We start from the raw sequence: 259,539 nt of genomic DNA, 5'->3' as shown, positions 1-259,539 counted from the left end.
GTCTTCAAACTTTTATTTTCAAATTGTTTGGCCTCGGGCATCATTGAAGGGATACTTTTTTGTCGAAATGCACATCTGTTGCAGTGGAAATGCAACCGTTAATTTTTCCATTACCTTTATTAGTATTGTAATCGATTGTTCTTTAAGTCTTCGATGAATCCCTTGAAACAAATTTCAGACAACTATGAAGTTACGCCTAGTTTCTAAGGGATTTAAAATTGCCTGTAAAAAATTCTACTTCCGGTCTCTTATGATAGCCAACTTACACTTATTCAAAAAATCTATGGTTTCTTATACCTCTTCTTTCAACAATGGAGATAGTTAGCTACTTCCGGTTTACAGAATGTCACTTCCAGTTTTATATGTAATTTTATATGTTATTTAACACTGATTCTAAAATTATATGGTGTGTAGGTAATTCGTGTAATTGGTGCAAAAATGTATACTTACTGTTTAACAAGGTCCTTTCCGGTTGACCATTTTTTCAAACCTAATGCGAAAACCTCATGGCGTTACCATATACCAGTATGCAGTTATACCAAAGGTCAAAATCTAGAACCTCAAACCTCAAATTCAAGTTCAAGGGTCGTGGATATAAAAGACCACAGGTATGTATTATGTATTGGTAAGGAGTTATCCTACAAAACATTGTGTTTTGAATATTTCAGGAGAGAAAAAAACTTGCATAAAAAGTCAACAGAGAACTTTGATCAAAATGTATTGGCTTTGCGTCATGTCTGATTTTAAATTCTAACAAAACCCTCATGTTGATAACAAAGAAATTTCAAAAAACCTTTGTCCTTGATCTCATGGACAACGGACCAAATATCAAAATGCTCTATATGTCTCCAAGATCGTCATGTGGCAGTAACGAACACTGGGTTAAAGCGATAACCAAAAACAAAAACAATATACGGGGAGGTAACTCCCAAATGGAAAAGTAATCGCTTGAACAGGGGGAGTTTTGAAACTCAATAACTATTCTATATCATATATCAAATATTGTATCGACATGTCGCAAATCAAAAGCGACATTCGAGAAACGAAAGTGCGGAGAAAACAAAAAAAAATAATCGAACGGTCTTTTCACATGAAGTAAATGCGTAGACAGTGCTAGCGTTTCAAAATTGAAATAACAAAAAATACTATCCTTTTCCTCTTTTACTATTCAGTAAAAACTACGTGAAAGCTCGTTTGAACGCCATAAAAAGGTATAACTAGCTCAAACCTGATCGGGGATAATTAGATAACATTCGCACTAATAATTAATGAAAGAATATTTCCTTTGTTAATTTTCCTATGATGTTTCATGAAAGACTACAAATCTAAGAGTTATCTATTCGACCGTCAGCAAAACCTAACCGTAGAAAGTTCATGACATAACATAATTTAAAACAATTCGAACGAGTTAAATGGTCAAAAGGATCTGAAAAGGATACACATCAAAAAGACGAAATCACACGAAATATTTTCTAAAATTAGAATTTATGAATAAAGCTTTGGATAAACTAATATTTCTCATCACCGGGTTTCCACTTACATGAGCAACACGAGGGGTGCCATATGTGGAGAAGGATCTGCTTACCCTACTGGGGCACCTGAGATCACCTTCAGCTTTTTGGGTGGGTTTGTGTTGCTCATCCTTTAGTTTTCTATTTTGTTTTTTTGTGTACTGTTGTTTGTCTGTTCGTCTTTTTCTTTTTTAGCCATGGCGTTGTCAGTTTATTTTCGACTTATGAGTTTGATGTCCCTGTGGTATTTTCGCCTCTCTTTTTCTAGTATTTTCATAGATCTTCAGATTCAGAGCCTGATTCCTGCAAAAACAAATAATGTAGAACTACATACAGTTCCGTATTTAGGTCAACGTTCTACACGATTTTTCCTCATTGACAGTAAACCCAAGTATTCATGATAATTATCCAAATGCATTTAATAATATAAAACGGTGCCAGGTTAACTGCACCAGATGAGCATTTTGAAATTAATATCTCATCAATGAAGCTTCAGGCTACTAAATTTGAAATTTTAAAACCTATATAAGCTTTGATTTATGTTGGCATTGTTGTATTTTAAAAAACAAACCAAGAGTCATTAGTTTACTTTTAATATAGAAGTAAATGACACTACAGTATTGATACCATTGAAACGACCTAATTCCACTCATATTACCTGAACTTCCTGGTTGTAGCCTACGGTACAAATTGAGGCTACCAAGGGGATACATTTTCCTTTACGTCTCCTTGATAACAAGCGTCAAACAAGAAAGCACATTCATATGAAAGAAAATGTTCAAAACCTATTTACATGGACATAATCATAACCTTAATTAAAAGCATTGAAATTAGAAAAAGATATTTTTTGACAAGGCTTGCGTCTTGTTTTTTCTTTAGGAGTGGGGGGAAGGGGTGGGTGGGTTGTAAATTAAAACATTTGATAATGGATTGCATTTGGAGACATGAATTAAAGGAAATTTGCATCGGAAGATCCGTCTGTTATAAGGCCGCTTTAAAACAATTTCATTTAACCTGAAAATTTCTTTATCACTTTAACAATTACTTATAAAAGCATACACCTGAATTGTAAATGTGGATAGTAATATTTGGTTAATTAAAAAACATGTTAAACAATCACAAGACACACACGCTTATTTGCTTATCCTGAGTGCTATTGTTACCCTATACAATTATTTGATATTTTCAATAATACGTTAAAAATAACGGGAATAAAAGACTTTATACTCTTTGATTAACGATATCACTCGTTAAACACATCATAAAAAATACTACGTTTAAAGTTCGTGTGATATCGGGTTTCTATTAAACAATTGTTAGGCTAGTGACAGCATAACAAAGATGTGAATTAATACCGGGTGTAATGAAATACTAGCCACTATATTGTGAATTTTAAATAATACAGCGCCATGATCGCGTATTATTTACGATCATACTAAAAATTAAAAACCCATTTTATGACTACTTCTCCAATCTAGCTTTCATTATAATTAAATTAACTTTCAAACTAAAAAAAGAACTAATTATAAACTAATGTAAATAGTCGAATGACATTATAATGAGGATAAAAACAAGAGTATGGCAATAACTAATTATCCAAAATATACTTTGAGATATTGCAATAGCATAGATCAATAAAAATTTGACATGTAGTTGCTGAGAAAAATGTGACAAAAATTGTATGTATGTGCATGACATTTTTAAGATGTGTTCGACGAAGAGAAACATAAACATGGAGGTGAAGGAACAGACGATTGGTATGATATTATATAAATAACACATAGCTGAGAGGGTGATAGAGCAGATTTTTACCCCGAGAAAACATTGTCAACTGAGGCGAAGCCAAGGTTGACAATGTCTTTTCGAGGGGTAACAATCTGCTCTATCACCCTCTCAGATATGTGTTATTTAATTTATTGTACTGAATGTTCTGTTATTACTGTCGATTAAATTTCAAATTCAAAGTAATAAGCTAAAACGTCTTGTACATAACAACCATCCGTATTTAATAAAGCGCACACTTGATCAAGCGTCTCCGTGAAGGGTAATAGAGTACTTGTCATAGGATAGAGTCGTATTTGATAAAGCGCACACTTGATCAAGCGTCTCCGTGAAGGGTAATAGAGTATTTGCCGCCATAGGATAGAGTCGTATTTGATAAAGCGCACACTTGATCAAGCGTCTACTTGAAGGGTAATAGAGTATTTGCCATAGCATAGAGTCGTATTTAATAAAGTGCACACTTGATCAAGCTTCTCCATGAAGGGTAATAGAGTAAATTAACACCCTCGTATTAGCCAATCAAAATATGGCATTTTAACGTGAAGTATAATAATATATTAATAACACACGAAAAAATTGTCAACCGAGGCTTAGCCGGAAGAACAAACAGACACTCGGATTTAAATATGCACGTTCGTACAAACAGACGGACCCCTCGAGGAACGGACGAACAGAAGATAACCCTTTCCTTTTGGAGCTTGTGTTTTATAGGGAGAGCAACGAAATAAAAATGTTTCGGCGAACAAAGTTATTTTAAAATTAATATGAAAATAATGAAGTGTGGCAAGACTGTCAATGAGTCAACTATTAACTATGGAAACAAATCAGGACATAAACAACTACAAGTAAAGGTTAGACAATACTTGGTCATGTTTTATGAAGATTTAAAGACCAAGGTGACCAAGTATTGTCTGACCAATTTAGAACATATTCATACTTTCGAGTGACTTACAAAATTATCCTTTCCCATTGTAATATTCATACCTTGATAAGAATTCACTTTTTATAATGAAGTGTTAACTAGGTTAACAAATCGAATGTATAACATAGGTAATGATCATTTCAATGGATGGAATGAAACAGCAGTAGCAGTAACATAGTTGTGCGAGGACAAAAAGGATAAACTGACTTTTCATTGGACGATAAGGGATGAGTATGTTCTAAATTTCCATAATATTAATGAACAAAAGATCACTCACTGTATAGAAAGCGAAAACAAGTCTTAGGGATAACATATTGTGAGAACATTCAAATAAAACAAGAAATGATTGTAACAGGATGCTGTTATGAAGTCTCCCAAACGAAGCTCCCATAATTCGTAATTCCAAGGGTCGCCCGACATTGGGCAAAGTCCAGTAAAAATTGGTTTGGTCCAGTAAAGTTATATGCATTAGTGATGCCTGGGGACTAACCCTGTATATTATTCAAATCATCTTGGCATGACAAACCAGAATATATATGGTTTAAGGGTGGGGATCTCGAACATTTACAAGATACTAGAACATTGGGGGTGGGGGGAACCTCTGGGGACTGACCCTATACGTCATTCAAATGTTTGAGACATGACGAACAGGAATATATACGGTTTATGGGTGGGGATCTCGACCATTTACAAGATATTAGAACTTTCTCAAATGGCAGGGGGTCTGGATGACCCCTGGGGACTAACCCTGCATTTCATTGGATGCGCTTTATCATGACAAACCAGAATATATATGGTTTAGGGGTGGGGATCTCGACCATTTACAAGATATTAGAACTTTCTCAAATGATAGGGGGTCGGAATGACCCCTGGGGACTAACCCTGTATATCATTCAAACCATCTTAGCATGACAAACCAGAATATATATGGTTTAGGGGTGGGGATCTTAACCACTTACAAGGTATTAAAACTTTCTTAAATGGGAGGGGGTGGGGGTAATCCCTGGGGACTAACCCTGTATTTCATTTGATTTGCATTATCATGACAAACCAGAATATATATGGTTTAGGGGTGGGGATCTCGACCATTTCTAAGATATTAGAATTTTCTCAAGTGGTAGGGGGTCGGGATGACCCCTAGGGACTAACCCTGTATATCATTCGAACCATCTTAGCATGACAAACCAGAATATATATGGTTTAGGGGTGGGGATCTTGACCACTTACAAGGTATTAGAACTTTCTTAAATGGCAGGGGGTGGGGTGACCCCTAGGGACTAACCCAGTATTTCATTTAATTGGCTTTATCATTTAGAACATTTTCAATTTAAAAGATTGTGTCTATCACAAACGGTTTTCAATCTATAATCATTTGAAAATTTTAAAAAATAAAATCCCATAGGGTTCTATAGTAAAACCCTCTTTTCTTGTTGCCCCTAAAAGTACCTCTTTATAAACCCCATTGCACAAACAAAACCCTGATTGCACCACTAGACATGTTAGTCTAACATACTGTGAAACCCTAAGTTAATCTGACAAGCGGTTTTGGAGAACGGGTGCGGACAAGTTCAAATTTAAAAGCGGCGGAAGAGGAAGAGGAAGAAGAATAATAATAATAATAATAATAATAAGAACTGAACAAAAACAATAAGTCTTCCCAAACTTCGTTTGGGAGACTTAATTAATTGCCTGATTAATTAAAAGGTGATATCATTAAACGAAAAACACACTATTAATGCAGATGACAACAGACGATAACCAATGGACTACAGGCGCCTCGTTTTGGACAGGTCTACAAAACGTATGTGTAGTGGTTAACTTGTCTGTGCACGATCAACACTCACCTGAAAATGTGACAGTGACTTTAAAGCTAGAGTTGCAAAAAGAGAGCTGCAATTCTCGAACATTTAATTGCCAAGTTGCACTGTTATAAATAAAAAATCACAAATTGATGAAGTTTCAATATTACGGAGATACATACTTACAATTTAAGAATTGTTATGTTAGAATTTGACCCCTTTGGATATCCATAGGTACATTGTACGTGCCTTTGTAAATGTTCTCTTTGATCCTGCTGTTTGTTTAGATCGTAGACAGTACGTGATACTCGAAAGTATAAAACAATAACGTTACGTATTTATTTTTACCATATTTAATAATGGTGATATGCAATTTATACTGCAAAAATCGTGTTTTATGTATTTGGTATTTGTTAATACAAGTACATTAGCTTTGTTTATAAATGTGTCTTTTTTAATAAGTCTCTTATAACTCTTTTTAAAGTGACTTGTGAATACGCTGTTTATTTCGTTTCACATACGTCTATGTTTTATATTTACGTACATGAGATGAGACTCATATAAAGTATTTGTCAAGATATAATAATGTCAATACCATCTCTAATTCAATACAATATAAGTTGATATGTTCCTTCAAGCAGGTTTATATAGTTAGACATTTACTTAATTCCATCATCTTAGAAAAGCTGCAATATTTTTTCTGAAAGGTATAGAGCCACTAATAAGGGCCAGGGCATGAAGACAAGAAAACAAAGTAGTACATATTTCACACCAAATTATTCCTCCGCATAGCCGTAGCTTTCAAAATGTGATTGAATTATTTATTAATTTTGGTTTGAAGGAAAAGTTTGAGGAGATATGATCACTTTTAAACTTTTGTTGAATTTTCATTTTGAATAAGAAAAAAGTTATATGCGAATCAAATAGAAGGGTATTAAGTTTGCCCGTTTTATCAGATCAGAAATACCTATTTTTGTTAAACCGGACTTTAGGAAATAGTGCGTTCTGATATGCACTTAGCCTGGCTTGGCTAAGGTAATGTTTTGACATTGAGTGTCGTTCACTTTATTTGAACTTAAGAGAGAATGACTTTGAATGCCCGAAATAGGTGAAATTAAATAGAATTCCTTGGAGCCATGAATTAGTGTTTTAATGCCAAAAGGATCTTGGCGAAGGAAAATACATCTAGAAATATCACTGTATGCTTTAGACTTACTGCACTATTTACATGTTAAATATATCCTTATATATAATAATCAATCTTAAAAGTCGGCCAGTACAGACAGATTTTATTTCAACTATGTCCATAACACGCTTAACGAAATATCGTGATTTTCGAATACAAAGAAAATGTTTATGTTTATTCTGAACATTCCGATGAACTTTAATTAAGAAGTTGATACATTTGTATATGTTTTAGTAAATTTTGGTTCTGGCCCAATTCAACCAACTTCTTATTTCCAAGCAAAATATCCTATCATTCATCTCGTTAACATACCTGGCAGAATCCACCTATCGCATTGATTTGTTCTGGACTGAATGCCTGAATTAATTGCCACTGGACGTTGAGCGAGTAACACTATAGCAATCATCATGGGTTAAAATAATATTATAATATAAGTTATATGGTTCCCTTCTGACCCCCTACGGATCCATAGAGGGTTTGTATAATCCATAGGGAATTCGACCGATGGCCTCACCCCTATAAATTTTACTCTCCCTCTATGGATCCGTTGAGGGTCAGTAGCGAACCGTATAACGAATTTACCGTACAGAGAGCGTTTCCTATCAAGATTTGTATAAAATACTAAAATCTAACAATGAAAAAACAATAACAATAACAGTAGGACTTTATTAACACACCTATTAACAAGTATTTAGAGGATTTTCTTTTTTCAAAATAATATTCGGAATGAATGTCATTTGTTTAATGTTAGATTTTTTATGATTGTCACTTTACAGTTGTGAAATAGTTGAGGACCGACAGCTTGTCTTGTGTTGCTAGCATTAACGAATGATTCATTATAATCAAAGACTCCTAAAACAGCGTTTAAATCGAATCCCTCGAAATTGGAATGCAAACTATGCGGATGCCATAGATCCTATTTGAGGAAGTGCTGGTCTTACATGTGATGCTTGTAGTGCTGGTCTATTGGGAGGTGCTGGTAAACTTTTTAAGTATCTACCTGGGCTGGGACAGCTCCCATAGTGTTTCCCATTGCATCTTTTCTTGCGTGTCTACCGTTGATAACCGGATAGAGATTGTACGGATTTGTGTCCGGTCACAGCCATACTTTGAGCATCATTAAACTTATTTTTTGACATAATTGTGGCCCCAGTTTCTCTAATGGAATGGTTTGTTTATTTCTGGCTAAGTTTACATGACAAACTCAAGTCACTCATAAAAGTTTTTTAGTTGTAATACCATATTTCGTTGTCAACATCATCAAAGCAGACCTTTGGACGCTGCCACAACCTTTTTTAATAAAGAATAAAACAATCACTTAAAAAAAATGTGGGTTTTTTATGATAAAACTGACTCGACTTTTAGAACAATTATAATATATATACCATATATAAATATTTTTGGTTGGGTTTTTTTTTTAATGTTGTTTTCTTTTTTTTTTTTCTTTTTTATTTAACCGTTGTTTCTCTTTTTTTTCATGTTTTTGGGGTTTTTGCCTTTTTCATTTTTTTCAATAGACCTTATCAATATTCGGGGATCTGCAACACTTGACCCGAGAATTTGAGACACTTGAACTATTGACGTCATACAACAATCACTTTTCCTTTGTGGCGTCAAACATTTTCTCTTGTGACCTCAAAATTTTACGGGAACTTCTGTGATGTCCAGTAATGGCGGACAAATAGCGACAACGTGTATTGTTTGAAGAATGTTTGTAGCTTTTATTTGTTAATAGATTTACTTACTTATCACAATCAAAGAGCAGGTTGTCTGAATATTTTATGACGGGGAGCGGGATGATTAATAGCTGAGTCTGATGATTATCAAATATAGCATATGGCAAAATTTGGGGTACTTTGCTAATTTGCATAGCGGCCATATTGCCTTAGCTTATTATGACGACAGCCATTACAATAGGGTTATATGTACCCCCTAAATAAAATGCAAATATGCCAATTCCTAGTCGAATCAACAATTTGTCCGCATGTAGGAGAATTGTACATGTTTTTGCCTTCTGTTCGTGTACATATGAACATTGTCTACTATGACAACTTTCGGCCATTTCAGTTTGAAAATCGGAAGCGTAGCCGTAGTATAATTGCTATATAAAATAACGATTTTTCGTGAAAAAGCAAGATTCAAAATAGAAATAAAGATACAAGAAGGCATTGTTCATGCTTTGTCCGCATATGGGGAAACACCTTGCAGGTGGAATTTTCAGGTTAAATAACTTTTATATCACCTGCTTTCTTACGTTTTCGGCCAAACTCTTTCAAAAACGTGGTGATTTCATCTTTCCAATTTCGTAAATATTCAAATGTTACATGTAAGCATTTGTCCTTCAAATTACACAAAAAATTTGTAAAAAATATCCGCCAAAGGAAGTTTTCAAAGACACGTTAGGTTAGTTTTAGATCCAAAACGGAAAAATACCGGATTATCCGCTGATTTTATATAATTTATATTTTCAATCTACATGTCAACTAAGGGAAGTAATTTATTCAAAAGGGCCAAAGTCACGTGGTGCAAATCGTATGAAAAAAGTACCTAGGATTTTGCCATATGGGAACAAATATATCTGTGGCATGACTCCACTTGTTGTCTCCTTATCATTTCCCCTATGTATTTTTGTCAATCCATCTACAATCTTTTCGATGTATCTCAGTCCAGCATTTGGGTCTGTTTTCAAAGCAAAGGTTGACTTGGTCATTGTATGCATGTTTTCTGCACCTCTTCCACAAAAATAAAGTCTTATACCATACTGCACTTTGTTAAATAGTCCTGTGAAAAGTAAACTGACTTGTACAGCTTCTCCCTGTCAGACCTGGATAATTGGGTAGTGTTCCACGTTTCTCTTTTCAGATTGCTTCAGTTCGGCCCTTGCAGCCTCAAAGCTCATGTTTGCATATCGAAATGCTGCATCTTTATTAATGTCAAAGTCCTTGTTGTTTGAAGGTCCTTTAAAATGGCGATTTAAGCCATGTCGAATTGATTCCAAGGAAAAAGTTTTATACATGGACCCATCTATTTTCCTAGCATCAGGGTAAAAATAAGATAACGTTGTATGAAAAAATTCTCAAAGTCAGCCTCATGATTTTTGCTTTATAAATATTCCTTGATTGCAGATTGTGATTTTTTTTTTTTTTTGAGTCTTTCCAGAATGAATTCTCATCAATGTCTTGACGTCCCGAATCTCTCCATTTTGTTACAGACGAAAATGTAACTACACATGTTGTTTGAAACGGGAGATTACTGTTGATAAAGGACTGATCTTTTTTGCGGATCAACGAGGGACAACTTCAAAATAATTATTTAATTTGTGAAATATAAATCGATAGGGTAATGCACTTACAATATATTCTGAAAATTCCAAGAGGCATATCTCAACTGACATCACCACCATGACACCCCATATGAAATCTACTGACCCCCTACGGATTCATTACTATTTACTCGAGGTGCGATAACATCACATATGTAATACGGACGCCGGTTTGTGTCATGGTGGATTTTTTATTTTAAGTCGTTAAAACAACTAAGTAACTCGTTATAACGACTTAACTATCTCGTTATAACGACTTAAAATAAAATTACACTCTGACAATTACTGGCTTCCGTAGATTTTAGATTTGATTATATTATGATATACGTATTTAATGAGATTACTTGTCATCATAATAAGCTTGCAGAGGTTACAGATAGATATACGTCATTAAAAAGAAAATTACCCTAAGCTTGCACTACTTATCATTATATACTTTTTAATTAAAAGTGATTAAATCTTTTTAAAACTTTCCAATTCAATTGCCTAATCTCAATACCGGTTTTGCTGTTGAAAAATTATGTAATGTTTGTTCAGGCACTTCCTGGTCGATCATTTCAATAGATTTTATTTGAAAATGTTTCACGTTCAGTGAATCATTGTCCGCCTTCTATAATTTAATGGGAAGGTCGTCGTTAAGATGTACTCGTCCTTAACATGCATGACATATTTGTAACTGGCCGGTAAAGCAAACATTGTCCACCTTCTATAATTTAATGGGTAGGTCGTCGTTAAGATATACTCGCCCCGAACATGCATGAAATATTTGTAACTGGACGTTAAGCAAACAATATTCAATTAATTAATTGTTAAGATATTGATTACCCTTTTTTCAAATTTTAACTATGAAGTAAAAAAAAAAACAGAGACCATCAAAGATATTCACACAATACCAAATTCCATAAACAAACAAAAAATTACGATATAACAAAAACAAGCAAGGTTCTTCCTGACTTGGAACACTGGTTGAAATAGTTTTTGTACTATTTAATTGCGATCAGTGGAAAAGCATAAGATTACGAAAGAACATAATTAAACTGTTGACACGGAGATATGTCTCGTCTGTCGGCATAAAATTCAGAAAAGACAATCCAATGGACATTAACATTGATAACTAATTCAAAGTCGCTGTTCCATGAACTAGTGGGCAGGGCCTCGAAATGGTCAACAAACTGAGATGTACAAACAGTAATGTTACTTTATAGAAAATATAATTGTCAATTGTAAGTAGTTCCTATCAAACTAACTAAAGTAGAAAACTTAATATTGAAAACTGGTTATTAATTGAAAGTCACCAGACCATGATCTAGAGGGTAGGGCCTTATAATAGTAAAATGTTAAAATGTACTGATAGTAAAGCAACTTCATACAAAATATCATTGATTCACCACAAGTAGTTCCTATCAAACTAACTTAAGCAGAAAACTTAACATAAAAAATTGGTAACTAATTCAAATTCACTGGACCATGATCTAGGGATCAGGGCCTCACTATAGTCGTCAAACTGATTTGTACTGACAATAATGCAATTTTATACAAAATATCATTGATCTATCGCAAGTACTTCCTACCATACTAACTTAAGCAGAAAACTTAACATTGAAAATTGCTAATTAGTTTCATGTCACTACACCATGACCGAGGGTTAGGGCCTCAAAATAGTCAGCAAACTGATTTGTACTGATAGTAATGCAACTTCTTACAAAATATCATTGATCTATCACAAGGAGTTCCTATCAAACTAACTTAAGCAGAAAACTTAACACTGACAATTGCTAATTAATTCAAAGTCACTGGACCCTGACCTAGGAGGCAGTGCCTCAAAATAGTCGTCAAACTAATATGTACTGATAGTAATGCAACTTCATACAAAATATCATTGGTCTATCACAAGTAGTTCCTATCAAACTAACTTAAGCAGAAAATTTAGCAATTGTTGATGCCATCATCATCGCCGCCGCAAAAGCAATCCCTATATGTGTCGCTTTCCGCGACTTTCGTCGCAGGAGAGACAAAAATCAGCACCATAAGAGCCGTACATTCTCTAATACCAATAACAAATTTGTAAAGTTCATTTGATATACCAATAACAAAATTGTAAAGTTCATTTGATGAATGACTGTCGGTATTCGGTAACCTGCGTTGAATGGACCGTTCAACATTTACCAAAAATATTTTCAAAAGTGCCCATGCATTTTACAACTGAATGTTATTTGTCAATAAATACCACCCTGTGAAGTCTTGAATGTTCTTCATTTTTTGTTGATGAATTTTGATATGTACAAAAAATAGTCTATGCATTGTAAAAGATCGTGCAACCCAGTACTCTTTTATAATGTTGTTGTATGAAATCTCTTCTGAAGTACAGCTACTGATGCAAGAGTGTAGAATGGCATTATTCTTCGAACTTGATTTAGTAACTATCTCAAGCTAAACTCTTAAAATATTCACTTTTAAAAGAATGGATATTTTTTCATATACGTGTAATTGTATTATCTAAATATAATAAACTATATTTACAAAATCTCATAAATAATTATGAGACGACTATCCACCCAAGTTCAAATGATGTGGATGTAAGCAATTATAGACAACAGTACAGCCTTCAACATTGAGAAAAACCCATACCGTATAGTCGGTTATAAAAGTTTGTTTGAATTGTGATGATGCCATTTTTGTCAAAACTTGATATTTCTGCAACATCTATTGCCCACTATCAATCAATCAATCAATCAACCAATCAATCAATCAATCAACTAATCAATCAATCAATTGGATTGACATTACATACAATATAAATAAGAAGATGTGGTATGAGTGCCAATGCGACAACTCTCCATCCAAGTCACAATGTATAAAAAGTTAACAATTATATGTCAAAGTACGGCCTTCAACACAGAGCCTTGGCTCACACCAAACAGCAAGCTATAAAGGTCCCCAAAATGACTATTGTGTAAAACAATTCAAACAGGAAAACCAACGGTGTAATCTATATAAATAAAATTTGTAAGGGTTCCGCGGAACCCAGTGTCTCGCCTACTTTTGCTGTTAATCGCAGGCTCAACAAAAATGAGGAAAAAATTAATAAAAATATTCCTCTCTATACTATCTTTTGATTGTAAGTAGCTTCTGTCCAAGTTTGGTAAAAATCCAGGATAGTTTATGAATCTAATAAATGTTTTAAAAACTTAAACTGCAGACTGTATGTAATGTTAACTGGAAGAAAAACTAAGTCCATTTATAAGTAAAATACGGAAAAAATGGAACAAAATTTTAACAAAATATCTTTCTAGATACTAGCTTTTAATCATAAACAAGCTTCTGTCCAAGTTTGGTACAAATCCAGGATAGTTTAAGAAAGTTGTTAAAATTTTAAAAACTTTAACCACAGAGTGAATGTAATGTTAACTGACAGAAAAACTAAGTAAATTTAAAAGTAAAATACAGAAAAAATGGATTTTTTTTTTTTACAAAATTTACTTCTGGATACTATCTTATGATCATAAACAAGCATCTGTCCAAGTTAGGTAGAAATCCTGGATAGTTTAAGAAAGTTATTAAAATTTCAAAAACTTTAACCACAGAGTGAATGTAATGTTTCCTGGCAGAAAAACTAAGTCCATTTATAAGTAAAATACGGAAAAAATGGATTTTTTTTTTTTTACAAAATTTACTTTTGAAAATTATCTTATGATCATAAACAAGCTTCTTTCCAAGTTTGGTACAAATCCAGGATAGTTTAAGAAAAATAATAAAATTTGAAAAACTTTTACCACAGAGTGAATGTAATGTTTCCTGGCAGAAAAACTAAATCCATTTATAAGTAAAATACGGAAAAAATGGATTTTTTTTTTACAAAATTTACTTTTGAATATTATCTTAAGATCATAAGCAAGCTTCTGTCCAAGTTTGGTAGAAATCCATGATAGTTTAAGAAAGTTATTAAAATTTGAAAAACTTTAACCACAGAGTGAATATTTGTGGACGCCGCCGCCGCCGACGACGACGACGACGACGACGCCGACGACGCCGACGGAATGTAGGATCGCTATGTCTCGCTTTTACGACAAAAGTCGAAGGCTCGACAAAAACGAGAAACGAGAAACACATATGATCCATACCAACAAACGACAACCACTGAACAACAGGCTCCTGACTTAGGATAGGTGCATAAAAATGCAGCGGGTTTAAACGTTTTAACATGCGTCAACCTTCACCCTAACTTGAGACAGTAGTGTAACATTACAACATAAAAAGACACACGTATATATATATATATATAAATAAGAAGAATGATGTGGTATGATTGCAAATGAGACAACTCTCCACAAGTGACCAAATGACACAGAAATTAACAACCATAGGTCACCGTACGGCCTTCAACAATGAGTAAAACCCATACCGCATAGTAAGCTATAATAGGCCCCGAAATGACAAATGTAAAAAAATTCAAACGAGAAAACTAAAGGCCTGATTTATGTACAAAATAATGAACGAAAAACTACATTTCATTGTTATGTTGCAGTAGTATGCACTCCTTCCGTAAAACAATAAAATCTAAGGAAAGAACTGTTTCAAAAAGTATTTAAAAATCAATCAATTGGTCGAGTAAAGACATTTCAATGCAAATCAGATATCAGATAGCAAGGTATATTTAAAACTACCCGCAATGTATATCGCTGCTAACATGTAAATATATGCATTCTACTTCGTGTAAAACGGAATAGCCTAATAATTTTGGAATATTTGTTCGTAATGTAAGTATTCGAAACATCCAGTACTTGAACTTGTGTAGAAAACTTTACTTGTTTATTGATTTGGTTCAGAAATGAAAGTTAATTTGATATACATTTATTGAATTATTAGTTTCTTTGTTATCAGATTTAAGAATGATTTTTAGTTGAATTTGTTTTTTAAATGGCCATTGAAATATATGATTTGTATATACATTTTCTTTGATAATTGTCGTATAAGAAAGCCAAACGAAACCAAAATCTTTACAAATGATAAAATAATACAAAGCCATTTTATTATGTTTTCGAAATTCAAAATAAATTAGGAGACATACACAAGTAGATAGTACTAAATTCAATGTAACTAATAGAGATTATTTGTTTTGTTGTGTATTTGGACTAGTTAAACTGGCAGAGAGTGGTTTCAATGGCAATTATACCACATCATCTTGTTTTTATATAGTTTATAATTCTACTGGTACATTACAACAGACTTTATTTCCCTTTCGAGTCTCAGTCCCTTTCATCAAATAGAAGCTACATTTTCTTTTACACAATTCTCGTACGTGTTCCGTCTTGTTTTGTCATGTTTTTTTGTGTCCCGCCGTCGCCGAAGGGGGCATTAAGTGTTACCCTTGTCCGCTCGTACGGCCGTCCCAACATTGGTTTCCGTTCTGTAAATGTAGTTTGCCTCAAACAAATGTTATGAAACTTATACACAATGCTGATTACTACAAAATACAGACCAATTTCGAATTTGGCTGCAGCGTCACTTTTACCGTTATAAAAGTTATAAGAGTTATACCCTTTATAACGTTATATGCATGCGGGGGCATCATTTGCAGTCTCCATTTATTTGTTATTTTGTTTTGATTTTAGAGCAATAATAAACTACTGTTGTCTCGTTATCTATTTATATAAACTAGATTTGATAACGTTATCATAACTAAGGAATAAGTGTTATCATGGTATAAACTTACATGTATATAGATATAAGAAGATGTGGTATGAGTACCAATGAGACAACTATCCATCCAAGTCACAATGTGTAAAAAGTTAACAATTATAGGTCAAAGTACGGCCTTCAACACGGAGCTTTGGCTCCCAACGAACAGCAAGCTATAAAGGCCCCCAAATGTAAATCAATTCAAACTGGAAAAAACAACAGTTTAATCTATGTAAAAAACGAGAAACGAGAAACACTTAAGAACATCATCAACAAACGACAACTCTACTGAAACAGGTTCCTGACTTAGGACAGGTGCACAAAAATGCAGCGAGTTTAAACGTTTTAACAGGCGCCAACCTTCACCCTAACCTGATGTATAAATAAACTGACGAGAAATCCACAAAAATTATCAAATTGGCCATTTTTACCGTTGTAAATAGAACATAACTAATCTATACAAAGGTACCATTACATTACGGAAGATATCAAAGGTGCTATAAATAAAAGAAAGAAAAAGAGTTTAGTCAAGATGGTTAAACTTAAAAAGAAAAAGAAAGCAAAAACGGAGTGATCTTCAAAGTATCAAATTTTTAAATTTAATATCACGAAATGATCTTATATGTACTAGTATAAGAGTACTATTAGGTGACGACAACTGCAAGTAAAGAGTACTATTAAAAGGGGGGTTGCTACGCATGCTTATTTTTTACGGCAGCACGAAAATCTACTTTCCCTTTTGTACACATTTTTTCCCTGTATTTGGTGTTGCAGAACCAATTTCATCCTGTGTTCTGCAAGGTTACCAGGCCAGGATATTCATTTTCAAAATCACCCCCACCCCGAAAATCAAATGGTCGTTCCTTGATAATTGTCCATGCCTTTTTTTTTTGTGTTTGCGTGGTGTCCTATACAAATATCTTAATACGTGTACAAGTACAAGTACATAGTACTGAAAGATAATTAATCTACTGGTTTCTGGTTTCAAAACAAACTATATACTTCCTTGGAGCTACGGAAAATAATATAACCAATGATCTTGTAGTAATTATTTTGTTTTCCACGTATCATGTTCCCTACTTAGAACGTATATTGTAAGTAACAAAAGAAAGAATAATCAATATAGCAGTGACATGGTTAATATATAGATATTAAAATAATGTAGATATCTTCACAGTTTTCAAAAAGTCAGAATATATTCAAAGGAAGCTATGACATATAACTGGTATACTTTCAACGTTATTTACTTGTTATATTTAACATTGCCATAAAAGCGGGAGGTTTGGCTAGCCACAAAACCAGGTTCAATCCACCATTTTTTTCTTAAAATGTCCTGTACCAAATCAGGAAAATGGCCATTGTTATATTATAGTTCGTTTCTGTGTGTGTTACATTTTAATGTTGTCTTTCTGTTGTGTCGTAGTTCTCCTCTTATATTTGATGTGTTTCCCTCAGTTTTAGTTTGTAACCCGGAGTTGTTTTTTTTCTCAATCGATTTATGAATTTCGAACAGCGGTATACTACTGTTGCCTTTATTTACAATAGTTAATATTCAACCTCATCCATATAAATTATCTACAGATACGAACATATTCGGTTACATAAAACAACCGATTGAATGTATGATTATATACAAAATCATGTCTTTATGCTTTTAAATGGATCATTGAAGATAATATATGTGCATGTAACTTAGTAATGCAGTGTCATATATTTGTTTTCGGATCTTTAAATCAACTGTTATATACCTACACATCTCCCTGTATTATATGTATATAATATAACATTACACAATTCATATTGAAAATATTAAATGATAGATCAAATAAAATTTACAACAAACATTGAAAACAGTATGTGTGTTTGCTGACTGCACTTTAAATAAGAAACAAAGGTAATATATCGATCAACAAAAGTCATTCCAGCCCAGTAGTCAGCACTTCTGTGTTGACATGCATTATCATCGATACAGTCAAAATTATAAATTAGCCGTTTACAAAACTTTGAATTTTTGAAATACTAAGAATTTTCTACCCCAGGAATGGATCTCCTTAGCTGTACATGTATTTGGCAAAACCTTTCGGAATGTTGTGTCCTCAATGCTCTTCAACTTCGTACTTTCTTTGGCCTTTTTTTATTAGAGCGTTACTGATGAGTCTTTTGTAGACGAAACGCTCGTCTGGCGTACACAATTTTAATCCTGGTATCTATGAAAAGTTTATTTTGAAAACGCTAAGCAAGAAGATCGCGTGAACACCAAACGGAGAAAAACCGGCATGTGTCGACAGGGTCGGCGTCTTCTGCTATGTTTCGTCACAAGTATTACAAGTAGCTTCACAAAAAGGGAACTTGAATTTGTTTTCAATACATACAGGTCCCGCTAATGTTTTACTCATGACAATACAGTGACTTTTCACTGTTTTTATATCGAGTTAAGGTGTAAGCGAAAAAAAAATCACTGCTAATTCTTCAGATAAATACAAAATTAGAAGAAATTCACAATTTACAATATTTTTTTCATTTTTGCCTTTGATCATGTGATAAATTTAACGACATAAAGTTGAGACCCTGATTCTTGCTAATGTAAATACAAAAATAAGCAAATCTCTGATGGCACTTTAAAGGAAGTCATTCTACTTTATAATTACACAACAAAATCATGAAAAAGACAAGTTTTTAACTTCTTTGTTTATCCATAGCAAATTTCATTTGGACATTCTACAAATATTTTTTTAATTGTGTTAGTAAAAGTTTTAAAAAATAAAGTGCAATTTTGATATTTTAATTTTATAATAGTCAACAAAAGAAACGATACAAAGTTAATGTTGTCAATATTTTTATATTTTTCAATTTAAAGTTTCTGTATAAGTTTATTTCTGTATTCAACGCCAAAAAGCATCTGTTTATTCTTTTTTTCAAAAATGACCGTGAACAAGCTATTGGCATGGTCAGAGCTGGGATGACGCACGCTGACGTCGCAAATCATTTTCATGTAGCAAGAATAAAATATCTAGACTGACGATTCGTCTAAGGCAAACTAGCTCAACAAATGATAGACCACGTAGCGGCAGACCCAATGAGACGTCACAACGTCAACACTGCGCGATACGTCTTTTACACTTGCGCTACTGTACATTAAATGCGGAAATACGGCCCGAGGAATACCTGGTCGTCACAACAACAGAATTTCGGGTCAGACAGTTCGTCGAAGACTCAGAGCGCATGGACTGCGTCCAAGACGTATCCCGAAAGGGCCGCTCTTTAAACAGCGCCATAGGGGCTGCAGGACTTGAATGGGTTCGTGCAAGACGACGTTGGAGGTTACACACCTGGCAGCATATCCTGTTTACAGCTGAGTTCCGGTTTGCTCTCCGTGTTTAGTGATGGACGCATGAGAGTATACCGTAGGCAAAGTGAACGTTTTTCAGACCCTTGTATTATTAAAACGGATCGTTTCGGAGGCGGAAGTGTGATGGAATGGGGTGGAATATGTTACAACGGACGCACACAGTTAAAAATCGTTGATGGTAACTTGAACGCTTTGAGATATAGGGATGAAATTCTTGGCCCTATTGTTCTGCCTTTTATTCGACAACGCCGTTTCAACCATGTTTTCCAACAGGATAACGCTAGATGTCACGTGGCAAGGATTTTTTTGGATTATCTTGAACAAAACCATATTCGCGTTCTCCCGTGGCCAGCATTATCACCGGATCTTTCTCCTATAGAACATTTATGGGATCGACTTGGCAGACGTGTTCGAGAAAGGCAAAGTCCACCGGAAACGCTACAAGGTTTTCGTTTTTCTCTCCTACAGGAGTGGAACAATATCCAACAAGCCAACATTATGACTTTGATTGGATATATGCGTCGTAGGTGTGAAGCTGTGGTACATGTAGCTGCGGGTGGCGTTCATACTCGCTATCAAATTCCGCAAACTGAAATTCCGGATAATAACTTTGATCCGTCCGTATTCGGTCCAGGAACTGTCTGGGACGGTTTTGTTTTTTGTTACTGTGTCACGTAGAACCTTAAAATAACATATTTTATCTATTTGTTATTGTTTTCTACTAAACAGTAAAATATTGTTTTTGTTTAAAGTGTTGTATCGTTTCTTTTGTTGACTAGTATACATCCTTAAGGCTTTTCAATTTACATAGAGAAGTAACTGAAATTGATATTAGAAATAAAATATGACTTTTAAAATCGTATCTCAAACATAAAGCATGAACCGGTCAACCTCTTCCATCTCTTGATACTATATTCTAATTATGATTTTACAGTCCTAAATTTAAGTTATGAATAATATAAAAAACAAAATACGAGAAATATTTCAACGACGATCAACAGAGTCTTAAATTACTTAATATAAGTTCTAAACCACCACACAACAACAGTGACCGACCATCTAAACCCCCACATAACAACAGTGACCGACCATTTAAACCACCACACAACAACAGTGACCGACCACCTAAACCATCACACAACAACAGTGATCTACCATCTGAAAACAATTGTTGTTGTTTCTTTTGGAGGGACGAGTATGGAAGACAGGTCTTTGATAGTCTCAGTATCTGAAAAAGTCTATTTTTTTTGGCAATAGGAAAACCAAAAAAAAATGTCTTTAGAACGGGTATTTAAATAGCAGAAATCGAAGAACACACATCTAGGAACTGTTGTCTGTAATTCAAACATTTGTTAAATGTGGTAACAATGGCAATTTTAAAAATGGTACAAAAAATTCCGGTTCTTTCCTGTTACATGTACCAAAGTGAATTGATTTTAAAAAGTTTCTAATGGGAATAAGGAATAAGTTTAAGATACTATTTGTGGTTTACTAGTATAACCTGCAATAGTTTATCAAATGCCAATTATTTATTTTTAAATTAGCATTTGCAATACAAAAGGTTAAGAAATATACTAAAATATAGTCCGATATGTCGGTAACATGAAAGAATCTTGAGTAACAGGACAAGTAACAGGACAGAGTTGGTAACAGGAAGGATTTTTTTTCCAAAACAATTGCTTTATTTCATAGTTTAAGAAAAATACATCATTTCAGATTGGTCACAATTGGAAGATAACAGCAAACAATATAATTTATCTTTTGAAACTGTATTTGCAAGATGAAAAATGTGCCTAGGTAATGAAAAATTCTAAAATAAATTCCTTTCTGTTACCATCTACTATACTAGAATTGCACAATGTTTTCTGCTGTTATCAAAAGTAAAAAACCTGTCTTTTCATTCAATATACTGTATACTATGTTGAGATTTATTTAATATGATGATCATAACTTATATTAAATGAAATGTTTGACATATAGTAGATTAACTTTGTGATTCATCAGTGAAATTGTCTTTAACATCTTTCCTGTTACTTATTATGGTTATGCTGTTACTTTTTATCAGGTAACATGACAGAATATAACAGAAAGGAATTACACAGTAATTTTTGTCCTTTTATTCGAATTGTGTAGATGTTTACTTCCATCTACATATCAATTTAATAAGATACTATAAAAACACATTTACTGTTATAGTGCTGACAATGAAATATTCTCAGAAGGTACACAAAAAGGCTGTAACAGGAGAGAACAACACAATTATTTTTCTCTAAATTCTGATTTTTGGTGTGTTCGGATTTTTCAAACTGGCTGCTATTTGCCTATACATATGGAGTCATACGTTCAGGAAATGATGCTCTTCTCATTGCATTACAAGAAATAAAATCTTGGTCTTTCAAACGTTTCCACAGATGAAAAAACCCAGTGGTAACAGGAGGGAAATTACCCCTTGGGACAAAATTTAAAAGACCCTTAAAAATGTAAGATTTTATCACATGCTTTAGCTATAACAAAATCAGACCATTAAGGGACAAGTTTTCTATATAATCTATCATATTTGTGAAAATCGGAAGCCTGTTTACTTAATTTAGATATTCTTTGAATGATTTTGTTGTCAGAAAACAACCCCGGACAACATGATTTTTTGGGGAGTTGAACATTTAAATTATAATATTTTATTAGAAGAAATATAAGAAAGAGTGTTTAATTGGTAATAGTTGGTGCATAATATACTTTAGTTAATACTGAAACTTAAAATTTTCCAAAAAGATGCCTGAATAAAAATATAATTGCTGGTGAAAGTTGGAACATGGAAATTAGACTTTTTCAGATATTGTCTCATATACATCAGTCTATTGTTGAAGACTATATATTGACCTCTAAAGGTCTTAAGGTTATTTGTGTACTGGGCTCCTGTATCATCGACGTATATCCCTCATCCCCTTTTATTTATATTTTAATGTCATATATCAGGCCCGTAGCCATGTGGTTCGAGAAATTCGTACGAACCCCCCTTTGAAAACAAATAAGCACTATTAAAGTTAACGTTCTGTTTGAATTGTGACTATTAAAGTTGAGATTTTGGTTATCGCGAGTCGATGAACCCCCCCCCCCCCCCCCCCCCCCCCCCTCCTCCTCCTCCCCCCTTTCCATCTCTCTCCTTAAAAATACTTGGCTACGCGCCTGTATGTATATATGATTGTTTTGTTCTGAACCTACACACTGACAACATCTCAATATCATATATTTATAGACTGTGATTCGTTTTTAATTTACATGATCAGTAGGGTAATAAAATCATATGTCTTTTATATTTGATAAGGATAACATGAGTTACAAAAAATATATAAAACAATCAAACAGGGCACATCAACCACCAATACCGACTCCTCCGACAAAATAGACCTTAACACAAAGACAAACAACAACGATCAAAACAAGATAAAATTGAGAATGGAAATGGGGAATGTGTCAAAGAGACAACATCCTGACCAAAGAGCAGAAAACAGCCCAAGGTCTCCAATGCGTCTTCAACACAAGGTCAAGATACTCAGCCTGACTAAAGGCACAAGAAGTGGTGGGATTGAACAAGTTTATTCTATACATGTAAAATGATTTGCAACTTGTGGATAGTTCACTTGTTTAATTAGCAATCAGACCACATCTCCTTATGTGGTGTATTTAAGGTGAAAAAGTGTTGTTACCGTCAAAATACATTTAGCGCTATGAAAAAAGAAGATGCAGGTTATACGTCAGTGAGACAGCAAACCAAAGATAAAAACAATATGTACAATAATTAAAAGGTCAGCATACAATCTTCAACAAATTCTTCATAAAGGAATATTATTTGAATTAAATAAACAAGACAGCAAATGACTGTTATATAAGTGGGTTTTTCTTTGAGTACTTCTGACATGTTGTAGTATGTTTAAATTTGTTTATCTATATATAATGTTTTCCTTTATAGTTTCGTGTGATATGGCAGATAAATCTGAAATTAAAACACAGACGAGTAGAATTTTTAATGTAGATGTCTTGGAGAAAACACTGAAAGCAGACTCAAAAGGGTAAACTTTAAGTATCCTTGGTGTGATAAATCAAATTAGTATAGATTAAGATAGCTGAAAGTTAGTTAGAGTTGTTAGCTATAAAACATTTAAACATTTTTTTTATTAGCCTTTTCTGTGATCGCACAACCATCAATTTTGACGTGCAACTTATGACAAGATCTACAAAATACTATGACAGTTGTTTCATATAGTCAATTGATAACTGCATTTTGCCATATAAATATGAAATTATAACTGATGAACTTTGAATAGTACCTACAAGTCGGCACAAGAAAGGTGTCTTGACTTTAGTGTACTTAAACTCATTCAAGTGTTCTACTCATCACTTGTAAAATATCTCTTCAATAATTAAAAATACCAGAAAATCAGATCTTATACAAATTTATAAGTCTTATTTTGTAATGCTCCAGCCATGGATCGAATCCACGGCCTTCAGTTCCAATGGCAATCACGCTACTCCAATACCACCAAGGCGGTTTCAAATGTTGAGATAGAGAACAGCCAATAGTACTGTTTCATTGATGTGGGTTATCTCATAATTCTTCTCAATTTCTTTTTATGATTGATTATTTGATTGCTTATAATTGGTGATTTTTAGTAATTTTAAGGTATGTTGATCTCTGACTAGATGTCTTTTGGTTTTTTTTTTTGTGTCTTTGGGTTACTGTCCCACACCTGCTATGCCGTTGTTAGTAGGCCTTTGACTTATGAGTTTGAAAAACTCTCTTGGTATTTTCTGACTCTCTTTTACTATTATTTTATCAAGGTTTCGATAGACCGTTCTGTTAAATTTTGTATTTGGTTACTGTATTTAGTGATACTTTAACCACAAACTGTCATCTAGATCTAAACTACATGTATAACTAGTTTTAACAATGAATGCATTAAATAAGGACTATAATTAATGCACGTATATAACAAAGCATATTATAATCTGTGTCGTGATCTGGGTCAACGTAAAAAATCTTTTATATGTATAAGGTTAGGCCATTATAGTAAACATTCTTTTAAGATACCTTTAACCAGCTTTATATATTTAATTTCTTGGCAACTTGATATCATGATTATATCTATACTAGTGTCAAGCTATCCAGCAATTATCATCCTGCAATTCTCTTTATAAAAATCTATCCTGCAATTCGTCATCCTGCAATTGCGTTTGGAAAACTACTTGAGCGACAATTTTCTTTTTCTTTAAAATCATAGTTTTTGACTTTTTTGTTCGAAAACAAGATTTATATAGAAAATCAAAGACTTTTATATCCCATTAACAAAATTCTAAATTTAGTTTGCATAATCCCTAGCCATAAAGAACTACCAAAACAATGGGTCGGAAAGTGGGTACCCCAATGCGAATTTTATAAAATTTGGCTTTTTTCCATATTTTGGACGAAATTTTCGGCCTTTAAAAATGTTTACCCCAGAAATTCTGTACTATTCCAATGTAGTACTATATAATTGCTATCCATTGAAGTAGAGTCTATAATCCCTAGCCATTAAGAACTACCCAGATAGTTGGTTGGAAAGTGGGTGACCCTAGAGCGTATTTTATCGAATTTGGCTTTATTTCCGTGTTTCGAACGATATTTTGGCCCTTTAAAAAAGCTTACCCCAGAAATTCTTTACCTTCCCGTTGTAGTACTATTCAATAGCTATTCACTGAAGCAGAGTCTATAATCCCTAGTCACTAGGAACTACCCAGATAATTGGTTGGAAAGTGGATGACCCTAGAGCGTATTTTATAGAATTTGGCTTTTTTCCGTGTTTCGAAAAAAATTTTGAGCCTTTAAGAATGTTTACCCCAGAAATTCTTAACCCTCCCAATGTAGTACTATATGATAACTATCCACTGAAGCAGAGTCTATAATCCCTATTCATTAAGAACTAACCAGACATTTGGTAGGAAAGTGGGTGATCCTAGAGCGTATTTTATCGAATTTGGCTTTATTTCCGTGTTTCGAACGAAATTTTGGGCCTTTAAGAATGCTTACCCCAGTAATTCTCTACTATCCCAATGTAGTACTATATAATAGCTATGCATTGAAGCGAAGTTTATAATCCCTAGCCATTAAGAACTACCCAGATAATTGGTTGGAAAGTGGGTGACCCTAGAGCGTATTTTATCGAATTTGGATTATTTCCATGTTTCGGACGACATTTTCGTCCTTTAAGAATGCTTACCCCAGAAATTCTTTACCCTCCCGTTGTAGTAATATCCAATAGCTGATCATTAGAGCAGAGTTTATAATCCCTAGTCATAAAGAACTACCAAAACAATAGGTCGGAAAGTGGGTACCCCAATGCGAATTTTATAAAATTTGGCTTTTTTCCATATTTTGGACGAAATTTTCGGCCTTTAAAATAGCTTACCCTAGAAATTCTGTACTATCCTAATGTAGTACTATAAAATAGCTATTCATTGAAGCAGAGTCTCTAGTCCCTAGCCATAAAGAACTACCCAGACAATTTGTTGGAAAGTGGGTGACCATTGAGCGTATTTTATCGAATTTGGCTTTATTTCCGTGTTTCGAATGATATTTTGGCCCTTTAATAAAGCTTACCATAGAAATTCTTTACCTTACCGTTGTAGTACTATTCTATATCTATTCATTGAAGCAGAGTTTATAATCCCTAGTCATAAACAACTACCCAGATAATTGGTTGGAAAGTGGGTGACCCTAGAGCGTATTTTATCGAATTTAGCTTTTTCCGTGTTTCGAACGAAATTTGGGCCTTTAAGAATGCTTACCCTAGAAATTCTTTACTATCCCAATGTAGTACTATATAATAGCTATCAATTGAAGCAGAGTCTATAATCCCTAGCCATTAAGAACTACCCAGATAATCGGTTGGAAAGTGGGTGACCCTAGAGCGTATTTTATCGAATTTTGCTTATTTCCATGTTTCGGACGACATTTTCGGCCTTTAAGAATGCTAACCCCAGAAATTCTTTACCATCCCATTGTAGTCATATCCAATAGCTATTCATTAGAGCAAAGTCTATAATCCCTAGCCATACAAAAATACCAAAACAATGGGTAGGAAAGTGGGTACCGAAATGCGTCTTATATCGAATTTGGCTTTATTTCCGTGTTTCGAATGAAATTTTGGGCCTTTAAGAATGCTTACCCCAAAAATTCTCTACTATCTCAATGTAGAACTGTATAATAGCTGTTCATTGAAGCAGAGTCTTTAATTCCTAGCCATAATGAACTACCCAGACAATTGGTTGAAAAGTGGGTGACCCTAGAGCGTATTTTATCGAATTTGGCATTATTTCCATGTTTCGGACGATATTTTGGCCCTTTAATAAAGCGTACCCCAGAAATTCTTTACCTTCCCGTTGTAGAACTAATCAATAGCTATTCATTAGAGCAGAGTCTATAATCCCTAGTCATTAAGAACTACCAATTTAAAGGGTCGGAAAGTGGGTACCCCAATGCGTATTTCATCGAATTTGTCTTTTTTCCGTGTTTCAAACGAAATTTTCGGCCTTTAAAAATACTTTCCCCAGAAATTTACTATCCCAATGTAGTACTATATAATAGCTATTCATTGAAGCAGAGTCTATAATCCCAAGCCATTAAGAACTACCAAGATGATTGGTGGGAAAGTGGGTGACCCTAGAGCGTATTTTATCGAATTTGGCATTATTTCCATGTTTCGGACGATATTTTGGCCCTTTAATAAAGTTTATCCCAGAAATTCTTTACCCTCCCGTTGTAGTACCATTAAATAGCTATTTATTGAAGCAGAGGCTATAATGCCTAGTCATTAAGAACTACCAAGATATTTGGTTGGAAAGTGGGTGACCCTAGAGCGTATTTTATCGAATTTGGCTTTTTTCCGTGTTTGGAACGAAATTTTACGCCTTTAAGAATGTTTACCCCAGAAATTCTCTACTATCCCAATGTAGAACTATATAATAGCTATCTATTGAAGCAGAATCTGTAATCCCTAGCCATTAAGAACTACCCAGATAATCGGTTGGAAAGTGGGTGACCCTAGAGCGTATTTTATCGAATTTTTCTTATTTCCAATGTTTCGGACGACATTTTCGGCCTTTAAAAATGCTAACCCCAGAAATTCTTCACCCTCCCGTTGTAGTTATATTCAATAGCTATTCATTAGAGCAGAGTCTATAATCCCTAGCCATAAAAAACTATAAAAACAATGGGTCGGAAAGTAGGTACCGAACTGCGTATTATGTCGAATTTGGCTTTATTTGCATATTTCGGACGAAATTTTCGGCCTTTAAAAAAGCTTACCTCAAAAATTCGTTACCTTCCCGTTGTATTACTATATTATAGATGTTCATTGAAGCAGAGTCTTTAATCCCTAGCCATAAGGAACTACCCAGACAATTGGTTGGAAAGTGGGTGACCCTAGAGCGTTTTTTATCGAATTTGGCTTTATTTCCGTGTTACGAACGAAATGTTAGGCTTTTAAGAAAGCGTACTCCAGAAATTCTTTACCCTCCCGTTGTAGTACTATCCAATAGCTATTTATTAGAACAGAGTCTATAATCCTTAGCCATAAAGAACTACCAAATAATGGGTCGGAAAGTGGGTACCCCAATGCGTATTTCATCGAATTTGGCTTTTTCCGTGTTTCGAACGAAATTTTCGGCCTTTAAGAATACTTTCCCCAGAAATTCTCTACTATCCCAATGCAGTACCATATACTAGCTATTCATTGAAGCAGAGTCTATAATCTCTAGCCATTCAGAACTACCCATATGATTGGTTGGAAAGTGGGTGATCCTAGAGCGTATTTTATCGATTTTTGCATTATTTCCATGTTTCGGACGAATTTTTCGGCCTTTAAAAATGCTTACCCCAGAAATTCTCTACTATCCAAATGTAGATCTATATAATAGCTATTCATTGAAGCAGAGTCTCTAATCCCTATCCATTTAGAACTAACCAGACAATTGGTAGGAAAGTGGGTGACCCTATAGCGTATTTTATCGAATTTGGCTTTATTTCCGTGTTTCGAACGAAATTTTAAGCCTTTAAGAAAGCTTACCCCAGAAATTCTTTACCTTCCCGTTGTAGTACTATCCAATAGCTGTTCATTGAAGCAGAGTCTATAATCCCTAGCAATTACGAACTACCCAGATAATTGGTTGGAAAGTGGGTGACCCTAGAACGTATTTTATCGAATTTGGCTTGATTTCCATGTTTCGGACGATATTTCGGCCTTTAAGAATAATTACCATAGCAAATATTTACCCTCCCGTTGTAGTTATATCCAATAGCTATTTATTAGAGCAGAGTTTTAAATCCCTTACCGTGAAGAACTACCAAAACAATGGGTCGGAAAGTGGGTACTCAAATGCGTATTTTATCGAATTTGGCTTTATTTCCTTATTTCGGACGAAATTTTTGGCCTTTAAGAATGCTTACCCCAGAAATTCTTTACCTTCCCGTAGTAGTTCTATATTATAGCTGTTCTTTGAAGCAGAGTCTATAATCCTTAGCCATAAAGAACTACCGAAATAATGGGTCGGAAAGTGGGAAACCCAATGAGTATTTTTTAGAATTTGGCTTTATTTCCGTGTTTCGAACGAAAGTATGGGCCTTTAAGAAAGCTTAAACAAGAAATTCTTAAACATGCATAAAAACGAAATCATATCCGGGACTTCACAGATATATATCTCTTTGTGAATCGTCATTATTTTTCTAATTGTAAATTCTTGTTATAGACCGTAAAGATGAGTTAGAAATTTGTAAACTAAAGCTAGAAATTTGTGAATGGGATATAAAAAACTTTATATTTATCTTTTTTTTTCAAACAAAACAGTCAAAAACCATGATTTTGAAAAAAATAAAATTGTGACTCAAGTTGTTTTTCGAACGCAATTGCAGGATGACGAATTACAGGGTAGCTTTATCGCAAGAGAATTGCAGGAATAGAATTGATGGATAGCTTGACACTAGTTATATCTATTGGCCTTTGTCACTTCCAGGGATGTATAATATACGTTATCTTACCTCCTATAGATTTATAGAGATATGATTGGTTAAAGGACTACACGTGGTGACTATGTATATTTGATATAGGGTGTCCTAAAAAAAAATATAGGGTTAGCAACCATACATGGTTAATTACCATATAGGGTTAGTAAGGAGTTACTTCCCTTTCAAAACAAAAATGATGCCACAACCCTTCATAAAAACAACAAGGTGTTGAGGAAAAATCTTAGAGGATTCAACAGACGACATGGACGAAGAAATTGATGATGAAACGTTGAAATAAGTTCATAAAACATAAGTCAAGCTAACAAGTTGTTATTGTTGGCATAATGGGGTTACTTCCCTTTCAAAACAAAAAAGAAATCTGAAAGGATTCAACAGACGAAGTAATTATAATACATGTAATGAATGGAAGTAGGACCTTAATACTAAGTATTGAATACTTGATCACTTTGATAGGCCGCTAGTCAAAATACCACATGTGAAGATAGTCGGTAAGATAAGTTCGTTACACGGTGTGCTAGTGATCTAATACGATGCATATGGGGTCAGTAAATTCCATATGGGGATTCGAGCTTCGCTTTCACCTCATATGGAATTTACTGACCACATATATATCGTATTAGGTCACTAACACACCATGTAACTAATAATATATGTACAATGTCGGAAAACACGAGCTTCAGACAAATGACGAATAAACGAGGCTCGCCGGGCTTTTCTTCTGTATCGTAGCAAGCATAAATGAATTTTATATTTCTGACAATGAACATTAGTTGTTTTTATCCTGCAATTTACACCCGTCATTTGAGGCTTCGTTTTTTAAATCCAAAATAGTTGTCTCTGATTACTAGTATTCAAAGAAATCGACATAGTATAAACACGGACCGTGAAAAGGACCCAAAAATGAACTGTCACACAAAAAGAAATATTCACATTACCGTTTTCTCAATATGGAGGAGGAGTCATAGGATACTTTATTTGTACCAATCCAAATAAATCAAAATGTTATTTGTGTACCTGTTATTTGTACAGTATTTGGCTGGTTGCAGGATAGATACGAAAACACGTTAGGACCGATAAGCAGAAAAGGGGCCTTATATAGACATATAGATTCGATCGTAAGGGAAAAAAATGAATGGCATAAGGTTGTTTTTTATACATTCGCACAAAACTGCATTTTTGTGCATTTTTATTCTGTTAAAAAAATCTTTACTTGTTGCTCCTTACGGCATTTGTTACCCATCTACTCATTCAGTCTATGAACTCTTTATAGAAGTACAAAAGTATAGTTTATCTTTTTATGCACTATATCATCTATATATTAGTAATCTCCTTTCCCGCGGGCCTATGTATTATAAGCATGCCTTACCGGGACTTAGATGCTTGTTTTAAATGTCAGAGTTGAATTTCGAAAACAGCCACACATACATGTAGTAAAGAAAGAAGGCGGCAACGGAAGATTTTGTATTTTGTAAGTCATTTACATGTCATTTTGCATGATCTGTTATAGATCAAACATGCTGCCGCCAAAGTAGATAGTATAATTTCATGTTAACTTTGTAAATATATTACACTTGTAATAGTAATATAAACAATACATTTGAAGGTACGATTTTACATGATCTGTTAGTAATGGTTTTAAATAATTTCTCGTTTTGTTTCAGAAATGATGAAGATGGGGGCGATAAGCCAAAATTCAAAATTAAACTTAAGTCATCTGCTTATCCACTGGATGAAAAGATTTTGAAAATTATCTTCGCCACCTTTCTGTTAATCATTGTGTTTGGAAGTTGCTTCATTGCAAGGATCACTTTGCATATTTTGATTTGGCATATCACTCCACCGATAGAAACATCAGATTCTGTGATAAATACTCTTGGAGGTCTCCTGGTCTCTAACTGTTCCATCTGCGATACCAGTACCAGTAATACGACCACGTGCTCGCCTCATTCTACAGCAGTTGACAAGACTTGGATTTGGGCTCTATTTCTCGTTATTATTTCACCGTATCTCCTGACATTTTTCTCAACATTGTTTAGATTATGCTTCAAATCGAATGCACCGTTGAACTGTGGAGTTCTTTTAGCGGTAAGTATAAACAATGTACATAATAAAATATTTATTGAAAACCGTATTTGAAAAAATAAAAAAAAGGTTACATTAAAAATTTACAATTTTGCATTTATTTGGACCGGAAAAAAACCAAATACTGATATTGGCAAACAGTGAAACACCATTCCAACAAAGATATTGAAGATAACTTAATCTTTTTCTATAGCTGTAGAAATAAAAACTGGAAAGTTATTTGATAAAATTATTTAAGATCTTGGTACATGTACATGTACGTTTGTGTCGTATTATGGTGGAACATATCGTTATATATATATATATAACGTTTGCTTTCTTCGTATTTGGATTATTATTTTTTTTGTGTCAAAGAGTTGAAAGTTTTTTTGTTTGGTTTTTTGTTTTGTTTTTTTTTTTCCTTTTGATGTCTTCTCCTTTTTTTATTTGTGAATATTATAAAACAAGCTGAACCGTATGGATGGTGAGCAAGTACGTGTCACTCACGATACTTTGATAATACAAAAATTATGAGGTGTGGTATGATTTTCAAGGAGGTAAATATCCACGACAGAGGTCAAAGGACGAGGAAGTAAACAACTATAGGTCACAGTACAGCCTTCAACAATGAGCAAACCCGTATAGTAAGATATATAAGTCCCCGGTCTGACAAAATGTGAAAATTAAAAAAAGAAAACTAACTAGTATGCTAAAAGTGTTCAGCGTTATTGTGTGAAAAAAAATAAATTATACTTATAGCATTGACTTACTCGGTTATTACATGTATATCGGTTCAAAATATCAACAGTGCCAATAAATGTGATAGGTGATCGGAATTTGTCGGTAATTTGTCTCTTTTGTCTATTCGATTGTTGTGTTTGTGCTTATACCGATCTGATAAGTTAAACTCTTTCCGAATGACTCGATTATTAGTGATTTCGAATGAAATTTGTAATTCTTTGTGAATTTTCTACAAACTTTCATATATAAAACTGAAATTACAATTGAAAACAGTGTCCAGGAGAAATTTGTGTTACATGTATGCATTAATGTCAACGTTCAAAGAGTGTAGTTCGTACTTACATTGTATATATTAATTTTGGTGATGCTTTGAATAAATAGTTATTGCACAGGTAGAAGATTTTTTTATTGGAATGTTTCCATATGAGGACCTATATTTGTTCACATTCTTGTCCTTTAGTCCGTGGTGGATAGTTGTCTAATCGATCGGCAATTATACAACATCTCCTCATATATAAAATATTATATCAAATAATCAAAAGAGACCATTAAATACACGCCCTTGTTCAACATTCATACGTTGCAGTGCTTAAGTTGACACACCTCGACACCTCAGATAAATCAGCTGCATTTAAAGGTATACTCAATCGGCCGAGGTTTTCACGTGGAACAGAGTTTACCTATTTCAGGTTATGGATGGATTGAACGGTCAATTCAATTTTTTGTATAGTCATGTAATGTCTTAATTCGTCTCATTTTAGGTACTTTTGATAGAAACGATTCATTCCATTGGAGTATCCATAATCGCATTTCTAGTACTGCCTGCATTTGATCCAGCTTCCGCTTCCGTTGTTTATTTGGCTGTTGCAGTAATACCACCTATGATAGATATAATGGATAAAACCATAAATGAAAGTAAAGAAGACGGCACTGAGAAAAAAACAAAAATTCCTCCACGCAGGGAGACTTCGATGCTTTCATTTTCTTTTCCGATTTTTGGATTTCTATTTCAAATCGTAGGAATAGTTCTAATAGCTCGTTACATAAAAATCGGTTGGTTGATGGGTATGTTCTTCATGTCGGCCATTTTTACGTCCATTAAGTATTGGGAGAACTTCGTTGCTATTGGTGGAGACAGCTCAATGTTCCTTCGGAAGATGAAATGGGAACTGCATAAAGGGAGAACTAAAGTAGCGTGTCTGGTCAGCTTTTGGAAAATAATCGTCACTTTCATTGTAGTAATGGTTATATTTTCGACCCAAGGTAATGACTCTACATCGGCTCTGAGGTCGCTTTTCAACTCTGGGATTTCATCATTGACTACTGCATTTGGAGATCACACATTTGGAAACAATCCAATCTGCAGGAATCGTGCTCCATTCATAGTAGCTGTTATAAGCATATGTTGTGAATATCTTTGTTACAAAGCATCAAAAACTGTATGCGTAATCAATTGTCAGCGGGTTGGCTTTAGTATTCCGTTAACTATAGTACCTATAGCTACGACATTAACATTAGTTAGCATGATGCACCAACCTGACATTTTGAAGTTTAGTTCCTGCGATTTACTATTTTCTACCTGGTGTATACGTGGGCTTGATCAGCTGGTTGGAAACTGCACTGAATTATTTGTTGCATTCTTTGTACTTATTATCTCCATACTTTTGATTACCAGACATATATGGAAAGTCAACGGTTACAAACATGGCGAAACAGCAAGGTAAATATTTCTTGGTTTTAAAATTTGTGACATGCGCATATAGTTCAAAACTCATGTTGGTACCATTTGATTTTAGTGTTTTATTTTTATGATTATAAGTTGAAGCAATGTGTGATTGGATAGTTTAATCGATAGGACAGCTTTCACAATCACCCTTTGCATTGAGGGGTAGAGGCTATTCTATAACTAGAAATAAAACTAAATGAATTTGGATTGTCAGGTATGCTTTTTTTTTTATTTAATTCACAACGATAGCTTAAACTCATAAATTTGAAAGACAAGGGTGTACATATGTATGAGAATTTAAACTATGGCAAGCCGTTTTGCTATTTATTCGAATTTCAAGATATCTCATATAATATATAAGATATCTTATATAATATATAAGATATCTAATATTATATATAAGATATCTTATACAATTTAATTTTTATGAGATATCTTATATATTATATGAGATATCTTATATATTATATGAGATACCTTATTTATTATACAAGATATCTCATATAGTTTATAAAATATTTTATATACTTTATATAATATCCTATGTACTTTATAAGATATCTTCTAAAGCTGATGAGATATCTTATAAAGTATATGAGATATCATATGAGATATCTTAAAGATATATTTTATATAAGATATCTTATATACTTTATAAGATATCTTATATAGTTTATAGGTCTTATATAGTTTATAAGATATCTTAAAGAGTTTATAAGATATCTCATATAACTTATGAGGTATCTTATAAATAAAATTATATAAGATATCTTATAAATTATATGAGATATCTTATAAACTATATAAGATGTTTTATATAATATATAAGATATCTTATATAATCTTTTTTTATAAGATATCTCATATAATATATGAGATATCTTATATAATATATGAGATATCTTATAAACTATATAAGATATCTTATATACTGTATAAGATATCTCCTAAAGTTTATAAGATATCTTATAAATATTTTTATACAAGATAGCTTATATACTTTATAAGATATCTCATATAGTTTATAAGATATCTTATATAGTTTATAAGATATCTCATAAACTATATAAGATATCGCATAAAGTATATAAGATATCTCATAAAATGTATAAGATATATCATAAACTATATAAGATATCTTATTAACTATTTAAGATATCTTATAAAGTTATTGAGATATCTTGAAGTTAGAATAAATAGTAAAACGGCTTGCCATATTAAACTGTATAACTAAAAGGGACCTTAAACATAGCCATCTTCCTCTACGATCAACTTCTAACTTTATTAACGGAGAATTTTTGAAAGGTACTGGTTTTTTGTCGAGCCTGCGACTTTAGTTGCAGAAAGCTCGACATAGGGATAGTGATCCGGCGGCGGCGTCGGCGTTAACTAACTTCTTTAAAGCTTTATATTTTAGAAGGTGGAATACCTGGATGCTTCATACTTTGTATATAGATGCCTTATGTAACAAAATATCCGCCTGTCACATGACCATTGTCCTTGACCTCATTTGCATGGTTCAGTGACTACTTGAAAAAAAAATTAAGAGTTTTTTGTAATGTTAATTTCTCTCTCATTATGAGCATGATGAGTAATAGGATAGCTATATTTGGTATGTGCGTACCTTGCAAGGTCCCTATGCCTGTCAGATAGTTTTCATTTGACCACGACCTCATTTCATGGATCAGTGAACAAGGTTAAGTTTTGGTGTGGTCAAGTCCATATCTCAGATACTATAAGCAATAGGTCTAGTATATTTGGTGTATGGTAGGATTGTAAGGTGTACATGTACAACTGGCAGGTGTCATCTGACCTTGACCTCATTTTCACGGTTCAGTGGTTATAGTAAAGTTTTTGTGTTTTGATCTGATTTTCTTATACTGTATGCAATAGGTCTTCTATATTTGGTGTATGGAATGATGGTAAGGTGTACAACTGGCAGGTTTCATCTGACCTTGACCTCATTTTCAGTTTTTTTTTTTTGTTTTTTTTGGTTAAGTCTGTTTCATAGAAACTATCAGCAATAGGTCAACTATATTTAGTGTATTGAATGATTGTAAGGTGTACATGTATTTCTCCTTCGGTTTATATAACCTTGACATCATTTTCTTGGATCATGTTAAGTTTATGTATAGTTGTAGTAAAGCTTTATAGTTAGGTCTATCAACATAACATCAATTGTTAGTAAAAAAGCGAGACATTTCATGTGTACCCTTGTTTTTTTGGGGTTTTTTTTATGGTTTTTTTTTTAATTATAAAACAGATGTACAACACCCTTACGAAAGAAAATACTGTTATGATCAAGTATAAATAAGTTGGAAACATTCAATTTTAAAGTCTTAATTGAATCTAGCATTGCATTGATTAATTTTGAAGTCAAGTTGTAAAAATGGTTTGTAGCAATGATGTACGAGTTGTTACGTATCCCAATATTTCATTATAGCTCAAAAATCAGTATAAGTGTTTATGAGTTATTATTGTTATCAAAGCGTTGTGTTATCAAAATGATTGCATTATTTTTGTCTTCTGTTCTTACAGGATGTTTGTATCTAATTTCTATTGCGCACTATTTATTGACCTGTCGCTGTTACTGAATCGGAGGAGAAATGACAAAGAATACAGTTTTGTCTTATCTAAGGTATCCATTTTGAACACTAATAAATTTCATTAGAAAGGACAGCGTTCATTTGGAACACATTTTCCTTAACATGGTATTCATTTGGAAGACTGTTTTCTTAACAATATATAAAAATAAGGAGATGTGGTATGATTGCCAATGAGACAACTATCCACCAAAGTTTAAATTAAGTGGATGTTAGCAATTATAAGCAACCTTAGGGCCTTCAACAATGAGAAAACCCAATACAATATTGTCCGCTATAAAAGGCCCCGACATGAAAAATATGAAACTATATTCAATTGAGAATGCTAACGACCTAATTTTTAACAAAACAGTTAACGAAAAAAAATATATATGACAAACATGAACCAACGACTGAACTACAGGCTCCTGACTTGGGACAATCACATAACGAATGTTGCGGGGTTAAACATGTTTGTGGGCGCCCGACACTACCCCTAACTTGGGACAGTGATGTAACATACAATTTAAAAACAAACTATATAAATTAGTTGAAAAAGACTTGTCAGATGGATACAAATAGAAAAACACAGAGTGGACGTATACGGGTGCTTATACATCCCAAAACCCAAAAGACACTAAAGTTCATGTACAGATCGGAGAGTACTCGCTGTTACTGACAATAATTTCCAAGAATTAAACTTTTTGGAACACTATTTCGTAAACAAGGTATTCACATATGGAGAACTATTTCTTCAACAAGGTGTTCATTTGAAACACTGTTTCTTCAACAAGGTATTCATTTGAAACACTATTTCTTCAATAATGTATTCATTGGAAACACTATTTCTTCAATAAGGTATTTATTTAAAACACTATTTCGTAAACAAGGTATCCATTTGAAACACAATTTCTTCAATAAGGTAATCATTTGAAACACTATTTCTTCAACAAGATGTTCATTTGAAACACTATTTCTTTAACACGGTATTCATTTAAAACACTATTTCGTTAACAAGGTATTCATTTGAAACACTATTTCCTCAACATGGTGTTCATTTTAAACACTATTTCTTCAACAAGGTATTCATTTGAAACACTTTTTCTTCAACAAGGTAATCATTTGAAACACTATTTCTTCAACAAGATGTTCATTTGAAACACTATTTTTTCAACAAGGTATTCATTTGAAACACTATTTCTTCTACAAGGTATTCATTTGAAATACTATTTCGTCAACAGGGTATTTATTTGAAACACTATTTCTTCAACAAGGTATTCATTTGAAATACTATTTCGTCAACAGGGTATTTATTTGAAACACTATTTCTTCAACAAGGTGTTCATTTGAAACACTATTCCTTCAACAAGGTATTCATTTGAAATACTATTTCGTCAACAGGGTATTTATTTGAAACACTATTTCTTCAACAAGGTGTTCATTTGAAACACTATTCTTTCTACAAGGTGTTCATTTGAAACACTATTTTTTTCAACAAGGTATTCATTTGAAACACTATTTCTTCAACAAGATGTTTATTTGAAACACTATTTTTTTCAACAAGGTATTCATTTGAAACACTTTTCCTTCAACAAAGTATTCATTTGAAACACTATTTCGTCAACAGTGTATTTATTTGAAACACTATTTCTTCAACAAGGTATTCATTTGAAACACTATTCCTTCAACAAGGTATTCATTTGAAACACTATTTCGTCAACAGGGTATTCATTTGAAATACTGTTTTTTCAACAAGGCGTTCATTTGAAATACTATTTTTTCAACAAGGTTTTCATTGAAATAAATTTTTTTCAACAAGGTATTCATTTCAACAATATTTCTGCAACAAGGTATCTATTTAAAACACTAAATCGTGAACAAAGTATTCATTTGAAACACTATTTCGTGAACAAAGTTTTCATTTGAAACACTATTTCGTGAACAAAGTATTCATTTGAAACACTATTTCTTAAACAAAGTGTTCACATTGAGCGCTATTTCTTCTACAAGGTATTCATTTGAAACACTATTTCGTAAACAAAGTGTTCACATTGAGCGCTATTTCTTCTACAAGTTATTCATTTGAAACACTTTTTCGTAAACAAGGTATTCATTTGAAACACTGTTTCTTCAACAAGGTATTCATTTGAAACACTATTTTTTCAACAAGGTATTCATTTGAAACACTATTTCGTAAACAAGGTGTTCATTTGAAACACTTTTTCTTCAACAAGGTATACATTTGAAACAATATTTCTTCAACAAGGTATTCATATGAAACACTATTTTTCCAACAAGGTATTCACTATTTCGCAAAACAAAGTATTCTCACGGAGCGCTATTTCTTTAAAAAGGTATAAATAATTCATTAGAAACACTACTTCTTCAACTTAATTTTCATTTTAAACACTATCTCTTGGCGAAGTTTTCTTTTAAACACTATTGTTCACACTTTTTTATTATAAATCCGTTATTACGCAACAAAGATCTTACACCTATTCTTATCTAAGGTATCCATTTGGAACACTTATAAATTTCATTAGAAAGGACAGCGTTCATTTGGAACACATTTTCCTTAACATGGTATTCATTTGGAAGACTGTTTTCTTAACAATATATAAAAATAAGGAGATGTGGTATGAATGAGACAACTATCCACCAAAGTTTAAATTAAGTGGATGTTAGCAATTATAAGCAACCTTAGGGCCTTCAACAATGAGAAAACCCAATACAATATTCACTATTTCGTGAACAAAGTATTCATTTGAAACACTATTTCTTAAACAAAGTATTCACATTGAGCGCTATTTCTTCTACAAGGTATTCATTTGAAACACTATTTCGTAAACAAGGTATTCATTTGAAACACTTCTTCTTTAACAAGGTATTCATTTGAAACACTATTTTTTCAACAAGGTATTCATTTGAAACACTATTTCGTAAACAAGGTGTTCATTTGAAACACTTTTTCTTCAACAAGGTATACATTTGAAACAATATTTTTTCAACAAGGTATTCATATGAAACACTATTTTTCCAACAAGGTATTCATTTGAAACACTATTTCGTAAACAAAGTATTCTCACGGAGCGCTATTTCTTTAACAAGGTATAAATAATTCATTAGAAACACTACTTCTTCAACTTTATTTTCATTTTAAACACTATCTCTTGGCGAAGTTTTCTTTTAAACACTATTGTTCACACTTTTTGATTATAAATCCGTTATTACGCATAAAAGATCTTACACCTATTCCAATTTAGTTGTCTATTAATTGCTTCACATCAAGTATTTGCGAATGCTATTTTCTTGTATAATGTAAAGCTATTTTTCTGAAATAAAGTTATTCGGTAGTTAATCATTTTCTACTAAGGATGATTCCGATGACACCAAAACCAAACCAGCAGTTAACGACAAAGTGCAAAACGAAAGACGGATGTTGTATGCTTGCTGTGCAACGATGTGGCACGAAACAGCCAATGAAATGACACAGCTTCTGAAGTCAGTTTTTAGGTAAAATTATTTTTTATATGACTCTTACAATCACATCTATAATTGGCTGAGAAAGACCTTTGGTAAAGTGTATAGACCTTTCACGATAAAAACAACGTCATAACGTCTGGTTTTAAGATAAAGCTGTACTTGAGACTTATATGAGCAAACAAAAAGACTAATTGTATACTTGTGTGTCATTTTGGTAATTTGTGAAGAGTTGTGTCATTGGCAATGATACTTCTTCTTTTTATTTTTATAGAAAATGTATCATCATGAGTTTATTATTTTGACGTTTTCAAAGGTTACTTCCGACCATTCTGTTCCATTGCCGCGATAAACTATTTATATTTGATGCAGCGTACTGTATAACACACCAATCAATCATTTTGTGTCCATCATTTGTAGTGCTACATGTAGAACAGGATCTGCTTTCCCTTCCGGAGCACCTGATATCGCCCACAGGTTTTGATGGGTTCTTGTCGTTCAGTCTTTAGATTTCTGTGCTGTGTTTTGTGTAATATTGTTTTTCTGTGGGACTATTTCTTTTTTTAATCCATGGCAATATCAGTTTATTTTCGACTTATGAGTTTGAATGTCCCTCTGGTATCTTTCGTCCCTCTTTTGTAGGCTAGACATAAATCAATTCAGGAACAGCCTTATGGCGGAACTGTCTCCCGATGAGGACCAATCAGAAGAAACTTATGATCTCGAAGGTACGTTACTTGCTATAATATGTCTTTGCAAACATGCGCATATAATTTATAAAGAAAAACTTGTACAGATTTTGTTTTGTAAAATGAAGAAACAACCATAGAAGTATAGACAATTGGTCCTCGAAATACAGAAACCACATATGGGATAACAACATGACATCAAGACACATTGGCAAACATATTGTTTCCCCGTGTTTTCTTAGAAACGGCAAGTTAACAAAAAAGATCGATGACGTTCATTAGAACAAAGTAGCTATAAGATATCATTTTTACATAAACTTTGTATTCCAGAAACACTTCGATTTTACAATTTATTTTGTATTTAGTTTGGTTGGTTATAGTTAAGTTTGTTAGTCTATATCCTCCTATATAATTATTCAAATCTCTTTTCGAGCAATTTTCCATCAAACAGCAGCACATATAAAAAGAATACCAGCTATATATGTTGTCTCAGGTTGTATAAATGTAAGACTTAGTATTGTTTTTATGCAATTTATAAGTGTTTTTTATTTTTTTTATTTTTTGTGATTTGATGATATTTTCCAGCAGGTGTCGATACCCATAAAAACATGTAACGAGATCAACAGCTGGCAAAGATTAAGCAACTTGAAGGGTCGTTTTAGGTGTACTCTTGATGTCTTCTCCCTCTTTTTATATTATCAGTATATTGGTGTGTATTTGTATACAATGTTTATTGGGTTTTTTTAATTGAATAGCCCAAGTCTTCTTTGATGATGCCTTTGATCCTTTAGAAGAGGGAGAAAAATATCCAAAAGCAAATAGCTATGTAAAGACATTTATCCAATGCATCAATGTCGCTGGAAGGTAATATTATTACGGAGAAAAGGTAATAACGATACGACGGGAAGGTAATAACAATACGGCGCGAAGATAATAACAATAAGGCGAGAAGGTAACAACAATAGGGTGGGAAGGTAATAACAATACGGTGAAAAGATAATAACAATACGGAGGAAGGGAATAATAATACGACGGGAAGGTAATAACAATACGGCGAGAATGAAATAACAATACGATGGGAAAGTAACAACAATATGTATGGAAGGTAATAACGATACGACGGAAAGTTAATAATATTACGACGCCACGGGAAGGTAATAACAATACGACAGGAAGGTTATAACAATACGGCGGGAATGTAATAACTATACGACGAGAAGGTAATAAGTAGATTTCATTATGTAATCATGTATTAACGTGAAGAAGAGAAAATAGGAAAAATGCATGAACAAAAATATCCAAACCTCAATTTTTAACATTTACTTTGTTCAAAGTCACTGAACTATTATCTTTAAGAATAATGTTTTTAAGACTCGACACACCTTTATAAAATGTAGCTAAAGACATAAAAAGAAAAAGAGCAATGATTCTAGTATACTAGCTTTATTCTTTCAACACATTTGTTTTACTCAATAATGCAAATTTTGCGGGACTCCTTCAAATATTGGTCACCAACTATGAAATCATCACTAAGATATGAAATTGTCCTCATTCTCTGATTGTTTTCTTTGTTTTCAGCTTCGTTCATGGTACTGACATAGAATTAGATGATGGTATGATGTATAGAACACCCTATGGAGCAAGAATCGAATGGATTCTTCCAGGAGGAAACAAAATGGTCGCTCACTTGAAGGATAAGACCAAAATTCGCCATAAAAAACGGTGGAGTCAGGTAAAAGAAAAGTTAAATCAAAACATTCTTGCGATTTTTGGCCTCTGTAATCGATTTTGTTCCGCCCTCACAAATAGATGTCAAATTCTTTGCTTGCTTTTTCAAAGTCCTTGCTCTGACGTCATATCTTTACTTCAGCAATGGAGTAGAACACCGTTATATGTGACGAATATGTCATCTACAGTAAGAGAAGGGATGAAATAAAACGAAAAAATGCAGTGGAATGAGACAATGTACCTCGAATGTATCAATATTTAATGTGCACAAATTATTAATGACCATACATTTTGTTATCGGTGGTTGTCTCGTTGTCATTTATCCCCCTTCCGACCGACTATCAAATGTTAGCTGTTTCTGTTTGGATGGGATGCTGTCCCTTTTTCGTTTTTTTTTTTCGAAAGTCTATTCAATCAAGATTTTAAAACCATTAAGAACGTGTTTTTTTTTTAACTAATCAGTGATTCGTTATATTGAATTTTGACTCTCTGCTTAAAGCTTTAGTCGTGGTAAACCAATAGCACACTGGAATTGATTATACATGAAAGTAAACAAGTGTACTTTTCTTTTTGATAGTAAAAGAAAACAAATATATTTTCCACATGTTTTTTTTAATTCCACAGGTTATGTATATGTATTATATTTTACAATGGTGTATACAAGAAAAGCATGGTGACTCAGGGAAGCAAGCAGCCTTGGACAATACATTCCTTTTAGCTCTCGATGGTGACGTTGATTTTGAACCGGAAGCTGTACTTAGTTTGATGAGACGAATGAATAAGTCAAAGATTGTTGGAGCAGCCTGTGGAAGAATTCACCCAATTGGATCAGGTTTTACATTTTTACGCATACAATTGACGTTGTTATGTGTTTTTTCTTGCTTCAAAATGATAGTCCTAACGGGTTAACTGTGGTGTAGTAATATGAGTTTTCCCATTAGGCACTTGAACATATTCTCAAGTGTGTGGATGTATACATACGCAGCCAAATCCTATAGATACATGTACATTGTGAAGGGAAAGTCCTAGGTTGTATGCACGTTCACTCTTTGCATTGAATATATATGAAATATTTTTCACTGACCATGGACACTCGGGAAATATATTAACCATATTTATTAATAATCAATCAAAAGAATTTTGGGCCGATAAATTGAATAGGTTCAAGTGGAAGTTAAAGACTTCGATCACAAAATGTATTCCATTAAATTTGGTACATTTATTTTACTGTCTGGTGATAATGACAAACATGCACTGCTGCGCAAAAAGTAATATCCAACTTACCGCTTGCTCGACATGGAAATGGAATAACAGGAATCTTAATTATACAAGTACAAATACAGCACATATCTATTTGTGTGCCTATTATTTGTAAAACAGTTGACTTGTCGCAGGATGAATAAAGATGGTCCTCTCCGCGGCTCGTGTTTAAACTTTATTGATTTCTTTGCAAATTCAGAGACAATTAAAGCTTCAAGTGCCGGATAAATACAATAAATGTGCATTTTCAGAAATATAAAATGTATTTGTGCTTGCTACGACCAGTAGAAAAGCTTACACTCGCTTTGTATCATGTTTCTAAAACTCGCACAAACAACTTTTATATTTTCGACAAATCAAATTGAGAATGGATATGGGGAATGTGTCAAAAGGGATAACAACCCGACCAAAGAGCAGAAATACTGTATATTCATTTGACTACATTACAGATCGAGTATTCTATGTATACGTGTTTGCCCACAATAAACAAAAACATATAAATGTATATACATGTACTTATTGTCTACAACTCATTAAAGAAACAAGCAAACATATAAATCACAAGAATCTTGAATTTCTTTTTAGGACCAATGGTATGGTATCAGAAGTTTGAATATGCGATTAGTCACTGGTTGCAAAAAGCAACTGAACACGTGATTGGGTGCGTTCTGTGCAGTCCAGGATGCTTCAGTCTATTCCGGGGTTCCGCTCTTATGCATCCAGAGGTTTTACAAAAGTACACAACAATTGCAAATGAAGCTCAGCACTATGTTCAATATGATCAAGGTATTAGGCTTGTACATTTTCATTCTTAATTTGACCAAGGCACGAAAACAAAACTTTTGAACCCACACAATAATGTCACGCAGAGTGAGGATGTGTGATACGAAGGACATACTTTTGGGACAAAATAAATCGTATTTTTACTTTAATATTTTAAATTCCGAAAGTGTCCACTAATATCTAGACATGTTGTATTTTATACAGTAAAAGTATTTTCATTATGATATTTACTGTCACAGAATGCAGAATGCTGTGAACCCGGACAAAAACATGTATGAATAACAAAAAAAAACACTTCCGAAACAAATCGTCATAAAAGCACATGAGTATGCACTCTTTGTCTTGCTCCCTCAATAGCTTTTCTAGTTCGTTTTGATATATCTTTGTTTTGCCATCATAATTTCAGTGTAATAAAGTTACATTCAAAAAATTACAAACACTAAACTACTTGTGTTTAATTAGATTTCCCCTATTAAGTACATGTAATTGTACATATATTAGTTTATCAGAAAATATTAGAGGAACAATCAAAATCCGTAATTCGATGAAAAGTATAGAGAAAAGAACACAACCATCCCAAAAATGCTACATACAAAACTTGAGATAAGCGTACACAAGGCCATCCTAAACCGAAATTACCTCTTTGGCTATCAACGGTTACAAAATGTATGCATGCATTGAAATTAGAAGAACGACAACTCATACAGATTGGCCTTATACATAATTTTCTAAAGTACATGTAACTTAGTTGTACCGATGTTTTTTAGGTGAAGACAGATGGTTATGTACGTTACTGCTAAAACAAGGATGGAAAGTAGAGTACTGCGCAGAATCAGATGCATATACATTTGCACCGGAAGGGTTTTATGAATTTTACAACCAACGTCGCAGATGGACACCTTCTACAATGGCTAATATTCTCGATATCATACTTGACTGGAAGAAGGTCACAAAGATCAACGAGAATATTTCTTTTCTGTATATTGTTTACCAGATGTTTTTGTTTGTATCCACGTTGTTAACACCGGGGACAATATTTATGATTATCTTGGGAGCGATTATTGTTGGATTCGAAGCAATACCCCCATATTTGTCTCTTCTCCTGAATTTGTTTCCTGTCGGATTGTTTCTGCTGATGACTCTATATGCGTCATCTCAAAGACAGGTTTGTTTCATAATTAGATATAAAAAGATGTGGTATGAGTGCCAATGAGACAACTCTCCATCCAAGTCACAATTTATAAAGTTTGTATTGATATTGTGATAATTCAACGTATCGGTTATATTCATTAATTGGCAATACCTCTAATGAGAAACAATTTCACAATATTGCATATATACGTATCTATTTTGCACATTAGATACTCAATTCAAATTGTGGAGTACATATGTAGATGTTGAACGTTAACAAATATTGAGCAACATAAACCCAAGAAGAAGGAAAAAAAATGGTTTTACTCCGCTGCTTCTTTAGTTAGCCACTTTTTTGTCTTTTTTTCTTTTTTTCCTTTTTTTCTTCCTTTATTTTACGATACTGTTACAATTGCTTAGTGTGTAGTCTTTATAAAAGATACCACTTGTTTAATCATCGGAGTAGATATTAGATAAAATTTAATAACGATCATTGTTTGGCAGTAATGCATCTTAATTTTTGGTTGTAGCTTCAATTAGCCGCCGTTTTATCCTCTATTTACGTTATTGTGATGATGATTGTAATGATTGGTGTAGTTAAAGATGCTATAGATGAAGGAGTTTGCTCAATGACGACCATTTTTATTATATTTGTCGCAGGAGTTTTCGTGGTTTCGGCTTTAGTTCATCCAAAGGTATGTAATGGGTTTTTAAAGAGTTGATGTGATGTATGAATTCAAAATATAAGAATTTTTAAAATGCTCATACCACAATGCAAGTACAAGTCCAGTTAATGTTTTTACATACCTCGAAATCCGAGAGAGACAAAGTAAAGATTTGACGGCAGTTATTGTTTGTGTTTTTCTAATACTAGTAGTTTAATTACAATATCATATTTACTGGTATGCCAATCACCATCGTATATTGCACTTAAGGAGACAAGAAAATTAACTGTTTTTCCTATCTTTTACCTCATTTTAAGTCGGTTCATATTGAAACTGACTAATGCTCTTTCCAAAAAGGTTCACTATTAGCTTATACGGTTTATTAACCCCTGTTTGAATTTTTTGTTCATATATTTATTATTTTTATTATTACTTGCTTTCTAATTAATACGTACCCCACATCTCCCTTTAGAGCAGCAGTTTTATTTAAATCTTGAACAGCCTCTGCGCCGTGCTTATTTTTATCCTGTACATTACTACCACATTGAGTACTTGCTTGATAAATATTATCATATTTTTACAGGAATTTTTCTGTATCATACCTGGGTTGTTGTATTTTGTGGCTATACCTTCAATGTCCATGTTGATGTTTCTTTATTCGATTGGAAATCTTCACATCGTATCATGGGGCACAAGAGAAACAAAACAGGCTTCTGACAACACGAAACCAGACAAAAAATTTAAACCAGAAAAAGAGGAAAAAGGATATTTTTGCTCACTAGGAAAGTTTTTCAGGTATCATTAATGACTTCGATGCTAAAATAAATAATCAAAAAGTATCAGATACCAAGCTTATATTTTTGTATACCAGACGCGCGTTTCGTCTTTGAAAAGTTCAATATCCTTAGTATTTCTAACAATAAAAATTTATAACATATACGAAAATGTTGTATGATTGTCAATGAAACAACAATCCACCAAAGATCAAATGCTTAGAATGTGAAAAACTACGGCCTTTATTCAATGAACAAAGCATATAGTCATATATCAAAGGTTATGAATTTATGATAAAAACAATGAACGAAAATCAATGATATTGTAGACGGCATCCATCGAGAACCACTGCAATACCTGTTCTTGGCTTGGAATAGGAAACAAATGAATGTGTCATATTTAACATGATTGAGAGCGATGAACTCTCAACGCATCATGTGACAATGGTGAAGCAGCAGCACAACAGAGCAAGCTGTAAAAGTGCATAATGTTACCGAGAAAATACTCTGAAAATTTATCAGATATAAATGTGAAATTATTTGCTATATACATGATATACATAGATTAGTGTTTTTGATTTCTTTCAATATTTCAATATTCGGGGATTAAATGTATTTCATGGCCCCGACGCTAGGTTTCCGTTCTCTAACTTTAGTTTGCCTCAACCAAATGTAAAAAAACTTATACACAATGTTTATTACCACAAATTACAGTGTCACTGATCAAGTTTGAACTTGGATAGCGTCACTTTTACGGTTCCCGAGTTATGGCCCTTTATAACGTTATATGCGAGCGAGGGGCTTCATCTGTGTCCCATAAACACATTGTCCATTTATTTATATTATTTTAGTTGTATGTTTTGTCCGACGAATGATTACAACAAAGACGATTTCCTATACTCTAATATGATGAATGAAGTAAGAGATGTCAGAGAAATTATGAACACAGATAAAGAAGAACCAAAAGAAAAAGATGTGATAAATAAAAATAAGGATATAACAACAGGTAACTAAAAATTATGTGTTACACAGTATATGTATATTAACTCAGGCAAAGTTGGCCTTAGATGGATTTGGCTATTTTTTAGATCCTTTTTGGTTTATGCTCTGCAACGTTTTTGGTCTTTATACTTCCTTGACTTTCAAATATTCGGCTTTAAGCGTTCCTGATGAAGGTAAATCCAGAAAAGCGCTTCGGACGCATCAAATTTATAACATGTTGTTTTCATTTTTTTAAGGTGCACAACACAGAAAAAATTAAAAAGAAAAAGGCCATTACAAGTATAAATAAATAGTATGGATAAAGATATCATTCATCAAAATGATGCAAAAGGAATCTTATAGATCAATGCAGGTTTTCTAAAAAAAAAAAAAAAACTAAAAACCAAACCACGCTTGAGCATTTATAAAATCTTTCAAAGTTTATACATATTTTAAAAGTTTTTACAATGGAGTCACCGTATCCAAAAATGAATCTAACAATTCAAGGTTCCATGGTTAGCACTGGGCGATTTAAACCAGATCCTTGAAAGTCTTTTTATATTCTTGAAAGTGTTGTCAGATCATTGTAAACGTTGGCAGATCATTAAAAGCGTTTTTGGATCTTTGAAAGCGTTCTTCGATCCTTGTATTGAAACGTTGTAAGATCCTTGAAACGTTGTTAGATCATTCAAAGTGTTGTTAGATCCTTGAAAGCGTTGCTGGATCTTTGTAAACATTGTCAGATCTTTGTAAACGATGGCAGATCATTGAAAGCGTTTATAGATCTTTGAAAGTGTTCTTAGATCCTTGTATTAAAACGATGTAAGATACTTGAAGCGTTGTTAGATCATTGAAAGCGTTGTCAGATCCTTGAAAGCAAAGTAAGATCCTTCAAAGCGTTGTCAGCACCTTGTAAACGCTGTTAGATCATTTAAAGTATTGTTAAATCTTTGTAAACGTTGTCAGATTCTTGTTAACGTTGTCAGATCCTTGTAAACGCTGGCGGATCCTTGAAAGCGTTGTAAGATCCTTGTAAACGTTATAAGATAAGTGTAAACATTTCAGATCCTTGATAGCGTTGTTGTATCCTTGTCAAATTCTTGAAAGCGTGGTCAGATCCTTGTAAACGTTGTCAGATTCTTGAAAGAGTTGTTGGATTCTTGAAAGTGTTTTCAGAACCTTCAAAGCGTTGTCAGAACCTTAAAAATGTTGTCATATCTTTATCAGCGTTGTCAGATCCGTATACACGTTGTCAAGATCCTTGTAAACGTTGCCAGATCCTTGTAAACGTTGTCAGATTCTTGAAAGCCATGTTAGATCCTTGTAATTATTGGCAGATCCTTGTAAAAGTTGTCATAATTATCCTTGTAAACGTTGTCAGATCCTTGTAAACGTTGTCAGATTCTTGAAAGAGTTGTTGGATTCTTGAAAGTGTTTTCAGAACCTTCAAAGCGTTGTCAGAACCTTAAAAATGTTGTCATATCTTTATCAGCGTTGTCAGATCCGTATACACGTTGTCAAGGTCCTTGTAAACGTTGCCAGATCCTTGTAAACGTTGTCAGATTCTTGAAAGCCATGTTAGATCCTTGTAAACATTTGCAGATCCTTGTAAACGTTGTCATAATTATCCTTGTAAACGTTGTCAGATCCTTGTAAACGTTGTCAGATTCTTGAAAGCCATGTTAGATCCTTGTAAACATTGTCAGATCCTTGTAAACGTTGTCAGATCCTTGTAAACATTGTCAGATCCTTGTAAACGTTGTCAGATTCTTGTAAACGTTGTCAGATTCTTGAAAGCCATGTCAGATCCTTGTAAGCGTTGTCAGAGTCTTGTGTGAAAAGCATGGATACATAACTATATTTCAATAAGATTTTGTTTATTTCATGTTGCTCAGTTTTTAGTTTTTTTATGAATTAGTTTGGTTTTTTTTTTGCAGTGATTTTTTCTTTGGTACCTTCCCATCTTTTATTCATAGTTTCCATGATTTAAATAATATGAAAACGCTAATAATTAATATATTAACTTTACAGTTGACCAAGCAGTGCAGGTCAGACAATCGGACATCGATAAGGAACGACAACCTGAAAAAGAAAAACCAAATATTGAAGATGTGTGGGAAGTAAGGGCAGACCAATCCGTTCAAATGATTTCAAAAGAAGAACGAAAGTTTTGGAAGAAGTATATAAAGAAATACTTAAAACCCATACACGAAGACTCTAAGAAGAAGGAGGAAGTAGAACTAGAATTAATTGATTTAAGAAACAGAGCATGCTTGTTCGTCTATCTACTTAACGCAATTCTCGTTACAGTGATGTTCGGATTAACTCAAGTAAACGCTTTCAGAGATTCCTTGGCCATAGAGATTGATTGTAGTGGAGGTACAATCCAACTGGTTCCAATTGCAATACTTTTCACAGCCGTCTTTGGCATGTTGTTGCTGCTTCAGTTTGTTTGTATGTTGTATCACAGATTTTCAACGCTAGTTCATATCTGTGCAACGACCGAAATCTGGGAGAGTGATGTCACTCACACGGGTGAAACGAACTCAAGACTTGCTGACTTTTTGATCCAGCCAGCAGTAGTTCCTATTGCGCCGTTATCAACAACATATACCGATAAAGATAGAAAATTCATGAACGTGAACAAGTCGCTTGAACAAGTGCGTGGTGGTAGAAAGTTCAAGAATCTGCAAGACGTTGTGAAAGCAAATTGGGAGAAGGCACCATTTAAGGATCTTACGGGTTCATTGTATGCAAAAAACAAACTAGTAGCACAAAAAGTGATGGACAAATGGAATAATTTTAGTAAACATAAAACAGTAGGGACAGGGTCAAAATTTAGGAATATTGTAAAAGATGCTGTTCGACTAAAAAAAGAAAACTTTACCTCAGGGAACGACAAGAAGGAAAAGCCCAGGTCTAGAAGAAACAAGATAGGAACCGAGAGGACGAGATCTTCATCGTCGTCATCAGAAGGAGAAAACCGGAAGTCAAAGTCGGACAACACGAATGGAAAGTTTGGTAGTGATAGCAACGTTTAGAAATTACTTTTTGTTTTAGATATATTTATTTATTAACTATAAGTGTGGTATTATTTTTATGTTGACACTTTGATTTTATGTTAGAATATTTACAATGGACACTGATTGTATTCGTTTACTGTAGATTATACAATTTAAACAGTGCGCGTACAATCTTTTAAACTATAGAAAAAAATTACGATTTATCGGAAATGAATCACAAAGACAAGGTTTTGAATGAACATCAATATTGGAAAGATTGGACGGACAAGGTTATAACTTGATTACCTGACGTAATGGCATAATATTAAAGAAAAAATATGTATGACAGTACTCTATACATTGCAGTAACTTTTTAACATTTATGTGAGATGACAGTTCCTTTAAAACATTTTGAGTTTTTAAATTTTGTACTATCAAAAAATATCTATCTAGTGGTCGATAAAAAAATTAAAAAAATTATATAACATAATCGAGACGAATGAGACACACGTTTTCTGTATACGTTTGATCCTTTTGTATCAGCACTTCAACGTTTCTAGTAAATTTTTAGTTTTCAATTATTTTGGGCTGAAAAAGGCTCAATCACTGGGGAAACATTAATTGTCGAATTGCGAATACGGTGCAGTCAAATTACATGTACATGTTGTACCGAATCATTGTATTGATCAGTAGTTAAAGGTTTCAAAGTTTTTGTGAAATGATTTTTTCACAAATACTGCAATCAGAATTCAAAACGGGAGTTTTAAAAATTGCAATACTAGTACTAGATGTGACACGTTTCTCACTCTATTCATAATAGGCACTGGCTACGATTACGTTGAAATGTAACAATAATAAAAAGATATTGTTACATTGGACACTAATTGCCGGGATGCTATGTTTGGTTAGAAAGCGAATAATTACGAACGGAACTATAATATTTGTGTCATAATAAGAATAATGATCCTCACATCTCAATGTTGGTTTATAGACATAATTCAAATAAAAATATTCTATATGAGATAACAGTATATGTTGGTTTAACAACGAGACATTTTTATAGAAATTTTAGAAATATACAATTATTCATCCTTCGGATTGTCCGGTGCTTCTAATAATGTAAAGTCGTGTAGCAGTGAAGATTTGTTTGTAGGTTTTGTATGAATAAAGCATCTTGGAGATTATTTTCAAACTGTTTATTTCAAAATTGATCGTAATTATATATACTTGCACCCAAAAGAACATTAAACGAAATTTTGAAAGAATTGATCAGACGTCGTGAACAGTGGAAAACATTAAACGTAAAACATTCAGAAGTTGTGAATTACGCATTATCAAATATTTGTAACTAAAACATTGGGTTTTGCATATGCAATAACCGCGGATTTGCCCAGTCATATTCCTAACCGGGACAAATAACCAGTTATTGTGCCCTGTTATGACGTCATATACAGTTATTGTACCCTGGTATGACCTCATAAGTTTACGGAACAACAATGACGGACGGAAACGTCGACTAAACGACTGCGGATTTTTTTAATTAAAGAACACTGCCGGTATAATGAAATTCTTTTATACTTTGTTATTAAAGCATTTGTATAATATGTGATAAATATTATAACATGTCCTTTTCCATATAGGCCCTGGTATCATCGCCTTGGGCTAATAAGGGAGTCTCTGGATGATACAAGGGTCGATATGGAAAAGGATATGTTATAACCTATAATTATTTAGACTTACACCAAGATGTCGTTAAATGAAATTGGATACCCTGCATTTATCATGCTTTTCAAAAACATATGGTCAAATCGCCGAAAGATCCCCTCCTAAATTATTGAAAACGATCATTCTGCATTGACAATAATATTTTGGTGTGATTCAGATACACCCATTCGGGCTAACACCATCAAGGTGTACACGTATCTAATACTTATTCATAATCTGTAAATTTTCGAAAAGAAGAGGTCGTCGTAATGCGAAATCAGTTTGAAATTTTTTTTTAAAAAACTCGAAACAACCACGACAGTTGTTGTTGCTTACATCTTATGTTTTTTTCGTTATTTGGATAAATTGATGTTAGTGGCAGATTGATTGATTGTTTGTTGCTTAACGTCCAGTGGCAAATATTTCATGCATGTTCAGGACGATGTTAGTGGCAGATCTTTGATTCTTTCATTTATTTATTAACAATTTTTGTATACTCTGAACGATTTAGGCACAGATATATTTTGTATAGATAGTATAAAAATAAGAAAATGTGAGATGAATGCCATTAATATACTTGTATCAACACATGGAACGTAAGCGGCCCGGTCAAAGGTCATAGGGGAAAAACCGCTTACATCATTGAGCACGTAATAATAAACATTGATCGCCAGAATCACTACTCGAGTTGAAAATGTCTTAAATCGTGCAAATTATACCATTTTAAATAGTTATATAATCCATTAGGTTAGTAAAAATACAAAAACTTAGCCAGTGTGTATCCTTTCAGAGGTGCAAAACCATACTTTGTCGTACACAAGCCGTGACAGGGTCCTTTTAGCTGTTTAGGTCACGGTCTTCTGCATTACCTAACTGAAATATTTTAACTTTTGTGACTTATTTCCGTGTTTATAACACTAGACTCAGGAATGGTTTGCTTATGAATTATTCCATTTTATTGCATACATGTATATAGGGATCCCTATAATTGTTTAAAGGGTCCACCAGCTAGGTTACTTACTTGTAAAATGTACTGTTCCAAACAGTCAAGATCTGTCAAAATTAAACTTACAAACATGCTGATTTTTACCACCTTACAAATATACTTGATATTTCTTTTTTTTTTTAAATAAAACAAGTTTCTGCTGTAACTGCAACAGGCACATGTGGGGTACACCCCCTTTTATTAAATTTCTGTGGTTTTTTTATGAATTATTATGGCTTAAAATGTTTAATTTTTACTATGTTTATACCATGCTTATTTGTGGCTACTGTGCATGCCTCGTCTTGTTTCAAGTCAAATTACCAACTCTGATACAACCCCTTATTTTACTTTCCATACTAAACATTGCTAAATTAAAAATATTGAATATTTTAAGTAATAATAAAAATTAAACCCCCAAAACATCAAGCAGGGTCTACTTCACAAGGCTCCTGTGAATACTACAAGAGACTGTACACAAGCATATAAAACCTTGATCATGTGAACTGATATTTTTGCATGGTTATTGGTTGTTCTTTGCCAAGTTTAAAGTTTACATGATCAAAGTCTTTATTGTAACAGTGTACATGGTGTAATTGTGGGGCAACAGCAAGGTTAGTAATAAGATCAGATATTTTATTCCAATAAAAATGCCCATGAAAAGCAAAATAAATTATAACAACGATTTTAATAATTGACACAATAATTTTAATAATCATATATAAATATGAACATGATGAATATAATCATAAGATCAAACCACACTCAAACCATGGTCAACGCCATAAGCATGTAAATAAAAAAGCAGTAACCCAACAACATGCAGAGTTGCATTTTTTCATCTTTGGTCTACACACCCACAGTGTATTTTGATTCATATTCTGGTATTTCAATTGCAGATTTCTAGTGAAATAATGGGTATAGTAATCTTTGTTGGTTATCTGTTTACAATGTTTGGTTAAATTATTGAAAATGTATAAAGTTTCAAGGAGAAGTTGTTCAGTTATATCCTGCTCTAACAGTTGGTACAAAATAGAAAAATGGATGCAAGAACAATGTGAAATACATAAATGTAACAAGGGAACTGGATCATGTGACTGTTCACCTCCATTTCAACTTATACCTTTTCCCACTGAGAGAAAAGATCCTGCTGGTCGCAAAAAATGGACAACAATTGTAAATCGAAAAAATGGAAACAATAATTGGCAACCTAATTCTGAATCTCGAATTTGCTCCAAACATTTTGTAGATTGTGAACCAACTCTTAGTAACCCGTTACCAACACTTGACTTGGGTTACACACCAATACAAGTAACAAAATTTAGGCCCCCTCCACGTGAAAGACATGACAGTCCCCCTCCTAAGAAAACAAAGCGAAAACTTGAGAATGACCTCTCAGTTGAGGATTTGAACAAACACATAACTTCTGATCATGACTACATGTATATACAAGACACAGACTGTAACCGTGAAGTAATTTTATTAAGGGACCAGGTACAGAAACTGCAAAAAGAAGTCAATATGTATAAATCTGCTTACATAAGATCTGTCAATACTAAACGCAAAACAACATTTGACATAAATGTTATATTACAAAGTGACAAAAAATGCAAATTCTATACAGGCATACCAAAGGTTGAAACTTTCAATGACTTTTTCATTGAATTGGAACAAAAAGTGAGGCAAATGAGACATTGGAAAGGTCCAAAAAGGACATGCAATCCACTTAAAAACAAGAAATATACAAGATCAAATTCAAACAGAAAATTATCACTTAAATTTGAATTTGCATTGACCCTTATGAAATTAAGGTTAGGCCTGTTGTTTGAAGATCTTGCTGACCGATTTGGAATTTCTACCACCCATGCTTCTAACATATTTACAACATGGATAAAAGTTTTGTCCAGTACAATAGGATCTTTGGTGTTTAACCCATCAAAAGAGGCAGTTAAAACAAATTTACCACCTTCTTTCAAAGGAACAAAATACATTGATGTCCGTCACATCATTGACTGCACCGAAGTATTTTTAGAGAGACCCAATAATTTAGAGGTTGCAGCTCAGACATGGAGTGATTATAAACATCATAACACAGCTAAATTCTTAGTGAGCATAAATCCTTCTGGCTTAATTAATTATGTTTCAGAGGGTTTTGGTGGTAGATGCAGTGATAAATATATTACTAACAATTCTGGTTTTTTAGACATTCTTGAACCATATGACTGTGTAATGGCTGATCGTGGCTTCACCATAAGGGAAGAATTAGCTTTGGTAAGAGCACAACTGTTTATTCCACCAGGTCGTAGAGGTGTTACACAAATGTCAACAAATGAAGTCCAACAAACAAAAGAAATTGCTAATCGTAGAATTCATATTGAGCAAGCTATACGAAGAATGAAATACTTTAGAATACTGAAGTATGAAGTGCCGCTTACTCTCATGCAACATTTGGATAGTATTTTTAAAACAATTGCAGGAATATGCAACATGTACCCCCCTCTTCCAAAGTATGAGACATAATTTTGATTGTGATCCAAAAATTGTGAAAAATAATCACAATTAAGGTTTTGTTGTTAGTTTTCATTTGTTTCACATTTTTCATGTCATTGTCTTTTACCACTGACTAAAGGGTATGGGGTTTACTCATCATTGAAGGCCACACAGTTGCCTATTACTACTAATATATTCACTTCATTTGAACTCTGGTGGAACGTTGTCTCATTTGCAATCTATTGGAGCTAAACAATACCACATCTCCTTATTTTTATAAAGTATAGCATAATTTATATATGAAAATTAAATCTTTTCTACAGGTACATATTCAGGTAAAATTATTTGATAATGCATATATAGTAACTGCATTCTTCTAAAAATTAAAGTTTCAATTATTTGTACATGTACATCATGCATTCTGTATGACAAATTATATTTAATTACTTTGAGTGCATTTTTTGCAAACCCACTGCTGTAACTTTGATGCTACCTTTTTTGTTACATTTACACATCTGAAATGATACCACAAGTCACAAATATCACAGCAAATACTATGATCAATAAAATTTTCAACATTTTCAGAGTTTTTCACAATGTGATTACATGATGGACAAAAATATGTTGTTTCAAACTCCATTTGGTCCTCTATAGGACTGCTGTTGTTCCTGGTACACACCTCCTGTAGATTTGAAGCAGTTTGCATTTTAAGTTCACCAGAAAATAGTTCAGGAACAAAATATTTTTCAAAAAATAATTTTAAACTATCAACAATTTCCTCATAATAAGGTTTGTCAAAAACAATTCTCTGACAAAATGTTCCATTACATGTATATATAAAAAAGTCACAATATTTCCTTCCAGTTATTGCTAACTGGCCTTGAATTTGGCCATAATATTTGTGTTTTTTTTTTAAACTGTACTTAGTTCCATCAACATACAAATAGTCTGGAATAGAACAACTGCAAAATGTTGTACATTTGCCACATTTTGGAACAAGAGGACATTTAATTTCAACAACACCTGAGCCACAACAAGCACAATCAACGAGTAAATCAGGGCTAGCCCCAAGATAAGTCATGTCATTATCAAGAAATATTCCACATTCTGTAATAATAACATCTGTGTGGCCTGCTTTCTTCATACCCACAAGGTAACACGATTTGGCTTCTGGTTCCATTTCTCGCCCATGCTTAAGAGACCTTATGTTAGGATTTAACTTTTTGTATCCCATGAGTCGTGAAATTAATGGATCAAAAGTAACACCCTCTTTTTTCTTATAACTCTGCACTTTTGTATGTATTTCGTAGAAATTCGATGATGTCAGACGACCCGATCTTATTTCATGCCATTTTTCATTGCTGCACTGACCAACCGTAGAACGCATTACTTTTTGAATTTCACTCTGAGTATACTTTGGCATGTTGCTTAAAAAGTCAGTTTGGTTGTTACATTTTGTTTTAATGTCTTGTATTGTGTAGGCTGTGATGTCTTCACTAACTGGTTTGGTTACTGTTTCTTCTACACTTTCTGTGACAAAACCTGAAAGAATATTTTAAACAACATATTTAAGTGCATTGATTTTGACTTGGGGAATGGCTTTTTTTGTGGGGAGGGTTTTGAAATTTCCTCATTTTTAATAAGAATTTTAGGCTGTGTCTTGAACAAATTGTTTTCAAAGACATATCCTTTTTAGAGTTTTTGTAGAGATTGGAACCAATAATAACAAAAAAGCCCCAAACTAAACAAATCATAACATCTGAGATTAGAACTAAAGGTATATTCATCATTTTAGATTTTCAAGAAAAACAATGAAAAAAGTTTTAAAACTAGTTAATATGTTGTGACTTGATTTTCAACTGTTCTTGTTAAAAAAAAAATATTTGTAGTCCAAGTTATTCATCTCAAATGACTTATTCTTGTAAATTTAGATTTATCACGAGATCAAATTTTATCATGTTATTATAAACTGCATTCATACGACATAAACAAACAAATAAAAAAACTAGCAAAAAAGCTCTATGAGAAAATTAAAACAATAAAACAATAAAAACTTAAAACAATTGAGGTTCTTCAAGTTTATTTTATTATTATAACATTGTATTTATATGTACCTTTGAAAATACAAGCATTTGGGATAGACTTCTTGAGTACTGCTGAAAAAGTGTCCAGGTTGTCTCTACTTTCAGGTATGGGCTGGTACTGCAACTTGGACTGGCAAACTAAAGGTCTTTTACTATCTAAAATAAAACCGAAAGAATTAATGACTTATCCCCCTTTGATCAATGAACATGAATATAGACTACTCTTGTGATCATATTTTGTTGTTGTTTCACATACTGGAATAATGTATAAAAAGAATATCTAGTGTATCAAAACACAAACTCGTGACATATATTTCCTACTTGTTGACGTTATCATTAATGTGATAGACTTATTAATTTACATGTTAATTTCTGTGTCATTTGGTCTCTTGTGGAGAGTTGTCTGATTGACAATCTTACCACATCTTATTTTTATAATATATCTCATTATTTGCTTTGTTAGTTCGAGTCTAGTTTCCATGGTAAAATCCATGACAAGGATTGGTACAGCAGTATGGAAATAAAAACATATATAGTGTGGCTAATAAAATATCAAAAATTATAAATGGTATGTATGTCAGTGGCGGATCCAAGGGGGGGGGGGGGGGGGGAAACCCCCTTTTTTTTAACAACCAATGCATTTGAATGGGGACATATAGTTGGAACCCCCCCCCCCTTTATCCTGGGATAGGTACACCCCCCCCCCTTCCCCTCCCCTTTTATAAATGGCTGGATCCGCCCCTGTATGTAATGACTTTTTGATACTAAATTCTATTTAAAATCATCTAAAATGTACACAACCTTTGAAATAATTGATCAGATGTACATGAATAGTAGTTATTACAAAAATTGTAGCCAAATTATATAGAATTTTTCTCGTGCTTGGTAATAAAAAAACATACCTGATTGTCCATGTCTTGACTTGAAGATTCTCAAATCTTTAATTTTAGTTGGCTTCACTCCCTTTATTCTTGACGGTACTTTCCATGTGCAGGGGAGGGAAGTACATGCAGATGCACCTAGTTTGTTTGCAGCCTCAACTCGGAAAAGGAGTCCAGCGACATGATTACATGTTCTTCCCAAACTGAAAAAAAATACAACTAATAAATGATCTTGTTCAATACCCAGTAAATCTACAGCAAATGATGCAAGTCGATCAGCATGAAAACTTATATTGACAAAACAGTTATTAGTTTTAAATTAATAAAGAACTGCAAGATAAATGTGCAAACATAGAAATAAACATGTCAACCAACAGTTAGCATGGTTAGTTTTATACCATGTAGGTTTTTACAGCCGTGACAATGGATATGATTAGCAAGGAACATTTTACAAGAAAGATAAAAAATGATATACCATTTCATGAACATGTGAATTTGAGGTTTTCTAATTAAACATTTCCCATAACAAACATGACAAAGGTTGGGGACAATCTCCCAAATGGGATATAAATTTACTGTACTTCAAATCTTGCTTTTCTTTAAAAAAAAAATTAATTTAACAATCATTTTTTTAAAACATTTCCCCTAATTTGTTTTGGCACATTAATTTTTCATACATTTATGTTTCAATTGAGGTATTATATCTCGAATGGGATAGTTTAACCCATTTTGGAGATTGGTCCCAACCTTTTACAGCTTATTAATTGCTATTACATTAAAATGGAAGGCTTTACAGTACATTGCAAATCTATGAGGTTATGGATGGGGATCTTTCATTTCTGTATTCTTAATTTTACATTTGTCTTCATCTTTAAAAGAATGGCTATTCTGTAATTACATTTATTACTTGATGACTGTATTTTGGACTTGTTTTTTTCTATAATTATTATATGTTTGCCCATTTCATTTATTTTTGTAGTTATTTTTTATATATTTAACATCCCATTATTCTGAGATTTTTCTGTTCTTAATTACTTTGCACATTTTTCACTATTCTTATTTTTTCTCCATTATTATGTATTATGTTAAACCCATCCACACCCTCATCTATGCATATAATTCAAGGAACTTTACTATACATTTTATATTAAATAACATGAAGTCTTACCCTGCTGTGCATGTGCAGTATGAGGATCCAATTTCTCCTGTTGCTTTCTCAACACACACCCAGACATCATGTTCTTCTTCTTTTATTTTTTGTGAAGGCACACATTTTGCTCTTAGAAAACAGTTCTTGGATCTTGCATCAATGTCATGATAGAATATTTGTTGCAAGAATCCATTTTTAAAATATTCATAAGCCTTGCCAATTTTATAGTCTTGGAGAATCTCCTTCATTTTACCAGATGTATTTTTTTCGCTTAAGTACTTTACAATGTCAGATATGTAGACTGGTGGAAATTTTTTCATACCATTTTTCTCATCTAACCAGTTATTATGAATCTGTAGTGGATCTGGTAAAGCTTGGCCGTTTATTTTTAGCAAGTTCTGATAGTCTAGTTTATTGGTTTTGATAATTTCAAAAGAAGTTGGAATGACTGCAATTTTTAAAACAGACGCCGAATAGCAAAGAGCCGCCAATTCACTTTTTGTACCATCTTTCGTCATACCTCTCTTTGTCAAGAAGTCGCGCAAAGCACTTACTTTCCAGGTTAAAAAATCATCTAAAGAAGTGTTTTGGTCAGTAGTATCCATTATAAAAGGTAATATCGTATCAAATGTCAAATATATAAAAGGTAAAGTATATAAAAATCGTGTAAAAATGTATCAAATTAAGTTCAGAACTTCACATCTTTCTTTCAACGTTATCACGGCGGCCATATTGTTTACAATGGATACGGAAGTTTTCCCCTATGACCTTTTGACCCGCACCGCCATATTGAAAATGACGTTAAGTGTTGATACAAGTATTGAGACAAATATACTGACGTGGATGCAATTAACGATTGGTCACAACGCGGCCTTCAACAATGAACAAAACTTAAACCATAAATTCAGAAATTAAAGGTTATGTTGATGCATGTATATAGTACTCTCGATCCCTTCTGGTTAATTTTTTCGTTGGTTTTTGTCTCATTGACGTATACCTCACACCTCCTTAAGGTGGTACCTAACACTACAGGGAGATAACTCTGTAAAAATCAGCTAAACGTTTTAATTACGTTGTATTGTTAAGGAAATATTAAGCTTCTTAATGATCAAAATTAGTGTTAGTCAAACTGCTATATAACCAATGAAATTTTTCTGATAAAGTGGTTGGTTCAAATTTTTTGAAATTTTTATATTTTTGTCAAAGGGTCAAAGTAAACATTTTGTCAAAATTTTTTGAAAATTAAACGAGCCAAATTAATATTAGTCAAGGTGTTGGGTACCACCTTAAGTTCAAATAAATACATATAGCGATCTAGAAATTGTTGGTTTGCAATAATAGCATCAGTAACACAATAATTCAGTAAAGCATACATATCAAGACAAAACTCCTTAATGAACAAAACGACCTTTTAGAAAAAACAACAAACGGTTATGCGGTCCAAATCGAAGGTGAGATTAGTCTGAATATAACGAGCCACACCAGCCCTGCGAGAGCATTAAACTATCTCAATCCATTATCGTATCTTGTTAAATAACAAAAGACACTTAGAAAAAAAAAACAAGAGCATTAGTTTACACAATAGTATCGGAATGCAAGCAAACATAGCTTCTTAGCAACACTAGACAACATCTAATAAAAGCCAAGAGACCTCCATACGTACTGTATTATTGCCGCCAGGCATTTTGCTTCAGAACAATGACAAATTCATAACTGCAACAGTACCGTATATTGTCAATCAATCTAAAGAATTGACACCAATTCAACCGCCTTGAATTTAAACCATTAGAATATTTAATGTATGCTTATCAGAAATTTTCATTATGAATCAAAGGTTTTGCCAAACAGTTATGATAAACTATTATTTGAGGTGCTATTAAAACAAGTTCTATCAAACTATGATGAATTGAAAGTGTAAACATGGACTTTGGTTAACACTTTGTAAATAACTTACAGTCAATAAACTCATTATAGATACCACCATTACAAATGTGTACGCCAGACGCTGGTTTTGTCTACAAAAGACATAAGTGCTGCTCGATTAAAAGAAATCGAAAATTCAAAGTTTTGTTTACAGTTAATTTATAACTATGACCATATCAATGATAGTTCATATAAACTCAAAAGTGCTGACTACAGGGCTGGTGAAACCTCCACCATCAGTGGCATCGACCCAGTGGTTGTAAATAAACTCATCATACATGTAGATACATGTACCAGGATTTAAAATGTGTACGCCAGACGCGGGTTTTGTCTATATACAAAAGACTCATCAGTGATGCTCGAGTCAAAAAAGTTTAAAAGGCCAAATAAAGTACGAAGTTGAAAAGCATATAGGACCAAAATTCCGAAATGTTTTGCCAAATACATCTTAGGTAATCTATCCTGTGGTAGACAAACCTTAATATCTCGAAAACTTCAAAGATTTTTAAGCAGATAATTTATAATTATGACCATATCAATGATAATCATGTCAACACAGATGTTCCTACTACTAGGCAGGTGATACACATCCACCATTAGTGGCATCGAACCAGTGGTTGTTAATAAACTCATCATATCAGGATTATTCAAATTATTATCAGACCTTTTCCATTGATCAATATCACTTAAATAGAGCATTACACAATATTTACGGTATCAAGGAAACTGTAATATTTTTACGTCATGTAATAAACATTCGGTATTTTAAAAATACAGTATCAGGGGAGAAATTGTGTGATTCTAAAAGTCGGTAACGGTCAAGATCTTCAGTGTCGGTTCAGTATTTAGATACAATGTACCGATATAACGATTAAGTTCGCAAGAAATAAATCAGCTTGTTAATACTAAACTAAGACCGAAAACCTGGGCTCACGGTCATTTAACTTATCTAAGCACTTGTTAATACTAAACTAAGACCGAAAACCTGGGCTCACGGTCATTTAACTTATCTAAGCACTTGTTAATACTAAACTAAGACCGAAAACCTGGGCTGACGGTCATAAAACATATCTAAGCACTTGTTAATACTAAACTAAGACCGAAAACCTGGGCTGACGGTCATAAAACATATCTAAGCACTTGTTAACACTAAACTAAGACCGAAAACCTGGACTGACGGTCATAAAACATATCTAAGCACAGGGAGTACATTTGTGATCGAAACACCAAATCCAGTATATTGATTGGTTGAAGTCTGATTCTGACTACGATAATCTTACTCGAATATTTAAGACAAAAAGGCCTGGACCAACAGTGGAATAGATGATTTGATTTATAAAACAAAATCAGCATTCATTCATTTCTATGAAGATAATGTAATGTTTGTATTTTCATCAACGTATTTGTTTAGATGAGTAGTTACCCCCCCCCCCCCCAGCACACACACACACACACACACATACACACATAAGATAATAAGAATTGAGAATGGCAACGGGGAATGTATCAAAACGTTTTGATTGGAAATTCAACCTATGACATGACGTTCCCCCCACCCATGGATTCTTGAAAGTGTTGTCAGAACCTTCAAAGCGTTGTCAGAACCTTAAAAATGTTGTCATATCTTTATCAGCGTTGTCAGATCCGTATACACGTTGTCAAGATTCTTGTAAACGTTGCCAGATCCTTGTAAACGTTGTCAGATTCTTGAAAGCCATGTTAGATCCTTGTAAACATTGGCAGATCCTTGTAAACGTTGTCAGATCCTTGTAAACGTTGTCAGATTCTTGAAAGCCATGTCAGATCCTTGTAAACGTTGTCAGATTCTTGAAAGCCATGTTAGATCCTTATAAACATTGTCAGATCCTTGTAAACGTTGTCAGATCCTTGTAAACATTGTCAGATCCTTGTAAACGTTGTCAGATCCTTGTAAACGTTGTCAGGTTCTTGTAAACGTTGTCAGATTCTTGAAAGCCATGTCAGATCCTTGTAAGCGTTGTCAGATCCTTGTGTGAAAAGCATGGATACATAACTATATTTCAATAAGATTTTGTTTATTTCATGTTGCTCAGTTTTTAGTTTTTTTATGAATTAGTTTTTTTTTTTTTTTTGCAGAGATTTTTTCTTTGGTACCTTCCCATCTTTTATTCATAGTTTCCATGATTTACATTATATGAAAACGCTAATAATTAATATATTAACTTTACAGTTGACCAAGCAGTGCAGGTCAGACAGTCAGACATCGATAATGAACGACAACCTGAGAAAGAAAAAACAAATATTGAAGATGTGTGGGAAGTAAGGGCAGACCAATCTGTTCAAATGATTTCAAAAGAAGAACGAAAGTTTTGGAAGAAGTATATAAAGAAATACTTAAAACCCATACATGAAGACTCTAAGAAGAAGGAGGAAGTAGAACTAGAATTAATTGATTTAAGAAACAGAGCATGCTTGTTCGTCTATCTACTTAACGCAATTCTCGTTACAGTGATGTTCGGATTAACTCAAGTAAACGCTTTCAGAGATTCCTTGGCCATAGAGATTGATTGTAGTGGAGGTACAATCCAACTGGTTCCAATTGCAATACTTTTCACAGCCGTCTTTGGCATGTTGTTGCTGCTTCAGTTTGTTTGTATGTTGTATCACAGATTTTCAACGCTAGTTCATATCTGTGCAACGACCGAAATCTGGGAGAGTGATGTCACTCACACGGGTGAAACGAACTCGAGACTTGCTGACTTTTTGATCCAGCCAACGATAGTTCCTGTTGCGCCGTTATCAACGACATATACCGACAAAGATAGAAAGTTCATGAACGTGAATAAGTCGCTTGCACAAGTGCGTGGTGGTAGAAAGTTCAAGAATCTGCAAGACGTTGTGAAAGCAAATTGGGAGAAGGCACCATTAAAGGATCTTACGGGTTCATTGTACGCTAAAAACAAACAAGTAGCACAAAAAGTGATGGACAAATGGAATAATTTTAGTAAACATAAAACAGTAGGGACAGGGTCAAGATTTAGGAACATTGTAAAAGATGCTGTTCGACTAAAAAAAGACAACTTTACCTCAGGGAACGACACGAAGGAAAAGCCCGGGTCTAAAGGAAACAAGGTAGTACCAGTAAGTAGGACGAGATCTTATTCGTCATCTTCAGAAGGAGAAGAACACAAATCTAGATCGGACAACACGAATGAAAAGTTTGGTAGTGATAGCAATGTTTAGAAATTACTTTTTGTTTTAGATATATTGAATTATTAACTATAAGTGTGGTATATTTTTTATGTAAACACTTTGAATTTATGGATGAATATTTACAATGGGCACTTATTGTATTCGTTTACTGTAGATTATGTAATTTATACAGTGTGTGTACAATCTTTTCAGATTTAAAACACAAAGACAATTAATAAAAAAAATATCAATGTTAAGTAGTTTGGACGGACAATGGTATAACTTGATGTCCCTTCGTTTTTCAGTAATGGCACCATATTGAAGAAAAAAGTATGACAGTATTTTATATCACGGTTGCAGTAGTCATGGAAATGGTATCGGCGTTTTCATGCTTAAAACATTTATATTCTGCGAGATGACATGTGTTTTAAAACATTTTAGTTTCTAAATTGTGTACTGTTTGTATCAGCACTTTAACATTTATAGGTAGTTTTAGAATTTTAAATATTTTGGCCTAAATAAGAGATAACATTATATGAGCTGTGTGTGATAGAAATAGACCTTATTATCATATGCAAATGAATATCAAAACATCTGTTAATTTATTTCAGGTTGAAAAATTCTTTGCAAAGTATGTAACTGTTTAAAAATTGAGCTGATATAAGAACCCTTTTAAAACACGGACCAAAATTCATCATTTATTTCGTATTTGAATTTTCCAAAATCATCATAGTCATATACATGTACATGTATACATGCACTCGCGTATGGTTGATTTCTATCAGACGCATCATACGTGACATTTTTCAATTATTCATCCTTCGAATTTCGAATTTCGTGGTGCTTTAAATTATGTAAGTTCGTGTGGCGGTGAAGATTTGTTTGATAGTTTTGTATGAATAAAGCATTTTTGAGATTATATTCTGAATTTTTATTTCAAATATTTTCCAAATTATATATGCATACACCCAGAAAAAACATTAAACGATATATTCAGAATTGATCAGACGTCGGTCGTGAAATAAATTTCAGTGGAAAATATTAAACGTAAAACATCCAGACGTTGCACATTGTTTAGACTTACACCAAAATTAGATACATCCGTTCGGACTAACACCCTCAGTGTATATTTATATCTAATACTTATTTATATTCTGTAAACTAACGAAATGTAGGAGTCGACGTCATGCGAAATTGGTTTTTAAAAACCAAAACAAACACTTCAGTAGTTGGTGTTTGGAATGTCTATATATTTTTTTTTTGTTAGCTGGTTAAAAGGATCCTACTGGCAGATCTTTGATTCTTTCTGTTATGTATTAACAATTTTTATACAATCGCAACCATTTAGATATAGAGACATTTTGTATCGACAACAGCATTAAAATAAGAAGATTTGGTAAGATTGCCAACAAGACGATATATAAAGACGTCGGTGTAAGCAATTGTACGATTGGTCACCTCATGACCTTCAACAGCGAGCAAAACCTATACCGAAAAGCCATATATAAAACCTTATGATGATAACTGTATGTTGAACTCTAGATGCCTTTTATGTTATTTTTCTGGGGTAGCTGTCTCAATGACGTATACCCCACGTTGTCATTGGATGGATAAAACAGGAGGATTCGGAATATCTGACAAAAAGTCAAAACAAATTTAGAGTAGCGAGTATCCTTAGTCATCAGTTAGAGCTCAACATTTTGAACATTTCAGTCCTGTTAGATTTTCTCGAATCATAGCGGTTTTCAAGATAAAAGACACAACTTTCAATTCAACACTATGCTCTACATTCGCCGTATCTGTCATGTTGTTTGGCTGGCGGGGACATTTCAACACGAAACAAAAAATACCTAACTGCAATTTTAAGACGGACCATAGTCATGATAGTACCTGTTTTAGCGAAAATATTTGCAAAATGATTTGGGTAGACTTTGTAAGATATAACACCATCAAATCAGGCACGGTCAAAAAGAATACTGGAAATATTACATATCTAAAACATTAGTTCCAACGCATAGGTGTAAATATCAACTTATGCAAACTATATTTGGGTTATTAAGGTATTTTAGTGCACTGATTGGATCTCTTCTAGATTCAGAGAAAGATAAATGTAATGTCATGCATAATGAGAAAACGGATCGTGATATTGATAAACAATAAAAACAGAGCACACGAAAAGCTTGACAGATAAGTGAACTGAAAGAGCCATGACATTTGTTTTTATGATTTTTCCATGCGTTCTCGTTTGTTGATTAATCCATTTCTGAATAGTTTATTTTATGTCAAATTTGTTCTTTAGGAATCTGTTATTTCTATTTATCTTCAACAGCACTTGTGTTTACATTCTTTCATCACGGCTTTCCCTCGCACTTGGGTATGTGTGTGTGGGGGGGGGGGGGGGGGGGAGGGGGGGGCAAGTTGTAACGAGAGGTCTCGAAAAATATCGGCGAAATTGTTTCTGGGAAGTCGAAAATTCAATATCGATACAATTTTGAAGTTTTTGATGAAATGAAGGATTTTCATTAAAAATAAAATCGCGTTCACTTCTTTTAGAGTGAAACTTAGCCATTCAAGTATATAAAACATGTTCAACTTTTTTTTAAATTTGAAGTTTCATATGACTTTAAATCGTCTTGAACATGTTGAAGTTCGTTTTAATTTATGCATCCCTTAGAATACTGTCCACTTTACATTTATCAGGACCTAAGGAATTAGACTTTATCACCGATACTTATACATAAGCAGAACGACCGGTCTCATATTTTGAGAAGGATTCGCTGACTGTTCCATGAGATCACCAATTTTTGTGGAGTTCCAGTTGCTCAGTCTTATGTTTTCCATAGTGGGTTTCGTGTACGTCTATTGCTGGTCTCTTTGGTCGTTTTCCGTTGTTTTTTTTGCATTGTCAATTTTCATTCGACTAATGAGTATGCATATCCCTTAGTTTATTTCGTCTCTCTTTTACTGCCTGAGCTTTTACAAAAAACTCTGATTTTAAACGAACAAGATCACTTACAAAAACAAGGCTGACATGATCATATAAAGTGCTTCTAAAACATACAATAATTTTACTGTTTCTTTCCATGCGTTGATAGGCGATTTTTTTTCTAAGAACCTATGCTTTTTTAAATTCGAAATGTGCACCTCCACTATGCCACAGGTTTAAGTTTGTTAACAGATTTAGTTCAGAATATTGATTAAGAAGACTCTTTTTTTTAGACAGAACATTATAAAAAGAAGATGTGGTATGATTGCCAATGAGACAACTCTCCACAATAGACCAAATGAAACAGAAATAAACAACAATGGTTCATAGTACGGCCTTCAACAATTAACAAAGCCCATATCGAAAAGTCAGCTATAAAAGGCCCCCCAAAATTACAAATGTAAAACAATTCAAACTAGAAAATTAACTGCCTTACATGAATTTATGTGTAAAAAAAATGACCGAAAAAATATGCAACACAGCAACATACGACAACCACTGAAATAAAGATTCCTGACTTCGGACAGGCACATATAGACTGTGGCAGGGTTAAACTAGTTTGAAGGCGCACAATGCAACCCTCCTTCCCTTAACCTTGGACAGTGGTGTAACAGTACAACATAAGAACAAACTATAAAAATACAAAGTAATAAGTTTTCTTGGTATTTTATTAATATATATATTTTAAGATGAATTCATGTTGGTATAAAACATTTTGACGATTGAAAAGGGTAAACATACATTAAAAAGAAGATATAAGGATTAATTGGAAAAATACAAACTTAAGATGATAATGCAAATGTTAGAAAAGAAAAATTTAGTCCTTATATTCAAAATTCAAAAACCTCTTCCAGCTATACGTAGAGGACATCTTCCATGTTTTTGAGATAAGGCCAAAGATCACAATTAAATTCCTCTATTAGTTCTTTATAACGTTTTGTCTCATTAAAAAAAAATGCACCAAATCTTTTTGTCAAATATTTTGTGTGTGTAAATTTTAGTACTTGTCCAAAAATATATACAAAATTCAGAAAGATTGAACTATAGTGTCTAATAAGATTGTTTGAGGTAGACGAAATTGACATTAAAACGATCGTATTGACTTTTGATGTCCAAAAAATTGCAGATCGGACATATTTGACTTTATTTACTGACTACATAAGTTTAGGATTAATTGTAATTATAATATTCCAATAAGACTGTAAAAAGCTTTTATTTTGTAAAGATAAGCAATCTTTTAAATGGCGTAACCGTGCGAAAAATGCTTTTTGGCATTCTCTTGGAAAAATGACTTGTTAAATGGAATAAAACGTCTTATTAGTAAACTTTCTCTTTTTTTCTCTGCAATAGATTACTAGTATTATCAAATAGTTTATCTAATGTGTATGTGGAAAATTTTGTGAAAATATAAAAAGTGGCAATTCTTACCTTTCATACCTTTGGTTTCATTGATATATATAGATTATAACATGGCATTTTTCATATCAGACCCCTTATCAGCCCTAGGTCATGATATCAGCCCGAGAGCCGACAGTTTGAAGGTAAACTAATAATAACTTAATCCAATCAAACTGCGCAAGATTCAATAACAATGCGCAGTCCACATCATAATTGGACAAGTTATAGGGGTAAACTGGGTATTAGGATGAAAATGACAGATATTTAGTTAATATTTATGCAATAACGAATAAAAATTTGTCAACAAAAAGGTTTGCTATAATTTCAAAAACATGTCGTTCTGTATTGGTATTGTTTTCGGAACTTTAAATAATTTGCGTATTTAAGGCGATACAAAGTTTGGGCTTCAAAAGTCTACATAATATTTGACTTTATACAGAAAATTCGTCCTTTTTAAACATTTAATATTTCACAAATAATACTTGATTTCAAAGTAAATTCGTTTCTTAAGACACTGCAAATGGATTCATTCTGATTGATATAGTGGTACTGTCATAAAGTGCGTTGAAATGAACAGTGGTACATTGTGTATAGCAAACATCCAATTTCCTCACAAAATGTTGTCACACTATAACGGAAAGCGGGGTCATTAATTGTGGTCCTAGGTCTAATTTCACTTTTTTCCAAAACTACTTGGCCACCGACATATTCTAAAAATAGTAATCAAAACACAACGTTTAGTTCAATTAAATGATCGAATTTTATATAACACAAAAAAGATCCCGATTTAAAAGGCTAAAGTCAACAAATAAAATATAATATTTATGTACATTTCCATTGAATAATATTCTAATGTTAATCTAACCATTCGGTCTCGGTACTTAAAGTCTTTCAATCGTTTATGGGTGGATTTAACATACATATAATATGTTTTTGTGAGGAAATTGGATATTTGCTATACACAATGTACCTTTTTAAACATTTAATGTTTCACAAATAATACTTGATTTCAAAGTAAATTCGTTTCTTAAGACACTGCAAAAAGATTCATTCGGATTGATATAGTGGTACTGTCATAAAGTGCGTTGAAATGAACAGTGGTACATTGTGTATAGCAAATATCCAATTTCCTCACAAAAACATATTATATGTATGTTAAATCCACCCATAAACGATTGAAAGACTTTAAGTACCGAGACCGAATGGTTAGATTAACATTAGAATATTATTCAATGGAAATGTACATAAATATTATATTTTATTTGTTGACTTTAGCCTTTTAAATCGGGATCTTTTTTGTATTATATAAAATTCGATCATTTAATTGAACTAAACGTTGTGTTTTGATTACTATTTTTAGAATATGTCGGTGGCCAAGTAGTTTTGGAAAAAAGTGAAATTAGACCTAGGACCACAATTAATGACCTCGCTTTCCGTTATAGTGTGACAACATTTTGTGAGGAAATTGGATGTTTGCTATACACAATGTACCACTGTTCATTTCAACGCACTTTATGACAGTACCACTATATCAATCAGAATGAATCTTTTTGCAGTGTCTTAAGAAACGAATTTACTTTGAAATCAAGTATTATTTGTGAAATATTAAATGTTTAAAAAGGACGAATTTTCTGTATAAAGTCAAATATTATGTAGACTTTTGAAGCCCAAACTTTGTATCGCCTTAAATACGCAAATTATTTAAAGTTCCGAAAACAATACCAATACAGAACGACATGTTTTTGAAATTATAGCAAACCTTTTTGTTGACAAATTTTTATTCGGTATTGCATAAATATTAACTAAATATCTGTCATTTTCATCCTAATACCCAGTTTACCCCTATAACTTGTCCAATTATGATGTGGACCGCGCATTGTTATTGAATCTTGCGCAGTTTGATTGGATTAAGTTATTATTAGTTTACCTTCAAACTGTCGGCTCTCGGGCTGATATCATGACCTAGGGCTGATAAGGGGTCTGATATGAAAAATGCCATGTTATAATCTATATATATCAATGAAACCAAAGGTATGAAAGGTAAGAATTGCCACTTTTTATATTTTCACAAAATTTTCCACATACACATTAGATAAACTATTTGATAATACTAGTAATCTATTGCAGAGAAAAAAAGAGAAAGTTTACTAATAAGACGTTTTATTCCATTTAATTTTGATATCTAGAACGAACTGAATTATTTATTGAGCTTACAAATTTCTATGATTTATTTTTTGGTTAATTGCCGTCAAATTTCAAATTTAAGGATTTAATCAAAGCTAAATAAAAGTTCAGTTTGGACTAAATTCAGATAAATACTCAAAACAAAATCTTTGTATTTGACAGCAATAAATCAAACTACCAAATAACCTAGTATTTTGCAAGATCAATATATATTGAGATAGCTGTAAAGTTTGTTAAAAATCAACATTAATTTGAAAAGTTTAAGAAATTTTCAAAGGTGATTATCTGAATTTAATCCGATTTGAAAATTCTAGTTCTTTTTACCTTTAAATAAAATCATTAATTTTGACAGCAATACATGAAAAAGTGACATTACATGATTAATATCTTATTTGAAAAAAAAAATAAGAAAGTTAATGAAAAAAATAGAAAGGTACAAACAATCTATATATATAAACATCATAAGATGGTCACGTTCCCTTATCACCATCTCATGGTGTATATATATCTCAACTTTTTCGATTCGCTCGTGTATGTAACAACGCATTTGATTTAAACGAAAGAAATCTATTCATTAGTGAAAAAATATTACATCAGGGTTTTCGATATCACAAACTATTTACTACATTTTATCATCGGTACAAGGACATCATTTGTACATTTGTAAGTATAAATCAATATACATTTTTTACGATCAGGTATTTCACATCCAATCTTTTATATTCTTAACAAAGCACAAACACTGTTGGCATTCACCACAAAAGCTAACAAAACCTTTAAACAGACTTATTAAGAAATGGATATAGTTACGATACTGTTGTCAAGTCATTAAAGATGGCATATTTTGTTTTTAATATTGATTCACTCATAGGGTCTTCGCATCGGAAATAAACACAGTTATTCTAAAACAGTGGTTGATATGATACGAGTTCTTCTCATATATTTTATGATGGTATGATACTAAAACCGTAAGGGGAGGGATTGTGCTTGGGTTTCATATGATAAAGACATAACCCTTCAATCAGTTTAATTGAGGTCCGGAGCAGGCATGTCAGTAACTGCTAGTAGTCCTTTATTAATCTATGTATCATTCTCATTTTGCTTAGCTTCTTTTGTTATCTATTCTGACATTGAGATCGGACCTCTTAAAACTGAGTTTTACTGTGCGTTTTGTTGTGTGTTTGTTTTTTCTACATTGGCTAGAGGTATAGGGGAGGATTGTGATCTAAAGAAAAACATGTTTAACCCCACTGCATTTTTGCGTCTGTCTCAAGTTAGGAGCCTCTGGCCTTAGTTAGTCTGGTAAGATTTTTAATTTTGGTTCATTTATATGTTTTGGAGTTTAGTATGACGTCCATTATTACTGAACTAGTACTCATTTTTGTTTAGGGACCAGCTGAAGCACGCCTCTGGGTGTGGAATTTCTCGCAGTGTTGAAGACCCATTGGTGCCCATCGGCTGTATGTTTTTATTCTCGCTGTTTGGTCGGGTTGTAGACACATTCCCAGTTTCCATTCTCAATTTTTTTTATTAATACTTTTGAATGATTGTTTTCTTCAACTACAATAAGATATTGTAAAAATAAAAATTGATGCGATTTCTGATAGTAATATTTCCTGTCCTAAGGTACGAAAATAAAGGGAATTTTAGTTAAGCGGGTGTTTGAAAAAGCGGTAACACATAATCAGTAATGCTCGAGTTTGTTACTGATTTAAATACTCATACATGCTACAATCCTCAAGTTAAAAATTAACATCATTCTAGTTTTTTTTTCTCTCATTAAGAATTATAATTTTAGCATAGTTGTGTGTCTTCGATAACTCCTATTTAAATAACCAAAATACAAATTTGGCTAAAATACGTTTACTGCACAAAATGACAACGGACAATGAGGTAGACCCCTTTCATTTTTTTTCTGGTCAGAGTTATCATCTAGTGATTTTGACTTATGTATGTAATAAACATGTTCATGATGTTCTTTGAAAAATTCCACGTGTAAATATTTCTTGTTTTCATGTTTGTTTATAACTTAGTACATGAGGTGTTGACATGAATATCAATTATATGGTCATTTTTATAAATTTACTGTTTGCAAACGTATGAACTATTCGAAATACTAAGGAATTTATTTTCCCAGGAATAGATAACCTTACCCCTATTTGGCATAACTTTTTGGAATTTTGGGTCATAAATGCTCTTCAACTTTGTTCTCTTTTGGCTTTCTAACTATTTTGATCTGAGGGTCACTGTTGAGTCTTGTGTAGACGAAACGCGCGTCTGGCGTATTAAATTAAAAGCCTGGTACCTTTGATAACTATTAGTACACCAGACGGGCTTTTATTTTCACCAAAAATATCAGATCTTGATTTAAAACAACTGGAAGAATAAAATGAAACGATAATTGAACACTTAACGTCTAAATGTCTGAGGGACGTTTCGTGATCCGATGTTATCACAACCCTAGTAGTCAGCACTTCTTTTCTGATATGATATATCATCGATACGGATTTTGAAGCTGGTGTTAGAAAGGGTCATTGGAAATACCCGACCTGAACATAAGATGTAGACGACATTTGGATAACATATATTTTGCGTATTAAATATTTGTCCTTGACATCATCTTTTTGGAATAGAAAATTATTTACGTATTATCATTTAAAATATGAAATACCAGTTTGACATCGAACGGCTTCATAATAATCCTATATTTAACTGTGGCATGACAATACAACGTTTATTTCAATTTCAATCAATAACCGAATTTCAGTTATTACTAGTACGGACACGATTTAAAAACCTGAATATTACAAATACAATCGACTTTCATTCTATACGTTTTGAGGGAATTCTGTTTGTGTTTTTGTTTTGCATGAATCAAACGTATTCAATTTGATACTCAGACAAGTTATAAAATGAAATTGTATTCCATGTTTGGAAATCGCAAATATTATTTTCTTTAAATCTTATTCATTTGTTATTAAGGAAACTTTTGTCACAATCTTCAATCATATTCTGATTGATTTTGAGATTTATCACCTGAGACAATTTAATAAGGTAAGTTTTGTTTATAGATATAAGAAGATGTGGTATGAGTGCCAATGACACAACTCTCCATCCAAGTCAAAATTTAAAAAAGTAAACCATTATAGGTCAAAGTACGGTCTTCAACACGGAGCCTTGGCTCACACCAAACAGCAAGCTATAATTTATGTCCATTGTTTTGGTATATATTCATTATTTGAATAGTTCACAAATGATTTTATTTCGTCAAAGTATCCATATCCTCTCAGTGCATCCAAGGTAAATATCTATATGAAAGCAAAGGACCGTTTTAAGGTGTTTATATATCTCAACTCTTTCACTTGAATAGATACAAAGATTTGGTCTGCAATTATAGCTGTACCTGTAGAAAACTTATTTCAAACAGAATAGCACATTCTAAATTTTAAAGTGATGTCGTAAAACGAGCAAGGAAATTTATATACGATCCATGTGAATGTATCAATCTTTTATATGTAAGGTTAATTAAAGATTGAGCAACTAGACATACAAACCCATAAAAAAAAATCTTGTGGTGAACACTGGTTCCTAGCATTGTAAGCGTGTCCTTGTTCACATGTAGCACCCGTAATGTTGCTTATGCAAGCACAAAAACGGTATTTAGTCTTAATTGGTTTTGTCACAATAGAGGAAGTGATTGTGGTAACGACAATTGGTACATAAGATTTTACCAAACTGTCAAGCAACTCAAAAGTTAAACTTTTTAAAGGATGTCTTTAACACTACCATTTAAAACCGCTGGATACATATCTTCTTTGCATGCAGAAATCATCTTTTCAGAAAAATAATAATATGAAACGCAAGATCTAGGATATTGTCTCAACTAGGAGATATATACTTCATCTGAAGGCGCGGCTGAAAATCGCTACATAGACATTGACAATTTAATTTTGTCGTAATGTTTCGTTTTCAGCAAACATTTAGTGTCAACATCTAGATGTAAGACAACAAATGAGGTAAACATTATATGTTTATCACCGATAGATGAGTTCAGCACAAATAAGTATGTCCTGCAAAAATGTCATATTTTCCCTGTTTTCTTGAGATTTCATAGAAAATCAAAACGTGTGCTATTTTTATGACTCTAATACGTACAAATGTACATTTTCAAAATACAAACTTATATTTTAACCTAGTCATTGAGAGCTACGATTAATTCTAATTATGGTTGATAAATTCTGATTTGGACTTTTTACAAGAAAAACTGTTCATGTTAAGGCGAACCTAATTCTTTGAATTATTAAGTGGTAGGACATCATATGTATTGTGGAACACGGAGTTAAATAATAATGCAAATTCTTTTTATCATATCGGTCAAGTTTCTGTATTAAGTCTAAAACCGTACAATGCCACATACATGTAGCTTTATCGACAGGATGTTGAGTAATTCGTATTCGTAATTGTACATCAATGGATATTTGATGATGTTTTCATTTATAAAAAGAATCAAATCAATGTTAATAACACTAGAAGCAACTAAATTTAACAATATGTACTATATATGTAGGACTCTAAAGTGCTATGGGGACGCTAAAGTGCGATGGTCACGCTAAAGTGCGATGGTATACGCTAAAGTGCGATGCCTGCATACGCTGAAGTCCGATGGTCCGCGAAAGTATAGACGTAAGAAACGTAGTTTGATTATGACGTTAACAGTCGTTTATACAAACTAAAAATGAACATACTGGAAGATAAATTACTAATATTTGATTAACAACTGTTAAACCAAATGTCAATGACTTATTAATAATTAATTTAAACCTAACCGTGCTTTGACGTCTGAAGCAAATGTGTTTTTTTCGGTAGCAGGAAGAAGAACTTGTATCGACCATTTTACTATTTAGGTACAAAATAGTATTCGCATAAATATCCTTATCGTGCTTTTATTGGAAGCGAACGGATACATTTAAATCATTGTTTATGTTGCAGTTTACTTTGCGGTCCCCGTTAAAATATTGTCGCTTTAAAAAGTAACATCGGTAAAATAAAGGTACATGATTGCATGCGTAAATTATAAATTGTCGGCTAAAATATTAGTTTGTACATTATAGGAAAATATAACATGTATGTGTAGTCGCTACGAAAAAGGAGAAAACTCGGCGAACATCGCCTTTTTCTCTCATTTAAATTAAAGCTTAAACAAATAAATGTTACATATTCCGACAATAATCGAATTTTGTATTTGTAATTTACAATGACGACTGTTAGGGGAGGTGTTCCCATTAGTGATAGACTGTGTGAATGGCAAGCTACGCCAATTATCACAATATTTAATACGCCCGAAATGTTAAAAATTCATTTACAAGAAATATAGTATTTTGTGACACCTAAATTACCTTTTTAGCAATTAATACGTAGTCGGTCTTCTAAATTTAGAAACAATCACTTCAGCCTACCAGTAGATTATAATGCCTATCACATATGGTATACCTTAGAATACTAGTGTTGCAAAAGAACTATTTTTACATCTTATGTTCTTATTAAGAAAAAATCACACACCTTATTAAATGGGCATTTAAAAAGTCGGAATGCGAAAACATATGTTCAAACTCTTTTAGGTCATTTTTTAGTAGCAACAAACAAAAGAGCTATGTCAATTGGACATGCTTTGATACTATATCTGCCCTTGAATTTTTACTTGATAACATTTTTGTTCGCTTTGGAGATTCCGTATATCGTCAAGTTATCGGAATTCCAATGGGGACTAACTGTGCACCACTTATTGCGGACCTGTTTTTGTATTGTTATGAGTTACAATTTATGACTAAAATCAGCAAAGACCCATCGAAACAACATCTGATACAAAAATTTAACAATACTTTTAGATATTTGGATGATATATTGGCTCTCAATAATGACGACTTCAGTATGTATACTAAAGAAATTTATCCTGTTGAACTTACTTTAAATAAAGCTAATACTATCAATGACCACTGTCCTTTCCTCGATCTTGATATCTATATCATTAACGGGAAGCTTTATACAGAAATTTATGATGAAAGAGATGATTTTTCATTTCCTATCGTTAATTATCCATTTTTAGATGGTGACGTTCCCTTGTCACCATCTTACGGTGTTTATATATCTCAACTTGTACGATTCGCTCGTGTATGTAACAACGTATTAGATTTTAGCGAGAGAAATTTATGTATTAATGAAAAATTATTACACCAGGGTTTTCGATATCATAAACTAGTCAAAACATTTACTAAATTTTATCATCGGTATAAGGACATCATTCGTAAATATAACTCAACATGCAGACATCTTATACGTTCTGGTATTTCACATCCAATCTTTTATGGTAATATTCTTTACAAAGCACAAAAATGTCAGTATTCACCTCAAAAGCGAACAAAACCTTTAAACAGACTTATTAAGAAGGGATATAGTTACGATACTGTTGTCAGGTCATTAAAAATTGCATATTTTGGCTTTAATTTTGATTCACTCATAGGGTCTTTGCATCGGAATTAAACATATTTATTCTAAAACCAGTTGTTGGCATAACACGGGTTATGTTCTTCTCATATATTTTATGATGGTATAATACTAAACCTCTAACAGGAGGGATTGTGCCTGATATTCATATGATGAAGACATAATCTTTCAATCAGTTTAATTGAGGTCTGGAGCTGGCATGTCAGTAACTGCTAGTAGTCTGTTGTTATTTATGTATTATTGTCATTTTGTTTATTTTCTTTTGTTTCCTATTCTGACATCGGACTAGGACTTCTCTTAAACTGAGTTTTACTGTACGTACTGTTGTACGTTTGTTTTTTCTACATTGGCTAGAGGTATAGGGGGAGGGTTGAGATCTCAAAAAACATGTTTAACCCCGCCGCATTTTTGCGCCTGTCCCAAGTCAGGAGCCTCTGGCCTTTGTTAGTCTTGTATCATTTTTAATTTTAGTTTCTTGTGTATAATTTGGAGTTTAGTATGACGTCCATTATCACTGAACTAGTATACATATTTGTTTAGGGGCCAGCTGAAGGACGCCTCCGGGTGCGGTAGTTTCTCGCTGCATTGAAGACCCATTGGTGGCCTTCGGCTGTTGTCTGCTCTATGATCGGGTTGTTGTCTCTTTGACACATTCCCCATTTCAATTCTCAATTTTATTTAACATTTTTAAAGCCCTCGAGCCTTACCCTATTGGTCCATCACACTTTAGCTTGATATACCACCGTACTTTAGCAAACAAACAACCATTGCACCTTTATCGTGAGACACCATCGCACTTTAGCGTAGACCATCGCACTTTAGCGTGACCATCGCACTTTAGAGTACCATCGCACTTTAGAGTCTTACATATATACCATGGTTTTTTACGAGTTAACATATTTAAACAAACGAATCCGAAGGATGAGTTTGTTTAAATATGTTATGAGTAAGACACTGGTATATATAATTTGTAATATAGATATAATGATTGACAGTTTGAACTAACATTAGATTTTGATCACGTTACCTCTTTATTCCAGTGAGATGAAAGCTCGCGCAAGTCAGTTTTGCGTCCTGTGTATGATTGTATAATGCTTGAATGTTATTAAAAAATACAAGTGTACGTGTAAATTCTAACAACTGCAACCTTTCATTTTTTCTGATTTTATTTTATTCAGAACTGAAATAAGAAACTTATTGCATTTTCCAAACTCAAGGGAACTTAAAATTACTATTTAACTTTAAAAAGGATTCTTGAGATGCGGTTCAAATGATTTATTGCTTTTTGTCATAAAATGTAAACACATACATGACCTTTTACGTTTTTACGTTATTTAATTTCCTTAATATTTCAGAGGCGAACATCTTTTCAAAAATGGGGTGAAGCTTCAGCCATGGAATATTAAGAAAATGAATGTGTTGTACCATAGCTTTTTTTTCCTTTGTTTTCTAGTTGATCTGTATGGTACAACATCAAATTGCAGATAATATACCATGGTTTTCCCTAAACACATACATATTTTAAGCAAATTATTTCATAAAACATCAAAAGAAAAAATGCAATTTATATTACAATATATTGTCAACCTTTTAGACGTGTGTTGATAAACGACGGAAACGAAAACAGTAGAAATATTCATGAGGACGGAATTCCTCAAAACGAAATGACAAGCATAACAAAAATCAATACAAATTCTTTGAGTTACCTGTCGTAGGTGTATTGCCACTGATTTTTACGATTTGTTCATATGTTGTCCAAGATAATGGGATGATTCACAACCATGTTTCGCCCGATTATATATTTTTTTTTAATTTCTGTCCAAAGTCCGAAACCCGTTCTTTAGTAGTTGCTGTTGGTTAATGTCTGTATTATTTGTTTGACATGCATTGTTTCGTTATGAATATGGTCGTTAGTTTGTCGTTTGAATTTACTTCACTTTTCATGTCAGGTCCTTTTATATCCGACTACTAGATATGGGTGTCTTCCTCATATAGAATAGTTACCTTAAAATAATCATACTGAAGTTGTGCAAAATTTATAGATGGTTTAAATTCAAAATTGTGTTAAAAGTTCTCATCTTGAATAATGGATAAAGAATAGAATCTATAGTGCTGTTACTTTGCTTTTGGTTGCACCATGTACTAGTATATGTACTGAATTCGCGTTATTGATTTACTACATCAATCTCTTTCCAGTTCATATCTTCATCTCTACTCGGTAATCGTTTTCGAGAAAAAAAAAATATCTGAAAAAGTAATGTAAAGTGTGATTATCGGATATTGATAGAGATATTTTGTTTTCATTTTAATGTTACATATATTGAAATGTGATGAACAGGTGGAAAAGTAATTATTAACTGAAATATGACATAGATGTTTCTTTTTGTTTTTGTTTTATTGAGTTAATACTTTTTTGATTTCCTATTGGTATTCTTTTTTCTTCAGAAAATTATTAGATATGACGAATTTCCTGCCAATGCTGATTTTAATAAACTGTTATATAATACAAGGTAATATCATGTTAGAAAAACAATTCATAATACAAAATCACTGAAGGTTTTGACTAATTGCTGAAAAAGTACTGATAGCATGCAGAACTGAACAAAACAAGATGGCATACGAATTACAACATATAATTATGTCGAAAAACTGAAGAAAAAAAAAGTGTCATTGCAAATGTTATATGCAATTTATATAAAAGAAACTGGACAATGTATCATTGCTGGATTGACCTTAACGCCAAAGACAGGTCTTCAAAAGAAGTATATTTCAACGATGTATGGTATGATGATGAGGATATGTTGATTTATAGTGATGAAAATTATAACACATGGATGACTGCTGTACCCCAATTTTTGACATTTGTACCTATAGTGTCTGTTTGTTTTGTTCACACATCGTTGTCACTGTAATGGAATTTTGTGGGCGAGGTTTGGATAGCCACAAAACCAGGTTCAACCCACCATTTTTTTTTCTTTTAATGTCCCGAACCAAGTCAGTAAAATGGTAGTTGTTATTTTATAGTTCGTTTCTGTGTGTGTTACATTGTCGTTCTTTTTTTTTTGTATTGTTCCATATGATTAGGAACTTTTAATTTTGAATTTTCCTCGTTTTTCGGTATTTTTGTGATTTTACTTTATCACTGTCCTGTGAATTGATCAGTATTTTACGTATTGTGGTGTAATGATGCAAAATTATTTCAAGATACCTCAAGATACTGATTATCATTACCATTGAATTTAAGAAGAAGATCTTACAGCCTGTATAGAGTTTGAAATCAGAAGAGTAAAATTATATTTTTTTATCATTTATCCTGGATATTATTACTGATTTATGAAATAATATGTTATTCAACGTGTTGCCATTAATTGACGAAGTCATTCATTTTAAAAAAAAGTTGCAGGTGTTTTGGAATGGACAGTTGTGGGAAAGGTGACAGATTATGGACAAAACGTAACATTATTTTGTAATGTTTCGAACTGCTGCCCTAAACATGCTGGTTGGGATATGTGGACTCCCGCTCAACGCACTCTGTACATAGACGTCAAAACAGGACTACCAAATAGAAAATATGATGGCAAGGCTTTGACGAATGGATACACCTTAATAATTCAAAATCTGACTAAAACAGATCTTAATGTTTCGTATTCTTGTTTGTATGGCGTAGTATTGGGTGAAATAAAACTTCTAGTAGAAGAGGATGTTTTCACCTGTAAGTACAATCAATTAATATCTGTGGTTTTAGAAAAAAGTGGGTACGATATGAATATATGAACAAAAGGAGACATTTATTTATTATTTATATTTCAACTGTGATTATAGGTGTAATACCACCAAATCATGGTACGTCACATCCGGTTGCATACGAAAATAGGTCGAAAAAAATATTCCCTTGAATTTGACAGTTGTAGGTAATTAATCCTATATTTTATTGCAGTAAAACATTTCTGGGTCATAAACATATGTCTTTGGTATTTCAGAGCAACATTATTTTTTTTGAATTTTTTTTGGGGTCTCTATAGAATATTTTGGAAACTTGAGGTTACATGGTTACTAAAGCTTGTACACAGGTTAAATAAGGGGGGAAATTTGATTGGTTAACTTCCAGTGATGGTTATTTTCTTATATGCAATGAAATGTTACGTGAAATTTTTTCTATAGTACTGGACAGGATAAAACTTTACTCGTGCCAAGTCTTTCTTTATTTGAAACAAAGATAAGTTCTGCCAAATTTTTTGAAAAGTGCAAATTTAACAAAGACTAATAGGGGGAAATCAATGGTGGTATAACACCTAATATGGGTAGCTGTACATGCACATTTGACCTTGCGAGTACTCTCATGTGTTAAAATGTATTGCTATCTAAGTGATATATTACAAAAAATTAAATATTTTGAGTGGAATGAGTCTCCAAAACACAATTTATGTGAAAATTTCCTTGAAATAAGACTCTACCATGAATATTCTGTTGACAGAACAAGCCATACATAATGTTTTGGGGAGCTTTTTCTCCTTATTTCTTATATTCTTCTATAATAGAAAATTTTCCTAAGAAATACTTTAATAAATATATAGTTATAATAAGTAAATGAAATTATTTTTAATGCAGTAACAACAAATTATTCACTAAAAAAGAAGCTGTTTATGTCCCTTTCTGGAACGCGGCGTATATTTTATTTTTACGCAAGGACTTAATGAAACATCCTTGGAGACAGTAAATAGTTATCAAAGGTACACTTTAATATGGTTTGTTAATTCTGCTTGAATACTTCAATTACTCATTTCATATGACATTTCTATCATAAATGAGTGAAAGTTACCCCATTTTTTTTATATTTATTGGCCTGAAAAGTTGAAATTTTGAGGAAATGAGAGGTATAAATGGACCAAAAGAGACCTTATTAAGAAGACAAAGAGGTCCATTAGTGGTATTTATCTTCCTAAAGTCATCTTTTGTATCATATTCAACTGTTTGTAGGCAGATGAGATAAATATATGATCATTCATTGGTCCACACTATATCATATCATGATGCGGCTTGTTTTGGATTTGTCGAAGAAATGTTGCTCGAATCGCTGTAGATGTCGTCTTTCATGATACTAGATGTTTCTCAAACTATTGAACTGATTATGACAAAACTTGACAGAAATGCTTGAAATAACCAGTATTACAAAGGAAAGAAGTCACATTCAGTTTATTACACAATAATGTCTACTTTAGGTGTTTACCACCAAATTATGGTACGTCACATCCGGTTGCATACGAAAATAGGTCGAAAAAAAATATTCCCTTGAATTTGACAGTTGTAGGTAATTAATCCTACATTTTATTGCAGTAAAACATTTCTGGGTCATAAACATATGTCTCTGGTATTTCAGAGCACCATTATGTTTTTACTTGGGGTTTCTGTAGAATATTTTGGAAACTTAAGAATACATGGTTACTAAAGCTTGTAGACCGGTTAAATAAGGAGGGGAATTTGATTGGTTAATTTCCAGTGAAGGTTATTTTCTTATATGCAATGAAATGTTATGTGAATTTTTTTCTATAGTAATGGACAGGATAAAACTTTACTTGTGCCAAGTATTTCTTTATTTACAAACAAAGATAAATTCTGCACACTTTTTTGAAAAGTTCAAATTTAACAAAGACTAATAGGAAAAGATCAATGGTGGTATTACACCTATAGGTGCTAGAACCAAACGTAGGTTTACAGAAAAAAAGGTTACAATATCTTTTTAATATCGTATTGTTTGAAATGGTACGAAAGAGAACACAGAGAAAGATAATACGTGTCAGGTACATGTATCAAAGAAACAGGAAACTCATGGAACCTTCTTAATAAAATTCTGAGTTAGTAGAATACCCAAACCTATATATAATAAAACACATACATACAGAACAGAAATATTAGTAGTTTAGAATAACCAAAGCTATATATAAGAGAACAAATACATACAGAACAAAAATATGAAAGTATGTTAAAGTCCATAATATACCGGTCAATTTTAATTTTGTCTGTGAACGTTACTGTTCAGGACTGTGTTCGGGGTTATCTTTATTCTAGTGTGTGCCAACAATGATTTCATATTTGCCACAAAAATCAACATTAATGATGTTTGAATAAACTAAAATATTCCTGAAGTCGATATAGATAAAATCTCGTTGAAATTTTTAAAGAATTTCCACATGATTGTCCATTATATCAAGTTTATACTTTTAGACTTTTACTTCACTTTTCATGCTTTTCTCTGATTCCTTGTCTGGCTTTTTTGGTTTTAATGTATTGTCCATTTTCAATGTTTTGATTCAAAGCTCTTTGTCTTTTTAATTTTTCGATTTTTAATTATTTGGGCCTCGAGCATTAATGAAGAGATATGATGAAATGCGCATCTAGTGCAGAAAAGGTATACTTTTAAAGTCATTTCATTGATAGTTATATTTTGCTTGTCAATACCAATTTTTTACAAACAATCTATATGTTTCGGTAATGATGTTTGTAATGCATGAAGATTTTAAAATGATTCGGTAAGACTTATCTATCCTTAGAAAAAAGGTATTCGTAAAGAATGTAATTTTTTACGCCACAGTAATTGATTTAGATTTTGTTCAATGTAAAATTAATATATATTGCATTTTGTCAAAGAAAATGTATAGTCATACATCTTGTCGATTTTATATTCTTATATTTTGGCATTGCAAAACTATTATATTGTTTCTTATTGTTTATGATGTCTTTACACTTAATAAGTGTACTGGTTAATACTTTAGTCTATGATGCCATGATTTATTTATTAGTTGTAGTTTTCTTTAACTAATTTAGATTATCGTTTTGTCTTATGTTTTATAATAGTTATTTTGTGTGCTTCACTTCCGATTTGATGAGATTAATTATTACCAAGAGATTTTTAATGTTTGTTCTTGTGTTGTACTGTTACATCATTGTCTAAAATTATTGGATGTTCTTATTGGACATGATGCCACATCTCCTGTTTTGTATTAGCAAGAATGATCTTTAATATTTCCTCTGCACACGCCTTAATGTTGGTGTGGATATTTTGACTACCAGGTATACTTGTAATCACTGATTCTGATAAGACAAACTACATAATTATTTTCTTCTGAAAATACAAAATGAAACGTGCTTTACCCGCCATGTGCAGTTTTTTATCTTGATTAAATGACAAGCATAGCATTTTGTTTGTATATAGTTTCTGTTAAAACTCTACCAACCGTCTTATTTGCAACTGTTGTTTTTCGTAAACCTTGCAAAATGTACCTACTGTGATCTGGACTTATGTATTATATTATAATTTTATGAACATGGTTTAAATGTGATTGAAAAAATGCCCATTCGCATTTTTAGATTGGATAAAACAATTTGAAAATTTGCTCACCTACAAAACCAAATAGTTTGATTTTACACGGTTGGTGAAAATAATGTCTGTAACATATACTACATTGTACTACTAGAAGATGCAAGCGAAATCGTGGTACAATTGGCCAAGTGGTAAAACAAAGAGTTTTCAAATTTTAAACACGGATAAGTAACGGTCTCCGAATTGGGTTATTTTCTCAAAAAATTGCGTGTTCTGTGGAAAAAAATTCAAAGACAAATTTAGAATGTACAAAACATTAAATGTATTCGTCATATCACAAATATTTACGACTTTGTATGGTTTCAAAGGAGGTGCGGCTGAATGAAATCGGACTCTTCCTTTAGTAGTAAAGAAGTTCATATTCAATATCGATATATAATTTGGTCAGAATCATGTAGTGTCTTATTAATGCCCTATATATTATTAGTAGGCTTATTGTTTGTTATTTTACAGAAGTTATATTACGTTTCAACTAAAGTAGACAAGATATCTAATTAAAACTGTATGGTCATTTTACATAGAAGTGTATCTTCCTAATGATTTAATGCGATTTGAACATCAGTAAAATGTGGTGCCTCTTGTTTGCTTAATCATAATGAGTAGAGGAATTATAATAAGTTTTACAATGATGTAAATATTGTATAATCACAAGAAAAACTTCTATCAAATATAGATTACCTAACCATAACTGTAATTTATTTTTCAATTACAAATTTATCGAGGGAAGTTCATTATTCTTTAAATTTTAAAAAAAGGAAGAGGTCAAGTATGTGTTGTGTATTTGTACACGTTTTTGTAACAGAAGTCAGCTATATTTCATTATTCATTCATCAAATTAAAATATTGCGTCGTCTGACAGCGCCAAGATTATGTGTCACACAATAATCATTTTCGTCTTCCGCATCACAATTTGTTGTTAGTTGCAAACCGCTTGACTTAATTCACCCATCATTGCACTGTTTTGTTTACAGGATGTGCAATTGTGCAGCGCCAAAAGTGTTTTGTTTAATCTGCGAGTCTTTTATATTCTCGTATTAAAATTTGAGCACTGACATTTTCTCTTGATAATTTTGAGGAAAAATATGCCAAACGTCTGACTTAATAGACTCGGTCATATTTATGATTACAAACTGTAGGTGTCAGTTTCAAATACTGTACGCTAGAGGTCAAACAACATTTGATTATATAAGAATCATTGACAGTGCACAGTTCTGTCTAAACGAGTTAATCTTACACATGCCATATTCTCATTGTACAATTTTTCGTTTGTTAAACTTGCCAAAGTTAGTTGTTTTCATCATAGAAATCATTCCCAATTTGTACAACAAAAAAGGCATAAAGCATGTGTTTTGTATTGTTGCTGTAATTTGCAAAATAGTACGATTTTACTGTTAACCATTCGTATAACAATTTTGACAATAATGTTTGAGTGTATATTGTAAGAATCAAGATTTAAATGAATATTTCAAATAGCCATAAAAAATGTTAACCGTTCTAAAATTTTAGTATTTAATAAACCTTCAAACTTGAGTGTGGCCTTTTTACTGTTTTTTTTTTCGAGCGAAACTTGTGTTCCTAATGGTGAAGTTGAAATCATCCCTTCGTAAATTTTACGGACGCCATCACGAGTTGGTTGACTGTTACGGAATATCCGTTTCACAGATGATATCGGATATGTTCATAATGTCGTAACTGCAATCCCGTTCCCTTTCCACCAATGTGACCTACCAAATTAGACTATTTACTGGGTTTGTAATAACATGATCAACATGACGGATGTCCTATAAAGAACAGGATCTGCTTACCCCTCCGGAGCAGCTGAGACCAACCCCAGTTTTTGGTGGGGTACGTGCTGCTTAGTCTTAAGTTTTATATGTTGTGTCTTGTGTACTATTGTTTTTCTGTGTCTTATATTTTTTTAACCATGGCGTTGTCAGTTTATTTTTTATCTATGAGTTTGAATGTCCCTCTGGTATCTTTCGCCTCTTTTTGGGGACTTTTGAAGACGACACGACACGCCTGTCCTGCGAACAAAATTGCAATAGATTATAATATTAGTATTTATTATAGGTTTCTTTTTACCGTGTAACTCAAACATACGGTGGCCTTTTTTCAGACACTGTAACCCAAATAGAAAATACAGAAAAATGTTATGTTTGCTTATTTACTTTATTTGATTATAGACGAGAGTACTTCACAACCAAATGTGCCAACTCATAACAGAATATTATCTGAGGGTACAATGTAAGTTAGAATGTTTACTTATTTTTTGCTTTGGTATTTGTATCTGTGTATCTAAAATACATTGTAAGCAACATATTATTTCATAATATCAAAAAATATTCTCAAATTTAAACAATTCAATCGATCTAACTGTTTAATTGTTCATTGAGCATAAGTATTCTTTGTCGATACTCTGGGAAACGTTGAATCAAAGAAAATTGTGTGATATCTTAATTGAAAATGGAAAATGCTCTCCTTACTACTCTATGTTCAAGAGAGATCACACACAGGCTTATGCCTACATGTAAGTCACACAATTACGGATTAAGATTGCTGAATTGTAGCCGTAGGTATACGTAGTAGAACTTGCATATCCATAATAATTTTTATACATGCGCAAAATTTGACCACTGATCAAACAACCGTAGTGTATCCTTACTAAACCGTAATAGAACGTACTGATCCTTTTTAGTCCCGGTTAAAACCGTATTAATCTATACCTATTCGCAGGTCCGATCGATTGTTGCGGTTAGCTAGTAGGAGAACTACGTACTAGTAAAGTTATACCACGTATTTGTTAAGGATACAATATGGTTTATTAAGAATTTGTCACGGAACGGCACGATCTCATAACGTTGCAATACGGATAACTAGGGATCAGCCAGGTTTCTGAAAGTAGCTCTGAATTTGACGATATTATTTTCTGTCTTAAAAACACATAACATCTGTGTCAGATAATAAAAGGTAATATTCAATGTAAAAAAATATTGCCTATATATGATGTTTGTTCAAGTCCCATATATTTAGGGACTTGCATAGAAAATTAAGGGTTATAAAATATAGAAAAGTTATTATGAATTTCTTTTTCCTCCAGTACGTTTGACGGAACACATTTTGTTGTTGAGATGTTGTGTTGAATTGTATCAACTCGACTTTTGTAACTCTTAATTCGACTATGTATCTCTCCATTCGACTCAAGTAACTCGCAACTCGACTTTCTCTATTCGGAAGTTGACTTTTGTAACCTGCAAATCATAAATCCACGTTTTACAACGTATCCCAACCTTTTAACTAGAAACTCGACTTTTATACCTTGAAAATCCACTTTTTTTAACTTGTAACTCGATTTTCTTATTTCGCAACTATAATTCTCTAAGTCGTTAGTCGATTTCCTCGAAAATAGCATGAATAAGAAACCCACCTTTTAAATTTGCAACTGTAAAATGTTATCAACCACCAATTATATGTATTTCAGAGCTGCTTTAATAACTGGAGTTATGGTGTTAGTATTAGTGACAATTCTGGTTTATTTATGGAAACGAAGAAATAAACGAAACAGAAGCAGAAAGGGATCAGGTAAACATGTACAGAACACAAAACGGTTATTAAGAATAAATAAACCATACTACGGAATCAAAAGCACATCCGTTTATACTGTGCACGTTCAACAAACATGTGTACTAGTTCAGTGATAATGGAGGTCATAGTAAACTCCTAAATATATACATGATCACTCTCAATAAATTAACAAATTAACAAAAAGAAACAATAAAAATTACAAAACGATTCAGGTATTCGGCATACCATGGTTCATTAAGTGCAAAGATTCTCAATTTGTCAATTTTCGAGATTAATTCTAATTTCGACTCCACATAAATGTATTACAATGTACATGCAATTATTTCTAACTGAATTTTTTTTTTGCCTATCTTCACCTTAAACTTTCACAATGACTGATTATTTTCAGCACCAATATACCGACACCTCATAGATCCGAACCATCATTTGTTCGATATCACTGATCACTGACACTTTTCAAAGGAAACCTTTTTTTTTCTAATTTGTGGTTGTTGATTGTTACTCTTTTCTAGTAAATATTCTGTAATAATGTAACTTATTTCACATTTTTACTATTTCCATGCGATACTGCAATAGCAGTACTTAATAAGTAACAAATAATTATAGAGATTCAAAAACTCTACCAGTGACACTCATGGTGTTACTCATATTGTAAACGTACATGTGATGATTCAAAATCCATTAACATTAGATGCTATAAAATATACAATTAATTATGTTTTCTTGTCCTAGCTTAGGCACAACAAAATGTTAAAGGTGTCTGATCAAGGATCATCTTAGTATTTCAGAAACATAGTGAGAAACAAGAAACAAATCGATACTGTACATATATATGAGATACTGAGTAGTAAAACGATATGGATATTGAAAACAACATATTTACAAGAAATTTCACACAAAAAGATCAAACAACAAAAGGGGATTCTTTTAAACGAAATAGGGTAGAGCGCTACCAAATCGTGACAACCCCGCCACCTTCTTCATAAGCCTGTCTCAAGTTAGAAGTTTGTAGTGCGGTGGTTGTAGTTGATTTATGTGTGTAATATTTCTTTCTACAAGCTTTTTTATGAATTAGGCAGTTAGTTCTTTAACGACAGACTACATAGTATGGAGTTCTCACATTGTTTAAGGACAAACGGGGACCTATAATTGCCTATATCATTTATTTAAACTCTAATGGAAGATCTACAAATTGACAAACAAACAACATCGCCTTGTGAAGGTGTGAACTCGTGTGAACTCGTGTGAACTCGTATAGAGGGTAATTAGTTATAGCTTAATGTAATACGAATTATAAGGAATAATACATTTCTTTCGTTCCCAAAACATGAAAATCGAATAATTTCGCCAAACATCTGTGAAATGTTCTTATGATTGTGCTTTTTATGGCAGTATATATAAACGGTGTATTTATAAACAATATGAAGTTAAAAGTGTTGTTCTTAAAATTATTTGTACGAGTATATGTGTAATCGCAGTTGTTTGGTTAAGGTTAGGAACTGACACCAACTGTTATTGGTGTCTCAGTTTCAATAAATTAGATAGGTGTGATTTGATCTGCATTAAGTTTGCGAGCGGTTGTTTTCTTCCTCTTGCACATTTATTTTTTTTTCATTTAGAGGGGGAAGGTATGCATTGTTTTAAGTGAATAATAATCACCGGTTTTATGTCTCAATCATTCACATTTATGTGTGCCAATGAGACAACTCCCCATCCAGGTCACAATTTGTAAAAGTAAACCATTAAAGCTATAGGTCTTCAAAACGGAGCCTTGAGTTACACCAAACATCAAGCTATTAAGGTCTCTAAATTGGCGATTGTAATACCATTTAAACAGGAAATCCAACAGTATAATCTAAATGAAAAAACGAGAAAAAACAAACACTTATGAACCACATCAACAATCGACAAGCACTGAACATCAGGTTCCTAGATTAGTACAGGTGCAAACAAATGCAGCGGGTTTAAAAGTTTTAATAGGTACCAGCCTTCATCCTTTCTTAACAATAGTGTAACATCACAACATAGAAAGACACACTATAAAATATCAATAAAATATCAATAGAAATGGTTTAACTCAATCAAAAAGAAAAACAAGTGAACATACACTGAACGAATAAATTTTATCTATGCCACAATGTGAATACAAAATCAATAACATAAGTGGTGAGATGTTAAACAATATCAGAAAGATTTTTTTTTTGGCAATGTTCATTTGACGTGGAACGGTACTTGTATATCCCGTCATTGTGTTATTGTGTTATTGTGTTGTGGTAAATTTTTGTATTCTTGTCTGTCACTTTTCCCAATGTGCTTTGTATATATGCCTTTTTTATTTTCTTTGTTGACATATTTGTTTGTTTTTATAGTAATAAGGAATATACCACAATTTTGACTGCTGTACCCCTGTTTTTTTACATTTTTACCTATTATATCTGTTTGTTTTGTTCACACATCATTGTCAATATAATGGAATGTTATGCGATTGTAATATAAGTAAGAGGTTAAGGTAGCTATATAAATATAGATTCTACCACTGCATCGAGTGTGATACGATATTTATCCACTCGAGACAGTTAAATTTTCAAATTTAAAACGCGAGGCTCGCCGAGCGTTTTAAATATTTAAAATTTAACTGCCGAGAGTGGATAAATATCGTATTACACGAGATTTGGTGGTGGAATCTGTTTCTCTAATGATTTTCAAACAATACGCAGGCAAATTTATTCCTTCTTTTCGAATGATCTGCAAAAAGATGTGTTCTTTCTATGTGACGTCATCAGGCATGGTCGCCTTTTTTCATGCCGTCACAATAGGAAATTCAGAGGAAAGCAAAAAACTCGACGTCATAATCGGATTTTAACCAATGAAGAACTGAGATCAAACGAACCACACGTTGATTAAATTTTTTTTATACAATGGGTGCAGAAAGGAATAAATTGACGAAGAATTAGAGAAACAGGTTTAATTCACCATTATCTGCATAAGAAAATACCTGTACCAAGTTAGGAATATGACAGTTGTTATTCATACATTGGATGTGTTAGAGCTTTTGACTTTTGCCATTTGTTTAGGGACTTTCAATTTAGAATTTCCCTCGGAGGTTTTTTTTATAATATTATTTTACTTCTAACCGAATACATCAATATGTATCCACATGACAATGCCAATATTCACATGTAAGCGAATTTACGGTTGACAATGGCTTACTCATACATTTTATTGAGATAGATACACAATATTTACCAAAATATTCAAAACTACAGAAGTTTATAAATTGATCATCTATTTTTAAAATGCTATTCCATTGAAAGATGTTTTGATTGATGCCTTGCTGTTGAATAACAGAACAAATTTATCCTTCTACTTTATTATATGTCACCAGACGTTCACTGATGAGTTGTGTTGTACTTTCTTTTCTTTAGATTTTCTGTAGATAATCAATCTTTAACTAGCTTATTTATATAGAACAATTATTCTTAAAGAATCGATTGAAATGGTAAATAAAACACAGACCAGTGAAATTTCACATGTAGAAGAAGTAGAGACAACACTGAATGAAGATACAGAGGGGTAAGTTATGTTATATGTTTAAATATCCGGTTTGTCAATCAAAATAGATTAGGGTTACAAATCTAAATGTTTGTAAGGGTTTTCCGTATAACAATTTTTCAACTGATTTGTAAGCTTATTACGTAATAGAAACAATATGTGAGGGAAATTGTTGAATAAAATATATTTTTTTGTTCATTAATAACACACTAGAAACTGGTATTGTGGGTATGCAGCTCATGACAGGATTTGTAGGTGAATGACACACTTTGTACGATTCACTATATTGGTTTATCCTAAATTTGTATTTTACAAATATACAGTGGTTATATCATGTAAGCAAATACCAATGTTTAAGTATTGAGTTTGACCAAAATGGAAATCAAGCCCATGTCATGACGGAAATGCTTCAACGAGACAGTTGCAACTATAGTTCAAACCAAGCCAAATCACTTATTATTTATACGGAGTTGTTTTCAATGTCATATACAACTTTCTTTAAAATCACACATAACTCTTTTTAACATTTCAAAGTAGTTTCTTTCCGGGTGTATCGAATATACATGATGTTCTACACTTCTCATATAGTAATGCTGTCCTGGAAATGTACTTCTATGTTTATGATTTTGGTTTCTATGTATTAATGCCGTTTTCACCGCTTCAACTTTTGTTTTATCTAAATATATAAATTTTATACTACATATGTTTGTTAATTCTATTCTATCTACGTTACACTTGTCCAAGTATTTTGAAGTTGTGATTTTGATTTTTTAATAATATTTCAATCACTAACTCCAACTATTCATATCACTGTATACCCTTTAATTATATGCTTTCCATGCAAAACCTAGATTATAAGGGTATATGATGTCAACAATCATTAAATAACTTTGGAAAATGAACATAATGCAAGATACAATTCATATACATATATTAAAATGATGGTTTGTGCTCTGGTTCAACAAAAAAGGCTATGTCACAAATTTTGGCAAAATAATGCATTTTTTTCTTTTTTGTTCTTTTCATTTTTTTTATGCATTCTTCAAAATATGTGTACATTTACGCGTAAAATTGTCTTAACATGTTTTCATTTTTTCCAAAAACAATCAAACTCTAATTACAAACGGATTAATTTTTCTTTAAAATGATATTTTGTTGATGCCTTTATTTGACGTTTTATGGCTTCATCGGCAATAACTGTTTGTTTATTTCGACGTTTTTTATATATAAAATAAGAAGACGTGGTATCATTGCTAAATGAAGTGAATATGTTTATATGGATATATAACACAACTAAGCACGATACCGTTTACACAATTTAAAGAAAATTCAGGTATCAACAATACATTTTCGTTAGAGCAAAATCTATCATTATGTATTTGTAATTAAAGATTTGATGACACAAGAACACATTCAAAAACGTTTTTTCGGCAGATTTTCTGTGTTTCTGTACAAATGTTCACCTATTTTGAAAGATTCATGGCGTAGTATTTCAGCTTTTATAGCTTTATAAATAATTTGAAAAGATGTGAACAGCTCGTGGAGTCGTTAGCAGGTCAAAAAGTAAAGTGAGCAAACTTTAGAAATTCAAACAAAATATTTGCAAATGAGCGAAGTTCTCAACAATCAAATCCAACTATAGACCATTGATACAGCATGCATTCAAACTTCATTGAAAAAAATGCGAAAAACTTGTTGACTATTTCCTCAAGACGATTAGTAAAAACAAAAAAAAAACACAGGTTTTTACTTCTTAAAAAAAAAAATAGGTTATAGATCCTTATTCTGAAACATATTTATAAAAACATGATTTATTTACATTGAAAAACGAAAATTTCTACTGAATGCAGTGCTGTAAGGATTCGAATCCGTTTCTGAAGATCAGGACAATAACGACCATTTTCATTGTATTGCCAATTTAAAATATAGACTAGGAATGTTACTTTTTAATTTGGATTCGAGGTGAAATATTACCTGAAACACCATCACGTCCCAAACTATTAACTTCCGGTCGCTCGCTATTTTTTTAAAAACAATTAACCCTTAAATAGTAGCAACAACAGCAGCAGCGATAACACATACTCGAGCAGCATCAACAACAGCAAAACCTAACAATTGATCAACGCAGCAGCAAAAACACATCAAAATAGTAAAATGTCCACGATGGATACTGCAGGAACATCACAAATTTAAGCATCAATAGTAGCATCAATACCTACTGGCAAGTAGTAGCAGCAGCATATCCAGCAGCAAAAATGGTACTGTCAATATCATGTCTGTACTGAAATACTCAAAAGTTATTAGAAAATTATACAATGACATTGTGACCAATTAGAAGTTATGATTCCCGCCCATTTTGGATTGCAAGTGGGATGAATTTTCTTGATATATTTTGTTTCGAATTCTCTCATCTGATTCGTTAAGATGAAAATAACAACAATTTCGTATTCGCCAATTAGGCAGCAATCAACTAGAGATCTATGTAGCACATTACTGATAAAGGAAAGTGGTGTCTAACATGAGTGCTATCGACTCCGACCGCACAGTCTAAAAAGTATGAGTATGTGACCAAAAAATTCATACAAACAATTAAAATGAGATGTCTATAACAATGTATAACGATGATAAGAACAATTGCATGATAAATCGCTAACATATTTGAAAGAAAAGTCAATGAATAGAAATATGACTTACCTTGCAGGATGTCAAGATTGTGTACTTCATTATCAAGTCATTAAGTTAACCCTACTATTGTGTATCATATTATGATTTGTGTTTAGTTAGTTGGATTGGTGGATTTCATCTCAAATTATATTTTCAAGCAGTTCATTGCTCTTTATTTCTTTTTAGAACTGGTGACGATGGCGACATTATTCCAAATATATCTGCTTATCCACTGCAAGACAAGATTTTGAAAATAATCTTTTCTATTTTCCTGCTTATCATTGTGTTTGGGAGCTGTTTTGTTGCAAGGATCACTTTGCATATTTTGATTTGGCATATTACTCCACCGATAGAAACATCAGATTCTGTGATAAATACTCTTGGAGGTCTCCTCGTATCTAACTGTTCAAGCTGTAATACCAGTATGAGTAATACGACCACCTGTTCTGTTCATTCTGCAGCAGTTGACGAGACGTGGATTTGGGCTTTATTTCTCGTCATTATTGCACCGCATCTGCTGATGTTTTTCTCTGCATTGTTTAAATTATGCGTCAAATCAAATGCACCGCTGAACATGTCAGTTCTATTCGTGGTAGGTACAATTCATGGATCATTATAGGACGTAGTCACAAACTGAATAAATGTCTCAGTAAACGACTACGTTTAGTTTAAACATTAGTTGTCGCTTGAAAAAGATGACAAATCCGTATAACTATCAGCTTGATAATTTCATATTTATTTTCATAGATTTCGCGGGTTTTATGTAACTCCAGCATTAAATTAATTGCTATCGCGTATGGATAAAACATATTATAAACGTTCAAGTATTTATATAAGATACAAACGTACTTACCTTCCAAAGTGAAAACTAATTCTAGCGTAGTATTCGTATTTTAAAGACTGTAGAGGTTCAAATTGTATAAGAATTATCAGCTGTAACTTGTTATACTTTCATGGTGATTTATTTTTTTACAAGCAAAAATAATGAATTATATGAAAATATAAAATACTAGGACTAGGGATTTCAATTTTTTCCCGCCGAAGATCTTTAGTTGTCTTCGGGATCTCCAAATTCCTCCATCAATAAAATCTGACCCTACGAAATACATGCGATATTGCAAAAGAACACAAAGTACACATTTTACAAAATATTTATACGGTTCAATATTCCATTGACACATATCAGATTACTCAATGCATATATAGTTTGAAAATTTGGGATACTAGGCCTTGCTTTATTCTGTCTATTGTAAAAGGGCACGCGCTATTTGATTAAAATTATATGTATGATATTTCGTTTACTTCTATCATTTTAGGTATTGTTTAGAGAAACAATTCATTCAATTGGAATATCCATACTTGCTTTTCTGGTTCTCCCTGCATTCGATCCGGCTTCCGCTTCTGTTGTTTATTTGACTGTTGCAGTAACTCCACCGCTAATTAATATTATAGATCAACTCGTAAATCAACGAAAGGAAGATGACAATGAAAATAAATCTAAATTGTATATGTGTAGCGAGACTTCGATGTTATCAATTTCCTTTCCGTTAATTGGATTTCTTCTTCAACTCACAGGAATAGTTTTTATAGCTATTTATATAAAAATCGGTTGGTTGATTGGTATGTTTATTATGTCGGTGTTTTTTACGTCCATTGACTATTGGGAGAATTTTGTTGCTAGAGAAGGGAATAGTTCTAAGTTCCGTCGCAGGATGAGATATGAATTGGGTAAACAAAAAACCAAACTTACTTTTATAGTTAGTTTTTGGAAAATAATTGTAACTTGTATTGTCATTATGGCTGTATTTGTAGGCCAAGGTCAGGATTCTTCGTCTGCTTTTAAGTCACTTTTCAACACTGGGATCTCTACTTTGACCACCGCATTTGGAAATCGAAGATTTGGATACAATCCAATCTGTAAAAACTATACTCCATTTATATTAGCTGTTACAAATATATGCTGTAAATACATATGTTACAAATCATCAAGAGCTGTGTGCGTAATAAATTGCCAGCGCTTTGGGTTTAGTATTCCATTAACTATAATACATGTGGCAACGACTGTTACGTTAATAGGCCTGATGTATCGACCTGAAATTTTGACATTTAGTTCATGTGATTTTCTATTCTCTACTTGGTGTATAAAAGGAATTGATCAGTTGATTGGTAACTGTTACGAATTATTTGTCGCATTCATTTTACTTTTTATATCTATACTCTTGATTACCAGGCATATATGGATCGTCGACGGTTTCAAACATGGAGAAAAGTCCAGGTAAATATTTTTGCGATATATTTTTTTTGTTTTGTACAAATATTGTTTTTTTTTTAAATTCTTAATCATTTCTGTAGACATACGCAGATTAAGAATAACATGTTACTGATATATTCTGATTGATTCAAAGACAAGTCGTTTTTTTTTTATATATTTTATTTCACTAACTAAACCGTCAATTGACATGTTATATACATGTTGAATATAACAATCGAATTACTAAACTTTTTACATATTTAAATAGAACCAAGAAGTAAATTTCAAATATTTCAATACTATTTAGTCAGATTTCTACTTTGTCAAACTTGTCTCAAATTACACGTTTTTTTTTGTTTTTTTTTTGTTGAAAATCATGAAACAGTTAGTCATTTCTCATCAGCAGTGTGAAATCACAAATTTTATACACTTTTAATTAAAAATGAGACTTGCACTCCAAATTGAAAATTTGAAAGGAATTGCCACATTGTTTTGTTATAATACAAATATGTTATTATCCAAGTTATTCAAGATTGCACATCCTGAAATGTCATGCCTGTTTTACTTATCATTGCATTTATGTTGGAAGACTATCAAATGAAGGTTTTGCTACAAGTATCACGTAACCTTATCATTGACCAATGAACCATGAAAATGGGGGTCAAGGTCATATGAACCTTACAATACTGACATGTCGACCCACAATTGGTCCATTTACTAAACATTATTGACTTGCTGTTTATCATATCTGTGAAAAAGACCAGATAATAAACACTAAAACTATTCAACAGCTTTCACTGCGTTGTATAGAATTCAAGGGGGGTTTAACAACATTCAACACTATAAAAAAAATGAATTTTAAATCAGTTTATAATTACTGCTGTTTAACAACATTTCCAAAGTAATTGTCAATACCTAAAAGAGAATAATTCAATTACCTTGAGACAGATATCAACACACGTGCACGTAGTTGACGCACACATAACTAACATGCATGATAGATTTAACAACAATACTAACAGCCATACCACTGAAGATTAATTTTTTATCAATAACACATTCAAGAAACAAGGACACACTGCTAGTACCTCTTGTTATCTTTAACTTTTTTTGACAGCTCATGTAAACAATTCATTTAAACGTAATTAGGTTATAGTAGTATCCGTATTGCACACTTCCTTGTTAAGTCTGTTTACTTTGATGGAAATCTCAATCAGGAGCTAATTTATTTAAAATCTAATGCCGAAATCGGAAGCAACATAGAAACACAGGATATATATGCCCATTCATCAGAGAGTTATATACTGTGGATTCATTTATTTTCGTGGGTACCAATTTTCGTGGATTGGGGAAAACTTGGTTTTTCGTGAATATGTAATTTCGTGATTTTGCCATATTCTGCATACAACCTGATAGTAAATTTGTGATTCGTTGAACATTTGAATTCGTGTTTCACCTGTATCCACGAAAACCACGAAAATTGGTATCCAACGAACAATAATGAATCCACAGTATAATGAAATATGATTATGATTATGCAAATCTAATATAAACTCAAAACAAAGGTATAATGTACGTATCATAACCATTAGCAACTGCTGTGATTAAAAGCATGGCTACACCTTTCAAGGACAGCAAACAGAGGATTGTTTGATTCATACTTCCATTTAAACACATCTATAGCTTTGGGATAACTTCAAGAAATTGAATACGAACTCGAATACATATTTGGATGTATCAGATTGGTCGTAACTGTGTAGAACAACATTAAAAGGGTGCAGTTTCAATAAAGGATGAGTCATTTCAATTATGAAGAGGAATTTGACGAGGCTGTCCGATTTCTGCTCTCTACTTTTTAAGAATGCAATTAATTTCTTTAGAATTTAAAGATAAAAAAAGGAAAAACAATACAATACGATAGACAATTTTGACCAAAAGACATTTTTTCTTCACTCTTGCGAAAATGAAAGTCTTTGTCTCAGTATTATTGAGACATCTATAAGTGTAACAGGACTTCAACTAATCAGGAATAACTCATGGGATATGGTTAGCTAAATTACACTAAAATATATATATGTAAATATAAATTCCAACCAGTCAAACATCCTTGGTAATTAATTCGGTTATGATAGAAAAGGAATTCAGATTTAAAACCAGAAAAAGTCATAGATAAACAAATAATGTGAGGGAATAGATCTATCAAATTTAAAGGTAAATGTCGAACATTTTCTTGATTAATATAAAGTGTATGATATTTTATTTATTTTATACACGGCATAACTGATTCATGTAACAGAGAGTATATATCAGAACAGGCAATTACATGTACTTCAAAATTTGAAACTCAAAGTTAAAAAGCAAAAAGAAAATAACTATATTATTTTAATCTCCTTTTTATCACATGTTTATATAACACTACCTTTTGAAACATGTTATGTCCAAATTAGGCATGAACAAAAAAATGATACCCTTTGATTATAGGAAACAAGATTTCGAATGGTGTTTTTAAAAGTAAAATCCAGCTCTTAAGAACAAATCATTATTTCATATTTTCAATACTACTTTCTTTATATTCTTATCCCAAAAAATGTTTTTAATTGGAATAAATTTCAGAAAAAAATTACCGCGCAGTTGCAGGATTCAGAGAAAACATATAAAAACAAGTAACAATAAAATTGAAAAAAATAAAAACCAACTAATATGTTTCTGAAAACATTAAACTTGATATTGGAATGGATTTATTTTTTATTGCAAGTATCTTCATTTAATCAGTTTAATCGGAGCGAGCAATACGTTAACTGGCTGAATATAAATGGTAGTTATTGTTTCCCGTATAATGTTGTCTTAACTGAGGAAGTTTTAATTTTCTAACTTGCCTTTGTTGTCTTCTAAAATATAACATGAGGGGAATCGATTTGTTTGACTTTGTGTGAACTATCCTTAAGATATCAACGAACATGTATGTATAGGTCATCCGACGACTTTCAACAATCAGCTGACTATATCAAAGCCTCAATATGAAAAAATAAGATAACTTCAAAATATTCATATATGATATCCTTACTATCTAAAACGAATGGTAGGCATCAATTATTATGTAAATAAGGTCACATACCAATCAGGGAATTATGTGATATTTTCAGTGAGTATAGCACAATCTCTTTCTTCAGGACCCCTATATGCATTTTCGAATATAATTACAGCTTTTTGCCACCATAAGCTGTTCCTGCGTATCGCTAAACCTGAAGATCATACATGTAAACGACATTTTCTGAAAATAAAATAAAATAGATTAACAGCGGCATTGATTTCATCAACTTATCAAGTATGTTCATTGATTCTACCGTTCAAACCCTAATGCCTCCCTTTTTTGAATAAATAAGAATAATAATAATGATGCATCAGTGACATCATTTAGTTGTTGTCCATTCGTTTGATGTGTTTGTGCTTTTGATTTTGCCATTTGATTAGGGACTTTCCGTTTTGAATTTTCCTCGGAGTTCAGTATTTTTGTGATTTAACTTTTTATCATACGTCAGTTTACAAAAAAAGACTTGAGAATATGAATGATCGAATTTTAGCAATGAACCCTATGGCCATATTATTACGGGGGACCTCAATATCGTTCAAAACCGATAGGTAAGAAACTTGATAAAATGACCAGAATATCGTATTCCATCTAAAATTGATTATAAAGGCAACAGATACCAGAGGGACATTCAAATCATAAGTCTAAAACAAACCGACAGCGCCATAGCTAAAAAGGAAAAAGCCCAACTGATAAACAGACGAAGAGACACACAAACAAACAATAGTACATACAACACAACATAGAAAACTAAAGACTGAGCAACACGAAACACCGTCAAAAAGTGTAGGTGATATCATGTGCTCCGGAAGGATAGGCAGATCCTGATAAAAGACAGTATTATCAGGTCGTAAAAGACGCTCTTTCGTCGTATTGTAAAAATATGTGTAAATGGGAAAAGCATGATAAAGTATTTTCTGTTTCTTTTTAAAAAAAAAGTCTAAATGTTGTGGATATTTGAATATCACATTATTTTTAAATAATTAAGTTTTGTATTTGTACCGGTCGACAAAGCAGCCAACAATGAAGTACATGTAGTTGTATGCCGTAAATACCACACGGAAGTTCTAAAGAATACAATCTAAAATTCTTCTACATTCGTGTCAGTGCACTCCAGAGAGAGTCAACAATTATAGTAAACAATCATGTCATAACCACATCACAGCTTAAGGCCTCTTCTGGACATTTGAAGGTCAACCACTATGTATTTTACACTACTGACAAAACAGTAACATATCGTTTCATTTCGGCCTCTAGTAGTACAAAATATATATGTCAGGACTCTTAACAAGTTCTTTTATTACTATCAACGAATGTATCAATAACTTTTGTGATACAACATATGTAAATAGTGGAATTAACTATTTTAGAAATCTAAATAATTTTTGGATGTTTAAGATAAGTTTCGTTTTTTTAATGGTCCGTTTGATTCTGTTGACAGTTTCTACTTTTCGATTACATACACTACACTTTTAAACAATCTTATCAAATAAAAATTTTCCTATTTGATTTAATGGTCGTTTAGGAAATCTGAAAACTCATTTCAAACCTTCTCTAATGAAATAGGTAAATATGCTGTATATACTTACTTGGAGTGTGATGTGATGATCGATGCTGAGCATGTTATCCTTGATAATACTCATTATCGACAGGTTGTAGGTTTTCCCATGGGCACAAATTTAATAGCAGATTTGTTCTTGTACAATTATGAATCACATTTAAAGTTATCGACAGGTTGTAGGTCTTCCCATGGGCACAAACGTAATAACAGATTTATTCTTGTACTGTTATGGATCACATTTGATGAACAAACCTAGTAAAGATCTGTCAAAATTGCATTTGATTGGTACATTCATCAACACTAACCGTTATCTTGATAATTTTTGTTCTTTAAATAATCATGAATTTTCTTAATATACTGCCTACATTTCCCATTTTGGGTTGGTGGTATTCCTTGGCACCATCTTGCGCTGTTTACATATCCCAAAAGTCGGTACCTGTATATTGGTATTACACAAGATCATGTATTTTATGACTGTTTATGGCGTCTTTGCCTTCAAACTTGTTTAACTTCGCCACATTATGTGCCTGTCCCGAGTCAGGCGAAGGTAATTCAGTGGTTGTGGTTTATCGTTGTATATCATTTTTGTTTTTCAATCATTATTTTGTAACATTAATCAGTATTTTTTTCTCGTTTGAATTGTTTTACAGTTTTCATTTCGTAGGTGACTATGCAGTATGTGTTTTGATAATTGTTAAGGGCTTTATAATTAGCTGATAGTTGATTATGTATTTGTCATTTTGGTCTCTTGTTGTCCCATTGGCAATCATACCATATCTTCTTATCTTTATATTAAACGAGAAAAGTAATGACTTAACAATAAGCAGAAATTACATATGAAAGGCAACAATGCAATTTGTATGCAATCACTAAGAGAAACATAACAAAAGCGTTAGGTTAGATATATGATTAACGTTCAATACTCCAATTACTAAAAATAACCTATGGAATTGTCCATCCTCCTTTTTGCACCAGATTCGTACCCAAAATGTAAGAATCATTATTTGACCACTACCTGATCAATCCATTCATTTATTTGTAAATTTAAATTCGGATAAAACTTAATAATTAGCACTTTCGAGATCTGTATTTCCAGATGATTAACGACTAGTTCTCAGTAATAATCCTGTAGTTATCATAATATTAACACAAACGACACTGGTTAAACGGACATTGAGGGAAAATGATTGTCAGATGTATGGAATTCCGGAAGAAAAAGTAACAGTATTGTTACATGTAATACACACACGTCATTGAATCTGCTTTTGAGTATTTCTGACATGTTTTGGATTAATTCTTTTTTAAATCGGACCCAATGTAGTTTCTCACTGAAAAAAATGTTTACGAAATCACAATATTTATTTCCTGATTCATTATAAATGTCTTGTCACCAAGGGTCTTACCGTCCAAGTTGCAACCTATATAAAATATCATTTATAGTTTCGCTTTCTGTAAATTAAATGCATATTTCGCGTATCCAGATAATGATCGTGAAAGAATAGGAAACGGTGGTCAATCAGTGCCATTAGGTCGTGATTAAAATTCTAAATCTGTGAAATGTCCGTTAAAGTATAGACAGACGAAAATATCAGGCAAAGACATATACAAGTCGAAATGATTCAACGTACTTACAACTGTGCAATAAGACCAAAACTACACTTGTTTTAAAAAACACAGAGGGCGACACATAAACTTATGCAAATCATTAAAGATTCATCATGTTTTGAATCTGTATTGTTCATATTCCAATTAATCATTATATATGAGAAACTAAATATTATTAATCAGATATTAAAGTGATGTCAAAGTGTTAATATCTTAAACATATTGATATTATGCTTTATTTGAAAGAATTTTAGTGATAATCAACCTAAATTGATTGCCTAAGATCATGCCATGCATTTTAAAATAAAAAAATTTCAATTAGTTTTGCACATCTTTGAAGACGGTACACTGACCTACACATGCTCATGGTTGATAGTTGACTCATATGCAATCATTCCACATCTTCTTCTTATTTTTATTATATATATTATTAAAAAAATCATTTCTTTTTACAATTGTTACATGTACTTCAAATGGTTGAAGCGTTCGATATATTTGCAAGATAGATTTTTGGGGTTTGCACTTCACCTTATTTTCTACAAAAACGTTAAAAGGTTTGAAATATTACGTTTCATATTTATATATATATAAATATATATCCTAACTATCATACTGCCTGTCGATACTTTTTTTTCGGTATTGCACAAGTCATTACTTTTTTGACTGTCCATGGCGTTAAAACACTAAATCCTTTGGATGTGTTTTGGTTGATTTTAATCTCTGATGCATGATGTTTTATTATTGATTATTTGGCTTTTAACAAGCTTTCAGTTACTGCGAGTACTCGCAAATCGTATTTTCTTGTTTATTTAGTATCGTACTATGTACTAGAAATTATTTTGTAAAAAGATGTGTCCGTACTTCATATATTAGTTACAACATAATTATTATATTTACCTGTGTAACTTATGTTACTTAACGCCATTTTGTCCAAGGTTATGTAGTTGTATTTCTGATATTGTTTTACATCTTCCGCTTTTTAATTAACATTGTATTTATATAGTGTAATAGATACAATTTTTTCGTTTAGTGTATGTTTATTTTGTTTTTGATATTCTATAGTGTGTCTTTCTGTTTCGTAATATTAAACTGCTTAAGTGTTAGGGTGAGTGTTGGTGCCTGTAAAAACGTTTAAACCTGATGAATTCTATTTTGCACCTGTCCTAAGTCGGGAACCTGTTGTTCAGTGGTTGTCGTTTGTTGATGTGGTTTATAAGTATTTCTCGTTTCTCGTTGTTATAGATAAGACCGCTGGGTGTCCTGTTTGAATAGTTTTACACAAGTCATTTTGGTGCCCATTATAGCTTGCTGTTCGGTGTGAGCAAGGTCTCTGTGTTAAAGACCGTACTTTGGCCTATAGTGGTTTACTTTTTACTAATTGTGACTTGTATAGAGAATTGTCTCATTGTCACTCATATCAAATCTTTTAAAATATATTTATGTATACTGAGATTTCCTCCCTTAGTGTATCATCAGACCAGTAGCAGCATTTCAGTGTTCACAAAATCATCCATAAGTTGGTCATTATTTTAAATTTATTGTTTACATTATTTTAATATTATCGAAATATTAAGGATCTTTGATCCCAAGCAATAGCATATCTTAGATGTTTTTGCAACCCATTCGGAATGCAACTTTATACTTGAATTTTGATCGCCAAGTTGATGTGATCCCTATTTAGAATCGGTAAATGTATAATTAGTTAAATTTCAAACCGGTCGTAGAACAGAAACTGGTTTTTTTTTCGAAATTATGATTCATAATAAATCCTCTTTTTATTTACAACTACTGTTTAATTCGAAGAAATAACTAAAACAATATTGTTGTGAAATTCCTAGCACGTAGATATGAAAATCAGAATTTGTTCATTTGTAAAGGAATTAGGTTTTTATCACATCCCTCATCATCCCGTGTTATCAAGTATCTAAAATTTTCCTTATCTAAAAACGATATTTCATCTTTTTTATTTAACCAAACATGCCAAAAGAAAAAAGATTTTTTTATTTCAGATCTAGTTACCTTCAAAGAATTTGAGAAACATTTATAACTTTGATATTAAACTATTAAAAGACATCGTTCCGTGAAAGTCATATAGTCATTCATGTATATAATGAAAACAAAATATGTGTGTTAACATTGATTATGCCGTTGAAACGTTGAAGAGCAATGTTCCTTTAGTAGAAATGGCAAAACGGAAATATTCAAACTCTGATTTTCTAAGACATTGATCATTATATTTAGCTATTTTGAAAGACAGTTTAATGGGTTTTTTTTTCGAAATGTGTCCTTATAATTCAATAAATTAGATTAATTATTTACCTTGTATGTTTCGTCTCGATAAGATTTCCGTCACGATCCCATACGATTTTATTGCAATACTTGAACACTGTGATCTATTCCTTCAAGATCAAGATAACCGTGCTATAAACTGTAGAAATAACAAAAAAGGTTTTTCTATTCCTAGTTAAGATTACTTCAGTCTTATTTTGCACCTGGTATCTTTTGTGAGTTTTGTCTTTAAAATTTTATTCAGTTTATTAAAAACATTTTGGCATTACATTACATATTGTGAACATTTTTGGCGTAAGGTATATGTTCTATTGTTTGGAGAACTTAGCTTTCAAAAGTACATAGCAAATGCATTTGCACATTAAACTTTGGAAGGTTCATGTCTGTCAGAGGTAAAAGTACAAATGCAAGATCTACCGGTATATACAAAATAGATGATATTATTCGTTTATATTAACTTTACTTACAGGATGTTTGTATCAACATTTTACTGCGGACTATTTATTGACCTGTCGCTGTTGCTGAATCGGAAGAGATTTAACAAGGTATTTATTTAAAACACTGACCATCTCTTCAAAATTTATTATTTAATAAACGTGATCACTAGAAATTTAAGATTCTCTTTCTTTGTCTTTTATTTGCGAATTCTATTTTCTTTGTAACATTGCCGAAATCAGTATCTGTTTTGATATTTATCTAATTTGACCAAACTTATGTTTTTCTCAGGAGAACATCTATTGCTTATATCGTCGTTTTCTATTTTAATCTAGAACATTGAAACCAAAACCACACTAGTGAAAGACGGCGAAGGGAAAAACAAACGAAAGATGTTATACGCTTGTACAACGATGTGGCACGAAACATCTTCCGAAATGACAAAGCATTTAAAGTCTTTATTTTTGTAAGTTATAATTCATATGATTCTTGTACTTTATCTAATAGGTTGAGCTTATATGTAACGTTTGCGCGGTAAAACATGTTTATTGGTTATAGTTATCTAAATTCGAGGAGAAATTCAAAATATCCTTAAATGAAACAATTTTGTGGTTGAACAGTATTCTTGAGTTCATTCTCCTAATTTGATTCCTTAGTCGCGTTATAGCCTGTGCGCTCAGGCGTCTGCTAACACATATCAATCAATCATGTATTTATATCACTTGTAGGCTAGATGCAAACCAATTTAAGGCTGGACTGCTTTCTGATAACAAGAATAATGCCGAGGAAAGTTATGATCTTGAAGGTACCTTACTTATTATGATATATGATAATACCCAACAAACAATATATCCATACTACAAAACCATATAGGAAGAGTGAATCTCTAACATTAGTATATGTAACCATTCCTTGGTCACATAAAAATACCTAAAGGCCAAATAAGCATTACGTCATTACAGCATTATCATCAGACAAAAACAGTGTTACATGGTGTTTCTGAAAAAAACTTATTTAATTTATACAACAATTTAGTCTTAGATACATGATTTTTTATAACAGTTGTTATTGGCTTCGAATAAGCTTTCCAGTAATTCAATACTCGAGTGCTCTCTAAACTGAACTTTGCGTCTTTATTGAGGTTAATGTTTTTGTTAGTCGTAATTTTACTTTTTGTTTAAATGTGATGAGTTAATTTCTTTTCAACTGATTTTGTATTGTTTGTTTGACTTATGTTGGGTTGTTACACTACTGTTGCAGGAAAGTAGGTGAGTTTTGTGCCCTCTTTATGTTAAATCACGCAGCATTATTTGTGTATCTATCCTTAGTCGCTTAAATATAGTTGGTCTCTTGTGGATAGTTATCTCATTGTCTTCTTCTTATTTTGTATGTAAACAAATTGACACCCATGCCATGTATCTCCTGAATTTTTCTTTTTTTGTCAGCTTGCATTATCTCCACTTTCATATTTCATATTTATTTTTTTTCTTCTTATAAATGTAAACAAAAAGAGTCTGTTTTGATCCAATGTTATTTCAGTCTAGAGTATTTCTCGGTGTCTCTTTTTCGTTTTAGTTTTGTCTCTTTCCATTGTTTGTTTGTATCGTCCCTTTTTTTCATATCATGGGTTAAAACATTATGAAATGTTTTACAAGCTAATTTGTAAATATTCAACTTTGTTGCGTATAAAACTGATCAGCGATTTCGCCATTCCCGTGTTTTTCTGAAATTATCAAATGCATCAACTTTTTTTTTATTCTCCCAACTTTACAGCATTGTTGTGCACTGCATTTGCGTATTTCTGTATTTAAACAAATGTCTGATTTTTCCCCTCATTTTCCTAATTGTTCCACATAATTTTTTACTGCGTGGACTACTGTAATACTCTATTCTAACACATTGGTGCGACACATTTTGAAATGTTCTCCAGCAATTCATAATTTTGGAACATGTTCTGTACCCCTATTTGGAGACATTTTTACCTTTTATGACTAATTGATTTGTTCACACATTGTTTTTATTATAATGGAGTTTTATGAGTTTGTAATACAAATGAAATATTTAGCTAGCTATAAACCAGGTTTAATCCACCATTTTCTACATAATGAAATGCCTGTCCAAAGTCGGCTTAATGACTGTTGTTTTCCATTCGTTTTTATGATTTTGAGCTTTTGATTTTGCTTTTTGTTAAGGGACTTTCCGATTTCAATTTTCCTTGGAGTTTGGTATTTTCATTATTTTAGTTTTTTAAAATATACATGGAAGGTGTATACTATTTTCAAATGATTTTGATATAATTATCAAACATTTTTTTAGCATTTGTTATAGGAGTATATCTTGTATTCCGAATAAACAGACCTGTAAACTTCAATTATTATTATTGTTTGAGTATGTGCATTTATTGCTTACTGTATTATTTTTGAAAGAATAATAAAACAAATGCATCTGCTTCAGTTTTTATAGTTATACGGACCAGAACAGGAATAGATTTCATTTTATATAATAAAAAAAGGAAATTGGGTATGATTGTGATTGTCAAACTAACGATCAAATGAAGTGGAGATGTAAGCATTCATAGGTCACTGCGCGGCCTTCAACAGTGAGAAAAACATATAGCATAGACAGCTATAAACGATTCCGGCATGCAAAACGCGAAACAATACAAAAGGCAAAAAATGACTACCTTAATCATGTTATTTATAACAAAATGATTTACGAAAAAATAACTATTGATAATATTCCAAAATTATGTTAAATTCACAAAGTTTCTCATGTTTATGACGTCACAAGTACATCAATTTAATGACAAAACACATGGTTAACTAACATCATACTTATTGCATTTTAAAAATTCGGACTTACGCTTTACTTTTGAAATGAGGTTTCTTGCAAATATATTCTTTTTAAATGGATTTTTTTTATATATTTTTTAGTAAATTCATAACATGGGGCGATGATGCTTATTTTCAACATTTATATGTCCCAAAATGAGATTAAATTTATACTTAACCTTTGTTCTGCCCCTCTCTCTACTTTGAATCTTCATAAGATATCAATTTGACTATTGTTGTTGTACACCTATTTGTGACATTATGTTCACGCATCGTTGTCAATATAATGGAATGTGATGCGACTGTCGTACAAGTGACAGGTTAAGTGCTATAAAACCAGGTTCAATCCACCATTTTCTACATTTGCAAATGCCTGTACTAAGTCAGGAATATGACAGTTGTTGTTCATTCGTTTGATGTGTTTTATCATTTGATTTTGCCATTTGATTAGGAACTTTCCGTTTTGAATTTTCCTCGGAGTTCAGTATTTTTGTAATTTTACTTTTAACTGTATTTATACTGGTTAAATTCCAAAGTTGTGTTTCTATACTAGAAAGCAGTTTGTATACACAATCAAATATCTATGAATAACAATTTTATCCATAAAAGATGCGTGGTTTGTGAAACAGCTGAATTTATAAAGTGCAAGATCGAAACATTATGAGGTAGTGAACAAACTTTGTCAACCCTACAACCTATTCTTTCTAAAAATGTGTTTTTTTATTGCCGACCTACCAATGACAAATATTTATTGTGTACCAATCAGCAGCACTTATTCTAAAATAAAAATCCTCGAAACTACATGTAGTTGTTAATAATCATGACACCTAAGTGTCAATAATACGATTTTGTATTTATGATTTAAGCTCGCAAATAACACATTTCTATACTTTCAACTACATGTATTATCTACATTTGGTTTGTCACTAACATTTGCCGCTATAATCAATAATCTGCATAAACAATAAAAATATAGTTTGCATCAAAAATGCATACAGAAGGAAGACATCATAACAATTTTAAAAATAAATCTGTGTTTATTTATAACGCTTGAAAGTTCCCTAGGATTCGATTAATCTAGCATCTTTGTAACAAAAATAGTTTAATATAGATTTTGTTTTAAATTAAAATAAACATGCACAAAAACTTTGCGTACTCACGCAAAAATATACACATGGCGTTTACTTGTCTTTTCTTAATATGATTGGTCCGTATGTAGCTGTAAAATACTGTTTTCTGTGTGATACATCTTGATTTCCCCCTTTGTTTTATCTTTCTTGTTTTAAACTGAATATAGGTATGTTTGTTTATATTGTTTTTATATAAACCAGCTCATGTTTTCATTGAGGATGCCTTTGATCCTTTGGATGGAGACGAAAAATATCCAAACGTAAACAGCTATGTTAAAAATTTCATCGCCTGCATTTACACGGCTGGAAGGTACTATATTTTACCTAATTTACTAAAACCATTATGTCATGCATGAAAAAAATATTGAAATGAATAGAAACATTTATAATAACTAGACAATACATTAAATAACGGAACAAATACGACAATTTAATTTGAATATATCTCAATTGTAAGTGTCGGTCTGATCGGTACACATACAAAGACTACCAGTATATGAACAATGCGTGACTAAAAGACAAGAGCAAAAAGTCAAAAGACTGAGAGACTAAAGGACGAAGGCTTAATGATGCAAGATACGTGAGCAAAAATCATAAAAAGAAAAAGCATATAGTTTTGGGTTTCATTTTACTGTTATTCACAAAATGTCAATTTGATTTTGTTTTTCTGGGTAGTGAAGGAGTAGTATTTCCTTTTGAATAATATTTGATAAATCACACGTGTGGAAATAATAAAGAATTTAAAAATGATCAAAAAAGTAATAAATTGACTGCCTGAATCGTGAACAGAAAAATACCATTGTATGTTCATCTATTGTAAATATCTCCATCCAACAATCATATAGAAATAATCATTGTCCAAACTGTTTGCATATGTAATTAAAAGAGAGTTATATATGTTAATGAATTAAACTGGAGGGAAAAAATAAAGTTATCTCCAGAAAAAGGCAATTTTGATAAACGAAATTTATTGTCGCGGTTGTGTTTTGGTTTTGATATTGGTTATGCCTCACCATTATACAATTTCTTGATTATGACGTTAAAGAGGGAACGTTTATCTCAGCTAAAATTAGATTTTCTGTTTACATGTATGTTCCTTTCATTAATAGTACCTCTAATTATTTACGTATTTATATATCCATGACATTCAGATGCTTAGGTCTTAAACTTCCGATGAAATTAAATAAAAAAGACGCACTTTAGACACACAAAATGTATAAACAAATATTTGCATTAACTAGCAATGATTCAATACCGCTGCTGGATGATTGTTAATCTCCGATGTTGTCATCATCTTTGTAGTCAGTAATTGCATGATTTAAAATCAACCATTCTGAAATTCCCAGTTGATGAATTAAGAAAATATTAACAAAATAATGTTCCACCTCTCAGTCATATTTGACCCTATATGAATTTGGCTGTTCCTTTTTAGGTACCTTTTGTTCGTATGCGTCTTACGTTTCTATGTTTTATACATCCCTTTCAAATGGTTTGTATGGGAGTTTTTGATCCATAAAAATACTGTTCACTGACGGGGATACCAAGTATTACGTGCATTTTATACCCAATATCTATAAGCTATGCATTTCGATTGTGATTTCATTAATTTTTTTTTTGGTGGGATTCGTGTTGTTTATTCTTTAGTTTTCTGTGTTGTGATTTGTGAACTATTGTTTGTCTGTCCGTCTGTCTGGTTTTTCTTTTTTAGCCTTGAAAAATACAGTACATTCATATAATACAAAAATGTAAGTCTTTAGTATGCAATGTTCACATGTCTTTGTATTTTTAATCAGATTTATAGAAAGGCAGCCAGTTTGATTTAAAGAAGCAAAAAGCAAATTTTAGTTCCAATATGCCATTATTCTTTCAGAGAACAATCTTTTATCTTTTTGTTTACTTAATTTTCAGCTTTATTCATGGTAGGAATATTACGTTGACTGATGGTTATATGCATAGAACTCCCTATGGCGCACAAATTTGTTGGATTTTACCGGGCGGAAATAAACTAATTGCTCACCTAAAGGATAAAACAAAAATTCGTTGGAAGAAACGATGGAATCAGGTATAAGAAATCAAAACCTTATGAAACGGTGAATAACTTTAATTTCTATCTATTTCGTCTTGTTTATATTTTAAAAATGTTTTTACCTTATGTGTATTCCGTCGACGGCTGTAACCGAATCTAATAAAATGAGACAATAACAAATGAAGGTTGATGCCTATATGCTGAACACAGGAATTAGACAACAAGACAGCTATTGAAAAGAAAAGCAGATGTGTTAAAATTGCTAGTGAGCCAACTCCCCATTAGAGACTAAAAACAGCCTTCATCAATGGGTAGACCAAACTTTAAAAGAGCCCAAACATTAAAACAATATAAACGGGAACACTTATAGTATGGTTTATTAATGTACAAAACAATACACATACAGTTGTGTAAATGTACAATATATGAACAAACTCTGTGATCCCGTCTTACTCAACAGATCGATTCAAAGCACAAAAGCAATTAAAAAACACTTAGCACACAAAGTAGAGATCTGAGAGTACTCACAAATAATAAAAGATAATTGAAAGTCAATAACAACTAATAAAAAGCATCTATCTAGGACTGAAACACAAAACATTACACATCAAATGGATTAATTTTGGGGACATCATAAATAGATATAGACAAACATGAGTTCAGTACAATGTCAAAACGATGTCAACGACAGAATGTAGACACGTTCATGGTTATCTGTATAACAGTACTATCTAAAAAAAAAGGCGAAAAATACCAAAGTGACATTCATTCAAACGCAAAAATCGAAAACAAATTGACAACATCATGGCTCAAAATGAAAAAGACATTCGGAAAAAGTACAGTACACGTACGGTGATCTCATGAGCTCTGGAAGGGTAAGCAGATCTTTCGTGTAGCTTGCGTTTGTACACATCTTGTAAAAAATCTAATTCGGTATGTCACATTCGGAGAAGAGGGGACGGGATGACGGTTATGACATTTGGAATATATTCGTTGTCAAATGTGAAACGGATTCTCCTTAACAGTTCACCGTAAAATTTACAAAGGGAAGATTACTCGTGAGCAGCATCCGTCTATCATCATAGGAATTACAAGTAATATTTCAATATTCATTGACAACAAAATCAATACTTGTTCCAATATAAACACTATTCAAAGCTTTCAACACAGTGCTAAACTGTAACAGTCTAGAAAAGTTTATTTGAAGGATCAATAAATTTAAACGAATCGTATCCAAATTTATGGACTATATAATCATTAAATTAAACATCACCATTAAAAGTAGGATATGATATATGTATCCCGTTTGTTAGCAAAATCTTTGTATCAATGAAATAATTAAGTTGTGGTTTTACATATCTTTGGTAACGAAATCCTAAACAAAAACATTTACCAGTGATAGAACGTTTATGTTCACAGACATCCAAAACGTTTCACAAGACACGGACATGCCGAACGAGCTGGTAGATGTTCAGCTTGTATGAGTGGACCAAAGGAACCTTTCAGTCCAAAAAAGTAAAATTAGCTACATTTGTAACATAATGTAGTTTTATCGCATAACCCATTCAATATGATTATGTAAATGCTAAAACGAAAATAAGAGAACTAATCTTTACCATAGTAACATCTTAAACAATAGAATCCATTATAACTTATGTATGTTGTATTCTATCAACAGGTTATGTACATGTATTATATTTTAAAATGGTGTATTCATGAAAATCACGGTGAGTTAGGGAAGAAAGCTGCATTGGAAAATACATATATCTTAACGCTTGATGGTGACGTTGATTTCAAACCCGAAGATGTACGTAATTTAATTAGACGTATGAGCAAGTCTAAATTAATTGGAGCAGCATGTGGAAGGATTCATCCTAAAGGAACAGGTTTATTTTAACGCACAAAATAGAAGAGATTTTTTTTTTTTCATAAGCATAAACATCTAGAGTGAACTGGGTGTGAACACATCCTCATAATAGTTGTTAAATTGACTGCGTGTTTGTATAGATACAAAACGCGGCATCGTTAAGGTTAAGGTTGACAACACTATCTTGCTCAGCAAAACGAAACCTTACAACACCTATTTAGGGGTTATAAGTTGACTGTATATGTAAACTGGTTTTGTCTTCACTTATATGTGGTAATACACGAAAGGAGATATGATATATAAGCTTTTAAAAATTTGGTAAATGATTGGGTACGGGATTTTCTCGCTGTGTTGACCCATTGGTAGCCTTCGGCTGTTTTCTGCTCTTTGGTTGGGTTGTTGTCTCTTTAACACATTCCTCTTTTCCATTCTCAATTTTTTTGTCGATATTTCATGCATTTAATGGTGACTTAAGTGCAGAAGAAATGTCACTTGTTATGTCAAAGAGATGTTATAAACATTTGAAAATTTTAAGTTGATTTGAAGAAAATGATTGTAGCAAAAGTGGTAACCAAAAAAATACCAAAAGATAAACCAATTTAATTTTTTTTTTTTTTTTTTATGCATTGTTTTTACATTGGAATAAAATTGAAGATGGGTATTATTGTCAATGAGACAACTTTCCAAAAAAGTTAAAATGTATTGTATGTAAGCAATTTGAGGCAACAATAAGCTCTTCAACAATGAGAAAAAAACTCATACAGTATATGTAAATATAAAAGGATCCATTTGAAATAATATGAACCTTAGAAATCGTAATCTCATTATCATTGTGTTTCTTCAGACAGTTTATTTTTTTAAACTTTAATCAATTTCTACCATGTAAACCGTTCTTTAAATAAATATAAAGAAGATGTGGTATGAGTTCAAATGAGACAAATCTCCATCCAAGTCACAATTTGTAAAAGTAAACCATTATAGGTCAAAGTACGGTCTTGAACACGGAGAATTGGCTCACACTGAACAGCAAGCTATAACGGGCCCCAAAATGACCTGTGTAAAACTATTCAAACGAAAAAAACAACGGTCTAATCTATATAAAAACGAAAAACGAGAAATACTTGTGAACCACATCTTCAAACGACAACTACTGAACATTAGATTCCTGACTTCCTGAGCCTTCTTATCCGATTGAAACATTTTTCAACCATTTGAGTATTATTTCGTAACTTTGATAAAATTGATGTCACTCCGCCAGATGCGTAATGCGACATTTATGTCTTTTATATGATGTTTGAGGCCAATCTAAAATTCATAAATTGAAAATATACCTACCAACTAAAAACGAAAATAAATTCTGCGCATTGTCTGTGAAAACAAACTCATCAAAGATACCTGGTTTATAATGTTGTACGCAATACGCACGCTTCGTCCACGAAAGACCCATCACTTACGCTAGAATTAAACAAAGTTCCAGACCAAATGAAGTACGAAGTTGTTAGACATTAACCATCGTTTTACACTCAAATAAGTGATTGCAAGTATACAATTTAAAAGCATGTTTTCATTTAATGTACTGACTTTTTAGATATTTGGAGAAAACATTTTAATGTAAATAATATGTTTGATTGTGGTAACATTATTCCAGTTCAAACAGTTGTTTCACTTTTTAAAAAAAATGGAGTATGTTCCATAATTTAGTTTTAACTGATTTCAATTTCTTTCACATCAATGATTCTTATTGGTAAATGAATAATTGTGCTAAACCGAAAGTTAAAGTACACTTGTATATTGAGAGATCTGTTGTCTGATTTTCTCTTTTTTTAAAATGTAAAATAGCTTTCGCCGACCGAAATATATGGATATTTGCATTAATTTGACGTAAAACAAACATCAATCAGTCAATCAAAGAAATGCTAGAATCCGTTATTTTAATTAAATTGTTGGTATCATTTTATTTTAATAACGTTGCTTTTATTCGCTAGCATTTTCGACCATGAAACCTTTACTGTATATCTTTTCAGGGCCAATGGTATGGTATCAGAAGTTTGAATATGCAATTGGTCATTGGTTGCAAAAATCAACAGAACATACATTTGGTTGCGTCTTAACCATGTTAAGCAATCAAGGTTGCTTCAGTCTATTTCGGGGTTCCGCTCTAATGCATCCAGAGGTTTTAAAAAAGTACACAACATTTGCAAACACAGCTCATCATAGTATTCAATATGATTTAGGTAGTGTGACATTTTAAGCCCTTGTAAATATTAATCCTTATGATATTGAAACGCTAACAATTTTAAGACAATTGCTCTTGAAAATAACGAAATACAGAATGAGAAAAAAGTGTATGATGCATTAGGTCAAGTAAGTATTTGATATGAATATTTCAAAACACAATGATATCTGTTAAAACCAAAACATTTCTATCTTAAGCAGGATAAGTATTTTAGTGATAGTTGTTATCGTCACTGAATGAATACCGGACAGATTTGTAATTGGAGATAAATATGCATGTAGTTCATCCTTTATTGGACAAAAGTAGAACAATGGAAGTATTAACTAAATATGAACGAATGTCTTCGAAATTATACTGCACAAACATTGAAATTTTATTTATTGTTTCAAACACTGACAAAATTTAAAAACACATAAGTCAGCATTCTATGATGTCCTGACCATGCGCCGACAATAACCCATCTATAACAAGTTTAAAGATCTTTCTTTTGCACACCATACTTCAGTTTAAAACATGAGCTCTTAAGGGTTTAACAACAATAAACCATTTTAAATTGGGTGAATTTTCCCTGTCACTTGCTTACAGTTGCTTATCTACAGACAGTGGTTAAAACATGTTATACTGAATGAACAATCAAAGCTTCCTTAGTCCATTAAATTCATAATTCAAAAGAAGAACAAAAGGACAAATACAAACACACAATACCTCACATAAAACAAGATCAAGAACCGCAAGGCACACCAAAAACACTAAACAGTCTTTGAGTTATTTATGGATAGAAAATATCTTGTGATCAGTTGCTTCCGTTGAAATATAAAAAAAAAACGAGATCGGGATTATGAGAAAAAATATGATCATCATCCGACACACATATTCTATTTCACGGTTTAACAAATCGTGATATTGTCAATAAACATTTGATGATTCCAACTGTCCATTAGAACTGGTTGTACAATAGTTTTGTTTTAAACAGCACGTTTGCAAAAAGAAACATTGCCATCATTTCAGATATTCATATTTTAGATGCAAGTGCACATTGACATTGTCTATATTTTTATTAAGTTTGACGTACGTTAAATGCTTGAACTTGGTCACTTTAAATTATATTACTTGCAGTGAAGTATTTTATACGAGAATATATGATACAGCAATGTTATTTTTGGAGTTTTCAACCAACAGCTTTGTTATTTTTTGTGAGCATCATGTAGAAGCCACCTTGTTTGAATAAGTATGTACAGGTTTTCCATTTCTTTGTTTAAACAATCATATTTGCATAGGAACTATACATTTTTATTTTATTCTAATTACCGACATATGGTTAAATTAAACCGAAAGAAAGTTTTGTGAATGCATATAATTGAGTTCATCCCTCTACATTGTACCTAATTAGTCAATCTCAAATGTGTCACGTTAGTTGTTGTGTTGCTGGTTTTTTGTTTCGTTTTTTAAGGAACGACTGCTGATTGACGTGGAAGGTTTATAATGCAACTTCTGTTATCAATCAAACATGTTGACCTAGTCTAACCACTAAGGTTGTCTACTCGTGCTGAAGTACATTAATTGTTCATTTTTCATTGTTTAAAATTCAAATTTGAATAATGAAATAGTTCATTATTCACTGTTCAGTGTTATGTGATGAATAATGAATAATAAAATAGTTTATATTTCAGTATTCAAGTTCACAAGTGAATAATGAAATAACAAATATATTTTTGACTCTGACACTAGTATATTTTTGTTTTGTTTCAGAGAATAAACTAGTGGGTTTCCCTAACTATTTTTAACAGAAATTCCTTGGTTTAATGTATGGATGACCTGAATACCAAAATATATATAAAAATTATTTTACATCGTCTTTTTTTTTAATTTTCACTGAACCTTTGCTATTTTTAACCTCATGGTTATAGATATAACTTGTCGATTGGACCGTAATGACCATAAGGGGTTACGGAGGACCTAAATGAAAATTAGGAAATAGCCAATTTTTAATAGTGTAATGGATATTTTGAATAATGGAATGGACTGCTGCGACCCCTCAGCGCTAATTACAGATATATCTTATACCTCATTCAAAAAGTCATCAATAGAGGAACAAAATGTAGATAGTAAATATGTTCCGCAACGACTATTAGAGGAGGAACGGAGAACCTAAATGTCGAAATATGCGTGAACATTAAGAAAAAGCTTATGTGGAATAATGGAATGGACTGCTGCGACCCGCCAGCCCCTAATTACAGAAAGATTATACACATTATGAAAGCTTATTTATAGAGGAACAAAATGGATTTAAACAATATGTGCCGCAATGACCATAAGAGGGGTTACGTAATGAAAAATATTCACTGTATACCTCTTGTTCCTCTATTGATAAGCTTTCGAATGAGGTATAAGATATAGCTGTAATTAGGGACTGAAGGGTCGCAGCAGTCCATTCCATTTTCAAAATATCCATTCCATTATTCAAAATTTGCTATTTCTTAATTTTCACATTTCGGTCCTCCGTAACCCCTCTAATGGTCATTGCGGCACATGATGTTTATAACCATTTTGTTCCTCTATCAATAAGCGTTCAAATGGTGTACATAGTTTTCTGTAATTAAAGACAAGCGGGTCGAAACAGTCTATTCAATAATTCAAAATAAGCTATATCTTAATGCTCACGCGTATTTCGACATTTATGTCCTCCGTTACTCCTCTAATATACGTTACGGAAAATATTAACTATTTACCTTTTGTTCCTCTATTGATAAGCTTTCGAATGAGGTATAAGATATAGCTGTAATTAGGGACGGAAGGGTCGCAGAAGTCCATTCCATTATTCCAAATATCCATTTCATTATTCAAAATTTGCTATTTCTTAATTTTCACGCGTATTTTGGCATTTAGGTCCTCCGTAACCCCTCTAATGGTCATTGCGGCACATTTTATTTATAGCCATTTTGTCCCTCTATCAATAAGCTTTCAAATGCTCAAACAGTTTTTTGTAATTAAAGGCAGTCAGGTCGGAGCAGTCTATTCCATTATTCAAAATCAGCTATTTCTTAATGTTCACGCGTATTTCGACATTTATGTCCTCCGTTACTTCTCTAATATACGTTGGGGAACATATTTACTATATTGATAAGCTGTCGAAAATGGTGTTAGGTATATCTGTAATTAGGGGCTGAAAGCTCGCAGCAGTCCATTCCATTATTCAAAATTGGCTATATCTTCATTTTCACGCGTATTTTGGCATTTACGTTCTCCGTAACCCCTTTAATGGTCATTGCTGCACAATTGAAGGTTATATCTATATTCAGGGGATGAAGAATAGAAAGTTCCAGTGAAAATTAAAAAAAGACAATGTAAAGGATTTTTATATATATGTTTTGGTATTTAGGTTATCCATACATTAAACCAAGGAATTTCTGTTAAAAATAGTTAGGAAAACCCACTAGTTTATCCTCCGAAACTTAAAAATTGATAAAGATAAAAATTTCAAAGAGTGTTTTGATTTTTTTTTTCCTTATATTGATTTGAAAATTTGTCAAGATTTCAGAAAAACGGGATATAGTGTCAAGTGTCATATTTTTTTTTTTTATTTCATTATTCACTATTCAAAATGAATACTGAAATATAAACTATTTCAGTATTCATTATTCATCTCTTAATATTCTGTAGTTAGACTTTTTTGTTCACATTTAATGTCGTTGATATATTGCCTTAGCAGTATTTGTATATATTTATAGAAATATTTTGGTACAATGTACTTCAGTTGTCAATTTCCTTTCAATTTTTTTATTGAAACCCCACTTTTGAGTCTTATCTTGTCGAAGCATGCGTCTGGCAAAATTTTGGTTTCATGATATACATGTGTAAGACCTATTCAAACCCAACTGTTTATCTTGAGCAGTATTTGTTTAACCCATCCAGTTACTATGATTATTTGATTGATATATGTTTACTATACGTTCAATGGTAAATATTGAATGCATGTTAATAGACCAAAACTAACTAACAATCAATACAATAGGAAGGTGCCGTGAAAAAGGTCGGTTGTGATGAAGGTTGGGATATTTAGAATGAAACTATAAAATAATTTTTAACTAAGTATAAGATTGAGACGACAAAATTGAACCCTTGCAACGGAACTTCCATTGACTCCTTCAAAAGTAGTTTCACCCGAGGAATCGGATTTGACGTCAGAAATCTAAAAAAAAGATGTTTCGAATACATACATTCAAACCAAACAAATTGATTGCACACTTTGGTGAGTGTTTGTACTGGTTTTGGAAAGAATATCAAGTGACCATATTTTTATACCACAGTCACACGTAGAGTACCAGTCACTATAAAGAATTGTAATACAAATAAATAGACACACAAAAATTAGCAGAAAAGATACAGTAACAGTTTTTGCTTAAAAAAATGCTGAAAAAAAAACATTTCACAGGAGTCAAAAGGAAAGGCGACCAATTTGTAAAAACTATTGTTCAGAAATAGTCAACATAACAATGACATCATAATTGTCTATTTTAATGCTTTGTCTGTGGTCGTCATGTGCCACAAAAATAACATAGAAACAAATATCATGATCAAATATCCTAATTAACTCGAACAAGTCTTGGGATTAATGTAAATGATCTGATTGTACAGAAATGTAAAATCAATAATATGTTCAAATTTGTAAGAATTTAATGAATAACAAATATCCTGACAAGTTCCGTTTCAAATGATTAATTATGTAGAAACTGCACGGACATATCGTGGTGGTTGTCAAAAGAGGGCATTCAGCATGTTTAGGACCAGATAAACTTAGGTTCAGAAAAGATATATGTATGATAATGATAGTATTTGATTTTGATTCTATTGATCCCCCATTGCTAAGAATGCATCAAAGCGAAAACTGGAAAAACCTTTAAAGACTTCAGCACTATTGAAACTTTGTGCTACCTGTCATATGTTTAAAATGAGATTAATTACCTGTATGTTTCACTATCTGATCTCCTTGACATTTATAGAAATATGATTGGATACAAGAAACTGCATGAGACCGTGTATGTTTCATATGGGCTAGTAGGCGTGGTTTATTTTAATATACGGTTAGTAGTGGTGTTACGTCCCTTTGTGACAACAACACGGTGTTGAGGGAAAATCTGAAAGGTTTCAACAAACGAGGAAATTGATAATGAGTGATTGAAATAAATTCATATAACACATTACAAACTAACACATTGTTATTGTGAACATTTGTTTCTGTATAGAACAAAAGACTTGATCCATATGATATACTACTAGTATAAATACACAATGCAAAGATAGTCAATTAGATAAATGTGTTACACAGTGTGCTAGTGACCTTATACGGTATATATGGAATTAACTGACCCAATATATATCATATTAGGTCACTAGCGCACTTTGTTACTATTACTATTCTGATTTATTTTAGACTATTGAAATGCAGATATAACACAATGAAATCTATATTAAAATGAAAACAATACCGAACTCCGAGAAAAATTTAAAACGGAAAGTCCTTAATCAAATGACGAAATCAAAAACTCAAACACATCAAACGAATGGATAACAACATGAACAACTGTCATATTCCTGACTTGGTACTTAGAGAACTCCATATCATAAAATTGTTTATGGCACAACATATCACATGAACGAACACTTTAAACTTTTCACACGAGCCAAACCATGAGTTGTTCTAAATTGCAACGTTATTGTTATGACTATTAAATGGTTTTCATTCGCTTTGTTTGAGCTATTGTTTTGACATTTAATAAAGAACTTTACGTCTTTAAATATCCTTAGAGTTTGAAATTTTTTGTAATTTAATTTTTGCTTGAGTATGATTGCGTCTTGGGTTAACAAAACGAGCGGTGGGCACCAAAGTATATCTGTAGAATGTTGAGCATAAACATATCTCCTAATTCAAAAATTCTATTTAGAACTACATTTCATGCAATTACTTGTGTTATTTATTTATTTACTATTTTGTTTAAGTTTAGCCATAAGATACTCCTTGGTCTTATTTAACTAAGTTGTATAAATATCTTGTAGATGAAAACAGATGGTTATGTACTTTGCTAGTAAAACAAGGATGGCAAATAGAGTATTGTGATGATTCACATGCATATACATATGTACCAGAAGGATTTAATGATTTATACAACCAACGTCGCAGATGGACAAATTCTACATTGGCAAATATTCTTGATGTCTTACTTGATTGGCAAAAGGTGAAAAAGAAGAATGAGAATATTTCCTATCTGTATATTGCTTACCAGATGTTTTTGTTTGTATCAACGTTGTTAACACCTGGAACAATATTTCTGACAATCTTTGGATCAATCATTGTTGGATTTGATGGAATACCACCATGGTTATCCCTTATTCTAAATTTGATACCTTTTGGCATATTTGTGCTTATGACACTGTATTCGTCATCTAACAAACAGGTTTGTTTATTAAGTAGCTTCTTATTTAGCGGAGTTGTTTTATACTTTATATTGGTAATGACTCAATAAACAAATTGACATCGTGCTGCATGCAATGATGTATTTATTCAATATATAATCTTGAATTTATTCAGTATATAATATTTGTATTGATTAAAAATATAATCTTGTATTGATTCAATATTTATTCTTGTATTAATTCAATACAAGTTCATGTACAGCGATGGATATATAATGATATTTTATAGTTACATTATGCATTTTGTGTATAACATGGTTGTATAAGGAAAAATGTTGACTGTAGTGTTATACCAGACATAAAACATAAGTTCAATCACTATAAAACCAATATGATATGATTTATATGTAATTTGTCTCCGGTAAAACACAATTATCCTTATCTCCCCTTTATATTGGTTTACAATAGGGAATTTATGTCATAATCGAAACGGATGAAATAAGGCATTTAGCGAATATAAGAGTGTGATTGATTTCCGTTGAAACTTAATATGCGTGTCTGCGGGATGCATCGAATGGAAATATTCTGTAGTTAAAACTGACTAATTTTTCGAAATGGCCTGCAAATTTCATCAATTGGAGTAGGGTATTCTATTAATTGCTGATTTGTATTTTTGTTCAGTCATTAATAGGAAAATAATGTCATTATTGGAAGTGAAATTAATGTGATTCATTTGTTGACTGATTCGACCGCGACAATTCACTTATTTTGTTAACCCAAAACATTAAATCAAACCGACATAAAAAATCAAATTGCACGTGGTCGCTTTCTATTTATATTGATGTTTATACTTAAATACACGTGAAATACTTATATATATTATCTAGTCCATGCATTATTCATTGTTTATTTCAGAATTTGAAATTTGTAATTTGGATATACGTTTGAGTGTTTTATATAATATCAAATATGAGAATTTAGGTCAAAACGGTGATTATGAATTTGATAGTTAAAGCCCATTTAAGAAAGCAATTACTTCCTAAATTCTTTACTTAAAATTATTAACGAATTGAGCCCCTCCAAAAAATATTAAAAAGGACTATGTTATAGGATTAGAAAAGCACTGAGGAATTTAAAACTGAAAATTCATACTTCATGTTTCATTAAGTATATATATTGGCTACTAAAATATATATGATACTAGAACGGTTGATTATTTGATACCGGGTTTGGTAGTATATTATATAAAAGTGAATTTTATATTATCAATAATTTGATATCACTAAGCTGTATTACCCGTTAAAAGAAGGTGGATGTCAAATTCTAATAATTTGTATATCTGCTTTATACTGTAGCTTCAGTTTGCTGCCGTTTTATCCTCTGTTTACGTGATTGTTATGATGATTGTACTGATTGGTGTGGTAAAAGATGCTATAGGTGAAGGACTCTGCTCTATGACGACGATTTCTATCATATTTGTTGCAGGTGTTTTAGTGATAGTGTTCTTAGTTCACTCGAAGGTATGCAATGAAGTATTTTTGGGGTATGAATACTTGACACAAAATCATTACACATATATGAAAAAGTTAGAAATTATCATTGTTTACTAAATGAAAAAGATATGTGATTTTGTAAATTTACATTTTACCATTCCAATTTTATAAATCTTTACAACAATCCCAACGATCTATGTCAATGTGATGTTTTTTTTTTTTAAATGTATCAAAAATATATTCCAAAACCAGCATTAGCTCAGAGCTTATGATATCAAACAACGAGCTAGTATTTCTATTAATGCACATATTTGATCCATAGTAGTAATAACAAAATATAAATCAAGAAGACACAAAATATAAACACGCTCTTGAATTAGACACAATTAACATGATTAAAAAAGTAGTGCTAATATTGGTGTTCTTCGTCTCAACGTAGACGGTCTGTTTTGAAATACAATTCAAAATAATTGTGTCTGACCAAATTGGTAGTAGATATATCATTATTTGTTAGAAAAACATTTCAATATCTTTACAGGAGGTTATCTTCATTATGCAAGGATTGGTGTATTTTGTGGCTATACCTTCAATGTCCATGTTGATGTTTCTGTATTCAATTGGAAATCTACACGTAGTACCATTTGGTATAAGGAAAACTAATCTTGTGTCTGCAAATACAAAACCAGGGACCAAACATATACCGGAAAAAGATGAAAGGGGATATTTTTGTTCAATTGGGAAATTTTTCAGGTATGTTAATATTTGATATAAAGTTTGCGATTTCTATAATTTCAAATTGAATAGTCAATCCTGTAATCTTTGTTGTGACCATTACACTTTGATATCTTTTAGTAAATCTTTATCTGTCGAAACTGTAAACTTTCTTTCTAATTCGCTTGTTTTTTTTTTCGACTTTAATTGAGTATCTTTTTGCTGATTTTGTTATTTAACACATTCAATACAATTAATAACGTTTTATAGAACATCAAAGTAATGTGTTTGAGAAATAATTCATGCAATTCACAGATTTACTGGAAATGTTTACATTGCCAATGCTGATATATATAATAATTGTGTTCCAAGGAATATAAAATCAAATATAATTGCTATTAGTGTGAGAATGATAAAAAAAAATCTTTATATTGTATGAATTATTTCGATTTTAATTTATTGAACAAGTACCGAAGTTTTTTTAAAGCTGAAAAATAGATCAGTGGGCTGTATGTGTGACTGTTTCATATTATCCCTGTAAGCTATAAATGACCCAGAAATGACAAATGTAAAACAATTTAAACGACGAAATTAACTTTTTTAAAATGATGTACCTGGGACAGTGGTGTTACAGAACAACACAATAAAATACTATAAAGATCAGTTGAAAAGGCTTAACTCATCAGATAGTTACAAATAGAAATACATTTAACAAAAACACAGAGTGGACGTGCATGTGTACTTATACATCCACATAAAAGAAAGACAATAAGTACAGATCTGAACGTACTCGCAGTTACTGACAATAAGTTCATAGCCGATAACAACGAACGAAAACAATCATGTATCAATGATAAAAAATTCCACCAGTACACATCCAACATCCAATGGACTTATTAAAAAGACGTCATTAAAAAAAGAGACAAACTTGAACTTGTGCAATGCCAAAATACAGGTATCGACAGATTGTAGAGCCTTTAATGTGAATATGTTTATAAGAATAATATTTAGTTCGATTATAATTTACTGATAATAAAATCAATAATACCAACACAAACAATATTTAAAGATCTATTTGCATTGTTGAATTCGTAACCTTTTAGAATATGTTTATTTAAAAGATCGATATGTTTACTTGGATCATTTTCAAATTTTCGGGCTCGGTAAACAACATTTTCGTATATTGAAGCAAATCAATGTTAGATGCTTTAAATACAATGTTCAATGATGTTTTACAATGTAAAATGTTAAACATTTCAGAATAAGGTTATTACAAAAATAAACAACTGCAACATGAGCGCATGATACGCCCGTCGAGTTTTCAAAGAATAAAGTTCAATAACTTTTCAATGTCATATCAGATATTTATAAAAATCCAAAGGGAGGTTATCATAATAGATATAAATTAGTCACCGAAGTTTAATAAAAAAAACTACTCATAGCACTTTCGGGATATTGTCCAAAAACTTGAAAGTCACCCTTTTTTATGTATAAAATCCCATAACTCGGAAACGTAAAATCTAACATTTATAAAAATCAAATGGGAGCTTACAATAATAGATATATAAACAATTCATCAAAATGTCAGGAAGACTGCTCAAAGCATTTTTGAGTTATTGTCCGAAAACTGAATAATCCTCCTTTTTGTAATGAATAAAACCCCATAACTCGGAAATGTAAAATCTAAAATGTATTAAAATCGAAAGGGAGCTCATGTCAATATATATTAACAATTCACCAAAGTTCTGTTGCAAATTGGTGAAAGCGTTTTTGAGTTATTGTAAGAAAACTGCAAAATACCCCTTTTTGTAATGAATAAAACCCCAAAAAACGAAAATGCAAAATCTAACATTTATAAAAAAAAAAAAGAAAGGAATCTCACGTCAATATACAATTATGGCCCGTAGAAAAAGGTGAATATCCAAAATTGTCAACACGAAAAGGTTGTGTTTTAGGGTTGACAATTTTGGATATTCGTCGCTTCTAAGGGGGCACAATTGTTTTATTATACCGAACTAACAGTGGAAGGACTTTTTGAACAATTGAAAAAGAACAAACATACGTTTAAGTTCAAAAATAAATTTGTGTCTAATTACCATTTCTCGTATACATGTACTACAAAGGTAGAATATTTTTGTAAAATATTGATGGCCCTAAAAAAGGACCATTTATAAAAAATATCCTCGACACTAGATGCATGTCCAAAGCATTTTTCCGCGTCACTCGAAGGGCTTCCTGTAACGTGAACGTTGCCATTTTGTTAACTTACGTCAGTGACGTCATTTTTATGGGAGAGAACTCGCGTACAGACCAAGAAACTCAAAAGGTTATTTGCCGGTGAATGAAACGGATATCCCCGCTGGTGTAACTTTCATTTCGTCCTTCCTTGCAGTTAAATGAAAATTATCTGAATTATTCTATGTCACATGATTACGTGTTATCCAGTAGAATTGTTTATAATATATGTAAGGTATAATAAAAGATATAAACAATTCACCAAAGTTTCATGCAAATTGGTTGAAACATTTTTTAGTTAATGTCCAACATGCTGACGACGGATAGACAGACAGACGGACGGACTGACAGACGGACAACGGAATACCATAATACGTCTGTTATAATTAGTAATTTTAACATGAATCGAATCTACATTTACGTGCTGAAAATATAACATCGTAAAATAAGGATGCAATGTTCCGTTAGTAACAGGTACAGCTAAAACTCGATATAAGTCTTTGTATCCAAAACCTAAAGAAATATACAAGTAAATGTTTAAGTTATTTGGTTACGAAATCCTTGACTAAATTATTTACCAGTGTTTCCTATATTTATTCATTGAAATCTTTAACGCCACCACATATACGGTCATAGCGGTCGAGTTAGGATATATAAACATCGTAAGATGAAACCAAAGGAAAAACATCACACAAAATGTGATAATACACCCCCACGTCCGGTCTGTGTTTTCGTTGGATGCTTTATGCTTTGTATCGATCTGATGAATTATAATTGATTTGTATACACCTGTTTACAGGACGTAATATGGTATGCCCTTGTCCGTTCTCCGACGGTCTGTGTGTTCTTCTGTTGTCAACATGCCGAACAAAAACTCAAATACGCGTTTACCGATTTACATGAAACTTTAGGGAATTGTTTCTATCTATTAATGTAAGGTCCTTTTCGATTTTTACAAATTTTAGATTTTAGGTTTCCAAGTTACATTTGTATGGGGTTTAATTTATGAAAAAAGTGGATTATTTTAGATTTCGAACAATAGCTCAAAAGTGCTTTAAGCAGATTTCATGAAACGTTGATGACTGTTCCAATACCCTAACTTTAGCTTTTATAAACTTCTGGTATGGTATTGATGAGTTATAAAACTTTATTCTTTAAAAAAGCGACGGGCAAATCAATCGCTCATGACGCAGCTCTTTATTATAGGTTATTGTTGTACTTTTACAAAACTGTCGGTAAGGAGGTAAAAGGTGGTTGACGCCGGTAAACTAGTTTAGCCCCGCCATATTCTATATTTACCTGTCCCAAGTCAGTAGCTGTAGTTCTGTGGTTATTGTTGGTGAATGTCAGTCATATTTTTTTTCGCAAATTGTTTTGTTATAGAATAGGCCGTTATTTTTCTCAATTGAACTGTTTCATATTTTTCATGTCGGGTATTTTACAACGACTTAAAAGTTTGAGTTTTCTCATTGTTGAGGGTTGTATGATTGCCTATAATGGCTTAAATCCACTTCATTTGAATAATGGAGGAAAGTTGTCTCATTAGCAGAAATGACACATCTCCCTATTTTAAACCTGCGACTGACTTAAAATCCTTATCTTAAGCCTGGATTTCTAGTATTCGTTTTATCATTTGATAAATTCATGCTGATGATAATGTGAACTTGTAAATCATGTAAATGGCAAATCAAAAAATTTACCGTCTGGAGGTGCGCCTTACAGAGGTGGAACGTACAAATTGGGTAATCAGTAAAATGTGACATGTTCTATTGGTATCGGGATCGGATTCAATCTGGAATTGTTAATTACTCAGATTAAAATTTTGTTGATCATTATTTTTTTTTGTTAATATTTTTTTTTTTGTAATTTCTGTCGTTTTGTATTACATAATTAACGTTTTTTACGTTGGCATCAATATTATTTGGTCTTTCTAGAAATGTGTAGTTTACTATCCATATCGGTACACGGAAAAAAGCATAAATGGGATCTAAGTCGCCATTGTGAATAGCCTATCCTTCTTTAAATAAAAAATAATTAAGAATATTTCTACGTGACTATATATCTTATGAAGACACTCATGTCCTTCCAAAATTATTCTTCTATCGGAAGCATGCATTGATTTTCCGATCAACGACATCCTTACTCGGCTATCCTGTCATTCAGGTCAAAATGTTCCTATTTCCCGGCAAAAGCACCGTGACTGCAACGTTGTTTCTCAATATAGATGAAATTAACGATAATAAAAACTCCGGGTTCGTTTGTTACAATGAAAATCACTCATAGACAGACGAGTGTTCTCTACTGACTTGAGACCTAAGGTCAATCGATTAGATTTAATACAGATTTTCATGTCTCGCGTCCTTCATAGAATATCTAAGATATGGATCGAAAATGTCTTCAAAAACAAACATGGCATGTAGTTGCAATGTCAGATAATCCTCTTATCCATCTCCACTGAAAATATCTAATATTTTCCCCAAAACTATTATTTTTATTTAAATAAAGGAATGTGCCTTTCTGTCAGATTTCGTCTACATATTTCCATATGAAGGATTTATGTAGTATTTAAACAAACGCGGATTTTGTGGTACAAGGGGCTGCTATCCTTATGGAGCTTCATACATGTATTATAAATGCATAGACTTTTAACAAGTATCACTCCAAAAGTTGCGCTATCAGCCTTTTTCCCATTTTTTAAAATCCCAGATCTGAACCTGATAAATCAATATATTTCAGTAAATACTCGATTCGAGGGATGTGTCTAGCAGGAAACAAGTGAGTTATGTTACCCCGTTTGCAAAAAATGTTTTATTTGTTTATTTTTAAGTTTCTTATGGGTTTTTATTAAGAAATTTGCTTTTGATATAAATATAGTCATCGTTTGTTGATGTGGTTCATAAGTGTTTCTTGTTTCTCGTTTTTTATATAGATTAGACCGTTGGTTTTCCCGTTCGAATGGTTTTACACTAGTAATTTTTGGGGCCCTTTATAGCTTGCTGTTCGATGTGAGCCAAGGCTCCGTGTTGATGACCGTACTTTGACCTATAATGGTTTACTTTTATAAATTTTGACTTGGATGGAGGGTTGTCTCATTGGCACTCATACCAAATCTTCTTATATCTAATAAACGATTCCATCCAAAAGTTTCCGAATGACAGAGTTATCTCCCATTTCGTCTCTGTTATTGAATTATTTAAAAACGACACGTTTGCCAGATACGTTGCTCTCGCCGGGCAATTGTAATATTTTGACCTGAATAAAAGAATAGCCGAGTAAGGGTGTCGTAGATAGGAATGATTGATGCATGTTTTTCAGCAAACGGGTATGGATAGTAAACTGCACACTGCTAGAAAACAATGAAATGTTGATGACAACGTTAGAAACGTAAATAATGTAATACAAGTAGATAGGAAATAGGAAAAAAATTGAAAACCAAGGACAAACAAAAACTTATTTTTGTTAGTTAATGTTTATATTCGCACAGTATATACCAACATAGACGGGATTTCCAATCCGATAATGTAGCGATGCATTGTTGTCAAATGCTTTCATATATAAATAAATAAATAAAACAAAATTCTTATGCGACAGTTGAATCCACCATGTTCCACATAAGAAAATGTCTGTAGCGAGTCAGAAATATGATTGTTGTTTATCATTCGTTTGGTGTGTTTTAGCTTTTAATTTTTGCCACTTGATTAAGGACTTTCTGTTTTGAATTTTCCTTGGAGTTCAGTATTTTTGCTATTTTCCTTGTTCATAAATAAAAACTCTTCTTTTATTTCTTCAAGCTGTATGTTTTGTCCAACAAATACTTACAACAAAGATGATTTCCTTTACTCAAATGTCATGAATGAAGTCAGAGATGTAAAATTTATGGTGAACACAGATAATGAAGCTACAAAGGTGAAACAGATGATTAATCAAGAGAAGGATTGTTCAAAAGGTAAATAGATAAATAAAGAAAAAGAACAAAGATAGGATGAAGATAATTAATTGAATGAAAAATAGGACACTGTAAAAGGAAAACAGAGACCGCCACGTCAATCAAAGTATCTGAAAATAGTCATATGTTACGTCTTTTGCCTTAATATAGGCTAGGCTTTGCTGTGACACGTCTTAGGTTGTATACGAAGATTATTAAGACGGTCCTACCTAAGATCTTCGAAGCCCACCCTAAAGTATGTCATGCTCATTTTCATAGTAAAAAAGATTGGATTTATTCTTAAATTACACCTCATATGAGAATGCCGGATTTTGATTGGTTGGTAGCCAGTGTATTTTTCACATATTATAAATTGTTTTTCTCATTTCAAACGACTTTGGCTGTTTTTTCACAATTGCCAGTGAACGTACATGTACCTCAAAGTCCACTCTATGCCGTGGTATTTGCCATTTTGGATATTCCTTTTCTACCCTCGCAAGCCTCTTCATGCTAAAATTATTCGGAACCTCTCATACCTTATCTCGATTATTAAGGCAACAAGATTAAGCAATATCGATAGATAGAGGTAATCCAAAAACTGTAAACAAAATATGTCAGACATCACGACTGCGATGCATCCTTGTCGTGATCCTATATTGAAGATTGCACTGTGTATATATAAAAGACAGTTATACAAATGAACGATTTAATGATGGAATGACAATGACGTTTACACTTAGATACCATGACGTGTATCAGTACAAATATAATTCCCGTGGTACTATGAAGGTCTCTACTTATCCTCAAAATTATGCATAAACATGTTTATTGGTAACAGCTTACTAGTAAAACATATTTAAGAGATGTTCATTCACTTGTACAAAAAATTTCAATCAAAATCTATTCGGTGTAAATAAAAAGATATTTTATGTTATGGAGGGTATTTACAAAAAATACTAGTCTTGGGACCGAACTTTCTCGCCCAGCTGCTTCAAAAGATCTCATTACTGCAAGTAAAAGAATACAAAGGGACAAACCCAAACTATGAATGAATGAATTAAGGTAACAACTTGACCGAAACAAATAAGTCAAACATACAAACGCAACATGAAAATGTAATATATGGTTAGGAAGGATATCTAATCTTTAAAATATTTACTATAACAACTATAATAATGTCATTAAGGCGAAGTGTACGTAATTAACTACTCCACAGAATTTTTTTTAAATTTTACATGTGGATTCTGCTTGTAAAAATACATCAGACAATAAAATAAAAAAAGGGGGTAACCGTTTTCGTTTTTCAGATACAAGCTGTTGAAATTAACAGCATGATAAGCCAAAAATACAAAGGATATATAGGGAAAATCATAAAAATCGGCAGATATTTTTACTTTATCAAGATTTTCTAATTCGTTGCTCCACAGAATTTTTTTAAAAATCGGTATGCGATTCAAAAATGAACGACGAACCCATTGGTGCAAAGAAAGTCCTTAGCAACCGTGCTAGTTTTCAAGCTATATCCTGTGGAAGTTTGATTTCTAGCGGAAAGAATAAAAACAATCGGCGACGTTATTGATGTCTACTGTAACGTCATCACAATTTCTACTCTATAACGCTATTATACCGTACAGTGTCGTAACAAAATCGTGAGTGTGTATAACCCATTTTCTTAATTATTGCAAATGCTCAAGCGTAATCAATTAATAAGGAAATAAAATGACTATTTTTTAAGGATATTTCTGCTGCCAAAAAAAAAGCAAATTGGCAAATAAATATACTGCAAGTGAAAGAAAGTTACTATATAGACTTAAACTCCATCTTTTTTTAATTAGACAGGGTTCCACTTCTTTTTTGAAATGCTTGTATTTATAGCTGACTATGGGCGTTGATCATTGTTGAAGGCCGTACGGTTACCTATAGTTGTTAATTTCTGTGTCATTTGGACTCTTGTGGAGAGTTGTCTTATTGGCAATCATGCCACATGTTCTTTTTTTATATTGTAATGTTCTAATAATTATGAATCAAATATCAAGTTTAAAATTGTCCCAGTAAACACAGCGTTGACAGAATGATTCTATACGTATTTAAATAATCGGTTATTTGGGATCGCGTATACACTTCTTTTTTAAAATCTTATTTCTGCATGTTTGTATTTTAAAAAAGTGAATATAATTTGCTGCATCTTTTCATCCTCACCATTTCCGGCGCTATTCGAGGGATTGCGCACAAAGCCCATTTTTTGTCAGGTTCACACGCGTGCACGTGACACAACTCTGCAATTTTTAAAAAAAAAATTCCTGTCTCGATCGCTTTCCCTTTTCTTTAACTACAGGACAAAGCATGATTTAATGTTTGCTGGAGATTTTAAGTAAAAAAGGAAATAATTTTTTGTTCCATAATTTGTTTAATATCCACATGCACGACTCCCAAAAAATAAGAAAACTGCATCTGCATATTATCTTGAGAATTTTTATGACTGTAATAAGGTCAAAAGAAGAACCCGCATATGAATTTTAGCAAAGTAAAACAGACCGGAGTTTTAACCTCACGTAGCACAGATCCTTCCCAGTGTTAGCCTTAGCATTGCGTATATTGTGTATAATGCTATAGCATTGTGTATTGTGTAATGCTAAAGCTTTGTGCATAGTGATATGCTATAAATTAATGTACTGGTGTAATGCTATAAGAATGTACCAAGAGCGATGCTATACGAGTTTACCTAGTATAGTGCCATACAAATTGTTCCTGTATATAATGCAAATGAATTGCAGTTTTGTTAATATAATATGAACATAAGGAGCTGTGGTATGATTGCAAATGAGACAACTATCTGCCACGTTTAAGGTAGATCGGGTGTCTTTTTCTGAGCGTCCGTTCTGATCATGTTAATTGCAAAAACTTTTTTGTTTTAAAAATATTTTACCAAGTATCATTTAATATACAACAAAATACCTAAAACTTGAAGTTTAAAGATTGAACTATCAAGAAATTAAGTGTCGCGTAAAGTATATTTAAAATTTTTGGGGATTTTTTCAAGAAAATAAGGCCCGTGACCCCTTATTCAGTTTTATTTGATATTTCGGAGTTATTAATGAAAAGCAATTCTCTCATCGAATTTTAGCCAATTCTATCGTTTAATGTTTCTGCAATAAGGAAAACTTAAGTTTCTCCTATATCAACAATATGAAATAACCCAAATTTCGTTAATTTCAATGTGTTATTACGAAAAAACAAGGTCCGTGATCCCCAGTTTTTATATTGAAATTTAAAATTACATTGACACAGAAGTCTTACAGAAGTTTAAGAAAAATCTATCGTCCAACATTTAGACACCCCAGCTACCTTAAAGGATGTGGATGTAAGCAATTGTTATATATAGGCAATCATGCGGCCTTCAACAATGAGAAAATCCATACCGTATATAGTCGCCGGGTTATAAAAAGCCCCGACATTGTAGAACTATTATTCATCACCCCTACCCCTTCTTCCCCTACCTTATATATACTACTGCTGAATGATACACAAAAGCACAACAAAAGAGAACAAATTTCGCTATCCCTTCGAAATCGGAATTTGATTAAGAAAAAATAACACTTTCTATTTTTATCATACATGTGTAGTTTCAGTTTCAACCATGGTTCTAAATTTAGATTTTACTTTCCCCAAAAATTGCGGACGGAATAGAAGACACCTGTTTATTTTCTGCACCTTGAAAACTGAGATTTGGATGACATAGATTTTACATATTCTGAGATAAATGTAATAGTGAACAATTCTTAGTTTCTGAGTGTGTAATGTTTTGTGGACGGAATCTGATGGTTTTTTTTTTGCTGTTGGCTTTTTCTTCGGCTTATAAATGTTGTACTAGTGGTCGATTACCCCTTAGTATCTTTTATACTTTTTACATAAATAATAAAATATAAAACATCATAAAATTTTCAATTGCATAAAAACGGACATGCCAACGTCTTTCTTGTTCAAGACACAAATTCACATGCAATATAATTATTCGTTACCTACAATTTTACGCTACAGGATCTACACTGTGCATTTCATTCAAAACTATGGTTTTTCAAAAAATATTATGGGGTCAATTCTGGTTTGATTTTAATGAATTTGATACGAATAGAAGCAGAATTGTCACTGGTTTATTTTTTATTTGGTTATAATTTTGTTGTTTAGGCGTTTTTACCTTCTGTTGAAATAAACACGAGTCGTATTGTGTACCTGCTCCTGCGTGTCTAAAACAAAAGCAGTGGTAATAGAGTCAGACTAACTCACAATAGGATACTCAGATTTCTGATTGGAGTCATTCTAATTATTTCTTTGAAGTTTTGAGATAGCACATGAATACTTGTTTGAATTCATGATAGACCGCACGAAGTCATTTCTCTTTCATGTGCCCATTTTTCCTTTCTTGGAGTAGGGGAGATAACCCGCGTAACTAACGACGCACGTTTTTTATCCTGAATTCCGCTAGAGGCGTGCAATTACGTACACTTCGCCTTAAATACACAATAACCTGCATATGTGGTTTAAAATCTTACAATGAATTATGTATTCGAATATTTATCGAGATTGACCTTTTCCCTCATACAAAGCTCTGATGCCTTGCCCGGCTTTAGATATTTCTTGTCCTTTTTGGTTTGATCAGCTTATAAATTGTTTGATAAGTTTTAGATTTCAAATATTTTGGTCTCAAGCATCACTGAAGAGACATTTATTATCGAGATGTGCAGTACCATGGTGCAGATAGATTAATGTTATTATCTTAACTATTAAACATGTCAAAGCACTATTGGAGATAAACAATGTGCTATTTAAACACAAAAAAGCAGATGGCAGTATCCTAAGTAATTGCAAAAACTTCAATAGACGGCTGTTCCTAGGACAAAAAAATATTAGTTGCATCTAAAGATCATGAACAACAATTCCAATGACGTAAAAACCAGAAATATATAAGATCTTTGAGCAAAACAAATCAGTTTTTTAAGCTCTTTCCGAAATTTTATCATACAAGTGCAAAAAATCATTTTGTGTAATTTTCGCCAAAAGTTGATGAAATTAAATAAAATTTCCTGCGAGAACTTATATATGGATCGCTATAAAATTCACAGATCCTTACGATTTGGTCATTAATAGGATCGATATAAGAGTCGAAACGTGTTTTTTACCGTTTATTACGGATCAATGCAAGTTATAACGGCTAGCAAAAGGATAGGGCGTTTGCAGTTAGTTTTCAACTAATCATGTTGTCGAGGATAACTACAAGCAACTTAACGGAATAGTACTATTTATAGAAGTTTTTACGTGTTAGTTACAATTTGTTTACGTGTTAGTTACAATTTGTTTACGTGTTTTTTACTCATCACAAATACAGTAAGTAAATCTAGCCTATTTACCTTCTCATTAGAGAAAAGGGCTTCATTTAAATTGCAGCAAATAAATTTGCAACCAGATTTATCAAACGACAATTTGATTAGGTAGAAAAAGTTTTGTATGCAAAAAAATGTAATTAACGTATGCTTTTTTGATGGTGATGATTTTTGGTTTGAATAACAATAATTTCAATGTCTAGATCTTACAAATTCCCTTTTCACTTTCCATGTTCGATTTCGTCAGATTAAATTTAGTTATTGTGCTATTGTAAAATATTTCTGTATTCTTGTCTTTCATTTCTGCTTATGTGCTTTGTCTATATGACTTTTTATGTTTCTTTGATACATATTTTTTTGTTTTCATAGTGATTAAGATTATAACAAAATGTTGACTGCTGTACCCCTATTTGTGACATTTTTACCTATAATTACGTCTGTTTGTTTTGTTTACATATCGTTGTCAATATAATGGAATTTGATGCGACTTTCATACAAGTGAGAGGTTTAGCCAGCTTTAAAACCTTAAGATTAAGGACTTTCCTTTTTAAATTTTCCTCGGAGTTCAGTATTTTTGTTATTTTACTTTTTAGATGCATGCCATCAGTATTTCTTTTATATCTTGATTATCTAGAGTGAATGTTTCGCACTTTATTGCGTTAAGCTATTGACTGAAATTACATCAATAGAGTAATAAATCAGCATTTTAATAGACGCAGTTAAGTCGCAGTTACAAACGCACTGTGTGATTAATTACTGGTATAAATTTGACGTGGTTACTTTTAAAAACCAAAGATCTGTCAGAGAATATGCAATTTAAGTATAATTTTCATGCAATTATATAAAACTGTTGACTAGTATTACTTCTAAACTAAAAGACAGAAAACAATTACCCAACAATGTATCTTAAACGACAACTGTGTTTCCAATCAAAGAATTGTGGACGTCATTTCAAATATATTGTTTAAGAAGGAATTAATCATATACTGCCAAACAAAAACATTCTGATATGAACATGAAACTTTCTGACGCTTACCTCATACAAATAGTCATCACAATGGCCTATTTAAGCGTGCCGGTGATCAACGCTAAAAGTCCCCACGCCACGCTCATTTTATTGTCACTTGCAAAATCAATAGATTGAAGTTAAATTCCGGATATCCCTCATTATCATGTCAGTGTCAATTGAGAAATCTAATTAGAGTTAAATGGTGTAAACACCGCCTCAAGGGACGTACTGTGACAGCTGATTACTTTGTTTACATTGTCTCACGTGGTTGAACAGGGTAACATCCAATGAGCGATCATGACCGTGCTCGTCAAATTGAAAAGTAAAAATCGTTAGCAAACTTTTCTTTAAGTACAAATGCTTGCCTGTACGTTAAAAGGAATGCATACATGTATGTATCCAAACGAAACTAATAAAGCAGTATTATCCAGAAAATAGATTTATTCCCTGACCACATGTTTTGGTTTTTTTTTACAACCATGGTACATGCGCACTTTTGGCGGGGAAAAACTGGGAAACAACTAAATAACAGACAACACTCTCTGGTTATTTATAATCATTTAAATAAACAGCTGAAATAGGAGTGCCAATACACAAAACATGAACTTGGTATTTTAATTCTTTAATCTACATCTTTTTAATTGGAACAAAGGGGGTCAATTTGTAATAATGTTAAATAAATATGATCATATGTGCTTGATAAACTTATTAGCTAAAATTATTTTGAAATTCTATAAAACTATTCATTTTTTTTATCATTAATTCATTTATCATTTACCTAACCATGTGGTTTTCCAAAAGACTACTCAAATCAAATCAAAATTTGGCAGCAAAGAAACATCGTTAAAATAATAAAATTATCTATGGCTCAGAATAGAAAACAAGATAAATGATACTTTTATTTTGGCCGAAAATTATTGTACAAGTTCATTTAACAAATAATATACATATACATGAAATAGAGTATACAACATTGCGGGCCCTACAAAAATAACCCGCATAAGTTAAATATGTAAAAAAAAAAATATAAAAATAAAAATAACTCACTAGTACAATAATTCAAAATTAGGGATGGGCGGGAGGGTAACTTATCGAAAATATATCTAATTATGAATACAAAGTACCTTAAAAGTACTCACTGAACAGGTACTATTGATAGTACAGAATTTCGAAATGTTGAAAGAAACGAACTTCGCATATAATTATGCGTTTTTAGAATTAAAAACTGTACATTTATCACTGGCTCAGAATAGAAAACAAGATAAATAATACTTTTATTTTGGCCGAAAATTATTGTACAAGTTCATTTAAGGCGAAGTGTACGTAATTGCACGCCTCTAGCGGAATTTAGGATAAAAAACGTGCGTCGTTAGTTACGCGGGTTATCTCCCCTACTCCAAGAAAGGAAAAATGGGCACATGAAAGAAAAATGACTTCGTGCGGTCTATCATGAATCCAAACAAGTATTCATGTGCTATCTCAAAACTTCAAAGAAATTATTATAATGACTCCAATCAGAAATCTGAGTATCCTATTGTGAGTTAGTCTGACTCTATTTAATACCACTGTTTTTGTTTTAGACACGCAGGAGCAGGTACACAATACGACTCGTGTTTATTTCAACAGAAGGTAAAAACGCCTAAACAACAAAATTATAACCACATAAACAAATAAACCAGTGACAATTCTGCTTCTATTCGTATCAAATTCATTAAAATCAAACCAGAATTGACCCCACAATATTTTTTGAAAAACCATAGTTTTGAATGAAATTCACAGTGTAGCGTAAAATTGTAGACTGTAATGAATAATTATATATTGCATGTGAATTTGTGTGTTGAACAAGAAAGACGTTGGCATGTCTGTTTTTATGCAATTGAAAATTTTATGATGTTTTATATTTTATTATTTATCTGTAAAAAGGATAAAAGATACTAAGGGGTAATCGACCACTAGTACAACATTTATAAGCCGAAGAAAAAGCCAACAGCAAAAAAAAAACATCAGATTCCGTCCACAAAACATTACACACTCAGAAACTAAGAATTGAGCACTATTACATTTATCTCAGAATAAGTAAAATCTATGTCATCCAAATCTCAGTTTTCAAGGTGCAGAAAATAAACAGGTGTCTTTTATTCCGTCCGCAATTTTTGGGGAAAGTAAAATCTAAATTTAGAACCATGGTTGAAACTGAAACTACACATGTATGATAAAAATAGAACGTGTTATTTCTTCTTTATCAAATTCCAATTTCGAAGGGATAGCAAAATTTGTTTTCTTTTGTTGTGCTTTTGTGTATCATTCAGCAGTAGTATAAGGTAGGGGAAGAAGGGGGAGGGGGTGAAGAAAATAAGGTCTACAATGTCGGGGCTTTTTATAACCTACTATACGGTATGGATTTTTCTCATTGTTGAAGGCCGTATGGTTGCCTATAATAATTGCTTACATCCACATCATTTAAGGTAGCTGTCTAAATGTTGGACGATAGATTTTTCTTAAACTTCTGTAAAAGACTACTGGGTCAATCTAATTTCAAATTTCAATATAAAAACTGGGGATCACGGACCTTGTTTTTTCGTAATAATACATTGAAATTAACGAAATTTGGGTTATTTTATATTGTTGATATAGGGGAAACTTAAGTTTTCCTTATTGCGGAAACATTAAACGATAGAATTGGCTAAAATTCGATGAGAGAATTGCTTTTCATTAATAACTCCGAAATATCAAATAAAAATAGGGGGTCATGGGCCTTATTTTCTTTAAAAAATCCCCAAAAATTTTAAATCTACTTTACGACACTTAATTTTTTGATAGTTCAATCTTTAAATTTCAAGTTTAAGGTATTTTGTTGTATATTAAATGATGCTTGGTAAAATATTTTTAAAACAAAAAAGTATTTTTGCAACATGATTAGAACGGACGCTCAGAAAAAGACACCCGATCTACCTTAAACTGTGGCAGATAGTTGTCTCATTTGCAATCATACCACATCTCCTTATTTTCATATTATATTAACAAAACTGCATTATATACAGAAACAATTTGTATGGCACTACACTAGGTAAACTCGTATAGCATCGCCCTTGGTACATTCTTGTAGCATTACACCAGTACATTTATAGTATTACACCAGTACATTTATAGCATATCACTATGCACAAAGCTTTAACATTACACTATACACAATGATATAGCATTATACACAATTCTAAGGCTAACACTGGGAATGATCTGTGCTACGGGAAGTTATATCAAAAACTCCGATCTGTTTTACTTTGCTAAAATCTATATGCGGGTTCTTCTTTTGACCTTATTACAGCCATAAAAATTCTCAAGATGATATGCAGATGCCGTTTTCTTATTTTTTGGGAGTCGTGCATGTGGATATTTAACAAATAATGGTACAAGAAATTATTTCCTTTTTTACTTAAAATCTCCTGCAAACATTATATCATGCTTTGTCGTGTAGTTAAAGAAAAGGGAAAGCGAGATCAAGACAGGAAATTTTTAAAATAAAATTGCAGAGTTGTGTCACATGCACGTGTGTGAACCTGACAAATAAAATGGGTTCTGTGCGCAATACCTCGAATAGCGCCGGAAATGGTGAGGATGAAAAGATGCAGCAAATTATATTCACTTTTTTAAAATACAAACATGCAGAAATAAGATTTTAAAAAAGACGTGTATACGCGATCCCAATATTATAACCGATTGTTTAAATACGTATAGAATCATTCTGTCAACGCTGTGTTAACCGGGATAATTTCAAACTTGATATTTGATTCATAATTATTAGAACAATACAATATAAAAATAAGAAGATGTGGTATGATTGCCAATGAGACAACTCTCCACAAGAGTCCAAATGACATAGAAATTAACAACTATAGGTCACCGTACGGCCTTCAACAATGATCAAAGCCCATAGTCAGCTATGAATACAAGCATTTCAAAAAAGATGTGGAACCCTGTCTAATTAAGAAAAGATGGAGTTAAAGTCTATACAGTAACTTTCTTTCACTTGCAGTATATTAATTTGCCTATTTGCTTTTTTTTGGCAGCAGAAATATCCTTAAAAAATACTCAGTTTATTTCCTTATCAATTGATTACGCTTGAGCATTTGCAATAATTAGGAAGATGGGTTATAAATCATTCGTAAATTTAAATCAACATGTAGACATCTTATACGTTCAGGTATTTCACATCCAATATTTTATGGTAATATTCTTTACAAAGCACAAAAATGTCGGCATTCACCTCAAAAGCTAACCAAACCTTTAAACAGACTTATTCGGAAAGGATATAGTTACGATACTGTTGTCAGGTCATTAAGGATTGCATATTTTGGTATTAATATTGATTCACTCATAGGGTCTTTGCATCGGAAATAAACACTATTATTCTAAGACCAGTTGTTGGCATGATACGGGTCATGTTCTTCTCATATATTTTATGATTGTATGATACTAAACCCCTAACGGGAGGGATTGTACTTGATTTTCATATGATGAAGACATAATCTTTCAATCAGTTTAATTGAGGTCTGGAGCTGGCATGTCAGTAACTGCTAGTAGTCCTTTGTTAATTTATGTATCATTGTCTTTTTGTTTAGTTTCTTTTGTTACCTATTCTGACATCGGACTCGGACTTCTTTTAAACTGAGTTTTACTGTGCGTATTGCTATGTGTTTCTTTATTCTACATTAGCTAGAGGTATAGGGGGAGGGTTGAGATCTCACAAAACATGTTTAACCCCGCCGCATTTTTGCGCCTGTCCCAAGTCAGGAGCCTCTGACCTTTGTTAGTCTTGTATGTTTTTTTAATTTTAGTTCATTTATATGTTTTAGAGTTTAGTGTGACGTCCATTTTCACTGAACTAGTACACAATTTTATTTAGGGGCCAGCTGAGGACCACCTCCAGGTGCGGGATTTTCTCGCTGCGTTGAAGACCCATTGGTGGCCTTCGGCTGTTGTCTGCTCTTTGGTCGGGTTGTTGTCTCTTTGACATATTCCCCATTTCCATTCTCAATTTTATACACACTCACGATTTTGTTACGACACTGTACGGTAAAATAGCGTTATAGAGTAGAAATTGTGATGACGTTACAGTAGACATCAATAACGTCGCCGAATGTTTTTTTATTCTTTCCGCTAAAAATCAAACTTCAACATGATATAGCTTGAAAACTAGCACGGTTGCTAAGGACTTTCTTTGCACCAATGGGATCGTCGTTCATTTTTGAATCGCATATCGATTTTTAAAAAAATTCTGTGGACCAACGAATTAGAAAATCTTGATAAAGTAAAAATATCTGCCGATTTTTATGATTTTCCCTATATATCCTTTGTATTTTTGGCGTATCATGCTGTTAATTTCAACAGCTTGTATCTGAAAAACGAAAACGGTTACCCCCTTTTTTTATTTTATTGTCTGATGTATTTTTACAAGCAGAATCCACATGTAAAATTTAAAAAAAATCTGTGGAGTAGTTAATTACGTACACTTCGCCTTAACAAATAATATACATATACATGAAATAGAGTATACAACATTGCGGGCCCTACAAAAATAACCCGCCAAACAAGCCCGCAAAACACAAAACAAAAAGGATAAAGCAATATTATAGACTAGTAATAAATCAGACCCACAAGCTGATATACTTTTGTGTAAGCCTGAGGAGACTCAAGAAATCAATACGATACTTTCTTGTAAATCTCCTACTGAAGATCCAAAGAATATGCTACTTCTTTGTTAATCTTCTGACTCAATGAATAAAGAACTTCATTGTAAGCCACCTACTTGAATGGTTATCTACAAAATATAAACAAGGAAAAAGTAAACAAACTACAACTATATAATTAAACATATGCAATTTACAAATGCGAAATGACATGAATAAAACACATTTTAAGCTGAAAAACTCCAGCTTCATTTAAATGCAAACCTCCATCTTTAATAGCAAATAAATCTCTTTTAGGAGAACCCTTTAACAAAAATCTTCTATAAGACTTAATGAAACTTATTTTCTCATCTTTACAAATACCAATTAAGGCTTTATTAATCTCAACAACCTTACTTCCTAACTGAACAAAATCAACTGGTCGCGGTAAAATAGAATATATCAATATATGTATGTCTCTATTTCTATTTCTTATACTATAGACTAAATTTCTAAATTTACATAAAATAATCTCTGGAGTATGATTCTCTACATCATTGGTACCAAAATGTAAAATAACATGAGAAAAGCTATCAAAATCATGTAGATACAAATACTCCTTATCAATAATATATTTAATGTAACCTAAATTAGCTCCACTAAAACTCTGTACTACAGTGTCTTTTATCCCATCTAAATATTTCCCGATAGAATCACGCAAGATCAACACCCTCTTCTTCATTACAGCAATTAAGGGATAAATTTAGTCATGGCCTTAGCAACGGAGACTTTCTCTGATAAAGAAAATTGAATATACAATTTATAAGCATCACTTGCCCAATCGCTATGAACTTGTATTAACTCCGCAGGCACCTTAGATTCAAAGGCAAACGTAGCACCCCCTCGACGAAAGCTGTGTGTAGAAAATAGTCGTGGATTCCTACCTATCTTAATAATAAACTCCTTAATATACTGCTGAAAATCTATATAGGTCACAGGAACTAACTTGTGTTTACTAGGAAATAGAAAAGCCGGGCTATCTCCTTCGTCAGGAATTATTTTACACATATTCCTATACGCTCTCAATGGACATAATGCAGATCTAATATTTTCAACTAACGGTATCTTCAAAATTCTATTACCCACCTGTATGGTTTTTGACCAATTGAAAATTACAATAGAAATATTACCCTCTAAAATTACTTTATTTCTAGTTAACTGTTTATCTTTGTCAAATGACATTTTAGAATCGGGTAACTTATCGAAAATATATCTAATTATGAATACAAAGTACCTTAAAAGTACTCACTGAACAGGTACTATTGAAAGTACAGAATTTCGAAATGTTGAAAGAAACGAATTTCGCATATAATTATGCGTTTTTAGAATTAAAAACTGTGCAATTGTATAATGAATACTTTATCACATAAAAAGCAGTATGTTGATCCTCCACTTATTCCTGAAATTTGGGAAGCCATATGAAGGTTTTACTTCTCTTAAAGGTTTCTTTAAGTGTGGAGACCACAATATGTATCTGAGACCTCCTTTCTTTATTAACTATATATGAAAACAACTAGTTAGGCATTAAATAACGCGAGGATAAGGCTGATTTTCCAATTTAGCGATAGAACTATAAAAAAAAAAACCTCAGCTTTTCAGTTTTAAATTTAGTAATACGTTAAAAAAGACACAAAATACCGAACCTCTAGCATACGTGTAACAAAATGAATTATGACCCAAAAGGCCCTTCATAGAACTGTACTCCTCTCCTTGTTTAATTGTACTTTATTCATACGGGATAGATTAAATTCAAGATATTCAGAGGAAGAATGGAAGAAGCTGGCATTATCGTATAACTTCAAGGTTCGATATAGAAATGGATTCATTTCACTTAATATTTAAAAGTTTTGTAACTTAATTCAACGTATCTATCAACACGAAGCTAAAATGAGATAAATCAAAGATAGTCAAAAATGCTCTATCACGGAAGGTAAAGTGTCCGTCTAGGATCATGGTTTTTTTTAGAGAATCGGTCCACCTTTTTCGAGTGATAAAACATGCGATAAGGTCAATTAACTGCAATGTCGTAATAAAAAGGTTTTTTTTTTACATTACTAGCCATCTTATTTTGAATACGATACATATTTTGGGCAACAAAGAAACACAATTTTCTTGTTTTAACCCAAAAAATCAGTGTTGAATATTGTCCGGGTTTTTTCGAGAGCAACAGTGAGTCGTCCGGGTTTTTTAACAAATGCTCCGGTTTTTTTAAAAAAAATTTGAATAAGATTTTTGAAATGATTTTTTTCTACTTATAACTGTAATTAAGTGAAGGATTATATTATATATTCCCAATAAATCACAAAAACATATTACTACGTTGATCAAAATGAACGTTTTTCAATTTAATGCAAATGTTCTGTTCGGAAAACATTCTACTACAACTTTCCAGTGTTAAATTAGAATCAACTGGATCCTTCATAAAACGGTCCTTAGGTGTTGACATGAAAATCAATTATATGGTCATTTTTTATAAATTTCCTGTTACAAAACTTTGAATTTTTCGAAAAACTAAGTATTTTCTTATCCCTGGAATAGATTTCCTTAGCCGTATTTGGCACAACTTTTTGGAATTTTGGTTCAATGCTCTTCAACTTTGTACTTGTTTTGGCTTTATAACTATTTTGATCTGAGCGTCACTGATGAGTCTTATGTAGACAAAACGCGCGTCTGGCGTATTAAATTATAATCTTGGTACCTTTGATAACTATTTACACCACTGGGTTGATGCCACTGCTGGTGGACGTTTCGTCCCCGAGGGTATCACCAGCCCTGTAGTCAGCACTTCGGTGTTGACATGATTATCAATTATATGGTCATTTTTTATAAATTTCCTGTTACAAAACTTTGAATTTTTCAAAAAACTAAGGATTTTCTTATCCCAGGAATAGATTACTTTACCCGTATGTGGCACAACTTTTTGGAATTTTGGTTCAATGCTCTTCAACTTTGTACTTGTTTTGGCTTTATAACTATCTTGATCTGAGCGTCACTGATGAGTCTTATGTAGACAAAACGCGCGTCTGGCGTATTAAATTATAATCTTGGTACCTTTTATAACTACAATGTACTTAGAACATAGTGCAGAGGACTCATAATCTTTTCAACAGCATTTCATTTTATTTTGATTTTACAGTTAATAATATTTCTTGTGGTGAACCCCGGAGTTTTTAAAAAAAGGCGTAAAAACCTACCGGACTGCAGTGTGAAGAATCAGAAAAATGCTATGTAATAAAAAATAGTCAATCAAAAGAGGCCTGTCCCCTCACAAATATATACTGTACACGCACAGGGAAAAAAATCCTATACACCACAATTTTAACAAGTGCCTATGTGACCGTGCAATTTATAAGATGTGACTAACAACAATATATACAAATGAACAATACTTTAAATGTAAGTGTTGTCACACCATTATCAAACTGATGAATACATTGGTTTCGAGCTTTGAAATGTACTTATTTTTTAACCTGTTTTATTATTTTAAGCGTAAATACACTGACACATAACATTTTAAGCTAAAGGAAATTTGTATAATCACTCGATAAACACGGACGAACTCGACAAAAACCAGACATATAGAAAAAATTTAGTCTCAAAGTTTCGTTTTCAATGCAAAAACAAGACTTTTTGTAAAGAGTCCATGTATGCATTTCCTTCTACATTTGCATTGGTATGTGTATAAAAATGGTTTTATTCCGTATTTTTGAATAAAAGCCTTGTAAGGGCTAAATTCAACTTTTTTTAACGAAAAATAATGTCTGATTGATGATATCTTTTTATCTGAAATACTTACATGCCTTGTATTTTAAACTCAAGCTTCAATATTACATCTTGTCAGAAAGGAAGTCTGTTTGTTTACATTTTTAATCATATTCACTCGGGAAAAAAACAGTGGTCACACTAAAAAAAAACGATCAATTCACTCTAAAAACCACGATCCTAGCACGACACTCTACCTTCCCTGCCCATTACTTGGCTTACATCTAGAAATTTACATTGAGAGTCGATTGAGACAAAGGGAAAATTTCAGGGTCCAATTGTGAACGTTCTAATTCTATGTAGCATTCTTCCAGCAGTGCATGCATATTGAGTACATTTCTTTCCATTAATAAAATGATAAAGAACTTGTTTTTCGTATCAGTATAATCTTGATAGAGAGTTGTTGCTTATAGGGAAACAATCAAACCAAGGTTATCTAATAGTAGCGTTGAAGGTATCCCTTTAAATGTTTTACGTAGACCATATTGATCGTTTTAGAAATTATGTGGTACAGATGACGAAATATATGTTGAATGGTCGTAGTAGCCACAATACCGCAATTTTTCATCGAATGAGACTTATCATCGAATGTTTACTTACCATGAGCACCATAACGGGTACCACATACGGAATAGAATCTGTTTACCCTACAAAAGCACCTTATATTTCCACACACCTTCACAATGTTACAGATGGAAATTGGCTCACGTAATTATAATCAGAACAGAGATGTGTCAAAGTGGAAACAGATGAATTGCATTCTAATCAGATTACAGTTCGTCAATTAACGACTTTTGCCCCTTACTCGTATTGGATTAAATGCGTGTTGTAACGAAAGCTTGATCTTTGAAAATGCAGCATTTGATTATATTTTTAAAATACCAATGTACCATGCAATGAGAGTTATTTATCTTTGAAATTAGTAACTATAGTTTATTGATATTCCAACTCCGTCAATTTAATCACTAAAGACATTCGATTTTAAGTTTGGTACCGAAATATCGAATTTTACACTTAAAGGAACTCCGTAAAATATACATAATCAATTTTTTAGAATGAAAATACTCCTTAAAGCTAAAGATGTTCACCGTCAGTTACAAAATATGTTCGTTTGTATCGTTATTCATACTCTAGACGTCATGAAACAGATCGAAATATGGTGCTCATTATGCTTAACATGTATTGTTTGAACTATGAATTTTCATAATACTTTATTTATTGTTTAGTTGACAAAGAAACACAAGTCAGACGGTCCGACCTTAAAAGGGAACTACAAACTATCAAAGACAAAAGCAGAAATGAAGAGTGGCAGGTGAAAGCAGACAAATCTGTTGCACTAATTTCAAAGAAAGAACGAAAATTTTGGAAAAAGTATATTAAGATGTATCTTAAACCTTTGTATGAAGATCCTATATATACATCATATATAAAACAAGATTTGATTGATTTAAGAAACAGAGTATGTCTTTTTGTCTATCTACTAAACGCTTTTCTTATTATAGTGATGTTTGGATTAACTCAAGTAAACGATTTCGAAGATTCCTTGACTATAAATTTCAAATGCTTAGGGGATAAAATTCAACTGGTTCCACTTGCAATACTTTTAATGGCAGTATTTGGCATTCGGTGGGTGGTTCAGTTTCTTTGTATGCTGTATCAAAGATATGAAACGTTAATTCGTATATGTGCTACAACCGAAATCTTGGAGAGCGATGTCACTCATACAGGTGAAACTACCTTAAGACTTGTTGATTTTTTGATTTCACCAGCAAAGGTTCCTGTTTTGCCGTTATCAGCGAATGCTCAAGTTAAGAAGACGAATCTGCAGGACCTTGTAACGGCAAATTGGGAGGAGGCACCATTGAAGGAAATAACGCGTTTAAGAAAACAGTTAGGACAAAATATTTTGGATAAATGGACAAATTACAGTAAACATAAAATTGAAGGGCGAACTTCAAGATTTATGAACATTGAAGCTCAACTACAAAACGATAACTGTGTCTCAGAGCATAGCGAGAACGAAACGTCTGAACCTAGCGGAAACAATGAAGTACCGAATATTAGTTCAGATTCTTCATCATTATCATCTTCATCATCATCATCAGCAGCAGCAGCATCATCATTATCAGTATCTTCTTCCGACGAAGAAGAAACACTAATAAAAGAATGTTGCAACGTTTAAAAACATACATTTTTATATCTTAATTGTAGTATAAATGAAGTATAATAATTATTCTATTTTTGCACTGTGTGTGTTTGTTTTTATAGTTAGAACTTTTACTGAAGTGCCTTACTGTTCCTTTCGTCTTACTTTTTATAACTAATCAGATTCATAGAAAAGTTATCAGAATTAATTTCTTGAATATTTACAGTAGGTATTACATTCATACAATTGTCGATAGTTTATAGGCTGAAAAATGAATTATTCGATTCCGGTATATGCTATCAATTTGTATGTAAACAACTCAAGATAAGTAAATTATCAGCTTCGTGCATCCAATAAATATGTACACGTTGTTCCTGTTCTTTGTACCAACAGATGCGTTTTTTTAAATAACAAACTTTACTATTTTTAATAAGTAATCTACCTTATCTATATTGTAAATGTAAATAACTGATGAAAATGTTAACAAATATTAATTTATGATATAGATGTATAATACTGATAACAATGATAAATATTTCACGAGCTATCTTTTTATCTTTATTATCATTAAAATAATATTGATGTGGTTGCTAACGAGATAACTATCCACTGAGAAAAAATGAATATAGTAAGTTCATATAGCTCACTCGACAGCACTTCATAATGAGGAAACCCGAAACTGTATAGCAATTCACAAAGGACCCGGACATGACAAATGTAAAGCAATTCATAAGAAAAAATTGAATTTATGTTGTACTGTTACACCACTGTCACAGGTTTAGGGAGGATCCCGCTAAAATGTTTATCCCCGCGATGTTCTGTATGTATGTGACTGTCAAAAGTCAGTGTAATTCAGTGGTTGTCGTTTGTTGATGTGTTACATATTTTTTTTATTTTTTTGTACATAAATTAGGCCGTTAGTTTTCTCGTTTGAATTGTTTTACATTTGTCGTTTCGGGGCCTTTTATAGCTGACTTTGCGGTATGGGCTTTGCTCATTGTTGAATGCCGTTCGGTGACCTATAGTTGTTAATTTCTGTACCATTGTGGTCTCTTGTGGAGAGTCGTCTCATTGGCAATCATACCACATCTTCTATTTTTATATTAACAGTAAAATTTGTGTACAAAACAATAGAGGAACATATGAAATGATATGCAGAAACAAGCTACAACCACTGGATTGCAGGCTCTTGAATAAGAATAGGCACATACAGAATATAACGAGTTAAGCATATTCGCATTTATTCAACCCTAATCATAAACTTAAATAATGGTGTAACAAAGCAATATAAGAAAAAAATAAACTGTTATCACAGAGATATGTCTCGCCTTTTTGTAATTTTGATAATGCAATTTAAATAGCAATACTTTAACGATGGCAAGTCATTTCGTACCTTGGCCATTTCGTACTTCTGCAATTTCGTATCCAAAATTACCATTTCGTACCCAACATTTACCATTTCGTACCCACGATAAAAACCATTTCGCACCCTTTGGGCTAAATGATGACAGCAGTGGTGGATCCAGAAATTTTCATAAGTATGGCCCACTGAATGCCTAAGAAGGGGCCCGATTTTGTCGTGCTCTAGTGATTCCCTATTTAATCAACTAATTTTTTCCCAGAATAGGGGGGCCGGACCCTTGGGTCCCATCGATGACTATAATTCTTACAATTCACTTTAACATGTAAGTTTTGCAAATATTAAAAGTCGATGAACCATGACTGAAGGTACTTGGCTACAAAAACTCTACAGAAATGAGAGATGCCAATGCCAATACAACTGCATACCAAATACCATTGACTAATATCATAGGTCGTTCCCTTTAAACATACCTAAACACAAACATTAAATCGTAAACTATGTAAAAGTTTCAGTCAATGAAACATGATGCGGGGTGGGGCAATATAATCTCCATAGAAACGATACTTTCAATTTGCATACCAAATATCATTAACTTAACATTATAGCAGTTCATCTTACTGATTTAATCAAAACCTAAGCAAAAGTTTCAAAGTCAAAAGACTATGTCTGAGGGGGCAGGGCCATATATTCGCCATGAAAATGAGATATGCCAATGCGTATACAACTGCATACCAAATATCATTGGACTATCACTGATGGTTCCCCTTGAACTGACCTAATCACAAACTAATGCATGTAAACTAAGCAAAATTTTCAAAGTCAAAAGACTATGACTAAGGGGGCAGAGATAAGTAATCTCCATGGAAATGAGATACGCCAATGATTATACAACTGCATATTAAATATCATTGACTTACCACTAGTGGTTCCCCATAAACTAATTAATCACAAACTAATACATGTAAACTAAACAAAAGTTTCAAAGTCAATAGACCATGACTGAGGGGGCAGGGCCAAATAATCTCCATAGAAATGAGATGTGACAATGCTTATACAACTGCATGAGTTTGACTGTCCCTCTGGTATCTTTCGTCCCTCTTGCATACCAACTATCATTGACCTAACACTTGTGTTTCATCATAAACTAGACCTAATCACAAACTAATGAATTGTTCACGACGCCGTCGCCGACGCCGTAAACAGCATACATATGTCTCTCTTTTTGACTCCGTCAAGGCGAGACAAAAAGCAGTTGCAAAAGGCATGAATCACCAGCTCGACATATATTACACAAAACACACATAACGAAAAGACTTAATAAATCGTATCCACTTGAGAGTTAATGAAAGCTAGTTCAGAGCACATTACAACTAATAAAAAAACTCATGTATCTAATATCAATCAGTACATATTTAATGGGTCTGGTTTAAGGATGTCAAAAACACTCGAAAAAATATGATAATTTGCAATGCGTAAGGCACAAATGTAGAAAAAAACAAACACACAACAATACGCACAGTAAAACTCAGTTCAAAAGAAGTCCGAGTCCGATGTCAGAATAGGTAACAATTAAGTTATGTTTAAATGTGTTGTTAACACAGATTTACACTGAGATTTCTCAAACGACCATCTAATAACATTTGTGAAAAGAATCCTTGCGTTTGATACGATTGTACGGAAGTATAGTGTAGAGAGTCAAAAAGTAAAACGTTCAACCCAACTAAAAGGAAAATCAATAGCCATTTATTTATCTGAAACTTGAAAACCATTTTGTTACAAAAGTGTCACGCATGATATACGCACGAAGGCCATTACATGCGAAAGTCATGCGTGAATCATGCGTAAATCATGCGAAATATGAAGTATGCGTAAATCGAATGATCTTCACGTGCGGTTTTCGCACTTATTTCACATGCGTGTATCGCATATTTTTTTTAACGCATGATTTACGCATGAAAGCTATTACATGCGTCAATCATGTTTGAATCGTGCGAAAATTATGCGTTATCTGAAGTATGCGTAAAACGCATGATCTTCACATGCGTGTATCGCATATATTGTAAACGCATGCTTTATGCATGAAAGCAAAGTACATGTGAAAGTCATGTGTTTACCATGCTGAACTCATCCGATTTATGTAGTAGTTGTAAATCTCATGTGTTGTATCTAAACTATTGTATAGTAAAGGTTATAGTAAGTTTAGTTACAGTGTGGAGTGAAAGTATGCATAAATCATTATAGATATGGCATAAATTAAATTCTTCACTTGCTTTCAACATTCTGCATGCCAGATGTACATGCATATATTGTAAATCTCTGCTTCAAGCCTATAACTTTAAATATTAGCCTAATATGAGTACACATGAAGTGATTTCTTTCCTGCAAAGACCACATGATTAATCTAATTTCATTAAAAGTAAGAAATATTTAAATATAGCAAGTTAATGATAAGGGTATGGTAATTTACAAAATAAAGTGGCAAGCTTCTTAACAACAGTCATGATGTTTCGACAGTATCAAACGTTGGCATACCTTGTAAAGGAAGTGGTTTGCAATAAGATTTTCCTTTTTTTTTATATTTGCGAAAGTTCAACAATTTTGTAACAGGTGCCGATCTGTAAACTCCTTTGACGAACCCTACAGGTCGAACAAGTACTCGTGTTACCTCTTCCAAGTGTTATCCGTAGTTAGCCAATTACTTAGCGAAATATGTGCCTCGTAAAAACAAGTCAACACTTACCACTCACTGCTAGTTCAAATTTCCCGCTGTGAAAGCTTGTTAACCCAATGACTTTTCGTGAACATCTGATACATTAGTTTCTACGCGCGTCTGGCGTATTAAATTATAATCCTGGTACCTTTGATAACTATTTCTACTTATTTAACTTTATGCGTATGAAATATCTGGCACTTGATATAAAGCAAACAACAAGTAATCAAGACATCTTCACAACTAATGCACATGTCTAAGAAACATGAACAGAGGCAGATGGTACCAAAAAGGATACAAACTAAATAAAAGCGTAGGTATTTGGTAATACAAAAAGAAAAGCAAATGGTCATACATGAAACTGCTTGAAAAGACTCTTATCTCTTCAATGATTTAAAAATTTTAAATAAAACTTTAAGATACACGTCACGTACTTTCGGATAATCAGAAATATAATATTACTCTTAATGGGAAAATGAAGACGACTACACATTTACATTTTATATTTGAAAATCAGGAGATAAGGCTAAAAAGAAGTTTTCCCAAAACTTTATTTCTTGAAAATCTAACAAGAATGAATAAAAGCCATCTACCGTAATATATTTCACCGTTTAGATTGTCAAGTATAGTAATAACGATCCGGTTCATACTAAAACAAATTTGGAACTTTGAATCAGCTTCTTCTACCTTGCGTATGTGATATTTATGAGTATCAACATAGACTGATTCAGGTTCAGAGTCCTAGAAATGTGAAATGGCGGTCTACTGCGGGCGGATACCTTGTGAACAAGGACGTCGTTCAAAATCTGACACTTTGCATCAGCAGGATTAATTTTTATATCAATATCACATCAACAGCTTGTTCTTGCCCTTATTTGCATGTAACGTTTGCTACTGGACGTTAAACTCCAAATCCGTCCGTTCAAAAATTTTCATCATCATTAAGGAGCAATAACTACCAAAAAGGAAAATTATAAAATTCGACCTCTGATCCCTGTATCTTGTAGAGTGTGTGTCATTTGCAATCTTGTCTTTGTTATGCGGTTATTTTGTGCTAACAATTTTTCAAACTTAAATAAGTTCACGGGAACAGGGTTAATAATTTTGTCAGGAATGATGCAAAGTTTTGAACAAAAACCAATATTGTGAGGTTTGGACGGATATTGATATAACGTGATGCTCCATCGTCTCTCAGAAACGGCATTTTAATAAGGAAATGTGATATGACAGTATGACCTTGTGGTGATTTTGGAATTCTGCAGATTTTTTTCTGTCCAAAGTTTTAAATTTATATTTTGTTAGATGACGAATCCTTAAAACATTTGGGTTTTAATACTTCGTACTACATTTCACCTTTTTTATATACGTGTCTTGTGGTCGAATGAAATATATATTCATTATTAACCAATAAATATATCATTAAATTGTTAAAAAAAAATGAATACATAAAATTTTCAATAACACCCCAATAATGACTAAAATAAATTCGATTATTCCGATATTATGTAATCGAGATCATTGAAACACACTAACATAAAAATTTCATGAGAGCGTAAATCGTTCTGACTGCAAAGTTATCAACCATTACTGATTTAGAACAATGCAAATGAAATAATTGGCGATTAACTGTAAGCGAATACTGTCTAATTATTAGTACACTTCCTAGTTACACAGTAGTTAGTTTAATTTAAACTATTTGTTATTGAAAAGTAAAACAATAATAGAGTACAATTTGACATAGCAGTCAAATATGGGATTCGGAAACGAGTTTGGAAAAACTTTTATAAATCTGTCAACAAAGTTGTAATCGAGACATATAAGTCGGAAAAGCTGTTTTCACAAAAAGAGTAAGTACTATATCATTTTAAATTTAAATAGAAATGTTACTGCTATACTGACGTAGCTGTCCCCGTCCCCCCCCCCCCCAAACCCCCCCCCCCCCCCCCCCCCCCCCCCCAAATCCCCCCTAAAAAAATATATTGCATTATTTCGATATCTTGTTTTTTTTATCATAATGGAACACCAAATCATTAACCTTTTAATCAAACTTTTATGAGGGTTGACCTAAACTTTACGTTCGGAATCCGTAGTTCAATAGATTTTTTTGCAAGCCGCTTAACCTCTCTAAAGAAACAGGACAGGTAAACTCTTGAATATCAGTTTCCTTACTTCGACTTTTGAACACAAATTGAACAGATATATAAATATACTCATGGATATTTAGCATTTTATTCTTTAGTTCTAGCATTTGGTTCTAGTTGTATTACTGCATGCTTTCGTTAATTTAAAAACAAGTTGATCATGTGTTGTATAAGAAGTTGGTTTACGGTTAACGTCAACTCTATATTAATCTTTCTTCATGTTTAATCAGGACATAATTGGATTTCTGAAAAATGATGGGAGGGTTGAGATCTATAAAAAAAATCATAGTTTAATATCGTTACATTTTCATGTGGTTGTCCCGAGTCAAAAATCGCATCAGGGATTGTTTCATGTCATATCTTAATGTTTTTCCTTATTCTAAATATTCGTTTATAATGGGACCTCGTGTCATCATGAATGATAAATTTTATTGTGTTATGAAGTTGATTAAGAAATAACGCGAGATTGCAGTGTAGCCAATCAGAATAACGTATTATAATGAAACATACATCTAATGTAATTATTAAGATATAAAAAAGAGAAGATTTGGTATAATTGCCAATGAGACTACTCACCACCAGAGACCAAATGACAAATGTTAACGACTATAGGTCACCGTACAGCCTTCAACAATGATCAAAACCCATAGCTTATTAAGAGCTTGTTTTATGGTATAGACACATGTCTATTGTTGAAGAAGACTGTGTGTTGCACTCTAGCCTTTTTTGGTCGTTGAATTGATGACTCATTCACATACATTTTTGCACAACATCTCCTTTCATTTTTATTTGAATAACAAATTTGTTTTTTCGTTTCTTCGGTTGTACTTTTGCATAAGTTTAAAGAAAAAACAGAATCCAAAACTGTGCATTCGAAGGATAATAAAAAGTAAAATAACAAAAATGACGAATCTAAGGAAAATTCAAAACGGAAAGACCATAATCAAATGCCAAAATCAAAAGCTCAAACACATTAAACGAATGGAAAACAACTGTCATATCCCTAACTTGGTACAGGCATTTCCCTATAGAGAAAATGCTAGCTAAATCTCTCACGTGTATGACAGTCGCATGAAGTTTTGACAACAATGTGTGAACAAAACAAACAGACATAAAACCTATGTCGCGCACATCGATTGGTGTGTTTTTTTTTTTTTTTTAAAGGGGGAGTTTTTTCAATTTTAGTTTTTAGTTATTTTAGTTTGTTTTGTTTTGTTTTGTTTTGTTTTGTTTTTTTTTTTTGGGGGGGGGGGGGGGGTCCTCATACACTAAATTCATGTTGTTTTTGTTCTAACTTAAATCAATATTTATTCTAAAGTTAACAAGGACGTTTCACTGTAGAGGTCTTTAAGATGTTGGATAGACGGAGATTTAGTCAACAAACTAGCAGGATATCAAATTCAGTTCATCATACTTTGAAAACGAATATTGACAACAAATCGTAAGTAAAAATGAGACAACATATATTTCTCATTGTACATTGTAGTATACCATCCTGAATCAGCTTACAGAGTGTATTTAACTTATATGTATAAAAAAGAAGATGTGGTATGATTGTATTATGTAATGTTGTTGTACTTAATAATAGACTCTGAAAAAATGTATAGAAATCTTGTTCATTATCCTATAGTTAGTGTTGTAGTGAGTTATTTACACATATCCATGTAAAAAATAGAAATTTTATGATCATGGAAGTCTTGAATTTAAAATTTTTAAAAAATCGATAAATCTATCAAACAACGACTTTTAGTTGTTCGCAAACTATTATAGCAATATGACACGATGTCACAGAAGCATGAGTTCGAATCCCGAGGAAAGGAAAAAAAAATTGATCATATATAAATTTCTTCATTTTATAAATAAGTTTAGGTTTTTCAAATATTTTGGCCTCGAAAAAAACTGAAGAGACATTTAGTGCTGAAAAATTGGCTCTGCTAATGGTATATTTATAATGTTGTTACTATTAGTTATAGTAAAAAAAAAAATTTAATTCTTGTCTTGTATATGCTGTATGATTCTAAATTTCTTGCATTTAAACAACAAAAAAGACCAAACTAGCCTCGTTTTGAAACCTTGTCATTTATAATAAATATACATTGCCTACAGTCTTTAAGTTATATAATGTTCAATTGTAGTCTAGAATATGCTTGAACTATTTGCCACTGGACGTTAACAATCATCAATCATAGTTTTTTTTACATTTTAACATTTTTAGCTCACCTGGCCTAAAAGGCCAAGTGAGCTTTTCTCATCACTTGGCGTCCGTCGTCCGTAGTCGTTAACTTTTACAAATATCTTCTCCTCTGAAACTACTTGAACAAATTATATCAAACTTGGCCACAATCATCATTGGAGTATGTAGTTTAAAAAATGTGTCCCATAACCAGGCCAGCCAACAAAGATGGGCGCCATGGCTAAACATAGAACAAAGGGGTAAAATGTAGATTTTCGCTTATTATATCTCTTAACCCAAAGCATTAAGAGAAAATCTGACTGGGTAAAATTGTTCATCAGGTCAAGACAAATCAGACAACCTGTTGTTGGGTTGCTGCCCCTGACTTTGTAATTTTAAGAAAATTTTGCAGTTTTTTGTTATTATCTTCAATATTATTATAGATAGAGATAAACTGTAAACAACAATAATTTACAGAAGAGTAAGATCTACAAATAAGTCCATACGACCAAAATTGTCAATTGACCCCTTAAGGAGTTATTGCCCTTTATAGTCAATTTCTAACAATTTTTTGTAAATTTTTGTAATCTTTTACAAAAATCTTATCCTCTGAAAGTACTGAGACAAATTTAACCATACTTGGCCACAATCATCACTAAGATATCTTATTTTAAAAATGTGTCCAATGACACTGCTTACCAACCAACATGGCCAACATGGCTAAAAATAGAACATATGGGGTAAAATGCAGATTTTGGCTTATATCTCTGGAACTAAAGCATTTAGAGCAAATCTGCTTTCGGGTAAAAATGTTCATCAGGTTAGGATATATCTGCCCTGAATTTTTCAGACAAATCAGACAACTTGTAGTTGGGTTGCTGCCCCTGAATTGGTAATTTTAAGGAAATTTTACAGTGTTTGGTTATTGTCTTGAATATCATTATAGATAGAGATAAACTGTAAACAGCAATAATGTTCAGTAAAGTAAGATCTACAAATAAGTCCATATGACTAAAATGGTCAATTGACCCCTCAAGGAGTTATTACCCTTTATAGTGAATCCTTAACATTTTTTGTAAATTTTTGTAATCTTTTACAAAAATCTTCTCCTCTGAAATTTCAGAGACGAATTTAACCAAACTTGGCCACATTCATCATTAGGGTATCTAATTTAAAAACTGTGTCCGATGACTCGCCAACCAACCAACATGGCCGACATGGCTAAAAATAGAACATAGGGGTAAAATGCAAGTTTTGTCTATTATTTTTTGAACCGTTATAAATAGAGAAAATCTGAAGGAGCAAAAACGTTCAGAATAATTATTATAATGAGCTCTACAAATTGTCCATATACGTCAAAACTGTTAGACAAATTCTTATAGGAGTTATTGCCCATAAATGAATTTATAGTTATTTTCATTTTTGCCTATTATGAACACTATGCTATTTAGAGATAAACATTTTGGTTGGTTGGTTGACGAGTCATGCCTTATATGATTTAAATTATAAAGCTGTGATCACACCTTACCGTATAGCTCGAACGGACGCCGAACGGATGAAAAAAAAAGTTTTCCGTTGACAAAATTTGTATTCGTTGGGTGTCGTATACTGATCAAATAAAACGAACGGGTAACGAATGCCTATAGCCTCGATCACACCTTAACGGATAGCTCGAACGGATGCCGAACGGATACCTTTTTTTAATCCGTTCATGTCCGTTAGACGTCCGTTCTTATTCGTTAGACGTCCGTCTATATCCGTCTCATGTCCGTTTAGCGTCTGTTTTATCCGTCTACGTTCGTTCTGTCCGGTGGAAAATTTTGAGCATGTTAAAAAATTTGAACGAACGTCCAACGGATGAAGTTTCCGTTGAACGTCCATTAGGCGTAAGTTTTGTACGGTACTCGTCCGTTTCGTTTCCGTTTTGTATCCGTTACTTGTCCGTTATACATCCGTTAGAGGTCCGGTAGACAAATTCACCAACGGACTTCTACCTGACGTATAACGGATAAAACGGATGATGAACGGATGGGAAACGGACATGAACGGATGGGAAACGGACATGAACGGAAGGATAACGGATACCTACCGAATGTAAAACGGATAAATGCTAATTGAAAATTTCGCGACACTCAGAAGTGACAATTATTGATATGCCAGATTTCTTGAGTGTCATGAACGTCTAATGTTGCAAATATAAACCTACTAGTTGTCGAAAGGAGAAGAAGGAGAAAATAAAGGAGATGGTGGGCAAGATCATTGCTTAGTCCTGAAAGATATGTATTATTATTATCGCTTTTAATTTTCCGCTTATCTTGTTCATCCGTTTTATCCGGTACGCTTCCGTTAGATGTCCGTTTTATGCGGTACTCGTCCGTTGGATGTACGTTCGACGTCCGTTCTGTCCGGTACGTTTCAGTTTCTCGTACGTTGCATATCCTGTGAGTGTCCGTTAGGCATTCGTTACACGTTCGTTTTATTTGATCAGTTTACCAACGGACACCCAACGAATACAAATTTTGTCAACGGAAAACTTTTTTTTTTCATCCGTTCGCCGTCCGTTCGAGCTATCCGGTAAGGTGTGATTACAGCTTAACGGACACTCACAGGATATGCAACGTACGAGAAACTGAAACGTACCGGACAGAACGGACGTCGAACGTACATCCAACGGACGAGTACCGCATAAAACGGACACCTAACGGAAGTGTATCGGATAAAACGGATGAACAAGTTAAGCGGAAAATTAAAAGCGATAATAATAATACATATTTTTCAGGACTAAGCAATAATCTTGCCAACCATCTCCTTTGTTTTCTCCTTCTTCTCCTTTCGACAACTAGTAGGTTTATATTTGCAACATTTAAGGTCAGTTGAACCTGAATAAGAGCTGTTTGATAGTGAAGACATGCTCTTACTCCAAGATCCATCATGAGTAATAGACGTTCATGACACTCAAGAAATCTGACATATCAATAATTGTCATTTCTGAGTGACGCGAAATTTTCAATTGGCATTTATCCGTTTTACATTCGGTAGGTATCCGTTATCCTTCCGTTCGTATCCGTTTCCCATCCGTTCATCATCCGTTTTATCCGTTATACGTCCGGTAGAAGTCTGTTGGTGAATTTGTCTACCGGACCTCTAACGGATGTATAACGTACAAGTAACGGATACAAAACGGAAACGAAATGGACGAGTACCGTACAAAACGGACGCCTACCGGGCGTTCAACGGACACTTCATCCGTTGGACGTCCGTTTAAAGTTTTGAACATGCTCGAAATTTTCCATCGGACAGAACGGACGTCGACGGATGAGAACGGACGTCTAACGGACATGAACGGATTGAAAAAAAGTTATCCGTTCGGCATCCGTTCGAGCTATCCGTTAAGGTGTGACCGAGGCTTTTAATAGATAAATAAACAAATGATCAGCAAGGCAAGATCTATTAAAAAGTCCAATGTTGCCGTTGTAGTTAGTAGACTGTCACTCTACATAGGAGTGATTGCCCTTTAATGAGGATTTTTTTACCCTCTTTTGTGGTTTGAGCTAAAACTAAAGAAGATAGAGAGAAACTAAACAGACTAAAAGATTAGTAATACAAGATCAACAAAATAGAGATTTTTGTCATGAATTCATTCTCGTCTACAATGTTGGAGAGTGTCCTTTGTTTGATATGCACATAGACCAAGGTGAGCGACACAGGCTCTTTCGAGCCTCTAGTTCTTCTTCTTATTATCTATTTTTATTATTATTAATTTTTATGTTTCTCTTTTTTCTTGTAGTGCTGAAGGTGCAGATTTACAATGGAATGAATCAAAATGTCCTCCACCAGAGAAAATACTAAAAATTGCGTTTGCTATTTCTCTCTTTATCATTGTTCTCGGTAGTGGTTTTATAGCCAGAGTAACCTTCCATATATTAATGTGGCACATAAGTCCTCCGATCATGTCGAATGATTCCAACATCAATAGACTTGGGGGATTGCTGGAGGCTAACTGCTCGGCCTGCAATAGATCAGACTGTTCGCAGTCAGATTTATACTTTGCGGTAGATGAGATATGGATATGGGCAGTTTTCCTGGTCATCGTTGCCCCCTACTTTCTTACATTCTTGTCAACATTTTTCAGAATTTGTTTTAAAACGAATAAGCGATTGGAATGGAAAGTGCTTTTTGCAGTAAGTTTATTATGCAATAATTAAGTTTTAACCAACTTTGCATTTTGTTTTGTACAATACATTTTAACACAATAAACCTTTTACAAACTTAAAAAAGATCCCAATGGGTTGATAAAAACATAGTCGAAGAAAGGCAAGATAACACCATGACCAACAGCAAGTTGACGAAAAAACAAAACACACTACGAATGATTAAATAAGAAGCACTAACCTCACCAAAACTGGATTGAACTAAGGTGATCCGAAGATAACAACTGAAAGACTTACCAAATCTGTCTAGGTTTGTCTGAAAAAAAAACGTCATAATTTATAAAAGAGAAAAAAATACATGTGTCAGTCAGTAATCCATTCTATATTATCTAGTAAGGTCAATATAGGAGGATCTGGATGGGGATCTTCATTTCTTCACTATTTGAATTCTTTTGCCATTTTTCTCTATTCTTTCTAAATCTGCCAATTAGTCTCTATTCTTTATACTTTAGCACCTCATTATTCATCATTATTCTTCTTTTTTTTGGCCTATCTATCTCTGATTTTTTAATTTTTATTGTCATATTTTTAAAGTAGCATTATACCCATCATTCTGTATTCTTAACACCTCATCCAGACCCTTATTCTGTATACGGTCATCAATAATAGAAAAGTATCTTTACTTAAAAGACCAACTACGGAAGCCTTTTAGGGCCATGCTATTTGACTTTTTCCAATTTGATATAACAAATTATTAATTTGATATAACAGATTATCAATTTGATATAACAGATTCTCTAATTCTTTGACAATTTATACCTTTCTGCACTCATTGTATAACAAAATTTAATCAACGTGTGGTTGCCGGTGATTTAGAAGATGATTGGATGAATTTAAGGGTCATAACCTTTAGCAGCTCAAAATATGCTAACAGGTGTTAATGAAAATTGACAACTTTGTGAAATGTTGAAGGCACTCGAAGGGGGCTTTGGTTTAACAAAAAATGAAAATGTATTTTTTAATCATTAGATAAACCGATTCTTACATAGTTACTCGTAAATTATCGGATTTATCCAATCTCGATAGTTAAATTATAAATTTTAAAGTCCTCGCCAAGGCTCAGACTTTAAAATTGATAATTTAACTATCTCGATTGGATAAATCCGATAATCAACTGGTATCAATGTAAGAATCTATATTTATCAACTTGATATAACAAATTACTAATTTGATATAAGATTATCAATTTGATATAACAAATTATGATAATTTGAAATATCAGTTTATTAATTTGATATAACAAAATATAAATTTGATATATCAAATTACTTATGAGTGGATTGTGGCTTCCCCTTTACTATTTGACATAAAGGATATATAAGTGAAATGCTAAAACTATTCAGAGATAGAGACCTTAATGTTTTTGCATTGCTCATGATCTGCGATCCTTAACCTATAAATACACAGTTATTAAGATTATAAACGTGCGACAACCTATAAATTGTTATGTTGTTAATTAATCTGAAAGAGGGTCCGGAGGATCTGTCACGTATGTCACATTTTTATTTGGACATCTAATCCATTTTTTTAAATACTACTCTCATGTTGTGATGTATGAATATAATTTATCATTTTAGTTTCTGTTCGTCGACGTGTATATATATAATGCATCATTCTCTTTGTAGGCAATGTTTATTGAAACAGTCCACTCCATCGGTGTTTCCATCCTGGCATTTCTTGTGTTACCTTCTTTTGATCCTGCTTCCGCTTCCGTTATTTATATGGCGGTCGCGTTGGTACCGGCAACTGTTAATGTAGTTGACATAGTTGTTGATAAGCGATTGCACCAAAATACAAAAGTGTCAAAATATTCACCATTTAACGATGCCTCGATGCTCTCTCTTTCTTTTCCGGTCCTTGGTATTGTTTTCCAAATTATTGGAATAATTTTGATTGGGTTGTACATAGACAGAGGTTGGTTGTCTGGGATATTTGTAGTTGCAGCTTTGTTTACATCTGTTAAATACTGGGAAAATTTTATCACCATGGGAGACGAAGATGCTGTTTTCTTGAGACATCTAAAACGGGAATTACATGTTGGCCGAACAAAAGTTACTTGCCTGGCAAATATCTGGAAGATAACAATAACTTTCCTTACCGTCATAACAATATTCACAAGTAAATCTGACGATCCAATGGCTGCTTTTAAATCACTCTTTAACAATGGCAACGCGACCATATTTTCCTTTTTCGGAGAGGAAACATTGGGAGACAATCCAATTTGTCAATACAACGTTCCCTTATTAATAGCTGTTATAACCATAATATGCGACTACCTATGCTATAAGGCTACCAAAACTGTCTGCGCTATCTATTGTCAGCGATTTGGATTTGGCATTCCAATGGTGATTTTGCCCGTTGCAACAACATTTACTTTGGTGGGATTAATGCATACCCCGGACATCTTGAAGTTTGAATCTTGTGACCTACTCTTTTCTGATTGGTGCGTGAAAGGAAATGGCAACTTGATAGAAAATTGTACAGAACTTTTTGTTGCATTTTTCCTGTTGTACTTTTCAATTCTTTTGATAACCAAACATGTTTGGAAGGTTAATGGTTATAAGCATGGAGAAACAGCAAGGTGAGATAAATTTGAATATTTAAGAAGGTAGACATGTTAATGAAAACGTCATTACATCAGTCTGTATGGCATAAAATAGATGCTGTCTGAGACGAAGGATATATAAAAATAGGGAGATGTGGTATGATTACCAATGAGACAACTATCCTCCGAGTTCAAATGGAGTGGATGAAAGCAATTATAGGCAACCGAACGGCCTTCAACGATGAGAAAACCCCATACCGTATAGATGGCTATAAAAGGCCCCGACATGAAAAATATGAATCAATTCAATTGAGAAAACTAACGGCCTAATCTATAATAAAACAATTTACGAAAAAAAAAAATTGACAGACATGAAAAAACGACAACCACTCAACTACAGGCAAATAAAGAATATATTTCTTTAACATATAATATCAATCTCGTTAATATCAGGTAACGAAATGTGGTTTAACTACAAATGCTACAGCTATACAAATGACATGAATTAAAACACCTATAGTTCACCGTATGACCTTCCAACTATGAGAAAAAGTCATGCCGTATAGTCCGATATAAAAGGACCGACAAGATGAAAATTGAAACAATTCACACGAAATGAATAACGGCCTGATTTATGGCAGTACAATAATCGAAAATAAAATATGACGGACAACAACCGACAACAACCACTGAATTACAGATTCCCACCTTGGTGCAGGCACATATAGAAAATGTGGTGGGTTTATACATGTTTGTGAGCTCTCAACGCTCTCCTATCCTAAAGCATGACCTTGTACAATGCCAAACTAAAAGTAAATAATATCGACAGGATGTACAACCATAAGTTTTTTTAGTTATGTTTTGATTTATCAAAAGGTCATTCGGTGTGGGTAGAGTGGGTCTTGTATCAAGTGTACCGTCTTACTTCTACAAAAATAACCTTTGTAAATAATAAAAGTGAAGATTTACTTACATAGATTTAATCCCATAGATGCTCTGTTTCATTTGTGACAATTTTCAAATTACGCAAAGCAGTTTGACATTTACCAATCGTGACATTTTAAACTTGATTTTCCTTTATCAATGATATTCCATCTTTATCTTCCACTGTAAACCAACATACTTCGCAGATACTTTCATTTCGCCTTTAGCAATTCGGCTTTCTAGCCAACCAGTGAATTTATTTTTGCGATTTCCCATTTTCTTTCGATGTATTTTATGTAGTTTATAGGTAAAACATGTTTGCCATCGGTCAAAAATATGTGACAGTGGTGAAACAGCACATAAGAGGCGGAAGATACAAAGGGCAAATTCAAAACTTCAAATAGTCGGAGATAACCTGAAACCGCCATGGCAACTTGCATAAGACTGTAAAAATCAGTTGGAATTTTTTTTTAAGTGTCATCAAGTTCTTTTTCTTTCAGGATATTCGTCCAACCCTTTTATTGTGGAATGCTTATTGATATATCCTTGTTGTTGAATCGTAGGAGATATGATAAAGAATACGACATTGTTCACAAAAAGGTTAGTTCACAACATTATAATTTACATATAATATAGCGGGAAAATAAAGAGTTCAAACAGAACCTGATACCGAACAAAATGAAAATAACACTTTATCAATGGTCTGGGTCCGAAGTTGATTGTTAGTGTTTAATGCCACTTTATCAATGGTCTGGGTCCGAAGTTGATTGTTAGTGTTTAATGCCACTTTATCAATGGTCTAGGTCCGAAGTTGATTGTTAGTGTTTAATGCCACTTTATCAATGGTCTGGGTCCGAAGTTGATTGTTAGTGTTTAATGCAACTTTATCAATGGTCTGGGTCTGAAGTTGATTGTTAGTGTTTAATGACACTTTATCAATGGTCTAGGTCCGAAGTTGATTGTTAGTGTTTAATGACACTTTATCAATGGTCTGGGTCCGAAGTTGATTGTTAGTGTTTAACGCCACTTTCAGCACTCTTTGCTATTTAACGGCGACCAATTTTTGTTTGTTTGATGAACCCGGTGAGAACCAATTCTAGTCAATGAAGATCGGAGTCGAACCCACTTTGCCACGAGGGGTTTCAACTTACAACCTCAGTGTTGACTACTTAATGAACTACTCGGCCAGCGAGGCTTCCAACAAAATAGTGTAAAAGCACGTTATTATCAGGGTTATTGACTTATAATTAAGGTATATAAAGAGCATGAAAATGGGTATATACTTATTTTGTCCACGATACTTTCACGCGAAATTAACGTGAATCTCAACTGAAAACATTAATGGAAAATTCACGCGTTTTTTAATGTTAATCGTGCTTCCAGGTTAAATTCACGTGAATTTCAAGAAATCCACGTGAACAAATTTTCAAATTGGTTTGAAAGAAGTGAGGATGGCACAAAAAATAAATACCGCATTTCAGACAAAGCCAATTATGATTTCCAAAAAGGCCATTCGTAAGACCTAAGATAAATATACTATACTAAATATTGGTTTTGTCGTTATTTTATTCATGATTGCTCAGCTTAATACACATTTAGACCAAATTGAAATATTGGTGTAATGATTCAAACTTTTTTTCTTCAGAAATTCGAAAATAGGAAAAGAAAAATGTTGTATGCTTGTTGTGCCACGATGTGGCACGAAACCGCTAACGAGATGACACAGTTATTAAAATCAATATTTAGGTAATAAAAACTTAAAGATTTCTTGTCAAATTTCATTGACTATATAGCCATTTGCATGCTGTGTATTTACTGTGACTGTGAAATTAGTTCTCATCATGCACCCTACAGTCATTTTCAATGTCATATATTTTTCATCAACATTAATCAATATTAATTGGCAATCCTAAGAGGAGTTTGAAAAAGTGTAAACCAATGTTTGAACAGAGAAATTTATATCTTTTGCCCATTATTCTCTATTCTGTGAAACCCCATCCAAACCCTCATCTTGCGAGCCAAGCTCAGACACACTTATTTCTCCAATTCATTTTTATGGTGGAAACGTCGGTTTTTTTTATTGCATATGTATGAATAAAAGTTAAATTCTTCAAAATTTGTTTCAGATTAGATATGAAACAATTTACGACAGAAATGATAGCAGAATCGGCAAAAGATGATGATCAGGTTGAACCATTTGATTTCGAAGGTAACATGGCAATGCACAACACACGATTCTTGTCGGTAAAAAAATGGGAAATTGTATGAGTTAGATGTTAAGAACACACCAACACCAAACTAGAGGTTCCAAGGAACCTGAATGGCTCACGTTGATTCCTTTGACTAACAAAAATATAGCAACATTATCAAACAAGCATCTTGTTATATATACCACAAAAGGACTATGGGTATTCTCATCGTTCGTACACCAAAATAAGTATAACGTTTCGTCATTGGTTGAACTTCCATTTTTGGTACGTTTTAAACCAATCACAACGTTTTGGTGTACGCATTTGAAAATATTACCCAGAATGCATTAGATTCTGAAACGGCGAAATTAAGCGGTAAAGAAGAACTCCCAATCATTCTTCCTGTAAAGTTTCAAAATATTTCGCCTTGTAGTCTAAGAGGAAAAGATGCTTAACAATTGTCCAACCAGTATCAAAGATTGCCTAGGCACAATTTCTGTCACTATGATATACCCTTATTTTCCAGTTGGAGTCAAAATTTCCAGCCCTTCATCCCGGCCAAACCCTACCTAGCAGTACCTACCCATTGTAATAATTGTTAATTTATTCTCGTCCTTAGCATGCCAAAAAATTATTGCCACTGGAAGTGAACAACTATATATTAACAACCAACCTTTATTATCAACACCAAAATTTCAACAGGTTAAACGAAATCAGATTTAATCTAGTTCAAAGCAGGGTTCAAATTCGTATTACATTAGCAAGTTCTCGTCCAGATATGTATGTAATATTTGCCACTGAACATAAGCACAAATCTATTCTGACATCAATGTAAGGTCATCAATAGGTAAAAATTCAAGCTCCTTGTAATAAATTCAATGTGGCCTTATAAAAATTAATATTATCTTTAAAACAATATTTAAAACTTTCAAGCATTGATATTATTGCACATATTCATATAGCGTCTTTTCTTTATTGGACTGTTTTTAGTACATTTCGCGCACTTTTTATTTGTAGAAAATGTTTTCAACCTGCATTTATCCGACAAGGAATGTCTTTTTTTTGTAAGATTGAGCAACAAGATCCTAATATCTACGAGGGATAAATAGATAAACGTTTTGGTTTCAGTAGACAGAACATACAGTCCAATCCTAATGCTTCGTATGAGTCAGGAGTCGGGAAATAGTGGTGGCATAATCCTCCCTTGTTTTAAAAGTATAGTTCATTGAGAACTTATTACATTTGTTTAAGTTTGATACTTTGTCTTGAAAAGTTGCCATTGTTTTATGTTCATACAAATACAAATATAAGGCAATTTAATTATCATAAGTTATTAACCTTGATTTATTAATATTTAAAATTTTGCAGGTAACGTTTTTTTCGATGATGCTTTTGATCCACCTAAAGAAGGCCAGCCTGGCCCAGACGTTAATGGTTATGTTAAAACTTTTATACAGGTTATAAACGAGGCAGGAAGGTAAATCAATATATACTATAGATCATCTAGGAGACTGGAAAAATATCGTTAAAAATACAAAAGGGTCTAAATGGGGGGTCTTTTATTTCTGTATTCATTATTTTTTTAGATCATTTTTCTGTATTTTTTTTTATATTTTTATCCATCATGCTCTATTTTGTTTTTAAATTTAAGCACCTCGTTTTTCTCTATTCTTTATTTAAGGCCCTATTTTTCTCTATTCTTTATTTATTTAGCCATTTATTCAGCTCATTTTCCCCATTATTCTCTATTCTGTTAACCCAATCCAGAATCTCATACAAGTGCTCGACAGATTATACGATCCATAACGTTAGTTTTAAGACGACTAAAATTCTGCCACTTATGATGAACTTGAACGGAAAAATATGAAGACAGTGATAACCCCGTTTTATGTGGACAGAGGTGACCCAGTCTATCGGAAATTCATCATGTCAAAATATAGAACAAAACAAGCTGCAGCGACACCTTTAACAAGTAATGGGTGCAAGAATGAGATCACGTAATCTTGAAGGGTATAAATATTCTGACAATAGGTCATTTTTAATTGTAAAATCTAGAAGATGTAAATAAAATAAAACACTACATACATTTGGTGCTTCCGAAGTACTTTTTGACTTTCCTTCATCACGAACGGTCAAAACAAAATATTTGAAAGTAAGATGTACGAAAATGTATAAATCTTAAAAAGTAAAAGGCTACGATTTAGACAAACAGTTTTGGCTTCTTTCAATCTTTAATAAAAGCATGTGAAGCAATTCAAAGGATAAAACCAACGACCTGATTCATGCTAAACCTGCAAATAAACAAAATGTCCAGACAGCAAAAACGGCAACCACTGAATTACAGGCTCGTGACTTGGTACAGGCTCTTATAGAATATGGGGTGTTAAACATATTTGTTTATTCTGAACAGTCTCTAAATGTGGGGCGTAGCAGCACAACTTTAAAAACAAACTGAAACAAATCAGTTGGAAAGGGTCGGACTCGTCAGATTGGTGCGAATCTAAGAAAATCCTAACAAAATGACAACAAATACAAATTACCGATCTAAGATAAGTCGCGATTTATAGTCCAATTTTAACTAAAAGATAAACTATCATGTTTCCTCGGACTAAAGTGTCAATTAGTACATCTCCAACGGATTTAGTGTAAAGACGTATCTTAAGCAGAAAGCACGACTTTGTGCAATGACAAAATACAAGACTCTTATCGACGGGATTTAGGACCACAAAAGTAAATACGTGGATAGCAACTATACAATTTAATTGATCAATTAATGTATTAAAAATAATTACGTTCGTAATGGTAACGCAATATTCAAAGATCTTAAAACAATGCTAAGCTGACAACCTTTTAAAAGGATAAGTTTTTTCAAAGGACCAATAAGCTAGTTTACATCTATCATATCTGAAATTACGAGCTCTATAAACAGCATCACTGTAAAATAAAAGATGTGACATCCCGTTCGTAATAAGGTTTCTACAGGGTCAGTCAAACGTACAAAAAACGTTTTGTAGTGCTGTCCATGGGAAGAGAATAACAATTCCTGATGGTCAAATGTACAGAACACCATACGGTGCTAGGATTTACTGGGATCTCCCTGGAGGAAATAAGCTCGTGGTTCATCTGAAGGATAAAAATAAAATTCGTCGTAAGAAACGATGGAGTCAGGTAAGTATCACGTACAACTCCAAACTCCGACACAGGGTGACGTTGCTTTTTTAAACTTGCAAAAACGACATTACCACTGTTTCGGAGTTTGCTACAACTCCTAGAAAAGTGTTATATATATAATTATACATTTACTGCTGGATTGTTGATGTCAATATTTCGCCTCTTCGGAATTTAACAGAAAATAACGATAAACCATTAGTTGTATTCCGTTGTATAGGACGTTGTTAGCTAATCACAGCTGTTTGATGTTCTCTTTTTAAAATATTACCCAGAATGCATTAGATTCAGAAACAGTAAATTAAAGAATGTTTAGAACGTTGTAAGCCAATCATATTTGATGTCTCATTTCAAAATATTACCCAGAATGCATTAGATTCAGAAACAGCAAGAATTCCCTTGAAGTCTTTTCATTCTATCTATGTTTATATAAGAAACATGAGATACCCTGTGTAGTTGTTTGTTTGATTTTATAGTACAAACAAATTTAATTCCTTTAAATAAATCTTTAAAAAAGGGGGCGGGGATTCCAAGAGTGGGACAAAAAAGCTCGACGAAAGGCAGACAGCACCATGCCCAAATGAATTTAAGATAATCAGACAAACAATATTCATAAAAAAACGCTTAACAGAACACGAAAGTATAGTGATTGTTTCAGTCGAAATTCCTAAAAACTTTATGTCGAAGAATTATTTTCCTAAATTAGTAAAAAGATGTATATCTAGTTTCGGGAACATTTTTAAAAATGTTTCTCCTTTTAAGGTTATGTACATGTTCTATATTCTGAAATGGACCCTAGTTAACCAGTATGGAAAGGCCGGGCTACAAGAGGCAGCAGAAAACACATATTTGTTAGCTCTTGATGGGGATGTGGATTTTGAACCGGAAGCTGTACTAAGCTTAATGAAGCGAATGAATAAATCTCCTCTTGTTGGTGCAGTCTGTGGTCGAATACATCCTATTGGCTCAGGTATTGAATTTCTAGGACATTTTTTTTTAAATCATGATCTTTCATCGTTATAAATATAATGAGATGATCTATGATTGTCAATGAGAAAGCTATCCATAGTCAAAAGACAAAACGAAAATCAAAGAAGTGAACAATTATTATATCTCGCCGTATGGCCTTCAACAATCAACAAACCTCATACCGTAGATGGAGTGAGATATTAAAGCCCCAGACATGACAAAATGTGGAACAATTCAAGAAAGAAAAACAACCTTATAAAATTAAATCTTTTTTTTTTTTCGCTAATGTTACTAATTTTTAATTTTTCTTTTAAAACACCGATGTCCTATATAGTCATTGTTACACTAAAGAAGAGACGCGTAAGATACTAAAGGGGCATTCCAACTCATAAGTCGAAAATAAACTGACAGCGTCATGGCAAAAACCGAAAAACTACAAAATGACAAACAACAGTTAACAAAACACAACATGGAAAACTAAAGACTGAGCATCTGGTTTCCTTGTTAGCTGCAACCCTCTTTTAAGGAAATTATGATAGGAAATGCAAGCTCTGGAATATCGCATCAACTGAGAGATATATACTCTATATGCAGGCGGTGCTGGAATGTTGCTACACAAAAATGGAAAGTTCACAATTGGGAATCTGAAATCATCTCTTTTGTCGTAAAGTATTGTTTTTCAACTGACCCCCATTGTCAATGTCTAAATGCAAGTTAACATACGAGACAGAATTAACCGTATCTGTTATATCGTTTTTTTCCAAGTTTCATTGGATAGGTGCGATCAACATAGTCACCAAACTTTGAATTATTTAGTTGTTTTGTTCTGTGACTAAAGTTTGAAATCTTCATAATAACAGGTCCTATGGTATGGTACCAGAAATTTGAATATGCTATCAGTCATTGGTTACAGAAAGCTACTGAGCATGTTCTTGGTTGTGTTTTGTGTAGTCCAGGGTGTTTTAGTTTATTCCGCGGATCAGCCATTTTGCACCCAGATGTCCTTGACACATACACGACAGATTCAACAGAAGCTGAACATTTCATCCAATACGATCAAGGTAAAATATACCAAATCTTTTTTGCCAATAAACTTACACAAACGAAGCTAGTGGCAATCTAACAATAAACGGTAAAAAACATTTAACAATGTTTATGTAGACAAAGAATAATGCTTTTTTATTCCTGACTGGTAAATTTACGTCACTGAAAAAAATAAAGAATCATTTTCAAACGATAAATTGTTTTATATTAAATTTTGTACAATTGTTCTGTTTCTGCCATTGTGTCATTTATTAAATTTGTATGGTGACATTATTCAGAAATGACGATTTATCACTTTTAATTAAATTTGGAAAATTTGTCAATACATCTTCAGTGGATGTCTTTTGTTTAATCTTATTGAGTTTGACCCTATGCAAATTTGGTGTTTACAATAAAGGTTGGTTGTTAATGTATTGCTCACTTCCAGTGGCAAATATTTAAGGCATGCTAAGGACGAAAATATATTAACAAGAAATATAATAGGTAGGTACTGCAAGGTAGGGTTTGGCTTGAGATGAAATTTAGACTGCCACTGAAAAATAATAATATGTTGAATTGTGACAGAAATTGTGCCTAGACAACATTCAACCAACGGACCCCTCATTTAGTTGTTGCAAGGATTCTTCGACGTGTAAAAAGTGTGATACTCTCTTTACACTAGGTATCGGACATTACATCCCCATTCCGACCACACTAGGTATCGGAGATTACATCCACATTCCGTCCACACTAGGTATCAGACATTACATACCCATTCCGACCACACTAGGTATCGGAGATTACATCCACATTCCGACCACACTAGGTATCTGAGATTACATCCACATTTCGACCACACAAGGTATCGGAGATTACATGTACATCCCCATTCCGACCACACTAGGTATCGGAGATTACATCCACATTCCGACCGGTTGTGATTGTGTATTTTATACATCCTGCACAACCACTCTGGCAAGGGTTTTACTGTCGGTCGGAATAAAACCAAGGGGACTATATTGCTTTCCCCAAATCATCGTAGGGTTACATGTTGTAAAGACAGTCTTGTATCTTAATGAATACAGTAAATTGACCTGTATATGTCTTTTGGCTTTTATATGGAGTTGGTTTTCACTTAAAGCCAACTGCCTTTAAATGTAGCACAATAGTTATGATTTATGCGGTATTATTGTAATTGACTACATCAGAAAAAGTGACACTCATTTTTCATATGACAAAAGAAAAATACAATATAATTCTAGATTTAATGTACTCTTAACAACAATTGATTTGAATTTGCTCTTTAAAATCATAGGGGAGGATCGATGGTTATGTACATTGCTTCTAAAACAGGGATGGAAAATTGAATACTGCGCAGAATCAGATGCGTACACATATGCACCGGAAGGATTTCATGAGTTTTATAATCAGCGTCGACGATGGGTGCCTTCGACTATGATTAACGTTCTGGATGTAATAATGGACTGGAAACAAATTACAAATAACAACGAGAATATATCTTTTCTGTATATTGTCTACCATTCAATTCTGTTTGCTTCCGTTCTGTTGACACCAGGTACCATATTTATGCTGGTATTTGGTGCGATTATTCTTGGTTTTGAATCAATTCCACCATGGCTATCTTTGGTACTGAATCTCATCCCAGTTGGAATATTTCTGATCATGACATTGTATGCCTCGCAGCAACGACAGGTTTGTACATATATAGCCGTCAATTTAGCTCTAAAATCGCTCAATCTGCAACTAATTGCAACACAAGGTTTTTTTAGTGCAAATTATAATATAGACTTGTACTAACAACATACTAAAACTATACATTGATATAATCTGCGGAAAAGGTTATTTTGGGGTGAAATATGTGGTTTTTAGAGAAAAAATACTGAAAACTGGAAAAGAAGAAAAATTGTTATTTATGGTAACATTTTTAGACCTAAAGATTGTTGAAGACAGGAAACCTTATCTTAATAGAGTATTATGTAGTCCTCTAGTTATTAATAATTATATTGAAGTAGTTTTGAGGTGAAATGAGTGATTTTTAGTGAAAAAACGCTGAAAACTGGAAACGTAGAAAATCTCCGTTGTTAATGGTTAATATTTTTGAATTTGATCTATATTGAAAAAAGAACATACTATTTTATGTTTTATTTGTGAAGTCCTTTAGTTATCAATATTAATATTTGGGTAATTTTGGATGAATATATGTTTTAAGACCGAAAACCCGGAAAACTGGAAATGAAAATATCTCGGTTATTGATGGTTAAAACTTTCAAATTGGGATCTTTACAGAAAATAGAGAATACTATATGATGTTTATCTTATTTAAAAAATTGTAATTCTTGTGTAAAATGTGACTTGTAGAGAAAAAATTGTGAAAAATGGAAATAAAAAACTCGATTATTCATGGTTAAAACTTTTAACATAGGATCTTTATAGACAGACTTTATTATCTTATGTTTATCGCATATGTGTTCCTCTTGTTATCGATATCAATAATAATCAAATTGTTGTGTGAAATATTTTGTTTTACACACTAACTACAAAACAAGAATATATCCATAGTACACGGATGCCCCACCCGCACTATCATTTTCTATGTTCAGTGGACTGTGAAATTGGGTCAAAACTCTAACTTAATTGGCATTAAAATTAGAAAGATCTTATCATAGGGAACATTAAATTTTGTACTAAGTTTCAATATGATTGGACTTCAACTTCATAAAAAAATACCTTGACCAAAAGTTTTAACAAAAAACTTTAATCTGAAGCAGATCGACAGACGGACGAACGAACAGATCCACGGACAGAAAAACATAATGCCCCTAAGTGAGGGGCATATAAGATGAAAATTTTAAAATCTTGGTTATTTCTAGTTTGATTTTTAAAAACGAAAAAAAGAGAGAATGGAAACAGGGAATGTGTCAAAGAGAAAAACAAGGCCATTAATGGGTCTTTAACATAGCAAGTAAATCCGGCACACGGAGGTGGGCTTCAGCTGACCCCTTAATTATTTTGTACACTAGTTCAGCAAAATGGACACCACCCTAAACTCCAGTACATACAAATGAACCAAAATTATCACAAAAAATCACACACAAGACAAACAAAGGCTAGAGGTTCCTGACTTGGGATAGGTGCAATAATGTGGCAGGGGTAAAACATGTTGTGTGAGAACTCAACCCTCCCATAGTTTCTCTCGACAATATAGAATAAACAAACACACAGTAAAACTCAGTTTTGAATATGTCCATTTTGTGGAAGTTTGAAATTTTATCGTATGTTTCGGTTATGTATTTATAGTAATTATACGTGTAGGTATAATAAAAAAAAAAATGATTGTGTTCAAAAATAACTGTAAATCAGACTTTGATTTTGTCATGTTAATTACTGGAAAAGTCATTTTTCTAGTGTCCTTGCATTGTCATTGACTGTAGTCCTTTTTGTGTATTTTTTTAGTAGCTACTTTTACAATATTTGAATTGCATAAAGTCACAGTTAAACACAGACGATGTGATTGCAGATTTCTCTTAATGTGTTGCTTATTTTATTTAGCAAGCTCTATCAATATCCACGTTTAATTTCAGACATATAAGCTTTTTTAATTTAGGAACATATACTAGTTCACTGAATTAGCATTAAAAGAGGGGCAAAAGATACCAGAGGGACAGTCAAACTCATAGATCGAAAATTAAATGTAGATCTGATATTGTTTAAGGCAATTTCAAGAGCAGCTTTGTCAATACGATTATAGGTTTACCTCAAGAGCTTGAATTTAAATAGTAATTGTACTCAAGTGGTCCAATTTTGGATGTTGAAAATGAGATAAGCACTGTTGAATGAATTAATGGGATCACTTCCTGGAGGGAGTGTTAATAGCAACAGCACCTTATGTGTGTACCCTATAAACCTGCATGTATGTGGTGGTCTGAAACATCAACCAAATGGTAATGACAAAGAACTAACATGGTTTGTCTGCTATATGAAAATAATATGGTCAAAGATATATATATATATACTTACTAGTATATAAAGAAAAGCATTACCAAGTTCTTTATTTAATATATCTCATTGAATTAATTTAATAAAAGGTAATCAACTTTAGCCCAAGAACTGTAAAAAAATGATCATGCATCATCTGTGTATGAATTAAAATTTGTAGTGTCTGTGGGCGACTTTGATGATGGCCAGAGATAGCGTTTAGATAGTCATGTCTAATCTGAAAGTATGTCTGTTGGTTTTTGTTAGTCGTTTGGGTTGCTTTCTCGTTGACTTTAGAAACCTCAAATCTCTCTTTATTCATAAATATACTCTATTACAGTCATATTAATGATAAAGACGCTGTTTTCTGCTTCCGGAATGCTGACCTGTATTCAACTCATTTGAATGCTGAAGTTGAAATCATCCCTTCGTAAAATTTACGGACGCCATCACGAGTTGGTTGACCGTTATGGAATAACCGTTTCACAGATGATATCGGATATGTTCCTTATGTCGTAACTACAATACCCTTCCATTTTCACGAATGTGACTTACCGAATTAAGACTATTTACCGGATTTGTAATAACATAAGCAACACGACGGGTGCCACATGTGGAGCAGGATCTGCTTACCCTTCCGGAGCACCTGAGATCACCCCCAGTTTTTGGTGGGGTTAGTGTTGCTTAGTCTTTAGTTTTCTATGTTGTGTCATTTGTACTATTATTTGTCTGTTTGTCTTTTTATTTTTGGCCATAGCGTTGTCAGTTTGTTTTCGATCTATGAGTTTGACTGTCCCTCTGGTATCTTTCGTCCCTCTTTTTTTGAACGAAACTATAAAAATATTTAAAAAAATACACCTCATGCCAAAAGAATATAAATGTTTAGCTTTTAAGGTCCACTAAACTCTTATCAGTATCTCTTGGTAGTAAGTTTGATCGCTTGCCAATGAAACCATCACTTATTATAAAATCTCCCCACTTTAAAAACATAAGAAGATGTTGTATGATTGCCAATGAGAAAACTTTCAACAAGAGATATCAATGATGTGGGTGTGGATGTAAACAACTATAGTTCATCGTCAAAATATAAAACAAGTCAAACGAGAAACTCAAAGGCCTGATTAGTGTTAAAACAATAAACGGAAAAACAAATATGACAGACACCAAACAATAACAACCGAGCAATAAAGGGCCACAGACTTGTGATAATCATATTCATAGTGTGCAGGGTTAACCCTGTTTGCGAGCACTCAACCCTCCAATAATCAGGAACAGTTTTTATTTAGGGGCCGGCTGAGGACCACCTCCTGGTGCGGGATTTTCTCGTTGCGTTGAAGACCCATTGCTGGCCTTCGGCTGTTATCTGCTCTTGATCTGGTCGGGTTGTTGTCTCTTTGACATACAGTATTCCCCATTTCCATTCTCAATTTTATTTAAATAGCAAACAACGTAAGAACAAATTGTAAAACCCAGTTGGAAAGGGCTCAACTCAAAAAGATCAGCACGGAGTATATAACCAATTAACAAAAAGACACTGAGTTCTCATAGCTAGTTCAAAGCTTAGTAATTACAGCTGATGAATAAAAACTGTTGGCACAGACTAAAATATAAATAAGTACACATCCGATTAGTAACCAAAGTGATAAGTGGATTCAGTGTTACAGTCAAAGCTTTATTTATATGGTGTGTGAGTACTTACTGAGATCGTCGCAAATTACATGAGTAGCTATTTGCTTCGAGGAGCCTGAAATTTTCATTTGTGAAAACATATTTAACATAAAATCATTTAACACTCATCATTCTTATTTTTTTATGAAACATTGTTGGATTCTAAATCTTAACATGTTTGTTCCAGAAGGTAAATGAAAAAAAAATATATTGTTTTCTTTCTAAAGTTGTGGAGAAAAATACCTTAAAGACTTTGAATCTTGCAATAACATTTTTTTTTATAAAGAACACAACATGTGTTTCTGGAACCCCTCCCCCCCCCCCCCCCCCCCCAAAAAAAAACTGTCTGTGCCTTTAACACAGGAGCAGAATTTCTTCAAATACCAAGTAAGAATGTGACTAAGTTGGTTACTCTAATTCAGTACAGTTTTCTATTTATAGGTTACTTACCAAAGCTATTTTGGAGAATTAGATTCTTGGAATGTAAAATAGCAGAACATAATCTCGGTCTATATCTTTATTCAAATATACAAATTTTGAGACAGGAAAGTGATTCATTTGTAATATTATTCTTTTAAATTGAAATAATCATGTATTGTATTGTATTATTTCAACTGTTTTAAAAAATACAGAACATTTTATGTATAATTTTTTTCAACTTTGGCAGATAAGGGGAAGCAACTCATATAACCTTACTTTAACTACAAAACATTTTTATAAATTACACCACTTTCCGCAAAATATATTTTTGTATAGTTTTAGTATGTTGTTCATAGATAGTAACAGACTTGTTTTTCAGAGAAAAAAAACTTTGTGTTGCAATTAGTTGCAGGTTGTTCACTAAATTGACTAGACTAATACTATAATTACATGGATCTAACCATTCCAGTACACGTTCGTTTTTGTATTGTATTGTTACTGTATTGTATTGTATTGTATTTTTTGTAATGTAAAGCCTTTGACCCATATTTCAAGCTTTAATGAACATGGAAATGTGGTAGGTTAAAGTATTGCTTTAAGGTTGTTTGTGGTCACATCAACTTGAAACTGAATGTACTTTATTAAGTGTTTAATTATTATGTAAAATCAAGGTTTTGAGTAAAACTTATCGGTTTACCGAACACGTAAATATGATATGTCCTAGGGACACATATTTTTGATGTTCTACACGGATTTTTATATGATGGTAAATATCGTTTTCGAGAGTTTGGCTATGTGTTTGGTAGTAATGAATTATGTGAAATATAGCTACATGCATAAATTACATCGGGGATCTTCAAATAAACCAGATGAGTATTAGGCCACACCAATTTAATTTCTTGTTTACGGATTTTTCCACTCCAGAAATTGGGTCGAGCGAGCGATTTGAAAATTTTAATAAAAAAAAAAATAATTTTAAAATTTTTGAGGCGAAGCTTGAAAAGTAACAGCAAGCGATTATACATTTTTTTTCATAAATATAAAATCATAGGTTCTGACAATATTGATCAAAACAACATTTACCACTTGTACTTTGACATTTCTTTAATTTTTCAACTGCTGAAGTGTTTTTTTTTCCCTGTTCACCAAGACATGTAATACCCACTTTTAATTGCAGCATATTTATGACTTTTTGTATTTATACTGTTACTTTCTGAGGACATCAGATCTTGAACTGAATAATTGAATTATTATTTCAACTGCCTTAAATGATCTCCAATAGTCATAGATGTCTTTCCTCCTTCACCGGACATGACTTATAACTAGCAACACGGTGGATGTCTTGCAAGAAGTAGGAACTGCTCATCCTTCCGGAACACCTGAGTTCACCCCCAGTCTTAAGGGGTTCGTGCTGTTCGTTGATGTGTGTACTTTTTAGTTTTTTGTGTTATATGTTGGTTGTCTGTGTCTCCGTCGTTTTGGTGTTCTCATTTTAGTTCTTTGTCTTTTTGGCACTTTGTATATAAATAAGATGTGGTATGAGTGCCAATGAGACAACTCTCCATCCAAAGTCACAATGTATTTAAAGTTAACTATTATATGTCAAAGTACGGCCTTCAACAAACACGGAGCCTTGGCTTACACCGAACAGCAAGCTATAAAAGGCCCAAAATGACTAGTATTAAACAATTCAAACAGGAAAACCAACGGTCTAATCTATATAAAAAACGAGAAATGAGAAACACTTATGAACCACATCAACATACGACAACCACTGATCATGAACAACAGGTTCCTGTGAATACCTCAATTAAACAATGAATACCTTACTTGAATAGTTTTTTCCCAAACAACTACTTTAGAATCATGTTTCCCTTCTATCAACACAAATCACAATTTGACAGATTTAAAATTTTCGGAAGAATCGTCCTTGACTTTGATAAGAAATCTGTGTTAATGCTCGAAACAGCTTAATTAAAGGGTCTCGATTTGACGTTGACTAAAACAATGTAAAACGCTCTGGCGATCGTTGTTTTTTTAATTTTTACAAAAAAATTTGCGCGGGAAATAAACACGATCATTTTTCCGGATGCTGGAAGCGGGAAAATTTTAAAATATATTTTTTTCCGTTTAGAAAAAAGTATGTGCGGGCGGGTCCTTCGAACAAGGAATTAAATTGACGTGTCCTTGGCTACGACTAAAGCTTTTAAATTTGCACATTTGCAGCTTTTTTCTGACACAGTTTTGCGAAATGTTGATATTTCGATCTTTCAACATTTCTTGTGAAATAAATTAGTTCAAGGTAAGCGAATACATTACAATGATAACTATAAACTTATGATATCGCAGATACCAGGATTAAAATTTTGTCCGTCAGATCCGCGTTTCGTCTACAAAAGACTCATCAGTGACCTAGAATAAAAAAAGTTTAAATGGCCAAAGTACGAAGTTAAAGAGCATGGAGGATCCGAAATTTTTACAAATTACATTCTTTCAGATTCAATATGCCGCTGTTTTATCAGTCATATACGTGATTGTTATGGTAATTGTGTTGATTGGCGTTTTACGAACTACTATCGTGGAGGGATTCTGTTCCACGGCCACCTTTTTCACCATAGCAGTAGGAGGTATTTTTATTATTTCGGCTGTAATTCATCCAAAGGTATGTTAAATGACTGTGTAGATATTTTTTATAGTTGTAAATTTTACTTGAATGTGTTAACATTTACAGTTAGGTGTATACGATGTCATGAGAAAAGAAAGCTGTATTTTTTTGTATGTAAACCATTTTACAAGTAAATAATAAATAGTTGGAATGGTACACTCATTTATTTATTGGTTAGGACTTAAAAGTTAATGCCGCTTTTAACTTCTATACTATCTAATTTCTGAACTAACGACATAACGAACGCATTGTCTGCAAGGATAAAATTAGCTGAACGAATTAACTTACGAAAGTCAATGACTATTTCTTGCAATGATAATATACAAAAAATTCATGACAATGCAATCGAAAGGCAATATTTCAAGTTAAATGAACAGCACGTTTAATTTTCACAGGACAATAATTAATGCATTTAGCTTTTCTTTCCACCTTATAATCAAGTTTCCATACTATTGTGTGAAAGCTCTATAAGGCATTATGCAGATGATAATAAGTTTTAAAATAAATTTGAAATATACCAGATATTCTCCATTACAGGAAATACTATGCATCATACCAGGTTTGTTATATTTTTTGGCAATCCCATCAATGTCAATGCTAATGTTCCTGTATTCAATTGGTAATCTTCACGTTGTATCCTGGGGAACAAGAGAAGCAACACCAGATACAGAGGTCAAGAAATCAACTCAAAAACATAAACCAGAAAATGAAGAAAAGGGCTACTTCTGTTCTCTGGGAGATTTCTTCGGGTACGTTTCGCATTGTTTGCAGTATGTTAGGCTTGGCATATATACGTTTTGTCCGTTTTTGGTTTATAAGCTCTTCATCTTTTTAATAAGTTTTGGATTTTCAAATATTTTGACCCCGAGCATCACTGAAGAGACATTCATTGTTGAAATGCGCATCTGGTGCATAAAAATATGTACCATTTATGTTATTTCATATATTCAACCTTTAATATCACCCGCTTTTCATAACATTCACCTTTAAAATCACCCGCCTTTCATGTCATCCCCTGAAATATTGGAACTTGGGCACTGGTCATAATTCATCGCAGGATGCATCTCTAACCTTTTATCGGCATATTATTTCAAGGGCTATTTAAACTGATTTCTAGTTAAATCGAAATAGCACCAGTGGGACGTTGGCGGATTAAGAGTTTAATTGTTGTTAAGGTAATTGTTAACATGTTATTAGAACAATATCTTGATGTGTCATCTTAATATCTAAATATTTGCTTGATATTGCAGTTGTATATTTTGTCCAACAAATACCTACACAAAGGAAGATTTACTTTATACGAACATGATAAATAAAGTGGACAGAATAGTTAAAGGTGAAAAGGGAGATGAAGAAAATGATGGAACAATTAACGGTAGGTATAGATCAAATTCTAGTAATATGGATAAATTAAACTTGTACAAAGATTTGTACTAAACTGTAGACAAATGCCAAATGTTGAAATGAATTGATGTTAATACATGTATAACACATGTACATTAGGGTGGAATCATTTACCTTTAATTGTCATAATGCCTCTATTGCAAAATGAACAAAATAGAGATGTATGGATTATGTCAATGAGACGGCAACCTATATACTAAAACAATTCTATTGGATAATACATTATCACGTGACATGGAATGATTCGGGTAATTTTTGTTTAAATGCAAGGAAGGACGAATAACCCTAAAAATTTACACCGACCGATCAATTATAGTTCTGCCGGTTTTTCAACGGTGAAAGTTAACATATTTAATTTGTACACGAGTTAGCGCCAAAAAATGACGTCACATACGTATGCATACAAAACGGCAGCGGTCAGGTTAAAAATCCATCGAGTGACGAGGATAGCCCTCACAAACGATCCATATCAGGGTCATCAATCTTTTACAGAAACAGTCTACGGTAAATAAACATTGTTTGTACATAATGATACTAGAAATTCTAAGTTACAAAATAATTCACTGATGTAAGTCAATGCCGTAAGTGTTTTGACAATCCATTACTACGTATACAGCAAAACGTGTGCTTCTTTAACATGTATCTTTAATGTTTCGAAAGGTCCTTCTTCTTTTAGTTCGGTATAATAAATGTGGCCCCATAATAAGCGGTGATTATAAAAAAGATGTCAACCCTAAAATGTTTTTTTCCTGATACTACTATTCACTTTTTTCACGAGCTATCATTGTATATTATTTTAATAATAAATCAGGCTAGTGATTTTCTCTTTTCAATTGTTTCATATATTTTGTATGCCTAGACCTTTTATAACTTACTATACGGTGTGGGTTTTACTCATTATCAAACGCAGTACATTGTCCTAACGTTGCTTACATCCACAGCCAATGGACATTGGTGGAAAGTTGTTTCAATGACAATCATACTACATCTCCTTATTTTTGTATAGATATTGTTGTTTATATAATGCCTAGCAATTTTCATGCAATTTTGCAACCAAGATCATGAGCGGCTTCGAAGCACGTAAACTGCATGATTTGAAAATATTGTTTTTTAAGATCTAGAGAGAGACACAACCTGTGGTAAAATGCCCAATTCGTAATTGGCAAAATTTACAACCATGTGTCCCCTATTGTGTTTTTGTTATAAGTCAGACTTGATATATAAGTCCGAAAAATTAATGCTCTACTATATCTGATATTTTCTTGTACTAGTTGACGGAAAAGGTCACACAAAGAATACAGATGAAAAATCAGACCCAGTGGAAAACGAAGATAGAAGTGGAATTCAAGATAAGAATTCGTGGGACGATAGGATATTCAAGACAGAGAATGACGAGGAATACAATCTGATTGCTGATAGACATGTAAAAGCAATTCCCAAAAACGAGATCAAATTTTGGAAAAAAACTATCAGGAAACATTTAAAACCCCTAAACATGAGTCCGACAAAAGAAAAGAAAATTCAAGATGATCTTGTTGACTTGCGCAATAGAGTATCGTTATTTGTGTATCTATTAAATGGCGTTTTAGTTACTGTGATGTATTCCTTAACCCAGGTAAATGTTTTTGAAAATGATTTGACAATTACATTCGTTTGTGGCGGACGAGACGATAATAAAATAGTTCCTATCGCCATTCTATTTGCTGTTGTATTCGGAATTCTTCTTTCAATCCAGTTTATCTGTATGCTTTACCATAGGTTTTCAACCCTGGTACATATTGCAGCCAATACCGATATTTGGGAAAGTGAAAAAACAGAAACGACAAAAATAGACGAAAAAATAGCTTCACGTCTCGTATCTGCTGAAACCCATCGGTCTAGAAAAACTACGGTAATATCCGACAAGGATAGAACCGTATTAGATATGAATAGGTCGATCGTAAAAGAAAAAGGAACGAAATTTAGACAATTGTCAGAAATTGTTCAGGAAAATATGCAAAAAATGAAAATCGATGTCGATAAAATGAGAAGCCTTGAAAAACTTGAAGGTTCGGTTTTCCAGAAACGTAGTAGCAAGATCGCGGAGCGATATGCCATGAAGTGGAAACATCGCGGGAAAACATTTGGGGGTATTGTTGATCAGTTAATAATAAAGGAACGCAATAAAAAAGAGGCCAAAGATAATAATTTTCCTGATGAGGATAAAACGGCCACGCAAACTACTCCAAGTATCTTGAGAAAAAATCAGGTGTATCCGTCAGATAAAGAAGAGGTAAAACGGCGACAATACGTATCGTCGGACAATGACGATCATATCGATCATCAAATAATTCGAGTAGAAGATGACAGCGACGTCTGACTGTAATTAGAGGCCATTGCATAGAGAAATTTCATATTAATAAATATTGTTTTTGTCTTTGGTGAACAATTTGAGCGAAATGTTGTTCATGTTTTTAGTATAACGATTGTTGTATCATGGCATATTTCACTCCTTTTTTAAATATTTTTTGCTTGTTATTGCGGTTGAGGCTTGCACAATAAGATTATAAATTAAAAAACGTAAAGAAATAAAAATGCACAACTCAATGTTAACGTCCTTATGTCTTCTTCAAACACACAACGAAAAAAAAGGATCAACGGCGAAGCAAACATTTGAACAGGAAACTCATCATAGATACCAGGACTAGTTTGTGTACGTCAGACACTCGTTTCGTCTACAAAAGACTCATCAGTGGCACTCGAATAAAAAAAGTTAAAAAGGTCAAATAAAGTAAGAAGGTGAAGGGCATTGGGGACCCAAGTGTCCAAAACGTTTTGTCAAATACAGCTAAGGTGATTTATTCCTAGGTCGTGGAATGACTATGATTCACTTTTTTACGTTCATCAATTGGATAAAAATACCACCGGCACAATTGATATTGAATATTGTTTTGTTATATTTTTGTTTACGTCAGGTCAAGCTATTTATTTAAACTCTTTAACATTTTTTTTAAATCAAACTTTGGAAATTTCACTTTGATTGGTGTTTAACGCCACATTCAGAACTGTTGTTTTATTTCGTGGTGGTCAGTTTTTGTTAGGGGAGGAAGCTGAATTGCCTGGAGAGAACCACAGACCTTCGGTGGGAAAACTGACAATCTTAGTCAATGAAGATTGGAGTCGAGCGCACCTGCCACATGCGGGATTTGAACTCACAACCTCAGTGTTGACTTTTTTTACTCCGCTGACACATACTTTCTGGCTCGATTGCCCCCCCCTTTTTTTTATCGGGATTGATCCTTTTTCACATCTGGTTACTTTTATCTTTATCGGATAACTGAAGTTACTCGGGAAAGCTAAGTGTCTGTTTGAAGAAAATCAGACCCTATTTCATGAGAGAAATGGAATTTACTATGTAAAACGTTGACAAATCACTCAAAAAGGACCATAAAAATATTCTGTGTTCGCATGGCATGTTTTTGATCAAAACAGTTCGCTGTTACGTTAGATAAGGTCATTGTATAATATTTGGATTTTGTTCAATTCAATGTTTTAAAATTGACAGTGGCTTTCGTTATGTTTTAAAAGATCATGATATACACTCGATTGAATTGTGTCACTTTTGTTCATGGTGGGTCTGGGACCTTTTATAGTTGCAATATGGCATTGATTTTGATCATTGTTAAAGGTGAAACTGTGACCTTAAGTTACGTACATCTACGTCATTTTGTATCTAATGAATAGTTACATCATTGGCAATCATACCACATCTTCTTTTTTTATATTGGCACTTTTGGTATAGTTTTTGTTTGTTTTTGTTTAACCAATAAAATTGGTTTCCATGTTTAAGCGATTATGGTGTCCTAGAATTGAAAACAAATCTACATTCTCAGCTCATAATAATGACAGTAATATTAACATATGTAATTTCATTTTTTAGACTTTGGCATTTTGTAAGTGAATAAAATTGAGAATGGAAATGGGGAATATGCCAAAGAGACAACAACCCGACCAAAGAGCAGACAACAGCCGAAGGCCACCAATGGATCTTCAACGCAGCGAGAAAATCCCGCACCCGGAGGTGGTCCTCAGCTGGCCTATATTTATTTATTGAATCTGTTATTCTTGTCGTCGTTTTAAACATGTAGTTTTAATATCACTATAGAGGTAAGGATGTTCGCTACTCTTGGTTTTGTCTTTTTTGTCAGGTATTCGGAATCCTCTAGTATATCCATTGAGTGCCAATAAAAATGTTGCCTTCTAACCCATACTTTTTTTTCATAATTTTATTACATTTAGTTTAAAAAGTCATCTTTCAAAATTTTATTCAATCCTTATTTTTATCATAGTTTTTGAAAGAAAAAATTGTGCTCATGTTAAATGCATGAAAAATCTAGAGGCAATCATTTCCCGCCAAAATATCAGTTGATTGTCGCTCAAAAACAAGGACACGACCCTGTCATTTTTTCCTACTTTTCAAGTTCCATTATTTATATACTGTCAATTTATAACAGTCTTTTAAAAAGCTTGTTATTTTGAAACAGAGGAGCGAACATCCTTAAATTATTTAAATAAGTGTATCATGTTTGTTCATTTGTTCATCTATATCACTTGTATGATATACAAGTATGAATTACCAAACCATGACATTACTTTACCAAACCATAACATTAAATTTTCATGAATATTAAATTATTTGCAAAAAAGGCGGTTTTTTTTTCTTCAGAATATTTAATAGGCAGTTGAAAATTATAACAAATAATGTGATATTACTCGCAGAAAACGGACAATTTTAATGTGTGAAAAACAATTACACAACTTTAAAAATTGTCGTACACATGTGTTTTATGCTTCTCATTATAACCTTTATTGTAATATATTTACTTCTTTAAAAAACTTAATAGCTATAAGCAAAGCTATTTACAAGGCGAAATTTATCTCCACAACTTCTTTTAAGAAAAATATACATGTCATTCAAAAACACTGAACCAAATCATGATCAACTGGATAAAAAATAGCAAAATCAGTGAAATAAGCTGTCAGTAACTGCGAGTACTCTCAGATATGTACTTAGTGTCTTTTTGTTGTTTGGATGTACAAGTACCCGGCCACGTCCACTTGTATTTGTAGTATTTATATTTTTATCCATCTGATGAGTTAAGCCTCTTTCAACTGATTTTTATAGTTCGTTCTTATGTTGTACTGTTACACCACTGTCCCAGGTTAGGGGGAGGGTTGGGATCCCGCTAACAAGTTTAACCCCGCCACATTCTGTATGTATGTGCCTGTCCCAAGTCAGGAGCCTGAAATTCAGTGGTTGTCGTTTGTTAATGTGTTACATATTTGTTATTCGTTCATTTTTGTACATAAATTAGGCCGTTAGTTTTCTCATTTGAATTGTTTTACATTGTCATTTCGGGGCCTTTTATAGCTGACTGTGCGGTATTGGCTTTGCTCATTGTTGAAGGCCGTACGGTGACCTATAGTTGTTAATTTCTGTGTCATTTGGTTTCTTGTGGACAGTTGTCTCATGGGCAATCATACCACATCTTCTTTTTTTTATAGTTCCTCGATAAGAGAGATAAAGGAATCCGAAAATGAAAGGGGGAGTATATGTCAATGAGATATAGCAACCCAACAACGTAAAACAACTAAGACATCTAAATGTCATTGAACAGTTTTCTACAATAGACAGGTGTCCTTACAATGTCAGCTGTAATTCGCCCCAATTTTACTATTTTGATCTATGGACCTACATTTTCACCCTTTTAAAAAAAAAGTTTGTTTCCAGCCTAGTTTTGTTTTGAATTTTTATTTCGTTACGAAATCGGATTTTACAACTAGTAAAAACAAATTATTACGCTTATTTTACTTATCTTAAAATTCAAAAAAAATAAAATAATAATTTTAATGGCATGTTTTAAGTGGATATGAAATATCAATGGGTGTAGGTGTATATCTGTATGTAGCGCACTAGCCATCCTACTATGTAGGAGTGCGCCGATATCTAGAACGGCGACACAAGTAGTAAGAAATAAAATAATTCATTTCAACTAAATAACTGGTAATAACATGTACACTCGTTTGACTGGTTTAAGACTTGGTATATCATTCTTATCTTCAACATATAAAAATGTATTCTCATATGGCATGGATCATAATCAATGGAAATTGTCGGGGACTGCTAAACATAATATAAATAAATATAAATCAATTGCTTAAAAAAGCAATTGTAAACGGTCTTTCCCCTTCTAAAACATGATTGATTGATTGATATATGTGTATGTTTGTTTGTGTGTTTGTTTGTTTCTTTCTTTCTTTGCAAGGTCCATATTAGTGTTTTGGTTAAGTTTCTATATTTAGTTTGGAAAGTTTTTATTCTATTTTAGGTCCCGCGCGCGTCTTTGTCTCGCGCCAGATTGTGGCGTCACGTGACGAGGCTTTATATTAGCGAAAACTTAGTATTTTTATTTCTTTTTAGGTGGGGACGTTGGACAGACAACATGTATAGCGACGGAATACACACAATGTATTTCTTTTGTCATTGTAGGTAATTGACATTTCGATCACAGTTCACGAGCAGTGCATGCTTTGGATTTAATTGATCCTGTGTAACTTTAAAACACGTTTATCGATTATTTTCATACAATGTACATTTTTCAGCAGCAGTTTGTAACACAGATTTGTATTTCAATCTAGGAGCGGACATTTTATTGTAGGATTTCACTGAGATTTACGGAACTAGCAAGCGATTTTTACGGCATTGCAATTTCTTTTCTCTAGGAAAATTCTTGATAGATATCTGCACCACGTTGTTTTATGAAGATGTAATGCATGTATAACCTGCTGACTGCAAATTTTATGGGTCAATTGGACATGTAGTTTCCCAGAACATCTGATAACAAGCATGTGGATTTTTTTTTTTCAGAAGAGATGTAAATACAATATTACACACATGAGACGAAAACATGCATACAATGAATGAATGAATGAATGAATGAATGAATGATTGATTGGTTGGTTGGTTGGTTGGTTGGTTGGTTTATTGATTGATTGATTGATTAATTAATTGTTTGGTTGGTTGGTTGTTTGCTTGATTTGTTGATTGGTTGGTTGGTTGATTAAACACGTGGGATAGGGTCTCTTGAAACAAGCGAAAAAAGAAACAAAGGAAATATTGGACCCCGTATTAAACACATGAGACGGAAACATGCACACAATGAATGAATGAATGAATGAATGAATGAATAATTGCTTGGTTGGTTGGTTGGTTGGTTGGTTGGTTGGTTGGTTTATTTATTTATTGGTTAGTTGGTTGATTGATTGATTGATTGATTGATTAATTAAACACGTGGGATAGGGTTTCTTGAAACAAGCGAAAAAGAAACAAAGGAGATCTTGGACCCCGTATTAAACACATAAGACGGAAACATGCATACAATGAATGATTGATTGGTTGGTTGGTTGATTGTTTTGTTGGTTTATTGATTGGTTGGTTGGTTAATAAACTTAACATGTGGGATATGGTGGTCTCTTGAAACAAGCGGGAAAAAAAACAAATGAGATCTTGGACCCCATATTAAACACAGGAGACGGAAACATGTATGCATGCAATGATTGATTAAATGGTTGGTTGGTTGGTTGGTTGGTTGGTTGGTTGGTTGATTGCTTGATTGATTGATTGATTGATTGATCAATTAATTAGACACGTGGGATATGGTCTCTTTAAACAATCGAAATGGAAACAAATAAGATCTTGGTCCCCATATTAAACACATGAGGCGGAAACATGCATACAATGAATGATTGATTGGTTGGTTGGTTGATTGGTTTGTTGGTTTATTGATTGGTTGGTTGGTTGGTTGGTTGGTTGGTTGGTTGGTTGGTTGCTTGATTGATTGATCAATTAATTAGACACGTGGGATATGGTCTCTTTAAACAATCGAAATAGAAACAAATAAGATCTTGGTCCCCATATTAAACACATGAGACAGAAACATCCATGCAATGATTGACTGACTGACTGATTGATTGATTGATTGATTGATTGATTGATTGATTGATTGATTGATTTGTTGGTTGGTTAACACAGAGAACGGATCCACTTTGATCATGCAAAGACGGAATAGAAAGCCTAAATACTATATCTAAACACATGGGATTTATCTTTTGAGAGATCACTTAACAAGTAGTAAGGTTAAAGGTCAATGTCAACCTACAATAGCACTAAACCACACATAAAACTCTTTAAATAGTGCCAAAAACACACAATTTGCCTTTTTTACATGACCTTGACCTTTGACCTTGACCTATATTTTCAAGTTATGGTCCAATGATCACAAATCAAAAGACCCTAGGTCTTTACAACTTACGGTTCATGAGATTCATATGCATATTGAAAAGTAAAATATTCAAGGGGAAATAACTCCTATAAGAAGTCACTGGATCGCTTCGGTTAAAATTATTTGAAGTTGCGACATCTGGCAAGGAACATTTAAAAAAAAACCATTTGCCGCTATCTCTTATAGTTTATGAAGAGTAGCGATAACAATGGTTTTTGTAAATTGGGAGATAACTCCTATAAGGTAAATAGTACACTTTGGTGCCCCTAAAACAAGATAGCTTTTATTAAGCCGATACTTGGTACCAAAGATCATTTTGATATGTTGCGTACTTTTCTTGACTTTTGACTTTGAAAACGGCGGAAGAAAAAGAATAATAATAATAATAATAATAAACAAACGAATAACAGTAAGGTCTTTCCATTAAGAAAGGAAAGACCTTAATAACATGTGGTATGAGTGCCAATGAGACAACTGCATACGAAATATCATTGACCTACCACTAGTGGTTCCCCCTAAACTGACCGAATCACAAACTAATAAATGTAAACTAAACAAAATTTTCAAAGTCAATAGACCATGACTGAAGGGTCGGGGCCAAATAATCTTCATTGAAATGAGATGCGCTGATGCTAATTCAACTGCATACCAAGTATCATTGAACTACCACTAGTGGTTCACCATAAACTAGACCTAATCACAAACTAATACATTGTTGACGCCGCCGCCGACGACGCCAGAAACAGCATACCTATGCCTCGCATTTTGACTCCTTCAAGGCGAGACAAAAACCAGTGTAAAAATCCTATATGAAATGTGTGCTAGGATGAAAAATTTTGTTTTTTGTTGTAATCTCTGTCTTGCCTTTTTATTTTCCCCTCTATTCGGTCCTGCCTTTTTTTATTAGTTTATCCCGACTTTTGTTTTTTGCCAAGTTGCTCATCCTGCCTTTTTTTTACGCAAAACTCCTGTCCTACCTTTTTTTTCAAATTTTATCCTAGCCCCCCATAAAAATCAAACGGTAGTTCCCTTAAATTTGTTGTTTTTATGAAATTATAGTGAGACCTGTATACAATGTATAATATATGATATGGCAAAAGCAGTTGCTAAAGCCGCTAGTAGATCGTTGGGTTTGTTGATATCTAAATGTAAAGCTAACAGTGGTTTTCAATATTCTACATTTACAAAATTTTTTGGTACGCTTGTATAGTCTGTAAAAAATTAGGTTGCCTCTATATGGGGAACACGTGATTTTTCATGTATAAATAGTGTAAAGAATAGAGCCATGCGTTTTTGTCATGGGTGTAGAAAAATACATACCTGATATGTCTTTGTATGTCTTGTAACATTTTTAATTTTAGTTTCTTGTGTATAATTTGGAGTTTAGTATGACGTCCATTATCAGTGAACTAGTATACATATTTGTTTAGGGGCCAGCTGAAGGACGCCTCCGGGTGCGGGAGTTTCTCGCTGCATTGGAGATCCATTGGTGGCCTTCGGCAGTTGTCTGCTCTATGGTCGGGTTGTTGTCTCTTTGACACATTCCCCATTTCCATTCTCAATTTTATGACATGGATAGGATGCCATGCAAAATCAAACAGTGGACTAGTGTTTCTAGAAATTGGACAAGATTAAATAAAATGAATGATGATAGAGTAAATAAAAAAGTGTATATATGGGGTATGTAAAAAAGATAAACATTGGCATTTTAGAGTTATAAATAAGTTTAATGAACTTGATATGGAGTATTTGTGTAATGGTGTTATTCTAAACAAGATTTTAATTAAGAAGAAGCATATTTACCTTTCTCATTAGAGAAGAAGGCTTTAAATGAGTTGCAGCATATATATTTGCATTCAGATTTACCAAACGACCATTTAATTTAATAGGAAAACTTTTCTTTGATAAGATTGTGTGGAAGTGTAGTATAAAGAGTTGAAAAGTCAAAACTGTCAACAGAATCAAAAAGACCATCAAAAGCACGTAATTTATCTAAAACATCTAAAGAATTTTTTACACTCCAAAAATAGTTAATTCCACTATTTTTATATATTTTATTACAAACGTTAATGATAAGTTCTTTGATAGTAGTTAAGGAACTAGTTAAAAGCACTGAAGGATTAGTTGTAGAACACTTACTAGAGGCCGAGATGAAAATTTGCTTTACTTGTTTTTGTCGAGCCTGCGTTTTTTGACACAGAAAGCTCGACATAGGGATAGTAATCCGGCGGCGGCGTTAACTAACTTCTTAAAAGCTTCATATTTCAGAAGGTAGAAGACCTGGATGCTTCATACTTTGTATATAGAGGCCTCATGATATGAAGTTTCCGGAAAGTCTGTCATATGTCCATTGTCCTTGACCTCATTTTCAAGGTTCAGTGACTACTTGAAAAAAAAGTTCAGATTTTTTGTAATGTTAATTTCTCTCTTATTATGAGTAATAGGATAACTATATTTGCAAGATCCTCATGCCCGACAGACAGTTTTCACTTGACCTCGACCTCATTTCATGGATCAGTGAACAAGGTGAAGTTTTCGTGGTCAAGTCCATATCTCAGATACTACCAGCTATAGGTCTACTATATTTGGTGTATGTAATGATTGTAAGGTGTACATGTCCAACTAGCAGGTGTCATCTGACCTTGACCTCATTTTCATGGTTCAGTGGTTACAGTTTAGATTTGTGTTTTGGTTTGTTTTTCTAATACTGTATGCAATAGGTCAACTGCATTTTGTGTATGGAAATATTTTACGATGTACATGTCAGTCTGGCAGGTTTCTTTTGACCGTGACCTCATTTTCACAGTTCATTGCTCAATGTTAAGTTTTTGTGTTTTGGTCTGCTTTTTCTAATACTGTATGCAGTAGGTCAACTATATTTGGTGTATTGAAATATTTAACGATGTACATCTCAGTCTGGCAGGTTTTATTTGACCTTGACCTCGTTTTCACGGTTCATTGCTCAATGTTAGGTTTTTGTGTTTTGCTTTGTTTTTTCTAATACTGTATGCAAAAGGTCAACTATATTTGCTGTATGGAAATATTTTATGATGTACATGTCCAACTGGCAGGTGTCATCTGACCTTGACCTTATTTTCATGGTTCATTGGTTACAGTTTATTTTTTGTGTTTTGGTTTGTTTTTCTAATACTGTACGCAATAGGTCAACTATATTTGGTGTATGGAAATATTTTACGATGTACATGTCAGCCTGGCAGGTTTCTTTTGACCTTGACCTCATTTTCACAGTTCATTGTTCAATGTTAAGTTTTTGTGTTTTGGTCTGTTTTTTCTAATACTGTACGCAATAGGTCAACTATATTTGGTGTATGGAAATATTTTACGATGTATATGTCAGTCTGGCAGGTTTCTTTTGACCTTGACCTCATTTTCACAGTTTATTGTTCAATGTTAAGTTTTTGTGTTTTGGTCTGTTTTTTCTAATATTGTATGCAAAAGGTCAACTATATTTGCTGTATGGAAATATTTTATGATGTACATGTCAGTCTGGCAGGTTTCTTTTGACCTTGACCTTATTTTCATGGTTCATTGCTTATGTTAAGTATTTGTGTTTTGGTCTGTTTTTCTTAAACTTTAAGCAATAGGTCAACTATATTTGGTGTATGGAATGATCGTAAGGTGTATATGTCTGTCTGGCAGGAATCATCTGACCTTGACCTCATTTTCATGGTTCATTGGTCAATGTTCAGTTTTCCTGGTTAACTTTGTTTCTTAAATACTACTGTATAAGCAATAGGTCAACTATATTTGATGCATGGAATGATTTGAAGGTATACATGTCTGTCCGGCAGGGTTCATCTGACCTTGACTTCATTTTCATTGTTCATTGGACAATATAGAATTTCCATGGTTTGGTCTGTTTCTTTTATACTATAAGCAAAAGGTCATCTATGTTCTGTGCATGGAATGATTGTACTAAAAGTTTGGTTTATCTGACCCTGACCTCATTTTCTTGGATCATAAATGCTAATGTGATACTTGTAGTAAAACTTTATATGTAGGACTATCAACATAGAATCAATGGTCAGTATAGTAGGCGAGACATTTCAGCATGTGCACTCTTGTTTATGTAATTTAGGTAACCAATACATAATAGGGACCTTCAAACGTTCAGAAGATGCCTTAAGCTGTGATTTGTTTATGGTATGTTTGTTTACTATATGAGTCTCTGTGGAGCGTACGGACTTGAATGTAGATAAATTTAAAATTTCATTCTTATGAACGTCCGTGTAGTATTTACGGCATTCCACCACTTCATTGTTGACTGCTTTGTCGGCCGGTACAAACACAAACCGCTTTGAAATTTCTTGAAGTTTATTTCTTATTCTAGAAATAGGCATAGTATGTACTTTTTTATTTATTTCTGAATTATTTTCAAAATGTGATATTCGAATGTCCACAACATTCATACATTTATTTATATAAGAATAAAGATATTTTTTATCAGATTTTTTCCCGTTAACACCATTTTTTACAATACGAGGAAAGAGCGTCTTTTGTGACCTGAAGACACTGTTTCCAATCTATTTTAGATAGAGGACGATATTTTGGTCCTTTTTTCAAAAAGTTTTAAACCTCTCCGTCTTGGACGATATTGAGGTCCCCCGTTTTAACATGGTCATAGAGATCATATCTAAACTTCGACGATTCACAGTTTCAAGTTAGAGGAGTATTATTTTCTACATTGATTAGACTGCATGAAATCCACACAACTAACACTCATTATTAAGACTATATGAACTCCACATGACCAAATGTCCTCACTGAGATTGCATGAACTCCACATGGCCAACACTTATCATCAAGACTATGAACTCCACAACATCAACTCTCCACACTGATACTCTGCATGAACTGCACATAACCAAATGTCCTCACTGAGACTGCATGAACTCCACATGACCAACACTCCTCTTTGATACTGCATGAACTCCACATGACCAACACTCCTCTTTGAGACTGCATGAACTCTGCATGACCAACATTCCTCTTTTAGACTGCATGAACTCCACATGACCAACACTCCTCTTTGAGACTGCATGAACTCCACATGACCAACACTCCTCTTTGAGACTGCATGAACTCCACATGACCAACACTTCTCTTTGAGACTGCATGAACTCAACATGACCAATACTCCTCTTTGAGACTGCATGAACTCCACATGACCAACACTCTTCTTTGAGATTGCTTGAACTCCACATGACCAAATGTCCTCTTTGAGACTGGATGAACTCTACATGACCAACACTCAACTTTGAGACTGTATGAACACCACTTGACCAACACTCATCATTGAGACTGTATGAACTCTACATGACCAACACTCCTCTTTGAGACTGCATGAACTCCACATGACCAACACTTCTCTTTGAGACTGCATGAACTCAACATGACCAATACTCCTCTTTGAGACTGCATGAACTCCACATGACCAACACTCCTCTTTGAGACTGCATGAACTCTGCATGACCAACATTCCTCTTTGAGACTGCATGAACTCCACATGACCAACACTCCTCTTTGAGACTGCATGAACTCCACATGACCAACACTCCTCTTTGAGACTGCATGAACTCCACATGACCAACACTCCTCTTTGAGACTGCATGAACTCCACATGACCAACACTTCTCTTTGAGACTGCATGAACTCAACATGACCAATACTCCTCTTTGAGACTGCATGAACTCCACATGACCAACACTCTTCTTTGAGATTGCTTGAACTCCACATGACCAAATGTCCTCTTTGAGACTGGATGAACTCTACATGACCAACACTCCACTTTTAGACTGTATGAACACCACTTGACCAACACTCATCATTGAGACTGTATGAACTCTACATGACCAACACTCCTCTTTGAGACTGTATGAACACCACTTGACCAACACTCATCATTGAGACTCTATGAACACCATATTCCTTGTGGTTTCCACACATAGATTGTTAATAAATTTGAGTTCGAAAGAAAATGAACACATATAAGCATGAGAGTAATGTTTAGAATTTAATAGTTAAGATATCATGTTTCCATGACCCTTCTATTACTTGTGGGTATTTAACCACCTTGATTATTCATGGAGTCTCGCACAATCTGAATACATCACTCAAGCATGCTTTTGTGTTCGAGAATCCTCAGTTTTTACATTTTTATCCAGCGTAATGGTCTTTATGTATGAATAAGAGAAAATGTTGGGTATACAACAGAGATAACAACCCTGCCACACAACAATAACCGTAATTGACTTCAACAATAGACAGATGTCTATAGGCAATATGTCAACGTCTAAGGGGGAACATACAGTCTTCAACAATAGACCGATGTCTATAGACAATATTTCAACATATATGGGGGAACATACAGTCTTCAACAATAGACCGATGTCTATAGACAATATGTCAACATATATGGGGGAACATACAGTCTTCAACAATAGACCGATGTCTAGACACTATGTCAACATCTATAGGGGAACATACAGTCTTCAACAATAGACAGATGTCTATAGACACTATGTCAACATCTATGGGGGAACATACAGTCTTCAACAATAGACCGATGTCTATAGACACTATGTCAACATCTATAGGGGAACATACAGTCTTCAACAATAGGCAGATGTCTATATACAATATGTCAACATATATGGGGGAACATACAGTCTTCCACAATAGACGGATGTCTATAGACACTATGTCAACATCTATAGGGAAACATACAGTCTTCAACAACAGACAGATGTCTATAGATACTATGCCAACATCTATATATATAGGGGAACATACAGTCTTCAACAATAGACCGATGTCTATAGATACTATGCCAACATCTATAGGGGAACCTACAGTCTTCAACAATAGGCAGATGTCTATAGATACAATATGTCAACATATATGGGAGAACAAACAGTCTTCAACAATAGACATATGTCTTTATAATTTGTCAACTTCTATGGGGAACATACATTCTTCAACAATAGATAAATGTCTATAGATACAATCTAGCAATATCTATGGGGTACAAACAGTCTTCAACAATAGACGGATATCTATACATACAATATGTCAACATATATGGGGGAAAATACAGTCTTCAACAATAGACAGATGTCTATAGATACAATATGTCAACATCTATAGGGGAACATACAGTCTTCAACAATAGACCGGTGTCTATACAATATGTCAACATATATGGGGGAACAAACATTGTTCAATAATAGACAATAGACCGTCTATACAATATGTCAACATATATAGAACATACATTGTTCAACAATAGACAGATGTCTGTACAATATGTCAACATATATGGGGGAACATACATTGTTCAACAATAGACGGATGTCTATACAATATGTCAACATATATGGGGGAACATACATTGTTCAAAAATAGACGGATGTCTATACAATATGTCAACATCTATGGGGGAACATACATTGTTCAAAAATAGACGGATGTCTATACAATATGTCAACATATATGGGGGAACATACATTGTTCAAAAATAGACGGATGTCTATACAATATGTCAACATCTAAATAATCTGAAGTCTATAAAGTTTGTGAATTAATTAAACAGAAACACCATACGAAAATACTTTTTGGCATCCTGTCTCAAAAATCTGTTTTAGGTAGCCTTGAGAACTGGCTTACTGCTCACGCTTGATTTAATTTAAACATATTTTATTGTCCAAAACATTGACAATAGGATCAGACACAAGTTTTGCAACTTAGAACGTCTTCTCTATTACATAAAAATAATAAATAACCGAACAAAATAAAATACATAATAATAACATCATAAACAATATTGATATGGAGACATGAAATGAACAAGAATTTAAACGACATGGCTCATCGATTTCTAAAAGTCGAGTTGACCGTAAATTTATTCATGATAGACCTAGCAGGCTGTTTTAATTTGGGAATACATATTCACTCTAAAGGTAAGTCTTTATTTTAAAGCTATTAAATTAGATTGTTGTTGTCAACTGATATGATGTTATATATAAAATCAAATGAATGATCCATGTCTTTGGGAAAATTGAACAATTTCATTCGAAGTCAACAAAAAGTAATTACACTATAAATGTTTATATATTTGACCATAATGTCTATACACTATGAAAAGCGATTGGTCTCCTTAATATAATTCTGCACTTTGGTGAAAATTAACGTGTTTATGTCCATATTATACATGTTATTACCGTAAATTAAAGTTTCCAAATCAGTAGGTATATTTTCTTTAGCAAAGATAGGGCTGGGATTCCAGCCTATAGTTGTAGGCCTTTTAGCGGAGAATGTTTAAATATTATTCAGATATTATGCATTTCCCTTATAATTATGAATATCAGATTAGACGATCAAGATTTAAATATGATAGAATATTTTTGATCTTCAAGGAAACATTTACTTGGGTGTTGCATTTAACTGAACACTACTTTCCAAAATCAAACTAAAAAAAAGAACTTTTTACAACTATAATTACAGTTTAAAAGGAGGCTCCCAAGAGCCTTAATCCCTCATCTGTCAAAAATTGAAAGACTTAAAACTCGAAAATTGGTCATAAAAGAGAGACGAAAGATATTAAAGGGATATTCAAACTCATAAGTCGAAAACAAATGTCATTGCAAAAAAAACAAAACAAAAACAAAAACAAAAAAAAAACAAAAATAAAAACGACAGACAAACAGTACACAAAACACAACATAGAAAATTAAAGACTGGGTGTGATTCCAGGTGCTCTGGATGAGTAAGCAAATCCTGATTCAAATTTGGCACCCATCGTGTAAGTACAAACCCTTTGATAAGTCTAATTCGGTAGGCCACATTCGAGAAAAGATCACGGGATTGTGGTTACGACAATTGGAACATATCATCTTTAAATAGAATCTTCGTAAATTCCTCCGCGTCACACGGTTGTTAACTGTAACTGAAAACCTTTAAAGTTAAATTTTAAATAATAATGTTTTAAAAGAAGTGGTAAGGGGATATCATATATTTACAGTGGGCCATTATTGATCTGTTTATTGTAGGTTAATATGAGACATTAGTTATACTTTAAACAAACTGAGTGCTAAAAGAATAAAACTAAGTAAAATTTCTCCTCAAAATTTACAGTGAATATTTACATCAGTGGTTTTAATTGCATCATTTATATAGTTTCCAATGTTACTGGCCAATGGCAAATACTACTTGCATTCTTGGTAAACACAGACGTAGTTTAACAAAAAAAGATGAACATGAGATAAAAAGAAGCATTGATGCTCTTTCGGATAATAAAATTTCAAATTTTAAAGTAATTCACAACCTAGAATTATCATGATAAGTTGTTAAAATAGTAACTTCTGCTAGTTTATACTTGATAGTGTCCTCATTCTGTGGCCCATATCTTAAATAGGATTTTCAACCCTTTTCTTGTATGTAAGTTTTAATATTAAATTTAGTAAAATTGAAAATAAACAATACAACCAGAAGAATTGGGGTAACATTACTTTATATAGTCTTAATCTTCTTTTGCATCAATATTTTCTGAGTATGGAGTCCTTAGCAGATACATCTACTAAGGTTTTTGATTTGAATTGCTGTCTCAGGACTAAAGTTTATTTCTTGAGCCAGTGTTCAACAGTCTACAATCATTTGGATAATTAATGTCTGGTTCCCTTTGAATATTTCAATCCATTTATTGTATACAGTGGATTCATTTATTTTCATGGGTACCAATTTTCGTGGTTTGAGGAAAACTTGCATATTCGTGGATATTTAATTTCGTGGTTTTGGCAAAGTCTGCATACGTTCCTTTAGAAAATTTGCAATTCGTTGAATATTTAAATTCGTGGTTCCCTTGTACCCACGAAATCCACGAAAATTGGTATCCAACGAATATTAATGAATCCACAGTACTATAGAATGTATGATGATTTTTTCAGCTACGGGATAAATTTGTGCTTTTTTTCGTGTAGTGCTGGGTACAAAGTGTTCTAAATTTTCTATTTCCAGATGACACAGAGTAGAGTTTGTTATTTTTTGTTCCCTTTTGAATTTCTGTATGTCGCATTCTAAAGGGTATGTGCCAGTGAGTGATCTAGCTTTGATTTGTGCCTTATTATTTAGTTCGTATGTAACTAATAATGTGTCCCATACCGTGTGATTCTGATGTATTTTGAGCTCTGTTTTTTGCAGAATTTAAGAGTGTCTTTTTTTTCATTGCGGCTATGGCTGTGTTGAATTGTTTCTTCCCTTAAATATTTTTTTTAAATTGAAATTTTGATGGAAGGCTTTTTATCAGCTCGTAAATCGGCATTAGATTATAATATTGTAGGATTTCTTGTACTCTTGGGAAGAAACTTTCTGAATTTGATTATTTTTTTTTTGGAGGTTTCAAATAATTGGCAATAAGAAATCCACCGCACTAAGTCAGCTCACTTTATTTTCAACAAACTGATAATCAAAACTTAAGGAGACTTATTAACAGCTATCTGTTAAATGTTATTATTTCTACCCATGATTCCATAGTTGGAAAACGAGACCTGGGAGGACCACCTATAGCGCTTCCAGTGTGAGCGCCCAGCTATATAGTACATGTCGTCCCCTATTAATGGACTTCTGATAAAAATACTTATATTCTTCAACATATAGTAAGTGATTGATACAAAAGCTCATTAAAGTTATAGATAAAATTGCCTGGAATACTATAGATGATCATTCTGTCTCGTGGTACTTGCGAGCCTCAAATTCAGCATTATAGATCTAAATGTAGGTCTGACTGAAAAAAATTCTTCCAACTTACTAACTGCCACAAGTATTTCATTTTATGTCTATGTCTGGTAAAAGAAATTTCTTCCAACGAACTAACAGATACAGATATTCTATTTTAGATCTGAATGTAGGTCTGATAGAAGAAATTTCTTCCAACGAACTAATAACCCACAAGTATTTCATTTTAGGTCTATGTCTGATAGAAGAATTTTTTCCAACGGATTAACTGCTTCAAGTATTTCATTGAAGGTTTGATAGAAGGAATTTCTTCCAACTTACTAACTGCCACAACCATTACATTTTAGGTCAGGTTTGATAAAGAAATTTCTTCCAACGAGCTAACAGCTACATGTGTTTCATTTTAGATCTAAATGTAGGTTTGATAGAAGAAATTTATTCCATCGAACTAACGGTTTAAATAGATTAAATATTTCATTTTAGGTTTAAATCTGATAGACGAAATTTCTTCTAACGACCTTATGGAACTCGAAGAAATTTTTTCCAACAAGCTAACTGCCATAAGTATCATATTTTAGGCCTTAGTCTGATGAAAGAAATTTCTTCCAATGAACTTACTGCTCCAATGATTTTATTTTGTATTGAATAAAAGAAATGTCTTCTATTAAACTGACTTCTCCATGTACTTCTTTTAAGGTCTGATCGAAGACATTTCTGACGTGGAATATTCTCATAGTTTAACACAAGTTTCTAATTTTATTTTTTCTTATAGAGAAGAAATTTCTTCTAATCATTGAAGTTATCAAAGACCGTTTAAAAAATTAGAAAACAGTTGATGCATTTGCACTTTTTGATAAATTATGAATTTTGCATATTTTAGTCTGCAAAGAGGACATTCCTGGATTTTCCTCTTTTATTTTGGACTGCCTTTGATAAGTGTAGCTTCAAGGACTTTACGTAAAAGGTAATTATTTTAATATTAGAGTGAGAGTGTTAAGTAGTAATTTTGCTTTTCAAAAATCAAAATATGAAGACAAGATACTGTAAAAAAAATTAACTATAATATGTTTCATTTATTTATACATTAAAAAACATTAGAAATTCAGTAAGAAAAACTAGAATTTTTAATTTTGAGTATTCATTCCCTAAAAGAACTGCAGATCGGATAGTCCTAATGCTACAATATATATAGTATTTGTAGCAAACGATACATCTTAAAAATTAAAATTAGCGCAAAAGGACTGCAGCCGTCATTTTTTTATATTATATTCGAAACGCTTAATTCTGACTTTCATATAATTGTTTTCATACATGTAAAATAAATGTTATGATGAAATTCGTGAGCATATTCTGTTAATTGAATTATTTTATTTTTAAATAGCATGTTATATCGTGTGATGCTATATAGTATTTGGCGCAAATGATACATCTTGAATAAAACAATTGGCGCAAAAGGACTGGAGTCGTCAGTATTGATTATATTCGAAACACTTAATTCTGACTTGTTTTTATTTGTTTTCATACAGTAAAATATATTTTCATTATACAGCTCGTGAGCATATTCTGTTTATTTTAATTATTTAATTTTTTAATTAATGGTAAAATACCTCTCGGATTTTAATATTTACTGTACATTGTATAATTACTTGATTTTGTCAGTTTACATTGGGTATTATTGGACAGTAATTTAACTTTCGCGTATTACATACAGCGACAATAGAATACAAATTATGTTTAAAATTGATCAGTTTGTTTAGAATATGTATTTGTTGTATATATGACGGTCTGAATGGGGTTTACAAAATAGAGAATAATGGCCGCTAAAAATGAAGAACAGAGAGAAATTGGTAGATAAAGAAAGAATAGAGAATAATGGGCCAAACGAAGAAAAAGTAAAGAAAAATAGCATATAAATTTAAAAATACAGAAATGACCCCTCCCCCCAAACCACCACCGCCCAGACCCTCATATCCCCTTTGTAGATCTGTATTAGTTCGAGTGTTAACCTGACAATAATATATGACTTTTTTACAAATCGAATTCCTCAATTGTGATAAAAAAATCGATGGCTTTCCTCAATCCAAATATTTCTATGCTAAAATCAAACTGAAGTAATATTCTATGTTTTAACCCTGTCAATGGATAATATTCTGCAAGATGTAACTGTGCCGGTTTGTGTTCGTACCGGCAGACAAAGCAGCAAATAATGTAATGGTGGAGTTAGCATATACTACACGGAAGTTCTCCAAAACGAGATTACAAATTCATCTACATGCAGGTCCGTACGCTCCACAGAGAGTCAAATTGTAAACAAGCATATCACTGCCAGTACCCAGCTTAAAGCCTCTTCCGAACATTTGAAAGTCCCTACTATGTACTGCTTACCTAAATTGCACAAAAAACCATTTAAATTTCGTTTCATCTCCGCAAATAGTAAGTGTTCTACTACCAATCTATCAGTGCTACCTCCCTTACTACTATCAAAGAACTTGTTATTAACCTTTGTAATAAAACTTATGAAAATAATGGTATTAATTATTTTTGGAGTGTTAAAAATTCTTTAGAGGTTTTAGATAAAATACATGCTTTTGATGGTCCTTTTAATTATGTTGACAGTTATGATTTTTCTACTCTCTATACTACACTTCCACACAATCTTATCAAGAAAAAGTTTTCATATCAAATTAATTGGTAGTTTGGTAAATCTCATTACACATTTATTTGCTGTAACTCGTTTAAAGCCTTTTTCTGTAACGAGGAAGGAAAGTATGCTAGATACACTTACTGGAAATGTGAAGATATGATTGAAGCTTTAAATTTTCTCCTGGACAACATATATGTACGTTTCGGCGATAAAGTGTATCGACAGGTAGTAGGTATTCCTATGGGCACTAACTGCGCCCCTTTAATAGCAGATTTATTCCTGTATTGCTATGAATTTCAGTTTATGACCAAACTAAGTAAAGACACGTCATTGTCACATTTGGTCGATACATTCAACAATACCTTCCGTTATCTAGATGATATTTTTTCGTTAAATAATTCAGAGTTCTCTAAATATACTTCCGAAATTTACCCAAAAGAACTTACTTTAACTAAATCTAACATAAACAGCAGTAGTTGTCCTTTTCTAGATTTGGACATTTCAATCTCTAAAGGAAAACTCCATACTTAAATTTACAACAAAAGAGACAACTTTTCATTCCCTATTGTTAATTTTCCTTTTTTAGACGGCGATGTTCCATTGGCTCCATCATACGGTGTTTATATATCCCAACTCGTTCGTTATGCCCGTGTTTGAAGTGATGTCATAGATTTTAAAGAACGTAATCAATGCATCACTGGTAAATTATTAAGTCAGGGATTTCGTTACCATAAATTACGTAAAACTTTTAATAAATTCTTTTATAGATACATTTGTACAAAGATTTGATTAGTAAATTTGGCTGTACCTGTAGAAAACTGATTAAAAACGGTATTTCACATCCTACATTTTACGGTAATATTGTACTTAAAGCGCGGAAACCACTATGTAATCATCGAACCTTTAAACAAACGTATTAGTAAAGGTTATCTTACCAATGTTGTAATTAGATCCTTGAATATAGTTTACATTATCACTAATATCGATTTTGTCATCAGCAAATTAAAACATAACTAAATTTGTATTCTTTTCAAACGGGATGTATAAAGACACGCCCACGTTCATTTTAATCTATAAAGAGGTTAACTTCTAACTATCCTACTGCCTATCGATACATTTATTTTTGACATTGCACAAGTCATGTATTCTTTGACTGTCCATGACGTAATAATTTTAGTCTCTGATACATAATTTTTTATCATTAATTGTTTTTGGCTTTTAACTAGCTGTCAGTAACTGCGAGTACTCTCAAATCGTACTTTCTTGTTTATTTGACCTGTTGATACTAATTGTAAAGTTTTTTTGTTATTTAATGTTATTCAGGATTATATCTGGTCTATATACCAGCTTTGATAAGTGTTTGGTAAAATACAAACTTTCACTTCGTACTATGAACATCAAAATTATTTATTTTATAAAATTTTCCCTTTCTCTATTTGAACTGTACACGCATACCTAACAACAAAATTATTTTCATTTACCTGTGTTTAAAGTAATTGCAAATGGCTGATATTTTTGTCAAGTATATTGTTTTTCTTAACTTTTACTGTACTTTTATTATTCTTCCCTTAGTTTATCTATTTTGTATTTACATTGTATCAGAGATCAAATTTATTTGTTCAGTGTATGTTCACTGGTGTTAATATGTCTTTTGATTGAGTTAAGCCATTTCAATTGATATTGTATAGTGTACGTGTCTTTCTATGTTGTGATGTTACACTATTGTTTCAGATTAGGGTGAAGGTTTGGTACCATTAAAACGTTTAAACCCGCTGCAATTGTTTGCACCTGTCCTAAGTCAGGAATCTGATGTTCAATAGTTGTCGTTTGTTGATGTGGTTCATAAGTGTTTCTCGTTTCTCGTTTTTTATATAGATTAGACCGTTGGTTTCTCCGTTTGAATGGTTTTACACTAGTAATTTTTGGGGCCCTTTATAGCTTGCTGTTCGGTGTGAGCCAAGGCTCCGTGTTGAAGACCGTACTTTGACCTATAATGGTTTACTTTTATAAATTTTGACTTGGATGGAGAGTTGTCTCATTGGCACTCATACCACATCTTCTTGTATATATGTAATTCAAATGGATAACCACGACGTTACCGAATTTGTACTTACCATGAGCAACACCATGGATGCCACTAGAGGCTCAGGATTGCCACCGAATTTGTGAATGTTTATTTAGTATATTCCGCCTCTTTTTGTATAATGTTCACCTTATTTTTTCAGATGAAGAGAAAGTCAACCTTGCTGATGAGAAAAATTTTAAAACTGAAAACGTCCAGGATTGTCACCGTATTTGTATGCTACTTAGTATTGATGCTAACAAATAATTTATATAAAGGTATGCAAAGTAACTTTAGCTGTGTAAATGAAATATTGTTCATCATTGACTAACTTTGGACGGTTGTTTTACATTTCTACAACAGCCAGACAGCACATCTCATAATGGCGTCGATTTTATTATTCTGGTCACGTGATTTTCAGTTCAATAAATGACATTATGACGCCACAAAATTGATGGCGTAAAGATATTTTATGTATTTACCATGCTTAACCAAATATATCATTTGATAAGGCAGTTTTCAAACTTTCACTACGATATTCTTTTAAGAATGAAAATGTAGAATTTCCTTGATTATTCGTTTGACAAAGACGAAAAAACGTGCCGCGGCCGTGACACTTCTCAGTAAATAAATGTAGATTGAAATGACACACGGAATGGTAACGTATTTTCCTTAAGAGGGATGATGCCTCATGATATTATGAACATGAAATGCCTATTGTTACCAAAACTCGCCAGGTAAACCGGCCATGTGTCAATTCAAAGTCGTTGAAGGGACGGCTGATCAGAAACGAGAGAATAAAGCATTTCGCTCAATTTTTGTAAGGGAAACAGTGTTTCTGGGGCATAATATCCAATAAAAGAGGGGCGAAAGATACCAGAGGGACAGTCAAACTCATAGATCGAAAATAAACTGACAATGCCATGGCTAAAAAATAAAAAGACAAACAGACAAATAATAATACACAAGACACAACATAGAAAAATAAAGACTAAGCAACACGAACCCCACCAAAACTGGGGGTGATCTGAGGTGCTCCGGAAGGGTAAGCAGATCCTGCTCTACTTGTGGCACCCGTCGTGTTGCTCATGTTATTACAAATCCGGTAAATAGTCTTATTCGGTAGGTCACATTCGTGGTGAAAAAGGAAGTGGATTGTAATTAAGACATAAGGAACATATCCGATATCATCTGTGAAACGGTTATTCCATAACGGTCAACCAACTCGTGATGGCGTCTGCAAAATATAGGAAGGGATGATTTCAATTTCAATTTGTCTTTTAGTTTGGAATGGGGAATACTTGTGTAAAGTGTAGAAAAGTCTTATGTTTTAATACTATTGCAAGATGAGAGAGTCTTAGATTGTATGTACTCTAAAAGATCTTTGGAATTTTTTAGTATCCACATCTGATTCACGCCACCTCTATAATAAGCAGTTTCACAATAACTTTGAAGCCCGGCTTTGATTGCGGATAAAATAGATGTTAATAATTTAGAAAGAGGTTTCGTGGAGCACTTGGAAGACCCATCAATATACCGTTGTTTGTAAGGACACTTATGTAGTTTAGGTATCCAATACAGTGATGGAAGATCCAGTTCTTCATCTATGGTTGAAATTCCAAAGGAACATAGAACAGACCTATGATTATCGAGGATTTCCTCTTTGGTAAGTGTCGTGAGGGTATATGTTGAGTTTCCAAGTGAATTGTCAATACCTAATTCACTTATCAAGCAGTTTATGTAATGAGATTTACACACAAAAACGATGTTGTTTTGGGCTTTATCTGCGGGGACAACAACATATTTGTCATGGAGGTAGGACAAGTGTTTTGCAACATTTTGGGTCTTTAAAGATTGACGTAGCATGGGTATTGATAGACCCATTTAGTTTCTTAATTCTGATTTGTATCAACGACCTCACAGCCTTAATCCATTCGGAAAGAGTATCTACGTCTTCTTTCTCGCGTTTAGTCCATTGCCTGGCATAATCCTCGACCGAATCCATCAGTATTTTGAAGTTGTATTTCCAATTGATGGATTTAGGCTAACGATATTTCGGACCTTTGGATAACACATTTCGCAGGGAAGTGTTATTGACAATGTTGAGGTCTCCGTTAATAACATGGCCAGCCGGATTCTATGTGAATTGGGAACTAGCACAGGTGCAATCGGGAGGTTTAGACTTGAAGTCGTCAATATTGAGATCCTGCAAAACGTGTTTGTAATTGAAAATTTTAGTTGCAGTTGGTTTGGTATACATGTAGGTATAGGTATAAGAAATTATTGGTACAGACGTTTCTTTAAAATAAGGAGGTATTTTCGACTGAACTAATTTATGATGAAAGATATTGCCTAAGTTGACGCCATCGACACCTTTGTTGACAAAGGAAATTTTAAGAAAAGATCTTTTCTCTTTTTCATCTTTTCCAATGCGAACTGGTTTGAAAAGTCTGTGACTTGCAATATCCGAAATGATAGCTGTAAGTTTGTATTGGTTTGAATGAGGGTTTTGTAACAGTGGTTTCCAAACATAAATTGAACAGAGAATGAAGTTTTGAAAGGGGTAATGAATAAAGTTTCGTGCGAATGTGATGAAAACCTAACGGCTTTTGTATAAATGGCAGCAAGTCATTAATAGAAACATCATGCAGAGTAGGTGATGTATAATGACGATGACCCGTATGGATAGTAAAATGTGTAAATATGAAAAATGTCATGGAAATTATAATTAATCATTGGAATGAGGGCACCTGTAAAGATCCAGGACCTAAGCAGTAAGAGAAAGTATTGCAGAATGTATATCTGCTTTGGTAAATCACTATTTAATATAAATATTCCTAAAAAAATTCTTATAATCATGTAGAAATCAGTGATATTGCTAGAGAAATTGCCAATTATTACATTCAATTTTTAAAAAATACATTGTTTTTGAACTTCAAAAGAAATAAAAAAAAGTATGTGGTAAAAAATATTTACATAAAATGAGGTGTTTTGGACCAGTAAATTATTAGAAAAAATATTGATCCCAAGTTTAAGGTGAAGCATTTCCAGCATTAAGGGGGTTGACATATTGCATGTTTACCTCTAGTTTGTCATACTTTGATATAAATAATTGTTTTAAGGCGTACATCTCCTTAGAAGAATCAAGTATTATTCTTGAATACACATAAATACTTCATTTTGATTCACCATTCAATGATTTAGATGAAAAAATATTTTATAAAGATTATGGGTATGAAATGTACTTCTTTTATATATTCTATTCTAGAGTAATATTTTTACAAAATTTCTTTTAAGACCCATTGTCAGTTATATCTGTGAACTAAAGTTGTTTTTTACATTCTAAATGGGTGTTACATATGTTTATGTATGCAATAATTAAGTAATCATGTATCTGAGGTCTAATGATGAACACTGAAATGTAACAGATTCAGATTCAGATTCAAAATTTTATTATAGTCCCACCACATACAAACATAAAATAAGATTCACAGAAATAATCATAAAACATTTAAAACATTTGCAATGTATGCACCAATCTTAAAAAGATTAATAAGAGACTTTTCAGACACAATATATACATATAAACATATTTTTACAAATTTACATTTAAAATTTACAGTGTCCATCTATACTAAATGAAAGTAAAACATTTGTTTTTTTAAGAACAAGTTAAACAAAATACTGTTTTTCTCAATAAAATATTGTTGCAGGTTTTGGCAACTACAGCAGCAACATTGTCGTTATTAAATAAAATATAAATTTTTCGCTATGTGATAATAGGTTAAAACGTTCATTAAAATGTATAGCTTCATGTATCATGATTTGTCTTAAATCTACATATAATGGGCATTTTAACGACTTAGAAATAAAAGGTCTCATGGCAAACGCAAAAACCGTAATCAACGTATTAAACATCGTATAAATTATACACTTGCTGATCTGTTATCTATAATAAAAAATAATGGCAGACATCAAGTATTATGCAAACTGGATCAGATACCAATAAGTAAATTATATGCTATTTTTCTGGAGTGTGATACAATTTCTTTTTTTAGCCCAATGTATGAATACACCCGTATTATTTCAGCCTTTTGTCATCATAGGCTATTTCCTAGTATCGATAAACCTGAAAATCATAAACGGCATTTTCTTAAATTAAAATATATAAATAGAGGTATTGATTTTATTAACTTATCTAGTATATTCAATGACTCTACCATCCAAAGCCAAATACCTCCATATTTTGATAATATAGAACCACCTATTATTTCGTATTCTTATAAAAAACCCAGCAGAAGTTTGATTTTTAATTATACGTCAGTTACATCAGACGTCAATTTAGAAAATAATGTTCCTTCCACTTGAGATTGTGAAACATCTAGTTTTAGATATGTTCCTTATGGTCATGTCCTTACAGGAGACCTCAACATCGTCGAAGACCGTGAGGTCATAAATTTTCTTAAGAAAGGACCGAAATATCGTCCTCCATCTAAAATAGATTGGAAACAGTGTCGTCAGATCATTAAAGATGCTCTGTCTGTCTACTGTAAAAATTGGTGTAAACGTGAAAAATCTGATAAAAAATCTCTAGACAGTTATTTTAATAAAATTATGAATACTGTTAATATTCGTATATCTCATTTTGAAAACAATTCTGAAATTAGTAATAGGGTCCATGATATTCCCATTTCCAGAATAAAAAATAAACTCCAAGTACTCGCAAAGCGGTTTGTGTTCGTACCGGCAGACAAAGCAGCAAATAATGTAGTGGTGGTGTGACGCATATACTACACGGAAGTTCTCCAAAACGAAATTACAAATTCATCTACATTCAGATCCGTACGCTCCACAGAGAGTCAAATTGTAAACAAGCATATCACTGCCACTACCCAGCTTAAGGCCTCTTCCGAACATTTGAAAGTCCCTACTATGTACTGGTTACCTAAATTGCACAAAAAACCATTTGAATTCCGTTTCATCTCCGCATCTAGTAAGTGTTCTACTACTAATCTATCAGTGCTTCTAACTACCTCCCTTACTACTATCAAAGAACTTGTTATTAACTTTTGTAATAAAGCTTATGAAAATAATGGCATTAATTATTTTTGGAGTGTTAAAAATTCTTTAGAGGTTTTAGATAAAATACATGCTTTTGATGGTCCTTTTAATTCTGTTGACAGTTATGATTTTTCTACTCTCTATACTACACTTCCACACAATCTTATCAAGAAAAAGTTTTCATATTTAATTAAATGGTCTTTTGAAAAATCTCATTACAAATTTATTTGCTGTAACTCGTTTAAAGCCTTTTTCTGTAACGAAAAAGGAAAGTATGCTAGATACACTTACTGGAAATGTGAAGATATGATTGAAGCTTTAAATTTTCTCCTGGACAACATATATGTACGTTTCGGCGATAGAATGTATCGACAGGTAGTAGGTATTCCTATGGGCACTAACTGCGCCCCTTTAATAGCAGATTTATTCCTGTATTGCTATGAATCTCAGTTTATGACCAAACTCAGTAAAGACACGTCATTGTTACATTTGGTTGATACTTTCAACAATACCTTCCGTTATCTAGATGATATTTTTTCGTTAAATAATCCAGAGTTCTCTAAATATACTACCGAGATTTACCCAATAGAACTTACTTTAACTAAATCTAACATAAACAGCAGTAGTTGTCCTTTTCTGGATTTGGACATTTCAATCTCTAAAGGAAAACTCCATACGAAAATTTACGACAAAAGAGACGATTTTTCATTCCCTATTGTTAATTTTCCTTTTTTAGACGGCGATGTTCCTTTGGCTCCATCATACGGTGTATATATATCCCAACTCGTTCGTTATGCCCGTGTGTGTAGTGATGTCATAGATTTTAACGAACGTAATCAATGCATCACTGGTAAATTATTAAATCAAGGATTTCGTTACCATAAATTACGTAAAACTTTTGCTAAGTTCTTTCATAGATACAAAGATTTGATTAGTAAATTTGGCTGTACTTGTAGAAAACTGATTAAAAACGGTATTTCACATCCTAAATTTTACGGTAATATTGTACTTAAAGCGCGGAAATCACTTTGTGATCCGTGTAAACTCATCGAACCTTTAAACAGGCTTATTAGTAAAGGTTATCTTACCAATGTTGTAATTAGATCTTTGAATATAGTTTACATTGGGACTAATATCGATTTTGTCATCAGCAAATTGAAACATAACTAAATTTGTATTTTTTTCAAGTGGGATGTATAAAGACACACCCACGTTCGTTTAGATCTATAAAGAGGTTAAACTCCTAACTATCCTACTGTCTGTCGATACATTTATTTTTGGCATTGCACTAGTCATGTCTTCTTTGACTGTCCATGACGTTAAAATACTAAATCCCTGGGATGTGTTTTAGTTGATTTTAGTCTCTGATGCATGATTTTTTATTATTAATTGTTTTGGCTTTTAACTAGCTGTCAGTAACTGCGAGTACTCTCAAATCGTACTTTCTTGTTTTTTTGACCTGTTGATACTAATTGTATTGCTTTTTTGTTATTTAATGTTATTCAGGGTTATATCTGGTCTATATACCAGCTTTGATAAGTGTTTGGTATAACTATAAATTTTCACTTCGTACTATGAACATCAAAATTATTTATTTTGTAAAAATATTTCCTTTCTCTAATTTGGTACTGTACACGTATACCTAACAATAAAATTATTTTCATTTACCTGTGTTTAAAGTTATTGCAAATGAATGGTATTTTTGTTCGAGCATATTGTTTTTCTTTAATTGTTTAACATTTCTTACCGATATAACATGTTACTTTTATTATTCTTCCCTTAGTTTATTTATTTTGTATTCAAAATTATTTATTTTATTAATCTAAGGATACATTAAGAGACCCCCCCTTATACAGGCATCCACCCTAGGCCACGCAGCACCCGATGAAATATGTAGATATCATAAGATGCAATGTAAAGGAGCATATATCAATGCCAGGACACAGCATTACTTCTTCTTTGCCTCCCTGCCAACACTTGATGTATCTTAAACTTATACATCAAGGTTGGATACACCACACCGGTAACCGGCATGGATACAGTGGCCAAGCAGAACATAAAGTAATGGTGAAATAATATATAAATGTAAACAAAGACAGGTTTGGGAAAAACTAACCACAGTTTATTAAGCATAGTTAAAATTTCAAATAAGGCAAGAAATATACAATACATGTACAAATGTATATGCATGATAAACAAAATTTTAAAACATGAATAACTGAAAGTGTAAGTCAAACTGTGGTTCTCCACAGTAATATAAAATCACTGCGGATAAAATTCTAAAACTACAATAATGCACATAGAGTCAAAACGCACAAAACTAGAAAATAAGGGAGTGGTGGGTGGGAAAAGAAATACGATTATGCTTGATCGATTTGACATACAACTTGCTTGCTGCTTGCAAAATTTTTGAATGTTGCGAGATGCTGGGATGCATACTGTGCAAGATAAATTTGATTGAATTTATTGGATTAGGTTAAACCGGGAAATTTGAAAAATCAAAGCTGATTGGTGGATAAATATATCCCAGACAAAGCAAGATTCAAATAGGACAATCCGATTGGCTGTTGTCCGTAACCAGCCAAAACAAACATGAAAAGGAGGTGCAGGGTTTTATAAAAAATAGCAATCAAATAATACGAAACTAAAGAATGTACAAATGCTTCTACAATACATGTATCTATATTAATACTGTATTTTCAAAAAATACTTCCATTAATCTAAGGATACATTAAGAGACCCCCCCCCCCCCCCCCCCCCCCTTATACAGGCATCCACCCTAGGCCACGCAGCACCCGATGACATATGTAGATATCATAAGATGCAATGTAAAGGAGCATATATCAATGCCAGGACACAGCATTACTTCTTCTTTGCCTCCCTGCCAACACTTGATGTATCTTAAACTTATACATCAAGGTTGGATACACCACACCGGTAACCGGCATGGATACAGTGGCCAAGCAGAACATAAAGTAATGGTGAAATAATATATAAATGTAAACAAAGACAGGTTTGGGAAAAACTAACCACAGTTTATTAAGCATAGTTAAAATTTCAAATAAGGCAAGAAATATACAATACATGTACAAATGTATATGCATGATAAACAAAATTTTAAAACGTGAATAACTGAAAGTGTAAGTCAAACTGTGGTTCTCCAAATAAAGTATCCCAAACCTGTAGTAGGGGTAGTAGAAAAATAACCTAAAATTGGATTCAAAAATGAAAGCAAAAAACCAAATTATAAATAGGTAAAAACCAAATAAAACAATGCTCCATAACACACAAGAGTACATGTATAATAAATTGTATTTGAAGTAGTCTGATCTGTACCATACAAAATCACAGTCTGTATAAACGGTTCCAACACAAGTACATATAAGTCCAACACAAGAATCCATGAATTCAGTAGATATGAAAGTCACAACTTAATATGTACATTGTAGGTGTCCATTTCAACCATACATGTAACATTACAGATTTGCAGAATAGTAATAATAAAACTTCCGTGCATGGCAAGACCCATATAAATGCTATCTTAAGTTATTATTATAAGCAACATTAAAAAGAACACACAAAATGATATTATATATACATGTACAAAACAAAAAATAACAGATATAAAAATAATCAAAGTTTTTCCTGAATACGCTTTGCAAAAGTATCCATAACCATGTGCCTATGGTCAAGGGAAGGGTCGATATGAGACTGTATTAACTCCGTAGGAATGCCACATTCCAGGGCAAAAGAGGCACCCCCTCTGCGAAAACTATGCCCAGAATATTGGTCCGGATTGATACCAAAATGCGACAAAGAATGTTTTAGTCTGGATAAAAATTTACTATATGTTAATGGAATTAATCTACCTTGTGAATCATACATAAATGCTGAAGACAAGGGGGCTGCTTTTTGGGTAAGCTTAAAGCAAAGTAGAAGGGCTTGGGCTGGGCAAAGAGGGGAACCAGGAATTCTGGGCAAAGGAATTTCAAGAAGTCGCTCCTTGTTTTGAATAGTTTTTGTCTTTCTTAATTTAAGAATTACCCCTCGATGAGAGAAACAGACTGCCTGTCTACTTAGATGTTGGTCAGCATCAAAATCATTCAAGGATGGTACGAAAAGGTTGGATTTACGAAAAAAGGAGAAGAAAGCTACTAAACACGCTGCCCAGAAAGTTAAATCAAAAGCACTTTTTAAACATAGAGTTGAGAAAATTCCCATTAATAATTTGGGTGTTATGGGCAACTTAGAACAACTTGCATCTCCAAGGACCCTTCTTGCACCTTTGAGGACACTGTGCACTAAATGAGAGTCCAAAGGGGAAAGTAAGCCTGCTTCTTTATGTAATAAGGATATGATTGATAAATAATTTTGGATAGAAGAAAATTTAAGTCGACATGATAAGTGGGCAATGTATATCGTTAAGTTGACTTGGCTCAAAGGAATAGGGAGAATACCTATATCATTGCAAAAACTACAGTAACTTTTTAGATATAGCATGTAAGTCTTTTTTGTAGACTCTGCAAAGGTGTGACACCGGAAATTGGCTACAATAATGTCCAGGGCTTGCACTTTACTGGTACTTGGCATGCCTATGCAAAAGAAAAAATAAGGATTTGTTAGACATGTGGGAATCCAACTGCCTGACAAATAGGGGAGAAGGCAAACAACAACGCATAAAACATATAAATGAGATGGGGTCATGAAGTCTGGAAATATGGTCTGCTAGAATATTCTTTTTCCCTGGGATATGTTTAGCAATTAGTTGAAAATTATATGAGGCTGACAACCAGAATAGATGCCGTAGATATGCCATCAATCTCTTATTGCGTGATGTACATCTATTGATGCAACCTACAGTGGCCATGTTGTCAGAGTAAACAATCACTTTTTTATTTTGCCATGTTTTACCCCAGCGAATTGCAGACAAGACTACAGACAATGCCTCTAATTCATTAATATGGAGGTCCTTAGTAAAAGCAAAATCTGCATCCCATTTAGCATAAAACCAATCTGACCCAAAGTGACCCCCACCACCTTCTTGACAAGCATCCGTATACACTGATGTAACCGGATATTTGTCAAGAATTAAGGATTTACCATTAAAAGTAGAAATAAAATTTTGCCACCATAATATATCTTGCATTATATCCCCTTTTATCAAAATTTTATGCCAATCATGCTGCAGTTGCGTAATGCTATCAATAATTCTGCGAAGGAATACTCTCCCGCCATGAACCACTGTAGATGCCCAATTAAGCTTGCCAGCTAAAGATTGCAGCTGTTTTTTCGAAGCACGCTTGCGATTGCCAAAATCAGTTAATTCTTGCTTAAGCAGGGACAGCTTATCCCCCGGAAGCCGGAGCTCCATAGCGATAGAGTCTATCTCAACTCCTAAAAATGTAAGTTTAGTGGTAGGGTCAACCACTTTTTGCCAATTAATCATAAATCCCAGCTCTCGAAGTAAAAAAAATTAGAGAATTCAGTGCTTGCCTACATCTGAATTCAGATTGTTCACACAAGAAAAAATCGTCTAGGTAAGCAACTACAGTAAAACCTCTGCGAGACATCATGCGTCGCACAGCTTGAGTTAGTCTGTGAAAAATGCCAGGGGCTAATTTAGAGCCAAAAGGTAATTTAGTATCATAGAGTGTAAATTCTTGCCCTTCTGGGAAGGTCCAATTGAAACCAGTAACCTTTTGACTTCTCTTACTTAACTTTACAGATCTGTACGCAGACTTTAGGTCCACTTTACTCATAAAACAATTTTTTGTTACTAGCTTAGCAGCATCATCAAGGGTTTGAAAACGCTGCTTTTCAATTTCAGATACAAGGGAATTTACCGAAGAGCCTTTTGGCCTGCTACAATCATGAATGAGGCGTATTCCCCCATCCTGCTTTGGTATCACCCCAATAGGACTAATTATACATGGATCTGAAGAAGTGAATTTGTAGTTGCCACACTCTATCTCATTAAGAACCTGAGTATGGGCCTTTACATACAAAGGATTATTTGGTGAGGCTGACGGATGGTTTTTGGAAACAATGCCGGATGGGAGTTGGTCACAATCTATAATATCAAACCCAAATTCAATTCCATTTAATAAAAATTCTCTATCAAAATCATTGGCCAGTTCTCGACTCCAGACATGCAAGTCAAGAGCCCGCAAAGGTTTTACTGTATTGCCTAGTTTTTTGGATTTGAGCTCTGATGGCTACCTGCAGAGTGCTTCTGCCCACATCCAAATATGCTACACGCATGCTCAAACTTACAAGAAGCAAGAGTGCAGCCATATCTAGAGTTAAACTTCCTACAAATCTCTTTACCACTGGAGGTATGGGACGCATAATTTCTGGCCCCTCTAGTACTAGCTCCCGATCCCTTCTGCTGGGTATTGGCCTGCTGTGGGTATCGGGCCGCTCTAGGCTTCAAGTAAACCATCTGAATGTGCGGTATATCAGTGCCCCACCTAAACCTATGCATGCTCTGTAGCCGTCGATACTCCCTGTCATAAAAGAATACTGATACCATATCATGGGAAGTAATCAGCTGGTAAACTCGGGTGGTATAGGAAAAATAGTCTAATACTTGTCCCTGGTCCAATAACCCCTCCCCCAATAACTTGTGCAAAATGGCTAGGTTTGCCATTGACCATTGGCACATGGTTACAGTTTCTAACTTTGGCTTTGAGGGCCCTGATTTAAATACTAATTGACCACAATCAGACTTAGATATAAGTTTTTCTTCATCAAAAAACCCCCCTGAAGATTGAACAAAATCAACAATATCATGATATACAACCGAACTACTACTGCTATTTAAGGATTTTAAATAAATTTGAGGGTCTTGCCATGAAATATTGTCATTTAAATTAAGACTGCTACCTGCGTTGTTCGTTGTACTAACGTGTCCACCATGTTGCGGCTGCTGTTTCTGAAGCTGTCCCAGTACTTCCCGAATGTAATTGTCTGTTACTTCCGGTTCCATGGGTGCCGGAAGTCCGTTGTTGGTTCCTGACGACACATTTATATCTGCGTGCGCACCTGCACTAGAAGATGCCGGAAGTTCTTCACTGTTGTCCGCCATACTTGATCGCTTCGGCAAACCGCCATCGTTTTCCTCTTCCGATTGCAAGAATGTCCGACAGACAGATTTAATCAAAAGTTTCTGTTGACCGATCGGCAGTTTAGATTTAGATAAGTCCTCCTGCGTTAACAAAGCCAGCGCCTCCAGTGAATCAAATCCGAGTTGCAGAATTGTGCTTGCCGTCGCTTCACTAAGTTTTTTGGCCTCGGCCCACTTCAAAACTTTATCCGCGTCACTCATTTGTGACTTTTCTATATCGTTCATATTGAGTCTGCAGTAAACTTTCAATAATTGCGTGATGCTCTCAAAACGTTAAATTGTCAACAACTTCTCTGGCTTGAACAAGCGGAACAAACGGCCTCAATGTCTTCGCAGAAAATACATCCTTCACAAAAGGCTGAACAGTCCAATTTAATCATGAAGATCACTTTGCTTAAATCGGCCTCAGATTCGGTTATATACGTACTGTATCTGTAAACTTCTTCAAAGCTCAACACATACCATGACGGTAAACGAAGAAAGTTAGACACAACTTTAGAAAAGAAGACGTGATCCAAATATTGATCATTAGTATCCATTAAACTTAATTTTGCTTAAAGTTTGTTTAACAATTGTCTGTAAAATGCCTTACTAATCGGCAATCAAAAATAAAGAAATACGATTATGCTTGATCGATTTGACATACAACTTGATTGCTGCTTGCAAAATTTTTGAATGTTGCGAGATGCTGGGATGCATACTGTGCAAGATAAATTTGATTGAATTTATTGGATTAGGTTAAACCGGGAAATTTGAAAAATCAAAGCTGATTGGTGGATAAATATATCCCAGACAAAGCAAGATTCAAATAGGACAATCCGATTGGCTGTTGTCCGTAACCAGCCAAAACAAACATGAAAAGGAGGTGCAGGGTTTTATAAAAAATAGCAATCAAATAATACGAAACTAAAGAATGTACAAATGCTTCTACAATACATGTATCTATATTAATACTGTATTTTCAAAAAATACTTCCGTAAATATATTTCCTTTCTCTATTGGTACTGTACACGTATACCTAACAACAAAATTATTTTCATTTACCTGTGTTTAAAGTTATTGCAAATGGATGGTATTTTTGTTCGAGCATATTGTTTTTCTTTAATTGTTTAACATTTCTTACCGATATAACATGTTACTTTTATTATTCTTCCCTTAGTTTATTTATTTTGTATTTACATTGTGTCATAGGTCAAATTTATTTGTTCAGTGTATGTTCAATGGTGTTAATATGTCCTTTGATTGAGTTAAGCTATTTCAGTTGATATTTTATAGTGTGTCTTTCTATGTTGTGATGTTACACTATTGTTTCAGAAAAAGGGTGAAGGTTTGGTACCATTAAAACGTTTAAACCCGCTGCATTTGTTTGCACCTGTCCTAAGTCAGGAATCTGATGTTCAGTAGTTGTCGTTTATTGATGTGGTTCATAAGTGTTTCTCGTTTCTCGTTTTTTATATAGATTAGACCGTTGGTTTTCCCGTTTGAATGGTTTTACACTAGTAATTTTTTGGGGCCCTTTATAGCTTACTGTTAGGTGTGAGCCAAGGCTCCGTGTTGAAGACCGTACTGTGACCTATAATGGTTTACTTTTATAAATTTTGACTTGGATGGAGAGTTGTCTCATTGGCACTCATACCACATCTTCTTATATCTATCTACAGTTAAAACATGTCTTCTCATAGACTTCTTTTCTTTCATACCTTCCAGTTTCTTTTTTTAGTGGCGCTACCCCACATCTAAATCTTACAAAAGCACTTCTGTGTTTAATTGACAGAATATTTTTTAAATAATTTTCATTACAATAATTATTTTTAAACAATTTATAAGTCCTCAATTTACTTCCCTCTGCATACGCAGCAACTCTTGTACACCAGTTTGACTTAAACTTTTGTTCAATACATTTAATTTTAAATTACAATATTGCTCATAATTATACAATTTTAACATCTCTATAAGTCTAAAGCTCCAATTCTTAATTCTAATATTGCACTTTCGTATGGACCATTTAAAGATTTTAAAATTTATCCTGTGTGGGTTCCCATTATGGAACACCTTGCCCAATGTCTCAAGACAGTTGACCATTGTTTAACGCATGGTGGCTTCCAACCCATATCACCAGCTATGGCATCATTTGATGTGTATTTACTAACTCCCATGAAAAATCTCATGGCCCTATTTTGGACTGCATTTATGCAGGAAAAGTCCCTGGTTCCCCAAATACCTGCACCATAACTAATAACCGACAATACCATTGTATCGTATAGTTTTGAAAAAAAATTGTGCTGGAAACCACCATGGGTTTTACTCTTCACAATTAACAATCCTAATGCTCTTCTGGCTGACTTTGCTACTGCTTTAGCCATTAACTGATAATCTAAAAATTCAGTCAGTAGCAAGCCTAAGTATTGATAAATTTTTACACACTATAACATTAACACCAATAGAAAAGTTAAATTTAGTTTGTAAAACAGCTGGATTTCTAAAATGTATGATCATAGATTTATTTATATTAACTGTCAGCTCATTATTGAGACACCATGTAATAAGCACATTCAACATTTTTTGTAAATCTTCTTCGTTCTCAGCCATTAAAATAACATCGTCAGCATATAACAATATAGCTAAATTTTCTTCATCTATGTTAATACCAATATTCAACGCATTAATATCATCAACCAAATTATTTATATAAATATCAAACATTATAGATGATAAAACACAACCTTGTTTTAACCCAGAATCAATGTTAAACCATTCAGTCATATTACCATTTACACGTACACTACATTCTACATTAGAGTATAAAGCTTTTAGAGAGTACATAAATTTTGAACCTATACCTAAATTTTCCAGTTTGTTAAGCAAAAAAACTTTATTAATTGAGTCATACGCCTTCTTAAACATGTTAAAGTCTATAAAAGCTACACATGTTGATAATTTACACTTTTTCCTGGTTTCTATTATTGATGTTATAGTGCTTATATGATCAATTGTACTTCTGCCTTTCATAAAACCATTTGACTAATCTTTCATTTAAAATACTACAATACATCTTGTATACAAAAGGAGCTAGAGTTATACCCCTATAAGATAAAGGATCTCTAGGATCTGATGTAGAACATTTTGGTATTGGGGTTATAATTCCCTTATTCCACACATATTTGGTACATTACCAGAACTGAAACATAAATTAAATGATTTATGTAAAATAGAAATAATAGAAATATTCTTGCATAACTCAGCTTGAATAAGGTCAATACCTGCACTTTTACAATTTTTTGCATTCATTTCAACTTTATGAACCTCATCAATGGTGATTTCCTTATCTAAATCAATACAAATTATAATGTTTACTTTAATATTACAGTTTTCAACCTTATTACACTCTGCATCAACATTTGGGTTCAATAAACTGTGAAAACTGTTTTTCCATTTACTTAGAATAGTTTCTAAATTGTTAGTTATAGTTCCATTATCTAAAGTAACTTCTTTCGGAATACACATCTGTCTCTCGTTACTTATACCAATTTGACCAATTCTACGCCAAAACTGTTTTGGATCATTGTCATTGAAATTAACTAGCTCTCCTGGCACCGGTACCAATATTGACGCTTATATTTACCTTAAAACAACTCCTGGTCCCTGGCATATGATACCCATGACAATGTTTATTAAAAATGGAAATATAAACGTACTCTATAAAAGGCTTCCCATTCACCAAACATGTAATGTCTATGTGTATGTAAAAGTAGCAATATTACATGGTAATAACTATTGAGAAAATTAACAAATAATAAAAATATAATCAGGACTTTATTTAGAGACTAAGTGGAAGAGAAAAATCTGTTCATGAACAAATTGATGTCAGAATTGCATTTTTATTTAAAGAATTTTTTTATTTGCAGTTGTTTTTCATTCTAACTATATTCTGACCTTTGGCCTGACAGTGATTGCAAACCTGCCATTTGTTTTGTTGTGTGTAGTCTAATTTCAAATTTTTTAGAGTACATACAATCTAAGACTCTCTCATCTTGCAATAGTATTAAAACATTTGACCTTTCTACACTTTACACAAGTATTCCTAATTCCAAACTAAAAGACAAATTGAAAGAGTTGGTATTGCTTTGTATCATAAAAAAGAATGGCGAACGTAGATACAAGTATCTTGTCTTGGGGAGGGATAAATCCTACTTTGCAAAGAATCACTCTGATTCAAATAAAAAGTTCTCTGAAACTGACATTATCAAGATGCTTGATTTCTTGATTGACAAAATATTTGTTACGTTTCAACAGATTGTCGGCATTCCAATGGGAACCAATTGTGCCCTCTTCTTGCCGACTTTTTTCTTTATTATTATGAGGCTGACTTCATACAGGAACTTCTTAGGAAGAAAAATAAGAAGTTAGCAATATCCTTTAACTTTACTTTCCGCTATATAGATGATGTTCTCTCACTAAATAATTCAAAATTTGGTGACTCTGTTGAACGCATCTATCCCATCGAACTAGGGATAAAGGATACAACAGATGCAGCTAAGTCTGCCTCATATCTTGACTTACATCTAGAAATTGACAATGAGGGTCGGTTGAAAACAAAACTTTACGACAAAAGAGATGATTTCAGCTTACCAATTGTGACCTTTCCATTTCAATGTAGCAACATTCCAGCAGCGCCTTCATACGGAGTATATATCTCCCAATTCATACGATATTCCAGGGCTTGTATTTCCTATCATGAATTCCTTGATAGAGGGTTGTTGCTCACAAGGAAGCTATTAAACCAAGAGTTCCAAATGGTGAAGTTAAAATCATCCCTTCGTAAATTTTACGGACGCCATCACGAGTTGGTTGACCGTTATGGAATAACCGTTTTACAGATGATATCGGATATGTTCCTTATGTCGTAATACAATCCACTTCCTTTTTCACCACGAAGGTGACCTACCGAATTAGACTATTTATTGGATTTGTAATAACATGAGCAACACGACGGGTGCCACATGTGGAGCAGGATCTGCTTACCGTTCCGGAGCACCTGAGATCACCCCCAGTTTTTAGTGGGTTCGTGTTGCTTAGTCTTTAGTTTTCTATGTTGTGTCTTGTGTACTATTATTTGTCTATTTGTCTTTTTATTTTTTAGCCATGGCGTTGTCAGTTTATTTTCGATCTATGAGTTTGACTGTCCCTCTGGTATCTTTCGCCTCTCTTTCAGAAAAGGGGGATATAAAAAAATACATTTATAAAATGTAGTTGTTTCTTTTTTTTTAATCATTCAGAACTTGTCAAAACGTAGGAGATAAAAAGCTTGGCATATGACATGGATACTCATCCACCATTAACAGTCCCCTTTTAATTAGTTGTCATGTGTGTATTAAACAAGATAAATTGAATTTCCTATATTTTAAGAGAAAAGAAAAACTTCAACTCTTATTATTAAATGAAACCACCAGTCCTTTATTTGCTGAAGGCTGATTAATATGATAAAGGAAATGAAATATCTTGTTTTTCTGAGTATACAAATACAAAAATTCACTTTCAGGCTCCAACAGAAATGTCAATTTACTTTATAGAACATGTCTACATTTATATGCAATAACAGATATTATCAATGCCAAGAGTATGAGTATGTATTCTAGGTGTGACAGCTACTTAGTATTTGTCAACTTAAAGCCCAATCCCTAATCATGTATATCAAATAACTAAATATTGCAAAACATGCTATACACATGTTAAAAGTAAAATGTCAATATAGTGTAAAACTAAAAAACCCTGAAAATAGCATTTCACTAATAATATGTATTTTTTTTATTTTTTAGTGGATATTATTTTATGTAATCAAATTAAAAAAAAAATCACAACCTAAAACAGGGACATGGGGTGTGAAAAATAAATATACAATGGGTATTAAAAAGATTTTTTTAAAGTCTAAATTAAACCATCAGAGCCATATAAAACCATCTCTGGTAACATACTTAAATATGTGTAATAATGAAGAATGAAAACAATTACTATGTCGACCTAATATATAAATCCTCATTAAATGCAGGTACATGCAGCTTAAACATTGTAAACAGATTAATTTAGGTAAACTGGATGCAGATTGAACAACCATCTATGGAACAATTAATGAATGATTTATTGAAGATGAAAAGGGAATGAGCACCAAGAATATTATGATGTGATTTAATCTTCATTCTTTTGAAATTACATCTGTAAGCTACAAAATAAACATCTGACTCTATTCAAACTGTTTTTCCTCTGTCTTTTATCTATGATATATCAGATCTTAGGATGTTTATACTGTAGTCATGTCATTCAGGACAAATCCTGACATGCCACATATCACATTAATTTACACCTGGACTTCCCAAAAAAGAATGCACTGGTTTAGGGCTGGGAACAGTATGTCAATATATATGTTCCTGTTTAGGGATATTATTGGGAGGTTTATATACATATTCTTATATGCATAATGTGTTGAATTCAGAATATCTATGTGATTTTTAAGAAAGTAGACAAAATTTGGTATTTTTTATTGTAATTTTTTCTACTAAAAGACTGAGCCATTAAAAAGGAAAATAAATCACAAAAAATAACAAATTCTATTCATTTCAATGACATAATGATTGTCTTTTGCTCTGTTACAAGTATGTCATATTGCTTAGCTGTGTTGGCCAAGATCAGAGAAGTTTTAAGAAGAAATCATTGGGAGTCCCTGCGCGGCCTTACCAAATTGTGATGTTTACTGAAGTTGTGTTCGTGTGTGAACAACGAATGGTAACGTCATGTGACCATTCCATTTCTGTTCTCCATGTTTCAGTTTAGCAGTCGAAGTTCAAAAATGGCGGTTCCGAAGACTGAAAATTAATGACTTGAATTTCTTTTTCAACGATACATTATTTTGACTTCTTATTTTTTCAAATAATTGTAAAACTAATGATATCATGTATACCGCTCATGAAACGTTTGGTTTCTTAAAATTTCATAAATTCACGATTTTCTACGAGGGGAATTATTTTTCTGCGCAGCGACATCTGTTGACGGCTTTCTCAGAAATTATCTTCACTTGATTGTCGGATAATAAATCCGGGGTTTTCATGGACAAATCAGGGATTTGCTATTCGGCTGCAAAGAATAATTATGTTGTTAGTTTAAATTGATGGCTGTCGTTGACGCTGTTTTTATGTTGTTTAGTTGAAATAAACCATCTTTTCTTTAAGGAATAACTGTAATATTTTTTCTGTCTATGAAGAAATAACATAAAAAATGTGGTGCACACTGAATAACCCGCGTAGCGTGTTATTTCAAAATGTGCGACAATATTTTTTATGTTATTTCGAAAAGACAGAAAAAATATTACAGTCATTCCTTATAATTTAATTCTAAACTGCATTTTAAACCGGAGTAAATCGTGAAAAAACGATGATGACGTCACGGTGATATGACAAAATTATGTCTATGAGCTGATAGACTAAACACTGTCAGCCAATCAGAAGACGCGTCACATCCAAAATTAAATTATTTAAGTATAAACCATTTAAAAACAAAGATAAACATAAAAAAGAGTTTATGCATCATAATATATATAAATCTACTGTGTTACATTTCAAAACAATTTATTCTGAAAACAACTGTTTTAATATATTTTCTTTTATATATGTATACATCAGTTTGAAAATTTCAAGATTCTCAAAGTTGTCCTTGATACCCTATTAACATATTACCCGTCTAACTGTCTAAAGTAGCATTATCCCATAGGTAGGCATTGCAGCAAAAGAAGTATATGAGAACTGAAAGCAAAGAGTCAGCCAAAACAACTAGTATATATAATGATTCAATATGTATTAGAAAAAAAAAATACGAATTTTAAACAGAAAATATGTCAAATATAAAAAAGCGCATAACATGATTTCCTTGCGCATATCACTTGTTTCTGGACTACTTTGATCGCGTCTTTCTAGATTGGTGGTTACAAATACCATAAAAGGAAAATACAACTTGATGGATTTGTTGAATATTTGTAAGCAATATTGAATTGAATTACTAATATTATAGAGAACATAAGAATTAAAGGTGATGTAAGGCAACGCAAACAACGCAAACAGCTTAAATCTAGAGATCAAACTTTAACATTGATTATTTCATGTAAAGTATACAACTTAACATCTTATATAAAGCCAATGGATTGTGATAAATGATTTGATTTGATTTGATTTTTGGTGTTTTAACGCCACTTTTAAGCACCGCTTTTGGGCTATTTCGTGGCGGCCAGTTTTTATTGGTGGAGGAAGCCGGAGTGCCCGGAGAAAACCACCGACCTTCGATAGGAAAACTGACAATCCTATTCAATTAAGATTGGAGTCGAGTGCACCCGCACGAGCGGGGTTCGAACTCACAACCTCAGTGTTGACTGGCTAGTGATTACAGTAGTAACTACTTAGACCACTCGGCCACCGAGGCCCCCTTGTGATAAATGTATGAAGAACAAAACAATTGTCCTTATTATTAGTAAACGGAGTGGTGGGGTATCTTCAATGAGACAACAACCTAAATGACCTAAAGACATAATACCTTTAGTTGGTCCGTTATTTGTTTACAACTTCGTACATTTTTCATTTACTCCCAGAATTAAATGAAAACGATTTCAGGCGGGGGTTTTGTTCGGGGACTTTACATAAGTCATTTTAACGATTAGAAAGCTTACATAACGTTGTCGTTAGTGTAGATGGATTTGCTTACCCTTCCGGCTCCCCGGTCGATCACTCCGGTAGGATTTGTGTTGCGCAATTTCGCGTTTTCTGTGAAGGTATTTATAAGACTGTTTTTGTCCTGCTTTTCTTTTTGGTAATCGTATTGTCTGTTTTTCTTCGACGTTTTGTTTTGGTTGTCTCTTCGGTATCGTCTGTCTCTTTTTTCAGAATGTCTTGATACCAAACCATAAACATGATAGTAAAAAGAATCGGAATCGCACGAGTTCACACGGGATGATACCAGATATTTAACAAGGCAAAAATCTCATGATATGCATGCATCTGCCGGCAATGTATTTCGTTTCATATTCTTTAGTCTAGCCCAATTAAATATAAGGGTTTACCAGTGAATGGAGGTCCCTAAATTCTGTATTCTTAAATTTTCAAAATTCGATAAAATGTCTTCCTGCATAAATGAGGGATCTATAAAATTCAAAATCGAAAAATATCTTCAGTAGACGTCATGATTATGTGGACTTTAGTTAGTCAAAAGATTTTTTTTTCTTAATTTTTTAGCAGAAGATAGATCGATAAAAGTCGAATTAGATAAAGGAGATAACATAGAAATATCAAAAAAAATTGTCAATGCCAGATACCAGTCAGGTAAGTTAGGTCCATGGTTTATTATTATACACAACTGTCTCTTATATAAAGATTTTTTTTTTCTTAATTTTTTAGCAGAAGATAGATCGATAAAAGTCGAATTAGATAAAGGAGATAATATAGAAATATCAAAAAAATTGTCAATGCAAGATACCAGCCAGGTAAGTTAGGTCCATGGTTTATTATTATACACAACTGTCTCTTATATAAATTGTAAATAGTTTCTCGTCCTGAATGTGTCTGAAATAATTGCCACTGGACGTTAAGCAAACAAGAAACAATAATCATTATTATAATTCGTGTTCTGCATGGCAAATTTTCTTTTTAGTGCAATACTTTTTTTTTGCATGCTGTGGAATTCACTTCGCAAATTGAACTTTTTTTTCTCCTAAAACTTCCTACAACACGGTCAATATAAAAAAATGAGATGTGGTATGATTACCAACTAATGAGACAACAGTATCCAACAGGGTCCACATAACGCAAATTTAAGCAATTACAGATCACCGTACGGCCTTCAACAATGTGCAAAAGCTATACCGTATTGTCAGTCATAAAAGGCCCCGACATGACAAAATCTTAAACATTTTAAACAAAAAAATCTATGACCTGAATAATGGCAAAACAGTAAACGAAAACCAGATATAATAGCGGCAACCAACGACAACCACTAAATAACAGGCTCTTGACTAGGGACAGGCCCTAATGTTTAAGTTAAAGCTCTTCTGATGAAGATAATATATTCAGAAAAGAGCTTCGTACGCATGAAATTAATAATGCGTAATTTTCATTATTTCGATTTAGAGAAGACCAAATATGTTAAAAAAAACTTGTCTCATTCAATGTCACTTTTCTGGTTTGACAATAAAATGTGTTAAAAGGATTTAGAGAAGATTAGGGATATACGTCACAGATGTCGATACAACGTGTCATTTTACATTTAAAGTACTTGTTTTACATTTAATAGGACCATAATATAGACACAATCATGAAGAGTAGAAAGCAAAACCTAGATAAGCAGTGTTACAATAGGATTGACGTCGGAAGGTCAGATGAAAACAATTTCAAAGCACATATGCAGTTTGTTCCAGACGATAAGATGGTATATTGTGGAATTGAGAAAGTGGGGTCGACATTTTGGCGACGTCTCATTCAGTTACTATATAAACGTGAAATTAGAAGTCCGTACTCGATTAAACCTTGGGATTGTATGAACAACTATAAATCTTTCCAATCTCAGAAGCTGGATGATTACCATTATATTTTAAAAGAAAATTCTAAATTTCTATTCGTTCGAGATCCCTACTCAAGATTATTATCCGGGTACTTAGACAAGATTTTTTCTCCTAACCCATATTATTGGAATTTAATTGGGTCAAAAGCTGTGGCGTTTACACGAAAACAGAAAAACCACTGTGGACACGACGTTACGTTTCCTGAAATGGTGGAATACTTTATACACACAGAAGAACAAAATAAAGACAGAGACGGACATTTTTTACCAGCAACAGACAATTGTCGGCCATGTCTTGTACATTATGATTACATTGGTAAAATGGAGACATTTACAGATGATGTATTTTTCATTTTAAAAGAATTCAACCTTGAAAACTATACTTCTGCTTTAAATGATTTTCAAACGGACTCAATTTTAGATGCAATCTCTGACACCGTTCAAACTTTTAGAGACGTACGCATCATGGTTACTAGATGTTTAAGTGTATACGGAGGGCTGAAAAGAATATGGAGAAAATTACAAATACGTGGAATAATTGCAGAACAAATTCAATTTCCGTTCACTTCAAAAGATTTAACCAAATTAAGACCTACAACTTTCAAAAACGCAATAATCAATGCTTATATTGAATCGAAAGATAAATACAATATGAAAGACCAAAAGCGAAAATATCTTATCAGTGCGTACAATCTTATTCCAATAGCCACAATGAATAAGTTGCAGAAAATATTCCAAAATGACTTTCAAATTTTTGGATATGATAAAAGACCAGATTATTTATATCAACCTCGACAGAAAAATTTAGCTGACATTTTTAAGCTTTAAAGAATATTTGTAAAAGACAAACACAAAATCGATTGGAATATATATGGTATGATAATCATGATAAATTAAATAATCAAATCGATTTTGTGTACCTTTTTTTTGTTTATATTTGTCACACGCCTATATGTATAATTGCGTTTATATGACCATAACGTGTAAAAAAATATAATTTATAATTTACATATAAAAACCATACATCCTCGTCATTTGGTCTCTAGGGGATGTTAAAGCAAGTACCTCAAGTAATTATAATTCTCAACCTTACCAAGACAATCTACATTGTATACATATGACAGGTATCTAACTTAACCAAGAACATTTTATTCCTGCCTCGAAATTTCGTTTCCCCCATAACAAAAATAAAAGGCGCTTGGGAAATGGACCTCCCATTCTCAAATTTTTGTTGTTGTAAATATTCTGTAATATTTTAACTTTTTTAATGTGTTCTTATGAAAATAAGGAGATGTGGTATGATTGACAAGGAGACAACCATCCACCAAAGTTCAATGAAGTGGAAGTAAGCAATTAAAGGCAACCGTACGGCCTTCAACAATGAGAAAACCCATACCGTATAGTCGGTTATAAAAAGCCTCGACATGAAGAATATGAAACAATTCGATTGAGAAAACTAACGGCCTCGTTCATAACTAAACAATTAACGAAAAACAAATATGACAGACATGAACCAACGACAACCACTGAACTACAGGCTCCTGACTTGGTACATACACATAAAAATGTGGCGAGGTTCAACATGTCTGTGAGCGGTCAATCCTCCCCGAACCTTGGACAGTGGTGTTGCAGCATAACATACGAACACACTATAAAAATCAGTTGAAAATGGTTTAACTCATCAGATCGATACAAATCAGAAAAAATACTAACAAAAACACAGACCGGACGTGGCAGTGTATTTATACATCCCTAACAACAAAAAAGACACAAAGTACAGATCTGAGAGTAGTCGCAGGTACTGGCAGGTAGTTCAAAGCCAATAACAACTAATAACAAAATCATGTATCTAAAATATCAATCAGTACACATCCTACATCCAACGGATTTAGTGTAAAGATGTCATTAACAGTCAGAGAAAAACATGACCTTGTGCAAAGCCAAAATATAGGTATTGACAGATTGTAGTACCGTGAATGAGCATATGTGTACAACAATGATATGTATTGTTGACTGCTATTAAAATCAATATTTATACCAATGAAAACAATATTTAAAGATCTAATAACAGTATTGAATTGGTAACTTTTTAGAATAAGTTTTTTTAACGGACTAATTAGTTTATTCGTATCGTATCTAAATTTCCGGACTCGGTAAACAACATCACCGTAAAAATTAGGATGTGCTATTCCCTTTAAAATAAGTTTTCTACAAGTGTAGCCAAACTTCAAAACCAAATATTTGTATCTATGGAAGAATTAAAACAGGTTTTAATCAATTTGTGGTAACGAAATCCTGACTGTTAATAATGTTCCAGTAATACATAGATTACGCTCATTGAAATCCAAAACGTCACTACAGACATGGTCATAGCGAAGGAGTTAGGATAAATAAACACCGTATTAAAGACGCTGCTAAAGGAACATCACTGTACAAAAAAGGAAAATTAACAATAGGGAAAGACAATTCGTCCCTTTTGTCGTAAATTTTGGTGTAGAGTTTCTCGTGTAAAAATGAAATATCGTAATCTAGGAAAGGACCGTTATTGCTGTTAATATTTGATTTATTCAAAATAAGTTCCTTTGGGTTAATTTCGGCAGTTTATTTAGAGAATTCTTGGTTATTTAACGAAAAAATATCCTTAAGATAACGATAAGCGTTGTCGAATTTATCAATTAAATATAATTAAGACGGGTTTTACTGAGTTTTGCCGTAAACTGTGATTCATAACAGTACATGAACAAATCTGCTATTAAAGTGGCACAATTGATGCCTATAGGAATACCAACAACCTGTCGGTAAACTGCATTGCCGAAACGTACATGTTGCCAAGGAAACAATTTACAGCTTTAATCATCTCATCACACCTCCAGTAAGTATATCTTGAATATTTACCTTTCTCATTAGAGAAAAGGGCTTCATATAATTTGTAACAAATAAATTTGCAGTCAGATTTTTCAAACGAAATTTGAATAAATAGGAAAACTTTTGTTTGATAAGATTGTGTGGAAGTGTAGTATAAAGAGTGGAAAAGTTAAAAATGTCAACCGAATCAAAAGGACCATCAAAAGCACGTAATTTATCTAAAACATCAAAACAATTTTTTACACTCCAAAAATAGTTGATTCCACTGTTTTCATATGTTTTATTACCAATTTTAAAGTTAATAATAACTTTTTCTGATAGTAGTTAAGGAACTAGTTAAAAGCACTGAAACACTTAATGGAGGCCGAGATGAAACGATATGTCATGGTTTTTCTGTTAAGTTTAGGTAACCAAAACATAGTGGGGACCTTCAAATATTCAGAAGAGGCTACTCTTTTCTTTCTGTGGAGCGTACGGCCTTTCGGTTTACATTTGTACATGATTCATGTTTTACATAATGACATAAGAATAGTTAAGCGTGATGCCAGATGAAGTATACACCGCATGCGCACTGACTAAATAACACACTGAAGTTTTTTTTATATAATAATAATTATGAATCAAATGTGTCGTTTAAGCTGAGATTATTATACGAATATATTATGTCCCAGGCTTAACAAATTGTTGTACAGTTGATGTTGTTTGATGATTGATTTGTTGTTTTTTGGGAGGTGTTTGTTTGTTTGTTTGTTTGTCTATTTGGAATTGTTAGTTGTTTTAGTTTTTAGGGGGAGATGTTTATGTATTTGTTTTGTTTCTTTGTGTTTTTTTTCGTTTATTTTATTATTATTATAATTATTATATATGTCCGCAAGATGTGCGTTTCGTCTACATAAAACTCTTCAGTGGCGCTCGAATCAAAATAGGTGGACATTCAAACCCCCCGAATTACCTTAAATACGAAGTTGTTGAACATTGATTCCCAAAAATTCCAAAAATTTATGCTAAATACGTTGCATCTAAATGATGCGTGGTTATATATGAGTTTTGTAGGATTTCCAGTTTGGGACTTTAGTAAACGTCTTACGTAATACTAGTAGTGTCGTTGAAATAATGTCTTTTTCTTTTGGTCATGGTGTTGTCTGCTGTTCATCTAATGATGATTTTTGTTTGCCCCTGTGTAATCTCCTCCCTTTTTCGAGGTGGTAGCCAGGGGTATGGACACTTGAGAATGAGGGACGGGAAGTGGGAGGGAAACGGTAGTCAGGGGGGCATGAGTTAGGAAGAGGGGGAGTAAAAATAGGGATATGCTGGAAAAGTTTTTTTGACCGATTCAGTCAGGGAGTAAGGCATAAAGGCTTCGTGAATTTATGACACATAAAGCATAAAGGCTGATAAATTTCACGGTTTGTGAGATGTATGATGTGTGTAGTGCATACAGTTTAAAAGATTTCATGATGCGTGTGTTGTGGAGCATAAAGGCTGATTAAGTGTGTTGTGGAGCATAAAGGCTGATTAATATCACAATGCGAAGGAAGAATCAAATTCATAAGCCTAAGAGAAACCGACAAAACCATGGCAACAATGGAATAACGACGTCACGTTGCTCAGTCTTTAGTTTTCAATTTAGAGTTTTGCGAAATTGTTTGTCTTTTCATCGTATTTTGTTTTGAAGAGGGGGAGTAAAAATAGGGATATGCTGGAAAAGTTTTTTTGACCGATTCAGTCAGGGAGTAAGGCATAAAGGCTTCGTGAATTTATGACACATAAAGCATAAAGGCTGATAAATTTCACGGTTTGTGAGATGTATGATGTGTGTAGTGCATACAGTTTAAAAGATTTCATGATGCGTGTGTTGTGGAGCATAAAGGCTGATTAAGTGTGTTGTGAAGCATAAAGCTGATTACGTGTGTTGTGGAGCATAAAGGCTGATTACGTGTGTTGTGGAGCATAAAGGCTGAATACGTGTGTTGTGGAGCATAAAGGCTGATTACGTGTGTTGTGGAGCATAAAGACTGATTACGTGTGTTGTGGAGCATAACCTGATTACGTGTGTTGTGGAGCATAAAGGCTGATTACGTGTGTTGTGGAGCATAAAGGCTGATTACGTGTGTTGTGGAGCATAAAGGCTGATTAATATCACAATGCGAAGGAAGAATCAAATTCATAAGCCTAAGAGAAACCGACAAAACCATGGCAACAATGGAATAACGACGTCACGTTGCTCAGTCTTTAGTTTTCAATTTAGAGTTTTGCGAAATTGTTTGTCTTTTCATCGTATTTCGTTTTGAACTGTTTTTGTTGGTTTATTTTTTGCCAAGCTTTATAGGTTATCTCGATTTTCAGATGAAGAGAAAGTCAACCTTGCAGATAAGAAAAGTTTTAAAACACAAAACGTCCTGTATTGTGACCGTATTTGTATGCTACTCAGTACTGATGCTTACAAATAATTCATATGAAGGTATACAATGTAACATAGCTGTGTAAATGAAATTTTATTTCAACTACATTGAATCTCTAAGAACGATTGTTTTGAAATTCTACAAAGAGTTATGTTTTTAGTTTTAAATGTGTGTATGTCGTAAACGCCTTATATTTTGAAATTTTAATTGTAAGTCAATAAAAGACAAAGCTCACAAAAAGAGTTGATATATCTTAACATACATATAGATCTACAAAAACAAACCAAAAGAATATATTCTGAAAACAACTGCAGTGGTGTATTTTCTTTTTTATATAAGAGATTAAAAATTTCAAGATCCTTATAGTGCTCTTTTATACCATATAACATCCTGGCCTGTCTAAATAGTTATCAAAGGTACCAGGATTATAATTTAATACGCCAGACGCGCGTTTCGACTTCATAAGACTTATCAGTGACACTCAGATCTATAGTTATAAAGCCAAACAGGTTGAGGAGCATTGAGGACCCAAAATTCCAAAAAGTTGTGACAAATACGACTAAGGTAATCTATTCCTGAATCTAAAGTATCATGATCCCGATAGGCATTGCAGCAATAGAAGTATGTAAAAACTGAAAACAAACAGTCATCCAAATCTACTTTAATTCAATCTGTATTAGAAAAACGAATTTAAAACAGGCAACGTCAAATGTAAAAAAAACCTATTTGAAATCTTTTACTTGCACACACCTAGTGTTTCTAGACTACTTTTATCAGATACGTTCGAGATTTGAGGTCACACATACCAAAAATGCCTAAACATAGCAGTCAAAATGGTGGATTTGATGAACATTTGTTGGCGATATTGAATTAAACTACAAATGTACAAATATTATATAAAACATAAGAATTAAAGAATTAAAGATGATATTAGGTAACACCAACAACACAACAACTACAATCTAGACACCAAACTCGAACACTTATTATTTTACGTATAGCATACAACTTAACATCTTATATATAAAAAGGTTCGATAAATGCTTAAATTACAAAATTTTTCATTATTAATATGTGGCAGTCGTTACCTGTGAAAGGGGACGAAGTCTGTATACATAATTGTTTTAATTCAAGCATGTTTTAACTTCAGAATCTGTTAAAAAAGAAACGGAAATACGGTAATGTTCCCGACTTTGGTCCTGTTGTTAGGGATTTTAGTTGTGACGTCATTTTTAATGTCAACAAAGAAACGCTATCATCAGGTAACGTTTTTTTTTTCATATCAAAGAATTATAAAGAAAAAAACAAATTTACGGGAAACAATATGATGCTACTTCCAATATTTTACAAGCTCGTGACAAACGAGACCGGACCAAAGAAATAGATTTCTGCGCAAATGCGGGAAACTACAAAAAAGTTAGAAAACAGAAAATGAACTCTGTTATGATTATAAAATATTCGATTCTTGAAGAAAAACAAACAAGAGCAATTGAAGCATGTAAAAATAAGAAAGATATGCTGGTAGTTTTGCCAACAGGATACGGCAAAACCGTCATAATTCAGGCAATTACCGATACTCTCATACTGTCAAACTTTCAGTTTACTAATTTAGTAAACATTCCGAATATTTATGTTCAAGTTCTATCATTTTTATTTTCAATTGGGAATCGTCATGTTCTGACAATAATTATAGGCACATTTCAGACAATGCATAGCTTCAACGTTCAGTTTTTTTTAATTGATTAATTCTTTTGTCCTTTGAACATTGACATTGTTCTATGACATGCTTTTCTCGAAAGACCCTATGTCAATTGGAGCAGTGTATTTATAGAAAGGAAATCGAAGATTTGTCTCTAGCAAAATGAGTATTTGTTATTTGAATTGTTATTCAAGCTGAGCCAATGGCTAGCGCAATAAGGGCTAATAAAGACATTGAAGGCATTAAGTTACCTGCTAATACATATACTCATGAAACAAAAATCAGTCTCTTTGCAGATGACAAACAATTATTGAATACAAACGAAAAATCAGTTGAAAAGTCATTTGAAATTTTACAATATACGAATTTGCTTCTGGGGCTAGAATTAACTACGACAACACAAAAGATATTATAGGGACGTTAAAAGGAACAAACCCTAGGTTTACTAAAATTAAATGGGTAAAAAACAACGTTAAAACTCTAGGGGTCGATCATGGATATGAAAGAGACGATAATATGATTGCGAGTGATAAAATCAATGAAATAAAAAGTTGCCTGGTGTGCTGGAAAACCAGAAATCTGACCTTCACCGGCAAAACTCTCATTGTAAAAAGTATGATCTTGTCCTTAATAGGGTTTGAAATTGACAGTCGTGGGATTTCAAAGTAATATTTAAACGAAATAAGGGACCGGTCAAAATTTCTTGATGCATGGGACCGGTGCAAAAAGAAAATTGTCTGAAATAATTCTCTTGATCCCATGGTTACTGGCAGAATAAAAATATGCTTGTCCCATGCATATAACCTAGTAAAAAAGTGTGTGTCCCATGTTACAGCACAAAAAACATGATCAAAGTTGTGGCTACATTTCATGCTACAATGTATTTGGATAGCTGAAAAATAATGCTACTATGTGTGAACTGTATCTATATTGCTGTTATAAAGTAAACAAAACAATACATAAGCATATTTTATTGCCAACACAGGAGCCAAAACAGATACAATTAACATGTATGAAGTGTATGGTAAAATATATTTTTTCAAAAAAATTGCAGCTTAATTTAGAATCTGACTATTCTAAATTAACAATGGGTAGGTAAATTCTGCTTTATGGGAGGACAGAATTATATTTGACAATCATGCTTTTTTGTGCAGAAACACTATCCATGAATTCGTTTTTTTACATTTGTTAAACAGTTATACATGTAAAATATCTAATCAAATTTTTACATATTTTTTTAATTTCATATCAAAGTATTTTTTCATGTTTATTCTGTTCCAAAGTTTTTTTTTTTGTTGCCTTCACTGTTCTTTAAGGGACTGGTCAATATTTATTTGGGGGTTGGGATCGGTGCAATTCATATTTATCCTTTACGAAAAGCTATGTCCTACCCTCTGAATATACCAAAACAAGTTTCTGTCCTATATGAAATATCTACTAAATAAGTATATGTCCTATCTAATCTATGAATAAATCAAACAGACTATAGTTGTTAAATTCTGTGTCATTTGGTTTCTTGTGGAGAGTTGTCTTATTGGCAATCATACCACATCTTCTTTTTTATATTTACCTTCATTTTTATCAGATTAACATAGATCACATATAGTAGTCTTTGAATTTGTCTGGAATTTGAAATGATCTCCTCCTTGAAGAAGGCAAATAAGATTCCTTTTCAATTTCACTTTCACTTTCACTGCCACTACTACTACTATTACTACTGTATTCATCATTTAGTATTATTATCATCATTGTCATTATCACTGTCAGAACTGTCATAGGCTCTTATTACAAGGTCATCTTCTTCATCACTTTGGATTTGTTCATTATCTACACTACAATGCAAACCACTCAGAGTCTGAAAAGACCAGATTTTGTGCTCACATTTTAATTGACTAGTCTCGACATTGTCTCGACATGTTGATATATATTATATGAATATATCAAAAAGGGATCAAACATTAAAGAAATTATTAAAATTGTCCTTCTGATTAAAGTGGTGAAGTATAAAGCAATACCTCCTGCTTGGGGCAAAAAGATCACACCTACCAGAGAGTATTAAATTCTAAATAACATTCATTCAAAATTGCAACATCCTGTTAAACTTAAATCGCAAGGCCTTTTGAATTCACTAGATAAGTAGGTAAACGGACAGAAAGTCACAGGACAAAAAGTCACAAATAATATGTATACACTTGTTTGAATATATTAGAGAAAGATCTTTAAATATTTACTTTTTATTACATATATTTATTTTACAGTTGAGGAAATTGTTCATTAGACTTGATAAATAAAGATTTATTAAATTTTAATCATGCAAAAGATATATTTCTTGGCACCATGAAGCCGTTTAAGTACCAACCCACTTTGACATTTTGTTTTCGTAACAATTATTTGATCATTATAAATACTTTTTTTATATAAATTTTGTTTACAAAGTTGCTTTATATACTAAAGTTCAAGAAAAGTACAAAAATGTTTTTTTTTTTAATAAGTGTTTTCTTGTTAAAGAAAAATAATCTCAAAACTGAATTGTGACTTTTTGTCCTGTGGCTTTTTGTCTGTGACTTTTTGTCCTGTGACTTTCTGTCCTACATTCGATAAGTAATACACGAGTTTAAGAAAAGTAGGGCTTTCTTTTTACCTGTAAAACACACATATACTGATGTAATTAAACCTTATTAATGTGCCTCTTGTATGCCATGTCTTTAAATCTGACAAAAATTTATTTAAATTTGATTAAAATAAATTTTTACTGTAACTTTGGAACACATTTCCTTTTTTAAAAGGTTATCAAGGATTGTTATGAAAGTTCTATTATCATGATTATATTAAATTCTTGTTTTAACAAAACAAAAGTGTCATTTTTAAAATTTTATAACTTTTTCAAATCAGCTTTGATTTTCATCAAACTTTTCAGCTATCTTTATTATATATTTATCTTACAAAATACCAGGTTGTTTTGTGTTTTGGTGTATTGTGTCAAATTTAAGGACTTAGTTAATAGGTAAAAAAAGGCTAAAATTTTCAGTTTTGACAAAATTCAGATAGAAACCTATAATTTAAATATTTAAATTTGACAGCAATAAACCAAATTACCAAATAACCTGTTTTTTTGTAAGACAAAAATATAATGAAGATAGCTGTAGATTTGGATGAAAATTCAAGTTGCTTTGAAATAGTTATAAAATAATTCAAAGTTAACTATCCAAATTTAGTCTGAACTGCAAATTCTAGCTTTTTTGAACTAGATTAATTTAATCCTTAAATTTGACAGCAATACCCCAAACTACATAACGACCTGGGATTCAGTAAGATCAGTATATAACTGAAAAAGCTGTATAGTTTGATGAAAATCCAAGTTGATTCAGTTATATACTGATCTTACTGAATCCCAGGTCGTTATGTAGTTTGGGGTATTGCTGTCAAATTTAAGGATTAAATTAATCTAGTTCAAAAAAGCTAGAATTTGCAGTTCAGACTAAATTTGGATAGTTAACTTTGAATTATTTTATAACTATTTCAAAGCAACTTGAATTTTCATCCAAATCTACAGCTATCTTCATTATATTTTTGTCTTACAAAAAAACAGGTTATTTGGTAATTTGGTTTATTGCTGTCAAATTTAAATATTTAAATTATAGGTTTCTATCTGAATTTTGTCAAAACTGAAAATTTTAGCCTTTTTTTACCTATTAACTAAGTCCTTAAATTTGACACAATACACCAAAACACAAAACAACCTGGTATTTTGTACGATAAATATATAATAAAGATAGCTGAAAAGTTTGATGAAAATCCAAGTTGATTTGAAAAAGTTATAAAAATAATTAAAGATGACTATCTGAATTTCATCAATTTTTTTTTACCTATTAATTTAATTCTTTAATTTCACAGCAATGAACCAAACTACCAAAAAAACTGGAATTCTGATAGATCGATATTTAATTTAGTTAGATGGGCTGATTTACACCATATGTTACTTGTTTGTTCCTCAATTAATCTTGTTTATTTTGTTGTAATTAAATTTGTATAGACTATTTTCTACATTCATACAATTATGCCATAATAGTATTGCTGTCCTATCAGTGCTGAAAACTAAAAAAGTAGAAGTCCTATCAAAAATTAAGTTAAAAAAATGTGTGTCCTACTGCGTTTTGCACCGGTCCCAACCCCTCAATAAATATTGACCGGTCCCTAAATCTTGAAAATGAATTTGGTATGTTGTAACTGTTAAATTCACATTGCTAGATGTTCATGATGTTATTTTTGTTTGTTATAGATTTATCAAATAATTTTTTTTTCATATACAGACATTGTTTCAAAAAGTTCATGTCCCATGCTTGCCATTAATGAAAAAAACATTGAGTCCCATTCCTGTAAACACTGCAAAAAGTGCTTGTCCCATTACAGTTTGCACCGGTCCCATGCATCAAGAAATATTGACCGTTCCCTAAACAAACTCATTTGGGCGTTTATTTGGAATGATAATGTTAACCAAAGAGATAGGAATGTTTTTTTCTTAGACAACATTTTTCATTCTGTTGGTTTTTTTTTTTACTTCTCAGTGATAATAAATTCTAATTCCTATATATGAAAATATCCTTGAAAAATTTCAACTGCTTTGAGATTTTTAGAATTAGTGTCAGACATACAGAATACATATATATAATTACTCTACATATCAGCACAACAATGTTAAATTTGCAATTTAGCGGAAGCAAATTTTTGTTCTTTCCTCGCTGGGATTCGAACTCATGCTATTGGGATATCGTGACAACACCGCTTGCACTGTGTCCAGTGCTCTAGACCACTCGGCCACCTAGACTGAACTTAAAATTCAGCTGTCGATTGCCTAGTGTTACCTTTCCTCATCAGTAGAATCTAGAGTTGTAACACAGTACATGATATATGAGGCATGAAGATGGAATTGATTGCAGATTAGCTAAATTATCTGTCATAAAGGATCGTAAGATGCAGTCACAGAAATAATTATAATTAAGAGCGTATAAACAAGTGACAACTCTACGACAGTGAAGGTGATAAAAGGTTGAAAACATACATTTATATATAATCTAGATTGAGAGTCTTTAAAAACAATCTTGTCTGCTCTATGACTAAAAGTACAAAATTATAATAAACAATCACTGAAAATTAACAAATTTTAAAATAGATTTTAAGAACTGTACAATTCAACACTCCATCTAAATATTTCAGACAGCACTTAGTGTGAAAAGATTAACTGAAGGTGATGCAGGAATTAACTATATCATATCTCATCCTGAGCATATTGTACACCCTGAGGTTAAAAAGATTCTCATGAAAAAGAATATTGCTAGTCGTGCATGTACTAATATACTAATATTATTTAAAATATGAGACATATAAATATATTTATATCTTATGACACATAAAAAAAGGTAGTATGGGGTATGAAAAATGATTCTAACATCATGGACCTCAAATGATTGGTATAGATTTTACTGTCAATTTCATATTTTGATACCACTGTATAAAATGATCCTCTTAAGTGCCCCTTTTTAATTTTGTTTAATTATTGTAAAAAGCATTCATTCTATAGTATAACATTCATGTTTCTTTTCACATAATGATATATATTTGATTAATATTTTTGTTTCATACATATGAAAATAACCTAAGAAATACCACATTTCAGCATGGTATTATGAAATTTCTCATTTATACTCACATACCACCTTAAATAAATCATGAAATTTGAAACGAAAACATGTCATTATACATTTTTATGCGAATAAAAATATTCACATTTAATCAAAGATTACGTTACAAATCTACACAACTTATTAATCATCACAATGTTTGGTCAATGTTGAAATATTAAAAATGGTTAAAAATCTGCACTTGAGATCATGAATTCATCTAAAGACTAATCCAGCATTTCCCTTACCACTATTCACATATATTTCCCATTCTCTCTATGAGGAGTTTCAATCAAAACATATTTGGTATTTTTTTCAATTTATGTTTCATTTAGATGACACGAACATACAAAATTCAAGTTATAATCTTCATAATCAAATGTATTGTACAAACAGGCCTCCAGCTCATTTTAAATTTATAAGTTCACAATTTATAATGCCTACTACAGTTACATATTATAATACATTAAGCAATAAATACAAACAATGTTTCCCAAATATATATAGATTTTTCATTATCATATTTATTAGTTCTAAAAAGACTAATTAATATTTCTTTGTCAGAGTTACTTTGACACCATATTGGTAATAAATGTGCCTGTATATCAGACAGAACGGAAGAAACCAGTAACAAATGGTATTCATCTTCAATTTCATTTATGATAACAATTTATTACAAGTTATTCTCATTGGTTGATTTTAATGTCTACCTTGTTATATAGCTAGCTTATAGTTTTTACATAAAATAATAAAAAAAACTTTTGTGTCAAAGGTTTTTGACAGTTTCATTATAATCTTTCATTTTTTTTAATGAGTGCAATGCAAATTTCGATGAGTATCTTATGTAATCTGACCCAAAATTTCATCTTACCAGTTTCATTTCAAGATAAATTGTATTAAAGACAATTCTGAAAATAAAAATATTAAACATTATATACAACTGATGAAATTAATTGTTTATAGATAACACACTTCGTGGTGGATGAAGCGCATTACATCCTATCCTGAGGAAAATCTGATTTTCGGCCTGCTTACCAGAAGCTAGGGCTACTCAGAGCGGTAATAAAAGACTGTAACCTCTTGGCTCTAGCAGCAACAGCCAATGGTGTGTCTCAAACAAATATTTGCTCATAGCTCAGAATGAAGAGCCAGTAATTATTGTTAAATCACCAGACAGGTAAAGAAATCAGTTTTATTAAAATCTTGGAAATCAATATGAGATATGATATAATTATCTGTAAAAATAAGAAGATGTGGTATAATTGCCAATGAGACAACCTTCTGATCTTAAAACTTTATGACAAGTTACTTAATATTTAGGAAAATATACCTAAAGGTAACTTAAATATAAGCAAATATGTAATCTTCATGAAGTTTTCACAGTTTCGTAATAGTAATTAGCTCAATAGATAGTCAACTTAAACACAACTCAATTACATGTGTATGTTACTACAAAACTTTTGATTATACATTACATACATGTGCCAATCATCACTTTGGGATTGATGGCAATGGAGCTGACAACAAGTTATGAATGGATTTATAAAAGTAAACTATCAATACTAACACTCTTTTTGGTGATTCGTATTCACAAGAAATTTCATTCAAATCAAAATATAGTTTAAATGTAATAATCATATAGTATATGGATAATTCATTAAAACACACATTACAATATTTTGTAAATAGACCAAATTGGTACCTAAGTATCGAAATAAGACCACTATCTACTAGAGGGGAAAATACCGCAGAGGATTCAATGTTCAGAACAGTGGATCCCATAATCCAAGATCTTAAAACAAAAATGGAACATTTCAGAAAAAAAACAATAGTATATGTTCCCCTTAATTGGTGTGGATTGCTTCATCAGAGAACTGTGACATCTATTGTAAATATAACTTCAGATACTGATACAGAAACTTTTTCTCCCATAGTTTCAAAATATCACTCACCACAGTTACAGCAGGTAAACATTACTAGACTAATATTTTAAATTTATTAATCAACCAGAATTTGTTTGGACTCAAATATATTGCTGGACAATAACTCTTTGTAAAAATCAGCCATCACTTAATATCATTTTAAACATTTGTTTTAGCATTATTGGGTTTTCTTAAATCCATTTTTCAATCTATCAAGATTCAAGGACCATAGCTCCTATACGATAACAGTGAAAATCGTCATTACCAAACTTGACATCAATAACATCATTTTAAACTTTGAAAACATTGGTAAAACTTTTCATAAGCTATTGAATGGAAATGACATAAAGTGTCATTTTCTAATCTATCAAGGGCCATAACTTCTGATTTGTGAAGGTGAAAATATTCAATATTGAACTTGACCTCCATTGGTTCACCAATAACAACATATTAAATGTTAAAATCATTAGATGAAACTTACATAAGCTATTGCATGGGAACCGTTGGCATTTCTGTTTTATGTGATTGAGATTTGTTCTTTTCAAAGTTTTGAAACCTTATTTTCCTGCTCAGTTGAAAGCTTGGATTACCCAAGACATGAAGGATTTGCAAAAAGGAAGTCTCAGATTATTGTATGCACATGAGGCATATGGCATGGGAATAGATTTACCTGATGTGAGGCATGTGGTACATATTGGGCCTCCAAGTACTATTGAAAGTATGTTATATGAAAACAATATTTAAATTCAGAAAGGAAAAGAATTTTATTAATATCAGTCTGAAATAACTATACAAGGATTGTAATATTGTTTCTAGCTCAACTCTAGATCTCAACATGAAAAATATTAAACTTCAACTGATTTCATAATATGAAGTTAAAACACTGTTTCTTTGGGGTTTTTTTTTTGTCATTACAAAGTATTGCAAAATAATTTCTGATCACATACTTCTTACAATCAATCCTTAAACCAAATATAGTTGACTTATCATTTAAAGTATCCACGAAACATATATAAAAAGAAAAGTTTAAAGTTGATCAATTAACCATGAAATGAAATAACGTCATGGTCAGATGAACGCTGCCAAATAGGTGGTTCATCTTACAATTATTCCAAACATATAGTTGATCCACCCTGTGATGGTAACCGAAAAACAGACATATTACCACAAAACTTTATGTTGATCACTTTTCAAGTTTTAAAGTTGATAATGCATTAGTAAGTTGGTAATTCATTTTATTATACTACACTTCAAGATGCTAGATTTCAATTGGTTAATACGAGGGTGATAATTTACTCTATCACATGTCAAATTCTCTATTACCCTTCACACTACTGGACGTTAAGCAACCAACAATCAATCAGTACCCTTCACTGAATTGCTTGATCAATAGTGTGCTTTATTAAATATGGATGGTTGTTATGCACAAGATGTCATTGTTTATTACTTTGAATTAAAATTAAATAGACAGTATAATAAATAAAATAAAATAAAACATAGCTGTGCTGTTTGTATAATGTTTGATAAGCTTATATTTTACTTACAGCTTTTTTCAGGAAATAGGAAGATGTGGAAGAAATGGTGAGCCATCAAGAGCAACTCATGTAAAAAATAATTCACTCTGTCGCAGACAAGTATTGCTTAACTACTTTGAGGCCAATGTAGATGAGAATAGAAATTCTCATAACTGCTGTGACATCTGCAAGAGAACATGTCAATGTTCATTGTGTATTTTACAGTGAAATCACTTTGGCTTCAGAATCTTTGGCATTCAGTAAAAACCAAAAGGATGTGGCTTTAAATATGTTGAAAACCTACTTTCAATCCGAAAATGATATTCAAAACTATGTTTTACCACACATTCATACAGGTTTGTCAGAAAACCTTGCTGTCAAAATTTCCGGTAGTATGTGCTATGCTGAACCTGAGGTAATATCTGAAGACTTTCCAGATTTAAGGATGTTCGCTCCTCTTGTTTTTGATTTTTTGCCAGATATTCGGAATCCTCTGGTTTTATCCATGTAGTGCCATTAAAAATTGTGCCCACTTACCCCTACTTTTCTTTTTATAATTTGATAACATTTAGTTTAAAATGACATCTTTTAAAATCTTATAAAATCCTTGTTATTTTTTCATCGTTGTTGAAAGAAAAAAGATGCCAATGTTAAATGCATGAAAAATCTAGAGAGAATTATTTCCCGCCACATTTTCAATGGCTTATATCTGGAAAACAAGCACACGGACCCTTCATTTTTTTCTGCTTTTTTAGTTTCTTTATTTATCTACTATCACTTCATAACACTCTTTTAAAAAGCTTGTTATTTTGAAACAGAGTAGCGAACATCCTTAAAACCTAGTTATATTCAAAACATTTCAAAAATAATTTCTAGAGTAAAAGACATTAAGATATGACTCTGTACAAGAACATGCATACAAGTTGACATTTTGTTCATCTAAAATTGTATTTAAAGGTAGTATGAGAGGAATGTGATATTGATTTGCAGATGGCTGTAAATTATTGGTCCAGATTGCTTCTGAAATAAGTATATTTGATGCAGAAATGTAGTTATTAATGAAAATATTCATTTAATTGAAAAAGTAAATATATGTTTTTTATTATATTCGAAAATATACAGATATTTGAATGAAATAGGAATAAACAGTTAGTCATTTATCAGGACAATAAGCTTGCAGACTACATTCTACTTCTAAGTAACTATAGGTCACTGTACAGACTTCAACAATGAGCAAACTACATATTGCATAGTATCTTTTTTTTAAACTGTTTCCTAAACCACTTTTGTAATTTCAAACCATCCACTTTCTCACATAGTGACTTGGAATATTCTTGAGAGTTTCATATGATCTACCTTCTTTATGAGTAAATGGCAAAATTTCCCTCAAATCCTCTATTATAAAGCATATTTCATCATCATAGCTTTTATCTTTGTGCCGTTTGGCTCTTACAAGAGTTCCAGCTTCAACGTCGAAGTAATTTGCTATTTTGAGTATGCTAGGAAGTGCGGAAGTTTTGTATTCGATTGTTGAATTTCCTTTATTGGAAAACATATGTTTAATATGCGTTTTGCTTTCCTGAACATTCCACTCTTGGGCTTAGTCGGCTGGAACATTGCCATCTTTCTTCCCATGGAGGTTTACAATGCTAGCACAGAATACCTGACAGGCTTCTTGTAAATCCAATACAGAATATTGCTCTTTGAGGTATTTGGCATTTATGATATGACCCCTGAGCTGTACCAGCATCATTTGTAGCAGTGGGAGAAGTTGTTCCCTTACTGGTTCCTTGAATAGATTCTAGAAATAGCGGAAGATGTAAAGATTCTAGAAATCAGTCCTACTTCCAATGAGTAATGGGCATTGTAAATGGCGGATTTTTGTTTAAGGTTATTGTTGTTTTTCTGAATATTTTTAACATTTCACAGCGGTATAAGACTGTTACTTTAATTATTCATCCCTTATTTTATTTTATTGATTTTGTATTTACATTGTATCATAGATCAAATTTATTCGTTTAGTGTATGTTCACTTGTGTTAATATGTCTTTTGATTGAGTTAAGCCATTTCAATTGATATTTTATAGTGTGTCTTTCTATGTTGTGATGTTACACTGTTGTTTCAGATAAGGGTGAAGGTTTGGAACCATTAAAACGTTTAAACCCGCTGCAATTGTTTGCACCTGTCCTAAGTCAGGAATCTGATGTTCAGTAGTTGTCGTTTGTTGATGTGGTTCATAAGTGTTTCTCGTTTCTCGTTTTTTTATATAGATTAGACCGTTGGTTTTCCCGTTTGAATGTTTTTACACTAGTAATTTTTGGGGCCCTTTATAGCTTGCTGTGCGGTGTGAGCCAAGGCTTGGTGTTGAAGATCGTACTTTGACCTATAATGGTTCACTTTTATAAATTGTGACTTGGACGACAAACGACAAATTTATTTTACTCGCGTAGTGGTATTTACCATATGTGGATTCTTTAAAATTCTAACGAACTTCTGGACAATTTTAAATCTCGGTCTATTTCTGAAATTAATTCTAACATAACTTTTGATTTTTTAACCCTGTATACCAACATTCCCCATGTGAAATTATAAAATTGTTTTGAATAAACATTGAATGACAAACTTTTTTCTTATGTGACGTTTACATTTTCTGACGTCAGACACGCGAAGCAATGAATGTGGTTTTTAATTTGATAGATGCTTTTGTGCTTTTTTTGTAAATAATTGTTTGTTTTGATATTGTAACACAGTGATGACTGCTGTATCCATATTTTGACTATTTTATTTATAATGTCTGTTTTGTTCACGCATCGTTGTAAATATAACGGAATTTGATAAGACTGTCGTACAAGTGAGAGGTTTAGCGCTATAAAACCAGGTTCAATCCACCATTTTCTACATTTGAAAATGCCTGTACCAAGTCAGGAATATGACAGTTGTTGTCCATTCGTTTGATGTGTTTTGTCATTTGATTTTGCCATGTGATTAGGGACTTTCCGATTGAATTTTCCTCGGAGTTCAGTATTTTTGTGATTTTACTTTTTGGATGGAGAGTTGTCTCATTTGCACTCATACCACATCTTCTTATATCTATAGTCTTTTACCTTGTCCGGTTTCGAATGTTTGAAGATAAGCTCAGACACTGCAACATGCATGAATATTGTTTGTCCATTATCAAGGACTAGTTCAATATAATCATAAATCTTTGTTGCATTTGTAAAAAACAATCACAAAATCATTTCATCGAATACAATAGTTGATCTTATTGTATAATCATACATGTTCCTATGTGCCAGTCAAAATAAGAAATTTAACGATTGGACTAAATGCAGTATAGCAAAATTCAATTTTTACAAAAATAAACATGGTAAAGGTCTTCATAGTCCTACTTCTTTTGTAGTTTGAGTAATGGTTCAGCTATTCTACATTGATTGTTTTTGTTTAATTCACTCACAGTTATTATAGACAGAGGAGAAATTTATATATATTGTATGGAAAGTGGTCTATTATTGAAAACCGTATGTTTCCATCTAGAATGGGTTTTTTTTCTAATTACTTTTTGTCATTGGTTTGCTGACATAATAACGTTTTATATTCCTTAACAACAGTTTAAATTTTCAAAAGGATTTATAAGTAGACAATAGCAATGGTTTTCACCATACAAAGGAAATACAAAATTATGAGAAAACATTGATAAATACCCTCTAAAACATGGTCATCTGCAACATGAGCACTCCAAGATGGAAAAACATATTTATCGACAAATTGTCCCAACGTCTTGTAAGTCTACATCTCTTTGGCTTTATCATCATCAAAAGATGCTGGTGGCAAATTTGTTGATTAATCATTCATATTATCCATTCCAAAAAAGGTCATTAAACCTTCAATGATATTTGCAGACAAATAGCTGTCTACAAAGTCTTTGTCTGCCTCATATGCCTTCATTACTTTGGGGTCTACAGTCTTCCTACTTAATCTTTTGCACTTCCCTCTTAGAGTACTTTTCTCTACAACTCCTTCAACATTCCATTCTTCACCACAAATGACCTGACAAATTCATGATTTTTTTATTTCAACTTCATAACTGCCATATCTGGATACAAATTATCAGGTAATAATTATTTCAAGATATATACCTGGGTGATACGCAAAATACATACAATGAATGAATCGATCAATCAAAACCTCTAGATTTGAGTATGACTTCTTTTAAACTGTTACCATCTAATTTGTCTTTTCATAAAGAAAGTTGCTTTATTGAAATTCTGTATAATTATGAATATTAAAAGTATGTAACCACTTTTCATTATCTTGTTAGTCCAAAGGCAAAAACATGTTATTCCTCTGAATTAAATAAAAAATGTAATAAATGCTAATCTTAAATATACAATAAAAATTATGTTATCTAAATATTAAGATGTTTCTTTCTGACAGTAAAAAGTGTGTTGTTGTTTTTTTGGGTGTTTTTGGTTGTACACAATAGGTAAAGATAGCCAATGGCAAGAGGTTTGTGCACAAGCAAAGTGGTTGAACCCAGTAATATTCATATTTTGTGTTTGTGTCAAGTCAGGCTATCTGCACCATGTGTTGTTGTTTGTCTTTTTTGTATGTCTGTTTCTTGTGAGTTAAGTGTTAGTGGTTGATGTGGTCTGTTGTACTGTTGCCTTAATTTCTGTGATTACTTTTATCTCTTCCGATGGTTGTCGCTTTTTGCTATACATCATAATTGTTTTTCTTTAATTATTTTGTACATAAATCAGGCTGTTATTTTCATCGTTTGAATTGTTTTACATTTGTCACTTCGTGGCCTTTTATAGCTGACTATGCAGTATGCGTTTTACTCATTGTTGAAGGCTGTACGGTGACCTATACTTGTTAATTTCTGTGTTTTTTGTCTCTGGTGTAGAGTTGTCTCATTGGCATTCATAACACATCTTCTTATTTTTATATTAGACACATACTTATTGTTCAAGATTGTTTGCTGACCTATAGTTTGTGTTGTGTGTTGTTAGTTTTGGGTCTCATTGACATATAAGTACATTTTCTTTTATTCATATGCTTAGAAGAGTATATTATAAATAAGAGTTTTTGTTTATGTTTCCAATAACTATTGAACTGGACTAAGAACCCCCAGCTTAAACTTTGCCTATACTATCACAAGTCATTTTGCAGACAGTATAGCAAACAATGAGGAGTAATGTCACTATATCTTTTTTATAACCTTTTTTAAATAATTCATTCCAAGATGGAAAAATTCAGCAACGCATAGTCCTATATGGGAAAATCGGTCTTGAGGGTCAATATTTCCAAAGCGAAGTAGCATAGCTTCGGATAATCTTTCTCTAGTCAATTGGTATCCTCCAATGACAAATTGTAGTTCAGCATCAGCACCAGCTTCCTTCATGATGGTATACAGAAGCTGCTGTTACCAGGCAAGGATTTTCACATCATCCTGATATTTATTTTTATTATAAGGCAGACAGAGTAGAGGAATTACCTCTGTCTTAGCTGAAATATATGCTGATTCAAATGGTTTACTATGTTTAAGGAAATTGATATTAGAAAGGAATTTAACAGCTGTGTCAATTATTAATCCAATTACTTCGTGCCTAATAATTTCATATTCCTGTTTGTTCAGTAGAATATTGTCAATGCTCAAATGATTAAGAGGAATTTCTGGCTCAACTGGCTTCGTCAAAAAGTGATGATCTGAAATGAGAGCTGTGGAGGTAAACATGTGGACCATATGCTTGTGTTGACTTTTGGTTTCATGACTTGTTCCAAGTTATCACCTATTAATCTGATAAACTTCCCTTCTTCTAAAAGTTTTACCAGGAAGCCAGTATACCGTTTACCAAGTTTGGTTACTGTATCAACAGCAAAACAGTATGAAAATGATACACCAAGTCTGTTCAATCTGTCATAAACCTATAACATATTAGAAATAAATCATGACTTGGATAAAAGATAGAGATAAAAATGTATATTTTTGCATATCTAAAATAATTGAGGTTTATTATATTTAAACAATTCACTTGGTCCACACTTTAATTTATCAACATATATGTGTCTTGGAAAAGTTACATAGAACATTTCTTATTTATTACTTCAAATATTTAATGTGTAAATGCAAGGAAACAAACGAAATGAAGTTACAGTTATGATGATTAAATTAAATATATAAATCTATAAGCAAATTAATCATACGTCAATATTTAGCATCCATAGGATAAACATAATTAACTTCATGCTATAACAGAATATGTAACTGTCCGTTGCCTGCAATATTGTGCTGAGGATTTGTAAATGTATCCCTGGTCAGAATTGAACTGACATTTCCTAAATTCCATTAGGTGTACTAACCAGTTGTACTACAATTGACTTCTCACAGACATGTTTAACAATTAGATATATTCAATAAACAGTGAAAAAGAATGTGATGTTTATTTATGATACCAATAGTATTGTAATAGCTGCTTCAAACCAATGTTCACAATTTGCATTTCGATAATATAGTTAGCCTATTGCTTTTAGTATCTGAGAAACAGATCTAATTACAAAAATGGAACATTGATTATTAAATGAACCATAAAATTGAGGCCAAGGTCAGATGAACACTGCCAAACAACATCTACACCGTGATATCATTTCATACACCAAACATATTGATCATCCTTAACCATATACTGTACCGAAATGTAGACTGAACATAGCTTTGTTAACAAGGTGACAGAAAAATGATATACAAAAGTATTATTCAAAAATTGCATTTGTAAAATATATGAAGACAACATTATAAAAATGTATAAATATATAATTTACAACTTGAGACTTTGTGGTAAACTCATCAACATTGTTCGAAGAACTGAACTACTGAATTACTTTCACTAAATCAGAAGAATTAGTGCTCAATTCTACATACTTTTCTTCCGTCTTTATGAAAACAAAGTTATCACTAGAATATAGAAAGCTGATCAGTTAGAACATGCTTATTCATTTATTTTATTGTTACAACTGTTTTACCAAATACAGCATATTGTGAAATTCCATTTTTGTTTACCTTAAAAGGGGAGATAACTGAGATAAAACAAATTATAAAGGGTGGTTGAAGGGATATATACAGATATTTAGTTATTTTGTTTTGTAACAAGAACAAGGATGGTGAACCGAATTTTTCTATTTATTATCTGAAAGCACACTAGTATAAGAACTGTATTTTGATATTTATTTCAAAATTCTAGTTTCTTTTTTTTAAATCGAAGGATATAAACTTATGTTTGGCTAATTGCTAATTATTACAAAATGGTTTGGATTTGTATTCAAACCCCTATTTTGGCCAAGGTCAGTTAGTACGAGAGAGAGAGTTGGTTGGTGACAAGGGTATGTTTGAGGATGGTCTCCACGTCACAGAACCTATCTATTCAAGTGTTAAAATTCAGATATATGTTAAAATTCATATTGAAAGTACTTTTGGGATGGTTTACCTCTTATAGACTGGCAAAAGTTGGTTATAGATAGAGGCTTGGTGACAAATATATGCATAACATTTATCAGTAGATAGAGTAGCCATTGCATATGTAAATACGTTACATCATCCACATCTGAGTATCTTCCATAAAAGAAAAACCAGAAATAATATTTATGTAAAATTCATTTTTGTTTTCATTTTCATCACACCTGATTGCTGACAAGGATATGCAGATAGCAATTTTAAATATATTATATAAGTGTTGAAACTCGCCGAAATCTTGTAGAGATGAAAAATGGCTGGTGTCTTGACTATACTGGAATTTGACTGAAGTCAGTTAGTACGAGATAGGATTGATTGGTGACAAGGGTATACATGAAATTCATCAGAAGATATAGCAGTCATTTTATTTGTTAATACGTTGTCTGCTGCACATTTATTCAACATCCCAGTATGTTCCATTAAAACCCTCCACATAACTTCTCTTTGTCATTCAAGGATGACTATATTGCAAGCTGCTAGTCGTTCTCAATATGGGATTTTATATTTTGCTGCTTTGTTGGATCGTTGTCTCATGGAGAATCATTACACATATTTTCTCTTTGGTATAAAAGAATCATTATATATTAAGCTGCTATGCGTTCTGTGTATGAGATTTCGTATTTTGTTGTTTTGTTGAAAATCGTTGTCTAATTGACAGTTAATCCACCTCTCAGTATTTTCCATATAATGGAAGCTAGAAATAACACATATAAACTTTATTATACATTTTCAGCACCACCATGTCGGTAAAATAACAGAGTACCAACCAGTAATATGGTATATATATAACAGATGTCAGAATACTACAAAAAGTCCATCTAAACCATGAAAATTTATATCTTGAGTTTAACACAGTATTGCATTTTTGAGCACAAAAAAAAACCAAGTTTTACAAAATTAAGTTTAGTAGTAATAAAATATGTCACTTTGTTCCAAAACACAATACAATGTCACTAAACTTTTACAACCAATATCAAAACATAATTATGTATTTCTCCTGAGTAACAGTATAAAAACTGACAAATGTGAATGGATTTCCTTAAATACTGGAATGTTAAAGAAAGATTTGATTCAATTACTGACTAGACAAAAACAATCATATCCTTACATATGCCTTTGAGAATCACGTTAAATAATTAAAAAAAAATAAGAATTTAAAAAAATCTATCAACTATTATACATAAAAGTGCACTACAATTAAAGACATTTCTTCTGTATAAAGTATCAAAATACTGACACAGTATAAAAGATAATTTCTCATAAAGTATCACAGCCTAGTAAACATAGGTTCTTGAAATTATGCGATGCTGTGAATTTCCCAACATGAAAGCAGATGTACTGTAAAAATCATATAATGGATGTAAAATGTATGTTATTAACATTTAAAATTCTAGAGCACCTGAGATGGAATACTGTTAATACAAGCAAATAAAACAAGAAAAATAAGTTCTAAATATTTACAGTAACAACAAAACATATTTTGAAAATAAGTGTTATTTTAACAAACAAGGGCGTGAATATATAGGTTTTTTTTTAATTTCAATTGATAACAAGAAAGAAATCCTCTAGAAGAGTTTTTTAAACGTATAAAAGCACTATATTTTTGTCTGATAATCTGTAGATTAACAACTACATGTACATGTATAAACTACATACATTATGAGTATTTTATAATACTTAAAACTTCATTCAATTATTTCTCACTGTAAAAACCAATCGAATAACTAGCATGAGTCATAACATATATTTATACATTCATTTAAACTCGAAATAAACGGACAAGATCTCTGCATCATAGCCCGTGTCTTACAGTAGCATCCAACATATGGTCAAGTCCACAAGACTTATGCTTGTATTCATGAATAAACAAAGTCTGAGTCATTGCAATTGCAATTAAGATTCTTAACTTAATCAAAATTTGATGTAAAATTAGTATGATAGTAAAACGAAAGAGACAAATACAAACTATATGCATAATCTACACAAGCCTCATAATTTCTTGTCCTCATTGAATGCATAGGTATCTAAGATACGTTTTACATTATTTATAAGATTAATGTTTACATCAAATATATGTCAACTGGAAAATGTAATCCCTTATACCTGTGATATCTTAATCAAGTTTCAACACAAGTTAAACAGACGTCAAAAACTACAGAGTACTACTTTCACGCAATTCAAATAATTCCAGCTTTTTTTCTTACCACCAATAAGATTTAGCTTACAGTTTATACTTGTGCTAATAATCTCATTTCAACATGCAAATGATATATTCCAATCATTACTTTCATTAAGTCTCATATCACACTTCACAAGACTTTAAATACCATTTTTGATACTAAGTATATGTCATAAATAGCACTGTATAGTAATGTTACATTGCATTAATCAAAACTAATAAATCTCATCAAGCTCCATTATTTCACAAGGTTTTTAATTATAATTTCCTCAATGTTTACCATTGTTCTATATTTCTAAGTAATGTCTACAGGTTACTGATATTCACTGAGGCCAACGACCGAAGTGAATATCAGTTTTTCAAAAGTCAATTAAACCACATATTTACAGAAACAAAAGACACCGTAATTGTTTAATTCCATATAAACATTAATTTTGTGGTGTTACATCTTACAAAGTCTATTCAATTATGTATCCAAAGAATTCCGCTCAAGCCGTTGCAAGGGCCGTCTTAAAATTGCTTCGAGTCGAGATTTTTTTTGCTCCGTGTTGAAGGCCTCACTGTGACTTTGAGATGAAGAACAGCAATCAAAGCGCTGTTTCTTTGCTTTTTGTGTGTTTTATTTTTTTGCTGTGCATGTACTGATTTTATGTCATGGATGGATACCCCATATCCTTTCTTTTTTCTATAGTCTTACATTTTATAATATACATATATCAGCACGCCCTTCATAGACTAATAAAATTAATATTTCAAATTGGTTATAGTATTTAGTGTTGATTTGTCAATTGTTGTCATGATCATTGTGTCATTTGTGTGTTTTTCTTGACCACCTATTTTTGTTTTCCCTTAATTATCCTATGACTTCGTTTTTCTACCTTGTCCCTATACTTCCTTATAATCATATATTTCACTCTTTCTTTCAAAAAAGGGATCTATGCTTCATCCTCTCCCTTCTGATCCCCAACTAAAGCACTTCCTTCTCATATACCTCATTACACGCTTCGTTGAAAAGGGATTATCGAATCATTCTCATACCTAGAATCGCATTCTTCTTTAAATGAGGAACAATTTCAACGAGTAACGAGATGTAACAGTACGAGTATAACATAAATCAAGAGACAAGAAGACAAAATTGAAAAGACATTTTTTTTCATTTGTATAGTGCAGTGCGTATTTATATTATTACATTATAGTTAAAAGAAATCATATCAAACATTAGGACACAAAAAATATTTTTGTAAACATTTGTAGTGAATATTTTAGTTGCTCTACTGAATCGTTGTTGTTGTACTTTTTACAACAGTACCAGTATTCACACAGGATACAAGTACAATTGTCATAAAAAAAAAATCGTTAAGCTATTCACCAACAACTGCTCGCCATGTTATCAGTAATGATATATCTAATATCCTGATTTCATTTTTTTCTGACGTCTGTGTCGAATCGCAGGATCATTTTCAAGCATATAACAAGTTGAAAATGCCGCACCTGTTATGTTGTAGAATACCATTTTTCCAGTTTCTCGTAATTGATATAAAACTGTTATTTAGTGCAATCACTTTTGTTGATGTGTTACTTAATTGTTTTGTCTATATCACTCAATATAGTATGGAACCATTCATTTGAAAGACTGCAAAAAACAAAAGGCTGCATTAATTCACTTAAGCTAGATATTTCGTTTTTGTATTCTCATAGGCTGGCATTCCCCTGCGTTTTTCACTCAATCTAAGTATCGACTTCATAATTCAAACTCAACAAATCACAATATTTATATTAAACCAAAATTGAAGTTGAATTTTATTATAAAAAAAACACTCTTCATTGAAATGTTACATCATGGTTCATTCATTGATTTGCATCAATCACAGGCGGTTCATACGATTCTACCATTTTTTCGAAAAGGTATCTCCTCTTTTTAACAGCATAATTTCAAGCTTCATCTTCCTAGTAATCATCGTTCTCTATTACATGTTTGGCTGTATTTTTTATTTTACTGTGAATCGATTCGGTCCTCATGTTATCATACCATAATATTAGTTACATGGTGTGTTAGTGACCTAATACGATATATATGGGGTCAGTATATTCCATATGGGGTGAGAGTGAAGCTCGAATCCCCATATGGAATTTACTGACCCCATATATATCGTATTAGGTCACATGCACACCATGTAACGAATTTATCTTACCGACTATCTTCACATGTGGTATTTAGACTAGCAGCCTATCAAAGTGATTAAGTCTTCAATACTTAGTATTAAGAACCTACTTCCATTTGTCCATACAAAAAACAAATGCCAAAAATAACAAATTGATAACTTTAAATTTGTTTTATGAATTTATTTCAATCGTTCATTATCAATTTCCTCGTCTGTTGAAACCTTTCAGATTTATTTTTTGTTTTGAAAGGGAAGTAACTCTTTACTAGCCCCATATGGTAACTAACCCCATATTTTTTAGGACACCCTATATCAAACATTTGTAGTCTAACCAATCATATCCCCAGAAATCAATAGGTGGTAAGATAATATCAGATCCAGGTATCTCGATACAATTTCTTTTTGAAAAGTTGGAATCATGCTTTGAAATATTAATTGACGCGCAACGGCTTCATCGTCACCATTGTTTGTAAGATTATGTACTTTCTCACTATACATTGATTCGTATTTTTTAAAAGATTTTGAAGCGATATTACTCGAGAGCTACTAGAAGTATCAGAATAAGCGCCTTCAATTTCCGAAGTCTCAGTATCTACAACTTCGCAAATTGTTTCATCGGAGTCCTGTGAGTCTTCCTCGTTGTGAATTGGTCTCGTATGTGACATTTTGTGCATGAAACGTATATGACGATTCAAATTATCACTTCTTGAGAATTTCTTCTTGCAGACTTCACAACTGATCATTACAAGTGAGAGAATGGAAATAAAAAAAATAATGTTACATTGTCTATATATGACAGTGATTTGTCTGGTTTAATGAAGAGGAAGTAAACATCACTCCTCTTGGAATGAGGAGGGAACAAACATTAATCCTCCTGGAATGAGGAATGGAATGAGGAGGAAGCAAACATTACTCCTTATCCCACTCCTCATTTGCCTCATTCCATGAGGAGTGTCCTTATTCCACTCCTCATTTTCCTCATTTCAGGAGGAGTGTCCTCATACCACTCCTCATTTTCCTCATTCCAGTAGGAGTGTCCTTATTTCACTCCGTATTTTCCTCATTCCAGGAGGAGTGATGTTTGATGTTTGAAATCATTTTTTTTTCATTTCCATTCTCTCATTTGTAATAATCAGATGTGAAGTTTGCAAGAAGAAATTCTCAAGAAGTGATAATTTGAATCGTCATATACGTTCAATGAACTAAATGTCACATACGAGACCAATAAACAACGAGGAAGACTCACATGACTCCGATGAAACAAAACAAAACGGAAACCTGAAGGCGCTTATTCTGATACTTCTAGTAGCTCTTCAGGTGAAACTGACGATGAGGAAGCATCAGAAGATGAATCAAGTGACCCATGGAGGAATATCGTTTCAAAATCTTTTAAAAAATACGAATCAATGTAAAGTGAGAAAGTACATAATCTTACAAACGATGGTGACGATGAAGCCGTTGCTCGTCAATTAATATTTAAAAGCATGATTCCAACTTTTCGAAAAGAAATTATATCGAGATTCCTCGATCTGTTATT

At 32.7% G+C, this 259,539-nt stretch overlaps 7 protein-coding genes across 10 annotated transcripts; 6 read left to right on the top strand and 1 right to left on the bottom strand.

The window, feature by feature from the left end:
• Positions 1–15,133: 15,133 nt before the first annotated feature.
• Positions 15,134–36,803, top strand: LOC127718700 (uncharacterized). Its single transcript, XM_052224754.1, has 5 exons — positions 15,134–15,279; positions 23,518–23,617; positions 31,266–31,689; positions 33,168–34,126; positions 36,671–36,803. Exons 2-5 carry the CDS (start codon positions 23,529–23,531, stop codon positions 36,801–36,803), a joined length of 1,605 nt encoding a protein of 534 aa, XP_052080714.1. The 5' UTR covers positions 15,134–15,279; positions 23,518–23,528.
• A 3,299-nt stretch (positions 36,804–40,102) lies between these two features.
• Positions 40,103–52,390, top strand: LOC127717708 (chitin synthase chs-2-like). The gene is made up of 11 exons (XM_052223471.1): positions 40,103–40,227; positions 40,837–40,922; positions 41,639–41,747; positions 42,462–42,615; positions 43,236–43,443; positions 44,457–44,657; positions 45,422–45,819; positions 46,316–46,480; positions 47,034–47,245; positions 48,075–48,229; positions 50,236–52,390. The coding sequence occupies exons 1-11, from the start codon at positions 40,151–40,153 to the stop codon at positions 51,243–51,245; spliced, it is 2,775 nt and encodes a 924-aa protein (XP_052079431.1). The 5' UTR covers positions 40,103–40,150; the 3' UTR covers positions 51,246–52,390.
• Positions 52,391–54,560: 2,170 nt separating this feature from the next.
• On the top strand, positions 54,561–56,415 carry LOC127717711 (uncharacterized). Its single transcript, XM_052223475.1, has one exon. It carries the CDS (start codon positions 54,865–54,867, stop codon positions 56,410–56,412), a length of 1,548 nt encoding a protein of 515 aa, XP_052079435.1. The 5' UTR covers positions 54,561–54,864; the 3' UTR covers positions 56,413–56,415.
• Positions 56,416–56,618: 203 nt separating this feature from the next.
• Positions 56,619–60,794, bottom strand: LOC127717710 (uncharacterized). Its single transcript, XM_052223473.1, has 4 exons — positions 60,516–60,794; positions 59,369–59,550; positions 58,497–58,622; positions 56,619–57,924 (listed from the first exon to the last, which is right to left on the bottom strand). The coding sequence occupies exons 1-4, from the start codon at positions 60,743–60,745 to the stop codon at positions 56,822–56,824; spliced, it is 1,641 nt and encodes a 546-aa protein (XP_052079433.1). The 5' UTR covers positions 60,746–60,794; the 3' UTR covers positions 56,619–56,821.
• A 14,200-nt stretch (positions 60,795–74,994) lies between these two features.
• Positions 74,995–150,500, top strand: LOC127717706 (chitin synthase chs-1-like). Its single transcript, XM_052223468.1, has 20 exons — positions 74,995–75,213; positions 81,106–81,170; positions 82,058–82,372; positions 88,222–88,282; positions 89,517–89,617; positions 93,106–93,193; positions 96,023–96,428; positions 97,153–98,111; positions 107,100–107,175; positions 107,401–107,531; positions 107,794–107,870; positions 111,228–111,336; positions 112,935–113,088; positions 114,731–114,938; positions 116,944–117,153; positions 123,210–123,607; positions 124,922–125,086; positions 125,598–125,809; positions 131,797–131,951; positions 149,032–150,500. Exons 2-20 carry the CDS (start codon positions 81,119–81,121, stop codon positions 149,985–149,987), a joined length of 4,833 nt encoding a protein of 1,610 aa, XP_052079428.1. The 5' UTR covers positions 74,995–75,213; positions 81,106–81,118; the 3' UTR covers positions 149,988–150,500.
• A 5,215-nt stretch (positions 150,501–155,715) lies between these two features.
• Positions 155,716–188,198, top strand: LOC127717707 (chitin synthase chs-2-like). 2 transcript variants are annotated; one of them, XM_052223469.1, is made up of 16 exons: positions 155,735–155,871; positions 157,484–157,606; positions 162,126–162,519; positions 164,175–165,130; positions 166,519–166,618; positions 167,664–167,764; positions 168,145–168,227; positions 169,576–169,684; positions 171,222–171,375; positions 172,138–172,345; positions 173,205–173,405; positions 174,683–175,080; positions 181,949–182,113; positions 182,654–182,865; positions 183,367–183,491; positions 184,792–186,106. In XM_052223469.1, exons 2-16 carry the CDS (start codon positions 157,518–157,520, stop codon positions 185,877–185,879), a joined length of 4,383 nt encoding a protein of 1,460 aa, XP_052079429.1. In that variant the 5' UTR covers positions 155,735–155,871; positions 157,484–157,517; the 3' UTR covers positions 185,880–186,106. The 2 variants fall into 2 exon arrangements, with proteins under 2 accessions (XP_052079430.1, XP_052079429.1); XM_052223470.1 differs by lacking the exons at positions 181,949–182,113; positions 182,654–182,865; positions 183,367–183,491; positions 184,792–186,106 and adding an exon at positions 187,440–188,198 and having other exon boundaries at positions 155,716–155,871.
• Positions 188,199–199,739: 11,541 nt separating this feature from the next.
• On the top strand, positions 199,740–230,917 carry LOC127717713 (carbohydrate sulfotransferase 11-like). 3 transcript variants are annotated; one of them, XM_052223480.1, is made up of 5 exons: positions 199,740–199,820; positions 203,471–203,554; positions 207,460–207,574; positions 228,915–228,997; positions 229,804–230,917. In XM_052223480.1, the coding sequence occupies exons 3-5, from the start codon at positions 207,460–207,462 to the stop codon at positions 230,896–230,898; spliced, it is 1,293 nt and encodes a 430-aa protein (XP_052079440.1). In that variant the 5' UTR covers positions 199,740–199,820; positions 203,471–203,554; the 3' UTR covers positions 230,899–230,917. The 3 variants fall into 3 exon arrangements, with proteins under 3 accessions (XP_052079440.1, XP_052079438.1, XP_052079439.1); XM_052223478.1 differs by having other exon boundaries at positions 228,912–228,997; XM_052223479.1 differs by lacking the exon at positions 203,471–203,554 and having other exon boundaries at positions 228,912–228,997.
• Positions 230,918–259,539: the final 28,622 nt, after the last annotated feature.

This window comes from Mytilus californianus, unplaced genomic scaffold (genome assembly GCF_021869535.1).
Source record: "Mytilus californianus isolate M0D057914Y unplaced genomic scaffold, xbMytCali1.0.p SCAF_10, whole genome shotgun sequence".
In the NCBI taxonomy this organism is placed as follows: Eukaryota; Metazoa; Mollusca; class Bivalvia; order Mytilida; family Mytilidae; genus Mytilus; species Mytilus californianus.
The sequence above is the reverse complement of the archived record's forward strand: the minus strand, read 5'-3'. Positions and strand labels throughout refer to the sequence as shown.

Bases quoted from the DNA above. Each gene is read 5' to 3' on its own strand.
- LOC127718700 (XM_052224754.1), top strand. From the start codon at position 23,529: ATGGCAGATAAATCTGAAATTAAAACACAGACGAGTAGAATTTTTAAT. The intron at 23,618-31,265 runs GTAAACTTTAAG...GTTTTGTTTCAG, and splicing joins CTGAAAGCAGACTCAAAAGG to AAATGATGAAGATGGGGGCG. The intron at 34,127-36,670 runs GTAAATATTTCT...CTGTTCTTACAG, and splicing joins AAACATGGCGAAACAGCAAG to GATGTTTGTATCTAATTTCT.
- LOC127717713 (XM_052223479.1), top strand. From the start codon at position 207,460: ATGAAGAGAAAGTCAACCTTGCTGATGAGAAAAATTTTAAAACTGAAA. The intron at 207,575-228,911 runs GTATGCAAAGTA...TTAATTTTTTAG, and splicing joins AACAAATAATTTATATAAAG to CAGAAGATAGATCGATAAAA. The intron at 228,998-229,803 runs GTAAGTTAGGTC...TACATTTAATAG, and splicing joins CAATGCAAGATACCAGCCAG to GACCATAATATAGACACAAT.
- LOC127717707 (XM_052223469.1), top strand. From the start codon at position 157,518: ATGTTGGATAGACGGAGATTTAGTCAACAAACTAGCAGGATATCAAAT. The intron at 175,081-181,948 runs GTTTGTACATAT...ACATTCTTTCAG, and splicing joins ATGCCTCGCAGCAACGACAG to ATTCAATATGCCGCTGTTTT. The intron at 182,866-183,366 runs GTACGTTTCGCA...TTGATATTGCAG, and splicing joins TCTCTGGGAGATTTCTTCGG to TTGTATATTTTGTCCAACAA.
- LOC127717708 (XM_052223471.1), top strand. From the start codon at position 40,151: ATGTTGTATGCTTGCTGTGCAACGATGTGGCACGAAACAGCCAATGAA. The intron at 43,444-44,456 runs GTTTTACATTTT...ATTTCTTTTTAG, and splicing joins AATTCACCCAATTGGATCAG to GACCAATGGTATGGTATCAG. The intron at 48,230-50,235 runs GTAACTAAAAAT...TTAACTTTACAG, and splicing joins AAATAAGGATATAACAACAG to TTGACCAAGCAGTGCAGGTC.
- LOC127717706 (XM_052223468.1), top strand. From the start codon at position 81,119: ATGACGAATTTCCTGCCAATGCTGATTTTAATAAACTGTTATATAATA. The intron at 107,176-107,400 runs GTATTTATTTAA...ATTTTAATCTAG, and splicing joins ATCGGAAGAGATTTAACAAG to AACATTGAAACCAAAACCAC. The intron at 107,532-107,793 runs GTAAGTTATAAT...TATCACTTGTAG, and splicing joins CATTTAAAGTCTTTATTTTT to GCTAGATGCAAACCAATTTA.
- LOC127717711 (XM_052223475.1), top strand. From the start codon at position 54,865: ATGTATAAAGTTTCAAGGAGAAGTTGTTCAGTTATATCCTGCTCTAAC.
- LOC127717710 (XM_052223473.1), bottom strand. From the start codon at position 60,745: ATGAAGGAGATTCTCCAAGACTATAAAATTGGCAAGGCTTATGAATAT. The intron at 59,551-60,515 runs GTAAGACTTCAT...ATTTTTTTTCAG, and splicing joins TACTGCACATGCACAGCAGG to TTTGGGAAGAACATGTAATC. The intron at 57,925-58,496 runs GTACATATAAAT...ATATTCTTTCAG, and splicing joins AAATGCTTGTATTTTCAAAG to GTTTTGTCACAGAAAGTGTA.